At 40.7% G+C, this 288358-nt stretch overlaps 12 protein-coding genes, 1 long non-coding RNA gene, 1 other non-coding gene and 3 pseudogenes across 40 annotated transcripts; 12 read left to right on the top strand and 5 right to left on the bottom strand.

Moving 5' to 3' along the window:
* Positions 1–16072: 16072 nt before the first annotated feature.
* LOC105603936 (putative olfactory receptor 2B8) lies at positions 16073–17017 on the top strand. Its single transcript, XM_012101483.3, has one exon. It carries the CDS (start codon positions 16073–16075, stop codon positions 17015–17017), a length of 945 nt encoding a protein of 314 aa, XP_011956873.3.
* An 11229-nt stretch (positions 17018–28246) lies between these two features.
* On the bottom strand, positions 28247–29185 carry LOC105603803 (putative olfactory receptor 2B8). Its single transcript, XM_012101090.4, has one exon. It carries the CDS (start codon positions 29183–29185, stop codon positions 28247–28249), a length of 939 nt encoding a protein of 312 aa, XP_011956480.3.
* A 16198-nt stretch (positions 29186–45383) lies between these two features.
* LOC105603935 (BOLA class I histocompatibility antigen, alpha chain BL3-7-like) lies at positions 45384–48600 on the top strand (annotated as a pseudogene).
* An 11011-nt stretch (positions 48601–59611) lies between these two features.
* On the top strand, positions 59612–60554 carry LOC105603938 (putative olfactory receptor 2B8; annotated as a pseudogene).
* An 8789-nt stretch (positions 60555–69343) lies between these two features.
* LOC105603804 (putative olfactory receptor 2B8) lies at positions 69344–71671 on the bottom strand. Its single transcript, XM_060403566.1, has one exon. It carries the CDS (start codon positions 71075–71077, stop codon positions 70148–70150), a length of 930 nt encoding a protein of 309 aa, XP_060259549.1. The 5' UTR covers positions 71078–71671; the 3' UTR covers positions 69344–70147.
* Positions 71672–82937: 11266 nt separating this feature from the next.
* Positions 82938–86571, bottom strand: LOC105603806 (putative olfactory receptor 2B8). Its single transcript, XM_060403565.1, has one exon. It carries the CDS (start codon positions 84132–84134, stop codon positions 83196–83198), a length of 939 nt encoding a protein of 312 aa, XP_060259548.1. The 5' UTR covers positions 84135–86571; the 3' UTR covers positions 82938–83195.
* A 15112-nt stretch (positions 86572–101683) lies between these two features.
* LOC105603933 (putative olfactory receptor 2B8) lies at positions 101684–102643 on the bottom strand. The gene has a single exon (XM_042236853.1). The coding sequence runs from the start codon at positions 102641–102643 to the stop codon at positions 101684–101686; it is 960 nt and encodes a 319-aa protein (XP_042092787.1).
* A 3098-nt stretch (positions 102644–105741) lies between these two features.
* Positions 105742–110036, top strand: LOC114109579 (BOLA class I histocompatibility antigen, alpha chain BL3-7-like; annotated as a pseudogene).
* A 6368-nt stretch (positions 110037–116404) lies between these two features.
* LOC114109698 (putative olfactory receptor 1F12P) lies at positions 116405–123551 on the top strand. Its single transcript, XM_027959090.1, has 2 exons — positions 116405–116419; positions 122601–123551. Exon 2 carries the CDS (start codon positions 122610–122612, stop codon positions 123549–123551), a length of 942 nt encoding a protein of 313 aa, XP_027814891.1. The 5' UTR covers positions 116405–116419; positions 122601–122609.
* Positions 123552–129195: 5644 nt separating this feature from the next.
* On the top strand, positions 129196–142628 carry ZNF165 (zinc finger protein 165). Its single transcript, XM_027959046.3, has 4 exons — positions 129196–129230; positions 136366–136848; positions 137375–137513; positions 141640–142628. Exons 2-4 carry the CDS (start codon positions 136438–136440, stop codon positions 142545–142547), a joined length of 1458 nt encoding a protein of 485 aa, XP_027814847.1. The 5' UTR covers positions 129196–129230; positions 136366–136437; the 3' UTR covers positions 142548–142628.
* A 6803-nt stretch (positions 142629–149431) lies between these two features.
* On the top strand, positions 149432–159948 carry LOC114108620 (zinc finger protein 239-like). 5 transcript variants are annotated; one of them, XM_027959053.3, is made up of 4 exons: positions 149432–149690; positions 149908–150035; positions 153864–153999; positions 155694–159948. In XM_027959053.3, the coding sequence occupies exons 1-4, from the start codon at positions 149621–149623 to the stop codon at positions 156716–156718; spliced, it is 1359 nt and encodes a 452-aa protein (XP_027814854.2). In that variant the 5' UTR covers positions 149432–149620; the 3' UTR covers positions 156719–159948. The 5 variants fall into 5 exon arrangements, with proteins under 5 accessions (XP_027814854.2, XP_042093105.1, XP_014958038.1 ...); XM_042237171.2 differs by lacking the exon at positions 149908–150035 and having other exon boundaries at positions 149432–149633; XM_015102552.4 differs by lacking the exon at positions 149908–150035.
* LOC105603808 (uncharacterized) lies at positions 156052–175236 on the bottom strand. 7 transcript variants are annotated; one of them, XR_006057291.2, is made up of 6 exons: positions 175128–175236; positions 174285–174363; positions 164606–164893; positions 163550–163595; positions 160624–160846; positions 156052–156757 (listed from the first exon to the last, which is right to left on the bottom strand). It is a non-coding gene; the product is annotated as an uncharacterized LOC105603808 (long non-coding RNA). The 7 variants fall into 7 exon arrangements; XR_001023096.5 differs by lacking the exon at positions 164606–164893; XR_006057293.2 differs by having other exon boundaries at positions 163550–164893; positions 175132–175236.
* A 6857-nt stretch (positions 175237–182093) lies between these two features.
* ZKSCAN8 (zinc finger with KRAB and SCAN domains 8) lies at positions 182094–214566 on the top strand. Of its 6 annotated transcripts, XM_042237170.2 has the most exons (8): positions 182094–182260; positions 189540–190051; positions 190699–190840; positions 194505–194596; positions 194933–195056; positions 196550–197479; positions 205602–205607; positions 210778–214566. In XM_042237170.2, exons 2-8 carry the CDS (start codon positions 189635–189637, stop codon positions 211464–211466), a joined length of 2400 nt encoding a protein of 799 aa, XP_042093104.1. In that variant the 5' UTR covers positions 182094–182260; positions 189540–189634; the 3' UTR covers positions 211467–214566. The 6 variants fall into 6 exon arrangements, with proteins under 6 accessions (XP_042093104.1, XP_042093103.1, XP_042093100.1 ...); XM_042237169.2 differs by lacking the exons at positions 205602–205607; positions 210778–214566 and adding an exon at positions 189352–189455 and having other exon boundaries at positions 189543–190051; positions 196550–202465; XM_042237166.2 differs by lacking the exons at positions 205602–205607; positions 210778–214566 and adding an exon at positions 189352–189455 and having other exon boundaries at positions 196550–202465.
* Positions 207660–238380, top strand: LOC105603932 (zinc finger protein 397-like). 10 transcript variants are annotated; one of them, XM_060403372.1, is made up of 6 exons: positions 207660–207736; positions 219044–219552; positions 219841–219970; positions 229998–230365; positions 230963–231110; positions 234453–238380. In XM_060403372.1, exons 2-6 carry the CDS (start codon positions 219124–219126, stop codon positions 235802–235804), a joined length of 2427 nt encoding a protein of 808 aa, XP_060259355.1. In that variant the 5' UTR covers positions 207660–207736; positions 219044–219123; the 3' UTR covers positions 235805–238380. The 10 variants fall into 10 exon arrangements, with proteins under 10 accessions (XP_060259355.1, XP_042093092.1, XP_060259354.1 ...); XM_042237158.2 differs by having other exon boundaries at positions 229998–230443; XM_060403371.1 differs by having other exon boundaries at positions 207660–207797.
* Positions 238381–244066: 5686 nt separating this feature from the next.
* On the top strand, positions 244067–244148 carry TRNAS-GCU (transfer RNA serine (anticodon GCU)). The gene has a single exon. It is a non-coding gene; the product is annotated as a tRNA-Ser (tRNA).
* Positions 244149–259195: 15047 nt separating this feature from the next.
* On the top strand, positions 259196–264832 carry ZSCAN9 (zinc finger and SCAN domain containing 9). Its single transcript, XM_060403368.1, is given in 7 exon segments — positions 259196–260287; positions 260488–260635; positions 261392–261404; positions 262711–262864; positions 264234–264490; positions 264492–264545; positions 264547–264832. Coding segments are annotated over 7 exon segments (1332 nt in total). The 5' UTR covers positions 259196–259867.
* A 10291-nt stretch (positions 264833–275123) lies between these two features.
* ZKSCAN4 (zinc finger with KRAB and SCAN domains 4) lies at positions 275124–285662 on the top strand. 3 transcript variants are annotated; one of them, XR_006057290.2, is made up of 6 exons: positions 275124–275833; positions 277399–277540; positions 278744–278826; positions 280611–280734; positions 281958–282924; positions 284303–285662. XR_006057290.2 is itself a non-coding variant. In XM_042237156.2 (5 exons), exons 1-5 carry the CDS (start codon positions 275411–275413, stop codon positions 282818–282820), a joined length of 1548 nt encoding a protein of 515 aa, XP_042093090.1. In that variant the 5' UTR covers positions 275124–275410; the 3' UTR covers positions 282821–285662. The 3 variants fall into 3 exon arrangements, 2 of the variants coding, with proteins under 2 accessions (XP_042093090.1, XP_027814846.1); XM_042237156.2 differs by having other exon boundaries at positions 275124–275746; positions 281958–285662; XM_027959045.3 differs by having other exon boundaries at positions 281958–285662.
* Positions 285663–288358: the final 2696 nt, after the last annotated feature.

Here is a 288358-nt window from a genome sequence, read left to right as displayed (position 1 = left end):
TTGATATTTCTCCCGGCAATTTTGATTCCAGCTTGTGCTTCTTCTAGCCCAGAGTTTCTCATGATGTACTCTGCCTATAAGTTAAATAAGCAGGGTGACAATATACAGCCTTGACATACTCCTTTTCCTATTTGGAACCAGTCTGTTGTTCCCTGTCCAGTTCTAACTGTTGCTTCCTGACCCGCATACAGATTTCTCAAGAGGCAGGTTAGGTGGTCTGGTATTCCCATCTCTTTCAGAATTTTCCACAGTTTATTGTGATCCACACAGTCAAAGGCTTTGGCATCGTCAATAAAGCAGAGATAGATGTTTTTCTGGAACTCTCTTACTTTTTTGATGATCCAGCGGATGTTGGCAATTTGATCTCTGGTTCCTCTGCCTTTTCTAAAACCAGCTTGAACATCAGGGAGTTCATAGTTCATGTATTGCTGAAGCCTAGCTTAGAGAATTTTGAGCATTACTTTACTAGCGTGTGAGATGAGCACAATTGTGCAGTAGTTTGAGCATCCTTGGCATTGCCTTTCTTTGGGATTGGGATGAAAACTGACCTTTTCCAGTCCTGTGGCCACTGCTGAGTTTTCCAAATTTGCTGGCATATTGAGTGCAGCACTTTGACAGCATCATCTTTCAGGATTTGAAGTAGCTCTACTGGAATTCCATCACCTCCACTAGCTTTGTTCGTAGTGATGTTTCTAAGGCCCACTTGACTTCACATTCCAGGATGTCTGGCTCTAGATGAGTGATCACACCATCATGATGATCCTGGTCATGAAGATCCTTTTTGTACAGTTCTGTGTATTCTTGTCATCTCTTCTTAATATCTTCTGTTTCTGTTAGGTCCATACCATTTCTGTCCTTTATTGAGCCCATCTTGCATGAAATGTTCCCTTGGTATTTCTAATTTTCTTGAAGAGATCTCTAGTCTTTCCCATTCTGTTCTTTTCCTCTACTTCTTTGCATTGATTGCTGAAGAAGGCTTTCTTATCTCTTCTTGCTATTCTCTGGAACTCTGAATTCAGATGCTTATATCTTTCCTTTTCTCCTTGGCTTTTCACTTCTCTTCTTTTCACAGCTATTTGTAAGGCTTCCCCCAGACAGCCATTTTGCTTTTTTGCATTTCTTTTCCATGGGGATGGTCTTGATCCCTGTCTTCTGTACAATGTCACGAACCTCATTCCATAGTTCATCAGGCACTCGATCTATCAGATCTAGGCCCTTAAATCTATTTCTCACTTCCACTGTATAATCATAAGGAATTTGATTGAGGTCACACCTGAATGGTCTAGCGCTTTTCCCTGGTTTCTTCAATTTAAGCCTGAATTTGGTAATGAGGAGTTCATGATCTGACCCACAGTCAGCTCCTGGTCTTGTTTTTGTTGACTGTATACAGCTTCTCCATCTTTTGCTGCAGAGAATATAATCAATCTGATTTCAGTTTTCACCATCTGGTGATGTACATGTGTAGAGTCTTCTCTTATGTTGTTGGAAGAGGGTGTTTGCTATGACCAGTGCATTTTCTTGGCAAAACTCTATTAGTCTTTGCCCTGCTTCATTCCATATTCCAAGGCCAAATTTGCCTGTTACTCCAGGTGTTTCCTGTCCCCTATAATGAAAAGGACATCTTTTTTGGGTGTTAGTTCTAAAAGGTCTTGTAGGTCTTCATAGAACTGTTCAACTTCAGCTTCTTCAGTGTTACTGGTTGGGGCATAGACTTGGATTACCATGATATTGAATGGTTTGCCTTGGAGACGAACAGAGATCATTCTGTCATTTTTGAGATTGCATCCAAGTACTGCATTTCAGACTCTTTTGTTGACCATGATGGCTACTCCATTTCTTCTGAGGGATTCCTGACCACAGTAGGGCAGGACTGTAGTCATCTGAGTTAAATTCATCCATTCCAGTCCATTTTAGTTCACTGATTCCTAGAATGTCAACGTTCACTCTTGCCATCTCCTGTTTGACCACTTCCAATTTGCCTTGATTCATGGACCTGACGTTCCAGGTTCCTATGCAATATTGCTCTTTACAGCATCGGACTTGCTTCTATCACCAGTCACATCCACAGCTGGGTATTGTTTTTGCTTTGGCTCCAACTCTTCATTCTTTCTGGAGTTATTTCTCCACTGACCTCCAGTAGTATATTGGGCACCTACTGACCACTAAGCGCAGGTGGCGGCGGTGGCGGCGGGCTGGCACACTAAGCACAGCCGACAGCTACCCCACGTCCGAGGTCAGAGGCAGTGGCCGAGAGGAGCTACCCCTCGTCTGAGGTCGGGGCGGCGGCGGGAGGAGATACCCCACGTCTGAGGCCGGAGGCGGCAGCCAGGAAGAGCCACCCCGCGACGGAGGCTAGGGGCGGCGCCTGAGGCCAAGGGCAGCAAGGCCAGAGGCCCCACATAGCTGCGGGGCCAGGGGGCCCCCCACCCAGGCACAGGGAGGCCAAGGCAGTCAGGAGGGCGGGGCGTAGGATGGCTGGAGGCAGCCGCGCCTATCTGCAGCCCTAGAGAGAAGTAGTAAGAGAGTTGAAGCAGCGGCCGTGCTTTGCTGGAGCAGCCGTGAAGAGATATCCCACGCCCAAGGTAAGAGAAACCCAAGTAAGATGATAGATGTTGCAAGAGGGCATCAGAGGGCAGACACACTGAAACCATACTCACAGAAATCTAGTCAATCTAATCACACTAGGACTACAGCCTTGTCTAACTCAATGAAACTAAGCCATGCCCGAGGGGCAACCCAAGACGGTGGGTCATGGTGGAGAGGCCTGACAGATTGTGGTCCACTGGAGAAGGGAATGGCAAACCACTTCAGTATTCTTGCCTTGAGAACCCCATGAACAGTATGAACAGTATCCAAATGTTATCAACAACAAAAGAGGTAAGTTTTGACCTCTTCATACAACAGAGTACTACACAAACTACAGCTAAACAAATCAAAACGAGGTCTTTCTCCAAAAAAAGCTGAGAAAAAGATGAAATTCACCAAGTAATCAATCCCTTGACATAAAGTTGAAAAACAGGTAAAACAAATTGTTGCTTATGAATGCAAACATGGGTGGTAAACAACTATGGTTATAGTCAAAAGTTACAGCCAAACTAAAAAGAATATTAAAAAGCTGATTATAACAAAGTTAAGATCAGTGTGGTGAAAAGGGAACGCAATAGTTACAGACAGTCAGGGGTAGTGACCAGGTTTTAGTTATGAGTAGAGATATCATTAACCTCCACTTTTAAATTATTCTTTAAATTGAACATGTTTATGCAGATATACATCTGCAAAGAAAGAAAGAAAGGAAAAGAAAGAAATGCCAAAGAATGCTCAAACTACCGCACAATTGCACTCATCTCACATGCTAGTAAAGTAATGCTCAAAATTCTCCAAGCCAGGCTTCAGCAATATGTGAACCATGAACTTCCTAATGTTCAAGCTGGTTTTAGAAAAGGCAGAGGAACCAGAGATCAAATTGCCAACATCCACTGGATCATCGAATAAGCAAGAGAGTTCCAGAAAAACATCTATCTCTGCTTTATTGACGATGCCAAAGCCTTTGACTGTGTGGATCACAATAAACTGTGGAAAATTCTGAAAGAGATGGGAATACCAGACCAGCTGACCTACCTCTTGAAAAACCTGTATGCAGGTCAGGAAGCAACAGTTAGAACTGGACAGGGAACAACAGACTGGTTCCAAATAGGAAAAGGAGTACGTTGAGGCTGTATATTGTCACCCTGCTTATTTAACTTATATGCAAAGTACATCATGAGAAACACTGGGCTGGAAGAAGCACAAACTGGAATCAAGATTGCTGGGAAAAATATCAATAACCTCAGATATGCAGATGATACCACCCTTATGGTAGAAAGTGAAGAGGAACTGAAAAGCCTCTTGATGAAAGTGAAAGAGGAGAGTGAAAAAGTTGGCTTAAAGCTCAACATTCAGAAAACTAAGATCATGGCATCCGGTCCCATCATTTCATGGCAAATAGATGGGAAAACAGTAGAAACAGTAAGAGACTTTATTCTGGGGAGGCTCCAAAATCACAGCAGATGGTGATTGCATCCATGAAATTAAAAGATGCTTACTCCTTGGAAGGAAAGTTATGACCAATCTAGACAGCATATTAAAAAGCAGAAACCTTACTTCGCCAACAAAGGTCCATCTAGTCAAGGCTATGGTTTTCCCAGTAGTCATGTATGGATTTGAAAGTTAGACTATAGTGCTGAGAACTTTGAGTGCTTTTGAAAGGAGAGAGAGTCCAGAGACTTGAGCAAGAAGATCCATTGTGAGCTCCTTCAGAATGGACTGGTTGGATCTCCTTGCAGTCCAAGGGATTCTCAAGAGTCTTCTCCAATACCACAGTTCAAAAGCATCAATTCTTTGGCACTCAGCCTTCTCCAGTCCATCCTAAAGGAGATCAGTCCTGGGTGTTCATTGGAAGGACTGATGTTGAAGCTGAAACTTCAAAACTCTGGCCACCTGATGCAAAGAGCTGACTCATTGGAAAAGACTCTGATGCTGGGAAAGATTGAGGGCAGGAGGAGAAGGGGATGACAGAGGATGAGATGGTTGGATGGCATCACTGACTCAATGGACATGAGTTTGGGTGGGCTTCAGGAGTTGGTGATGGACAGGGAGGCCTGGTGTGCTGCAGTTTATGGTGCGCAACAAGTCAGACATGACTGAGCAACTTAACTGAACTGATGCAGATATACATATATTATTTAGAGAGAGACAGGCACAGAGAGAGTGAGAGGCAGACAGAAAGAAAAATAAAGAGACAGAGCAGAGAGAGAGAGATAGCCAAAGGACATAAGAAACAACACATAGGACAATGTCATACCCATACTATAGGACAGGTATACAGAACAAGAATACTTCTCCACCAGGCTCCAGGACACCATCCTCTCAGTAGAAATAGAATAGTGAGGACAACTTTTCATCTGAAATGTTTAAATGCCACCATTCAGAAATTATTCACATGCTATTCATGGTCTCTGAATTATTAATAACTCTCTGATTCTCTTTCTCACTACTAGTTAGAAGTAAAAGTAAAAGCTTCCTAAGAAATGCTACCACCCCTCTACTACTACCATGCTTTGGATTTCTGTGGTTACCATTGATAAATGGATAAAGAGACCAAAAAAGAAAGTAGAAAAAGGAAAGATCGGGGGAAAGATGGGGAAATAGAAAAGACAAATAAGTCTAGAAGTACAAATAAGAACTAAGAGAGACAATAGATATTCAGAGATTTGAGTTAAATAGAGAATAATGGTATACACTGAAAGTGAAAGAGAAGAAAAGGAAGAGGGGAACCAAAATGATGGGGAAAAGGATTCTCAAAAGTTCAAAAAACTCAAAATGCACTGAAGTAATTACAAGTGAGATAAAATATATAGTGCCAGACTACAAACCAAGTATGCTGCTTAATTATTCTATATTGGCAAATAATGCACTTCTTGAAGGCAATTTCACATACATGGTCATCTTATACAAAAGATGGAACACATTTATAGTTCCATCAAAATTCAAGGAACAAGATTTGGTCACTTTTTGTTCCATACAATATTCAGTCACTCACCCTTCTCCTGTACAAAATATAACTCTGGAGGTTGTCTTGTAGGCAGAGTTTCAATAGACTGGAGACGGATACTCCATTATACCATGAGGTTTTTGAAAGATCCTCCCAAACTATTTTATCTTTGTGGAAATTTTCTGGAACCTAAATAAAAATTAGGTTGATTTAGTCTTGTGTGGAAATGACTGAGAACTTAACGACCTCCCCCCCAAAACATGTGGAAAGAGCCCATAGATCACTCACTACATTTTCATCATCAACTCACTCCCAAAATATGCACTTACATAAACATATGCAGAAAACACTTGCATTAGAAAGCTTCCAAAATTTGGTTTACTATATCTTATTTCATCATTTGACCAACTAAAAAATTTGTGTTCAGGTTGCTGAATATATGAAAAACCATATGACACTTTGAACCAATTTCTATTTTAACTCAAGATTCTGTTAAACTTAGTCATTTATTTTGATATCAAATGTTTCCTTCTTAACTAATTAAAGTATGTAAATTAATGACATCTTAAGTTTGAAAATTATAAACAAAATTTATAATCAAAGCTTCCAGTCACACTGAGGAAAACACTGAATGTACAAGATGATTAAAACATTAAGATGATTGATTGCCACCTTTTGGTAACCATTAGTCTCTACCAAGTGAGAGTGAGCCTTTATTAAAAAGCATTTTTAAAAAGTTACTTCACGGTTCCATGGAAAGAGCATAATTTTGGAGTCAGAATATTTAGGTTCACTCTCAGCACCGTCATTTAGAAACCATACCAGTTCAAGCAAGAATTTAATCTCTCTGTAAAATCTAAAAAGCCAAACTCAAAGAAAAAGAATAGAATGTAGACTTTTAGGGGCTGGGAGGTTAGCAAAATAGAGGATATCGGTCAAACTGTACAGACTTCTAGTTATTAAATGAATAAGTTCTAGGGGGTCCTATATTTTTTTAATGAATGGATTTTTAAGACTATAAATGCAATTTTCTGTTACTCGATTTGAATTGTAAAATTCTTCAGTTCAGTTCAGTTCAGTTCAGTTCAGCTGCTCAGTCATGTCTGACTCTTTGCAACCCCATGAATTGCAGCACACCAGACCTCCCTGTCCATCACCAACTCCCGGAGTCTACCCAAACCCATGTCCATCGAGTCGGTGATGCCATCCAGCCATCTCATCCTCTGTCGTCCCCTTCTCCTCCTGCCCCCAATCCTTCCCAGCATTAGGGTCTTTTCCAATGAGTCAACTCTCCACATGAGGTAGCCAAAGTATTGGAGCTTCAGCTTCAACATCAGTCCTTCCAATGAACACCCAGGACTGATCTCCTTTAGGATGGACTGGTTGGCTCTCCTTGCAGTCCAAGGGACTCTCAAGAGTCTTCTTCAAAAGTATCAATTCTTCAGCGCTCAGCTTTCTTCACTGTCCAAGTCTCACATCCATACATGACTACTGGAAAAACCATAGCTTCTGTTATGTTTTACTTAATTTTTTATGCTGGTGTTTCTTATACCTGGCCCAATTTATTTTATTAATAATCTATCTTGTATGGATGTTTGAATTAGAGATCCCCCCTCAAAAGTCTCAGTCTTTTCAATTTCTTTATCTCTTCTTTCCCACCCCTCAACTTCTTTTCTCCCATCTGCTTTATATATTGGCTCTTTTGCATTTCATTTACCTTGTTCCCCAGTCTACCATAAAGAGAATGATTTTCATAATTCTGCAAAGAACATATTTGTAAGTAGAAAGCCAATATTTACAAAATATTGTATATGCATATATAAACGGATGCGTATGTGTTTATTTCTTGTTGTTGTATTAGTCACTCAGTCATGTCCAATTCTTTGCAACTCATGGACTCTAGCCCACCAGGCTCTGTCCATGGAATTCTCCAGGCAAGAATACTGGAGTGGGTAGCCATTCCCTTCTCCAGGACATCATCCCAAACCAGAAATTGAACCCAGTTTTCCTGCACTGCAGCAGATTATTCACTATCTGAGCCAGTACAAGCCAATCTTTGATTATATTGTAAACATCACATATTTATTCCTTCTCCCCTAGTCATTTTATACATACAACCTACAGAAAGATTAAGTACATTGGGAAGCTACATTTTTTTAAATGTTGAATCATTTTAGACTTATTAAGTTGCTGAGATGTCCGATAACATTTATTTTTCCAAAATCACAGAGCTGGTGCTTCTTTTGAAGCCCTTCTGAGCTCCAATTTTTCCCTACATACCTGGAAGAAAACACACTTCAAAGAGGCGGAAAAAAATGCTTTAAATTAAAAAAAAAAAAAGGCAAAAGATTTACTCAATCTGAAGAGAAACCAGAGCTTGAACTGAAGTATGATGGTTGAAAGAAATACACCATATCAAAACACTCAAAGCAAAAGAAGCATCACAGGGGAAAAGCTGAACTGTGAAACTAAACAATAAGTAAACAACAGGATAAAAAGAACCTTGACTATGATGCTTAAGACTTTATACACTTTACTGAAGAGAATAATGCACAAAGAAATTTGAGCAGAAAAGGTATTCTCACTTTTAAACATTAAGGAGATTCTTCAAATCCACATTCACAATCTCACATCTTAAATGAAAATCCACTTGAAGGATATACATGGACCTTCAATATATACACAGAGAATAAGATAAGTTGAGTATTTTTTCTCATTCCACCACAATTAGAGTCTACATGAAAACTAAATTCACACAAATATTGAATCAATATGGTGTACACCTGAAACTAATGTAACTGTCAACTATATCTCAACTTATAAAGAAATTTAAAGACTAGGACTTCCCTGGTGGTCCAGTGATTAAGAGTCCAACTGCCAATTCAAGAGACACAGTTTCAATCCCTGGTCAGGGAAAACTCCCACATTCCTTAGGGCAACAAAGCCCATGTGCCACAACCACTGAATCCTGTGCAACTACAGCCCAAGAGAAGCCACTGCAGTAAGAAGCCCAAGCACCTGAACTAGAAAGTAGCCCCTGCTCACCACAACTAGAGAAAGCCTGTGCACAGCAACAAAGACCCAGCACAGACAAAATTAAATGATTTTTTAAAAAGACTAGCCAAAAAAGATTTGCAATCAATAATACTAGATATGAAATTTGAAAGTTAAGTGGAAACAATAGGTTCACTCCTAATCGATTTGGAAGGAAAAGATGGACTATGTTGATGTCACCTCTCCAGAGACTCCCTCTTTCCTTGTACCCTAGAGACAGTCAAACTCTGGATACTTGAACTGAAGCTAATGAGTTACATGGGGCAGGACACTCTTGGGACCACTAAAAATAAACACAGCTTCAAGTATCTCAGTCTCTTAAAGCATATACTTTGAATCTGGTGCTTATAAAAATATCCTTCAGATATAATATTAGCCCTTTTATAGGCAATTTCCATAGATTTTACAGATTCCAACATCTGTTTAGTTACAGAATTAACTGTCTACTCTGATTTATACTCCCTCATATGCCCTGAAACATGCACTGCACTCATAGATTCCTCCTGGGAAAACTCTGCAGATAACAAAAGTTATGGTAAATGTAATTTTTAAAAGAACTGGTTCTACCTTCGATGGAGCCTGAGTGAGTTATAATTTTCATTTTCCTTGCCTTTGATAACTAATCACTTTCAAGTTTAGCATATTTTAAAACATATTTAAATGCATGGCTCTGTATTTATCCTAAGGATTCTGTCCTATCTACTTCACCTCAAATCAGTTCAGTTCAGTTCAGTAGCTCAGTCGTGTCCAACTCTTTGCAACCCCATGAACCACAGCACACCAGGCCTCCCTGTCCATCACCAACTCCCTGAGTTTACCCAAACTCATGTCCATTGAGTCGGCAATGTCATCCAACCATCTCATCCTGTGAAGAGCATCAGGTGGCCAAAGTATTAGAGTTTCAGCTTGAAAATCAATTCTTCCAGTGAACACCCAGGACTGATCTCCTTTAGGATGGACTGGTTGGATCTCCTTGCAGTCCAAGGGACTCTCAAGAGTCTTCTCCAACACCACAGTTCAAAAGCATCAGTTCTTTGGTGCTCAGCTTTCTTTATAGTCCAACTCTTACATCCATACATGACCACTGGAAAAACCATAGCCTTGACTAGATGGACCTTTGGTGACAAAGTAATGTCTCTGCTTTTTAATATGCTATCTAGGCTGTTCATAACTTTCCTTCCAAGGAGTAAGCATCTTTTAATTTCATGGCTGCAATCACCATCTGCAGTGATTTTGGAGGCCCCCCCCCAAAAAAATAAATAAAGTCAGCCGCTATTTCCACTGTTTCCCCATCTATTTGCCATGAAGTGATGGGAGTGGATGCCATGATCTTAGCTTTCTGAATGTTGGGCTTTAAGCCAAGTTTTTCGCTCTCCTCTTTCACTTCCATCAAGAGGCTTTTTAGTTCCTCTTCACTTTCTGCCATAAGGGTGGTGTCATCTGCATACCTCAAATACCTTTCCTCAATTCCAAGACCACACTCACTTGATAACCACTGAATTACTGCCTTTCATGGGGGACAAGTAGTTATGTGATTCATCTATCTGATATTAACATTTTCATCAATACACCAAGCCTCTAATTTCATACAACTATGGTGATCCTTCAAGACCATCTTGTTTCTTCTAGAAGTAGTTTTAAATCTTTCATCTTGTTATTTTCTCTTAAAGAAGATGCCATATTCCTAGTCCAACACCAATTCAAGTGTCTCTAAGGCCACAAGACAAAGTTTCTTTTACCCAAAAATGTGGTGGTGATATCTGCAAAGACAGTGTCTATGCATCAGTTTGCTATTTACTTAAAGTAAGTTCTGGACTGAAAGAGGAATCTGAACTCCAAACTTGGAGAATAGTGGTATGGATGAAAGGAGAAATGAAATGAGGTAAGTATTTTCTCTACCAATTCAAACAAAATGTTATATCTTATTATCATATAATCCGTAATGATATTTTGATTTATAAAGTGTAACAAAAGTGTGTATGGGAAAATAACCTTCATTGGACATTCATGCCAAGTAAAGGGATTCAGTTTTTCCCTACTATTGCAGACTTCTGCTATCTACACAGAACTTAGAATGAGAAATAGCAACATTATCCATAACACTTAGCAATTATCATGACCAAATGCACCTCATTTATGAACTTAGACTAAGATAGAACTAATACCTGCATCTTAGGCTTACCACTGCATACTAGGCACTTATAGTAAAGAATTGCTACAAGTTAACAGGCATGATTACATTATACCATCCAATGACAGGTTGAAATCCCAAACCCAAATTCCTGTTTATGTGACCTTAAATGAAAGTAGACTCTCTGCAGATGTAATGAAGTTAAGATGAGGTTCTACTCACTAGTGTGATCCCTAATACAATATGAAGAAACACAGAATAGAGAAGCAAGGACACTGCCATGTGACTGCTGAGGAAGTAATTGAAGGGCTGATGCTGCAAGTCAAGAAACCCCTAAAATTATCACCAAAGCACCAAAAACTAGACAGTTGCAAAGATATATTCTCCCCAACAGGTTTCAGAGGTCCTGGAGGACCTACATTTTGGACCTTCTAACCTCCGGAATTGTAAAACGATAAATTTCTGCTGTCTTAAATCTCTAAATTGTGGTATTCTGTACAGCAGATAGGAAAATGGCAACCCACTCCAGTGTTCCTGCCTGGAGAACCCCAGGGATGGGGGAGCCTGGTGGGCTGCTATCTATGGGGTTGCATAGAGTTGGACACGATTGAAGTGACTTAGCAGCAGCAGCATGGAAATTTGTTTTAAATGCTCATGTCAATTTGTTTCTACTTTTGTAATTACAAAGAATTTTACATATTCTTGTCAGAATGAACTTTTTGTTAGTTCAGATCACATTCTGTGCATCACTGAGAAAAACAAAATCATTTCCCATCATGTTCCAGACTGAATGTTAAGACATTTCAGTGATCTATGAGAAATAGCCTATTCAAAAACTGCCAAATACTTCCAACTGGCACCATGATGGACAGGAAAAGGTCACTCTCTGTGACCCTTAAAGTACAAGGATAGAGGGAAGAAGCAAAGGTAAGAAAAATACATTTGATAAAACAAATTGTAGTAACTATTGCCAGTTTTATGATTCTGGGTATTTTGACAAAAGGGCCTGATAATCTAGAAGATACAGGAATTAAGAACCATGGGACCTTAATCTTAACCATGGGATCTTAATCATGGGATCACTAAAGAATGTGCAAAGACTGAGAAGAGCTTACTCAAAATATGACAATAGATCTCTTGGAATACAAGCCTACCAGCTTTCAGTAAAGAACTAAAGATATTATCTCTTATTAAAAGCTGATAATGTTATTTCTATCATTAGGAAGCAGAAAAGACCAAGATGCATGGGTTGGAGGGCAGTCTTTAAAATCTCAGAGATTATTAGCAGTAGATTGATACTTAGACACCAAGTATTCTGTTCCAATTTAATTGCATTTTAGAACTTTAAATTCCAAATTAATTTAACATTTTGACACCACAGTTACAACAGCCACAAAGCCACAAAATAATCACTAAAAAACTAATAAAAAATAGAATTGAAGTACTAAGAACCAATAGAAAATGTGTAATTGAGAGGCAGCAGAAGATCCTCCTGCCTGGTCATGGATTTTGCTAATAAAAATGTGATGTTTACAAAAGTTGGAGTCCTACAAGTTTCCATAAAACCTAGCAACTAAAAAAATCTAAAGTTAGAACAGTCAAGACTGCTTTTAACTCTTGTTCAAAAATTCATTTGTTTTCCTCTTGTATGATTATAAATTTCTATAGCTCCTAAATTCAGTTTCTAAAGTCCTTTATAGTCTTTAAACTTCTTTTTCATTTATTCAACAAAATTATTTTGTAAACTTGCTATATATACTAGACTCTTTTCAGGATGCAGTACTATTATGAAATATTTCTTTTCCTTAGGTATTCAGTTCAGTTCAGTTCAGTCACTCAGTCGTGTCCGCCTCTTTGCAACCCCATGAACTACAGTATGCCAGGCCTCTCTGTCCATCACCAACTCCTGGAGTCTACCAGACTCATGTTCATTGAGTCGGTGATGTCATCCAACCATCTCATCCTCTGGTGTCCCCTTCTGCTCCTGCCCTCAATCTTTCCCAACATCAGGGTCTTTTCAAATGAGTCAGCTCTTCACATCAGGTGGCCAAAGTATTGCAGCTTCAGCTTCAATATCAATCCTTCCAATGAACACCCAGGACTGATCTCCTTTAGGATGGACTGGTTGGATCTCCTTGAAGTCCAAGGGACTCTCAAGCGTCTTCTGCAACACCACAGTTCAAAAGCATCAATTCTTTGGTGCTCATCTTTCTTTATAGTCCAACTCTCACATCCATACATGACCAGTGGTAAAACCATAGCCTTGACTAGATGGACCTTTGTTGACAAAGTAATGTCTCTGCTTTTGAATATGCTATCTAGGTTGGTCCTAACTTTCCTTCCAAGGAGTAAGCATCTTTTAATTTCATGGATGCAGTCATTTTGGAGTGATTTTGGAGCCCAGAAAAATAAAGTCTGACATTGTTTCCATTGTTTCCCCATCTATTTGTCAATAAGTGATGGGACCAGATGCCATGATTTTAGTTTTCTGAATGTTGAGCTTTAAACCAACTTTTTCACTCTCCTCTTTCACTTTCATCAAGAGGCTCTTTAGTTCTTCTTTGCTTTCTTCCATAAAGGTGATTCATCTGCATATCTGAGGTTATTGATATTTCTCCCGGTAATCTTGATTCCAGCTTGTGCTTCATCCAGCCCAGCATTTCACATAATGTACTCTGCATATAAGTTAAAAAAGCAGGATGACAATACACAGCCTTGACGTACTCCTTTCCCTATTTGGAATCAGTCTGTTGTTCCATGTCCAGTTCTAACTATTCCTTCCTGACCTGCATACAGATTTCTCAAGAGGCAGGTCAAGTGGTCTGGTATTCCCATCTCTTTAAGAATTTTCCGCAGTTTGTTGTGGTCCACACACTCAAAGGTTTTGGCATAGTCAATAAAGCAAACATAGATTTTTTTTTTTTGAATTCTCTTGCTTTTTCAATGATCCAGCAGATGCTGGCAGTTTGATCTCTGGTTCCTCTGCCTTTTCTAAATCCATCTTGAACATTTGGAAGTTTACGGTTCACATGCTGCTGAAGCCTGGCTTGAAGAATGTTACTTTACTAGCATGTGAGATGAGTGCAATTGTGTGGTAGTTTGAGCATTCTCTGGCATTGCCTTTCTTTGGGATTGGAATGAAAACTGAACTTTTCCAGTCCTATGGCCACTACCTGAGTTTTCCATATTTTCTGGCATATTGAGTGTAGCACTTTCACCACATCATCTTTCATGATTTGAAATAGCTCAACTGGAATTCCATCACTTCCAGTAACTTTGTTTGTAGTGTTGCTTCCTAAGGCCCACTTGACATCACAGTCCAGAAGGTCTGGCTCTAGGTTGGTGATCATACCATCGTGATTATCTGGGTCATGAAGATCTTTTTGTATAGTTCCTCTGTGTATTCTTGCCACCTCTTCTTAATATCTTCTGCTTCTGTTAGGTCCATACCATTTCTGTCCTTTATTGTGCCCATCTTTGCATGAAGTGTTCCTTTGGTATCTCTAATTTTCTTGAAGAGATCTCTAGACTTTCCCATTCTGTTGTTTTCCTCTATTTCTTTGCACTGATTGCTGAGGAAGGTTTTCTTATCTCTCCTTGCTATTCTTTGGAACTCTGCATTCAAATGGGTATATCTTTCCTTTTCTCCTTTGCCTTTTGCTTCTCTTCTATACACAGCTATTTCTAAGGCCTCCTCAGACAGCCATTTTGCCTTTTTGCATTGCTTTTTGGGGGGATGGTCTTGATCCCTGCCTCTTGTACAATGTTATGAACCTCCATCCATAGTTCTTCAGGTACTCTATCAGATCTAATCCCTTGAATCTATTTGTCATTTCCACTGTATAATCATAAGGAATTTGATATAGTTCATACCTGAATGGTCTAGTGGTTTTCCTACCTTCTTCAATTTAAGTCTGAATTTGGCAATAAGGAATTCATGATCCAATTCCAGGTCTTATTTTCACTGACTGTATAGAGCTTCTCCATCTTTGGCTGCAAAGAAAATAATCAATCTGATTTTGGTTTTGACCAGCTGGTGATGTCCATGTGTTGAGTTTTCTCTTGTGTTGTTGGAAGAAGATGTTTGCTATGACCAGTGCGTTGTCTTGGCAAAACTCTATTAGCCTTTGCCCTGCTTCATTCTGTACTCCAAGGCCAACTTTGCCTGTTACTCCAGGTGTTTCTTGAATCCCTACTTTTGCATCCCAGTCCCCCATAATGAAAAGAACATCTTTTGGGGGTGTTATTTCTAGAAGGTCTTGTAGGTCTTCATAGAACCATCCAACTTCAGCTTCTTCAGCATTACTGGTTGGGGCATAGACTTGGATTACTGTGATATTGAATGGTTTGCCTTAGAAATGAACAGATCATTCTGTCATTTTTGAGATTTGCATCCAAGTACTGCATTTTGGACTCTTGTTGACTATGATGACTACCCCATTTCTTCTAAGGGATTCTTGCCCACAGTAGTAGGTATAATGGTCATCTGAGTTAAATACACCCGTTCCAGTCCATTTTACAATTTCAAAAGACTTATAAAGTGAAAGAAAATTAAAAGCTAGTGATGATTTCCTGAGTTTTCACCGCAGGTGGTTACAATGATTGTTACTCAGACTGAGTCCATCTGGAACTTGCAGTTTGGATACAATAAAATCTTAAATCACTTCCAATAAAACTTTTCCAATCAAAGAAATGATTACAGACTCAACATCAAAGACTCCACTACTCCACACGTTAAAATGTATTGTTCACAACTGAATAAAATTGTTAATAGTAAATGCTATTATCTGTGCATCTTCAGAAAAATAAAGTTTTTCTCCACACAAAACATAAACAGAAAAGCCAGTCTTTAAATATATTCAATCCTCTGGGGTGGGGGCGGGGGAAACCAGTACTGAGGCAGTACATATTTATATCTTATTTAAAACATCTAGATTTAATTTTTGAGAAACTTTTGAGTTATCTTTCTAGTTCATACAGTCATAAAGACAGGCAGTATCCCCAGCAGTTAAAAACTTATATTGTAGAGTCTGTTGGAATCCTGCCTCAGTGGTTTATTAAGTACATCGCTCTCATAAAATCACTGCAGGTCTTTAAACCTCAGTTCCTTCATATATTCAGTAGAAATCATGATAATGCCAAGCTCATAGAGTTGTTGTGACAAATTGCCTAGAAAGTGCTCCTGTCAGTGCCTGAAACAGAAGATACTCTTACAAAGTAACTCTCTGGCACTCCCTGTTTTGTCAACAGAAAGGTAACTGTGAAAATGCCTCAAGCTTCTAATCAAAGTCTAGGAGAAAAGAAGTGGGTTAAACATAAAAGTATGGAGGCCTCTTAACTCCAACAAGCAGAGTACAATGGAAAGAGCTAATGACAGCGCCTTCCATGGGTTCATTCTCCTGGGCTTCTCCAACCAGCCCCAGCTGGAAACGGCTCTCTTTGTGGTCATCCTGATCATCTACTTCTTGAGCTGCTTGGGCAATGGCGCCATTATACTTTTGTCAACGATGGATCCTCACCTCCACACCCCTATGTACTTTTTCCTCTCCAACCTCTCGTTTATGGATCTTTGTTTGACTACATGCACTGTCCCTCAGACCCTGGCCAACTTTAAGGGGAAGGACAAGACCATCACCTATGGCGGCTGTGTGACCCAGCTCTTCATCGCCTTGGGACTTGGGGGAGTAGAGTGTGTCCTCCTGTCTGTCATGGCCTATGACCGGTATGTAGCTGTGTGCCGTCCCCTCCACTACATGGTGATCGTGCATCCCCAGCTTTGCTTGCAGCTGGTTGTAACTGCTTGGCTTACAGGCTTTGGCAATTCTGTAGTCCAGACAGCACTGACCATGACTCTTCCCCTCTGTGGTAAAAACCAAGTGGACCATTTCTTCTGTGAAGTTCCAGTGATGCTGAAACTGGCCTGCACCAACACCTCTGTCAATGAGACTGAAGTCTTCACTGTCAGTACCTTCTTCTTGGTGGTGCCCCTGTCACTCATCTTGGTATCCTACGGTCACATTACCCGTGCAGTCCTGAAGATAAAGTCGGCCCAAGGGAGACAGAAGGCTTTTGGAACCTGTGGTTCTCACCTAATGGTAGTGATTATTTTCTTTGGGACGCTCATCTCCATGTACCTTCAGCCTCCTTCCAGCTATTCACAGGATGTGAACAAAAGCATTGCACTCTTCTACACTCTGGTGACTCCCCTGCTTAATCCCCTGATTTACACTTTGAGAAACAAGGAAGTCAAAGGGGCACTAAGGAGACAAATGAGGAGAATCCTAGACTTGAGACAGAGTTAACGCAGCACTTGCAGGCCCAGGAAGTTCTGCATAGGAATACTTCTGAGTGACTAAACACTAGTTAATGTAAACCAACACATCCTTATAAAGCACCAACCATGTGCAAGACAGTGTTCTAGGTACTTGAGACGTATCAGTGAGACAGAGGCTAAACCATTGAGCTAAACCTTTGCTAAGGACAATATATGTTAAATAAGATATTCTAAAAATAAACTATGGTATATCATGTACTACACAGTAATGGGAATGAAGAATAATTACACATTCAAAAACATGAATGATTCTTACAAACATGACTTACAGTGAGCAAACTAGATACAAAATAATTCCTATTGTATAATGCCATTTACATAAAATTCATCCCAGGCACAACAAATCTCTAGTATTGAAAGTCAGAACAGTGGTTCTGCTGGGGACTGGGAGTTCTCTCTAGGAAGATATGTGGGGGAGGGGCATTCGGGAGTTCTGGTCAGGTTGCAATGCTTGATCTGGATGTTGGTGATATAAGGTATTCAATCTGTGAAAATTCATCAAACCCGAAACTTGCAAGTACTTGCACTTTTTGTATGGATGCTGGACTTCAAATCATTTACTTATTAAAAGTATTAAATAAACCAGATATTAGCAGAATACTTTGATTCTAAATGATCACACTAAGTATTTTTGTTACTTTCACATAAAATTTGAGTTTATCTTCTCAGTGATCTAAGTTTCTTCTATCCATTGACCATCTTTAATAGATTTAAAGTGTTTAGATATTAGCAATTTGGAGCCAACTCAGATGAACCCTGTCTTGAAGATTTCAATTTAATGAAGATCTCAATTCAAGATCATGTGTCCTGTGAATCTCCCTGGTCTCTTCATTCCATGTAGAAACTTAGTGACCAGGTCTTGAGACAAAAATCATAGTGATAATTTTCAGATGAAAATTCTACTACTGGGTATTATATTGCCTTGAATTAAATTTATCTTGACTAAAAAAGACGTGTATTGTGTATATTTCTATATTTCTATTTGTATAATGTAACATACAAATATGCATAATTTACTAGTAGCCAAAAATATTTTCATTTACCAGAGAGTTTAATACTTTTCAGTATTTAATAGCATATGATAAAAGGGCAGATACTGAAGGGAATTTATAAAACAATATAAAAAACAGAAATAATTGTCTGGTAAGTTCAATGTGCCTTTGTGCGAATATGTTCTTCTTAAATTTTTCTTATTTAATAATGGTAACTTGGATGGTTTTTCAGGTATTATTCTACTAATGAAACAATACAACAAGGATTTTTCTTTATTTAAGTGAAAATAGATTGCTGAATTGTTGAGGTCTGTACTATGCTTATCTCTGCTAGTACTGAATATGAGTGATTTCTGATTATATTTTTTGTAATACAGAAGATATGATTTTTTTACATCAACCTCTTGGAGTTTTCTTTCAAACCATCACAGCTAGCCTCACTGATAACATAATCATTTTCTGGCACAAAAGTTCCATACTCTATAATCATCTAGATGCTTACATTTTTCCTTTTCAGCAAATAAATGCTGAGAATATATCATTTCATTCAAAGTGGCCATTTGTGAATTTCATTTCCCAATAAGGTGCATTAGGTTTCAACTGACCAAAGTTCCCACTGCAAGTACAGTCACTCCTCCTTAGCCACAGACTCAGCCAAACATGGATCCATTTGATCTGTCATTCTTCATAAAGGATTTGAACATCCAGTTTTTCTGGTATAGGAGTGGGTGGGAGGAAGTGCCTGAAACAACCCCTGGCCAATACTGATGAACAATTGTACTTGGAAAGGCCAAATTAATTTTGGCAACCACATTTCTGAAACCATTAGAAAGCTGTGAAAGTGATGAGAATGATGTAGACATGAATAACAGAAAACACCGAACACTTCTGAGGTGAGCTGAGGGAAACTGCCTTTTTTTTTCCCTCATAGAACATTTGATGACCTTGAGTGTGAGATGAGGATTCAGCATGGCCCATAGAGAGGGACTTTGCCATGAAAACATGAAAAGCCAAACACTCATGTAAGGCTAGAGTGACAAGCTGAAAACTTAAAGAGACTTAACTATGTGGCCAGATGTTTCCAGTAGACATTTCTATTTCCAGTGGACTCCCTGGGAAGCCAGAAAGCCAGAGCAAAGTTTCAAAAGTATGGAATAATCTATCCTGCAACTCCATTGTGCTTCAGTTCATTTCGGTTCAGTCACTTAGTCGTGTCTGACTCTTTGCGACACCATGAATTGCAGCACACGACACCTCCCTGTCCATCACCAACTCCCAGAGTTCACTCAAACTCACTGTCCATTGAGTCAGTGATGCCATCCAGCCATCTCATCCTCTGTCGCCCCCTTCTCCTCCTGCCCCCCAATCCTTCCCAGCAGCAGAGTCTTTTCCAATGAGTCAACTCTTTGCATGGGCTGGCCTAAGTACTGGAGTTTCAGCTTTAGCATCATTCCTTCCAAAGAACACCCAGGACTGATATCCTTCAGAATGGACTGGTTGGATCTCCTTGCAGTCCAAGGGACTCTCAAGAGTCTTCTCCAACACCACAGTTCAAAAGAATCAATTCTTCGGTGCTCAGCTTTCTTCACAATCCAACTCTCACATCCATACATGACCACTGGAAAAACCATAGCCTTGACTAGACGGACTTTTGTTGGCAAAGTAATGTCTCTGCTTTTCAATATGCTTTCTAGGTTGGTCATAACTTTTCTTCCAAGGAGTAAGCGTCTTTTAATTTCATGGCTGCAATCACCATCTGCAGTGATTTTGAAACCCAAAAAAATAAAGTCCAACATCGTTTCCACTGTTTCCCCATCTATTTCCCATGAAGTGATGGGACCAGATGCCATCATCTTCGTTTTCGGAATGTTGAGCTTTAAGCCAAATTTTTCACTCTCCTCTTTCACTTTCATCAAGAGGCTTTTTAGTTCCTCTTCACTTTCTGCCGTAAGGGTGGTGTCATCTACATGTCTCAGGTTATTGGTATTTCTCCCAACAATCTTGATTCCAGCTTGTGCTTCTTCCAGCCCAGTGTTTCTCATGATGTACTCTGCATATAAGTTAAATAAGCAGACTGACAATATACAGCCTTCACATACTCCTTTTCCTATTTGGAACCAGTCTGTTGATAAAAACTCACTAGGGTAAGGGGTCATTTCTCTAACACATAGTCCTCTTCGGTAAGGCAGTTGCCAAATTTTGAAACTTCATGAAGCAGGGGCTAAATAGCTAATCTAGATGTCTTTGAGGGGCAGAACTTAATCTACAACAGTCTTTCAAGGCTGAGATAATAAGACTCCTGAGACTTTCTGTTGAAACCCAGGAGAAGATTGTATCTCTTGTACCTCTAGAAGAGAACAAGATAAAGGCTGACTAAAACAAGGACCTACTGTACAGCAGAGGAAACTATAGCCAATATTCTGTAACTATTTTTGTCCCCGATAAAGGTTAAGAATCTGAAAAACAATATATATACACACACACATTGTGATCATCATTTCATGATGTATGTAACTCAAATCACTACTCTATATATCTCAAACTTATGCAATACTGTATATAAGACATGAAGTCATAAAACTTCTGGAAGAAAATATTATTCCTCAATGATGCTGGAAGAAAGCAAAGGAATAGCTATCATTAAAAAGATAAAAGATAACAACAGTTGGTGAAGTTGTAAAAGGAACACCTATGTACTGTTGATGGGAATGTAAGTTGGTAAGCCACTCTGAAAAATAATATGAAGATACCAAAAAAATTTTCTATATATAGGTCTTTAGTTTCTTTAGGTAGATATATTCCTAAGTATTTTATTCTTTTCGTTGCAATGGTGAATGGAATTGTTTCCTTAATTTCTTTTTCTACTTTCTCATTATTCGTGTATACGAATGCAAGGGATTTCTCTGTGTTGATTTTATATCCTGCAACTTTACCATATTCATTGATGAGCTCTAGTAATTTTCTGGTGGAGTCTTTAGGGTTTTCCATGTAGAGGATCATGTCATCTGCAAACAGTGAGAGTTTTACTTCTTCTTTTCCAATTTGGATTCCTTTTATTTCTTTTTCTGCTCAGAATTTTGGATGGAACTTCCAGAACTATGTTGAATAGTAGCGGTGAAATAGATGCTTTCATTATGTTGAGGATAATGTTTGCTGTGGGTTTGTCATAGATAGCTTTTATTATGTTGCGGTATGTTCCTTCTATTCCTGCTTTCTGGAGAGTTTTTATCATAAATGGATGTTGAATTTTGTCAAAGGCCTTCTCTGCATCTATTGAGATAATCATATGGTTTTTATTTTTCAGTTTGTTAATGTGGTGAATTACATTGATTGATTTGTGGATATTGAAGAATCCTTGCATCCCTGGGATAAAGCCCACTTGGCTAGAATGATCTTTTTACTGTGTTGTTGGATTTCTGATTGCTAGAATTTTATTGAGGATTTTGCATCTATGTTCATCAGTGTATTGGCCTGTAGTTTTCTTTTTTTGTGACATCTTTGTCAGGTTTTGGTATTAGGGTGATGGTGGCCTCATAGAATGAGTTTGGAAGTTTACCTTCCTCTGCAATTTTCTGGAAGAGTTTGAGGAGGATAGGTGCTCTTCTGGGGTCTGTTAGATTCATTTCTTCCTGGAGTTTTGGAAATTTCTTTTCTAATTTCATTTCCACTTTTGTCCATTTTCATTTCTTCTGGAGATAGGAAATCTTAAGAATTTGTCCATTTCTTCCACGTTGTCCATTTTATTGGCATACAACTGCTGATAGTAGTCTCTTATGATCCTTTGTATTTCTGTGTTGTCTGTTGTGATCTCTCCATTTTCATTTCTAATTTTATTGATTTGATTTTTCTCTCTTGCTTCTTGATGAGTCTGGCTAATGGTTTGTCAATTTTATTTATCCTTTCAAAGAACCAGCTTTTGGTTTTGTTGATTTTTGCTATGAACTCTTTTGTTGTTTTTTTGCATTTCTTTCTGCCTAATTTTTAAGATTTCTTTCCTTCTACTAACTCTGGGGTTCTCCAATTCTTCCTTTTCTAGTTGCTTTAGTTGTAGAGTTAGGTTATTTATTTGACTTTTCTCTTGTTTCTTGAGGTATGCCTGTATAATTGCAAATAGAACTACCTTATGACCCTGCAATCCCACTGCTGGGCATACACACCAAGGAAACCATTGAAAGAGACACATGTACCCCAATGTTCATCGCAGCACTGTTTATAATAGCCAGGACATGGAAACAACCTAGATGTCCATCAGCAGATGAATGGATAAGAAAGCTGTGGTACATATACACAATGGAGTATTACTCAGCCGTTAAAAAGAATTCATTTGAATCAGTTCTGATTAGATGGATGAAACTGGAGCCGATTATACAGAGTGAAGTAAGCCAGAAAGAAAAACACCAATACAGTATACTAACACATATATATGGAATTTAGGAAGATGGCAATGACGACCCTGTATGCAAGACAGGAAAAAAGACACAGATGTGTATAACGGACTTTCGGACTCAGAGGGAGAGGGAGAGGGTGGGATGATTTGGGAGAATGGGAATTCTAACATGTATACCATCATGTAAGAATTGAATCGCCAGTCTATGTCTGACGCAGGGTGCAGCATGCTTGGGGCTGGTGCATGGGGATGACCCAGAGAGATGTTGTGGGGAGGGAGGTGGGAGGGGGGTTCATGTTTGGGAACGCATGTAAGAATTAAAGATTTTAAAATTTTAAAAATAAAAAACTAAAAAAATAAAAACAAAAAAAAAATAAAAATAAATAAATAAAATAAAAAGAAGATACCAAAAAAACTAAAGATAGAACTTCCATGTCATCCAGCAATCCAAATTCTAGGTACACCAAATAAAATGAAATCACTATCTGCACTCCCATATTCAATGGCCTCATTTTTCACATTAGACAAGATACAGAAAAAACATAGGTGACCAAAGAGGTGAATGACTAAAGAAAAAGTTCTATGCATATCCAAAGGAATATTATCATTAATGAGAAGGAATGAAATACTGCCCTTTGCAATAACATGGATGGACCTTGACAGCATTATGCTCAGTGAAATGTCAGAAGAGAAAGACAAATACTGTATGATCTTACATACATATGGCATCAGAAAAACTGAACTTGTTACAAACAGTGGATAGAATGGTGGTTACCAGGGCTAAAGTGTTAGAAGAATGGGGAGATATTGGCAAAAAGGTACAAACTTCCAGCCAAAAATTAGTTTCTGAGGAGTCAAAAAAATAAACTTTTTCAAATTTTTTAAGGGGAATAAATATTTGACAAGATAAAGATCACAGCTAACACTAAATAGTAATCACTTTACCATATATAGGTATATCAAATCACACTTTGTACTCTCTAAACTTGCTCAATTTGTATCTCATAAGACATGGAACAAAATAAATGAAAATAAGAGTTATTATTCATTTCTTTCATCCTACTTATTTTTTCTCTCCTAGGTCAGATTTTCACTATTGTTTAAGACGAAAATTTCTACATAGTTAATAAAGGAAAATACTCTAACTTTATCTTTGTACAAAGACTGCCTTCTCTTTGTGATCCCAATATCAATCCAGAGCCTGAAGGAATGGCACTTCTAAAAGTTTAACGTTTTGTGTATCCATCATAACAGCAAAAGGAGCATGCTCTCTTCCATGAAGCTACTTAGTGCAGCAAATTCTATCAGTTTTCTTTTTAATGTGACTTGCAAGAATAAAATATTACCACATTGACTTGTGTGTATTTGTCCTTATTTCTGAGAACTGAAATTACACCATATATAAACCTGTATCTTCTAAGTGATATAAGCTAAAGAAAACATTTCCTTCTACTGTTCATCCTCAGGAAAGAGTTAAGAGATCGATCTAAAAGTGGTTGCATAGAGAGTGCGTGTTTGTGGATGTGTACATCTGGCTGTGTGTAATAACATAGTAATCTGTGTTATTTAAAACCAAATAGAAACCAAACTAGAACATGCTGGGGAGGAATATGAGGAGAAATATTCTTCGGGAAGTACTGGAGGCTTTTTCCAAGATGGGGAGTAAACTCAGAGAGAGGTTGATCTCATGATAAAAATGACACATTGATGGCTATGGTGCTCACTTTATTTATATTAAACCAAACAGAATTCTCATTGAGTGGATGCATCATTAGGAAACTTTCCAAAGAGAATCTTGGGAGACTATTTAACAATCATCAAATGCATGAAATAAGGACTGAAGAATATTTAGTAAGCACTACTTATGACCAGCTAACACACAATCAGGACTGGGCTCCTGAGAAAGATTTTGACAACTAACAGTGACATTCCATTGATCATGAGTATCCCCAATAACCTAATCAATGGAAACGCCTAGGATGCTTCAGTGAGACTAAAGCCACAGGTATGGCAACAATTTCCTTGTGGCTCAGAGGGTAAAATATCTGCTTGCAATGGTTCAACCCCAAGAAAGATCCCTGGGTCAGGAAGATCCCCTGAAGAAGGAAATGGCATCCCACTCCAGTATTCTTGCCAGGGGAATGCTATGAAAAGAGGAGCCTCATGGGCTACAGTCCACCTGGTCACAGAGTTAGATACGATGGAGCGACTTTCACTTATCACAACTGAAGAGTTTCACTCTCAAAAGAGCTTAAAATTACCCTCAGATGGTCACCTAATTAGAAGAACTTGCAGCTTCTAAAGTCATTGTGGATTTAATTCACTACAAAATGGTTAAAGAATCCACCAAACAATATAAATCAGAAGAATAGATTGTTTAAAAAGAGCATGAATACCCAATCCCTACAGCTGCCTCAGGGACACCTTCCCCTGAACCCTCTGATTCAAGAGACATACAACTTCTCATTTCTGCATTTACACAGAGCACCCCTTCCCAGGAAACCACATCCACAACACATTTCTATACACTGTGGTTCTGAGTCTGCCATATCAAGTTTGAACTATGCTGTAATACTGAAAAGATGGAAGAAGCTCTCAGTCATAATACAAACAGGCATCAGAAAAGAGTACACCTAGAGGAAAGATTTGACAGACAACTATAATCTGTTCTTCCGTCCTCAGTGACCCTGGTTAGAGCAGAACCCTGGGCAAACAGTTAACACAAATCTACTGACTAGGAGATAAATGAGGATATTACAGGGGTCACTATATGCTGATTACCATTCTACTAATGTTTTTAGCAGGGTGGATAGGGTCTGTTTAGAATGTGATAAACATACAGTATACAGACTACAGTTATTCTAATGAATAAAAGTCCTAAAAGCCAGAATACGACTACAAAGGTGAGGACACATATCAGGTGAGAAACTCTCAAGCCCTCCTTTGCTGACTTGTATGATACAAGTTAAACAAGTGAGAGTCCCTCATTTATTTTATATATTCCATGTTAAAAACCTAAGTTCAGGAAGCAGTGTCTGACTGGTTTGTGTTCTCACAGACATTGCACATGTTGTTGCTCTTGTTTTGTATTATTTTCTAATTGTTAGTCAGTCTGGTGCTGGTTTCATAGGAGTCTGACTGACACTTCAGGCTTCCAAGATGACACATTGCCTGAGCACACTGTGTTCACTTTGTGTTCCTCAGAAGGCAAAAATGATGAAAGATTATGACTTGCTCTTGGGTGTATTGACAGTTCTGAACTCCAGATGGGATCAAATAATTTAGCCAAGGCCTGAATACACCCACTGCAGCCATTTCACAGATATTAAGAATTCAAAAGGAGGGAATTCTTTACCATTCCAGGGTATAGGCTCCATGCGTCTACTGCAGGGGCCATGGGTTCAATCCCTGTTCTGGGAACTAAAGAGGGACAGCTTGAAAAGGCAGGTATCATTTGAAAAATTTACAAAACAGAACTCAACTTTGGTTATGTGGTATCCTTTAAGTGTTTTTTTTTTATTATTTTACCTTGAGATCTAGATACCTTTATTATCTGTAATTTATTCTAAAGTAATATACACATCCAAATGACACTCAGGCATTTGCTTAAAACAAATCTGTTCGTTTTTTGGTTTTTTGTGTGTGTGTGTGTGTGGCAGTCCTTAGGACCAGACAAGTAGCTGCTCATTCAAGAAAATGGGCTTTGTGACGTCATGTGACCTTGAGGGTTTCTGCACCAAAGAAAGTATCGTTGAGGGATTTGTAAGTGACTCTTTGGGCATAACTATCAAGACCTGATTGAGTAATAAGAGAGGGGGAAATTTCTTACCATTCAGAGTACACAGCACTCCAAACTGCTTTTAATCAGGTATTATTCAGCATTATTGTGGGGTCAAAATACTTGGTTTCACAAGTGTTTAATTCAAGGGTGAAGAGTGTGGTGCTGTTAGGAATATAGATAAAATGTTGACCCTGTATATGATTTACCCACACTGCCATGTCCAGCTTGCAAGACCACTTCTCAGGCAAACTGGCTGGAAGGGTTCGAAAACAGGAGGACGCTTAGCTGCTAGGATAGGGAACTGTGTGATAGTTCTCATGCTTTTGTCTCCACTAAGAGACACAAATGCATTTACTTGCCCTGTGGTGCATGCTGGGGAAATCTACCCAAAAATTATAAATATTCCTTTGATGATAGCACAGTCAAAGCTCTAACCTCCAGAGAAAAACACACTGTTCATGACATTTAACTGACACAAACAGAATCTATACCTGAAAATAAATTTATACTGTAAACCGAGCTTGAGTGGGGATCTAAGACCTAGAATGGCAGATTAATTTTTTCTGGAATGTTTGTTTTGTTACTCATAATTCAGAACTCTGTGACAGTTATTTCACAATTAGACAGCTGCTACTAAAGCTTAGGCACATATTTTTAAATTAATAGACACACTATTTGTTTTTTCAATTTCCTTCTGATGAGTCTGAGGACATCTCCACCAAACATGGGATTTCCTGGGAATCAGTCTATTTCTAATATTCACTAAATTCAAATTTCACGGGATTTTTAGCAGAGGAGAGATTCTAAGGTCTTAATCAACTGATGCCTAAATCAAAGAGTTTATAAAATGGCATGATGAGAATAATCTAAATATATTTTACCCTTTGAAACTTTTGCTGCATCACAGGAGGTAAAATGTGTAGAACAGGCAGTAGAACTTGGGTCATGTGCTGCTCAGATATAATGCCCTCGAAATTTCCTCACTTAAAAATCTTATTTTAGAGAGGAACTAGGTGGTTCACAAAATTAAAATAACCAACTTTGTACCTCACATCGGTGTTTTTCTCCTGCTGTGAACAAAAATGCACGTAAGAACTACCTGGTGTGCTTACCAACGAAGGGCTACCAGTGTCACTGCCAGCAGTGCATCATACCCTTCGCTCAGTGAGTCCTAGGGCGGCCTTCTCTGAAATGATCCTACAAAATATGGCTGCTGCGCTGCTGAGGTTACAGTTGCACCTGATGTGTGAATGGCTTTACCGGGATTAATGCAGCAAGATTTTCTTTGAGATTCAACTTTGTTTTCCCCACAAGTGCTCCACCTACATCAGTGAAAAACGTCTGATCAAATCATCAAACCATGGAATTTTAGTATAGCCATGATCCAAATAAAAGAATGAATGGTATCTTCTAGTAACCCCTAGAAAATATTATTAATAATATTCCTTACAGTGTTTCAGTGGTTTTATGTTCTTATTTGGGCTTCATGTAATATAAACGCATGTCTTTTTGCAAATAGATGTGACCAATGTACCCAAAGTGAAGTGAAGTCGCTCAGCCGTGTCCGACTCTTTGCGACCCCATGGACTGTAATCTATCAGGCTCCTCTGTCCATGGGATTTTCCAGGCAATAGTACTGGAGTGGATTGCCATTTCCTTCTCCAGGGGATCTTCCCGGCCCAGGGATTGAACCCAGATCTCTGGCATTGTAGACAGACGCTTTACTGTCTGAGCCACCAGGGAAGTCCTCCAATGTACCCATTTGCACTCCCAATGTACCCAAATGGGAGTGCAAATAAAAAATCCTTGGAGCTGGATTTTACTTTGTAGCAGTAACTACAAAGCAGATGCTGTCAGAACACTGAATCAGCATCTCTGGAAGTTGAAATGAATACAAAAACTTATTCATCGGGAATGAAGGAAACAAATTCCCTGCAGAGTTGCCAAAGGAAATTTTAGATAACTCATAGGGCATACATATATATCTGAATAGTTCTGCCATTCAAAGTCCTTCTATTAAACTGTCCTCCTCATCCATCATCTGGAGTCAGAGTCCTTCCAAAGCACCTTCTTCATCGCTCCCTTCAGATCCCTGTTCCTCAGCGTATATATGAGGGGGTTGATCATGGGGATAATGACAGTGTAGAAGAGAGACATGAACTTGTCCTGATCCTGGGAGTCGCTGCTACTGGGCTGAAAATACACAGAGATGGCTGTGCCAAAGAACAGGGAGACCACCGTGAGGTGGGACCCACACGTGCCAAATGCTTTTCTCTGCCCTGCAGTGGACTTTATTCTTAACACGGCCCTGACAATCCGACCATAGGACAACATGATTAATGAAACAGGTGTGAGAAGAATGATGACACTGCCAAAGAAGGTCATATACACATTCATAGTGGTATCAACACAGGCAAGTTTGAGAAATGGAGGGATCTCACAAAGGAAGTGGTCTAATTTATTTCTCCCACAAAGTGGTAAAAGGAAGATGAGCACTGTCTGCAACAAGGAATTGGCAAAACCAATGATCCATGAAGCAGAAACCATCAGGGCACACAGACGGGGGTGCATGATTACTGTGTAGTGAAGGGGCCTGCAAACAGCTGCATAGCGGTCAAATGCCATAACTCCCAGGAGAATACACTCTGTACATCCCAAACCCAGAGAGATGAACATTTGAACTACACAACCACCAAAAGAGATGGATTTGTCTGCTCCACTGAGATTAACCAGGAACTGGGGGACGATGCTGGTGGTGTAGCACATATCCAAAAAGCTCAGGTTAGAGAGGAAAAAGTACATTGGGGTGTGAAGACGTGGGTCCAAGTAGGACAATGCAATGATGGTTGTGTTTCCCAGCAAAGTGAAGGTGTAAAAGATCAAAAGAATTGCCAAGAGGACGAGCTCAAGTTGAGGCCTGTCAGAGAAGCCTAGTAGGATAAACCCAGTGAAAGAACTTCCATTTTTCTGTTCCATTTTTTCCTAGCACAGGGCTCCTGTCAAAGCAAGCATTTAACAATTTATAAAAGCTATTTTCCAAAGAAGAGCAGGGTTAAAGAGGAAAATCTATCATGTTCAAAGGTATGGCCACACGATTTTATATATAACTATTTGAATAAATCATGTACCCATTGAAATAGATATATCTTAACTCAATTAGTTCTATGCTATTCACAAAAAGTTATATATTGATATTTAATACAAGAAAATAATAGAATACTAAGATCAAACAATGAACCTTGGTTTGCATCAATCATAGATATAACACGTCTTTCAGACTGAGATTAATAGGATTGAAGTACAATAATTATATATGTACATTTTAGAGAAATTGGAAGTAAAGAAAATCAAAGCAGAATGATTAGAAAGAGTAAGAAAGATGCAGATGCAGACAGAGGGAGAAAGTTTATTTTAAATATGTATCTCATAATTCTACATAACTGTATGTGTACATATCTCACATGCAATTGAATAATACAAAAAAATATCTAAAATGCATTCAGATATAGAATTTTATAAGCTAGAACATACTTATACAAAGGATTATATTACATTTGAAGTATCACTAAGAGTGCTGCATGTAAACATTTTGGCAGAATTGTTGTCTCTCTATTCCTAATACATTATATTTGTGAATGCTATACCCCAATCTTTTTGTGTAGTAGTAAAAAATAAACTGTCGAGAGTTTGAAAATATTACCATTCAATTATAGTGCTTAATGCTTGCCCTTGAGATAACTAAAATTACTACACCAATTTAACAAAAACTCCAAAACTTTATTCACTGTACATAGTCAGTTCATGGGCTTTTCTGATGACTCATCAGTAAAGAACCTGCCTGCCAATGCAGGAGATACAGGAAATGTGGGCTCAGTCCCTGCATTGGGAAGATACACTGGAGAAGAAAATGGCAACCCACTCTAGTACAGAGAAACTGGTGGGCTACAGTCCATGGAGTCGTAAAGACTCAGACATGACTTAGTGACTAAACAACAAAAATAGTCAGTTCACAGCAGAAGTTCAAAACTCAATGATCATCACTTACCTCTTCTTTATGTTGATTTCATTTTCATGTATTACTAGCAACTAAAAGCCTGGAATTCCTAAAGAAATAAGATTATGCACTATCAACATTTTAATCAAGATAAATATTTTTTTAAGATATTCAATTGTGTAATCTGTGCACGAAGTGTAATGGTTTCAACACTCCGTATGATAAATAATTAGATAAATATATACAAACACAGATGCACTGCCAATGCAATGACAGGTCAAAGATAGGATGTAAAACTAAAAGTATTAATAATATGAGGGAAGATATAAAGAGAAGTACACTTTGGTATTATAAAAATCTAAGAACATCCATTTACATTAGGTTAATTTTACATATGCACCTTTCTGGGAGCTATCTTGAAACATTACTTACATCAAACCAAATGCAACACCAGCCCTAAGGTTAGCTGATTACCATATTCATCACTATTACCATATTCATAACTATGTATTATTGCATAGACATGATTATTGGTATTCCCTGGTGGCTCAGATGGTAAAGAGTCTGCCTGCAATGCGGGAGACCTCAGTTTGATCCCTGGGTCGGTAAGATCCCCTGGAGAAGGAAATGGCAACCCACTCCAGTATTCTGCCTGGAAAATCCCATGGACAGAGAAGCCTGGTGGGCTACAGTCCAAAGGGTCAAAAAGAGTTGGACACAACTGACCGACTTCACTTTTACTTTTTCATGCTCATACATTAACTTAAGCAACATAAGAAAGTATATAATTCAGTTCTATTGCATTCAAATGATTAGGCACGTAGTGCATTTTTAATTCTTCTAAGGCTTTCAAAATTTGAATCTGAATTGGGAGTAGACCTGCTGCTCTGTGAAAGAAATTGATACAATATTGTCATAAAATAAATGTAAATAAAAACTGAGTAAAGGAAAAAGTGTGAAAGTGTTACTCACTCAGTCATGTCCAACTCTTTGTGACCCCGTGGACTGTAGCCTGCCGGATTCCTCTGTCTTTGGGATTCTCCAAGCAAGAATACTGGAGTAGATTGCTGTGCACCCCTCCAGGGAATCTTCCTGGCCCAGGGATTGAATCCACATTTATACTCACATTTCTTTTGTCTCCTGCATTGGCAGGCAGGTTCTTCACCACTAGTGCCACCTGGGAAGCCCATTAATGAAGGAAAGGTGAAGGTGAAGGTGAAGGTGAAGTCTCTCAGTCGTGTGCAACTCTTTGCGACCCCATGGACTGTAACCTACTAGGCTTCTCCATCCATGGGATTCTCCAGGCAAGAATACTGGAATGGATTGCCATTTGCTTCTCCATGGGATCTTCCCAACCCACGGATCAAACCCGGGTCTCCCACATTGGAGGCCAACGCTTTAACCTCTGAGCCAGTAAGAGCCAAATGTACAAGGTGGATTTACAAAAGGCAGAGAAACCAGAAATCAAATTGCCAATATTAGTTGGATCATAAAAAAATCAAGGAAATTCCCCAAAAATTCTACTTCTGCTTCACTGACTACATTAAAGCCTTTGACTGTTGGACCACAGCAAACTGTGGAAAATTCTTAAAGAGATGGGAATACCAGACCACCTAACCTGTCTTCTGAGAAACCTGTATGCAGGTTTCATACAAGAAGCAACAGTTAGAACCAGACATGGAATATGGACTGGTTCAAAATTGGGAAAGGAGTACATCATGCCTCGGTATTGTTACCCTGCTTATTTAACTTATATACAGAGTACATCATGTGAAATGCCAGGCTGAATGGCTCACAAGCTGAAATCAAGACTGACTGGAGAAACACTGACCACCTCAGATACTCAGATGATACCGTCCTGATGGCAGAAAGTGAAGAGAAACTAAAGCGCCTCTTGATGAATGTGAAAGAGAAGAGTGAAAAAGCTGACTTAAAATTTAACATTCAAAAAACTTAAGATCATGGCATCTGGGCCCATCACTTCATGGCAAATAGATGAGGAAAAAAGTGGAAACAATGACAGATTTTATTTTCTTGGGCTCCAAAATCACTACAGATGGTGACTGCAGCCATGAAATTAAAAGACTCTTGCTCCTTGAAAGAAAAGCTGTGACAAACTTAGATAGTGTATTAAAAGCAGAGACATCACTTTACCAACAAAGGTCCGTACACTCAGAGCTATGGTTTTTTCCAGTAGTTATGTATGGATGTGAGAATTGAACCATAAAGAAGGCTGAGCGCCAAAGAATTGATGCTTTTGAATTGTGGTGCTGGAGAGGACTCTTGAGAGTCCCTTGGATTGCAAGGAGATCCAACCAGTCAATCCTAAAGGAAATCAACACTGAATGTTCACTGGAAGGACTGATGCTCATGCTGAAGCTCCAATACTTTCGCCACCTGATGCGAAGAGCCAACTCATTGGAAAATACCCTGATTTGGGGAAAGATTGAGCACAGGAGGAGAAGGTATCAACAGAGGCAGAGATGGTTGGATGGCATCATTGACTCAATGGGCATGAACTTGAGATGGTGAAAGACAGGGAAGCCTGGCATGCTGCAATTCCTGGGGTTGCAAAGTCCAACATGACTGAGCAACTGAACAACAACCACAGAGAGTCAAATGAAAGAAGAGGAAGTGGTGGAGGGGCCCTGGGGAATATTCCTTCATCGATGGCATAAATATCCTCAATGTCCCATAATTTAGTGGTAAGGACAGAAAAAAAAATCAGATAGTTTGAAATATAAAAAGTACACATAATAGAAATTTAATATATCATGTATGAGAAGGATTAAGCTAATCCAACTTAACACTCAACACAGAACAGTATGGAAGAGCACTAGTTCACACACCTCCAAAAACAATACTTAATTAAAAATTCTCACATTCAAAGTTTGAAAAATCAAAGTATCCAAAATTTGAAGGCTGGAAAGATATGCTACTTATAGCTAAGAATGCTGGAATTCCCTGGTGGTGGAGTGGTGAAGAGTCTGCCATGCAATGCAAAGGACACAGGTTTGATCCTCAGTCAAGGAAGATCCCACATGAGCAGGACAACTATGATTCCACATACGCAGGGCAGCTATACCCATCCACTGCAACTACTGTCTCCTGCACCACAGCTACTGAAGCTCACGCACCTAGAGTCTGTGCTCCACAACAAGAGAAGACAACATAGTGAGAAGCCAGCGCACCACAACTAGAGAGTAGCCTCTGCTTGCTGTAACTGGAGAAAGCCTGTGAGCAGCAACCAAGGTCCAATGCAGTCAAAAATTAAATGAGTAAATAAAGAAACATTTTTGAAAATAATAATAATAATGCCAACACTGTTGGTATTGTTGATTGTTTGATACGCACTACAACTTTTACATGCATAATCTCAACTATCTCCAAAAAAATGTTTGACATTTATTACTGTTACCCTTCTATATTTGAAGAGATAGATTAAAGTGGTTAAGCAGCTTAGCCAAGATTATTAAAATCCTAAATTTGTAAACAAAAACTAGGCCTTTTTGATATCAAAGTTTGTGTTTTTAGCAAACACATTGCTTTATTGCCAGACATGAATATATTCAGAGGACACCACTGCAGACGGCAGGGTTTACAGTTTCATAAGATTTCATTCTTCCTTTGATTTCTTATAAGAATGTGATCTGTGGTATTCACAATAGAAGTCTATATAGAAAAAAATTTATAACAGAATTATAAAATTTTGACAGTCTAAATGTGCAATGACAGGATATATTCCCTGACTCACACCTGCTCAGAAGGGCAAATACAACCTATGGTTCAGTCTCATGAACATATATACAAATACTGACACATTCATCCTGGATGAACTGCTGGAAAATTTTTCTAAATGTGCCATATAAAGGAAGCATTCACCAAAGTGAAGGGCAAATATAAAATGTTATTTCATCAAAGGAAAACACCAATACAAAAATGGACGAGTGTAATAAAATGATGATATATTTTATCATCATATCGATAAGGACCAGAAAGGCAGTTGATAAAAGATAAAATCCTATCAAGGTGAAGTTGTTCAAACCATTTGCAATTATACAGAATAATATTCATTTATTAGAAAAGGGATGCTGAATGACCAGGTATCTGACAGGTCTAAAAATCAATGATTTTAGACTGAAAAATTTAATGTCAGATAACAAACAAAAACAACACCAACTAAAACAGAAAAAAAGAATGTAATTTCTTTGTATGTCACAAATGATTCCAGTCCAAGTGGGGATTACACTGGAAGGTAATTAAGATACCAACGTCATATTTTCTTCTTTAAATATATTTTCTCTAAAGAAATTCAGGAAGTTATTCCTTCCTGAGGACCCCAGATATGGGAAACATCAAGGTGCAAGATGCATCATCGCAATGATCTCAAGAGTACATTCTGCTGGCCTGGGTCACACCAATCCCTTGCTCCTTCCCTACTCAGCACCCACCCTTCCTAAAGCTGTTTGCACCACCACAGAAGCCAATGTTCCAAAGTAAGGAATATTAGTTGGCTGAGGTTAAGTGGGGAATTTCTATCTCCTTCCTACCACATTTAAAGAATTCTGCTTTTTAATTGGGAATTATCATCTAGTTAAAATACATATCAACAGACCTAACACAATAAGGAATACTGATATGTATGAGACAAACTGCATAAATAATAAAAACTAGAAATATTAAGCACATTCATCCTAGCTACAGGGACAACAAATACTTTCCTTGGTAACCATCATGATATGACATGAAATAGGCAAATTCTGCTATACAAGCTACATATCAATAAATACTTGGATACAAAAGTGAAATAAATGAAAAAATCAAAGTATATGTATGTATATATAGAAAATATTAAGTAGGTAAAATTGAACAGATTCTACAAAATAAAGATGACATCTTACATAACAATTATTTTTTTAAAGAATATAATAGAAATTATATGTCACAAGAACATAATTCTACTATACTAATTAAGAGAAGAGACATCAAATGAGAGAGGTTAAATGCTTAATACAGACACATATCAGTGCTAGAGGTATATTTACAATTACAATAACTGTATATTACTGACACATAATATAACTAAAATTTTAGTGGAAGCAGTATTTCAAGAAAACTAGCTACTTGCTGTGCAAACCAAACATTTTAAAGACAAAAGATCTCAAGATAATGTCTCTTTAAGAGATCTCAAATCATGCAACATTCACTGATAAATTTAAAGTTCAAACTCTGCCCTATCCAGTTCCTCAAGGAATCCTGAAAAGGTGCAGACAAAATCCCTGCAACCTCAGAGCCATAACTGAATCACCTTTGCCTTAATAATCCTTCTGTCTCAGGTTAACTCCAATACATTAGGACTGGTCCCTAATGGCAGCAAAGGACTTATAAATGAGGAGCAAGTGAATCTATCATGGTATCAGAAATAACAGTTCTAATCAATATGGACAACATTTGGCCAGGTTGGGAAGGAGAGGCTGAAGCAGGAATTCCTTTGCAAGCTGTTTACTGTTCGAATGTTCTCAGGATAAAGAGAATCAAAGAGCAAAATAGAGCAGACAATGCTGCTATGCAAGGATGTGATCACAAATGGAATAGCATAAGCCTGGTCCCAGAGAAATCTGAAACAGGACTCTCCAACAACTATCTGCTGATAAAAAGTATTTGGTCTTCACTAATACAATCACTGCTACCCACATGTTGCTGACTGAACATTTCAAGGGTGGCAGCTAAGGAACTGAAGTTTAAATTTAATTCAGGTTAATTTAAATACCTAGTCATTTAAATGTGACTAGTTACTAGTATACAGAATAACAAGCTGTTGAGCATGCATTGTGTCAGATGTAGCTCCACTTGACCCAAAGGCGGTCTTTTATATATCCCAAGGATCTGTCATTGACTGCAAGCTGCCCCAACCAAGTTTAGGAGACCTCCTGGTAATGTGGCTCCCATTCAACTGATGGCAATTTTCTGAAGAAGGAATGGGCTCTGAAGCTATTGGTCAATACTCATGACAAATATGGTGTGGACCAGTGCACCCACCAGCCAGTAGAAAAGATCTGAACTGGACACCAAAAGCATTCATACAAAACCTAGAGTCCATTCATACAAAATGTAGAGTCCATTCATAAGTGTGTACAAGGATGAAAGGACAGTCGCCAGTATACAATACACATCACCTCAGTGCAAGGCCACCAAAAAAAAAATTGTCATTTGCCTTATTCACCAATAAATGAAACATTCAGATCACCTTTTCTGGTCCACGTTTCTCCTCTCAAATTGGTATTTCTCCTCAGTTGAAGAATGATCGTTTTTCATTAACAATAAATTCAAAAATGCATTGACACAATAACCATGAAATGGACATTCACTGTTGTAACTGTCAAACTAGCATTTGGAAGATTACTTATGTTCATTTCTTTGAGAAAATGAACATTTTAAAACTACAAATATTGACAATATACTTTAAGAAACATTCTGCAATTTCACAGCAAATAGGAGCTGAGGAAAAAATGAAAGTGTACAGTCTAATATGTTCACATTCACATATATGCTATTATTCAATTACTGAAGGACATGTTTTATGACAGCCAAATATCCTGAATTAAAATTGTTTCATATATCCATATTGAGACACAACAAATATACTAAAATAGGAGGAAATGCCTAGGAACACAAAGTTGGCTTCCATAAGGAACACTTCAGTTTAGTTCTTAAATTTGGTGAATTTCTATAGGTGTTTCTGTTTCTTTTGCCAACTTAACATGTATGTTACTCAATTTAGCCTTTAAGGAACACTTGCAACTGAAAACAAACTAACTTACCAATTCCTAAAGTACCACAGAGATTGAGTTCTTGTCCTCTCAGTCTCATTCCCCTCATGTGAGTGTACTAAGCTCGTTCCCTATGTCATTTCCAGTTCCTGCCTTTAATACAGTACTGGACATTGGAACTTGTGTATATAGACTAAGGACGCAGGTTGTATGAAATGGGTATACCAGTTGACTCTACTAACTTGGAATTGGAATGTCCTTAAATTTCCTTAAGCAAGAAGATGCTTTCTCTTGATAACTTCAAATACCTTCACACGATACTGAAGATCAGCATTGTGTCTAGCTGGTAGGATGACATAGGAAGGCAATTTCAAACTCTCAGGATTCCTTCTGAACATAATGTCTTGGCTCTGTGATGGAGAGCTCATTATGAAAGCATGAGATTGATATGAAACTGCAGTAAAACTGGTCTGGTGAAAACTGTTTACCTGGCTGAAGTCTCTGAGGAATGTATGTCCTGTACTGTTAATTAGCTGATGTTGCCTAGCTGCCCAGAGATGACAATCCCCAGAGAAAATGAATATCAAGGAGAATGCAAGAGGATACCTAATCTGCCTCTTTTATAACTTCTCATAATTGACAGAGGTCAGATAATTCCCTTGACTTCCCAGTTACCTTAACTCTCCTCATTTAATGGTTTAGATATTTTACTAAACACTTGAGATTATTTTTATGCAATTGCAAAAATAATTATCCATATATAAATAATAACTCATTCAGTTACTTAATTTTAAAAGTAAATTAATTTTTATCTAATATTCATAACCAACTTTTAAGGAATCACAGAGTTCCAATTAGGCAGTTCCTATCTAATCTTTAAGGTAAATATATTAAAGGTCAACCACCACATTTTACTTCCAAACTTCTAATATGGCTGAGGAAAAACTACCAGTCCTCTATGACATTGTTCAAATTCTATCTGAAAGTTGTAATGATTTACATAAACAAACAGAAAAATTATTGACTTTTTAAAATTTATTTATTTTAATTGGACGCTAATTACTTTACAATATTGTATTGGTTCTGCCACACATCAACATGAATCCGCCACGGGCACACAAGTGTTCCCCATCCTGAACCCCCCTCCCACCTCCCTCCCCGTACCCTCCCTCCAGGTAATGAAACTTCTATGGTTTAAGTTCAACTCAATTTTGCATTTATTTCCACATGACTGAGTTAAACAAGATAGCTACAATTGTTAAAGTAAACTGAAGGAAACTTGATGGGTATTGTGTGTTTTGAAGTTTGAAGATCAACTAATTTCAAAACAACTTATATACTTGACTATACAGGCAAAAGGCAGGAACAGTTAGCATCTGTCCATGGAAAGCTTTGGCCGTAGCCATCAAAAGCAGCTTCAAAAAACTCAAAATCTCTTTTCCCCACTGGAACACATTTTCTTCCAGAGTAATAGACAACTTCTAATTAGTAGTATAAGCTATCTCAGAGAAAGCTATTTAGGTTTGAAGTATCTTAGTTTTTATATGTCATTAATCAGACAAGTATACAGATCTTCTGTAACTAATTTATTTGCTACAGCCAAGCATTTCCCATAGAACCATAAAATACATTTTTTAAATAACATTCTACACATAGGGAGAATTATCTTTCCTTAAAATATTCTTAGAGTAGAATTTTCTCAGTAATCTCTCTATGAGTTAAATCCCATTGTAATATTTATAAGGAGGGCGAGTAAAGATTAGTATTGCATAGGGTGTCCAGAGATGGAGGGAATTACAGACCTGCAATTAACATTTCTTCCCATTTCCATCTTGGAAAAATAATGTTGGATAATAATTTGACATTATCTAGAATGTGATGTGGATGTGACGGAATATGAAAGTAAAGTCCGATGCTGTAAAGAGCAATATTGCATAGGAACCTGGAATGTTAGGTCCATGAATCAAGGCAAATTGGAAGTGGTCAAACAGGAGATGGCAAGAGTTAACATCAAAATTTTAGGAATCAGTGAACTAAAATGGACTGGAATTGGTGAATTTAACTCAGATGACCATTATATCTACCACTGTGAGCAAGAACCCCTTAGAAGAAATGGAGCAGCCATCAGAGTCAACAAAAGAGTCCAAAATGCAGTACTTGGATACAATCTCAAAAATGACAGAATGATCTCTGTTCACTTCCAAGGCAAACCATTCAATGTCACAGTAATCCAAGTCTATGTCCCAAGCAGTAATGCTGAAGAAGCTGAAGTTGAACGGTTCTATAAAGACCTACAAGACCTTCAAGAACTAACACCCAAAAAAGATGTCCTTTTCATTATAGGGGACTGGAATGCAAAAGGAGGAAGTCAAGAGAAGCAGGCAAATAAGCCTTGGAGTACAACATGAAGCAGGTCAAAGGCTAACAGAGTTTTGCCAAGAGAACGCACTGGTCATAGCAAACACATTCTTCCAACAATACAAGAGAAGACTCTACACATGGACATCACCAGATGGTCAATACTGAAATCAGATTGACTATACTCTTTGCAGCCAAAGATGGAGAATCTCTATACAGTTAGCAAAACCAAGACCAGGAGCTGACTATGGCTCAGATCATGAACTCCTTATTGCCAAATTCAGACTTAAATTGAAGAAAGGGAAAACCACCAGACCATTCAGGTAAGTTTAGTTCAGTCGCTCAGACATGTCTGACTCTTTGCTGTTCCATGGACAGCAGTGTGCTGGGCCTCCCTGTCCATCACCAACTCCAGGAGTTCACTCAAACTCATGTCCATTGAGTCGGTGATGCCATCCAACCATCTTATCCTTCGTAGTCCCCTTCTCCTCTGCCTTCAGTCTTTCCCAGCATCAGGGTTTTTTCAAATGTGGGTTCTTCGTATCAGGTGGCCAAAGTTTTGGAGTTTCAGCTTCAATATCAGTCCTTCAAGTGAACACTTGGGACTGATTTTCTTTAGGATGGACTGTTTGGATGTCCATGCAGTCCAAGGGACTCTCAAGAGTCTTCTCCAACACCACAGTTCAAAAGGATCAATTCTTCAGCACTCAGCTTTCTTTATAGTCCAACTCTCACAGACATACATGACTACTGGAAAAACCATAGCCTTGACTAGATGGACTTCTGTTGGCAAAGTAATGTTTCTGCTTTTTAATATGCTGTCTAGGTTGGTCATACCTTTTCTTCCAAGAAGTAAGTGTCTTTTACATTCATGGCTGCATTCACCATCTGCAGTGATTTTGGAGCCCCCCAAAAATAAAGTCTGCCACTGTTTCCCCATCTATTTGCCATGAAGTGATGGGACCAGATGCCATGATCTTAGTTTTCTGAATGTTGACCTTTAAGCCAACTTTTTCACTCTTCTCTTTCACTTTCATCAAGAAGCTCCTTAGTTCCTCTTCACTTTCTGCCATAAGGGTGGTATCATCTGCATATCTGAGGTTATTGATATTTCTCCCAGCAGTCTTGATTCCAGCTTGTACTTCATCCAGCCCAGCTTTTCTCATGATGTATTCTGCGTATAAGTTAAATAAGCACAGTGACAATATACAGCTTTGACATAGTCCTTTTCCAATTTGGAACCAGTCTATTGTTCCATGTCCAGTTCTAACTGTTGCTTCTTGACATGCATACAGATTTTCAGGAGGCCAGTCAGGTGGTCTGGTATTCCCATCTCTTTCAGAATTTTCCACAACTTGTTGTGATCCACACAGTCAAAGGCTTTGGCATAGCCAAAAAGCAAAAGTAGATATTTTTCTGGAACTTTCTTGCCTTTTCCATGATCCAGCAGATGTTGGCACTGTTGATCTCTGGTTCCTCTGCCTTTTCTAAAACCAGCTTGAACATCTGGAAGTTCACAGTTCACTTATTGTTAAAGTCTGGCTTGAAGAATTTTGAGCATTACTTTGCTAGCATGTGAGATGAGTGAAATTGTGCAGTAGTTTGAACATTCTTTGGCATTGCCTTTCTTAAGGACTGGAATGAAAACTGACCTTTTCCAGACCATTTTGGTATGACCGAAATCAAATCCCTCATGATTATACAGTGGACATGACAAATAGATTCAATGGATTAGATCTGATATAGACAGAGTGCCTGAAGAATTATGGATGGACGTTTGTGACATTGTACAAGATCAAGACCACCCCAAGAAAAAGATATGCAACAAGGTAAATTGGTTGTCTGACAAACCTTACAAATAGCTGTGAAAAGAAGAGAAGCTAAAGGCAAAGGAGAAAAGGAAAGATATACCCATTTGAATCAGAGTTCCAAAGAATAACGAGAGATAAGAAAGCCTTCCTCAGTGATCAGTGCAAAGAAATAGAGGAAGATAATAGAATGGGAAAGACTAGAGACCTCTTTAAGAAAATTAGAGATACTAAGGGAACATTTCATGCAAAACTGAGCACAATAAAAGAGAGAAACGGTATGGACCTAACAGAATCAGAAGATATTAAGAAGAGGTGGCAAGAATACACAGAAGAACTGTACAAAAAAGATCTTTATGACCCAGATCATCACGATGGTGTGATCACTCATCAAGAGCCAGACATCCTGGAATGTGAAGTCAAGTGGGCCTTAGGAAGCATCACTACGAACAAAGCTAGTGGAGGTGATAGAATTCCAGATGAACTATTTCAAACCCTAAAAGATGATGCTGTGAAAGTGCTGCACTCAATATTCCAGCAAATATGGAAAACTCAGGTAGTGGCCACAGGACTGGAAAAGTCAGTTTTCATTCCAGTCCTTAAGAAAGGCAATGCCAAAGAATGTTCAAACTACTGCACAATTTCACTCATCTCACATGCTAGCAAAGTAATGCTCAAAATTCTTCAAGCCAGACTTTAACAATAAGTGAACTGTGAACTTCCAGATGTTCAAGCTGGTTTTAGAAAAGGCAGAGGAACCAGAGATCAACAGTGCCAACATCTGCTGGATCATGGAAAAGGCAAGAAAGTTCCAGAAAAATATCTACTTTTGCTTTTTTGGCTATGCCAAAGCCTTTGACTGTGTGGATCACAACAAGTTGTGGAAAATTCTGAAAGAGATGGGAATACCAGACCACCTGACTGGCCTCCTGAAAATCTGTATGCATGTCAAGAAGCAACAGTTAGAACTGGACATGAAACAATAGACTAGTTCCAAATTGGAAAAGGACTATGTCAAAGCTGTATATTGTCACTGTGATGAAGTACAAGCAGGAATCAAGACTGCTGGGAGAAATATCAATAACCTCAGATATGCAGATGATACCACCCTTATGGCAGAAAGTGAAGAGGAACTAAGGAGCTTCTTGATGAAAGTGAAAGAGAAGAGTGAAAAAGTTGGCTTAAAGGTCAACATTCAGAAAACTAAGATCATGGCATCTGGTCCCATCACTTCATGGCAAATAGGTGGGGAAACAATTTAAAAAGTCAGAGACTTTATTTTGGGGGGCTCCAAAATCACTGTAGATGGTGATTTCAGCCATGAAATAGAAGACACTTGGTCCTTGGAAGATCTCCTGTCTAGGTTTGAGCCAGGATACAGGATGCTTGGGGCTTGTGCACTGGGATGACCCAGAGAGATGGTATGGGGAGGCAGGTGAGAGGGAGGTTCAGGATTGGGGACACGTGTACACCTGTGGCAGATTCATGCTGATGTATGGCAAAACCAATACAGTACTGTAAAGTAAAATAAAGCAAAATTTTTAAAATATTTTTTAAAAAGGAAAAAAACAAAAAAACAAAAAAAAAAGAAAGAAAGAAAAGCTATGACCAACCTGGATAGCATATTGAAAAGCAGAGACATGACATTACCAACAAAGGTCCATCTAGTCAAAGCTATGATTTTTCCAGTAGTCAGGTATAGATGTGAGAGTTGGACTATAAAGAATGTTGAGGGCTGAAGAATTGATGCTTTTGAACTGTGGTGTTGGAGAAGACTCTTGAGAGTCCCTTGGACTGCAAGGAGATCCAACCAGTCAATCCTAAAGGAAATCAGCCCTGAATATTCATTGGAAGGACTGATGTTGAAGCTGAAGCTACAATACTTTGGCCACCTGATGTGAAGAACTCACTCATTTGAAAAGACCCTGATGCTGGGAAAGATTGAAGGTGGGAGGAGAAGGGGACCACAGAGGATGAGATGTTTGGATGGCATCACCAACGAGATGGACACGAGATTGAGTAGGCTCTGGGAATTGGTGATGGACAGGAAAGCCTGGCGTGCTGCAATCCATGGGGTCACAAAGAGTCTGCTGAGTAACTGAACTGAACTGAAAAATGCTTATTTGCAATTACATGCATTTTTCCTATGCTATTTTTTAAAATTCTTATTTTATATTGGAATATAGTACACTGAAAGCATAATCTATTTTTTTAAATCTACAATTGAGTACTTATCCAAATAAAAGGCATTGGTCTGTTAAAGACTCTGTAAAGAGGGAAATAAGCTACAAACTGAAGAAAACATTTTCAAGCTACTTATCATACAAAACACTCATGTAGAATATACAAACAACTCTCAAAATTCTGCAATAAGAAAACAACTCAATTAAAAAACATTTGAGCAGATAACTCAGCAATGCAAATACACAAACGGTAAATAAGCACATGAAAAGATGTTTAGCATCACTAACCATCAGGAAAACACATATTAAGATCATCAAGAATACCTACTTACTAGAACAACCAAGATGAAAAATATGGGAAAAATATCAAATGTTGGCTTCATTGTGGAAAAACTGAATCATTCATACATTTCTAATGAGAATATAAAATGATACATCTACTTTATAAAAGAGCTAGGATGTTTCTTTTAAAAACCAAATATACACTTGCCATAGAGCCTGCTTTTGGGCATTTATGACAGAGAAAAAAAATTTATTCCACACAAAAACCTGTGCACAATTATTCATAGCAGTTTTATCTGTAACAGAAAAAAGCTGAAAATAACTAAAATATTCTAAACAAATACTGGTACATTCAAACTATGAAATACTACTTGGCAATAAAAAAGGAATGCGCTGTTAATACAGACAACATCTTCAATGAATCTCAAAGGTATTATGTTGAATGAAAATAAGTCTATCTTAATAGGTTAAATATTATATGATCCCAGCTTTATCCCATCCACAAAATGACAAAACAATAGAGATGGGGATCAAGTTAGTGGTGCCCAGGAGTGAGGGATAGTTGTGGAGAGTGCAGGAGAGGAGAGAGAGGGAGTGTAACTATAAAGGGGTGTCACAAAGATGTGAGTAGTCATGGGGTCATTCCATATTTTGATCATGATTGCACCTACAGGAATCTACATGTAAAAAAAAAATTACATGGAACTCTATATATACGTTGTACCAATGTCGGTTTCCCAGCTTTTAAATTGTATTATAGTTATATAATGTATAACCATTGGGGAAAAGGTCAAAGGTAACCAAGACCTCTCTACACTATCTTTAAACCTTTCTGTTAATCTGCAACTATTTCAAAATAAAAAGTTTTTTTAAAGGACTTGAATAGAAAAAGAACTAGAGAACGAGAAAAAGAGGGACAGAGAAACACAAAGCAAAACAAAAATGGTAACAAGAGAGAGGAGAGAAGAAGCTGCTCAAAAGGCTAGAAGGTTCCTGTTCGCTCATGACATACAGACTCCAGATCTCCCTTCTATGGGCACACTGAATCTGCAATTATACACAGAAAACTGCTTCTAAAAAGAAATGTAGAAAAGCTGGGTGAATCCTACACACAGAAAAACCCCACACTAAAATCATTAGGAGATAAAAAGTAAATCATTAAAAGATGCAGACACAAAATCTCTACCTAAACCCCACCCTTGGATCCACATATACAATCAGGAAGGAATCACCACTGCCAGTTTCTCCCTGAGAAACAAAGTCTCCCACATCTGGGACCCTCACTTTGAAGACTTACACCTAAGACATGGGCCTCCAAAACATACCTCTGAAAGTCAATGTAGTTTGTGTCCATGAAATCCATGAGACTATAATGAACTAAGAAACAGGCTCACCCAGACTCACTGAGGCTATCTCTCCAGGGCACAGCACACAGACACAGACTGAAACCTCCAGCTTCTCCCTGAAAGAAGCCTATTTCCTTATCTTAAAAGCTAAGACTTCTAACACATATCTAGGGGTCAACTGCAATCCTCGCCAAAACCTGAGAAGCCAACAGGTGCCATCATCATGCCCTCCCTCTGTCCCACCCCAGGTCACCGGTGTCTCTGTGAAAAGAGTTTGTGCACACATATGGCAGCCCAGAGGTTGTGATTGCTGCCAGAGGGCACACTCCTTGATCACCTGGTTCAGTGGCCTGCATTCCTGGGTCCAACAGGACAGTAGCAAAAAAAGAAACAGGCTGTAACTAGCTACCTGCACCTGCCCACCCAGGGCTCAATGTGGAGGGAACAGAGAGAAACACCCATCTCCCAGTCTTCTCCTGAAAGAGGTATAATTGCATGTTTGAAAAGTTATTGCCTCGGGTTCAGTCAGATCGCCTACGATGGCAACAATTACCTTGTCCTGAATGAGGACTTGTGCTTCTGGACCACAGTGGACACGGCGGCTCAGATCTCCAAGCTCAAGCCTGAGCAGGGCAGTGCTGTGGGGAACAGTAGGAACTACCTGGATGGGGACTGCGGAGGGTGGCTCCACAGACACCTGGAGAACGGGAAGGACACGCTGCTGTGCCCAGGTATGAGGGGCACGGGGCCTCCCTGATCCCCGCTAGGGCTGATCCTAGCTTTACACAAGAAGAAGAAAATGGGGTCAATGTGGAAACAGTGCCCCAATTCCTGTCAGCAGAGGGAAGAATCCACCCAGGTTTTCATATTCTGTACAAGAGAGTGACTCACCAGTGGCCCCACTTCTCTGAAGGACAATTAAGGAATCCAGTCTCTTTGGGGAAGAAGCAGGAACCCATCCCTGAGATAACTGGTCAGCGGTGCCCCTTCCCCCTGGGTGCCATTTTGTGAACCATGACTGTCTCTCAGGGCCAGTTCTCACCCTAAGAACATGTTTGGAGGCCTGACCCAGCTTTTCTGAGTCATTCGGCCTCCACCCAAGTCAGGACCATTACTTTGTATTCACTCCCTTACATAGTGCCTCCTACCTTGGCTCTCACCCTGACTCCAGAACTTTCCAATGACTCAGGAACATGCCCAGACCTCCAAGTCCAGGCTGGTGTCTAGTGTTTGTGCTGCTTTTTTCAAACTCATTGTCCTGTTTATTCTCAGGATGGTCACAGGATGCTGCTTCAGGGACCCATGAAGTAACACTAAATGGGAATTTTCTGATTCATCCTCCATAGACCCTCCAAAGAAACATGTGATCCAGCACCCCATCTCTGACCGTGAGGTCCCCCTGAGGTGCTGGGCCCTGGGCGTCTACCCTGAAGAGATCTCACTGACCTGGCAGCGTGACACGGAGGACCAGACCCACTACACGGAGCTTGTGGAGACAAGACCTTCAGGGAATGGAAGCTTCAAGTTGTGGGCAGCCCTAGTGGTCCCTTCTGGAGAGGAGCAGCACAAGGGGCTTCAAGAGACCCTCATGCTGAGATGGGGTAAGGAGGAGGCTGGGGTGGAGCTTCTTCTCAAATAAAGCTGAAGCCTTTCTGGACCCCTTCATCAAGGTCTGGACTCAAACCTGAGGTCTGGGCCCCTTCTCTTTCCTCCACAGAACCTCCTCAGCTCACCGTCCCCAACACAGAATCATTGTTAGCCTGGTTCTACTCGTGGTCACTGGAGCTGAGATCTGGAGGAAGAAGCGCTCAGGTAGGGAAGGGATGGGGGCATCTGAGTTTTGTCTCACTGGGAGTTTCAAACCCAGGTAAATGCTTACCTGCCTAATTATTGGGAAGTACCCTCCACATACACATGTGGAGTCTGAGCTGATGCTAACACTGACCCTTTTGTAAAGTACATGTGAAATGAAAGACAGATTATTCACTTTTTAATTTCAGTTGGGGGCCTGTCTCTCAACATGTGACAATCAGAGGGGAGGGTCCCTGCTGAGGATAGACTTCCAGAAGGGCAGTTGGCCCAGTCCCCTCAACAGCACCTTTCTTCATTCTCCTGATTTTGTCCTGGATTTTGGTCACAGTTCCCAAAAGTTCTGTGGGGTCCAGGACTAGGGAGTTCCTCTAGGATCTCATGATTCAGTCTTCTCTATGGCCTCTCACTTGATGTTTGCTTCTTGCAGGTGAAAAAGGAGGGAGCTACACTCTGGCTGCAAGTAGGTACAGAGGGGATGTGATTCCTGAGACCCTTGCCAGGGTGCAGGCAAGAGGCCATGGGGGGCTCACCTTCCTCAAAACTCCTTCTCTAGTTTCTCTCCTGTGGGTTCTGACCACATCATGTTCCACACGGATGTCTGGAGGAAGTTCTCTCTGGGCAGGGAAGTCTCCTGTGCAAATGCACAAGGGCAGGAAAGTGTCTGCATTCAAGGAAGAGCCAGAAGGCAGGTGTGGCTGGCCTAATTAGTAACTGAGATTAGATCCCATGTTTTGCCAGATCACACAGACCTAGATATTAGAAGGGTGTTAATGTTGTCTGAGTAAGATGTGGATTCGTAAGATGGTGTAAACAGAAGACAATCCATTGTGACTCCCCTTTAGAAGCATCAGTCTGGTTGCTGTACATAATTAGGAGGTGAAGGGTGAGTGATGCACTAAAGGAAACTGTAGGAAATAGTGCAGTGACCGGGCTGGAGTTGCTGGTCTAGACAGCATCTAGACAGTCGGGAGTAGAGCCTGAGAATCTACATTCATAACAAGTTTAATGCTGATGCTGCTGGCTTTCAGATCACAGATTTAGTAGTGAGAATATAGACCAGGATTCCCACATGGCTGTGCATCAGCCTCCCCTGTAGGACTTGTTCATAAGGGATTCCTGGACTCTGTGCCCAACACTCTTAGATGTTTGGTCTAGGAGGAGACCTGAGTATTTTGTAAGAAACCTGACAAGCAGTCCTGATGCTCAGTCAGGTTTGGATCCACTGGGGCTTGTGATCAGAGAGTGATCGGGATGGGGAAGGGCTTAAATCTACATTAATGGGAAGAAAAAGTTAAGACATTTTCTGGGAGATACATGTTTTCTCTTCCAAGCAGGATAAGCAGCTGGACATTTTAGAAAGTAGTCTGATATCATAAAGTCTCTGAGTTGCTAAGAGAGCGGATCTAAATGTTCTCAGCACAAAAAGGAAATGGTAATTATGTGACATCATACAGGTGTAAGCTAAAGTTGTGGTGCTGATCATTGTGGTGCTGATCATTTTGCAATAGAGAAAAGTATCAAATCACAGGTTGTACACTTACTCAATGTTTTATGTCAATCATATCTCAATAAAGCACAGGAAAAAATCTCTGAAAGTTTCCCTACATGATAGCCTTATGAAGTTCTTCATGGGAAGAAAAAGGATTTCAATTTGGTGCAAAGGAAAGAAAGAGAGTGAGATCTGTGGTTTTATTTTATTTCAGGAAAAGTCACAGAACAGCCTGAGGATTCACAGCCAGCTCAGCATCCACAGTCTCTCCCAGGTGGGGAACCACCTGGGAACTACTGCCCCTGCACGGGGAGCAGAAGCCTCTGTTCACAAAACAGACACTCCCTGAGCTGGAGGATGGACTCTGGTGCTAACCCTGCTGTCTCTGCTGCCCCTGGCAACTCAATGACACTACTGCCATTTACGCTGTGCAGGTCAAAACCTTCAGCGTGGTGTCAGCCTCTCTGTCTCAGTTCACTTTAGTTCATCGCTCAGTCGTGTCTGACTCTTTGTGACCCAATGGACTGCAGCATGCCAGGCTTCCCTGTTCATCATCAACTCCCGGAGATTACTCAAATTAATGGCCATCAAGTCAGAGATGCTTTCCAACCATCTCATCCTCTGTCATCCCCTTCCCCTCCTGCCTTCAGTCTTTCCCAGCATCAGGGTCTTTTCAAATGAGTCAGTTATTTGCATCACGTGGCCAAAGTATTGGAGTTTCAGCATCAGTCTTTCCAATGAATACTCAGGGCTGATTTCCTTTAGGATGGACTGGTTCAATCTCCTTGCAGTCCAAGGGACTCTCAAGAGTCTTCTCCAACACCACAGTTTAAAAACATCAATTCTTCTGCACTCAGCTTTCTTTATAGTCCAACTCTCACTTCACACATGACTTCTCACATGACTACTGGAAAAACCATAGCTTTGACTAGATGGACCTTTGCTGGCAAAGTAATGTCTCTGTTTTTTAACAGCTGTCGAGGGTGGTCATAACTTTTCTTCCAAGGAGTAAGTGTCTTTTAATTTCATGGCTGCAGTCACCATCTGCAGTGATTTTGGAGCCCCCAAAAACAAAGTCAGCCACTGTTTCCACTGTTTCCCCATCTATTTGCAATGAAGTGATGGGACCAGATGCCATGATCTTAGTTCTCTCTGTCTCACTGTGTCCTTATTTGCAGTCCATGTGACTGGAGGAACCTAGTGCCATGTCCACCTGCAGAAATGTTTAGGAAACAAGCTTTTCTCCTTCATGGTAGGAGGTGATCTCAGACTCTGACCAAAATGTTTAAGTGTGAAATTCCCTTCAGTTGGGAAGCGGGTATAGATTTGGAGGTAGAGGTGAGGATTGTCATTGTTTAGTCTAAGTCATGTCTGACGCTTTGGGACCCCATGGACTATAGCCTGCACAGCACCTATGTCCATGGGATTTTCCAAGTAAGAATACTGGAGTGGGGACACCATTTCCTCCTCCAGGGGATCTTCCTGACTCAGGGATTGGACCCGGGTCCTGCTTGACAGACAGATTATTTACCTCTGAGCCAACAAGGAAGTCCCAGAGGTGAGGGTAAGCGATGGGGAAAATGTATTTGGACCAATGATCTAGACCAGAACATAATCTAGTACATTCTAGGCACTTGGGTTTGGCTGGATGAATGAGTAACTAACATATGACATCTTTCACTTCTCTAATGTTCTGTGATGCGATCTAGCTTCTATCTACTTTAGTTTATATTCTAGATAAGTGAATGGAGTCCATTTTTGAATGATGAAATGATTACTCAAAATGTCCTTTCCTTGCCTTTGTCTCTTTCTAGGATTAAAAAGCCAATATCTATAAGTCTACATGGGTTCGATATATATATACAGGCATGTGTGCTAAGTCACTTCAGTTATGAATGTCTCCTGCAACCCTATGGACTGTTCCCTACCAGGCTCCTCTGTCCATGGGATTCTGCAGGCAAGAATACTGGAGTGGGTTGCCATGTCCTCCTCCAGGGGATCTTCCCAACCCAGGGACCATACTCTCATCTCTTGCAGCTCGTGCACTACAGACAGTTTCTTTACTCCTGAGCAAAGAGGAAAGCCCATGTATGTGTGCCTTTGTGTGTATATACTGATATTTTATATTGCTTTATAATTCCCTTGTACATGAACATCTTACTGGAGACATTATACACAATATTTATCAGTTTATCTGTTTGTGACCCCCATCAAAGTCTTAAAAAATTACTAGTTCACACACCAAACTACTAATTTCACCAAACTACCACATTTATATTTTGGCCGAAACAATTATTTCCTTCATCTTGTAGTTATGGAAACATTTTGTTTTATTTGTTTTCCTGGAAGAGGAAGCCTTAAAACCAAGCCCACCATATTACTGGAAATGGACTCTCCATGACATATTTTTTCACTCCTGCTATTTTTCTGGTGCCAGGGCAGGTGCCTGAATATATATCTACCTAAACAATGGGGACTTGGTCCATGGAGAGCTAACAACTCAACTATCTTAGCAGATCCAATGACATTTTTTCTTTTTTTTCATCCAACAAGAAGCCAAAACTTTTTTGATAGAAACAGCACAAATTTCAAGCCCAGCTACAGTTACTCTTTTGAAATACCAAAGAAGGTCCTCTTTCCAGATGGCTACATTGTTAATTCCATATTAGCATACACAATATCATGACTATTGTTCTTCAGTGCTGGGACAACGTTTGCTCTCGACACATTTGCTTGTGACATGACCAGTTCTATGCCCTTCACCTCCACATCTGCCACATCTGTTTCAACAACCTCTTTCTCTTCACACTCCTCTTGTTCAGTTGGAGTCTGGGTGTTTTCTGGAATGGTTGAGATAACTTCATCTTGAACTTTTCATTCTCAGTAGCTACTAACTGTGCTTGCTGAGATAAGGCTCAATCGTGATTTTAAAAAAAAAAACCTATGTCGGATTCTGGTGCTGGCAATTACCAGTGTGGATTGAAATAAAGTAGTTTACTTGCTTATGCTCACTTTCAATGTCGGTATGTTTCTTATTGTGACCTGATAGCAAACATCTCAGAAACCAGAAATGACTCACAGAAGAGGTAAAAGTATCATTAGCTCAGGTGGAGTTGTATTTAGGAACCTACCCTGGCACCAGAAAAATATCAGGGATGAAAAAATAAGTCATGGAGATTCCATTTCCAGTAACATGGTGGGCTTGATTTTAAGGCTACCTCTTCCAGGGAAACAAAATAAAAGTAATTAAGTATGAAAAGTTTCCATGACTACAATATGAAGGAGATAATTATTTAGGACAAAATATAAATAAACTTGGGCAGTACTCCAGAGGGAAAATTTGTTTTTATCGTTAGGGTGTTAGCCAAATCTGGAAAAACCTTACCTCTGATTTTCTCAAGTTTATGAGCTATAACAGGAAACATAAGCCAGAACTTATTTGTGTGGGGAGGTAAGAGGCATCCCCTCCTTAAAAATCCAGAAACCAAGGTTCATATCGTCAGGGAGGATGTAGAGATATTGCCTGCACACATGTTCAGTCAATTAACATGTCCAAATCTTTGCCGCCACCATAAACTATAGCCCACCTGATTCCTCTGTCCATGGGATTATCCCAGCAAGAATACAGGAATAGGTAGCCATTTCATCCTTCCGGTGTTGTCCCAACCCAGATATTGAACCTGCATCTCCTGCTTTGGCAGGCGGATTGTTTACCACTGAGCCACCTGGGAACTGTAGAGATATTGGAAGCATGTAACATGCTGGAGGGAATATAAAATGATGCTGCCACTTTGGAAAATGCTCTGAAAGTTTCTCAATGTTTGAACACAGATTTACTGTATCAGTTCTGCAGATTATCCTACTCAAAGTGGACCCACAGTGACACAGATTGTTCAGTGACTGTGCAGCCCACGTGTGACCATGTCCAGGGCGTAGGGCTCACTACCTCGTGCTCCTGCTTCTCTTACCTGGAACGTCCCTGTGCAGACGCACTCTGAGATGCACACAAATGTCCCTGCCTCCTTGGTCCACATCTTGTGGACTCTCCTCCCCTGAGTGTGAGTGGGAGCTGTGACCTGCTTCTGACCAGTAGAATATGGCAACAGGGACATCATTCCTGAGATTAGACCACAGAAGAGTGAAACCCCATCTTGCTGGCTGACTTTCTCCTTGTCTTCCCTTCTTGCGATCTCTGATGAAGGAAGCAGCTGGGCTGGAAACATCTTTATTTCACGAAACTGAGGTCAGCCCCCTACCAACATCCAGCAGAATACTAAGGCCTCCAGTCTAACAGCTCAGAGGAAGCCACTTAGTGTTCTCCCTTCAGGCAGCCCTTGCCTTTCTTGAAGACAGACACGCTGTTTTCTCTTTACAGCATAATGTCAAGTTCTCTGGCTATCCTAGTTGCTTTCCTCTCGCTCCATCCAGGAGGCCCCGGAAGGGAGCAGCAGGCAGGGTGGGAGAAAGTGCTGGTGAGCAGGGGTGTGGCCAGACCGCTCCTTGGAGAGATGTTCCCAGGGAGTCAGTTGGAAGAAGAGCAGTCAGGGCAGTGAGATGGGAAGAAGAGTGAACAGCCCTGGGACCTCAGGTCCACATGAGACTGTGTTTCAGGCTGTGAAATATCACAGTGATGAGGAAACCCTGCACGGCCCCTGCTGGTCTTCCCCCTTCAGCATCTGGAGAGCCCAGCTCACACCCGATGCAAACACCGCTGACGGCCCACAGCCCAGATGTGAGCCCCCCTTCCCCCACCTCCAGTGAACACATTCCATCAGCCAACATAGGCCCAACTCTCCTGTCACTTCAGACCCTGCGACCACCTGTAGTGAGTGTGGGAAACACAACAGACTCCCCTCCAGTCTCAGAGCCCAGAGGGCAAGGGAAGCTGTCAGAGCCCAGAGGAGGTGACCCTTAGTAAGGCAGGTGGACAGTGTACAGGAGTCAACACAAACCTTAGGACACACTTGGGCTCAGCAGTCAGTTTCCTTAGAGTCGTGGCTCAGCCAATTGAGAGTCAGTCAAACCCCCACAGACCTCAGTTTCCGTGTCTGCAAAATGGGCTTGAGAGCTGTCCCTATCTCATGGATTCGTATGAGATTTAAATTAATTCATGTAAATACCTGAAAACAGTACCTGACAGGTTTATTAAGGGAGAAACCTGGGAAGGAAGAGAGCCCAGGTATGTGGCTCCTGTTTCTCTCAAGAGGAAGAGGACAAGTTCTCCAGACACTCATCACTCAGCCTCTTCTTAATTCCTATGCAGAGGGGAAGTGTCTTTTCTCTTATCCCCCTTATCCCCCTTGAGGGAGGAGGGGCATCAGGAGAGGCCAGGGTGGGGTCAGGATGAGGAAGCATCAGAGCAATACACAGGAATATTACAGCAGTGGGAACACACAGCTATATATTGGTTATTTTTCATTGAATATCCAGCATCCTGGAATACAGCATCCCAAAATTTCTGGCTGTTACCTCTAAGCTCACACATCATCTGAGGCTTTAAGAGGCCCCTCCTGGGGCTTCCCTGGCTGTCCAGTAGTTGGGAATCTGCCTGTCAATGCAGGGAACACCAGTTTGGTCCCTGGTCTGGGAGGATCTCACAAACCGTGGGTCAGCTAAGCCTTTGGCCACAACTGCTGAGATGCACACTCCAGAGGCCTGACCTACAACAAGAGAAGAGATTGCAGTGAGCAGCCCGCATACCACAGCTAGAGAGTAGCCCCTGCTCTCTGAAATTAGAGAAAGCCCGCGTGTAGCAACAAAGCCCCAGCACAGCCAAAAATAAACAAAATTTTAAAAAGAGAGAGACCATTCCACTGTTACATTAGCTGAGTGCTTTGCAGGGATGGATATCTGATAAGACAAGTGAGTCCTGACCATGTGCATTGTCTTACCCCCTTTACCAACAAATGGGTCCTGTTTTATCTCAGGCAACATTGATATATCACAAACTTTAAGTCCAAGGACAGTATTGCTGACAGAGTGCTGCAGGCAGGGAAGATAAAGCCTATATTTAGCAGATAAGTCAACTCACGCCAAAAAAGATTATTTGCTATTAATGTAATGTTTTGTATTTGTTGTCTCAGGGCCTGTTGGGAGAAGGATGTGCTAATATCCTTCCTGAAAGCCTATTAACGACTTCCACATCTTATAGTTCTTTGAATCTCCTGGAGAATTGCCTGTCAGGTACATTATCCCCAGGGTTGATACCGGGAAACCCACATGGGGATAAGTAACTATTACTGATGTTGAGGAAGACTGGGTTCCCAGAGGCTACAAAGAAACTGTAAATTTCAATGTAAGGAAGTCCTGCGGTCACTCCAGTTCTCACTAAGCCGAACATACACTCCTCAAGAATCATTCCATCTCTCATCCTTCTACATCTGGAGGTAAAGGAAACATTCTCTCTCTTTTATTTTTCCCATTATGCTAGAGGCTGACTTGGAAGCCAAAGGCTTTTCCCAGAAGAACCTTGCATCCTATATGAGCATCTGGTAAGTACAATGACCTTTACCTGGTCAAGGCTATTAAGAAATGAGTCAGCCTTGAAGATGAGCACTGTGTGACCCTCTTCCTTTTTCTCAAATCTACTTTTTCCTTCTCTCTCTGCAGGCAGGTTTCCTTTGTTTTTCAGTCCACACAGCATGAAGTGGCAGTAGCTTGAATTCTAAATTTTCATATGTCCTCTACCCAACAGCTAACCATACTTCACCTGGCCATCCCCCACCACCCTTCAAAGACCCCTGAGTGAAAGGGCACAGCCCTTGATGAAGGGATGGAGATAATCACAGAGGCCACTTTCCCTTGCACATTTCTCTTTAAGTAGAAGAGAAAGATCTACACACTAGAAGTAGCTACTTTAAGGTAGAGAGCCCATCTACACTTTAAGTGCAAAGTGGTGAAAGTCGTTGGCATTTTGGGACCCAGAATTGTCAGGGCTGCATCAACATTCGTCACATTGGCAGCTCAGAGACCACTGGTGCCCGACATAGCATCACTTTGTCAAAGCAGGTACTGGCAGATCAGTAGTGATGAGCAACTTAGATGAGAAGGGGAAGAAAATAGAGGGTTCTGCTCACCAGGAACAGAGCTCATGTGAGACCTTTCTGGGAACTCTAGATAGAAACAGTGGCAAATGATAGAAGCAGAGATTTCTGTTTTGCCAGCCAGATGTAGAGCTGAGGGAAAGTCCAGAGAGAAGAAACCTCCCAAGAAGGACTTTTCATAATTTTCTTCCTTCTGCTTCTTGCAAAGCTCAGAGCCTGCCTCCCCTCCATCTTTGCCCACTTGATATCCCATGGTGAAATGCTGAAGTCTCCACAGGTGTCAGAGAACACTTTTTCACCAAACATTTCTGAATGTCCCCCTGTGTGGCAAGAGCAATGCCAAGTGATATGATACAACTCCAGCCTGTGTTTCCTGAGACTGTATCAGCCCATAGGCCCAAGAGTGATAATTAACAACAGGCTGTTGTTTTATCTACTTTTTTATTTACTATTTCAACCCCACCTAGGACTTCCCAGGTGGCTTAATGTTAAAGAATCCACCTGCCAATGCAGGAGACAACGGTCAGTTCCTGGGTCAGGAAGATCGTCTGGAGAAGGAAATGGTGAACCCACTCCAGTATTCTTGCCTGGGAAATCCCATGGACAGAGGAGCCTGGCGGGTACAGTCCACAAGGTCATAAAAGAGTCAGACATGACTTAATGACTAAACAACAACAACAATCCCTGCAGTCTAGCCAAAATGAACTGTTTCTGGCAGTTCCCAGGAAGTTCTTGCATGAGCTCTGTGTTCTCTGGAGTTTAAAGCACCTGTCCCTCTCTCCACTTTGCCTATCTCGGTTTAGAATATCTCTCTCTTTCCTTGAGTTTCATTACTCAGTCACTGAAAAAATAGCCCAAGAGAGGCCCTCCACTATCTTTAGCTTCTGCCACCAGACTCTCTATCCCTTTGGCTAAGACACAAGACAGTGGGGCTGGGTGAAGAATCAGTAATAAAATCAGAGTTGTTGTTGTCTTGCATCCTCTGGCATGCATCTCATTCTACCCCAAAATCAGTCTCTCTTCAGAGGCAAATAGAAATCTACGTTTATAAAACTGGATTTCCATACACAAAGGCAAAAGATACAGTCTATGGGATCGCCAAAATATCTTACAACCACAAAAGGGTCTTGAAACCAAAACAATAAATACATAAATGTTTATATTCAGAAATATTTATATATACTATATTTACATAGCATATATTTTATATCTTTATTATACATTTTATACATAATCTCAACTGCCAGATAGCCTGGGATAAATACCACTATGAAATAAACACTGAGGAGACGTATTTCTACCTGATATAAGAAAACACTTCCTAAGTCTTTAAGTATATCAACGTATTCATACATTACATGTTGATTCAACTGCATTTAACTACATGCATTACAACACATGTCGATTGTTTGCTGTATGTCAGGCACAATTCTGCACATATAATGATTTGTTGTCAAAAGACAAATTTCCTGATCTTATACATCTGTCATTTTACTGAGCATGTTAGAAAATAAATAAGAAATTTTTTGTAAGAAACAAGAAAATTCTGGATCATAATGAGTGATCTGAAGACGAAAAGCAGGGCAATGCAACAGACAATGTCTTGAGTGGAGTTTTAGTTGGGGTGGTCAGAGAAGTTGAAAATGAGAAAAACCGGATAGACAGGAACATTTGGGTATTAATGTTGGGAAATTGTAAAGATGAGAGGGTTTTGCTGGTGGCTCAGTGAATAAGAATCTGCCTGCCAGTGAAGAGGACATGGGTTCAGTTGTGAACCAGGAAGTTCCCACATGCCTCAGAGCAACGAAGCTCGTGCACCATAACTACTGAGCCTGTACTCTAAGCCCAGGAGCCACAACTACTGAGGCCATGCACTGCAACTAATGAAAACTGCATGCCCCAGACGCCGTGCTCCACAAAAAGAGAAACCTGTGCACCACACCTGTGCACCACAAATAGAGAAAGCCCCAACACATCAATGAAGACCTAGCACAGCCAAAAATAAATAATGAATAAATTAAAAATAAAAATTCTAAAGATGGGGAATGAGGATAGAAAGAGAAAATACTTGAGAGGTAAGAAAAGGATTATGAAATCTCTTGTATGCCACAGTGAGGAATTTGGAATTTGAGTTGAAGGCAATTGAAAACCACTGGAAGTTTTCAAGAAGGGAAGTGAGGCAATTCTTTTAGGAAGGATAATTCTTTTGGCAATAGGCAAGAAGGCTATAACTCCTAAATTCACTTTCTAAAACCCTTATAGTTTTGAAACTTCTTCCATATTATAACTTCTTTGACAAAATTATTTTGTGAACCTACTATACATACTAAACTCTTTTCCAGGCTATGGTACTATTGTGAGATATTTCTCCTCATACGTATTATTTACTATTAATATTGCCTCACGGTTTGTGTGTGGTGTGTGTGTCTATGAAAGAGAAAGACATACAGACAGACAAGGTTGACTTCTAAAATGAGACCAGATGATTTTATGAAAAAGAGAATGATTAATGTGAGGTCTGAATTTATAGAAATGCACACAAAAAGTTGAAAAAGAATATTTGCTCTATCATATTAAGCAATTTTAAAAGACATAAAAAAAGAAAACTAAAATGCATCAATGCTTTGCTGCATTTTCACTGAAAGTGGTAACAATGAGAGTTTCTCAGGCTTAGTCCCTCTGGAATATACAGTATGGACAGTGAATTCAAAATCACTTCCAATAAAAGTTTTCCAATCAATAGACGTGATTACAGACTCCATATCAAAGGTTCCATGACTTTACTTATTAAAATATATTATTCCTATTTGAATAAAATTGTTCATAATGAATTTTATTATCTGTGCATTTTCAGAAAGAAATATTTTTCTCTACACAAAGCAGAAGCAAGAAAGCTAGTCTAAATATTTCAATTGTCCAGGGAAGGACTAAGGCAATACATATTTGCAACTTATTTTGAACATCTACATTTAATTTTTGAGTTATCTTTGTAGTTCATACATCAAAATGACCCTATCCCCAACAGTTAAGAACTCATATTTTAGAGTCTGTTGGAATCCTGCCTCTGTGATTTACTAAGTACCTCACTCTGATAAAATCACTGCACCTCTTTAACCCTCAGTTCCTTCATATATTTAGCAGAAAACATGATAATGCCAACCTCACAGAGTTGTTGTGACAAATTACATAGAAAGTGCTTCGTTCAAAACACATGAAAAGATGCTCAACATCACTCATTATTAGAGAAACGCAAATCAAAACCACAATGAGGTACCACTTCACACCAGTCAGAATGGCTGCGATCCAAAAATCTGCAAGCAATAAATGCTGGAGAGGGTGTGGAGAAAAGGGAACCCTCCTACACTGTTGGTGGGAATGCAAACTAGTACAACCACTATGGAAAACAGTGTGGAGATTCCTTAAAAATTGCAAATAGAACTGCCATATGACCCAGCAATCCCACTGCTGGGCATACACACCGAGGAAACCAGAATTGAAAGAGACACATGTACCCCAATGTTCATCGCAGCACTGTTTATAATAGCCAGGACATGGAAACAACCTAGATGTCCATCAGCAGATGAATGGATAAGAAAGCTGTGGTACATATACACAATGGAGTATTACTCAGCCATTAAAAAGAATACATTTGAATCAGTTCTGATGAGATTGATGAAACTGGAGCCGATTATACAGAGTGAAGTAAGCCAGAAAGAAAAACACCAATACAGTATACTAACACATATATATGGAATTTAGAAAGATGGCAATTTTGACCCTGTATGCAAGACAGCAAAAAAGACACAGATGTGTATAGCAGACTTTTGGACTCAAAGGGAGAGGGAGAGGGTGGGATGATTTGGGAGAATGGCATTGAAACATGTATACTATCATGTAAGAATCGAATCACCAGTCTATGTCTGATGCAGGATACAGCATGCTTGGGGCTGGTGCACAGGGATGACCCAGAGGGATGTTGTGGGGAGGGAGGTGGGAGGGGGGTTCATGTTTGGGATCGCATGTACACCCGTGGTGGATTCATGTCAATGTATGGCAAAACCAATACAGTATTGTAAAGTAAAATAAAGTAAAAATAAAAATTAAAAAAAAAGAAAGAAAGTGCTTTGTTCAGTGCCTGAAACACAGAAGATACTCTTACCTAGTAACTCTCTAGCACCCGCTTGTTTGTCAACAAAAGAGTAACTGTGAAAATGCCTCAAGCTTCCTCACAAATTCTACTTCCTCAGGGGGAAAGACTTGGATTAAACAAACAGCTTAACAGTATGGAGTTCTCTTAACTCCAACAAGCAGAGTACAATGGAAAGAGCTAACGACAGCGCCTTCCATGGGTTCATTCTCCTGGGCTTCTCCAACCAGCCCCAGCTGGAAACGGCTCTCTTTGTGGTCATCCTGATCATCTACTTCTTGAGCTGCTTGGGCAATGGCACCATTATACTTTTGTCAACGATGGATCCTCACCTCCACACCCCTATGTACTTCTTCCTCTCCAACCTCTCTTTTATGGATCTGTTTGACTACTTGCACTGTCCCTCAGACCCTGGCCAACTTTAAGGGGAAGGACAAGACCATCACCTATGGCAGCTGTGTGACCCAGCTCTTCATTGCCTTGGGACTTGGGGGAGTAAAGTGTGTCCTCCTGTCTGTCATGGCCTATGACCGGTATGTAGCTGTGTGCCGTCCCCTCCACTACATGGTGATCGTGCATCCCCAGCTTTGCTTGCAGCTGGTTGTAACTGCTTGGCTTACAGGCTTTGGCAATTCTGTAGTCCAGACAGCACTGACCATGACTCTTCCCCTCTGTGGTAAAAACCAAGTGGATCATTTCTTCTGTGAAGTTCCAGTGATGCTGAAACTGGCCTGCAGCAACACCTCTGTCAGTGAGGCTGAAGTCTTCACTGTCAGTACCTTCTTCTTGGTGGTGCCCCTGTCACTCATCTTAGTATCCTACGGTCACATTACCTGTGCAGTCCTGAAGATAAAGTCGGCCCAAGGGAGACAGAAGGCTTTTGGAACCTGTGGTTCTCACCTAATGGTAGTGATTATTTTCTTTGGGACGCTCATCTCCATGTACCTTCAGCCTCCTTCCACCTATTCACAGGATGTGAACAAAAGCATTGCACTCTTCTATACTCTGGTGACTCCCCTGCTTAATCCCCTGATTTATACTTTGAGAAACAAAGAAGTCAAAGGGGCACTAAGGAGACAAATGAGGAGAATCCTAGACTTGAGACAGAGTTAACGCAGCACTTGCAGGCCCAGGAGGTTTTGCAATGGAAGACTTTCGAGTGACTAAACACTAGTTAATGTAATCCAACACATCCTTATAAAGCACCAACCATGTGCAAGACAGTGTTTTAGATACTTGAGACATATTAGTGAGACAGAGGCTAGGCCATTGAGCTAAACCTTTTGCTAGGGAGAATATATGTTAAATAAGATATTCTAAAAATAAACTATGGTATATCATGTACTACACATTAATGGAATGAACAATAATTACACATACAAAAACATGAATGATTCTTACAAACATGACTTACAGTGAGCAAACTAGATACAAAATAATTCCTCTTGTATGATTCCATTTACATGAAATTCATCCCAGGCACAACAAATCTCTGGTATTGAAAGTCAGAACAGTGGTTCCCCAAGTCAGAACAGTGGTTCCCCTGGGGACTGGGAGTTCTCTCTAGGAAGATATGTGGGGGAGGGGCATTCTGGAGTTCTGGTCAGGTTGTGATTCTTCATCTGGATGTTGGTGATATAAAGTATTCAATCTGAAAATTCATCAAACCTGAAACTTCAAATACTTGTACTTTCTGTATGGATGCTGGACTTCAAATCATTTACTTATTAAAAGTTTTAAATAAACCAGATATTAGCAGAATACTTTGATTCTAAATGATCACACTAAGTATTTTTGTTACTTTCACATAAAATTTGGGTTTATCTTCTAAGTGATCTAAGTTTCTTCTATCCATTGACCATCTTTAATAGGTTTAAAGACTTTAGATATTAGCGATTTGGGGCCAATTCAGATGAACCTTGTCTTGAAGATCTCAATTTAATGAAGATCTCAATTCAAGATCATGTGTCCTGTGAGTCTCTCTGGTCTCTTCATTCCATGTAGATACTTAGTGACCAGGTCTTGTGACAAAAATCATAGTGATAATTTTCAGATGAAAATTCTACTACTGGGTATTATATTGCTTTGAATTAAGTTTATCTAGACTTTAAAGACATTTATTGTGAATGTTTGTATGTCTCTATTTTTATAATGTAGCATACAAAAATGCATAATTTACTAGTAGCCAAAGATATTTTCACTTACTAGAGATTTTAATATTTTTCAGCATTTTAATAGCATATGATAAAAGGGCAGATACTAAAGGGAATCTATAAAACAATGCAAAAACAGAAATAATTGTCTGGTAAGCTTAATGTGCCTTTGTGCAAATATTTTCTTTTTAAATATTTCTTATTTAATAATTGTAAGTTGGATGGTTTTTCATGCATTATTCTGCTAATGAAATAATACAACAAGGATTTTTCTTTATTTAAGTGAAAATAGATCACTGAATTGCTGAGTTCTGTACTATTCTTACCTCTGCTTGTACTGAATATGCATGATTTCTGATTATATTTTTTGTAATAGAGAAGATATAATTTTTTTGTATCAACCCCTTGGATTTCTCACTTAAACCATGACAGCTAGCTTCACTGATAACCATATCATCTTTTGGCAAAAAGTTCCATACTCTATAGTCATCTAGATGCTTACATTTTTCCTTTTCAGCAAACAAATGCTGAAAATTTATCATTTCATTCAAGGTAACCTTTTGTGAACTGCATTCCCCAATAAGATGCATTAGGATACAGCTGAACACAGTTCCTACTGCAAGTACAGTCACTCCTCCTTAGCCACAGACTCAACCAAACATGGATCCATATGATCTGTCATTCTCCATAAAGTATTTGAGCATCCAACTTTTCTGGTATAGGAGTGAGTGGGAGGAAGTGCCTGAAACAACCCCTGGCCAATACTGAGAAACAATTGTACTTGGAATGGTCAAATTAACTTTAGCAACCATATTTTTGAAGCCATTAGAAAGCTGTGAAAGTGATGAGGGTGATATAGACATGAGTAGCAGAAAGCACTGAACACTTCTGAGGTGAGCTGAGGGAAACTGCCTTTTTTTTTTCTCATAGAGCATTTGAAGAGTGTGAGTGTGAGATGAGGATTGAGCATGGCCCATAAGGAGGGACTTTGGCACGAAAACATGAAAAGCCAAACAATCATATAAGGCTAGCATGACAAGCTGAAAACTTAAAGAGACCTAACTATGTGGCCAGATGTTTCTAGCAGACATTTCTATTTCCAGTGGACTTCCCAGGAAGCCAGAAAGGCAGACAAAAGTTTCAAAAATATGGAATAATCTATCCTGCTACTCCATTGTGCTTAGGAAACAAAAACTCACTAGGGTAAGGGGTCCTTTCTCTAACACATAGTTCTCTTCGGTAAGGCAGTTGCCTAATTTTGAAGCTTCATGAATGTGAAGGTGCTCAGTCATGTCCACTCTTTGCGATCCCATGGACTATAGCCTACCAGGCTCCTACATGCATGGGATTTTCCAGACCAGAATACTAGAGTGGGTTGCTCTTTGGCTAAATAGCTAAGCTAGATGTCTTTGAGGGGCAGAACGTAAGCTCCACGAGTCTTTCAGGGCCGAAAACAAACAACTTCTGAGACTTTCTGTCAAAACCCAGGAGAAGATTGTATCTCTTGTATCTCTAGAAGACAACAAGATAAAAGCTGAATAGAACAAGGACCAAGTGTACAGCAGAGGAAACTATAGTCAATATTTTGTAACTATTTTTGTACCCAGTAAAGGTTAAGAATCTGAAAAAAGATATATATACACACACATATTGTGATCATCATTTCATGATGTATGTAACTCAAATCACTATTCTATACATCTTCAGTTCAATTCAGTTCAGTTAAGTCGCTAAGTCGTTATGAACTGCAGCACACAAGGTCTCCCTGTCCATCAGCAACTCCCGGAGTCCACTCAAACCCATGTCCATTGAGTCTGTGATGCCATCCAACCATCTCATCCTCTGTTGTCCACGCCTCCTCTTGCCCTCAGTCTTTGGAAGGGAAGTTATGACCAACCTGGAAAGTATATTAAAAAACAGAGACATTACTTTGTCAACAAAGGTCCATCTATTCAAAGTTATCTTTTTTCCAGTAGTCAGGTATAGATGTGAGAGTTGGACTATAAAGACAGCTGAGCAGAGAAGAATTGACGCTTTTGAACTGTGGTGTTGGAGAAGATTCTTGAGAGTCCCTTGGACTGCAGGAGGATCCAACCAGTCCATCCTAAAGGAGATCAGTCCTGGGTGTTCATTGGAAGGACTGATGTTGAAGCTGAAACTCCAATACTTTGGCCGCCTGATGCGCAGAGCTGACTCATTTGAAAAGACCCTGATGCTGGGAAAGACTGAGGGCAGGAGGAGAAGGGGACAACAAAGGATGAGATGGTTTGATAGCAAAACAAACTTATGCAATACTGTATATAAGACATGAAGTAATAAAACTTTTAGAAGAAAATATTATTCCTCAACAAAGCTCGAAGAAAATAAAAGAATAGCCATTATTAAAAACATAAAGGATAACAATAGTTGGTGAAGTTGGAAAGGAACACTTATGTACTGTTGATAGGAAAGTAAGTTGGTAAGCCACTATGAAAAATAATATGAAGATATAAGAAAAAACTAAAGATAGAACTTCCATATTATCCAGCAATCCAAATCCTAGGAACACCAAATAAAATGAAATCACTATCTGCACTCCCATGTTAAAGGCCCCACTTTTCACAATAGACAAGATACAGAAAAAACATATGTGACCAAAGAGGTGAATGGCTAAAGAAAAGTTCTATGCATATCCAAAGGAATATTATCATTAATGAGAAAGAATGAAATACTGCCCTTTGCATGGATGGACCTTGACAGCATTATGCTCAGTGAAATAAATCAGAAGAGAAAGACAAATGCTTTATGATCTCACATACATGTGGCATCAGAAAAACTGAACTTGTTACAAACAGAGGGAAGAATGGTTGTTACCAGGGCTAGAGAGGTAGAAGAATGGGGAGATACTGGCAAAAATGTACAAACTTCCAGCTAAAAATTGGTAATTTCTGAGGAGTCAAAAAAAATGAACTTTTAAAAATTTTTAAGGGGAATAAATATTTGACAAGATAAAGATCTTAGCTAACACTACGTAGATATCACTTTACCATACATAGGTTTATCAAATCATACTTTGTATTCTTTAAACTAGCTCAATTTATATCTCATTAGATATAGAGGAAAATAAATGAAAATAAGTTATTATTCATTTCTTTCATCCTACTTATTTTCCTGTCCTAACTCAGATTTTCACTATTGTTTAAGACAAAAATTTCTACATAGTTAATAAAGGAAAATACTCTAGCCTATGTACAAAGACTGCATTCTCTTTGTGATCCCAATTTCAATACAGAGCCTGAAAGAATGGCACTTCTAAAAGTTTAACATTTTGTGTATCCAGCATAACAGCAAAAGAAGCATGATCTCTTCCATGAAGCTACTTAGTGCAGCAAATTCTATCAGTTTTCTTTTTAATATGGCTTGCAGGAATAAAAATTACCACATTGACTTGTGTGTATTTGTCTTTATTTCAGAAAACATTGAAATTACACCATATATAAACCTGTATCTTCTAAGTGATATAAGCTAAAGAAAACATTTCCTTCTACTGTTCATCCCCAGGTAAGAGTTAAGAGATCTATCTAAAAGTGGTTGCATACAAAGTTTGTGTTATTGGATATGTACATCCGGCTGTGTGTAATAACATAGTAATATGTGTTATTAAAGCCAAATAGGAACCAAAATAGAACATGCTGGGGAGGAATATGGGGAGAAATATTCTTTGGGAAGTACTGGAGGCTTTTCCCAAAATGGGGAGTAAACTCAGAGAGAGGTTGATCTCAGGATAAAAATGACACATTGATGGCTATGGTGCTCTTTATTTATACTAAACCAAACAGAATTCTCATTGAGTGGATGCATCATTAAGAAACTTTCCAAAGAGAATCTTGGGAGACTAACAATTCTCAAATGCATGAAATAAGGACTTTAAAATATTTAGTAAGCAGTACTTGTGACCAGCTAATACAAAATCAGGACTGGGCTCCTGAGAAAGATTTTGACAACTAACAGTGACATTCCATTGATCCTGAATATCCCCAATAACCTAGTCACTGGAGATGCCTAGTTTGCTTCAATGAGACTAAAGCTACAGGTACAGCAACAGCTTCCCTGGTGGCTCAGAGGGTAAAATATCTGCTTGCAATGCAAGATACCCAGGTTCAACCCCCAAGGAAGATCCCTGGGTCAGAAAGATCCCCTGGAGAAATGGCAACCCACTCCAGTATTCTTGCCTGAGGAATGCCATGGACAGAGGAGCCTCATGGGAGTCCATTAGGTCAAAAGAGCTGGACACGGCGGAGCGACTTTCACTTTTCACAACTGAAGAGTTTTGCTCTCAAAAGAGGTTAAAATTATCCTCAGAAATGGTCACCTAATTAGAAGAACTTGCAGCTTCTAAAGACATTGTGGATTTAATTCACTACAAAATGGTTAAAAGAATCCACCAAACAATATAAATCAGTAGAACAGATTGTTTAAAAGGAGCATGAATACCCAATCCCTACAGCCGCCTCAAGGACACCTTCCCCTGAAACCTCTGATTCAGGAGGCACACAACTTCTCATTTCTGCATTTACACAGAGCACCCCTTCCCAGGAAACCACGTCCACAAGACATTTCCACGCACTGTGGTTCCAAGTCTGCCATATCAAGTTGAATTAGGCTACAGTACTGAAAGATGGAAGAAGCTCTCAATCATAATATAATCATGCATCAGAAAAGACCACACCTACAGAGGAAAGAGGTGACAGAGAACTATAATCTGTTCTTCCGCCCTCAGTGACCCTGGTTAGAGCAGAACCCTGGGCAAAGAGTTAACACTAAAGTCTACTGACTAGGAGATAAAAGAGGATATTACAGGGGTCACTATATGCTGATTCAGTTCAGTTCAGTTCAGTTCAGTTCAGTTCAGTCGCTCAGTCGTGTCCGACTCTTTGCGACCCCATGAATCTCAGCACACCAGGCCTGCCTGTCCATCACCAACTACTGGAGTTCACTCAGACTCGCGTCCATCGAGTCAGTGATGCCATCCAGCCATCTCATCCTCGGTCGTCCCCTTCTCCTCCTGCCCCCAATCCCTCCCAGCATCAGAGTCTTTTCCAATGAGTCAACTCTTCGCATGAGGTGGCCAAAGTACTGGAGTTTCAGCTTCAGCATCATTCCCTCCAAAGAAATCCCAGGGTTGATCTCCTTCAGAATGGACTGGTTGGATCTCCTTGCAGTCCAAGGGACCCTCAAGAGACCTCCAACACCACAGTTCAAAAGAATCAACTCTTCGGTGCTCAGCTTTCTTCACAGTCCAACTCTCACATTCATACATGACTACTGGAAAACCATAGCCTTGACTAGACGGACTTTTGTTGGCAAAGTAATGTCTCTGCTTTTCAATATGCTTTCTAGGTTGGTCATAACTTTTCTTCCAAGGAGTAAGCGTCTTTTACTTTCATGGCTGCAGTCACCATCTGCAGTGATTTTGGAGCCCAAAAAAATAAAGTCTGACACTGTTTCCACTGTTTCCCCATCTATTTCCCATGAAGTGATGGGACCAGATGCCATGATCTTCGTTTTCTGAATGTGGAGCTTTAAGCCAACTTTTTCACTCTCCTCTTTCACTTTCATCAAGAGGCTTTTTAGTTCCTCTTCACTTTCTGTCATAAAGGTGGTGTCATCTGCATATCTGAGGTGATTGATATTTCTCCTGGCAATCTTGATTCCAGCTTGTGCTTCTTCCAGCCCAGCATTTCTCATGATGTACTCTGCAGATTACCATTCTACTAATGTTTTTAGTAGGGTGGATAGGGTCTGTTTAGAGTGCTATAAACCTACAGTATACAGACTACAGTTGTTCTAATGAGTAAAAGTCTTAAAGCCAGAACACGACTGGTTCTGATGAGGACACATGTCAAGTGAAAAACTCTCAAGCCTACCTTTGCTGACTTGTACGATACAAGTTAAACAAGTGAGAGTCCCTCATTTATTTTATATATTAAAAACCTAAGTTCAGGAAGCAGTGTCTGACTGGTTTGGGGCCTCGCAGACATTGCACATGTTGTTGCTCTTGTTTTGTATTATTTTCTAATTGTCAGTATGGTGCTGGTTAAGAACTGTGTTTCATAGGAGTCTGACTGACACTTCAGGCTTCCAAGGTGACACATTACCTGAGCACATTGTGTTCACCTTGTGTTCCTCAGAAGGCAAAAATGATGAAAGATTATGACTTGCTCTTGGGTGTATTCACAGTTCTGAACTCCAGATGGGATCAAATAATTTAGCCAAGGCCTGGATACACCCACTGCAGCCATTTCACAGATATTAAGAATTCAAAAGAAGGGAATTCCCTAGCGTTCCAGGGTATAGGCTCCATGCCTCTACTGCAGGGGCCATGGGTTCAATCCCTGTTCTAGGAACTAAAGAGGGACAGCTTGAAAAGGTAGATATCATTTGAAAAAATTATAAAACAGAACTTAACTTTGGGTATGTGGTATATTTTAAGTGATTTTTTTTTTATTAGTGTAGCCTGGGATACCCCTATTATCTGTAATTTATTCTAAAGTAGTATACACATCCAAATGACACTCAGGCATTTGCTTAAAACAAATAAATCTGTTTGATGGCAGTCCTTAGGACCAGACAAGTAGCTGCTCACTCATGAAAATGGACTTTGTGACGTCATGTGACCTTGAGGGTTTCTGCACCAAAGAAAGTATCATTGAGGGATTTGTAAGTGACTCTTTGGGCATAACTATCAAGACCTGATTCAGTAATAAGAAGAGGGGGAAATTTCTCACCATTCAGAGTACAGAACACTCCAAACTGCTTTTAATCAGGTATATGTTCAGCATTACTGTGGGGTCAAAATACTTGGTTTCACAAGTATTTAACTCAAGGGTGAAGAGTGTGGTGCTGTTAGGAATATAGATAAAATCTTGACCCTGTATGTAATTTACCCACACTGCCATGTCCAGCTTGCAAGACCACTTCTCAGGCAAATTGGCTGAGAGGGTTCAAGACCCAGGAAGATGATTAGTTGCTAGGATAGGGAACTGTGTGATAGTGTCACATGCTTTTGTCTCCACTAAGAGACACAAATGCATTTACTTGCCTAGTGGTACATGCTGGGGAAATCTACCAAAAAACATAAATATTTCTGTGATGATGGCACAGTCAAAGCTATAGCCTCCAGAGAGAAAATACACTGTTCATGATGCTTAACTTACAACACAGAAAAAAACAGAATCTATACCTGAAAATAAATTTATGCTGTAAACTGATCTTGAGTGGGGATCTAAGACCTAGATGGCAGATTAATTTTTTCTGGAATGCTTATTTTGTTACTCAAAATTCAGAACTCTGTGACAGTTATTTCATAATTACACAGCTATTACTAAAGCTTAGGCATGTATTTTTAAATTAATAGACACAATATTTATTTTTTCATTTTCCTTCTGATGAGTCTGAGGACATCTCCACGAAACATGGGATTTCCTGGAAATCAGGGGCCATTTCCAATATTTTTATACTTCACTAAATCCAAATTTCACAGGAAGCTTGGTAGAGGAGAGATTCTAAGGTCTAAACCAATTGATGCCTAAATCAAAGAGTTTATAAAATGACACGACAAGAATAATCTAAACATATTTTACCCTTTGAAACTTATGCTGCATCACAGGAGGAAAAACATGTAGAATACGCAGTAGAACCTGGGTCATGTGCTGCTCAAATATAATGCCCTTGAAAATTCCTCATTTAAAAATCTCATTTCGGAGAGGAACTAGGTGGTTCACAAAATTAAAATAACCAACTTTATACTTCACATCGGTGTTTTTCTCCTGCTGTGAACAAAAATGCATGTAGGAACTACCTGCTGTTCTTACCAACGAAGGGCTACCAGTGTCACAGCCAGCAGGGCATCGTGCCCTTCGCTCAGTGAGTCCTAGGGTGGCCTTCTCTGAAATGATCCTACACAACATGGCTGCTGCACTGCTGAGGTTACAGTTGCACCTGATGTCTGAATGGCTTTACCGGGATTAATGCAGCAAGATTTTCTTTAAGATCCAACTTTATTTTCCCCACAAGTGCTCCACCTACATCAGTGAAAAACATCTGATCAAACCATCAAACTATGAAATATTAGTAGAGACATGATCAAAATAAGAGAATGAATGGTATCTTCTAGTAACTCCTAGAAAATATTATTAATAATATTCCTTACAGTGTTTCAGTGGTTTTATGTTCTTATTTAGGCTTCATGTAATATAGACACATGTCTTTTTGCGAATAGATGTGAACAATGTACCCAAAAGAGAGTGCAAATAAAAATCCTTGGAGCTGTTAAAACAATAACTACAAAACGGATGCTGTCAGAACACTGAATCAGCATCTCTGGAAGTTGAAATGAATACATGAACTTAGAATCTGAACACTCACTTTTCAAAGAGAATGAAGGAAACAAATTCCCTTCAGAAATTTCAGAGGGAATTTTAGATGACTTGTGCGGGACACACAGATACATCTAAAGAGCACTGGCGTTCAAGGTCCTTCCATTAAACTGTCCTCCTCAGCCATCATCTGGAGTCAGAGTCCTTCCAAAGCACCTTCTTCATTGCTCCCTTCACATCCCTGTTCCTCAGCGTATATATGAGGGGGGTTGGTCATGGGGATAATGACAGTGTAGAAGAGAGACATGAACTTGTCCTGATCCTGGGAGTTGTTGCTGCTGGGCTGATAATATACATAGAAGGCTGTGCCAAAGAACAGGGAGACCACCGTGAGGTGCGATCCACACGTGCCAAATGCTTTTCTCTGCCCTGCAGTGGACTTTATTCTTAAGACTGCCCTGACAATCTGACCATAGGAGAACACAATCAACGCAACAGGTGTGAGAAGAATGATGACACTGGCAAAGAAGGTTGCATACACATTCATAGTGGTGTCCACACAAGCAAGTTTGAGAAATGGAGGGATCTCACAAAAGAAGTGGGCTAATTTATTTCTCCCACAACGAGGTAAAAGGAAGACAAGCACTGTCTGCAATAAGGAGTTGGCAAAACCAGTGATCCATGAAGCAGAAGCCATCAGGGCACACAGACGAGGATGCATGATTGCTGTGTAGTGAAGGGGCCTGCAAACAGCTGCATAGCGGTCCAATGCCATAACTCCTAGGAGAATACATTCTGTACATCCCAATGCCAGAGAGATATACATTTGAACTACACAGCCACCAAAGGAGATGGATTTGTCTGCTCCACTGAGATTAACTAGGAGCTGTGGAACAATGCTAGTTGTGTAGCACATGTCCAGAAAGCTCAGGTTAGACAGGAAAAAGTACATCGGGGTGTGAAGACGTGGGTCCAAGTAGGACAATGCAATGATGGTTGTGTTTCCCAGCAAAGTGAAGATGTAGAAGATCAAAAGAACCACAAAGAGAACTGGCTCAAGTTGGAGCCTGTCAGAGAAGCCCAGTAAGATAAATCCAGTGAAAGAACTTTCATTTTTCTGTTCCATCTTTTGCTAGCACATGGCTCCTGTCAAATCAAGCATTTAGCAATTTGTTAAAGGTATCTTCCAAAAAAGTGCAGGGATAAAGAGGAAAATTTGTCATGTTCAAAGACATGGTCATGTGATTTATATGCAACTCTTTGAATAAATGATGTACCTATTGAAATTGAGCTCTATACTATCACAAGAAGTTATATACAGAGTTTTATATTGATAATTAATATAAGAAAATAATTAATAATAATAAAATCAAATAATGAACCTTGGTTTGCATCAATCATACATATAAAGTGCCTTTTTCAGATTGAGTTTAATAGGATTATAGTATGATCAATATATATGTACATTTTAGAGAAAGTGGGAATGAGGGAAAATCAAAGGAGAGTGATCAGAAAGAGTAAGAAAGATGTAAACAAAGGGAGAAAGTTTATTTTAAATATGTATTGCATAATTCTACATAACTGGATATGAACATACATCACATGTAATAGGGGCTTCCCTTGTGGCTCAGCTGGTAAAGAATCCACCTGCAGTGCAGGAGACCTGGGTTCTATCCCTGGGCTAGGCAGATCCCCAGGAGAATGGAAAGGCTACCCAATCCACTATTCTGGCCTAGACAATTCCATGGAATATATAGTCCATGGGGTCACAAAGAGTCAGACAGGACTGAATTATTTTCACTTCACATGGAATAGAATAATAGAAAATAATCTCTGAAATGCATTCAGATATAGAAATTTATGAGCTAGAATGTAGTTGTACAAAGGATTATATTACATTCAAAGTATCACTATGATACTGCCTCATATAAACATTTTGGCAGAATAGTTACTCTACTCCTACTACATGATATTAGTGAATGCTATATCCTGGTCTTTTTGGATAGTACTAAAAAGTAAATTGCTCAGAGCCTGAAAAAGCACCTTCAATTATACTGTTTAACTTTTGCTGTTAAGATACCTAAAATTACTAAACCTATTTAGCAAGAACTCCAAAAATGTATTCACTGTGCATAGTCAGTTCATGGGCTTTCCTCCTGGCTCAGTGGTAAAGAACCGCCTGCCAATGCAAGAGACACAGGAAACATGGATTCAGTCCCTGGATCAGGATGATACCTTGAAGAAGAAAATGGCAATCCACTTCAGTGCAGAAAATCCTAGTAGGATAGAGTCCATGGGGTCACAAAGAGTTGGACATGACTTAACAACTAAACAACAGAAGTAGTCAGTTCACAGTAGAAATTCAAAATCCAGTGACCTGCACTTACATTTTCTTTCTGTTGATTTCATTTTCATATATGACCAACAACTAAAATGCCTGGAATTCCTATAGGAGACAGGATTATTCACTATCAACAATTCATTTGAATGGCAATGAAGAACATATAAATGAGGAAGAAATGGATCAATCACAATCTCAGAAATAAGACTTCTAATCAGTATGGACAGGGTTTGGCCAGGTTGGGGAGAAGAGACTGAATGGGGATTTCTTTGCTGTTTACTGAGTGAATGTCCTCAAGACAAAGCGAATCAGGGAAGAAGAACAGAGCAGACAAATGTGCTAAGCAAGGATTGATCTCAAATGGAATAGCATGAACCTTATCCCATAGAAAGCTGGAAAATGACTCTCCAAACAGAACTATCTGCTGGTAAAAATATCTGTCTTCACTTACACAATCAATGCTACCTGAGCATTTCAAGTGGGGCAGATAAAGAACTGAATTTTATTTTTTTAATTTAAATTTACTTATTTTAATTGGAGGTTAATTACTTTACAATACTGTATTGGTTTTGCCATACATCAACATGAACCTGCCATGGGTGTACACGTGTTCCCCATCCTGAACCCCCTCCCACCTCCCTCCCCGTACCATCCCCTCTGGGTCATCCCAGTGCACCAGCCCCAAGCATCCTGTATACTGCATTGAACCTGGACTGGCAATTAGTTTCTTATATGATATTATACATGTTTCAATAAAAGAAATGAATTTTAAATTTAACTTTAACTCAGGTAAATTTAAATACCTAGTCATTTAAATGAGTCTAGTCACTACTATGCAGATAACAAGCTGTGGAGCATGCATTGGAGATGCAGTCCCACCTTAACAAAAAGGCAGCCTTTTATATATCCCACAAATCTGTCATTGACTGCAAGCTGCCCCAAACACATTCAGGAAACCTCCTGGCAATGTGGCTCCGATTCAACTGATGGCAAAGTTCTGAAGAAGGAAAAAGCTCTGAAGCTATCAGTCAACACTCATGACAAATATGATGTGGACTGGTGCACCAGCCAGTAGAAAAGATCTGAGCTGACACCGGAAGCATTCATACAAAACGTAGAGTTCATTCATAAGTGTGTGCAAGGATGGACGGACAGTCACCAGTGTACATTACACAGCACCTTGTCATTTGCCTAATTTACTGATAAATTAAACATTCAGATCACCTTTTCTGACCCATGTTTCTCCTCTCAAATTGGTATTTCTCCTCAATTGAAGAATGATCATATTTCATTAACAATAAATTTAAAAATGCATTGACACAATAACCACAAAATGGACATTCATTGTTGTAACTAAAACTAGCATGTGGAAAAGTACACATGTTCATTTCTTTAAGAAAATGAACGTTTTAAAACTACAGGCATTGACAATACACTTTAAGAAACATTCTGTAATTTCACAGAAAATAAGGAGCTGAGGAAAAAATAAGTATACAGTCTAATATTTTCACATACACATATATACTATTATTCAATTACTGAAGGACATGTTTTATTGCAGCCAAAAATCTTGCATTTAAATTTTTCCATGTATACATACTGAGACAAAATGAATATACTACAATAGGATGAAACGTCTAGGAACAAAATGTTGGCTTCTATAAGGAACAGTTAAGTTCTTAAAGTTGGTGAATTTTTATAAGAACTTCTGTTTCTTTTGCCAACTGACATGTACGTTACTCAATGTAACCTTTAAAGAACACTTGCACTGAAAACAAGCTAACTTACCAATTCCTAAAGTGCTACAGAGATCAAGTTCCAGTCCTCTCAGTGTTATTCACCTCATGTGAGTGTCCTAAGCTCATTCTCTACCTCATTTCCAAGTTCCTGCCTTTAATACAGCACTGGGCATAGGAACCTGGGTATGTAGACTAAGGATGCAGGTTGCATGCAATGAGTACATAAGTTGGCTCTACCAGCTTTGGAATATCCTTAAGTTTTCCTTAAGCAAGAAGATGCTTTCTCTTGATAACTTCAAATACCTTCACAAGGTACTGAAGATCAGCATTGTGCCTTGCCGGTAGGATGACATAGGAAGGCAATTTCAAACTCTCAGGATTCCTTCTGAATAGAATGCCTTGGCTCTATGACAGAGAGCTCATTATGAAAGCATGAGATTGGTATGAAATGTCAGTAAAACTGGTCTGGTGAAAACTGTTTACCTGGCTGAAGTCTCTGAGGAATGTATGTCCTATACTGTTAATTAGCTGATGTCACCTAGCTGCCCAGAGATGACAATCCTCGGGGAAAATGAATATCACAGAGAATCCAAGAGAATACCTAATCTGCCTCTTTTGTAACTTCTCATATGTGATAGAGGTCAGATAACTCCCTAGACTTTGCAGTTATCTTAGCTCTCTTCTTTTAATGGCTTAGTTATTTTACTAAACACTTGAGATTTTTTCACACAATTGCAAAAAATAAAAACTGTATATATAAATAAGAACTCTTTCAGTTACTTAACATTAAATATAAGTTAATTTTCACCTAATTTCCATAAACTAATATTCATAATTTCACCTAAAATCCACATAATATTCATTTTAAAATTCTTTTTTTCTTTGTTTTATACTTAAATTTATTTATTTTTAATTGAAGGAGAATTGCTTTACAGTATTTTGTTGGCTTCTGCCAAACATCATACAAATCAGCCATAGGTATAACTATGTCCCTTCCCTCTTGTGCCTCCCTCCACATCCTACTCCTCTAGGATGTACAGAGCCCCTGTTTGAGTCCCTGAGTCATTCAGCAAATTATAACCAACTTCTAAGAGATCACAGAGTTAAAGTTTAGGCAGATTCTAACCTTTAAGGTAATACATTAAATAGCAACACCCACATTTTACTCCCAAACTTCTAATGTGGCTAAGGAAAAATATCAAGTCTTCTATGACATTGTTCAATTGCTATCAGAGAGTTGCAAGAATTTACTTAAACAAACAGAAAAACTATTGACTTTTTAAATGGAACTTCCATGGTTTTCTACAGTTCAACTCATCTTTCCATTTACGATGCACATGATTGAGTTATTTAAGATAGCTATAATTGCTAAAGTAAATTGAAAGAAACTTGAAGGGTATTGTGTGTTTTGAAGTCTGAAAATCAATCAATTTCAAAACAACTTATAAGCTTGACTACACAAGGAAAAGGCAGGAATACTTAACATCTGTCTATGGAAGGCTTTGGCCTAACCATCAAATGCAGCTTCAAAAATATAAAATCTCTTTTCCCCACTAGAACACATTTTGTTTCAAAGTAATAGACCACTGCTAGTTAGTAGTATAAGCTATCCAAGAGAAAGCTATTTAGGTTTGAAGCATCTTGGTTTTCACATGTTATTAGAAAAGCACAGAGAACTTCGATAATTAACTTACATTTTATAGCCAGCCATTTCCCATATAAGCATAAATTCATTTTTTAAATAACATACTACCCATAGAGAGAAACTATCTCTTCCTTAAAATAGTCTTAATTAGAATTTTCTCAGTAATCTCGCCACTATTTAAATCCCAACATAATATTAATAAGGAGCCTTAAGAAAGACTAATATGGCATAGGGTGTCCATAGATGGAGAAAATCTGCTGCTGCTGCTGAGTCGCTTCAGTCATGTCCGACTCTATGCGACCCCATAGACAGCAGCCCACCAGGCTCCCCTGTCCCTGGGATTTTCCAGGCAAGAAGACTGGAGTGGGTTGCCATTTCCTTCAATGCATGAAAGTGAAAAGTGAAAGTGAAGTCGCTCAGCCATGTCCACTTGTTTGCAACCCCATGGACTGCAGCCTATGAGGCTCCTCCATCCATGGGATTTTCCAAGTAAGAGTACTAGAGCAGGGTGCCATTGCCTTCTCCAGAAGAGAATCATAGACATGCTATTAACACTTCTTCCTGGTTCAATCTTGCTGCTGCAAATATTAATTAGCAAAATAATGTTGGATAATAATTTGACATTATCTAGGAATGCTAACTTGAAATTACGTTTTTTCCTATGCTATTTTTCAAAATTCTTCTTTCATTGAAATATAATACAACAAAAGCAAGATCTTTTTTTTTAATCTACAAATGAGGATTCAGCAAAATATAATCATTATTAAAAACCCTGTTAAGAGGTTAAGATAAGCTACAAACTGGAAGAAAATATTTTCAAACTGCTCATCATAGAAAATAGTCGTATCTAGAATGTACAAAGCATCTCAAAACTCTACAATAAGAAAATAACTCAATTAAAACACATTCAAGCAGATAACTCACCAATGTAAATATACAGATGGTAAAGATATCATTATGAAACATGAAAACATGTTTAGCATCACTCAGTTCAGTTCAGGTCAGTTCAGTCACTCAGTCGTGTCCAACTCTTTGCAACCCCATGAATCGCAGCACGCCAGGCCTCCCTGTCCATCACCAACTCCCAGAGTTCACTCAGACTCGCGTCCATCGAGTCAGTGATGCCATCCAGCCATCTCATCCTTTGTCATTCCCTTCTCCTCCTGCCCCCAATCCCTCCCAGCATCAGAGACTTTTCCAATGAGTCAACTCTTCGCATGAGGTGGCCAAAGTACTGGAGTTTCAGCTTCAGCATCATTCCCTCCAAAGAAATCATCAGCAAAATGCAGACTAAGACCATGAAGACATATCACCACTCACCTACTAGAACAAAAATGAAAAATATAGGAACAATACCAAGTGTTGGTGAGATTGTGGAAAACTTGACTCACTCATACATTACTAATGAGAATATAAAATGATGCAGTTACTTGATAAAAGATTTGGCTGTCTCTTTAAAAACTGAACATGCACTTGCCATACAGCCCAATAATCATGCTCTTGGGCATTTATGGCAAAGAAACAAAAATTTATTCCACACAAAAACCTGTGCACAATTATTCATAGCAGCTTTATCTGCAACAGCAAAAAGCTGAAAACTAAAATATTCTCAACAAATACTGGTACATCCATACCATGGAATACTACTTGGCAATAAAAAAGAATACACTATTGATACACACAACATTTTGGATGAATCTCAAGGGTATTATGTTGAATGAAAATAAGTCTATGTTAATAGGTGAAGTATGATCCCATCTATATAACACCTATGAAATAACAAAACAAAAGAGACAGAGACCAAATTAGTACTGCTCAGGAGTTAGGGATGGTTTTACAGAGAGTTCAGGGGAGGGGGTGCTTCCCAGATAGCTCAGTTGGTAAAGAATCCACCTGCAATGCAGAGGACCCTGGTTTGATTCCTGGGTTGGGAAGAATCCCTTGGAGAAAGAAAAGGCTACCCACTCCAGTATTCCACCCTAGAGAATTGCATGGACTGTATAGAGCAGGGGGTCTAAAGAGTTGGATGTGACTGAACAACTTTAATTTGCAGGGGAAGGGAGGGACTAGAAGTGACTATAAAGGAGTATCACAAGGGAGATGTGTGTGGTGATGGGATAAATCTATATCTTGATTGTGATGGTAGCTACAGGAATTTACATGGGGAAATATTTACATAGACCTAAACACACACAATGTACATATGTCAGTTTCCTAGTTTTTAAATTGTGTTATAGCTGTATAATGGGCTTCACTGGTAGCTCAGCTGGTAAAGAATCCACTTGCAAAGCAGGAGACTCTGGATCAATTCCTGAGTCGGGAAGATCCCATGGAGAAGGGACAGGCTACCCACTCCAGAAATCTTGGGCTTCCATGGTGGCGCAGAGGGTAAACAATCTGCCTGCAATGCAGGAGACTTCAGTTTGATCACTGGGTTTGGAGATTCCCTGGAAGAGGACATGGCAACCACTCCTGGAGAATCCCCATGGACAGAGGTGCCAGGCGGGCTACAGTCCATGGGGTGGCAAAGAGTCAGACACAACTGAGCCTCTAAGCACAGCACAGCATAGTTATATAATATAAAATCGCTGGGAGGAAATAGATCAGATTTTCAAGACTTCTCTCTACTAACTTTGGATTCCCATCAATCTGTAATTATTTCAAACTAAATAGTCTAAAAAGAAAAAAGACTTGGATAGAACAAGAACTGGCGAATGAGAAAGAGAGGGACAGACAGACACAAAAGAATAAGAATGGCAAAGAGAGAGATGAGAGAGGAAGCTGCTCAAAAGGGGAGAAGATTCCTGTTCACTCATGACATACTGGTTCCAGATCTCCTTTCCTCCCACTGGGCACAGTGAATCTACAGTTTTACACAGAACAACTCCTTCAAAAAGAAATGCAGAAAGTAGCTGGGTGAATCCTATACGTGAATAACAAAAACCCCACACTAAAATCATTAGAAGATAAAAAAAAATAAATAAAGCATTAGAAGAGGCAGAGACAAAATCTCTGCATAAACCCCATCCTTGGAGCCACAATATACAATCAGGAGGGAAGTCCTCACTGCCAGTTTCTCCCTGGGAAACAAAGTGTCCCACACCTGGCACCTTATCTTTGAAGACTTCCACCTGAGACATGACCCTCCAAAACATGGAGCTCTGAAAGCCAGTGAAGATTGTCTCCATGAAATCCATGAGGCTATAAGGAACTGAGAAACAATTCTTAACAGGCTCACCCAGACTCACTGTGGCTATCTCTCCAGGAAACAGCACAGAGACACAGACTGAAACCTCCAGCTTCTCCCTGAAAGAAGCCTATTTCCTTATGTTAAAAGCTGAGACTCCTAACACATATCTAGGGTTCAACTGCAATCCTCACCAAACACCTGAGAAGTCAACAGGTGCCATCATCATGCTCTCCCTCTGTCCCATCCCAGGCCACCAGTGTCTCTAAAGGAGCTTGTGCACATATGTGGCCGCCCAGGTTTTGGGGCTGCTGCCCAAGGACACGCTCTTATCGTGTAGCCCAGGCCCCCTACAGGGCTTGTGTTCCTGGGTCTAACAGGACAGTAGCAAAGTAAGGAAATATTCCTAACTGGCTGCCTGTGCGCCCCAACTTAGGGCTCAATGTGGAAGGAGCAGACAAAAACTCGCGTTTCCCACTCTTCTCCTGAAACAGGAGAGAGGTAACAAGCAGGAAGGCCAGGGGTCTCCAAAAGGAGGAAATAGGCTACAAATGTCAGACATTTTTTCTCTCTCCCTTAAGAGGCAGGACTTCCCTGGTGGCTCAGACTGTAAAGCCTCTGCCTATAATGCAGGAGACCCGGGTTCAATCTCTGGGTCAGGAAGATCTCCTGGAGAAGGAAATGGCAACCCACTCCAGTAATCTTGCCTGGAAAATCCCATGGAAGGAGGAGCCTGGTAGGGCTACAGTCCATGGTGTTGCAAAGAATCGGACACAACTGAGTAACTTCACTTTAAGAGGCAGGTGGAAACAAACTACAATTGTCAGACTTTTTTCTCTTAAAATTCTCTGTGGCCATGATGACACCTCTTCCACCAGAACTTAACTTTTCTCAAACCTTGAACTAACCAATGCGTTTTTCTTATGGAAATGTTTTTCTTAAGCTATGTTCATGAAACCATGTATTTGCTTTGCAATTTGCCTTTCTTCAAAATGGTTCCACCTAAGACTAACTTTTGGCTGATAATCACTCAATAAACCAGTATTCATATCAATTGTTTTATGGCTGAGGGATGACATACCTCCTGCCACCCTATCTCAAAAATGCATATTGTGGTAGAGGGGCCTGGTGAAACTCCATCAGCATTCAGGTGTCTCTCTTATCCAATTAATAGCTTTCTAACAGACATAAAACATAGAGCTAAAGACTACCAAGGGGGCACGCTTTGTCCCCATTCTGATGTCTCTCTCAGAAGCTTTCTCTCTCCCTTGTTACACTTTAATAAAACTCTGCTATACAGAAGCTCTTGAGTGATTAAGCCTGGTCCCTGGTCCCAAAGTTAAATCTACAGAGATCACAAATCTGACATCATTCACCATAAGCTATCAGCAGTATACTTACATATTTGAAAAGTTATTCCCTGATGGTTCAACTTCCAATCAGCCTCCATCTAGATGCTGATTGAGTTCATCCCCTTTAGAAAATTAAGAGGTCTTGACAACCTTTCAAATGCTGGAAGCCACTAAGAATAAGGCGGAGTGGGAATATTCCATAATTGTTGACAAACTACACCCCTGCCTGAGAGAGAAAGCAGGGGACAGAAACAGCAGTAGACAGAGAAAGACTCTTCTTTAAGCCACTGGATTTTCATGGTCATCTTCTTATAGCAGCTTAGCCTTTAATTCAACTAATAGAGTTTTCCTCTCACATCTCTGGATTTTCCCCCCGATCTCATGAAGAGTCTTAAAATTCTCTATTACTCAATCATTAAATGTTGAGCTGCCTCAACTTTGGTCATCAGTCTTCTTTCTCCAGAATCTCTCCTCATGTAATGTCCTTCATTCTTTTGGTTCCCAGGAGTAATGACCATTAGCAGTTGCCAGAAAATGAAAATAGAATCTAGGTAATAAACTCTAACCTTCTTTCTTGTCTTTTCCTTGGTGCTTAGTCTTGTTTCACTTTCTCATAGGGTACCTGGTACAGAGGAATTGTGCCCCAAACTTCAGCTCAGGGGACTGTGTGCAGAAGGGCTGTAAATGACAAATTGGCGGCAGCAGGCCGTGTGCAGAGACGCTGCACCTGGCACTGGGGTGTGGAGCCACAGGCAGCACAGGTGTGCCTGCTCAGGCAGAACCCGGCCACCCACTTCACAATGATAAGATACCCCAGTCACGCAACTTGCGGATGGGCTGTACAGCAGAGGGCATACTCTAGATGATGAGCTCCCATTTCTCCATTTTATGACTAAAGGATGAAACTTCCCTTTGCTTCTACTTTTTAAAAATATTTATTTATTTTTATGTATTTATTTGGCTGTGCCGTGTGTTAGTTGAGGCATGCAGGACCCAGTTGCCCAAGCAAGGATCAAACCCAGCTTCCCTGCACTGGGAGTGCAGAGTCTTAGCCATTGGGCCCCCAGGGAAGTTCCTTTGCTCCTGATCTGAACTCCATCTTGTTCTATTGGCAAGATCAACACCCAGCAGAAGGACCATTTTTAGGGCCCAACTTCAAAGCATTGGTAACAGTTGCAAATATCTTTGACAAAGTTTGTATTTATGATCCAGATGATTTCCATAGGCCCCCAGACTCTATGTCATAGCTTAGGCCTTCCCAGAAAAGGGAACTTGAAACAAAGGTTTGTGAACAAGCACTTAATGAAGAATGAGATACAGCATCAGGAGTGAAAGAAAGGAAACAGAAGAGGAAGAAAAGCGGACTTGTCGAGGATACATTATCAAATTTGCCGTTAGTATGGAGTAACTGGGTGCTCAATCACATCTGTCCCCCTAAAGCATGTCCTAGGAGATATCCAACAGATCCCTAGCCCAGGAGAAGAAAGGAAAAATAATCTACTTATCAGCCCCCATTTCCCATTAGTCAAATCTTCACTCTGAATCTGACCAGTCCCATGTAGGGCCCTTCCTGGTGACAGACCCCTTTGTGTCCCCACTTACTGATTTGTTCTCTTTGTTTTATAATGTTTGGCCATGCTGCATGGCATGTGGGTTCTAGTCTCCTGACCAGGGATGGAACCCTCAACCTCTGCAGTGAAAGCGAGGGCTCTTAACCACAGGCCAACAGGAAAGATCTCCCACTGATTGGATTTTTTCTTTTGTTTTTGCTGTGCTTGGTCTTTGTTGTGGCTCTTCATTGCTCCATGCAGGCTTTCTCTAGCTGCGGTGCAAGGGTTTCTCATTGCTGTGGCTTCTCTTTCTGGGGACCACGGGCTCTAGGGGGTGCTGGCTTCAGTAGTTGTGGCTCATGGGATCTAGAGAGCTGGCTGGGTAGCTGTGGCACATGGCCTTAGTTGCTCTGCATCATGTAGGAACTTCCTGGACCAGGAATGTAACTTGTGTTCACTGCATTGGCAGCAGGATTCTCCCACTAGACCACTAGGGAAGCACCTACTTATTGCTGACTGGGGAAAGAGGCCATGAAAACACACTATGACCTCCTAAACCTTCCATGTGAAATAAAGAACAGAACATAACAGTTACTATTTATGGAGGTAAAGAATGCACAAAGAGAAACAGGACAGTCAAGCAGGAGAGTAGCCATAATTTCAACAAGTAATGGGTCACAAGAACTTGGAAATCGGCCTTCCCCATATGAACATTCCAGGCCATCCTACTGGAAGACAAGACACCACATCAAGGAGATGGAAATCATGCCAACTGTGGCAGTCTTGGATCAGGAAGCCCTAAGTCAACCCGGAAGCTAACTGCTGGCATTTGAGTGAGTCCAGCCAAGACCTGAAGAATTGTCTAGCTAAGCTTAGCCCAAATTGCTAATGCACATAATTGTGAGATAAATTAATGGCTGGTGTTTTAAGGAACTTAATTTTTGAAGTGATTTGTTATATAGAAAAAGCTAATCAATTGTAGATGCCAATTTACCTATTGGCATCGGAATACATGTGTTGTGGAAGCAGCAATTTTTAGGAAATGATAAAATGTTAATATTCCTTACAGCTTTTTGGTGGTTTCCTGTTCTTATTTTGGCTATGCTTTCATGTAATAATTTCATGTATCTTTTTGCAAATAGATGATGAATGATGTACCTAAAAGGGAATGCAAACAAGAAAAATCCCTGGAGCTTTAAAAAACAATAACCTCAAAACAGATGCTATCAGAACACTGAATCAACATCCCTGGAAGTTGAAATGAATACATGAACTTAAAAGTTAAACACTCACTTTTCAAAGGGAATGAAGGAAACAAATTCCCTTCAGAAATGTCAGAGGAAATTTTAGGTGACTCATGCGGGACACACAGATACATCTAAAGAGCACTGGCGTTCAAGGTCCTTCCATTAAACTGTCCTCCTCAGCCATCATCTGGAGTCAGAGGCCTTCCAAAACACCTTCTTCATCGCTCCCTTCACATCCCTGTTCCTCAGCGTATATATGAGGGGGTTGGTCATGGGGATAATGACAGTGTAGAAGAGAGACATGAACTTTTCCTGATCCTGGGAGTCGCTGCTACTGGGCTGAAAATACACAGAGATGGCTGTGCTAAAGAACAGGGAGACCACTGTGAGGTGCGATCCACACGTGCCAAAAGCTTTTCTCCGCCCTGCAGTGGACTTTATTCTTAAGACTGCCCTGACAATCCAACCATAGGAGAACATGATTAATGAAACAGGTGTGAGAAGAATGATGACACTGGCAAAAAAGGTCATATACACATTCATAGTGGTGTCAACACAGGCAAGTTTGAGAAAAGGAGGGATCTCACAAAAGAAGTGGTCTAATTTATTTCTCCCACAAAGTGGTAAAAGGAAGGTGAGCACTGTCTGCAATAAGGAGATGGCAAAACCAGTGACCCACGAAGCAGAAGCCATCAGGGCACACAGACGAGGATGCATGATTACTGTGTAGTGAAGGGGCCTGCAAACAGCCGCATAGCGGTCAAATGCCATAACTCCTAGGAGAATACATTCTGTACATCCCAATGCCAGAGAGATGAAGAACTGAGCTTCACAGCCACCAAAGGAGATGGATTTGTCTGCTCCACTGAGATTAACCAGGAACTGGGGAACGATGCTGGTGGTGTAGCACATGTCCAGAAAGCTCAAGTTAGACAGGAAAAAGTACATTGGGGTGTGAAGACATGGGTCCAAGTAAGACAATGCAATGATGGTTGTGTTTCCCAGCAAAGTGAAGATGTAGAAGATCAAAAGGACCACAAAGAGGACTAGCTCAAGTTGAGGCCTGTCAGAGAAACCTAGTAGGATAAACCTAGTGAAAGAACTTCCATTTTTCTGTTCCATCCTTTGCTAGCACAGGGCTCCTGTCAAACCAAGCATTTAGCAATTTATAAAAGCTATTTTCCAAAAAAGAGCAGGATTAAAGAGGAAAATCTATCATGTTCAAAGGCATGGCCATAGTATTTTATATACAATTATTTGAATAAATGATGTACTCATTGAAATTGATATATCTTAAATCAATTAGTTCTATACTCTTCACAAAAAGTTATATATTGATATTCAATACAAAAAATAAAATAATAAGATCAAATAATGCATCTTAGTTTGCATCAATCATAGATATAAAATGTCTTTTGTGATTGAGATGAATAGGATTGAATTATGATCATTATATACGTAAATTTTAGAGAAAGTGGAAATGAGGGAAAATCAAGGCAGAGTGATTAGAAAGAGTAAGAAAGATGTAGACAGAGGAAGAAAGTTTATTTTAAATATGTATCTCATTATTCTAGACAACTGTATGTGTACATACCTCACATGTAACTGAATAATAGAAAATAATCTCGAAAATGCATTCAGATATAGAAATTTATGAGTTAGAACATATTTATACAAAGAATTATATTATATTCAAAGTATCACTAATAGTGCTTCATGCAAACATTTTGACAAAATTTTTATCTTTCTACTCCTAATACATTATATTTGTGAATGCTATACACCAATCATTTTGTATAGTAGTAAAAAATAAAAAAAAAACATAAAAATAAAATTTTGAGAGTTTGAAAAATCACCATTCAATTATAGTGCTTAACGCTTGCCCTTGAGATAACTAAAATTATGACACTAATTTAACAAGAACTCCAAAACTTTATTCACTGCGCATAGTCAGTTCATGGGGTTCCCTGATGACTCACCAGTAAAGAACCTGAAAGAGATGCAGGAAATGCTGGTTCAGTCCCTGTTTCGGAAAGATACACTGGAGAAGACAATGGCAATCCACTCTAGTACAGAGAAGCTGGTGGGCTATAGTCCGTAGGGTCGTAAAGAGTCAGACATGACATAGTGAGTAAACCACAAAAATAGTCAGTTCACAGCAGAAGTTCAAAACCCAATGACCTGAACTTACCTCGTCTTTCTGTTGATGTCATTTTCTTATATTATCAGCAACTAAAATGCCTGGAATTCCTAAAGAAGATACGATTAGTCACTATCAACATTTTAATCAAGATAAATATTTTCTAAAGATATCCAACTGTGTAGTCTGCACAAAGTGTAATGCTTTACAACACTCCCTATGATAAATAATTAAATAGATGAACACATACAAACACAGGTGCACTGTCAGTGTGGTGACAGGTCAAAGATAGAATGTGAAACTAAAAGTATTAGTAATACAAGAGAAGAAATAAAGAAAAGCACATTTTGGTGTTATAAAAATCTAAGAACATTCATTTACATTAGGTTAATTTTACATATGCACCTTTCTGGGAGCTATTTTGAAACATTACTTACACCAACCTGAACACAATACTAGCTCTAAGGTTAACTGACTATCATATTCATCCAACTACTTATTACTGCATAAACATGATCATTAGGATTCACTGGTGGCTCAGACAGTAAACAGTCTGCCTGCAATGCAGGAGATCCGAGTTTGATCCCTGGGTCGGCAAAATCCCCTGGAGAAAGAAATGGCAACCCACTCCAGTATTCTTGCCTAGAAAATCCCATGGGTGGAGGAGCTTGGCAGGCTACAGTCCAAAGAGTTGAAGAGAGTTGGACACAACTGACCGACTTCAATTTTACTTTTTCATCCATTAACTTAAGCAGCATAAGAAGGTATATAATTCAGTTCTATTGTATTCAAATGGTTAGGCACATAGTACATTTTTAATGCTTCTAAGGCTTTCAAAATCTGAATCTGAATTGGGTGTAGACTCACTCCTGTGTGAAAGAAACTGATACAAAATTGTCATAAAATAAATGCTAATAAAAACTGAGTAAAGGAAAAAGTGTGAAAGTGTTACTCACTCAGTCATGTCTGACTCTTTGTGACCCCATGTACTGTAGCCCTCCAGGTTCCTCTATCCATGGGATTCTCCAGGCAAGAATACTGGAGTGGGTTGCCGTGCTCACCTCCACGGGATCATCGCAACCCTGGGATCAAACCCACATTTCTTATATCTCCTGCATTGGCGGGCTGGTTCTTTACCACTAGTGCCACCTGGGAATCACATCAGAGATCAAATTGCCATTATTAGTTGGATCATAAAAAAAGCAAGTAAGTAAAGTTGCTCAGTCATGTCCGACTCTTTGCGACCCCATGGACTGTAGCCTACCATGCTCCTCCGTCCATGGGATTTTCCAGGCAAGAGTACTGGAGTGGGTTGCCATTTCCTTCTCCAGAGGATCTTCCCAATCCAGGGATCAAACCTGGGTCTCCCACATTGTAGGCAGACGCTTTACTGTCTGAGGCACCAGGGAAGTCAAAAAAAAAAAAGGCAAAGGAATTTCCCAAAAAATCTACTTCTGCTTCAATGACGACACTAATGCCTTTGACTGTTGGACCACAACAAACTGTGGAAAATCCTTAAAGAGATGGGAATACCAGACCACCTAACCTGTCTCCTGAGAAACCCATATGCAGGTCAAGATGCAACAGTTAGAACCATACATGGAACAACAGACTGCTTCAAAATTGGGAAAGGAGTACATTCATGACTGTGTATTGTCATCCTGCTTATTTAACTTATATACAGAGTACATCATGTGAAATGCCAGGCTGAATGACTCACAAACTGGAATCAAGATTGCTGGGAGAAATATCGACAACCTCAGATATGCAGATGATACCACCCTGATGGCAAAAAGCTAAGAGGAACTAAAGAGCCTCTTGATGAAGGTGAAAGAGAAGAGTGAAATGGCTGGCTTAAAACTTAACATTCAAAAAACTTAAGATCATGGCATCTGGGCCCATCACTTCATGGCAAATAGATGGAAGAAAAGTGGAAGCAATGACAGATTTTATTTTCTTGGGCTCCAAAATCACTACAAATGGTGACTGCAGCCATGAAATTAGAAGACACATGCTCCTTGAAAGAAAAGCTGTGACAAACTTAGATAGTGTATTAAAAGCAGAGACATCACTTTACCAACAAAGGTCCGTACACTCAGAGCTATGGTTTTTCCAGTAATTATGTATGGATATGAGAATTGAACCATGAAGAAGGCTGAGTACCAAAGAATTGATGCTTTTGAATTGTGGTGCTGGAGAGGACTCTTGAGAGTTCCTTGGATTGCAAGGAGATCCAACCAGTCAATCCTAAAGGAAATCAACACTGAATGCTCACTGGAAGGACTGATGCTAACGCTGAAGCTCCAAAACTTTAGCCACTTGATCCAAAAGGCCAACTTATTGGAAAAGACCCTGATTTTGGAAAAGATTGACCGCAGGAGGAGAAGGGATGGACAGAGGATGAAATGGTTGGATGGCATCATTGACTCAATGGACATGAACTTGAGATGGTGAAAGACAGGGAAGCCTGGCATGCTGCAATTCCTGGGGTTGCAAAGTCCGACATGACTGAGCAACTGAACAACAACTGCAAAGAGTCAAATGAAAGAAGAGGTAATGGTGGAGGGGCCCTGGGGAATATTCCTTCATCAATGGCATAAATGTCCTCCATGTCCCATATTTTAGTGGTAAGGAAAGAAAAAAAATCAGATGGTTTGAAATGTAAAAAGGACACATAATAGAAATTTAATACATCATATATGAGAAGGATTAAGCTCATCTAACTTAACACTCGATCACAAAACAGTACAGAAGAGCACTATAGTGTTCACACACCTCCAAAAACAATATTTAATAAAACTTATCACATGTAAAGTTTGATAAGTATCCAAGTTTTGAAGGCTGTAATGATATGCTACTTATAGCTAATACTGCTGGGATGCCCTGGTGGTCCAGTGGTGAAGAGTCTGTCATGCAATGTAAGGGACACAGGTTTGATCCCTGGTCAAGAAAGATCCTGCATGAGCAGGACAACTATGATTCCATATGCATGGGGCAGCCATACACATCCGCCACAACTACTGTCTCCTGCACCACAATCACTGAAGCTCATGCTCCACAAGAGAAGACAACACAGTGAGAAGCCGGCGCACCACAACTAAAGAGTAGCCTCTGCTTGCTGCAGCTGGAGAAAGCCTGTGAGCAGCAACCAAGATCCAAGGCAGTCAAAAATTAAATGAGTAAATAAAGAAACATCTTTGAAAATAATAATAATAATGCCAATACTGTTGGTATTGTTGATTGTTTGATATGCTCTAAAGCATTTACATGCATAGTGTCAACTATCTTCAAAAAAAGTTTGACATTTATTACTGTTACCCTTCTATATTTGAAGAGATAGATTAAAGTGGTTAAGTAGCTTAGCCAAGATTATTAAAATCCTAAATCTGTAAACACAAATTAGGTCTCTTTGATATCAAAGTTTGTGTTTTTAGCAAACACATTGCTTTATTGCCAGACATGAATATAATAAAATTCAGGGGACACCACTGCTGATGGCAGAGTTTACAATTTCATATGATTTCATTCTTCCTTTGATTTCTTATAAGAATGTGATCTGTGGTATCCACAACAGAAGCCTGTATAGAGCAAAATTTATAACAGAATTATAAAATTTTGACAGATAGTCTAAATGTGCAATGACAGGATATGTTCCCTGACTCACACCTGCTCAGAAGAGCAAATACAAGCTATGTCTCAGTGTCATGAACATATATACAAATACTGACACATTCATCCTAGAGGCGCTGCTGGAAAACTTTCCTAAATGTACTTAATAAAGAAAGCATTCAACAAAGTGAAGGGCAAATATAAAGTGTTAATTCATCAAAGGAAAACACCAATACAATAATGGACCAGTGTTATAAAATGATGGCATATTTTATCATCATATCAATAAGGACCAGAACAGCAATTGATTTAAGATAAAATCTTGCCAAGATGAAGTGGTTCGAACCATGTGCAACTATACAGAATAATATTCATTTATTAGAAAAAGGATGCTGAATGGCCAAGTATCTGACAGGTATAAAAATGAATGATTTTAGGTTGAAAAATTTAATATCAGACAACAACAAACAAAAGTAACACCAACTAAAACAGAAAAAAAAAGAATATAATTGTCTTTGTATGTTACAAATGGTTCCAGTCCAAGTGTATATTACACTGGAAGGTAATTAGGATAGCAATGTCATATTTGTCTTCTTTAAATTCTTTTCTCTAAAGAAATTCAGGAAGTTATCCCTTCCTGAGTAAATCAGATATGGGAAACTTCAAGGTGCAAGATGCATCATCACAATGATCTCAAGAGTACATTCTGCTGGCCTGGGTCACACCAATCCCTTGCTCCTTCCCTACTCAGCACCCACCCTTCCTAAAGCTGTTTGCACCACCACAGAAGGCAATGATTCAAGGTAAGGAATATTTCTTGGCTAAGGTTAAATGGGAAATTTTTATTTCCTTGCTTCCCTGGTGGCTCAGAGGACAAAGCGTCTACCTGCAAAGCAGGAGACCTGGGTTGGATCCCTGGGTTGGGAAGATCCCCTGGAGAAGGAAATGGCAACCCACTCCAGTATTCTTGCCTGGAGAATCCCATGGACAGAGGATACTGGCGGGCTACAGTCCACAGGGTCGCAAAGAGTTGGACATGACTAAGCGACTTCACACACACACACCACATTTAAAGAATTCTGGTTTTTAATCGGGAATCATCATCTATGTTAAAATACATATCAACTGACTTAACACAACAAGGAATACCGAGTAGTATGAGACAAACTACATAAATAATAAAATAACATAAATAATAAAAACTAGAAATATTAAACACATTCATCCTAGCTACAGGAACAACAAATACTTTCCTTGATAACCATCATGATATGACATAAAACAGGCAAATTCCACTATACAAGCTACATATCAATAAATATTTGGGTACAAATGACAAATAATTGAAAAATCAAAGTATATGTATGTATATATAGAAAATATTAAGTAGGTAAAATTAACAGATTCTACAATAAAAGATGACATCTTACATAATTATTTTTTAAAAGAATATGATAGAAAATTATATCTCACAAGAACACAATTCCACTATACTAATTAAGAGAAGAGGCATCAAATGAGAGAGGTTAAATGCTTAATACAGACACATATCAGTGCTAGAGGTATATTTACAATTATAATAACTGTATATTACTAACACATAATATAACTGAAATTTTAGTGGAAGAATATAAGTATTTCAAGAAAACTAACTACTTGGTGTGCAAACCATTTTAAAGACAAAAGATCTCAAGATAATGTCTCTTTAAGAGATCTCAAATCATGCAACATTCAGTGATAAATTTAAAGTTCAAACTCTGCCCTATCCAGTTCCTCAAGGAATCCTGAAAAGGTGCAGACCAAACCCCTGCAGCCTCAGAGCCATAACTGAATCACTCTTGCTTTAATAATCCTTCTGTCTCAGCTTAACTCCAATACATTAGGCCTGGTCCCTAATGGCAATGAAGGACTTACAAATGAGGAAGAAGTGGATCTATCATGGTATCAGAAATAATAGTTCTAATCAATATGGACAACGTTTGGCCAGCTTGGGAAGGAGAAGCTGAAGTAGGAATTTCTTTGCAAGCTGTTTATTGATCGAATGTTCTCAGGATAAAGAGAATCAAAGAGCAAAATAGAGCGGACAATGCTGCTAAGCAAGGATGTAATCGCAAATGGAATAGCATAAGCCTGGTCCCAGAGAAAGATGGCATATGACTCTCCAACAGAACTATCTGCTGATAAAAAGTATTCTGTCTTCACTAATATAATCACTGCTACCCGCATGTTGCTGACTGAGCATTTCAAGGGTGGCAGCTAAGGAACTGAATTTTAAATTTAAATTTAATTCAGGTTAATTTAAATATCTAGTCATTTAAATGTGACTAGGTACTGACATACAGAATAACAAGCTGTGGAGCATGCATTGTGTCAGATGTAATTCCACCTTGACAAAAAGTCAGCCCTTTATATATCCTAAGAGTCTGTCATTGACTGCAAGCTGACCCAACTAACATCAGGAGACCTCCTGGTAATGTGGCTCCCATTCAATTGATGGCAATTTTCTGAAGAAGGAATGGGCTCTGAAGCTATCAGTCAATACTCATGACAAATATCGTGTGGACTGGTGCACCCACCAGCCAGTAGGAAACATCTGAACTGGACACCAAAAGCATTCATACAAAACCTACAGTCTATTCATACAAAACGTAGAGTCCATTCATAAGTGTGTACAAGGATGAAAGGACAGTCACCAGTGTACACTACACATCACCTCAGTGCAAGGCCATCAAAAAATTGTCATTTGCTTAATTCACCAATAAATTAAACATTCAGATCACCTTGTCTGACCCACGTTTCTCTTCTCAAATTGGTATTTCTCCTCAATTGAAGAATGATCATTTTTCATTAACAATAAACTAAAAAATGCATTGACACAGTAACCATGAAATGGACCTTCATTGTTGTAATTATCAAACTACCATTTGGAAGACTACATATGTTCATTTCTTTGAGAAAATGAATGTTTAGAAACTATAGATATTGACAATACACTTTAAGAAACATTCTGTAATTTCACAGTAAATAGGAGTTGAGGAAAAAATGAAAGTGTATAGTCTAATATTTTCACATTCACATATATGCTATTATTCAATTACTGAAGGACATATTTTATGACGGCCAAATATCCTGAATTTAAATTGTTCAACATATCCATACTGAGACATAATGAATATACTACAATGGGATGAAATGTCTGGGAACACAAAATTGGCTTCCATAAGGAACACTTCAGTTTAGTTCTTCAATTGGATAAATTTCCTTAGGAACTTCTGTTTCTTTTGCCAACTGACATGTATGTTACTCAGTTTAGCTTTTTTTTTTTTTTTTTTATATTTTTATTTTTTTTAATTTTAAAATCTTTAATTCTTACATGCATTCCCTTTTAAAGAACACTTGCAACTGAAAACAAACTAACTTACCAATTCCTAAAGTACCACAAAGATCAAGTTCTAGTCCTGTCAGTCTGAGTCACCTTATGTGAGTGTTCGAAACTCGTTCCCTATCTCATTTCCAGTTTCTGCCTTTAACACAGTACTGGGCATTGGGACCTGGGTGTGTAGACTAAGGACACAGGCTGTATGAAATGAGTACATAAGTTGACTCCATCAGCATTGGAATATCCTTAAGTTCTCCTTAAGCCAGAAGATATTTCTTGTGATAATTTCAAATACCTTCACAGGACTGAAGATCAGCATTGTGTCTAGCTGGTAGGATGATTTAGGAAGGCAATCTCAAACTCTCAGGATTCCTTCTGAATATACTGTCTTGGCTCTATGATGGAGAGCTCATTATGAAAGCATGAGATTGGTATGAAACTGCAGTAAAACTGGTCCGGTGAAAACTATTTACCTGGCTGAAGTCTCTGGAGAATGAATGTCCTGTACTGTTAATTAGCTGATGTTGCCTAGCTGCCCAGAGATGACAACCCTTAGAGAAAATGAATATCAAGGAGAACGCAAGAAGATACCTAATCTGTCTCTTTTATAATTTCTCATAAATGACAGAGGTCAGATAACTCCCTAGACTTCCCAGTTATCTTAGCTTTCATCTTTTAATGGCTTAGATATTTTACTAAATAATTGAGATTTTTTTCACACAATTGCAAAAAAGAAATTCTGCATATAGAAATAAGAACTCATTCAGTTACCAAACTTTAACGGTAAATTAATTTCACCTAATATTCATAATCAAATTGTTTTTTTCTTTGTTTTATAATACAATTTATTCATTTTAATTGAAGGAGAATTGCTTTACACTATTGTACTTGTTTCTGCCAAATATCAACATGAATCAGCCATAGGTATACCTATGTCCCTTCCCTCTTGAGCCTTCTTCCCCATCTCACTCCTCTAGGTTTTACAAAGCCCCGGGCTGAGTCCCTGAGTCATATAGCAAATTATAACCAACTTCTAAGAGATCACAGAGTTAAAGTTTAGGCAGATTCTAACCTTTAAGGTAATATATTAAACAACAACACCCACATTTTACTCCCAAACTTCTAACGTGGCTAAGGAAAAATATCATCTCCTCTATGACATTCTTCAATTTCTATCGAGAGTTGCAATAATTTACTTAAACAAGCAGAAAAACTATCGACTGTTTTTTTCTTTTGTCGTATAGTTTTGTTTTTTTTTTTAATTTAAACTATTGACTTTTTAAATGGAATCTCCGTGGTTTGCTTCAGTTCAACTCGACTTTGAATTTACGATCCAAATGATTGAGTTAAACAGGATAGCTATAATTGCTAAAGTAAAGTGAAAGAAACTGAAGGGTATTGTGTGTATTGAAGTTTGAAGATCAATCAATTTCAAAACAGCTTATACACTTGACTATACAAGGAAAAAGGCAGGAATGCTTAACATCTGTCTATGGAAGGCTTTGGCCTAACCATCAAATGCAGTTTCAAAAAATGTAAAATCTCTTTTTCCCACTAGAACACATTTTGTTTCAGAGCAATAGACTACTGCTAGTTAGTAGTATAAGCTATCTAAGAGAAAGCTATCTTCCTTAAAATAGTCTTAAATTAGAATTTTCTCACATTTATAAGGAGACCAAGTAAAGATCAATATTGTATAGGGTGTCCAGAGATGGAGAGAGTTAAGACCATGAAGACATATCACCACCCACCTACTAGAACAACAAAAATGAAAAATATAGGAACAATACCAAGTGTTGGTGAGATTGTGGAAAAACTGAATCACTCATACATTGTTAATGAAAAATAAAATGATGCAGCTATTTGATAAAAGAGCTTGGCTGTTTCTTTAAAAATCAAATATGCACTTGCCATACAGCCCAGTAATCATGCTCTTGGGCATTTATGACAGAGAAACAAAAATTTATTCCACACAAAAACCTGTGCACAATTATTCATAGCAGCTTTATCTATAACAGTAAAAAGCTGAAAACAACTAAAATATTCTAAACAAATGATGGTACACACATACCATGGAATACTACATGATAATAAAAAAATAATCTATTGATACAACATCTTGGATGAATCTCAATGATATTATGTTATACGAAAATAAGTCTATGTTAATAGGTTAAATATGATCCCATCTATATAACACCCATGAAATAACAAAATAATAAAGATGGAGACCAAATTAGTACTGCCCAGGAGTTAGGAACGGTTTTACAGGGGGTTTGGGGTGGAGGGCGTGGGAGGAGCCTCCCTGATAGCTCAGGTGGTAAAGAATCCACCTGCAATACAGAGGACTCTGATTCGATTCCTGGTTTGGGAAAGGCTATCCACTCCAGTATTCCAGCCTAGAGAATTAAATAGACTATATAGTTCGGTTCAGTTCAGCCGTTCAGTCGTGTCCGACTCTTTGTGACCCCAGGAATTGAAGCACGCCAGGCCTCCCTGTCCATCACCAACTCCTAGAGTTCACTCAAACTCATGTCCATCGAGTCAGTGATGCCATCCAGCCATCTCATCCTCTGTCATCCCCTTCTCCTCCTGCCTCCAATCCCTCCCAGCATCAGAGTCTTTTCTAATGAGTCAGCTCTTCCCATGAGGTGGCCAAAGTATTGAAGTTTCAGCTTTAGCATCTTTCCTTCCAAAGAACACCCAGGATTGATCACCTTTAGAATGGACTGGTTGGATCTCCTTGCAGTCCAAGGGACTCTCAAGAGTCTTCTCCAACACCACAGTTCAAAAGCATCAATTCTTCAGCACTCAGCTTTCTTCACAGTCCAACTCTCACATCCATACATGACTACTGGAAAAACAATATCCTTGACTATTTAGTTGAGTTCAGTTCAGTTCAGTCGCTCAGTCGTGTCTGACTCTTTGAGACACCATGAATCACAGCATGCCAGGCCTCCCTGTCCATCACCAACTCCCGGAGTTCACTCAGACTCACGTCCATCAAGTCAGTGATGCTATCCAGCCATCTCATCCTCGGTTGTCCCCTTCTCCTCCTGACCCCAATCCCTCCCAGCATCAGAGTCTTTTCCAATGAGTCAACTCTTTGCATGAGGTGGCCAAAGTACTGGAGCTTCAGCTTTAGCATCATTCCTTCCAAAGAAATCACAGGGTTCATCTCCTTCAAAATGGACTGGTTGGATCTCCTTGCAGTCCAAGGGACTCTCAAGAGTCTTCTCCAACACCACAGTTCAAAAGCATCAATTCTTTGGTACTCAGCCTTCTTCACAGTCCAACTCTCACATCCATACATGACTACTGGAAAAACCATAGCCTTGACTAGATGGACCTTAGTCGGCAAAGTAATGTCTCTGCTTTTGAATATACTATCTAGGTTGGTCATAATTTTTCTTCCAAGGAGTAAGCGTCTTTTAATTTCATGGCTGCAGTCACCATCTGCAGTGACTTTGGAGCCCAAAAAAATAAAGTCTGACACTGTTTCCACTGTTTCCCCATCTACTTCCCATGAAGTGATGGGACCAGATGCCATAATCTTCGTTTTCTGAATGTTGAGCTTTAAGCCAACTTTTCGCTCTCCTCTTTCACTTTCATCAACAGGCTTTTTAGTTCCTCTTCACTTTCTGCCATAAGGGTGGTGTCATCTGCATATCTGAGGTGATTGATATTTCTCCCAGCAATCTTGATTCCAGCTTGTGTTTCTTCCAGTCCAGCGTTTCTCATGATGTACTCTGCATAGAAGTTAAATAAGCAGGGTGACAATATACAGCCTTGACGTGCTCCTTTTCCTGTTTGGAACCAGTCTGTTGTTCCATGTCCAGTTCTAACTGTTGCTTCCTGACCTGCATACAGATTTCTCAAGAGGCAGGTCAGGTGGTCTGTATTCCCATCTCTTTCAGAGTTTTCCACAGTTTATTGTGATCCACACAGTCAAAGGCTTTGGCATAGTAGAGGAGGTCAAAAGGAGTCGGATGCTGACTGAGTGACTTTGACTTTCACTTTCAGGGGAAGGGAGAGACTAGAAGTGATTCTAAAGGGGTAGCACAAAGGATATGTGTGTGGTAATAGGATAAATCCATATCTTGATTGTGATGGTACATATAGGAAACTAAACAGGGAAAATATTACATAGACTTAAACACACACATTGTACCTATGTCAGTTTCCTAGTTTTTAAATGGTATTATAGTTGTATAATATATATACATAGGAGCTTCCCCAGTGGCTCAGAGGTTAAAGCGTCTGCCCACAATGCAGGAGGCCCAGGTTCAATCCCTGGGTCGGTAAGATTCCCTGGAGAAGGAAATGGCAACCCACTCCAGTATTCTTGCCTAGAGAATCCCATGGAGGGAGGAGCCTGGTAGGCTACAGTCCACGGGGTAGCAAAGAGTCGGACATGACTGAGCAACTTCACTTCACTTCACTTCATAGTTGTATAATGGGCTTCTCTGGTAGCTCAGCTGGTAAAGAATCCACCTTCAATAGAGGAGACTCTAGTTCAACTCCTGAGTCAGGAAAATCCCCTGGAGAAGGGATAGGCTACCCACTCCAGTATTCTTGGGCTTTCCTGGTGGCTCAGATGGTACAGAATATGCCTGAAGTGCATGAGACCTCAGTTTGATCACTGGGTTGGGAAGATTCCCTGGAAGAGGGCATGGCAACCACTCTATTATTCTTGCCTGGAGAATCCCCGTGGACAGAGGTACCTGGCGGGCTACAGTCCATGGGGTTGCAAAGAGTCAGACATGACTGAGCAACTAAGCACAGCACAGCATAGTTATATAATATAAAATCACTGGGAGAAAATAGATCAAATTTATCCAAGACTTCTCTCTACTAACTTTGGACTTTCCCGTCAATCTGTATTTATTTCAAAATAAAAAGTATAAAAAGAAAAAAGACTTCAATAGAAAAAGAACTAGAGAATGAGAAAAAGAGGGACAGACAGAGACACAAAACAGCAAGAATGGCAAAGAGAGAGAAAAGGAGAGAGGAAGCTGTTCAAAAGGGTAGAAGGTTCATGTTCACTAATGACATACTGGCTCCAGATCTTCTCCCCTCCCATAAACACAATGAATCTACACTTTCACACAGAAAAACTTCTTCTAAAAGAAATGTGGAAACTAGCTGGGTGAATCCTATACACAAGGTGAATAAGAAAAGCCCAAACTAAAATCATTGGAAGATGAAAAAATAAATAAATCATTAGAAGAGGGAGAGACAAAATCTCTATATAAAACCCACCCTTGGAGCCACAATAAAGAAGCAGGTGGGAAGTCACCACTGTCAGTTTCTCCTGGAGGAACAAAGTGCCCCACATCTGGGACCCTAACTTTGAAGACTTAACACCTGAGACTTGACCCTCCAAAACATAGAGCTCTGAAAGCCATGAAGCTTGTGTCCATGAAATCCGTGAGGCTATAAGGAACTGAGAAACAGTTCTTAACAGGCTCACCCAGACTCACTGTGGCCGTCTCTCCAGGGAACAGCACACAGACACAGACTGAAACCTCCAGCTTCTCCCTGAAAGAAGCCTATTTCCTTATCCTAAAAGCTAAGACTTCTAACACATATCTCGGGGTCAACTGCAATCCTCACCAAAACCTGAGACGCCAACAGGTGCCATCATCGTGCTCTCCCTCTGTCCCACCCCAGGTCACCAGTGTCTCTGTGAAAGGAGCTTGTGCACCTCTGTGGCCACCCAGGTTTTGTGGCTGCTGCCAGAGGACACACTCCTTATCATGTAGCCCAGGCCCCTGCCAGGGCTTGCGTTCCTGAGTCCAACAGGACAGTAGCAAACTAAAGAAAAGTTCCTAACTCTCTGCCTGTGCCCCGCAACTCCCCCCTCTCCTCCCACTTAGGGCTAAATGTGGAAGGAACTGACAGAAACTTGCATCTCCCAGTCTTCTGAAACAGGTAAGAGGGTAACAAGTAGGAAGACCAGGAGTCTCCAGTCGGAGGAAATAGGCTGCAAGTGTCAGACATTTTTTCTCACTCCCTTAAGAGGGAGAGGAAACAAACTACAAGTGTCAGACTTTTTTCTCTTAAAATTCTCTGTTGCCATGACGACACCTTTTTCCACCTGAATTTAACTTTTCTCAAACCTTGAGCTAACGCACGCATTTTTCTTATGGAAATGTTTTTCTTAAGCTATGTTCATGAAACCATGTTATCTTGCTTTGGAATTTGCCTTTCTTCAAAATGGTTCCACCTAACACTAACTTTTGGCTGATAATCACTCAACAAACCGGTATTCATATCAATTGTTTTATGGCTGGGGCATGACACACCTCCTGCCATCCTATCTCCAAAATGCATATTGCGGGAGAGGGGCCTGGTGAAACTCCATCAGCCTTCAGGTGTCTCTCTTATCTGATCAATACCTTTCTAACAGACAAAAAGCATCCTGCTAAACACTAGCAGGGGGGCACTCTCCATCCCCCTTCTGATGTCTATGTCAGAAGCTTTCTCTGTCCCTTGTTATACTTTAATAAAACTCTGCTATACAAAAGCTCTTGAGTGATCAAGCCTGGTCCCTGGTCCTGAAGTTAAATCTTCCTCGGAGATCACAAATCTCACATCATTCACCATTTCCCATCATTCATTCATAAGCGGTATACTTACATATTTGAAGTTATTACCTGATGGTCCAACTCCCAATCAGACTCTATCTAGATTCTGACTGAGATCCTCCGCTTTAGAAAATTAAGAGGTCTTGACAAACCTTCAAATGTTGGGAGCCACTAAGAATAAGGTGGAGCAGAAATATTCCACAACTGTTGACAAGCTACGCCCCTGCCTGAGAGAGAAAGCGGGGGACAGAGACAGTGGTAGACAGAGAAGGACTCTTCTTTAAGCTACTGGATTTTCATGGTCATCTTCTTATAGCAGCTTAGCCTTTAATTCAACTAATAGAGTTTTCCTCTCACATCTCTGGATTTTCCTCCCAATCTCAAGAAAAGTCTTAAAATTCTCTATGACCCAATCATTAAATGTTGAGCTGCCTCAACTTTGGTCATCAGTCTTCTTTCTCCAAAATCTCTCCTCATGTAATGTCCTTCATTCTTTTGGTTCCCAGGAGTAATGACCATTAGCAGTTGCCAGAAAATGAAAGTAGAATCTGGGTAATAAACTCTAACCTTCTTTTTGTCTTTTCCTTGGTGCTTAGTCTTGTTTCGCTTTCTCGTAGGGTACCTGGTACAGAGGCATTGTGCCCTAAACTTCAGCTCATTGTGCCCTAAACTGTGTGCAAAAGGGCTGTGAATGACAAATTCTAGATGGCGGCAGGAGGCCGTGTGCAGAGACACTGCACGTGGCACTGGGGTGTGGAGCCACAGGCAGGGCAGCTGCGCCTGCCCAGGGAGAACCCTGTGACCTGCTTCCCAGTGATGAGAGACCCCAATCATGCAACCTGAGGACGGGCTGTCCAGCAGAGGGCATATTCTAGATGGTGAGCTCCCATTTCTCATTTTATGACTAAAGGATAAAACTTCCCTTTGCTTCTACTTTTTTTTAATAGTATTTTTTTTATGTATTTAATTGACTATGGCAGATCTTAGTTGTGGCAAGCAGGACCTAGTTGCCCAAGCAAGGATCAAACCCAGGTCCCCTGCACTGAGAGTGTCTTAGCCACTGGGCCACCAGGGAAGTTCCTTTGCTTCTTCTGAGCTGACCTGTCTTGTTCTATTGGCACAATCAACACCCAGCAGAAGGACCATTTTTAGGGCCCAATTTCAAAGGGTTGGTAACAGTTGCAAATGTCTTTGACAGTCAAAACCTACAAAATTCTTATTTATGATCCAGAACATTTTTATAGGACCCCAGACTCTTGGTCATAGCCTAGGCTTTCCCAGAAAAGAGAATTTGAAACAAAGGTTTATGCACAAGCACTTAATGCAGAATGAGATACAGCATCAGGAGTGAAAGAAAGGGAACACAAGCAGAAGAAAAGCGGACTTGTCAAGGATACATTATCAAATTTGCTGTTAGTATGAAGTAACTAAGTGTTCAATCACGTTTGTCCCCCTGAAGCACGTCTTAGGAGACATCCAACAGATCCCCATCCCAGGAGAAAAAAAGGAGAAATAATCTGCTCGTCAGCCCCCATTTCCCATTAGTCAAATCTTCACTCTGAATCTGAGCAGTTCCATGTAGGGCACTTGCTGGTGACAGACCCCTCTGTGTCCCCACTTACTGCTTTGTTCTCTTTGTTTTTAATGTTTGGCCATGCTGCATGGCATGTAGATCTTAGTTTCCGGACCAGGGATGCAACCCTAGACTACTGCAGTGAAAGTGAGGACTCTTAACCACCGGGCCAACAGGAAAGACCTCCCACTGATTGGACTTTTTCTTTTGTTTTTGCTATGCTCAGTCTTTGTTGCGGCTCTTTCTTGCTCCATGCAGGCTTTGTCTAGCTGCGGTGCAAGGGCTTTTCATTGCTGTGGCTTCTCTTGTTGGGGACCACAGGCTCTAGGGCATGCCAGCTTCAGTAGTTGTGGCTCATGGGATCTAGAGTGCTGGCTGGGTAGCTGTGGTGCGCGGCCTTAGTTGCTCCACCCCATGTAGGAACTTCCTGGACCAGGAATGTAACTTGTGTTCACTGCATTGGCAGCAGGATTCTACCACTAGACCACCAGGGAAGGCCTTACTTATTGTTGACTGGGAAAAGAGGAAATACACTGTAACCTCCTAGACCCTCCAAGCAGAACAAAGAACAGACTCTAACAATTACTATTTATGGAGGTAAACAATGCACAAAGAAAGACAGGACAGGCAAGCAGGAGTAGCCATATCTTAAACAATAAATCATTCACAAGGACTTGGAAATTGGCCTTCCCCATATGAACATTCCAGGCCATCGTACTGGAACATAAGAGACCACATCAAAGAGATGGAAGCCATGACAACTGTAGCAATCTAGATCAGGAAGCCCTAAGTAGACCCAGAAGCCTAATGCAGGCATTTGAGTGAGTGGAGCCGAGACCAGAAGAACTGTCCAGCTAAACTTAGCCCAAATGCTGACACACATAATGGTGAGATAAATTAATGGTTGGTGTTTTAAGCAACTAAGTTTCGAAGTGATTTGTTATACAGAAGAAGCTAACTGATATCTACCCTTTGACATCTGAACACATGTGTTGGAGCAGTAACAGTTCTTAGGAAATGATAAAATGTTAATATTCCTTACATCATTTCAGTGGTTTCCTGTTCTTATTTTGGCTGTGATTTCATGTAATATATTCATATGTCATTTTGCAAATAGATGTGGAAATATGTACCTAAAAGGGAGTGCAAACAAGAAAAACCCTAGAACTTTAAAAACAATAACTACAAAACAGATGCTGTCAGAACACTGAATCAGTGTCTCTGGAAACTGAAATGAATACGTGAACCTAGAATTTGAACACTCACTTTTCAGAAGGAATGAAATAAACAAATTCCATTCAGAGTTGCCAAAGGAAATTTTAGATGACTCATGGGACACACATATATATCTAAATAGTTCTGGCGTTCAAAGTCTTTCCGTTAAACTGTCCTCCTAAGCCATCTTCTGGAGTCAGAATCCTTCCAAAGCACCTTCTTCATTGCCCCCTTCACATCCCTGTTCCTCAGCGTATATATGAGGGGGTTGGTCATGGGGATAATGACAGTGTAGAAGAGAGACATAAACTTGTCCTGATCCTGGGAGTTGTTGCTGCTGGGCTGAAAATACACAGAGATGGCTGTGCCAAAGAACAGGGAGACCACTGTGAGGTGCGATCCACATGTGCCAAACGCTTTTCTCTGCCCTGCAGTGGACTTTATTCTTAAGACCGCCCTGACAATCTGACCATAGGAGAACATGATTAATGAAACAGGTGTGAGAAGAATGATGACACTGCCAAAAAATGTCACATACACATTCATAGTGGTGTCAACACAGGCAAGTTTGAGAAAAGGAGGGATCTCACAAAAGAAGTGGGCTAATTTATTTCTCCCACAACGAGGTAAAAGGAAGACAAGCACTGTCTGCAATAAGGAGTTGGCAAAACCAGTGATCCATGAAGCAGAAGCCATCAGGGCACACAGACGAGGATGCATGATTGCTGTGTAGTGAAGGGGCCTGCAAACAGCTGCATAGCGGTCCAATGCCATAACTCCTAGGAGAATACATTCTGTACATCCCAATGCCAGAGAGATATACATTTGAACTACACAGCCACCAAAGGAGATGGATTTGTCTGCTCTGCTGAGATTAACTAGGAGCTGTGGAACAATGCTAGTTGTGTAGCACATGTCCAGAAAGCTCAAGTTAGACAGGAAAAAGTACATAGGAGTGTGGAGACGTGGATCCAAGTAGGACAATGCAATGATGGTTGTGTTTCCCAGCAAAGTGAAGATGTAGAAGATCAAAAGGACCACAAAGAGGACTGACTCAAGCTGAAGCCTGTCAGAGAAGCCCAGTAAGATAAATCCAGTGAAAGAACTTTCATTTTTCTGTTCCATCTTTGCTAGCACATGGCTCCTGTCAAATCAAGCGTTTAGCAATTTATTAAAAATATCTTCCAAAAAAGCAAAGAGATGAAGAGGAAAATCTATCATTTTCAAAGACATGGTCATGCGATTTTATATGCAACTATTTGAATAAATGATGTATTCATTGAAATTAATATATCATAAATCAATTAGTTCTTTACTATTCACAAAAATTACATATTGAATTTAATATAAGAAAATAATAATAATAAAATCAAGTCATGAACCTTGGTTTGAATCAATCATAAATATAAAATGCCTGTTTTGGATTGAGTTTAAAGGATGAAAGTATGATGATTATTTATGTACATCTTAGAGAAAGTGGGAATGAGGGAAAATCAAGGAAGAGTGATTAGAAAGAGTAAGAAAATGTAGACAAAGGGAGAAACTTTATTTTAAATATGTATCTCATAATTCTACATAACTTGATTTGCACATACCTCACATGTAATAGAACAATACAAAATGATCTCTAAAATGCATTCAGATATAGAAATTTATGAGCTAGAATGTACTTATACAAAGGATTATATTACATTCAATGTATCACTAAGATACTTTCTCATAGATACATTCTGGCAAAAGTTATCTCTACTCCTAATGCATTATATATATTATATATATATTATATATATTATATATTTGTGAATGCTATATCCTTGTCTTTTTGTATAGTAGTAAAAAATAAATTGCTCAGAGCCTGAAAATATCATCTTCGATTATAGTGCTCAACTTTTGTCCTTGAGATACCTAAGATTTCTATACCAATTTAACAAGAACTCCAATAATTTATTCATTGTGCATAATCAGTTCACGGGCTTCCCTGTTGGTTCAGTGGTAAAGAAACCGCCTGCCAATGCAGGAGATGCAGGAAAGGCAGGTTCAGTCCCTGGATCGGGAAGATAACTTAAAGAAGAAAATGGAAACCCACTTCAGTACAGAGAATCCTTTCAGGCTACAATCCACAAGGTCAAAACGAGTTGGGCTTTACTCAGTGACTAAACAAAAGTAGTCACTTCACAACAGAATTTCAAACTCCAGTGACCAGAACTTACCTCTTCTTTCTGCTGATTTCAGTTTCATATATTACTGACAACTAAAATGTCTGGAATTCCTATAGGAGATAGGATTATTCACTATCAACATTCTAATGACAATGAAGAACACATAAATGAGGAGGCAATGGATCTATCACAGCCTCAGAAATAACACTTCTAATCACTATGGACAGAGGTTGGCCAGGTTGGGGAAAAGAGGCTGAAATGGGAATTCCTTTGCATGCTGTTTATTGAGTGAATGTCCTCAAGACAAAGAGAATCAGGGAAGCAAAACAGAGCAGACAAACGTGTTAAGCAAGGATGTGATCTCAAATGGAATACATGAACATGATCTCATAGAAAGCTGGAAAATGAGCTTTTTCAGAGCTGTCTGCTGATAAAAATACTGTATCTTCACTTACACAATCACTGCTACCCACGTGCTGCTACCTGAGTGTTTCAAGCGGGGCAGAAAAGAACTGAATTTTAAATTTAATTTTAATTCAGATTAATTTAAATACCTATTTATTTAAATGTGACTAGTTACTACTGTACAGAATAACAAGCTGTAGAGCATGCTTTGTGTCAGATTTAGTTCCACCTTGACAAAAAGGCAGCCTTTTATAAATCTCACCAGTCTGTCATTGACTACAAGCTGCCCCAACCATATTCAGAACTTCTGGCAATGTGGCTCCATTCAACTGATGGCAATTTTCTAAAGAAGGAAATGGCTGTGAAGCTGTCAGTCAATACTCATGACAAATATGGTGTGGATCAGTGCAGCAGCCAGTACAAAATATCTGAGCTGGACACTGAAACATTCACAAAAAATGAAAGTCCATTCATACAAAATGTACAGTCCATTCATAAGTGTGTTGCAAGGATGAAGGACAGTCACCAGTGTACATTACACATCACCTTGTCATTTGCCTAATTTACCAATAAATTAAACCTTCAGATCACCTTTTGTGACCCATGTTTCTCCTCTCAAATTGGTGTTTCTCCTCAACTGAAGAATGATCATTTTTCATTAACAATAAATTTTAAAATGCATTGACACAATAACCATGAAATGGACATTCATTGTTGTAACTGCAAAACTAGTGTGTGGAAAAGTACACATGTTCATTTCTTTAAGAAAATAAACATTTTAAAATGATAGATATTGACAATACACTTTAAGAAACCTTCTGTAATTTCAGAGAAAATAGGAGCTGAGGAAAAAATGAAAGTGTATAGTCTAATATGTTCACATTCACATATGTGCTATTACTCAATTACTGAAGGACATGTTTTATGACAGCCAAATATCCTGAATTTAAATTGCTCCATATATCCATACTGAGACATAATGAATACACTACAATACGATGAAATGTCTAAGAAAAAATGTTGGCTTCCATAAGGAACAGTTAAGTTCTTAAAGTTGGTGAATTTTTATAGGAATTTCTGTTTCTTTTACCAACTGACATGTACATTACTCAGTGTAACCTTTAAAGAACACTTGTAACTGAAAACAAGTTAACTTACCAATTCCTAAAGTGCTACAGAGATCAAGTTCCAGTCCTCTCAGTGTTATTCACCTTATGTGAGTGTCCTAAGCTGTTCCCTACCTCATTTCCAAGTTCCTGCCTTTAATACAGCACTGGGCATAGGAACCTGGGTATGTAGACTAAGGATGCAGGTTGCATGCAATGAGTACATAAGTTGACTATACCAGCTTTGGAATATCCTTAAGTTTTCCTTAAGTAAGAAGATGCTTTCTCTTGATAACTTCAAATACCTTCACAAGGTACTGAAGATCAGCATTGCGTCTAGCTGGTAGGATGACATAGGAAGGCAATTTCAAACTCTCAGGATTCCTTCTGAATATAATGTTTGGCTCTATGATGGAGAGCTCATTATGAAAGCATGAGATTGGCATGAAACTGCAGCAAAACTAGCCTGGTGAAAATGGCTTACCTGGCTGAAGTCTCTGGGGAATGTTTGTCCTATACCATTAATTAGCTGATGTTGCCTAGCTGCCCAGAGATGACAATCCTCAGGGAAAATGAGTATCAAGGAGAAAGTAAGAGGAAACTTAATCTGCCTCTTTTATAACTTCTCATAAATGACAGACCTTAGATAATTCCTTAAACTTCCCAGTTATCTTAGCTCTCCTCCTTTAATGGCCTAGATATTTTACTAAACACTGAAGACTTTTTTATACAATTGCAAAAAAAAATTCTCCATATATAAATAAGAACTCATCAGTCACTTAATTTTAGATGCAAATTAATTTTTATCTAATATTCATAACCAATTTTTAGGGATCACAGAGTTACCAATTCAGTTCAGTACAGTTTAGTTGCTCACTTGTGTCTGACTCCTTGCTACCCCATCAACTGCAGCACACCAGGCCTCCCTGTCCATCACCAACTCGCAGATCTTACCCAAACTCATGTGCACTGAGTCAGCGATGCCATCCAGCCATCTCATCCTCTGTTGTCCCCCTCTTCTGCTTCAATCTTTCCCAACATCAGGGTCTTTTAAAATGAGTCAGCTGTTCACATCAGGTAGCCAAAATAGTGGAGCTTCAATATCACTCTTTCCAATGAACACCCAGGGTAGATCTCCTTTAGGATGGATTGGTTGGATCTCCTTGCAGTCCAAGGGGCTCTCAAGAGTCTTCTCCAACACCACAGTTCAAAAGCATCAGTTCTTCTGTGCTCAACTGTCTTTACAGTGCAACTCTGCCATCTGTACATGACTACTGGAAAAACCATAGCCTTGACTAGACGGACCTTTGTTGGCAAAGTAATGTCTCTGCTTTTAATATGCTATCTAGGCTGGTCATAACTTTCCTTCCAAGGAGTAAGTGTCTTTTAACCAATTAGGCAGTGTCTACCTAATCTTTAAGGTAAATATATTAAAGGTCAACCTCTTGAGAAACCTGTATGCAGGTCAGGAAGCAACAGTTAGAACTGGACATGGAACAACAGACTGGTTCCAAATAGGAAAAGGAGTACATCAAGGCTGTATATTTTCACCCTGCTTATTTAACTTATATGCAGAATACATCAGGAGAAACGCTGGGCTGGAAGAAACACAAGCTGGAATCAAGATTGCTGGGAGAAATATCAATAATCTCAGATATGCAGATGACACCACCCTTATGGCAGAAAGTGAAGAAGAACTAAAGAGTCTCTTAATGAAAGTGAAAGAGGATAGTGAAAAAGTTGGCTTAAAGCTCAACATTCAGAAAACGAAGATCATGGCATCCGGTCCCATCACCCCATGGGAAATAGATGGAGAAACAGTGGAAACAGGGGCTGACTTTATTTTTCTGGACTCCAAAATCACTGCAGATGGTGATTGCAGCCATGAAATTAAAAGACACTTACTCCTTGGAAGGAAAGTTATGACCATCATAGACAGCATATTAAAAAGCAGAGACATTACTTTGTCAACAAAAGTCCGTCTAGTCAAGGCTATGGTTTCTCCAGTGGTCATGTATGTATGTGAGAGTTGGAGATGTGGGCCTCCAAAACATACTTCTGAAAGTCAATGCAGTTTGTGTCCATGAAATCCATGAGGCTATAAGGAACTGAGAAACAGGCTCACCCAGACTCACTGTGGCTATCTCTCCAGGGCACAGCACACAGACACAGACTGAAACCTCCAGCTTCTCCCTGAAAGAAGCCTATTTCCTTATCTTCAAAGCTCAGACTTCTTACACATATCTAGGGGTCAACTGCAATCCTCACCAAATACCTGAGAAGCCAACAGGTGCCATCATCATGCCCTCCCTCTGTCCCACCCCAGGTCACCGGTGTCTCTGTGGAAAGAGTTTGTGCACACATATGGCAGCCCAGGGGTTGTGGTTGCTGCCAGAGGGCACACTCCCTGATTACCTGGTTCAGTGGCTTGCATTCCTGGGTCCAACAGGACAGTAGCAAAAAAAGAAACAGCCTGTAACTGGCTACCTGTACCTGCCCACCCAGGGCTCAGTATGGAGGGAGCAGAGAGAAACACCCATCTCCCAGTCTTCTCCTGAAACAGGTATCATTGCGTATTTGAAAAGCTATTGTCTCAGGTTTTTGTAGATTGCCTATGATGGCAATGATTACCTTGCCCTGAATGAGGACCTGTGCTCCTGGACCGCAGTGGACAGGGCGGCTCAAATCTCCAAGCTCAAGCTTGAGCAGGGCGGTGCTGTGGGTCACAGTAGGAACTACCTGGATGGGGACTGCAGAGGGTGGCTCCACAGACACCTGGAGAATGGGAAGGACACACTGCGGCGTGCAAGTACGACGGGCGCGAGGCCTCCCTGATCCCCCCTAGGGCTGGACCTGGGTTCCAAGGAGAAGAAAGTGGGTCCTTGTAGAAACAGGGTCCTGGCTTCTTGTCAGGAGAGGGAGAAATCTACCCAGGTTTTCATATTCTGTACAAGAGAGTGACTGACCAGTGGCCCCACTTCTCTGAAGGACAATTAAGGAATCCAGTCTCTTTGGGGAAGAAGCAGGAACCCATCCCTGAGATAACTGGTCAGCGGTGCCCCTTCCCCCTGGGTGCCATCTTGTGAACCATGACTGTCTCTCAGGGCCAGGTCTCACCCTAAGAACATGTTTGGAGGCCTGACTCCAGCTTTTCTGAGTCATTCAGCCTCCACCCAAGTCAGGACCATGACTCTGTATTCACTCCCTTACATGGTACCTCCTACCTTGGCTCTCACCGTGACTTCAGAACTTTCCAAGGATTCCAGAACATGCCCAGACCTCCGAGTTCAGGCTGGTATCTGGTGTTTGTGCTGCTTCTTTTCAAACCCACTGTCCTGTTTATTCTCAGGATGGTCACAGGATGCTGCTTCAGGGACCCATGGAGGTAACACTAAGTGGGAATTTTCTGATTCATCCTCCATAGACCCTCCAAAGACACATGTGACCCAGCACCCCATCTCTGACCATGAGGTCTCCCTGAGATGCTGGGCCCTGGGCTTCTACCCTGAGATCTCACTGACCTGGCAGCGTGACACGGAGGACCAGACCGAGGACATGGAGCTTGTAGAGCCCAGCCTTCAGGGAATGGAAGCTTCCAGGAATGGGCAGCTCTAGTAGGCCCTTCTGGAGAGGAGCAGAGAATCACATGCAATGCGCAGCACAAGGGGCTTCAGGAGACCCTCGCGCTGAGATGGGGTAAGGAGGAGGCTGCGGTGGAGCTTCTTCTCAGATAAAGCTGGAGCCTTTCTGGACCCCTTCAGCAAGGTCAGGACTCAAACCTGAGGTCTGGGGCCCTTCTCTTTCCTCCACAGAACCTCCTCAGCTCGCCGTCCCCAACATAGGCATCTTTGTGAGTCTGGTTCTTCTCGTGGTCACTGGAGCTGGGATCTGGAGGAAGAAGCGCTCAGGTAGGGAAGGGATGGAGGGATCTGAGATTTCTTGTCTCACTGGGAGTTTCAAACTCAGGTAAAAGTTTACCTGCCTGGTTTTTGGAAAGTACCCTCCACACACACATGTGGATTCTGAGTTAATGCTAACACTGACCCTTTTGTAAAGTACATGTGAAAATGTAAGACAGATTTTTCACCTTGTAATTCCAGTTGGGGGCCTGTCTCTCAGCACATGAAGATCAGAGGCGAGGGTCCCTGCTGAGGACAGACCTCCAGGAGGGCAGTTGGTCCAGTCATCCCAACAGAACCTTTCTTCAGTCTCCTGATTTTGTCCTGGATTTTGGCCACATTTCCATAAAGTTCTGTGGGTTCCAGGATTAGGGGGTTCCTCTAGGATCTCATGACTCAGTCTTCTCCATGGCCTCGCATGTGATATTTTCTTCTTGCAGGTGAAAAAGCAGGGAGCTACACTCAGGCTGCAGGTAAGTACAGAGGGGATGTGATTCCTGAGACCCGTGTGAGAGTGCAGACAGGAGGCCATGGGGGACAGACCCTCCTCAAAATTCCTTCTCTAAGTTTCTCTCCTGTGGATTCTGACCACATCCTGGTTTTGTTCTCCTCCAGGCACTGATGGTGCCTAGGGCTCTGATGTGTTTCTCACGGTTCCTAAAGGTGAGACCCTGGGGCATCTAGATTGGGAGAGGAGTTGGAGCAGAGGGGACACACTGGGTGGCAGGGGTCTCTGAGTGGGACTTGTGAGCGTGTAGGGGGCTGTGGAGAATGTCAGCCCTTACATGACCAACCTGAACTGGTTCATGATTATTTTCTCTCATAGTGTGAGACAGCTGTCTTGTGGGGACTGAGTGATGCTCTGTCCCATTTTGTGACATCAGATTCCGGGACCCCTCTTTCTGCAGCAGCATCTGAATGTGTCTGTGCTCCTATTAGCATAACATGAGGAGTTGGGGAGACTGGTCACCCCTGCCCACCACACCCCCTCCCCACACTTGACCTGCGTTCTCCTCCCTGATCCACTGTCCTGTTCCAGCAGAGACAGAGCTGGACCCTCTCCATCGCTGTCTTCACTTCGTGTGCACTGAGTAATTGTGTCATATTTCCTTTGAAACTAAAATCTATTTATATGAAAGTTTTTTCTAACTGGTGCTGTGAAGGTTTGTAGGGATAACAAATGAGAGGCTTCTAAAGTTTGAGAGAGAAAGTACATGGAAGCACTGAGAACCTTCCAGAATTGTTATGCTTCCTGTGCTCAGTCTGTTGCAGGAGGTACAGGAGGAGGCTGTGAGGAGCTGAGCATGGTCAGGGCCTGTGCCCAGCCAGTGGTCAGTGTATTGTGGCTTTATGTGGTCAGTCTTGGCTGGGTCATCTTCTCAGCTGCTTTTTCTTTGTCCTTTCAGTGGCTCCCTGTCCCACCAGGACCTGTGTTCTTATGAACTCGAACTCACCTGGGCCTTGTTCTGTCTCTAGGACTATAGGCAGTCAAGATTTCCCATAACCAGGTCAGCCTAGCTCATGCTAGGTCCTGCCTGCATGCCTTTCTTTGTGTTTATGTGTTTATATTTTGCTTATTTCATTTATTTTTGAATAATGACTGTTCTTTTTCATGTGTAGAGTTCTGGTCTCATTCTGCCTTGGGTGTCCTCATCTCTGACTGCAGCAGGAGTCATTTTCACTAATGATTATCCTCACAAGACAAAGAGGTCCCTGTACACAGGATCTCAGTGGTATCAAGAGAGAAATTGTCATCTCTCCCAGCTCTAAGACTGTTTCCTGGATTCCTCTTTCCATTCTTTCTGCATCCTTTATAAGGAACCAGATTTGGGGATTAGCATAGAGGACAGACCTAGTTGTTTCACATTTTGTCTTAATTCTTGCTGGATTTCTACCTTCTCTGCATCTTGGTCCTCCCTCTCTGCCCTTAGATCTAGTAATCCTAGTGCTGGCTCCAATCCAAGCTCATGGGGATTTATAAAGCAGCATCTAATAGATTCACAGTAGGTTGGAATATAGGACATACAAACCTGATATCATCTTTTCTGAAGAGAAAATATCATTATATGTAGAGTGCAGACTGATCTGTGTGGGAAGGATGGGAGATCAGCCCTTGTGGGGAAAATACAGGCAGCACTGACATCAATGCGAATAGATGTTGTGTTATAGCGGCCAAGAGGGAGCAAGTGGCCTGAGGTCACAGTAATAAAGACACAGTCTCTAGAATAGGGAGGCACTCCACACTGATCATTCATTCAACTGATATTTGTTGTGTGCCAGAGAAATGACACACCATTTTTGCATCTAGAAAACCTCAGTGGACTAACAACAGACACACCTTGTTGGCCTTGTGAAGTGTGTTCTGGTGAGAAGGGGCAGAGTGAGCCTAGTAAGTGAGGGAATGTTTACCTTAGAGGTTAGTAAGTGTTTTGAGGAAGCATATGTGTGTAGGAACAAGGAAGGTGGCTCTTTTAATCATGTGGTTAGTGCGGGCCTTATTGAGAAGGTGATTATTGAATAAAGATGTGAAGGACATGAAGGAATGTCCACACAGATGTCAGAGGAAGTTCTCTCTGGGCAGAGGAATCTCCTGTGCAAATGCACGAGGGAGGAGAGTGTCTGTGTTCATGAAAGAGCCAGGAGGCAGGTGCAGCTGGAGGAATGAGGAATTGAGATTCGATCCCATGTTTCACCAGATCATATAGACCTAGATGATATTACAAGGGTGTTGATGTTGTCTGAGTAAGATGTGGATTTCATAAGATGCTTTTCACAGAGCACAATCCATTGTGACTACTCTTTAGAAGCTTCAGTCTGGCTGCTGTACATAATCAGGAGGTGACAGGTGAGTGATGCACTAAAGGAAACTGTAGGAAATGGTGAGGTGACCAAGCTGGAGATGCTGGTGCTCAACTAGACCTCTCATTAAATCTAGACATTTGGGAGTAGAGCCTGAGAATCTATATTCATAACAAGTTTGTGGCTGATGCTGCTGACTATCAGATCACAGATTTAGTAGTAAGGATATAGACAAGGATTCCCACATGGCTGTGCATCAGCCTCCCCTGTAGGACTTGTTCATAAAGGAATCCTGGACTCCATGCCCAACACTCTGAAAAGCTGGGTCTAGGAGGAGACCTGAGTATTTTGTAAGAAGCCTGACAAGCAGTCCTCATGCTTACTCAGGTTTGGATCTACTGAGGCTTGTGATCAGAGAGTGATCAGGATGGGGAGGGGCTTAAATCCACATTTAAATGGGAAGAAAAATTCAAGACATTTTCTGGGTGATACACGTTTTCTCTTCTAAGCAGTATAGGGATCTGGACATTTTAGAAAGTAGTCTGATATCTTAAAGTCTCTGAGTTGCTAAGAGAGCAGATCTAAATGACGGACTCTGAGATGCACACAAGTGTCCCTGCCTCCTGGGTTCACACCTTGTGGACTCTCCTCCCCTGAGTGTGGGTGGGAGCTGTGACCTTCTTCTGACCAGTAGAATATGGCAACAGGGACATCACTCCTGAGATTAGATCACAGAAGAGCAAAATCCCATCTTGCTGGCTGATTTTCTCCTTGTCTTCCCTACTTGCAATCTCTGATGAAGGAAGCAGCTGGGCTGGAATCATAATTGTTTCACAAAACTGAGGTCAGCCCCCTACCAACATCCAGCAGAATACTAAGGCCTCCAGTCTAACAGCTCAGAGGAAGACACTTAGTGTTCTCCCCTCAGGCAGCCCTTGCCTTTCTTGAAGGCAGACACGCTGCTTTCTCTTTACAACATAATGTCAACTTCTCTGGCGATCCTAGTTACTTTCCTCTAGCTCCATCCAGGAGGCCCCGGAAGGGAGCAGCAGGCAGGGTGGGAGGAAGTGCTGGTGAGCAGGGGTGTGGCCAGACCCCTCCTTGGAGAGATGTTCCCAGGGAGTCAGTTGGAAGAAGAGCAGTCAGGGCAGTGAGACGAGAAGGAGAAGAGTGAACACCCCTGGGACCTCAGGTCCACATGAGGCTGTGTTTCAGGCTGTGAAATATCACAGTGATGAGGAAACCCTGCACAGCCCCTGCTGGTCATCCCCCTTCAGCATCTGGAAAGCCCAACTCACACCCCGGATGCAAACACCCCTGATGCCCCACAGCCCTGATGTGAGCCCCTCTTCCCCCCACCTCCAGTGAACACACTCCATCAGCCAACATAGGCCCAACTCTCCTGTCACTTCAGACCCTGGGACCACCTGTAGTGAGTGTGGGAAACACAACAGACTCCCTGCAGGTCTCAGAGCCCAGAGGGGAAGGAAAGTTGTCAAAGCCCAGAGGAGGTGACCCTTAGTGAGGCAGGTGGACAGTCTACGGGAGTCAACACAGCAGAATAAGTACACACTTGGGCTCATTGGTCAGACTGTTTCATTCGAATCGTGGCTCAACCAACTGACAGTAAGCCAAGCTCCCAGAGATCCATTTCCTTGTCTGCAAAATGGGCTTGAGAGCTGTCCCTATCTCATGGACTCTTATGAGATTTAAATTAATTTATGTAAATACTTGAAAACAGTACCTGACATGTTTATTAAGGGAGAATCCTGGGAAGGAAGAGAGCCCAGGCATGTGGCTCCTGTTTCTTTCTCCAAAGAGGATGAGGATAACTTCTCCCAACACTCATTATCTCAGCCTCTTCTTACTTGTGTGCAGAGAGAGAGCAGTCCTGTCTCTTATATCCCCTGAGGAGAGGGGCACCAGGAGAGGCCAGGATGGGCCAGAATGAGAAAGCATCAGAGCAATGGACAGCCACATACATTACAGCAGTGGGAAAACACAGCTGTATATTGGTCATTTTTCAGTGCATATACAGCTCTTGGAGTACAGCATCCACACATTTCTGGGTGTTACCTCTAAGCTCACACATTACCTGAGGCTTTAAGAGGTCCTTCCAGGAGCTTCCCTAGTGGTCCAGTACTTGGGAATCCATCTGCCAATGCAGGAGATACCAGTTCAGTCCCTGGTTTGGGAAGATCTCATATGCCACGGGGCAGCTAAGCCTGTGGTCACAACTGCTGAGCCTGCTTATTCTGGAGCCCTGTTCTGTGACAAGAGAAACAACTGCAGAGCAGCCCGCATCAGTTCAGTTCAGTTCAGTTCAGTCGCTCAGTCGTGGTCGACTCTTTGCAACCCCATGAATTGCAGCACGCCAGGCCTCCCTGTCCATCACCATCTCCCGGAGTTCACTCAGACTCACATCCATTGAGTCCATGATGTCATCCAGCCATCTCATCCTCTGTTGTCCCCTTCTCCTCCTGACCCCAATCCCTCCCAGCATCAGAGTCTTTTCCAATGAGGCAACTCTTAGCATGAAGTGGCCAAAGTATTGGAGTTTCAGCTTTAGCATCATTCCTTCCAAAGAAATCCCAGGGCTGATCTCCTTCAGAATGGGCTGGTTGGATCTCCTTGCAGTCCAAGGGACTCTCAAGAGTCTTCTCCAACATCACAGTTCAAAAGCATCAATTCTTCGGCGCTCAGCCTTCTTCACAGTCCAACTCTCACATCCATACATGACTACTGGAAAAACCATAGCCTTGACTAGACGGACCTTAGTCGGCAAAGTAATGTCTCTGCTTTTGAATATACTATCTAGGTTGGTCACAACTTTTCTTCCAAGGAGTAAGCGTCTTTTAATTTCATGGCTGCAATCACCATCTGCAGTGATTTTGGAGCCCAAAAAAATAAAGTCTGACACTGTTTCCACTGTTTCCCATCTATTTCCCATGAAGTGATGAGACCGGATGCCATGATCTTCGTTTTCTGAATGTTGAGCTTTAAGCCAACTTTTTCACTCTCCTCTTTCACTTTCATCAAGAGGCTTTTTAGCTCCTCTTCAATTTCTGCCATAAGAGTGGTGTCATCTGCATATCTGAAGTTATTGATATTTCTCCCAGCAATCTTGATTCCAGCTTGTGTTTTTTCCAGTCCAGCATTTCTCATGATGTGCTCTGCATATAAGTTAAATAAGCAGGGTGACAATATACAGCCTTGACGTACTCCTTTTCCTATTTGGAACCAGTCTGTTGTTCCATGTCCAGTTCTAACTGTTGCTTCCTGACCTGCATACAGATTTCTCAAGAGACAGGTTAGGTGGTCTGGTATTCCCATCTCTTTCAGAATTTTCCACAGTTTATTGTGATCCACACAGTCAAAGGCTTTGGCGTAGTCAATAAAGCAGAAATAGATGTTTTTCTGGAACTCTCTTGCTTTTTCCATGATCCATCGGATGTTGGCAATTTGATCTCTGGTTCCTCTGCCTTTTCTAAAACCAGCTTGAACATCAGGGAGTTCACGGTTCACGTATTGCTGAAGCCTGGCTTGGAGAATTTTGAGCATTACTTTACTAGCATGTGAGATGAGTGCAATTGTGCGGTAGTTTGAGCATTCTTAGCCCGCATACGTACATACATACATACATACAGCTAGAGAGTAGCCCCTGCTCTCTGAAACTAGAGAAAGCCCACGTGCAGCAACAAAGACCCAGCACAGCCAAAAATAAACAAAATTCAAAAGAGAGAGAGACCATTCCACTGTTACATTAGCTGAGTGCTTCGCAGGGATGGATATCTGATAAGACAAGTGAGTCCTGACCATGTGATGTCTCACCTCCTTTGCCCCAAATGGGTCCTTTTTTATCTCAGGCAACATTGATAGATCACAAATTTTAAGTCCAAGGACAGCCAGTATTGCTGATAGAGTGTTGCAGGCAGGGAAGATAAAGCTTATATTTAGTGAATGTCAACTCATGCCGGAAAAGGTTATTTGTTATTCATGTCATAGCTGATATTTGTTGTCTCAGGGCCTCTTGGGGGAATGATGTGTTCAATCCTTCTTGAAAGGCTATTAACAACTTCCACATCTTATAATTCCCTGAATCTCCTGGAGAATTGTCTGTCAGGTACATTATCCCCAGGGTTGCCACTGGGAAACCCACAAGGGGATGAAGTAACTATTACTAGAGTGGAGGGAGCTTGTCAAGATTGGGTTCCCAGAGGCTACAAAGAGCTATAAATTTCAATGTAGGGAAGCCGACATTGTGGTCACTCCAGTTCTTACTAAGCCAGCCATACGTTCTGCAAGAACCATTCCATCTCTCATCCTTGTATATCTAGGGGGTGGGAAATGCAACATTCTCCTGTTTTTGTTTTTCCCATTAGCCTGGAGGCTGACTTGGAAGAGAAAGTCTCATCCCAGAAGGTTACTAATATGAGCATCTGGTAAGTGCGATAGCTTTAATTGGTCAAAGCCACTAAGAAATGAGTCAGACTTGGAAATGAGCACTATGTGACTCTATATCTCTTTCTGCAAATCTACTTTTTCCTTCTCAAGCTGCAGACAGGTTTCCTTTGCTATTCAGTCCACATAGCTTGAAGTGGCAATAGATTAAATTCTAAATTTTCATATCTTCTCTGCCCAAGAACTAACCCTACTTCACCTGGCCACCCCCCACCACCCCTCAAAGACCCCTGAGTGAAAGGGCAGGGACTTTGATGGAAAGATGGAGATAATCACACGGCCATTTTCTCTTGGAGATTTTTCTTTAAGCTGAAGAAAAGGATCTACACACTAGAAGTAGCTACTGACAAGGTAGAGAGGCCTTCTACATTTTAAATGCAGAGTGGTGAAAGTCATTGGTATTTTGGGACCCAGAAAACTCAGGGCTGCATCAACACTAGTCACACTGGCAGCTCTGAGAGCATTGGTGCCTGACATAGCATCATTTTTGTCAAAGCAAGCACTGGCAGAACAGTAGTGATGAGTGATTTAGATCAGAAGGGGAAGAAAATAGAGGGTTCTATCCACCAGGCTGAGGGAAAAGAGTTCATGTGAGAACTCTCTGGGTACTCTAAATATAAAAGGTGGCAAATGATAGAAGCAGAAATTTCTTTTGTGCCAGCCTGATGTAGAGGTGAGGGAAAGTACAGAGAGAAGAAACTTCCCAGGAAAGACTTTTAATAATTTTCCCCCTTCTGCTTCTTGCAAAGCTCAGAGCCTGCCTCCATCTTTTTGATATTCCATGGTGAAATGTTGTAGTCTCCACAGATATTAGAGAACACTTTTCCAGTGAACATTTTTGAATGCCCCCTATGTGGGAAGAGCAATGCCAAGTGATATGATACAACTCTATCCTGTGTTTCCTGAAACTGTATCAGCCTGAAGCCCAAGAGTGATAATAAACAACAGGCTGTTTTTTCATCTACTATTACAATCCCTGCAGTCTAAGGAAAGTTGCTTTAATTATTTCTGGCAGTTCCCCAGAAGTTCTTGCATGAGCTCTGTGTTCTCTGGAGTCCAAAGAACCAATGCCTTTCTCCATTTTGCCTATCTGTATGTAGAACACCTCTCTCTTTCCATTCAGTTTTATTAATCAATCATTAAAAAATTAGTTTAACAGAATCCCTCAATTTTCTTTAGTTTCTGCCACAGACTCTCCATCCTTTTGGCTAAGACATAAGATAATGGGGAGGGTTAAAAACCAATAGTAGAATCAAAGATGTGTTGTCTTGCATTCTCTGGCATGCAGCTCATTCTACCCCAAAATCAGTCTGTCTTCATAGGCAAGCATAAGTATTGGCTTATAAAACTGAGTTTCCCTATACAAATATAAAATCTGAATAAAATCCAGTCCACATGCTCTCCAAAGTATCTTACAAGTGAAAAAGAATCATGAAAACAAAAGAACAAATACATAATTATTTATATTTATAGATCTTCCCTGGTGGCTCAGACAGTAAAGAATCCACCTGCAGTGTGGAAGATCTGGGTTCCATCCTTGAGTTGGGAAGATCCCCTGGAGGATGACATGGCAACCCACTCCAGTATTCTTACCTGGAGAATCCCCATGGACAGAGGAGCTTGGTGGGCTACAGTCCATGAGATCACAAAGAGTCAGACATGACTGAACAACTAAGTACTACACATATATATTTACATGTGCGTGTTGGTCACTCATGTTCAACTCTTTGGGACCCCATGGACTGCAGCCCATCAGTCTTCTCTGTCCATGAGATTGTGCAGGCAGGAATACTGGAGCAGGTTGCCATTTCCTCCTCCAGAGGATCTGTCCGACCCAGGGATCCGACCCACATCTCCTGCATTGGCAGGCAGATTCTTTACTACTGAATCACCTTGGAAGCCCGTATATATTTGAATAGTGTATATTTTATATATTTATTATGTATATTTTATATATAGTCTCAATGGCTACTTAGCTTAGAATAAAAGTCACTATAAAATATGCATTGAAAACACATACTTCTATATGATATAAGAAAGAACTTCTTAAGTTTTTAAGAAGTATATTCATTCACTCAACAAATATATGTTGATTGCCTCCAGTATGTCAGGAGGCATAGTGATTAAAAAAAAAAAAAAGACAGACAAATGTCCTGATCTTATAAATCATCTATTTTATTGATGCAGATTAGAAAATAAATAAGAAATTATTTTTTAAGAAATAAGAAAATTCTTGATAGTAATGAATGACATGAAGAAAAATGCAGGGCAGTGCAATAGAGAATACCTTGAGGAAAAATTCAATTGAGGCAGTCAGAGAATTTCAAGACAAGAAAAGCCAGATAGACATAAACTTTTAGTGTATGTTAGGAAATTCTAAGGACGAGAAATTGCGCATGGCAAGAGAGAATGCTAGAGAGGTAAGAAAAGGATTATGAAGAATCTTTTATGCCATAATAAGGAATTTGGAATTGGAGTTGAAGGCAATTGAAAACAACTAGAAGTTCTTAAGAAGGGAAAGTGAGGAAATTTTTGTTTTAGAAAGATAATTCTTTTGTTGTTGTTCAGTCAGTAAGTTGTTTCCAGCTCTTTGTGACTGCATGGACTCCTCTATCCTCTGCTATCTCTGGAGTTTGCTCGGACTCATGTCCATTGAGTCAGTGATGCCATCCAACCATCTCATCCTCTGTCAATCCCTTCTCCTCCTGTCCTCAATCTTTCCCCAAATCAGGGTCTTTTCCAGTGAGTCGGCTCTTCACATCCAGTGGCCAAAAGTTTGGAGCTTCAGCACCAGTCCTTCCAATGAATATTGAGAGTTAATTTCCTTTAGGATTGACTGGTTGATCTTGCAGTCCAAAGGACTCTCAAGAATATTCGCCAGCACCACAATTCAAAAGCATCAATTCTTTGGTGCTCAGCCTTCTTTATGATCCATCTCTCACATCTGTACATGACTATTGGAAAAAACATAGCTTTAACTCTTTGGCCTTTGTCAGCAAAGTGAGGTCTCTGCTTTTTAATCTGCCATCTAGGTTTGTCGTAGCTTTCCTTCGAAGGAGCAAGCATCTTTTAAATTCATGGCTGCAGTCACCATCCACGGTGATTTGGGGGCCCAAGAAAAGAAAATCTGTCACTATTTCAACTTTTCCCCTCCTGTTTGCCAAGAAATGATGTAACCGGATGCCATGATCTTAATTTTTTCACTCTCCTCTTTTACCCTGATCAAGAGGCTCTTTAGTTCCTCTTCACTTTCTGCCATTAGAGTGGTATTCTTTACAAAATATGAAAGAAAACTTGAAAGAAGGAAGACTATAGGAAGTAAAATGAATTTTAAGTTTATTACAAGTATTCAGATGAGAGATGATGAAAGTCTGACATAGGCAGTATAATTAGGAATGAAGAAAAGGAATATGAGTGTGAGAAAAGTGAGAATCAATGGAGCTTGGTGATGCACTGGATGAGTCAAGGATAATCCTAAATTTTCTGGCTTTTATTGAAAGCTCCTTAAGGGTAGAGACCATGCCTTTCTTGTCACCGCTGTTTATATTTATTTAATAATAAGATTCTTCTTCCCCAAAAGCAATATCAACAAGACTTAAGAATTGATTAGATGTACAGGTTAACGAAAGGTAGAAGTCCCGGGATGACTGCCAAGTTTTCTTTTCTTGCATAACTGGATACACTGTGGTGCTATTTATTGATAAAGGATACATGAAGAGAGGAACAGTTTTCAAGCAGGGAGGAGGATTTAATGGATTCAGTTGGGAAATCTTAGATACAAGTGTCTATGATATCCAAGTTGACATTCAAAGAGCACTGGGAATATGAGCCTGAATATGAAAGAAAGTTGCACTAGAGAAACAAATTTGGGAGAGATTGGCATACAGATAGTATGAAACCCAGGGGATGAATAGACTCATCCACGAATATCCGTAGGATGAAAAGAAAACAAGGCATAAGATGAAAACCAAAGAAATGCCAACATTTCAGGGATTGTCAAAAGAAGTAAATTCTGCAAAACAACTGGAAAGAAATAGCCAGAAAGATTAGAGGAAATCTGAAAATAAATCCAAAGAGGAATAGAATTTCTCTAGGAAAGAATCCTAAGAGGTCTAAAAACGCAAGGACTGAGAAGTGTCCACTGAATTCTTTCAAGAAGACTTGGCAGAGCAATTTATTGGAATTCCTGGGGCAGTAGACAGAATGATATGTGATGGGAAATAAGTAGGATGTGGGGAAGTCAGTTCTGTGAGGGGTTGTGTCATGGAAGAGAGAGTCAGGAAGAAGCCAGAAGTAGTCATGGATCTGGAAAGGGATGTTGAAGATGGAAGATACTGAAGCTGAAAGTATGGGTCCAACAGAGCAGGAGAACATTCACGTTATAGAAGAGAGAAGGGAGTTTTAAGAGAAGTGGGAAAGTGAGGGGGACATATGTGGAGGTGTCAATCTTTTCAGGAAAGAAAGATAATGCTTTTTTGTAACAGGAGGGAAGGGGGAAAGGAAGGATAAATGGAGATGCAGACAAGTTTTCTGCATCATGTCAAGAAGTCAGGCACATCCATCTTGCAGTGGTTTCTATTTTCTGTGAAACTACCATAAGTGAAGTAATTGATTTGAAGGGACGTGCTGGAGTAAAAAATTTGAGAAGATTTAAAACAGTCATTGTAAAGACAAGAAAGAAACCTGCTTTACCCCTAGTCTGGTTTTGTCAACCATAGTTTGCATTTTTTGAGTAATCACTATTTGCTAAAACCTTTGCATACACCAACTCATTTCATTTTCACAACAACCTTTAAAGCAGGTGCCATTTTTATATATGAGAAAATTAAGATTTAGAGATGTTAAGTGACCTGGGGTCTCATTTCACTGTGGCCGACCTCAGAGCCCACACTCTCCAGGATTTTTTCTGTCTCTTGGAGAGTACTCCATTCTTCTGAAATTATTCACATGTATATGTGAACATTTGTCCTCTGAATTATTTTCTATGACAATTATTTAATTTTCTTAATTATTTAATTACAGTATTTTCCATCCACAACCTGATTTCAAGTTTCTTGCTTTAGGAGCTTTGTCTTCTATTATTTCGTGTTTTCTACAACTCCAAGAAATGCAGGAGCACAAGTATTAACAACACTTTATAAACATGAAGCCTTTTTTTGTAGTTATGGTTAAAATATTACTAAATTATTAAAAGAGAATCTTTTAAATCAGCCATATTTGGACATAACTTTCTGTATGTGTTCTTCTTTGCCCTTATCTACTAAAGAACACATAGTGTATTATATAACTACATGTGCTATATAACTTTTAAAATTATTTATAAATATTTTCCTGTTTCTCACAGTGTTCAGGTAAAATAATTTTTGGAGGTTTAACTTTTTAAACTTGTCAGGCACATTACTATGTTTTTTCTTTTTATCTTAAAAATATAAAATAGTTTGTTTACATCTTATGAATCCTAAATGGTAGATGTCTGACTTATTTCCAAGAACAGTGGTTCATATGGGGTTGGACAAAAACCTGTAAAATATTCATCATTTAAATCTCCATGTTTGGCATGGAGTCCTTTAGTGTGTCAGACTCACAGATATGTTCCAACACACAGCTGACAGGCAGCCACACAAAATGGAGAATGTGCAACAGTTGGTATCAACATGGAAAGTAGGAAGAGAGTCTTTGCCTACTGTGAGGAGATATACAGAGATCCTCCAAAACCTCAGAGGAGGAAACGTTCCAATAAATAAATCAACTGAAGAAGTGGATGGTCATGCCTAAGGTCCACTGACCTTGGGCTTCCCTCGTGGCTCAGACAGTAAAGAATCTGCCTGCAATTGAAGAGACACGAGTTCAATCCCTGGGTTGGGAAGATCCCCTGGAGAAGGGAATGGCAACCCACTCCAGTATTCTTGCCTGTAGAAATCCATGGACAAAGAAGCCTGGCAGGACACAGTCCATGAGGTCACAAAGAGTCAGACATGACTGTGACTAACACACAAGGTCCACTGAGGCTTGGTAGAGAGCATCAGAGAGGAAATAGGATGGGCTAAAGAGAAAATATTTAGTAAATGAGACAAGACTAGGTGAGCATGTAAAAAATGAGAAGGAAACATTTTTTTTCTGTCAAAAATATTTCATCCTCCAGGACTTCCCTGGTGGTCCAGTTGCAGGGGGCACAGGTTTGCTGTCGGGGAAATCCACTTGCCGCAAGTTGCAGCCAAAAAAAAAAGTCATCCTCTGGTCTTCATGCAGATACATTCAAATAATGGAAAGGCAAAACCAAACCAGCATCTCTGAATTTCTCCTCCTGGGTTTCTCAAGTTGGCCAGAGCAACAAGAGCTGCTTTTTGCACTTTTCCTGTGTCTTTACTTAGCAGGGCTGTTTGGAAACATACTCATCTTGCTGGCCATTTCCTCAGACCATCGCCTCCATACTCCCATGTATTTCTTCCTTGCCAATTTGTCGGTGGTGGACCTCTGCCTTCCTTCATCTACAGTACCCAAGATGCTCCTGGACATCCAAACACACACTCAGTCCATCTCCTATCCTGGCTGCCTGGTTCAGATGTATTTCTGTATGATGTTCGCCAATATGGACAATTTCCTTCTCACGGTGATGGCCTATGACCGTTATGTGGCCATCTGTCACCCTTTGCGTTACTCCACCATTATGACCCAGCACCTCTGCATCTCCCTCGTGGGTGGACCTTGGGTGATTGCCTTTTTGAACCCCCTCTTGCACACCCTTATGATGACTCGTCTGCATTTCTGCTCTAACAATGTCATCCACCATTTCTTCTGTGATATCAATGCTCTCCTCCCTCTATCCTGTTCTGACACCAGTCTTAATCAGTTCTTGGTTCTTGCTGTGGTGGGGCTAATCTTTGTGGTACCCTCAGTGTGTATCCTGGCATCCTACAGCCTCATTATCTCTGCTGTGATGAAAATTCCCTCTGTCAAAGGAAAATTCAAAGTGTTCTCCACCTGTGGATCTCACCTTGCCTTGGTCATTCTTTTCTATGGAGCAATCACAGGGGTCTATATGAGTTCCTCATCTAACAGTTCAACCAAAAAAGACACAGCAGCATCAATAATTTTCATGGTCATAGTCCCTGTGGTCAATCCCTTCATTTACAGCCTAAGGAACAATGAGCTAAAGAGGGCTTTAAAGGAGATTTTAGGCCAGAGCAAAATCTTCTCCCAGTGATTCATTCTGGCTGAGTTCAATAGGCGGTGAATCCTAATGAGATCATTATTTTCATTCTCATCATAATTGAAAAACTGTGACAAAATACCTACTTTTGCTTTATTGACTACTCCAAAGCCTTTGACTGTGTGGATCACAACAAACTGTGGAAAATTCTTCAAGAGATGAGAATAACAGACCACCTGACCTGCATCCTGAGAAATCTGCGTGCAGGTCAAGAAGCAACAGTTAGAACTGGACATGGAACAATAAACTGGTTCCAAATCGGGAAAGAATACATCAAGGCTGTATATTGTCACCTTGCTTATTTAACTTATATGAAGAGTATATCATGCAAAATGCTGGGCTGGATGAAGCACAAGCTGGAATCAAGACTGCTGGGAGAAATATCAATAATCTCAGATATGCAGATGACACCACCCTTATGGCAGAAAGCAAAGAAGAACTAAAGAGCCTCTTGCTGAAAGTGGAAGAGAAGAGTGAAAAAGTTGGCTTAAAACCCAACATTCAGAAAACTAAGATCATGGCATCTGGTCCCATCACTGCACGGCAAATAGATGGGGAAAGAGTGGAAACAGTGACAGACTATTTTGTGGGGGGCTCCAAAATCACTGCAGATGGTGACTGCATCCATGAAATTAAAAGATGCTTGCTCCTTGGAAGAAAAGTTATGACCAACCTAGATGGCATATTAAAAAGCAGAGACATTACTTTACCAACAAAGGTCCATCTAGTCAAAGCTATGGCTTTTCCAGTAGTCTTGTATGGATGTGAGACTTGGACTATAAAAAAAGCTGAGCACTGAAGAATTGATGCTTTTGAACTGTGGTGTTGGAGAAGACTCTTGAGGGTCCCTTGGACTGCAAGGAGATACAACCTGTCAATCCTAGAGGAAATCAGTCCTGAATATTCATTGGAAGGACTGATGCTGAAGCTGAAACTCCCAATACTTTGGCCACCTGATGCAAAGAGGAGAAGGCAATGGCATTCCACTCCAGTACTCTTGCCTGGAAAATCCCATGGATGGAGGAATCTGGTAGGCTGCAGTCCATGGGGTCGCTAAGAGTCGGACACGACTGAGCGACTTCACTTTCACTTTTCACTTTCATGCATTGGAGAAGGAAATGGCAACCCACTCCAGGGGACGGGGGAGCCTGATGGGCTGCTGTCTATGGGGTCACACAGAGTGGGACACGACTGAAGTGACTTAGCAAGATGCAAAGAACTGACTCATTTAAAAAGACACTGATGCTGGGAAAGATTGATGGCAGGAGGAAAAGGGGTCAACAGAGGATGAGATGTTTGGATGGCATCACCAATGCAATGGACATGAGTTTGAGGAGGATCCGGGAGTTGGTGATGGACAGGGAAGCCTGGTGTACTGAAGTCCATGGGGCTGCAGAGTCAGACACAACTGAGCTACTGAACTGAACTACAAAATACCTAATTAAGCTTGACACCTACCTCACTTTGCTACAAACTCTAGGAATGACATGATCATAGGACTTATCCACTTGAGTTCCCTAAGATATTAATAATGTGGCAAATATTTAAGTCTCTGAAAATCACAATACAAATATGCAATCAGCATTAAAGTGCATCATTAAGACATCCCATATGGCTAGGATTAATGCAGGAATATGGGGAAAACATAAAAGATAATTTCCCTAGGACTGCCTAGAGTAGACAGGAATAGGTAATTACATTGTCATTCATGAAAAACAGTAGAGAATAAATGGGCTATGTAATGAAAGTTTCAAACCATGACTACAAGTTGAGGTAAGAAAAACAAAGATATTAGTAAAGGCTTAAGAGGTCAAGTAAGGCTTCAGTGAAAGGACAGTACTTTAATCTGGGGCTTAACCACAGATGAGTTTTACAAAGGAATAATGAAAATATTCAAAATACATGAGGAAGAAGTTTAGGTAAGGAGGACCACGGTGTGTATGAGCAAATGTATTGACTAAATTAACCTTAATGCAGTGAAGGGTCCATATTGGGATTGGTGAGAATGAGGGATGGATTATTTCTCACCCCAATGTTATATTCATGTTTTATAGCTATATTGCATGCATTTACTATAATCAGTCTTTATTCCTTAATGTTAAAAATAAGATTTATATCTGTTGTCTATGTGTATACCTATATATCTTCATGATGCTCTACAAAAAATTACCTGGGAGGCTATTAATTATAAATTTAAATTTTAAAATTTTGTGTGGTTATTTACTCTGCGATATGCATAGAGTTGCCTATATGAGTAGACCCTGCCAGCAATAGAAAGCATATGCCCTTGTTAATTTTGATTTAAAAATCATATCTGATTTAACATTTTCTGTGTCCATAATGTTCCCCAAAGTTCTGCAAAGAGCATTGTTCCATAGGCAATAAGTCCCATATTTTAAGTCAAACCATCCAAAATATTTCCTCAAAGCTGGTTTTTAAAAATGTTCATTCTTTATGATGTGATCGCTGAGAGACAGAAATAAAGATAAAAAGATAAAGATGAGATAAAGATACAGGTTTTTTTCTTAAAAGACATCCTGCTATAAACGTGTATTTACTTATGATAAGAAGACCTTCTACAAATTACCTTTGTGGTTTTTACTCTTTTATGATGAGAGAGAGATCAGAATTTGTTGGAGTATGTAAAGATCAATGCAAATAACACTGGTGCAAAGACAGAAGCAACAGCAAAAATCAACTAGTTCACAATTCCCTGACTCTTGAGATATCTTTGTGGGTACCAGATATATTAGTTGCAAATAAGAAATCAATTATTCTTAATTAAACAGAAAGCTTAATGAAAAAGTACTGTTCATTATGAACTCATCAGGAATTCATAAAATTGCTGGAAGGGTTGGAGAAGCAGACTATCGATATAGGAAACTGAAAGAAATGGAAACATGCTCTTGGATTGGAAGAATTAATATTATTAAAATGGTCACACTGCCCAAAGCAATCTACAGATTTAATGTGACCCCTATCAAATTACCCATGACATTTTTCATATAAATAGAACAAATAATCCTAAAATGTATATGGAGCCATAAAAGACCCGGAAGTGCCAAAGCAATGCTGAGAAAAAGAACAAAGCTGGAGGCATAACCCTCTCAGACTTCAGAAAAAACTACAAAGCTGCAGAAATCAAAAGAGTATGGTATTGGCACAAAAAACATGAGGATGTGGAGAAAACAAAACCCTTGTACACAGTTGGTGGTGTAAATATAAACTGGTGCAGGCACTGTGGGAAAGAGTATGGTGGCATCTCAAAAATCTAAAAATTGCCATATGACCCAGTAATTCCACTCCTGGATTTATATATAAACAAATCATAAAACACTAATTAGAAAAGATACACGCACCTCAATATTCATAGCAGCATTATTTATAATTGCCAAGATGTGGAAGCAACCTAAGTGCACATCAATAGATAAATATATAAAGACTATATAAATACAATGGAATACTACTCAACCATAGAAAAGAATGAAAGTTTTTTATCATTTGCAGCAAGGTAGATAGACTTGGAGATAACTATGCTAGCAAAATATGTCAGACAGAGAAAGATAATATATATCTTTTATCAGAGAAAGATAATATATAATATATATGCAAAATATACATCTGTATATATCACACATGTAAAATCTAAAAAATAAAACAAACTTGTTAGTAATAGCCACGCATTCTGGGAAACAAACTCACTCAGAGGACAACGCAGATAGTGAAGTGCAGTTTATTACACCGGAGGGCCCAAGGCAGAGTCTCCTCTTAGCCAAGGACCCCGACCAGCATTTGTGAAAATCTTTTATACCCCATGTGCACGTGTTCGAACCCACCACCCCAATTTCCTTGAGACTTACATAAAACAAAGGAAGGGTAAATACAATCACAATAACCCCATCATTCATGTGTTATGTGTTCAAACAGTTAATAATCAATAAGACTTTATGACCTGTCTGAAAGCAGGGGTGATTGTTTTCTCTTAATCGATGAGTAACCTGGATGTGATCTTCGAGATTCCCCTGTCCAGAGGGGGTCTTATCCTTCTATTGTAGTTTCCATAGACACTAAGCACAGAGTTCAGAGTCCATTGGAGAGGTAGTCGAGCATGAACAGCATGAACAGGCCTAAGATGGAGTCCAGCTCTGTCTGTTTCCTCCTTCAGTATAACAAAAAGAAATAGACTCACAGATATTGAGAACAAACTAGTGATTACCAGTAGGGAGAAGGGAGGGAGAGGAGCAAGTTAGGGGTAGGGAACTAACAGGTAGATACTACTATATATAAAATAAATAAGCTACAATGATATATTGTATAGGACAGGGAATATACTCATAACAACAGAATATTTTATAATTATTATAAATGGAGTATAACCTTTAAAAATTGTGAAATATGTTGTTGTACACAAGACATATTATATTGTAAATCAACTATATCTCAACTTTAAAATGTTTAATAACTAAACAAGAGATGATAGTAGAAGGTCCACGTGATGGAGAATGATATTCTGATTTAAATATATATATGTAAAGAAGGCTGAGCGCCGAAGAATTGATGCTTTTGAACTGTGGTGTTGGAGAAGACTCTTGAGAGTCCCTTGGACTGCAAGGAGATCCAACCAGTCCATTCGGAAGATCAGTCCTGGGATTTCTTTGGAAGGAATGATGCTAAAGCTGAAACTCCAGTACTTTGGCCACCTCATGCGAAGAGTGGACTCATTGGAAAAGACTCTGTTGCTGGGAGGGATTGGGGGCAGGAGAAGGGGACGACAGAGGATGAGATGGCTGGATGGCATCACCGACTTGATGGATGTGAGTCTGAGTGAACTCCGGGAGATGGTGATGGACAGGGAGGCCTGGCGTGCTGCGATTCATGGGGTCGCAAAGAGTCGGACACGACTGAGCGACTGAACTGACTGACTGATATATATATACTTGATGTATCTGCGTTCCACCCGGGAGGATAAAACAAGGATTCGGAAAAAAGGTTTCCTGTAAATCCAAAGGTGAAGTTTGAACCGTTTCTCTGCTGCGTGAGCTTTCATTTCAGGGCTCTAGACTGAAATGTCCTAAGGGATCAGTTCTTTAGGGTGTTCATTGGAAGGACTGATGCTCAAGCTGAAACTCCAATACTTTGGCCACCTCATGCGAAGAGCTGACTCATTTGAAAAGACCCTGATGCTGGGAAAGATTGAGGGCAGAAGGAGAAGGGGACGACAGAGGATGAGATGGTTGGATGCCATCACCGACTCAAAGGTGGGTAGACTCCGGCAGTTGGTGATGGACAGGGAGGCCTGGCGTGCTGCGGTTCATGGGGTCGCAAAGAGTCGGACCCGACTAAGCGACTGAACTGAACTGAAATGAGACTGAAATGGGCCCATTAAAAAGTTAAGGATGAGGCTCACATGAGATGTAAAGGCAAGCTTACTGCTACAGAGAGGAGAAAAAAACGTCTCTTCCACGCTCCGAGAGCGCCAAGACTGGCGAAGACGCCTGGGAAATGGAGTCCCAGACCCTGAGGATACCCGAAGGCTTCTGGGAAGTGCAGTCCAAAGTCAGCCCATCTCCTTCTGCGCAGCCTCAAAAGTCTCTGTGAAAGGAAGCCTTGAGAAGTCGGGCAGCGCCGTCCTATCACCGGAAGTGTCCGATCGGAACCAGCCCTGTGGGAGAGGTGAGTCCGGGTCTGGGGACCCAGGTGTCCGGTCCTTTTTCTCCTTTAAACACCCAGTCCCTATCATGTTCCCTTCGGGATTGCAACAGCCCTGTGACACTCTGGACCTGGGACCTTAGAGGAATCCCAAGGAAATGTGGAACAAGGTTTGGCCTTGGGAAATCCTTTGCGCCGGCCTGTATCTGGAATGGATAGGGGTTTCCACAGTTACCCCGCCGCGTGTGACGTCATCGTTGAGCGCTGAGAGGGCGTGGTTTGGGGGACTGCGGGCCTTCCGGCTGGCTGAGATTGTAGGGTCACTGGGAAAAGAACGAGGCGGGGAAAGGCGGCATCTGTCTCGGGTCGACAGCGTTCTGCCAGAAGAAACTGTCCCAGGGTCCGCCCCAGACTCCTGCTCTCCTCCTGGGAGGAGTAACCCGCCTTTTTGTACGAAGAGTGAGACAGCTCCGGCATCCTCATGAAATTTATTCACACAATAAATATTTAGTATTTCCTGTGTACTGGGGATGCCTAGAAACTAATATTGAAACGAGTATCACGTTCTAGAATGAGAGACCAGACAGCAAAGCAGGCAAGTTAGTTGGAAGACCGGAAAGTGCCTCAGTGTGAGAAGCATAAGGTGCTGTGAGAGCCTTCGTCATCACGCACTGTGAATCCCCTGTTCCACTCTGTGACCTCTACTGGAGGGATAGCCCCCAACACCTCATACTTCTATCTCACCGTACACACCCGGAAGCTACCCATCCACCAAGAACCTACTCATCCAAAAAGAAACCTCCACTTGACCAGTTCTCCAACATAACTAATTATTCCTTACTCTCTTTACCAAACCTCCAGTGTCACTAATTACTCCTTACTCTGTTGTGCTATTTGTTTACATATTTGCTTAGCTCCTCTCGGCCGCCACCACTGACCTCGAACATGGGGTAGCTCCCATCTATTTCTTTATTGACTATTCCAAAGCCTTTGACTGTATGCATCACAATAAACTGGAAAATTCTGAAAGAGATGGGAATACCAGACCACCTGACCTGCCTCTTGAGAAACCTATATGCAGATCAGAAAGCAACAGTTTACTTCAGTTCATTTCAGTCTTTCAGTCGTATCCGACTCTTTGCGACCCCATGAATCCCAGCACAACAGGCCTCCCTGTCCATCAACAACTTGCAAAGTTCACTCAAACTCACGTCCATCGAGTCGGTGATGCCATCCAGCCATGTCATCGTCTGTCGTCCCCTTTCCTCCTGTCTTCAATCCCTCCCAGCATCAAAGTCTTTTCCAATGAGTCAACTCTTTGCATGAGGTGGCCACAGTATTGGAGTTTCAGCTTTAGCATCATTCCTTCCAAAGAACACCCAGGACTGATCTCCTTTAGAATGGACTGGTTGGATATGGAACAACAGACTGGTTCCAAATAGGAAAAGGAGTACATCAAGGCTGTATATTGTCACCTTGCTTATTTAACTTGTATGCAGAGTACATCATGAGAAACGCTGGGCTGGAAGAAGCACAACTGGAATCAAGATTGCTGGGAGAAATATCAATTACCTCAGATATGCAGATGACACCACCCTTATGGCAGAAAGTGAAGAGGAACTAAAAGCCTCTTAATGAAAGTGAAAGAGGATAGTGAAAAAGTTAGCTTAAAGCTCAACATTCAGAAAACTAAGATCATGGCATCTGGTCCCATCACGTCATGGGAAATAGATGGGGAAACAGTGGAAACAAGGTCAGACTTTATTTTTCTGGACTCCAAAATCACTGCAGATGCTGATTGCAGCCATGAAATTAAAAGATGCTTACTCCTTGGAGGGAAAGTTATGACCAACCTAGATAGCGTACTGAAAAGAAAGCAGAGACATTACTTTGCCAACAAAGGGCCGTCTAGTCAAGTCTATGGTTTTTGCAGTAGTCATGTATGGATGTGAGAGTTGGACTGTGAAGAAAGCTGAGTGCCGAAGAATTGATGTTTTGAACTGTGGTGTGGAGAAGACTCTTGAGAGTCCCTTGGACTGCAAGGAGATCCAACCAGTCCATTCTAAAGGAGATCAGCCCTGGGTGTTCTTTGGAAGGACTGATGCTAAAGCTGAAACTCCAATACTTTGGCCACCTCATGCAAAGAGTTGACTCATTGGAAAAGACTCTGATGCTGGGAGGAATTGAAGGCAGGAGGAAAGGGGACAACAGAGGATGAGATGTCTGGATGGCATCACCAACTCGATGGCCATGAGTTTTGATGAACTCTGGGAGTTGGTGATGGACAGGGAGGCCTGGCATGCTGCAATTCATGGGGTTGAAAAAGTCGGACACGACTGAGTGACTGGACTGAACTGAACTGAACTTGCTTAGGTAGTTTTATAATGCTCATCCTACACAGTGATGGTAAAGCACTAGATGCTCAAAAAATGTTTACTAGTTTGAGGTTATTAAGACATTTGAAACCCAGCTTTAGGGAGAATATATCAAATCCTTGCAAATTAGATTATTTTTATCTAGAGTTGTGGGCTGTTTTAAGTGGATAAGAAGTGATTAAACATCTGAAGACAGAACTTTCAGCTATCGGAGGGGGTAACATATGTTGTAGAATGAGATAATGCCCATAAAGTATTAGGCCAGTTCAGTTCAGTTCAGTTGCTCAGTCGTGTCTGAATCTGCGACCCCATGAATTGCAGCACACCAGGGCTCCCTGTCCATCACCAACCGGAGTTCACTCAAACTCATGTCCATCAAGTCAGTGATGCCATCCAGCCATCTCATCCTCTGTCATCCCCTACTCCTCCTGCCCCCAATCCCTCCCAGCATCAGAGTCTTTTCCAATGAGTCAACTCTTTGCATGAGGTGGCCAAAATATTGGAGTTTCAGCTTTAGCATCAGTCCTTCCAAAGAACACCCAGGACTGATCTCCCTTAGGGTGGACTGATTCGACCTCCTTGCAGTCCAAGGGACTCTCAAGAGTCTTCTCCAACACCACAGTTCAAAAGCATCAATTCTTCATCACTCAGCTTTCTTCACAGTCCAACTCTCACATCCATTCATGACTACTGGAAAAACCATAGCCTTGACTAGATGGCCCTTTGTTGGCAAAGTAATATCTCTGCTTTTGAATATACTATCTAGGTTGGTCACAACTTTCCCTCCAAGGAGTAAGTGTCTTTTAATTTCATGGCTGCAGTCAGCATCTGCAGTGATTTTGGAGCCCAGAAAAATAAAGTCTGACACTCTTTCCACTGTTTCCCCATCTACTTCCCATGAAGTGATGGGACCAGACACCATGATCTTCGTTTTCTGAATGTTGAGCTTTAAGCCAACTTTTTGACTCTACACTTTCACTTTCATCAAGAGGCCTTTTAGTTCCTCTTCACTTTCTGCCATAAGGGTGGTGTTATCTGCATATCTGAGGTGATTGATATTTCTCTCAGCAATTGATTCCAGCTTGTGCTTCTTCCAGCCCAGCATTTCTCATGATGTACTCTGCATATAAGTTAAATAAGCAGGGTGACAATATACAGCCTTGACGTACTCCTTTTCCTATTTGGAAACAGTCTGTTGTTCCATGTCCAGTTCTAACTGTTGCTTCCTGACCTGCATATAGGTTTCTCAAGCGGCAGGACAGGCAGTCTGGTATTCCCATCTCTTTCAGAATCTTCCACAGTTTATTGTGATCCACACAGTCAAAGGCTTTGGCATAGTCAATAAAGCAGAAATAGATGCTTTTCTGGAACTCTTGCTTTTTTTGATGATCCAGCACTACCTGGTAAACACTTAACACATCTAGAAAACATAACAAGAAGTTAAATTAGCTCTCTCTATCAAAGGAATGTCCCAATAAATTAGTAAGAATTGAGACATACATCATAGCTCCAACCCCACCCCCCCACTTTCCTCCTCTGTCACTGCTAAATTTTTACCTCATTTACACCCACTCAGACTCTTGTTTTCCAAGATTCAGTCTGAGCCTGTGAGCTTCATTTCATACTCTCAGAGAATTATCCTCAATATTTATGTTTAACTTCCCTTTCCATGGATCTTATCTAAACTTGTATTTCCATTCCTAACTTCTTTCCATTAAAATCTCTTAATATCTTTTGGAAATGTTTTTCTAAGTGGATGTCTCATTGGCATCTAAAATACGGAATATACAAAGTAATAGGAAACTCAAATTTCTTTATTTCCCCTTTTATCCAATAAATCAACAAAATGAGAACTTAAGAATAAATATAAATAATGCATGGTCCTTAACCTCATGGGGCTCCAATCAATAAACATAGAAAATAATAGAAGATTATATTTGTTTTATCCACAGATGTTATGTGTTAGGAACCTAGAACTCAAAGTCAAGTTAATGTATTCTTTCTCAGAAGTATTAGAATTCTTATTCACTCCAGTTACACCCTGTAACCTGGTCTTACCATCAATCTGCTGTTCATTCACACTTCCTCAACTTTTTACTCTCCTTTCCTTTTTGCCTTTCTGGATCTTTCTTATCCTTTATTGTTCAGGTTAAGCCCCACCACCTGTAGGAAATATTTGTCCACATACACACACATTCTCCCCCCACCTCAGAACTATTACGCTATTCAGTGTCTCTACCATACAATCTGTTCAGTACTTCAGCTTTCAATATTTATCAAACATTTTCAGTGTGTGTCATGTGAAGCAGATTTTGTTATCTAAATGTTCCATATCCATGTGTGTTTTGTGTCATTTCTTTCCAACTCTTTTACAAACTCCTTGGAAACTCAAACACTATTTTTTAAATTCCTTATATCTGTACATCAGAATACAGAAAATCCAAGCATATCCCATATTAACTAGATCAGCATCACCATAGGCAGAAGGCCAAGGAATCTATTTCTAACAAAGTTCTCACATGACAGGCAGTGAGCCCAGTTCTGAATTCAGACTTTCTTAGAAATCACTGCCATATAACTTCTAGCCCAATGCTTTGCCATGTTAAGGTCTTAGTAAAGTATATGTTTGTGCAACAATCAGTAGTCAGCTTGGTGAAATATTTAGTAGAAGGACCTGAAAGATGGATATTTGCCTTTCACTAGGACTTCACTTCTAATTACTTTATTCAGTTTTCCAGTTCAGATGCCAAACAGACCATTCCCAAGTGCTGCTAAGACTTGAGGAACTGATGTCTAACGATAAGATTCACAAAAGATTGATAAGCAGGTCTTGGTGCAGTTTATTATGCTTTACTGGTAATCTAATAGGCCTCAATATCTAGGACATGGACTGAGCCATTAAACTCAGAAGGCAGAGAGAATTGTTGAGACAAAAGGAAACAGATTATCTAAGATTTTGAGAGAAGAAGCTCATTACACTGAAATTGTTAACCACAGCCTTTAAGGAAAGCTACCTGATTTTTATTATTTAAGAGATGTCTTAGTAATCCTAGTTCAATGTTCTGAATAATTATAACATTCTAAGCCTGTGTTTTCCCCACACTTTGAGGACAGTTGCCTCTTTATGTTTATGTCCTATTATGGTCCATCCTAGAGATGAACAATATATTTATCTCTACAAACAGTATTTTTCAGGCCATTCTGCTCAGAAGTTTTCCCTGGCTCCCCAGTGCCTAAAAGATAAACTCTGAATTCATGAGCTTGACATTTGAAGCTTCCTTCAACAGAACCTTTGTCTCTATAATTTATTTATGCAAACCTCCTGACATTTTGCCTTCCCACTTGTGTACCTACCATTAACCAGTTGTTCAAGGTGTTCCTTGCTTGTAATTTCCTGTTTCTCTCTCTCCCAACATCCTAGTCAAATTCTATCCATTCATCAGAAGTTAGTTTTTTAATTAAGCTTTTCCTGACCATTGAAACCTACTGTGCTCTTTTCCATCCCCAACTTATTGAGCACTTCTGTCATTTTTCTCTTTTTTGATGGTTATTTTTCTTTATGAGTAATATATAATTTAATTGCATGTGACAAAGTAACATTTATTATATGGAACAACAGAGTGTTTCCAAATAGGAAAAGGAGTACATCAAGGCTGTATATTGTCACCCTGCTTATTTAACTTATATGCAGAGTACATGATGAGAAACGCTGGACTGGAAGAAACAACAGCTGGAATCAAGATTGCCGGGAGAAACATCAATCACCTCAGATATGCAGATGACACCACCCTTATGGCAGAAAGTGAAGAGGAACTAAAAGGCCTCTTGATGAAAGTAAAAGAGGAGAGTGAAAAATTTGGCTTAAAGCTCAACATTCAGAAAACGAAGATCATGGCATCTGGTCCCATCACTTCATGGGAAGTAGATGGGGAAACAGTGGAAAGAGTCTCAGACTTATTTTTCTGGGCTCCAAAATCACTGCAGATAGTGACTGCAGCTATGAAATTAAAAGAAATTAAACTTTTCTTCCTTGGAAGAAAAGTTATGACCAACCTAGATAGTATATTCAAAAGCAGAGACATTACTTTGCCGACTAAGGTCTGTCTAGTCAAGGCTATGGTTTTTCCAGTAGTCATGTATGGAATTTGAGAGTTGGACTGTGAAGAAAGCTGAGCGCCGAAGAATTGATGCTTTTGAACTGTGGTGTTGGAGAAGACTCTTGAGAGTCCCTTGGACTGCAAGGAGATCCAACCAGCCCATTCTGAAGGAGATCAGCCCTGGGATTTCTTTGGAAGGAATGATGCTAAAGCTGAAACTCCAATACTTTGGCCACCTCATGCGAAGAATTGACTCATTGGAAAAGACTGATGCTGGGAGGGATTGGGGGCAGGAGGAGAAGGGGACGACAGAGGATGAGATGGCTGGATGGCATCACTGACTCGATGAATGTGCATCTGAGTGAACTCTAGGAGTTGGTGATGGACAGGGAGGCCTGATGTGCTGCGATTCATGGTGTCGCAAAGAGTCGGACATGACTGAGCGACTGAACTGAACTATATTTATACTGTCATATATTTAATGTCTGTAATTTAAGTTATCTTATTTTTAAAATTAAATTTTAAGCTGCTTTTAGGTGGAAATTATGTAACAGTTGTAAGTCCACTAAACAGGTATTTCAGTGCTTTTAAATGCCCAGCCAATTTTTGTATAACGGAGAATGACTGTTTCTATGATGTGATCTTTTGTCTTCCTGAACAGTAATAGTAATCTTTTTAATCCCTCAGGAGAGTTCTTAAAACTAAAAAAGGCTCTTCACAGAGCAGAAGTGGGATTCTGATAATACAGTTTATTTCAAGATGGCAACTGAATCAAAGAAAGCTGCAGCTCAGAACCTTCAGGAGGATGAAGGACTTCTGATAGTGAAGATGGAAGAGGAAGATTTTGTCTGGAGGCAGGGTGCTTGCTTACAGAGGAGTGATCCCCTCAGGCAGGAGCTCTGCCGGCGGCTGTTCCGACAGTTCTGCTACCAGGATTCTCCTGGGCCCCGAGATGCACTGAGCCAGCTCCGGGAGCTCTGCTGTCAGTGGCTGAAGCCAGAAACCCAGACCAAGGAGCAGATCTTGGAGCTGCTAATTCTGGAACAGTTCCTGGCTATCTTGCCAGGGAATCTGCAGGCTTGGGTGCGTGAACATTACCCAGAGAGTGGAGAGGAAGCAGTGACCCTACTGGAAGATTTAGAGAGAGGCACTGATGAAGCTCTACTCCAGGTACAAAGGGGTTGGGGGATCTAAGACCTCCAGGATGGATGGAGTCCCACATAGGGAGAAAAGGACCTGAGATTGAATATCTAGTGAGCTTTGTGAAAAAGAAGGGAAAGTGAAGTCGCTCAGCTGTGTCCAACTCTTTGCGACCCCATGAACTGTAGCTTATCAGTCTCCTCTGTCCGTGGGGTTTTCCAGGCAAGGGTACTGGAGTGGGTTGCCATTTCCTTTCTCCAGGGGATCTTTCCAACCCAGGGATTGAACCCGGGTCTTCTGCATTGCAGGCAGACCCTTTCCCATCTGAGGCAGCAGGCTCCCAAAGTGAGCTTTGTAGGAACTCTTATTTAGCTCAGTGTGTGTTTATGTCTCCTTCCCTCTCTGCTAGGTACTATGCTACCTTTTACAATTGAGGCAGACTTCATTCTTCCTTCCCCAGTTTTGTATAACTCTGGAAGATTCTCTTTGGTTTGGGAAGATGTTTAATTCCAACTGGGATTCTCTCATATGCCCAAATGAACTTTGTTTTTCTCAGATTCCAGTCTGTGGACGTGGACAAGAACCATTCAGAAGAAAAGTGGCACCTCCTGGGCCAGCAGTTAGTGTCCAGTTCCAGCCAGTGGACACCACGGCCCTTCCTGGTTCTTCAGAACCCCAGCTCCTACTGGACTGTGGTAAGAAGCAATGCTGTATGTGGTGCATGTCCCTGAAGTGCTGAGACAGTGAACCTCCCTTCTCAGACTATTCTTAGTAACTGTAGATGGTCCTTTCCTTTATTACTTAATAAGAAATAGAGAACTCTTTTCCTTTTGTGTCATTGGCCATCCAAAATAAGAGAGAGAGAACTTTGTTTTTTTAATCCAGAATGTCTCCTTTTTCATTTGTTCTTTTAGAATATTTCTAAAACATGAGATGTTTTCATCTTATGAGCTAATTAAAGGAAAGAAAATGAATGGGTTGAGAAAATGTCAGAGAATGAAAAAAGAAGCAAAGTGAAAGAAACACATGCATAGAAATAAAACATGTTAATAGGGAAGCAGATATAATGATAGGAAAAAAGAGACAAATATGTGATAATACACTCAGAAATAAAATATAATTCACAGATACATAGAACAAGATCCATTTTATTGCCTTTTTATTTTACTTTTGGTTTCACAAAGCCCTCATGCTTTTATAGGCCATACTTGTGCTGACTACCTCCATAGAATCCTCTTTGCTGTTCTAAAACTCATTGTTTAAAAGGTTCAAGGACTCAGTATCACTTTAGGTGTATATGGTCCCAAAAATAAACCCAAGAATAAATTACAGTACTTTTTAAGATTACCCAATTTCTGCTTTCTAGTTTGTTCTGGAAACATTTCCATCCATCTCATCTAAAGCTGTAAATTTTCCCATCCGAAGACCAGTACTGCCTAACCCCTTCTCCTATCCTAGCTTATTCTAGACAAAGAAAACCCTATAAAAAGAGGGGTAGCTTGAATTCCAGTTTAATATAGAGTCATGAGCACAGTATAGATTGATGAGCTAGAAGGTAGGATTTGTGAGGAGTAGATCATAAATGAGTCTGAAGAGTTCAGATGTGTTGCAGAGATTAGGATTTCTAAGTAGGATGTAAGAATGACAAGCTTTAATGATGATTAGTCTGCTGAGGGTATTTAGGATGACTAGGAAGAATAGCTCTGAGTGAAACAACAGGAGGCTGTTACAGTTATCTGAACAGGAAGTGGTGAGGTTCTGGAGTAACAGAAATGTAAAGAAAGGTATATACGGGACATTTAGTAGAAATGAAAGAATTTGATTATCCATGAAAGATGAAGAAATGGAAAGACGGATTGGATAATAGATGGATGGAGGTTTTCCCCACCACATACACATACCTCCGAGTCTTTATAATTTTACTTTTCTCTCTGCGTCTATGTCCTCATATACTTTCTTTAAAACAGTGCCTCCCTTTCACCCTCTAACAGTAGAAATATAGACCTAAAGTTCCCCAAGATCCTTCTCAGTCACACTTCATAGTTCTCTCTTCTTTGTTCCCCCCACCTCCATTCTTGCTGGTGATGATCCTCTTCCTAGTCTTTTCTATTGTCTGCTCATCTCACATGTCTGTTTCCTCTCTCTGCCAACTACTGCAAACATATGCTTTTACCAATTATTCTTTCTCATCTATCCTCTTCCATCACTCCTCTCATTTGAAAGGTCATGTTTTTAGAGTAACCAAATAATGGCTACTATGTAACTATGATTATTTGGCTACTATGATTATTGTACTATTATTATTGAGGGTTCTTGAGGCCGTTTGACCACCATCTTCTGCAGTTGGTTGGCTTTGCAGATAAAGTCGCTATTCCTTTCCCCAACACCTCATTGCTCTATGGATTGACCTGTGTGGGACGGGAAGTAGGAGCTTGGACTTGATCACAAACTTTAGCAATGCCAGTCAGGGCTTTGCTGCTAGAGGCCAGCAGGCAGATTGCACAATTTTAGGGTAAGGCCCTCGCAGCTACAGGCACCACTTGTTCTGAGAATCTTCCCCTTCAAAATCCCCTGAAGCAGCACCAAACGCTTGCAGCAAGAAATCCACAGACTTCTAGGAACTGAAGAACTTGACCATCCAGTAGCGTGAGTCGCCCTCAGTGGACAACAGGGAACACCCTCCCCCACACAGTTGGGGTTTTCCTCCACCAGGCCAGCCAGTTTGTTTTGCCTTTGAGATACCCTGTTGGAGAGGCCACTTATTGGACTCTACCCAACTTGAAACCGGTTTGTTTCCTTCTACTCTGTTCATTCTTGTTGGAATGTGTGTTTTTAGTGTTGGGATTTGTTTGTGCTTTTGATGCTTTGTTGTTCTTGAACTTTTAAATATGGGGAATACTCCATCTGTCCCCAAGGAAAGCCTTTTGGGGGTTATCTTAAATAAGTGGGCAAAATATAGCTGTGAGCCTCTGACTAAGAAAGAGATGATATTCTATTATGACAATGTGTGGCTCCAACATATATTAGGATCAGAAAAGCGATGATACCTGAAGGGCTCACTCAGTTACTATACAGTTTTGCAGTTGGAATTGTTTTGTGCAAGGGCAAGGGGAAAGGGTGAGATTCCCTATGCACAGCATTTATACTATTACATCAAGAGGAAAAGAAGTCAGATGACTGCCAGCCTACAGTGCAGCAGTCTGAAAGGAAACCCAAGAGAAAATCTGTTGTATGAAAGGTAGCGGGAGAAAATGAGAATGAGGGCATGTTATGTCACACCTTAAATCCCACTCTGGCCAATATGGCTCCCCTACCTGACCAGGTAACTGTTCAGATTGCTCCCATGCCGTGGACCTACTCACTCCTTTCACATCTTTATCTTTTCCCTACTTATGGGAAATGATTAGAAGTTTCTGTGTTAATCCCTGGGGCACAGGCACTTAGTTTCATATCACCATCTAAGGCCACACAGGGCACTCAGTTTGAACCGGGAGCCACTTTCAAAACAGGGCAATGTCTCTTGAGCGGATATTCCATAGGAGGCTTTAAGACAAAAGGCCTTAAAGTCTGCATTGATGGAGACCCTAAGGCCCCTGAGAATATGATGGTAAACATGACCTTCATTGGGCAAAGTGCATCAGATATAAGAAGAATGTTGCAAAAGTTAGATGCTGCATTTGGAATGAACCCTTCTTAGTTAGCAGATGTGGCTTTTAAAGTTTTCAATAACAGGGAACAACGACAGAGGAAAAAAGATGTCTATGGATGCACAATCCATTCTTAACTTCAGATTTAACGGGAAAAACCGTAACCCCCTTTCCTGAGAGGACCCACACCGCCTGACAACTTTTCACTTCTGTCTTTGCCATTCACCATCACTCTCAGGTGGACATTCACACCCTTATGAATTTGATGGTGACTGAGATTAAAAGGAGGATGGTCATTGACATAGCTAGAGAGGAAGCGTGCCAGCTTCATCTAGTGGACCTAGATGGAACTCCAGAAGCAAATCAGGCAGTTCCTACCAGTGAGCCTCACTGGGATCCTAAAAACGGAGACATGCCACATCTAGAGCATTACAGAAAGTGCATCTTAGCAGGTAGCTAAGTGAAAGAGCTTAAACAAAATTCTGGAGATACCAAAAAGCTCAGTGAGGATCCCATTAGAGTTTCTAGAAAGAATTTATCAAGCTTATGGCACTGCATTGATGGAGACCCTAAGGCCCCTGAGAATATGATGGTAAACATGACCTTCATTGGGCAAAGTGCATCAGATATAAGAAGAATGTTGCAAAAGTTAGATGCTGCATTTGGAATGAACCCTTCTTAGTTAGCAGATGTGGCTTTTAAAGTTTTCAATAACAGGGAACAACGACAGAGGAAAAAAGATGCAAAACAGCTGGCAGGGGCCCTGGATTCCTGGAAGGAAAGTAACTAGAAGAGAGGTAAGCCACAAGGAGAAGGCAATGGCAACCCACTCCAGTACTCTTGCCTGGAAAATCCCATGGACGGAGGAGCCTGGTAGGCTGTAGTCCATGGGGTCGCTAAGAGTCGGGCATGAGTGAGCGGCTTCACTTTCACTTTTCACTTTCATGCATTGGAGAAGGAAATGGCAATCCACTCCAGTGTTCTTGCCTGGAGAATCCCAGGGACGGGGAAGCCTGGTGGGCTGCCATCTATGGGGTCACACAGAGTCGGACACGACTGAAGCAACTCAGCAGTTAGCATGATTATTGTAACTATTTTGGTTGTATCTCAAAGTTTTACCTTCTTTTAGTTCAGCAAACAGGTATTTTTCTCTATTTTTTCATCATTTTTTTAGATAACAAGAGTGAAAACCATGAATCCATGCCAAAGCTGGACATTTATGAGAAAATGGAATCACAGAGAATTGTATCAGGAAGAATTTCAGAATTTGTGTCAGAAGGATCTGCTGAGCCTCAAGACATCTGTAAGTCTGCAGGCAAGATAAAGAGGCAGCAGGAAAAAGACTCAGGGGAGTCTCGGAAATCATCATCTACTCAGGATGCAGCTTTCAGTAAAATCCTCACCCACAAAAATACACCTACAGGCGAAATAATAAGCCATGATGGCTGTGAGAGAAACTTAGATCTGAACTCAAATGAATTTACACACCAGAAATCTTATAAACACAGTACCTGTGACCAAAGTTTCAAATGGAATTCAGATTTTATTAAGCATCAGAGAATTTATGCTGGAGAAAAAATTCACCCATATGGGAAATCTCTCAAGAACCCAAACCTTATTAAACATGCAGCAGTTTTCACTGGTGAGAAGACCCATCAGTGTAATGAATGTGGAAAAGCTTTCAGACACAGCTCAAAGCTTATTAGGCATCAGAGAATCCACACTGGAGAGAGACCCTATGAATGTAATGAGTGTGGAAAAGGCTTTGGGGGGAGCTCAGATCTTATTAGACACCAGAGGATTCACACTGGAGAGAGACCCTTTGAATGCAAAGAATGTGGGAGAGCATTCAGCCTGAACTCACATCTTATCCTGCATCAGAGAATTCACACCAGGGAGAAACCCTATGAATGTAGTGAATGTGGGAAAACCTTCAGAGTGAGCTCACACCTTATTCGACACTTGAGAATCCACACTGGAGAGAAACCCTATGAATGCAGTGAGTGTGGAAGAGCCTTCAGTCAGAGCTCACACCTTAGTCAACATCAGAGAATTCACAAGAGGGAAAACCTATTCATGTAAAGAACTTAAATTCATAAGGAAATAGAACAGGAAAAATATTGAATAAATAATAAATATCGGTTGAGATGAATGACTGAAAAACCAGTATCTCTTTATTTTCTCTCTCATTTTTGGTTTGCTGTTCTGCATATAATCTTTACTGCCATGTGTCTACTTGCTAAAGTCAAACCAGAAGAGCCAAATTTGGAGGAGGCTAATAAATAAGTCAGGCTTCCCTGGTGGCTCAGTGATAAAGAATCTTTCTGCCAGTGCAGGAGACACAGGTTTAATCTCTGGGTGAGGAAGATCCCCTGGAGAAGGAAATGGCAACCCATTCCAGTATTTTTACCTGGGAAATCCCATGGACAGAGGAGTGTGGTGGGCTAGTGTACATGGGGTGGCAAAAGGGTCAAACACAACTTAGAGACAAAACAAAAATAAGTTAGTCTATGGCAATGAAAATAGAAAAAGAGAACTCTTGGGAAATAACCAGAATTACAGTGTGGGGGAAAGAAGGTAAAGAGAGCCTGATCATTATCATTAACTCTAGTTATTGATTCTCATAAGAAGAGGTAGGCCAAGCCTCAAAATGGAATAGTTTGAGCAAGGTACTGCAGAACAGTGCTTTTAAAGTATTCCTTTGAAAAAAGAAGATTCAACAAAACTAAATTAGTCATGTCAAAAACGAGGAGGTATGCAATGGTGGCATTCTAGTATGTAAGCCAAACTCTATGTCCAGCGGTCATGCCAGGAAGTACACAACCAGAAGAGCACTTAAAGCAAGAGGCCATAATCCTGAGATTGAAGGAAGACAGAGAGGGAGTAGAAGCAAATTAGGCAAGAGCTGGGGTTAGAGGTAAGGAAAGGTGTTCAAATTGAACTAAACCTTCGAATTTGGAGGACATACACAGTAGTATAACCAGGACTTTACTGTCATGCTGTGCGGGTTTGAGGCACCTTCCTGGGGTGGGAGTATAGTGTTCTGGGGAGCTCTCTTGGCAGAAACAGGGTTCTCTGGCTACTAATAACTGTGGAAGAGGACTGAGGAAGTTAGTACTGCAAAACTAGGTCCTGAAACTATTTCATTGCTGCTGGCTACTCTCTCCAGAAAAGCCCAGGAGGAGAGTATAGAAAGGGTTGGTATCTGAGAAAAGAGTGGAGAGGAATCTGCAACAAGTTGGAGCTCTACCAATGATTTCAGGATATAAAGGTAAATCCTGCTTTACTTATTTTACCTGTTTGATGAGGTACCTTTTCGCTAATGTGAGAAATAAAAACATTTAAGGTCTAAATATTAAATTTCATGTTTTTATATGAAAACTAACTAGAAACAGAACCTTTACGTTAGAAATATGATAATCTAATGAACAAAATTTTCCATGAAGAGGCTTTATAAGAATAGCAATTGTGTTTCAATGACCTTGAACTATAGGATCTAGATAACCCAGTATTTTGTTTTAAGGTAATGTTGAACTCATAATTTCTTTTTACAGGCACTAGGAGGATGTATCCTATCACATGACTGTACAAGTGGCTATATTTTCCATTTTATTTCCCATTTTATAGTTGAGAAAACTGAGCTGTAAAATAGCGGACACAGGAATACATAGTAAACAGTGGAAGCAGGATATAAACATATATATTATTCCAGAGCCCTAGTTCTTAACCTTGACTATGTCAGTGACAATATGACTATGGATATAAAATCAGAAAATACAGTACTGAGGGATTACCTGGCTGTCTAGTGGTTAGGACTGGGTGCTTTCACTTGGGGCAACTGCATTCAGTCACTGGTCAGGGAACTATGATCCCACAAGTCTTGCCACACAGCAATACAACTTCAAAGCTGGGGGGAAGGGCTTTCTATATTATCCTTTTAGAAGACTAATTGGTGATACATTCCAAAATCATGGTGGCAGTGGGGACCTGGTAGGCTGGGTTGACTTTGCCCTGGAGGCCCCAGGAAACAACCACCAAGAGCATCTTCCTACAGAGGCCAGGCAGCTGTAGCCACTGTGCCCAGGGTTAGCAGGCTTCTGGCAGGCTTGCCAGGCCTAGGCCTGGAAAGGGGTAAGAGCCTGTTTCCCAAGGTTTAACTTCCCTCAGGGCTGCTATAAGATGCTATGAGATGAGGCCAGCAGCTGTAAGTAGGGGCTGAAACTTCAAATACACAGCCACTTTCCCACCCACCACCCTAAAATCACACACACATACACACACACACATGCACGCACACACGCGTGCAGAGACCCCCAGGAGAGAGAGGAAAGAAGACCCTCCTCCTTTGCTTCTGTCCTCCTTTCCCTCCAGCAGCGGCTATAGGAAGCTCTGTCTGTCTTCCAGAGATGTTGGCAGAGGCACCTTGTCAGTGGGGAGTGTGTATTCACACACAAGCATACAGACCTGTCTGTTTATGTTGCTAGCAAACATCTGGACATAATTTGATCACTTACTGATCATGAGCAGAAATCTTATCTGCAGATTTATTTGTAGTGGAAAACATCAACATGCTTGGTTTGGTATTTTTAATCTCACATTGTTTCCATATTACAAGTTGTAGTGTCTGTCTTACCTAGTTTATGCTTTTTGTCACATGTGACAATTCACCAGAATTGTCAGTTTTCCTTTTGAATTTACATTTTAATGGTTCACTGAATTAACATTTTAGTGATTCATTTGGTGGTTTTCAAGATGACTAGTCTTTCACCTCAGCTAAAGATTTCAATAGGCATTTCTCTAAATAAATAATGATGTATTTCACCTTAGAAATGGCACCAGGGCTTCCCTGGTGGTCCTGTGGTTAAGAATACACCTTACAATGCAAGAGTCACCAGTTCAATCCCTAGTCTGGGAAGTTCCCTCATGGCACAGAACAACTAAGCCTGTGCCCCACAACTACCAATCCTACATGCTACAGCTACTGAAGCCTGTGTGCCCTAGAGCCTGTGCAACAAGAGAAGCCACATTGGCTGCAGTCTTCTCTATTAAAAATGAAAGGGAATAGAAAAGTCTCCAACAGTGAGCCATGAATATAGGCAACATAGGAGGAAATGTAACAACCAGGAGGTAGCTGCTAGTCAGAACTTTAGGCATTTTTGTCACCTGGAGGCACCGTGATGCTGTGAGGCTCTGAACCAGCTCTGGGAACTTTGCCATCAGTGAATGATGCCACACCTGGGAACAGACCCTGGAGCTGCTAGTGCTGGAGCAGTTCTTAATCAGCCTGCCCCAGGAGCGCCAGGCCTGGATGTCAGAGCATCAGCCAAAGGATGACAAGGAGCCAGTGATCATGTTGGAGGATTTGGAGAAAGAACTTGATGAAACAGGACCGCAAATGTGATTAAACAGGGGAACATTGGGGAATGAATGTCCTAGCCAGAGAGAGAAGCATCCATACTACCATGGAAGCAGGTTGCAGAACTCAAGTTTCTACTCACCCTGACTAGATATGATAGTCACTGTGTTTTTACTTCCTCTTGAGGATGGAATAAGACTGTGCTCACTCTTTCTTTATTCTGTGCCCTGGGAATTGTTCTCTAAGATGTCTTTCAAAGGTATTAACTCTAGTTCATTCATTAAGTCTATCACAATCCTACCATATCTTGTTTCCAGGCTGTAACCAGAACCTGTGAATTCCAGGTGAAATTTTTTCCGCATTTATCACCCATTTCTTTGAAGCCTGCTCCACAGTTGCCTCCCTTGTAAGGTTCCTCACTGTCTGCTAGATGTGTGGTACTAGCTTCAAAGCTGACTTATACAGTCACACAGTGCCTTACAGCTCAGAAATGTCCTGCTTTCAGAAAGTCATGAGCTTGGTTTAATGCCCTGTTGTCACAGTCTTAAAATTCTGAACTTTATCTTTTAACTTGTGTTTTGTAAGTGAAGTAAAATAGGACAACAGAGCATGTGCCCTAGCAGAGGATTTGCCCCCATTCACGTGTAGCATTTGTCATCCCCCATGAGCACAGAATTCCAGTGGACCCATAATTTGTGGGAGTTCAGCAAGACTCAAAGTGAGTATGAAGGAGAGAAAAACAGACTACTCTGAAATGTGCCACTTTGGAATGTGAATTATTTTGAGTTGAAATCTATCACCCCAGAAGACTCAGGAAATACTTTCACCTCTCCCTTAACTACGTGAAAGAATTTAGATAGGGAGCATGTGCTAAAAAAAAAAAGAGAGAGAGAGAGAGTTATTATCAGAGATAACTTTTTTTAATCTGAAAGACATCTATATATGGCACGGCAAACACCTAGTTACCAAACATCTGCTCTTCTTATCCTGTGAATTACCCTCCTGCCCTTTGAAGCCCAGACCCCTATTCCATTCATTAAGTCAGGATGGCATATAAGCCCTTCGTATTTTCAGGGCTCCTATACATACAAATTTTGATTTGTTTTTCTCCTGAGAATGGTATATGTCAATTACAAGACCAACCAAAGAACCTAGAAATGTAGAAAGAAAACATTTCCCCCAACACCTGTTTCCTATTCCATATACCAACTGAAAAAGCCTGCAGAGTGGAAGCATTCTGTACAAGTTACAGCCCATCAGCTGTTGGATTTTTCCAGAAGATTCTGTTCTCTCCCTGGGTTCCTAATTTTCTTAAAGAAACCTTTTGGGGTGTCTGCCAAAGAAGTTTTGAAGCGCTCATTCTCTGTGGCACTCGCAACAATTAAACTTTATTGTGCAACAAATGAATTGCCACTCTGTTTAAGACAAAGGTGCAGGAATAACAAAAATGAGTCTCACTTTTTTCTGGTAGTTTCAAGTTCACTCACTCACTGCCTAGAATCAAATAATAAGGATTCTTGCCTAAAGGTAAGAAATTGAATTACCAAATGGTTTTTATTGTAATTCTTATGAAAACAGTAAGTTACTATGTGTTGCATTGTAACATTGCAGTCAGTGTAATATTTCCTAATTCATCACAGAGTTAGGTAGTAAGGTAGGCATGAGCAAGGAGGGTTGCCCTTGCTGAAAAGGATGCAAGCTAGTATCAATGTAGAGACCTCTAAACCTCTTCCCAGACACACCCAGGAGAGCTCCAAATATGCTACAAAATAACCACAGAGATTTTTTCAACTCTAGCACATGTGCCCTAGGTATACAGTGGATACAAACTAACCACAGGGACTTCCCCTGAGTAACTTACTCAGATAGGCCCCCATTCAGTTCAGTTCAATTCAGTTGCTCAGTCGTGTCCGACTGCAACCCCATGAATCCCAGCACACCAGGCCTCCCTGTCCATCACCAGCTCCCCGAGTTTACCCAAACTCACACCCATCCAGTCGGTAATGCCATCCAGCCATCTCATCCTCTGTCATCCCCTTCTCCTCTCACCCTCAATCCTTCCCAGCATCAAGGTCTTTTCCAATGAGTTAACTCTTCGCATCAGGTGGCCAAAATATTGGAGTTTCAGCTCAAACATCAGACCTTCCAATGAACTCCCAGGACTGATCTCCTTTAGAATGGACTGGTTGGATCTTCTTGCAGTCCAAGGGACTCTCAAAAGTCTTCTCCAACACCACAGTTCAAAAGCATCAATTCTTTGGCATTCAGCTTTCTTCACAGTCCAACTCTCACATCCATACATGACTACTGGAAAAACCATAGCCTTGACTAGACGGACCTTTGTTGGCAAAGTAATGTCTCTGCTTTTGAATGTGCTATCTAGGCTGGTCATAACTTTCCTTTTTCATTCTCTTCTTTCACCTTCATCAAGAGGCTTTTTAGTTCCTCTTCACTTTCTGCCATAAGGGTGGTGTCGTCTGCATATCTGAGGTTATTGATATTTCTCCCGGCAATCTTGATTCCAGCTTGTGCTTCTAGCCCAGAGTTTCTCATGATGTACTCTCTATAGAAGTTAAATAAGCAGGGTGACAATATACAGCCCATTGATGGTTCATAAATATTCTACACATATATACATCTGATTATAACAGACTGAATTATGGGAACAGATAAAACAGATGTGCTGTTATATAACTTGCAAATGTCAATTGACCTTGAGCATATGCCTATTTGCATTCCTTTTCATTGATTGGTGGCAGGTATAAGCCCTATTTTGCACAGGGCAAAAAAAAAAAAAAAAAAGAGAGAGAGAGAGACAGGAAGCCAAGGAATATGCACTTCCCTGATGGCACAGATGGTAAAGAATCTACCTGCAGTGCAGATTCCTGAATTAGATCCTTGAGTCTGGGAGATCTCCTGGAGAAGGGAGGGGCAACTCACTCCATTATTCTTGCCTGGAGAATTCCATAGACAGAGGAGCCTGGCAGGTACAGTCCATGGGGTCGTAAAGAGTCGGACATGACTGAACAGCTAATACATAAGGAGTATGTGGAGGCGACCTGCTCCTATGTTTTGAGAGTCTGTGTCTAATAAAACATCTATCTGCTTGAGCTGAACTGAGCTGTAACTTGCCTGTTGCTTTGAACTATTTAGTCCGTCCACGAAAAAAAATAAACCAACCTGACAACAGTACTCCTGCGAACTACTAGTATCTCTCATTTGTAGAGGAAATGGGTTTGTTAAAGTTTAGCCAATAATCCGGACAACTCAGGATTCCAGTACAACTTGCCCAACTCCATATCAGAAGTTTCTAAGCACTCGCTAGTCCGTGTCCCCAGCTGGACTCTAAGCTTCTTAGACCAAGAACAATCTCCTTCCTGTACTTTCGCTGTACTCCTGGCGCCTATTATAGTACTGAACAGCTCCTAACCAACATTACATTGCATACAGCTGAAAGAACCCTGTAACAGTTTCATTTTTAAGTGTCACACATTAAGCCTGAAAACTGTCATTTTAACTTGAGCAGCGGTGGTCTCTGGCTTTGCAGCCCTCACTGTGGCCACGTCGTAGGGAGCCCAGGACAGGTCTGGGTCACGCATGCGTGGTGCGCATCCTGTCCCTGGCTGTGCAAACTTGGGCAAATCACTTTGCTCTTTGCTTGTTTCCGGATTGTAAATTGAACGAACAACACCGTACTCATCAACGATCCTTAATCCTTTTTCTTTCCTTTCCTCTCCCTGCGGGTCAAGACTGAGTGATTGTGCTGATGGCAATGCTGCGGACACATTCTGGTTGAGCGATGTGTCTGCCTGGTAAATATATTCAAGTTGATGGAGGTCGGGACGGAGTGGCGGATGCTGTCCAGAGAGGTAGGCTGGCAGGGAGGACGCGAGTACTCGGGTCAGTGAATAGGAACAGAGAAGTGGTGGTCGGAGGGGAAGCACTCCTGGGAATGTCCCTGCCTGCCGCCCCGAACAGGAGAGGGCCTAGGAACTCAAAGCCTCGGAGCTGGCATTCAGATCCTCTTTTTAAGAGGAGGAGAGTTATGAATCAAAACGCCACAGACATACGTGTCCCCATGTGCAGACTTCGCGGGGGTGTCGGCCACACTACACGGCTCGGACCTTTCCTCCGAAGCCGCCGGAAGCGGGGGCGCACGGCCGGGCAGGGTTCACGGACGCACTTCCGCTGGCGGCAGGTCTGAGGCTGGATCGGTAAGTGCGGCCGCCTCCCTTGGGCCGGGATAAGACTGGCGGGAAGACAGCCAGTCGTCGCGGTGGGACCCCCAGGTCGGTCGGGCGCGGGTCGGGGGAGTCACTGCCTTGCTCTGCCGGCGCTGGAAGTGCCGGCGGAGACTCCACAGGAGCCCGCCCCCCTGCCGGCCAGCGCTCCAGAAAGTTTCTGAGACTCGGACTCCTGGGTCACTGATATTAATCCGAGGAGTTCTATAAGGGCCATCCGTTTGTCCAACTCGGCCGCCTACTCCCGGAAGCCTTTTATGGTCAGCCTTGTGGCTTAAAGGATACACAGACAGTCAATACTTTCCGAGGCTGGGGCACCGTGATGTGCCAGTGCGGTAAACGGGAAAGGGGGTTGTAATCTGGATGGTTAACTTACTATATTGTCTTATTCGCTCGAAGATTTAAACTAGTAGAAGACAACATGTGTAAGTGGACTCCATATCCTTTATCTTGAGTTATTCCTGAAACAGTCTTTCTCCTGCGGCTGGTAAAGTGGAGGTGTTTACCAAAGCTGCCCAGTGAGTAAAAGATGCTAGGTACGGAGAAGGCACTAGAGGGCCTCCTTGCGTGGTCCTCTGTTCTGTGTCCGGAACCCTAGAAGTGTCATGCCTGGAGCCAACGGCTGGGTGACCAAGTCACAGTGGTTAACTGCAGCACTCTAAACTGAGGTCTTACTAAGTGCCACGCACTGAATTTAATTTATTCTTAAAAAGACGCTGTATAATAAGATCTGCTGTTTAGTTAATCGCATTGTAACATTTTTCTGGTTTTGGAATTGTGCTGTGGTTATATAAGATGTATGTTAATATTACGGGAAGCTGAGTGAAGGTTATAGGGACTGTTGTGTACCTTTTTAAAAAAAAATTTTAGTAAGTTTAACGTTATTTCAAAATAAAACATTGTTTAAAAGCCTCTAGGTAGCAAGTTTAAAAAAAAAAAAAAAAGCCTCTAGGTATTTTTACAGAGGGGAAGAGTTTGGAGATGTTGCTGCTGCTGCTAAGTCACTTCGGTCGTGTCTGACTCTGTGTGACCCCATAGACGGCAGCCCGCCAGGCTCCAAGCTACCACGTATTAGAAAACATGACAGTATTCAAGCCGAGGTCTTTTGGAATCCAAAGCCTAGGCTCTTAATCACTGCCCATCATGCTAATCAATTGTTAGTCCACCTAAATCCATCAGTTCAGTTCAGTCGCTCAGTGGTATCCGACTCCTTGCGACCCCATGAATCGCAGCTCGCCAGGCCTCCCTGTCCATCACCAACTCCCAGAGTTCACCCAGACTCAGGTCCATCGAGTCAGTGATGCCATCCAGACATCTCATCCTCTGTCGTCCCCTTCTCCTGCCCCCAATCCCTCCCACCATCAGAGTCTTTTCCAATGAGGCAACTCTTTGCATGAGGTGGCCAAAGTACTGGAGTTTCAGCTTTAGCATCATTCCTTCCAAAAGAAATCCTAGGGCTGATCTTCAGAATGGACTGGTTGCAGTCCAAGGAACGGACTCTCAAGAGTCTTCTCCAACACCACAGTTCAAAAGCATCAATTCTTCGGCACTCAGCTTTCTTCACAGTCCAACTCTCACATCCATACATGACGACTGGAAAAACCATAGCCTTGACTAGATGAACCTCTGTTGGCAAAGTAATGTCTCTGCTTTTCAATATGCTATCTAGGTTGGTTATAACTTTTCTTCCAAGGAGTAAGCATCTTTTAATTTCATGGCTGCAGTTACCATCTGCAGTGATTTTGGAGCCCCAAAAAATAAAGTCTGACACTGTTTCCACTGTTTCCCCATCTATTTCCCATGAAGTGATGGGACCAGATGCCATGATCTTCGTTTTCTGAATGTTGAACTTTAAACCAACTTTTTCACTCTCCACTTTCACTTTCATCAAGAGGCTTTTAGTTCCTCTTCACTTTCTGCCATAAGGGTGGTGTCATCTGCATATCTGAGGTGATTGATATTTCTCCCAGCAATCTTGATTCCAGCTTGTGCTTCTTCCAGCCCAGCGTTTCTCATGATGTGCTCTGCAGATAAGTTAAATAAGCAGGGTGACAATATACAGACTTGACATACTCCTTTTCCTATTTGGAGCCAGTCTGTTGTTCCATGTCCAGTTTTAACTGTTGTTTCCTGACCTGCATATAGGTTTCTCAAGAGGCAGGTCAGGTGGTCTGGTATTCCCATCTCGTTCAGAATTTTCCACAGTTTATTGTGATCCACACAGTCAAAGGCTTTGGCGTAGTCAATAAAGCAGAAATAGATGTTTTTTTGGAACTCTCTTGCTTTTTCCATGATCCAGCGGATGTTGGCAGTTTGATCTCTGGTTCCTCTGTCTTTTCTAAAACCTGCTTGAACATCTGGAAGTTCACGGTTCACGTATTGCTGAAGCCTGGCTTGGAGAATTTTGAGCATTACTTTACTAGCGTGTGAGATGAGTGCAGTTGTTCAGTGGTTTGAGCATTCTTTGGCATTGCTAAACCCATAGGCCCTGCTTAAGTCTCCTATTACATGGAAAATTGAAAGCATCTATACCCACACAGCCTGCTACCTACACTAACATAATTTTAGTATTCAACTGTCTTCCCTAAGCGTGACTTCACCTTTCTATTTCTTTATCAACATAACTTTACTTGCCCTAAAAGATAAAAGTTACTGATAATTATGTGTTTTAACACCTTGGCCCTCAATCCATTTTTGTGAATATCAAACACTTCAACTTTCAATAGATAGGATTTAGACTTTTCAAAACCTTCAAGTGAAAATCTTCACCTGTACTACTGTATCACTAAACTTGCCCAATTCTTATCCTGCCTTGAAAGATCTGCCCCCCAAACCTCATAAATATTCTGACTTTGCCTTCTCCCCTAGGAGGCACTAGCAAGACTATCAAAGTGCTGTCCATCTCTCATAAGAATAAACTTAGCTTGGCCATATCAACTAATTGTTTGGCTGTTATTTGGAGGAATAAGGCATCCAACAGTATTCCCAGTATTGTCAAAAATGTTGTCTCTTGACAAACATTCCTTCTCCTATTTAGAAAAAGGTATGAATTGCCTTAAACTTCTATTTTTTACATTTTCTTTATTGAATTCTCTTTAATTTAGGGTTGAACTTCCTTTTTCTTCTAGAACAGAAAGATTGAACTTAGTGTGTGAACTCAAATGTTGAATCAGCCTTCCTATCTTTTTAACTGTGGTTTCTGTAACCCTAGGAGTGTGCCCTAAAGGATAACACTTGTAGCAGCAATCCTCCTCTTGGCCCATTGGAGCAAGAATGGCCACTGTTTTCCTTCTAGAGGTTCCTAAAGAGTCAATAGGGGCTCTTTGAAGTAACTAATAAAAAAGGGCATGCTGGGAATAAGAAATCTGGCCCAAAAGAGAGCAGCCAAAACAACCAGGAGTTATTCCACAACCACTTCCCATAGTTCTGCTACCAAGAGACTCCGTGGTCCTTTGCAGTCTTGTGCCAGCTCTGGGTATTCTACTATGAGCCGTGTAAGGCCTGAGATACCCACCAAGGAGCAGACGTTGGACTTGGAGGTGCTGGCGCAGCTCAACCATACTGCCTGAGGAACTGCAGGACTGGATACAGAAGCAATCCAGAGAGTGGGGAAGAGGCAGTGGCTATGCTGGAAGATCTGGAGAGGAAGTTAAATTAATCAGGCCAGCAGATAGGAAAGGGCCCTATGCTCCATGGAGACAGAGTTGGGAAGTGGGCATCCAAGCTGGTCCTTTGTGGGATCTCTGGGGATCATTTACTTGTGGGCCCTTCAGTTGCCTAAATGAGCTTGCTTATCCTCAGGTATCAACCCACGCTTGGACACAGGAAGTACTTTCTGAGACATCAGTACCTCTGGATCCAGCTAAGAAAGCAGCATATCTCCAGCCTCACACCATGGAAATCCAGCTTCAGGACCCTCAACACCAACAGGATTGTGGTTAGTGTTGACACGTAGGTCATATAGCTCCCCTGAAGACCTTAGAATCGTTCATTATTCAGCAGATGTATATTAAGTACCTGTTATATTCCAGGCACTGTGGAAGGCATTGGGTATAATAAACAGAGTGGACATGATCTGTTTTCATGGAGCTTACAACAGTCTGATGACAGAGGCATTAAACAAATAACCACACAAATAAATATGCTGTGATAGATTGTATATGGGGAGAGAGATATGTCAGAGGCCTCTTTAAGAAAATAATGCACTGCTGCTGCTGCTGCTGCTGCTAAGTCACTTCAGTCATGTCCAACTCTGTGCGACCCCATAGACGGCAACCCAAAAGGCTCTGCCATCCCTGGGATTCTCCAGGCAAGAATACTGGAGTGGGTTGCCCTTTCCTTCTCCAATGCATGAAAGTGAAAAGTGAAAGTGAAGGTGCTCAGTCGTGTCCCACTCTTTGCGAACCTGTGGACTGCAGCCTACCAGGCTCCTCTGCCCATGGGATTTTCCAGGCAAGAGTACTGGAGTGGGTTGCCATTGCCTTCTCCAAATAACATGCTAACTAATCCTAAAAGTAGAATAGGAATCAACCAAATGAATAGTAGAGGTGGAAAGCATTGTAGGCCAGAAGGGCATGTGCAAAACCAAATGGGAAGGAAATTGGTGGGTTTGAAAGATGGCCAGTGTGACTGTCTCCAAGCTGTCTTTTCCTCCATTTAGCGTCTTTTGTCACACAAAGCAAACCACTTTTCCCTGCATTATTTCTACATGGTTATAAATTCTGCCCTTTACTCTGGGCCCTAAAAATGTGATTACTGCAGGGAGAACATGGCTTGAATGGGATAATCTCTCACTTTTTTTTTCAGAAACTATTGATCATTGAGGAAGTGGCTGCATCTCTCACCCTGAAAGAGTGGGGGTTGTTGGGACTCTACTCAGAGGAACTTCTGTAGGAAAGACAGGCAAAGGAATTATGTGATCATGCTTTCCTTGGATGAGGTTAGATGGGAGGCTAGGGTCTGCTAAAGAACCTTCTCTGTGTTAGTGCTGTTTTCTTGAGAATTTCAGTCTCAGATAACCCACAGAGTGTACTTTCAGATTTGACAGATTCTCAGTGTTCTTTGTAAGAAGAGTAATAATGTCTCTGGGAGCTAAAGCAATTTCTGTCTCTTTTATCCTGTGTGTCTAAAGTCTAATCTCCTTGTTCTGCATGTTTGGACATGTGATACTTCTCTTTGGCTGATCTCTCATGTTTTAATATTCCTAGAGGTCTTCCCATTATTCCTTAGAACACTCTGCACAAAGTTGTTTCATGCTTCCATCTTGATACCTGCCATTGCTGGCTTCCTGTCTTGTTTTGTTACTCCCACAGTTTCTGCTCTTTCATCCCTCTCTACCCAACTTGTGGTCTCCCTGATGAACCCACTCTTATCTGAGATCTTCTATTGTTTACAGTGATTATTCATTGGATCCCTCTTCATCCTCCCTGATTTTTCTCCACTCTTTTCTTGAATCACTCCCTCCCCGTCCAGTGGCTGCTAATCTTCTCTTCCTTTGCCATCTCCCGATTTCCTCTTCAAATGTTGTAAAGTCATTTTGTTAGTATATTGAAGCTGTGTATGTCTAATAAATGTTTCATTTTATTTCCTATATATTTCAGTGACATTTGAATACTGTGTTTTTTACTTCAGGTGATGTGATAAGAATAAAGAAAGAAGAACCTGATGAAAAGCAGGAACTTACTGTAGATATGGAATCCCAAGAAAAGTTATCAGACCAAATCAATGGAGAGGCTTTTGAATGTGGAGAAACCCAAGATCATAAAGGATGGATGGAAACATATCAGAGAAACACTTCAAATGAGAAGAGATACAAGTGTGATGAATGTGGGAAAAGATTCACTCTAAAGTCAAGTCTCATTAGACATAAAAGAATCCACCCTGGAGAGAGATCCTATTCATGTAATGTATGTGGCAAAACTTTCATTCAGAGCTCAGAGCTTACTGACCATCAGAGAATACATAGCCAGTTAAAACCACATCAGTGTGATGAGTGTGAGAAAGGCTTTTATTACAGGGCACATCTTGTTCAGCATCAAAGGATCCACTCTGGAGAAAAACCTTTCCAATGTAGTGAGTGTGGGAAAGCTTTTCATTATAGCGCAGGCCTTATTCGACACCAGAGGACCCACACAGAAGAGAAACCATACCAGTGTAATTACTGTGGGAAAGCTTTTCATTACAACTCAGGCCTTATTCGACACCAGAGGACCCACACAGGAGAGAAACCTTACCAGTGCAAGGACTGTGGGAAAGCTTTCTGTCTGAGCTCACACCTGATACAACATCAGAGAGTTCATACTGGAGAGAAGCCATACCAGTGTAGTGAGTGTGGGAAAAGCTTCAGCCAGAGCTCAGGCCTCTTCCATCACCAGAGAAGCCACAGTGGGGAGAAACCATATGAATGTGATGAGTGTGGAAAGGCTTTCAGTCATAGTTCAGCTCTTGTTGGACACCAGAGAATGCACAGTGGAGAGAGGCCCTATGAGTGTGATGTGTGTGGGAAAGCTTTCGGCTATAGCTCACATCTTCTGGGACACCGAAGAATCCACACCGGAGAGAAGCCATATGAATGCCATGTGTGTGGAAAAGCTTTCCGGCAGAGCTCACACCTCATTGTACATCAGCAAATCCACACTGAAGAGAAGCCCTGGTAATGTCCAGAGTTATGTAGAATTTTCCATCTATGCTCATTCCTGTGGGACATCAAAAAAGCACAGCTAGATGTAGGGAACTCTGTGATCACTATTGCAATTTCAGCAGTCACTCAGAAATACTTATAGAAGCTGAGATAGACAAGCACCTGACAGTTTACCAAACAAAACACTGATGTTCTGCCACTGAGCACATCATGTGATGAACTAGGACATTGGAAGGGTTCATTTCATTATTCTGAAACTTTTCTTCTCTGAAGCAAGTGGCTCCAGCAATCTAAATGTTCTGTTAGACATATAACGAGATTTTAGAGATTACTACTGTTTTCTTTTCTCCTTCCCTTTCCATTCTTCCCTCTTTTTTTTTTTTTTTTTTTTGGCTAAAGTATGAATTTAGAATTAACATCTGATCTACACTTAAAAAAAAAAACTATGAGTTTTTGGTTAGCTTGATAAAATATATTAGCCTATGAACTATATACACTAAAAATATTGTGTACTACAAAAGCCATTGGAATAATATTCCAATAATAATATTGGAATGAACTATGACTTGCATGGGTAGGATAGGTTAGGGGTGGTGGAGCAAGATTTATCTTGCAATTTCCCAGTGACCTTTTGCATCTTAAATCAGAGAAAGCAAACAGGCCAATGGGTTCTATTTAGCCTGTGCATGCATTTTTCTCACAAATTATGATTATCTCTTGGTAATATAAAATTATTGCCATTACTTAAAGAGATTTTACATAAAATCTGACTTTCCAGATTCTCTTACAAAAATGCATGATGTGGCAACACCAGGCACCACATTCCCATGTGGGAACAATTGGCTAAACCTGACTATTGTCTAGCAAGACATGGTCCCCACTGCCTCACAGCTTCCTACTGTCTTATATACCTCCCTTCGTTCATTTTGCCTGTGTGACCCCTACCGCTGCCTTAAGGATTTCTCAAGGAGGCTTCAAGGCTCTAGGTCCCTTACCACCAAAACAGCTTCACTTTAATTAGTTTTATATATTGGCCTCCCAAATAAGATGTCTCTGAAGATTTTCTGCTAACAACAGTTTGAAGATTTAAATAATAAATTTTAAAATGTAACTTGAGCACCTTAAGGTAGAGGAAAGCCACTTTAAAATTTTCTTTAGATAGAATTTATAGGTAATCTATTGAAAGTCAATAATAATAGCTTCTAAAGAAAAGCTCTGACAAACCTAGACAGCATATTAAAAAGCATAGTCATTACTTTGCTGACAAAGTTCCATCTAGTCTATGGTTTTTCCAGTAGTCATGTATGGATGTGAGAGTTGGACCATAAGGAAGCCTGAGTGCTGAAGAATTGATGATGTTTTTGAACTGTGGTGTTGGAAAAGACTCTTGTCAGAGTCCCTTGGATTGTAAGGAGATTGAACCAGTCAATCCTAAAGGGAATCACCCCTGAATATTCACTGGAAGGACTGATACTGAAGCTCCAATACTTTGGCCACCTGATGCAAAGAGCTGACTCATTAGAAAAGACCCTGATGCTGGGAAAGATTGAAGGCAGGAGGAGAAGGGGATGACAGAGGATGAGATGATTGGATGTCTTCACCAACTCAATGGACATGAGTTTGAGCAAGCTCCAGGAGATGGTGAAAGACAGGAAGGCCTTGTGTGCTGCAGCCCATGGGGTCACAGAGTCAGGCACAACTGAGCGACTGAACAACAAAAACAACAAACCAAATTCTTAGAGAGCAGTTAATCAGGTGAGATGAAAAACAAAAACACATATGAAGAGAATCAACATTTAAGTGAAAAATTGAAAAAATGCAGGTCCAAAAGTAGAGATCATTTGGAGAAGAGAACCGTTGAAATGTGAAGCATTCAGTAATAGAAGCAGCTGTGGGAAAGCAGTGGGTTAAGGTCTGAATAGGCAAGCGGGGAGGGGTGAAAAGAAAAAGCAGTTAAGAAAGGAAAAGATGAGGATAAACTGAGAGAAGGAAAGCAGCAAAGAGAAGTTAGGGGAAAGGGGGAAAGGTCAGAGACATTAGAAAAACAAATTTCAAACAGGAAATGGAAGCAATGAAAACAGAAGTGAAAAGGCAATCTATAAAGAAACATGAAGGGGAGATTGAGGATTTGCAGAGGCTGGTGTACTTGCTTTGATCATGGATCTCCCAGTGACTTCAGAGTAATAATCAATCCTTTATTTCCATGCCATGGAGGCCAAATCCCTCATATGAAAGAACCAAACCTGTATTCACTAATGTCTTTATGAATCACTCAGGATCCTGGCCCTGTGTGGGTCTCTGAGATTTGAGACACAGGACACTTCTCTTTTCTCTACCATACTCTTAAGCCCCAGCTTGAACTCTGCTCAGCCTGGACTCTACCTTCTTAGCAAAACCAACAAAGCAAAAGGATTCTCTTGAAGAGCAATAATATATTCTTGGCCTCTCTGGGATGCATTGTTGTTCAGTCACTTAAGTCATATCCAACTCTTTGGCACCCCATGGACTGTAGCCTGCCAGGCTCCTCTTGTCTGCGGGGTTTTTCCAGGCAGTAATTCTGGAGTGGATTGCCATTTCTTTCTCCAGGGGATCTTCCCAATTCGGGGATCAAACCTGTATCTCCTGCATTGGCAGACTGATTCTTTAGCTCTGAGCCACCAGGGGAGCCCCTCTCGCTCACCTAACCAACCACAAATCATGTTCTTGGCTCTATTTTCAGACAATACCCAGGATCTTGCTACTTACCACTCCTACTGCCTCCAGGCTTGCATATTCCATTAAAGAGGAAAAAGCACGTTGAGAGATAGTAATACCCATTATGAATTAAATAATATCTGCAAAAGGAAAAGCCCTTCGCAAACTATGATAGTAGCTACCATTTGTTGAACGCCAGTGTCCCAGACACTATACCAGGCACCTTATTATATATCTCATGTAAACTTTCCATCTCTTCTATAAACACTATTATATCTCAAACAGTGTCTACATATAATTTTTAAAATGAAAAGTTTTATTATATTACAGTTAAGCAGCCTACTAAAATATTTATAGAATAAGATCACACAACTATTTTAAACATTTAAAGTAGCAAAAATTGGAAGTAAATGACCACAAAATGTCAACAGTAGCTGCATATAGGTGATGAAAATAGATTCCTTTTGTTTCTATTTCTTTTATATTCCAAATGGAAAAGTTAGAATTTATCTATACATGTAAACTTTTTAAAAATTAAAGTACTACAGAATATCTGAGCCTTCCTGGAGATGATTTTTTAATAGTTTTGTGTTTGGGTTTTTTTTTTTTTTCAGTTTAAATATTTAAATATTCAGTTTAAATATTTCAGTATTGACTTATGAATGAATTTTGGAACTAATGGTTTTTCATTAAGATTTTTAAAAATTTTGGTAGCATACTTATTTCCTCACCTGCTATTATTTGATGAGAAGATACTGATACTATCTGATGAGGAAACATTGATAATTTTTCTGTCAGTTGGATTTACCATGGGTTTGTTGTTTTTATGGGCTTGTTTACAAAGATTTCATTCTTAGATTTATTAACATGACTTTTTTCTAATATCTAATTCTTTTACTTCTTTTATCTTGATTTCTTCTCTAACCTTTTCCTTGGGGGTTTCTTCCTCATTCTTTTTCTGATTTCTTGACTTGAATTCTTGGTTCATTTTGTTTCTGTCTGTCTAAATAGTGAAAGCAAGTGAGTGCATATATCTACCAAGACTGATTTTTTTTAAGTTGTCAACTATGTTTTCTGGGTTTTTATTTTGCTTTGTTTTGTTTTGTTAGTCTTTCTAGGAGATAAACTAGAGAGGGAAGAGGGAAGGCTTTCCTTGTCATACACTGTCTGCTTATGTCTTGGTAAAGAGGTCAGAGAGGCTTTTATCCCAGCAGAGGAAGGACATACCTAAGCCAACAGCAGAGACGACAGGATTTTAACAGGATATCGGTGACAATGGTTGGAAGCCTCATTTTGCCTGGTGTTCAACCACTCGACCACAGCCAGTGCTCCAAGGTACTGGTGAGTTGATTCTCTGAAGCTGACAAGTGACTGAAGCCAGGGGTATCTGAAGAATACTCAGAGCTACTCAGGAAGTTCATGGCCTGTAGTGAGGTTTGTATTTGAAAACCTGGTAAAAGAATTTGATAGAACAAACATTAAATAAGGAAGGAGAGACATGCTAATAGTCCATCATGCACTGAAGGGGAAACAAAAATACTTAAGCATTTTCTAGGTTTTCTACTTGCTCAATTGGCTATGTGAGACATATTATGCAGAGCAGGGGTCTAAATTTTAGACCCCTTTGTCTAAATTTTATAAAGCTTACTTGATAATTCATTTCTACACCCTTTCTAAATGTTCCACCTAGGTTTACTTGATTACTTATATTTACCCTTCAGAAGCACAGGGAAGTTGGATCTGATTTTCATCTTAAAGGAGTTACATTCTTTTACAGGATAACTTGTCAGGCAAAGAATTTCAGAGAGAGAAAAGAGATATTGCAAGCAGGAAAATTATTTGCAAGTTGTGAAAAATAAGGTTTTAAAAAATTATATTTTTCTGTTTACACCAGTATTAGGCTTTTATTTAAAAAAATTTAAAATATAGTGTATTAAAAAAGTGTGGGTTCTCTGTAAGTTTATCCCAAGTGATAATCATTGAGAACACAAGATGATTATTTTACAAAAATGATGATATCATATACTGTTTGTTTACTCATATGCCTTTAGCATCTTGTAGTTTTTACTTTTAAAAATGACTGGGCATGTAGAAACTTAAATTCCCAAATGTTAGATGTTTGGGTTTTCCAATATGAAAAATGTTTGTGTACATGTTCAAACATTTGTAAAACTATTTTATATGGATAATTCAAAGCTAAGTTGCTGGATCAAGAGGTATGAACATACTAATTTTAACAGCTCTTGCCTTCCAAAAATATACAACTAACAGTGCCTCTATTTCCACATACTTTTCAATATTGAATATTATCAATCTTTGTCTTTCATAATCTTTAGGATTTTAGAAATCTCATTGTTTTAATATAAATTCTTTATCAATTTTGAATACGTTTTAACAGTTGTTTATCAAAAATTGTTCCAAAAATGCTGACTTACATCCTTTGCCAATTTTTCTGTTGGCTTGTTCATGTTCTTTTCTTTTTCAGAGATATTTGCTTATTAGGAAAATTTGCCCTGTGTCTTTGAGATGTGTGGCATATTGTGTGTGTGTGTGTGTGTGTGTGTGTGTGTGTGTGTGTGAGCTTATATTTTAGGGGTTTTTTTTCCCATTGAAAAATTCTAAATTTTTACATCACCAGTTCCATTTATCTTTCTCTTCTTGACTTTTCAGTTATGTCTTTAGGGGTTTTATGCCATACTTAGAAAGGCCTTCCCCACTCCAAGGTAGCAATAGTTTCACACTTAAAAGTTCATCTTTAACACAGCAGGCAGAGAAATCTTCAATGCCTAAGTCTGATCATGCTACTCTTCTGCTCAGAAATTCGGAATGGCTTCTCCTTTTGGAGTACAAAGTAATATCCTTACGCTCACTGACAATCACATTTCTCTCTCTGTACTCCCAACACCCTTTTGTTCCTTCAGCTCCAGACACAGAAATCTCCTTCCTGTTCTTAGATTATTTCAAACACAGTTCACTCTCGGCCTTTGCGTTTTCTAACTCTCTCCCAGAAACACCTTTGCCCCTGATGGCTCATTTACTCATCTTCCTGAGTCTTTGCTCAGAAGTCCTTGGTGATCACCCTATTAGAATTGCATTACTACTTCATTCTCATCCCAAACTCCATATTTTCTTTATTTTCTCCAAAGTACTAACATCTACCCCCTAACAATATATTTTTCTTGTTTATTGCCTGCCTCACGCCCCATCCTTTCTGCCACCCACCCTCCACCCCGAATTATAAATTCCATGAAGGCAAAGGCATTGTTCTGCTTTAAACTACAGTTCCAGCTTGCAGAACATTGCCTGGCATAGTAGGTGAATAAGCAATATTGTGAAAGAAAGAGAAGGAGGAAAAAAAACACCTAAGCTTCCTTACGTATCATATTGGTAAAGATCAAAATATTTTGTAACATTATGTTGACAAGTATAGGTTAACATCACAAGTGGGTTCCAAGATTAGTAATTTGGCAGTAACAAAAATACAAATGCTCCAACTCTGCACTCTAGTAAATCCTTAGCTCTAGAAATATATACTATGGATATACCCTTATACACAAGAAGTTATGTGCAGGGTAATTTATTGAAAAAGAAAACAACCTACATAACCACCAACAGGGTCATTATTAATAAATTATGGCATAGTTGAACCCTATGCGATTATTTTTCTTTAAAACAAAGAAGAGCAAAATGAAATGTCTTTTATGTACAAATTCCGGAATCAATTAGTAGAAGGAAAAAAAAAGTTGCAGAACTGCTACTGTGTGTGTGCGTGTGTAATTTACAATGTATTAGTTTTCGGTGTATAGCAGTGATTCAGTTATTACATATATATATATTCTTTTTCAGATTCGTTTCCACTATAGGTTATAATTCTTTATAAATATTGAACCCTGTGAATGCATTACGTATTCACATTGTTTAATAATTGAATCAAAAACTTTGAGAGGGAACTTTTAAAAAAAAAAGCAAAGAAAACTTCAGCGAGCGCTTAAGTCCCATAAGTCAAATGTTCACAAGTGGGGTCCTCCACGAGCTAGAATTGACTCCTCCACAGAGGCGAGGCTTCCTAGAGCGGCCCGGAAGTGCCTGGCTGACAGTAGCGGAGCGTCGATTGGTCAGTCAGTCTTTGTTCGGCCGCCTCGAAGGACGCTACCTGTCGCACTTGTTCCTCCAGGCGTGAGGTGAGTCTCTCCCGGCTCCTAAGTGGAGGAGGGGACAGGGCACAGTTGTAAGCAGCAATCCACTCCCCACACCTCCCCCTTCCAGGCTGCCCCTCCAAACAGCTACGAGGGAGGACTAGGGCCGACATGCCCGGAGGACGGAGCTAAAGGGGAACACTGATTGTCAGTTGCTCTGCGAGGGTACTCTTACAACCCTCTTCCTGAATTGGAGCATGTACCCCACAACCACTGAATCCTACGGACCGGTCCACCTCAGGTTGTGGAATGAAAAAGCCTCTTAACAAAGTTATTAATACTCAGCGTTTACTCAGTGCTTGCTGCCAGGCCAAGGGCTTTGCCTACTAATTTACACATCAACCCTATGAGAAACCTGAGAATTTTTACAGATGAGGATCTAGTAACTTGCTTTAAATTACACAACAGCCCAGATTCAAATTCATGTTCCTGCTTCAGTGTTCTTATTTATAGCCTCATATCAGACTGTTTGGGCTTCTCTGGTGGCTCAACGGTAAAGAATTTGCCTGCAATGCAGGAGACCCAGGTTCAATCCCTTGGTCGGGAAGATCCCCTGGAGAAGGGAATGGCAACCCACTCCAGTATTCTTGCCTGGAGAATCTCATGGACAGAAGAGCCTGGTGGGCTACAGTCCATGGGGTCGAAAAAAGTTGGACGTCACTGAGCAACAGATTGTTTACTCAGTTCTGGTAGCTCCCTTTTATTAGTGTTTGTGTTCACAGCAGTTTTTGTCATTTCTCTATGGCAAAAGGTTTTTCTCTGAGACAAGATTCTGAGAGATTCCCCTTGACTCAGTCCCAGATAGAGGATTAATCTCCGGAAAAACAGCCCAGAATGACCACATTTCTGGAACATGAAGAACAAAAAGGACTTCTAATAGTTAAAGCAGACGACCATTACAGGGGACAGGACTCTATCTCACAAAAGTCCAGTCCTCACAGAAGGGAACTCTTCAGGCAGCACTTCAGGAAGCTCTGCTATCAGGACACACCTGGACCCCGTGAAGCTCTTACCCAACTCTGGGACCTTTGCCGTCAGTGGCTGAGGCCAGAATGCCACACAAAAGAGCAGATTTTAGACCTGCTGGTGCTTGAACAATTTCTGAGCATTCTTCCCAGGGACCTGCAAGCATGGGTGCAGGCACACCATCCAGAGACTGGAGAGGAGGCGGTGACTGTGCTGGAGGATCTGGAGAGAAAGCTTGATGAACCTCGAAAGCAGGTGGGAAGGCGGTGATCATTTGGCTATGAGTTTTCAGGGTATATGCACCCAGCCAAAGCAACAGGTATATGCAAGAATACCTAAAAATATTTTAATATGTTACTCTAGAGAAGAACAAGGCTTAGGGACTGACACTGCCTGTGTCAAATAACTGAAGTGTGACTGAGTAAAAAGAGACATTAGGCCGATTCTATGTCAGTTTGGAAAGCTAGGATCAGTGAGAAGCTATAGGAAGGCAAATAGGTGTCAGAGGAAAACAAAGAATTTTCTAACATTCATGGTTACCTATACACAAAATGCTTCCCTGGTGGCTCAGCTGGTAAGGAATCCGCCTGCAGTGCAGGAGACCTGGGTTCAATCCCTGAGTTGGGAAGATTCCCTGGAGGATGGCATGGCAACCCACTCCAGTATTCTTGCCTGGAGAATCCCCATGGACAGAGACGGCTGGTGGGCTACAGTCCACAGGGTAGCAGAGTGGGACACGACTGAGTGACTAAGCACAGCACATACATAAAATAGGCTACCTTGTAATAAAAAACTCCCCTTCAAGGAGGGGTTCAAGTAGATAACAAGGATATTGCAGAACAGCACTGTCTAATTGTGACCCATTCACATTTAATACCTATAATTAAATATACATTTAATATATGGTAATTAAATATAGTGAGCCATATATGTAAATTTTTAGTAGCCACACTTGTGAAATTAAATATATTTACCCAAAATATGTAATCATGCAATCAATATTAACCATGAGGTATTTTAATTCTTTTTTTTTTCAGTTTTCAAATTTTGGTATGTATTTTACATACCTCAATTTGTATTAGCTATATTTCAGGTGCTCAGTAACCACATGTGACTAGTGGCTATCATATTGGACCACACAGTTACAGAAGCTGCTGCTGCTTCTAAGTTGCTTCAGTCATGTCTGATCCTGTGTGACCCCATAGACAGCAGCCCACCAGGCTCCTCTCTCCCTGGGATTCTCCAGGCAAGAACACTGGAGTGGTTGCCATTTCCTTCTCCAATGCATGAGAGTGAAAAGTGAAAGTGAAGTCGTGTCCGACTCTTAGCGACCCCATGGACTGTAGCCTACCAGGCTCCTCCATCCATGGGATTTTCCAGGCAAGAGTACTGGAGTGGGTTGCCATTTCCTTCTCCTAGTTATAGAAGAAATGCCCCCATTTGGTGGAAGTTGAGTTCAATGATATTTAAGGTATCTCAAGTCTCAAGAATATGATTCTGGGCCTCTGCAGATCACTCTTAGAGACACTGAATTTTACTCTTCAGTGTCCTGAAGTGTAGATTAGCCTCTGTCTCTTTGTTTTTAGTCATTATTGCCATTTGCAGTTAAATGATAATGTGTCCTCTTTTCTGTGGCCCTGGTACATGCTTCTTCTGATCTTGCTCCGAAGTTCTTTCCGTTCTTTCACAAAATCTACCTTACACACCAAACATACTTCATTTTTCCCAGGTTCCAGGCAATTCAGAAAGACAGGATGCACTTTTGGACAAGTTGGCCCCCTTGAGAAGGCCACATGAGTCATTGACTATCCAGCTTCATCCCAAGAAGACCTGGCAGGAGCAGAAATCTGGGGCAGCCCAAAGGAATGGTAAGTTGTAGGCGTTTGTGTATATGAAGGAAGAGCTGGTTCTTTAGATGAGCTTCCTCATTTTCTTCAAGTTTTTCTGCTTGTCCGTCACTTCATTGTGGAAGATTTTATCTCCCTTCCTCCCTTGACCTTATCATTAGACTTAGGTGCTATTTTTTAATGAGTCTTATGGGCAGGAGGTAGAAGCTGAAAGATACAGACCATTTTAATAAGCTTTAGTAAGCTTAACTGTGTGGAATCTTCACTTATGTTCTGTAAGAAGCCATATAATAAGTTTCTCTCCTCACCTTTGGGAGACAACATGACATGCACTTATAAAATAGTGCACAATAATAATTAACATGTCAACATGCTAAATTCTATTATGTATAACACAGAGGTTATTATTATGATGATTAATGGTTTGTCTGTACAAAACTTTAAATTCTAGATGGTCTTTCCTTATGTTTTTATACAAATACTTCTGGACAGTTTCACTCTGCTTCTCATTAGTGTAAGTCCAGAAAAATACACACTTCCTATACCTAAAATTGTAAAGGTTTACATATGTGCTGCTACCAAAATAACATTTCAAGGGAATACTATGCAGTTAAAATATGAATTGTATTTTCTAATTCTAATCTACTGAAAGATGCCTCATGAAATCTAGCTATCCTGTGAGGCCTGTGGATTCTTAGGGAAGTCCATTTTGTCTGCATTGAACAGTGTGAATATGACTTTTTTCTAAAGTGCCACCCTGGCAACTTTTTTAATCTATATACCCCCCCAATCAGGCTCCCTACCAAAAAACAGACAAGGAAAAAACAAAACAACTACCCCATGCACACACACACACACACACACACAACCCTGTAGAAATCACAAGAAACACGTTTGAAGAAATGCCTCTCAACTTTATTAAAATAATATAATATCTGGTCCGAATCCTCATTTTACAGTTGAACAGATATACCCACAGTGGCTGTGACTTTTCCAAGTTTCCATAGGAGTTAGAGGGAGAGCTGGGGCTCCTGCCTACTAATCCAGAACAATATTTTAAAACCATCATGGTAATAACCCAATATAGCCAGTGTCTTTTAAAATAAATTTATTATTAAATAGACTTCTTTATAAAGGATCTTGTTTTAAAATTTTCATTCTATCCATATCAGCAAGATTATGAATATTATCTGTTGGCTAGGGTAATGAAACTCATCTCTGTAAACATAACTTGGAATTATAATTGAGGTCATTTAATACAGAATTATCTTCATATATGAGAGAACTTGGAGAACTAAGTGTCTTGCAGTTCTTTCTAACACATTGTCAGGTATTTCAAAGGAAACTTTTTGGATATGCTATTAACCCACAACACTGACTCTCTGGTAGTAGTAAGTGATAGTCTCCCTAACTTTGTTCCTATTTCATTTCACTCAGCATTTAACCTTGTCCTTTCCCTCTAGACTGTCAAGCAAGTTGTACATATGGTAATCAGATGGTTTTTATGGTCATATCCTCATCCCAGTGACCAGCAGGACTGGGCTTATCTGAAATGATAAGGCAAATCATGGATGTGCCAAAATAAAATTGGAAGAATAGCCCTGGTAGAAGATGCAAAAACGAAATAATCCTAATCTTGTCTCTGAAACAGGATCTCCTAATATCATATTAGCCTGGGATTAGCTGGCAATTGGAAAAGATACATCAAGAGAGCCGTGAAACTCCAGTTGGCCAAGTAAACTGCAGGTCCCTAAGATGAGAAAAGTTCACATTTGACAGTTTCCATACAATTTTCTTTACATTGTTCAATTGCAAATATAATGAGAGGGTTATAATTTGAATTGCTAACCCTATATATATTTTTTGTAATTCTTTTTAAGTCCTGGTGAGGGATTTTCTCCAGATTTTTCTTGAAGTCATGGGAGAAAGATTCATCCTAAAGACTGGTAGATTCCTCTGAAGGTAGTAACTGACCACAAGTGCCAACTTTTTGTGCTCTTTAAAAAAAAAATCATCTTCATCAGTAAGCCACCAAAAACCAACTGTCAGTGCCTCCAGTATGTCAAAGAAGCAGCTGAGCCAAGGTGTTGATGTTTGAAAACACTTTCTTAATGGAATGGTGGCATCTGTAACTTCCATGATTTGCTTAACGATCATTAACCTATTAATACTAACTTAGCAATACTTCTGCCACACATTATAATTTTCCACATGCTTTATCATACATTTCCTTATCTGATCAAACAATAGGTAAGGAGGAGGGTACAGAGGTGATATGGAACCAAATGGTTATGATCTGCCAACATTTAAATAGTTATCAGTAGAGCCAGGACTGAAATCTTGACCTTCTGGCTCTAATCCAGTCCTTTTATTCTAGCCAGAGATAAAATGGTATTTAGATTCCTTAGACTTTTTTTTTTTTAACTATTGCCTGATTTAAAATATGTATTGTAAAGAGGAAGGTAAAATTTGAGGAAGATTTGGTAGCAAGAGGACATTGTGATGACAGTGAAAAGTGAGGTTCACTCAGTCCAGAGCCAGTGTTTTCCACACCCAGCCCAGGCACTGAAATGTTCTGGTAGGTCTTGCTGTTTCTCCTGTTATGCTGAGTGGACCACTGAAAACCATGTGATTAAATGATTGTTGCACAGTTGGGATTCCTAGACCTGTTGAGATGGAGGTTTCAGCATAACCAAACAGGTGACATCCAACATTAGACCACATAGGATTACCCCCTCCAAATCATTAAAACACCTACTTCCTTATAAAATTTATTGAGTACTTGCTGTGTGTCAAGTTCCATGCTAAGCTTGGGGTTGAGGATATGGGATCAGGAAGAGGGAAAAAAGCACATCCAATTTAGGAGGTCAGGGAAGACTTCCTGGAGGAGACAGCATTTGAGATGGACCTTGAATAATAGGTAGGTCAGTGGCTCTCAAAGTGTGGTCTCTAGACCAGCAGTATCTATCATACCAAGAACTGCAAATTCCTGGGCTGCACTCCAGCCTTATCAGATCACAAGCCCTGGTGGTAGGGAGTCCAGCGATCTGTTTTGTTAAGCCATCCAGATGATTCTGATGCACAATAAAGTTTGAGAACCACCAAGCTAGGATTTAGACAAGAGGAGATGATAGCGAGGACATCAGTTTCAGAAGAAAGGATTCAACCCAGAACATATGCCAGACCATCTACTGTCACTTTCTGCTTATCTTCCTCCCTCTGTTTATCCTGACCTGCATGGTTTCTCTCCGCTTTTAGCTATTATTTATACATACTTCTCTCTCTCCTACTCAGTACATTCCTCTCAAATCCCTCATCCCATTACCCTCTCCAATCACTTTTACTTGGTTTTACTCCCACTTACTACCTATGTTTCAGACCCCTTAAATTTCTCCCAAAATACCTCCCTTGCCTTCTTTGTTTTCTAATCTCTCTGTTTATCCTTCTTAATTATCTTTGGTATATCTGGAGTTCCCATTTACCACTCTGGATTTGCACATGATTGCCTTGTCCACATTTTTGCTTTTTCTTCTCCTCCTAGTTTATTCCCAGTTAATAATTCTGATGTCATTCTTAGTGGTCTCTTTGTAAATTTCTTCCCTATATTGCCAATATATGTTTTGATGGTACCAGTTATCTAATTTGTGCATTGTATGTGATTTTTCATTTTTATAACATATTTTTAACATTTGCATGTTCTTTATTCCATGGGTTTCTGCTTCTCAAACCTAGAATAGGACCTATTTGTATACTGTACATTTGTTACAGGTGATGAAACCAAGACTAAAACTGAAGAGTTGTCCCAGAAGGAAGATAAATCCAAAGACATGGAATTCTTTGGGAAGATAAATGACAGACTTTACAAAGATATTCTTCAGTATCCTGAATCCAAAGATGCTTTTGAAAGTGAGGGCATTTTCGAGTGGCAACAGAGGAAAAGAAGATGCTATAAATGTGACGACTGTGGAAAAAGTTTCAGTCATAGCTCAGACCTTAGTAAACACAGGAGAACGCACACTGGAGAAAAGCCCTATAAATGTGATGAATGTGGAAAATCTTTCATTCAACGCTCACATCTCATTGGACATCATAGAGTACACACTGGGGTGAAACCCTATAAATGTAAAGAATGTGGGAAAGATTTCAGTGGGCGCACAGGTCTCATTCAGCATCAGAGAATCCACACAGGTGAAAAACCCTATGAATGTGATGAGTGTGGGAGGCCCTTCCGTGTAAGTTCAGCCCTTATTAGACATCAAAGAATTCATACAGTAAATAAGCTCTATTAATATGGTGTAAGTAACAAAAGTTCTTTAGTCACTCAGGCCAAATTAGTTATCAGAGAAATCTACCTTGGAGACCTTGAGTATCCTAAATGTAGGCAAAACTTCAATCATCATTAAAAATTTCTCTGGCACCAAAGAATCTACCTGAGTAAAATCTCCTTTTATTTCTAAATTAGTCTTAGAGTTGTACACCCTCGAAGTCTTAACATGAAAAGTAGTTTGGAGCATTAAGACCATGCTACCCTTTTTTAGTCTGATGCTGATTCCAGATTGTTACTACAGTGTCTACCATCTGATCCTGACCAGAGGGCAAGGATAAGAGTTAGGGAGGTACAGAAAGATTTCAGGGCAGAGACAGCCTGGAGTGATAGTGGCAATAAAAGAAAGTCCAGTGGGACCTGGGATAACTGTTGCCATAAGGCAAAGGAGGCATGATGTTAAAGGAGATCTAAGTAGTTGTTAGTACCATGAAGGATTAGTCAGTGCCCTAGTAAGTCTGTAGAAACCCACAAAAAATTGATGAGGATGCAACCAGTTGGAAAGAAGAGCTCTGAGTCCAATGACAGCCACAGTTTCTGGAAATGAAGATGTTATATGTTAGACACTGTAATCCAGAATCACTGGGTTCTAGCAGAGAGCCATCCTGGAATGATGGCACCTGTTCTAAAACAACCCTAAACATGGAAGGCAGTTTCTCAAATTGTTGTGAAACCTGTGTCACTTCTCCCATCATTTTTGGAGGGAGGCAAGAACTTGTAGTTTTCATGAACTAGTAGAACAGACAGTGACAATTAAGAGGTACCTAAAGGAAGTATGGGGACAGTTCTTTCAGACACAGGTGAAGGGGTGGTTAAACTGGTGATTCTGAATGAGGAACCAATAGCTATGAAGGGAAGAAATGGCTGACGGTTGGGGAGGAGGGCATGTCAGAGGTATGCACAGGCATTGGTGAAGAGAGAGGAAACAAGACAACAGAAAGGGATAGAATGAAAAGAGAATGATAAAAAAGGAATAAGGGTATAGGGAAAGGAACAAGATAAGAGATGGTGATGGGGAAGAGAAAAGGGTGACAATTCTAATATTGACATCAATTATATTCGAAACAGTGGGGTACATGTCACAAGCCATGCAAAGGTGAACAGATCAGCTTATCCCAAGGTCATTGAGTCATACATGCACATGTTATTTATGTTATCTTTATTGAGTCTGCAGTCTCATCCTGAGCATGAAATTATTTATTTATAGTCTAACCAAAAAGTCCATCAACAGTGAAAACCTACTAGAAGCTTTGAAATGCTTCAAAACAACCTGTTCTCCCCTTAGTAATATCACGAGAGAGATTAATGTTCTAAAAGAATAGATCTCTCAGTCTTTCTTACTCAAATCCTCTAGAGCACAGTTTCTCAACCTTGGTTTTACTGACATTTTCACCCAGACAATTCCTTGTGAATTTGTCTCTGCACTGTGGGATGTTTAGCAGTTTCCCTGGCCACCAGCAGCCCCAACCTGTGACAAGCAAAAATTTCTTAAGAGATGCAAATATTCCCTGAAAGGCAAAATCTTCCCCCTACCCCACCAGCCTAATGAAGAATCACTGCTGTGTAGGAAAATACTGTTCCACATCATATAAGATTCAACTTAGAAATATATTTGACCAGCACGGCTAGACCATTTTACTACCCCACAAAATGATTCCCAAAATACCTAAAATCTATGCAGCACACATGCTAAAGTAGTCTACTTTAGGAAGCCATACCTCACTTAGTTTTGAGCACCAGAGGAATCTGTCCTCAAGTATGACCTGTATAAAGAGCTTACAATTGCATTTTTCTAGACCTTCTTCCCTCTACCGTACTTCTGATACTACCCTCTCCTTTGCCCCTTTTGACCCAACGATGAACAGACATTTTATCCTTTAACTATCTGTGCTGTCCAGTACAGCCACTAGGTACATGTGACTATTTAGCACTTGAAAGATGGCTATGTAACTGAGGAACTAAATTTTTTTTCACTTTAATTTAAACTTAAAAACTGATACTCAATTCAGTTATTGGAAAACCTTTAAGTATGTTTAGAGTAATTTGTGTATAGGAATCTATTTTTTCCACTGAATTTTATGCAGTCTCAATCTAGATCAAGTACTTCCAATGAAAATTTAATAACAATTGAGATGTGTAACAAGTGTAAATACTGACTTTCAAAGACTTAGTATGAAAAAAGGTATTAACTTTCACTTATAAGTTTAGATTTCAAAATAATATTTTGGATATACTGGTTTAAATAAAATATATTAAAATTAATTTCATCTGTCTTTTAACATTTTTAATGTGGCTACTAGAAAACTTAAAATTACATAGGTGGATCACATTACATTCCTGTTTATTGGACAACACTGATCAAGATCTCATTCTCAGGGCAGGTCCCATTCACTTTGTTCCAAACCACCTCAATTCTGTACATCTAAGTTCTGCTGTGCCAAAGACTTTATACCTATTTCTTTTTATTCATTAATCCAGTAAGTATTTGCTTAGTGCATGCTGTGTTCCAACCCTCTCTTCTAGGTATTGGGGCTATAGCAAGATAAGATCCCTACTTACATAAGCCTATATTACAGTAAAGGGAGACAAGACATATCAAAGAGGATTAACGGTATGTGGAATATAAACAATGAATTGAAACAGAGTGACTGACTACTACAAGTAATCAGAAAAGGCTTTTCTGGAGAGCTGACATATTAACTGAAATATAAATGTCCAGCCTTGGGAAGTTCTGCAGAAGACCATGCCAGGCAAAGGGAATAACTAATACAGCCCGTATGGTAAGAATGAATCTGATGTGTTTACAGGAAATGAAAGAAAGTCATTGGGTCTAAAGCATTGGCTTAAAAGAAATGTGGTATAAAGTTGGGCTAAAGAGGTGAGCAGGGGATATGTATTCTAAGCATGGGGCACCACTGGAAGGGACATGATCTGATTTATCTTTTTAAAAAACCCTTCCGGCCCCTTAGGGAACCAAGAGTGAAAAAAGAGCAGAAGTAAGAAAACCAGTCAAGAGCCTATTGCAGTAACCCAGATGAGAGAAGGCAGTGGCACCAACCAAAGTGGACATGAAGAGAAATAAACAGAAGGTATATTTTGGAGATAAAGCCAGAACAATTTGCTAAAAGAAAAGAATGGCATAGACCCCCTAAATTCTCACGCAAAAAGATGTTTAAATACTGGGTTAAACATTTGAAATTCCATTTTTGTACAGTCAAATATCAGCAATTTCAAATTATTTAACTTAGTAGAAACAAAATAAGAACAGAGAAGAATCTAGAGAGAAATGGAACAGGAAAAAGGACTCTGAAATTGTGTGGGGGCCTAATCAAATTGTGAAATGAAAATCTGTATACTTTTCTCCTTAAAACTCTCTGTGGAAGGCACCCTTTGTTAAGCTCTTTGTCTAGACAGAAATTGCCAACAAACCTGATTCAGAACACTGCTATAATAACATGTTTCAGTACAAACTTTCTTCTGGATTGCACATTTCCTAAACTGATAAAATCAGGTTATCAATGAAAGGCAGTAGAGCAGAGGTTGAGAGAAGACTACCTGGGTATGAATCCTTGCTTTTCCTGTTTCTAAGTATATGACCTTGGCATATCCATTTTCTGTGCCTCATATCCCCCATCTGTAAAACAGTGGTAACATGGTGTCTGTAAGATCGGACCCCGGGGGCCATGATGAGCCGCCCCTCCTTCTCCCTCCCGCCAGCGAGAAGGTCCCTAACGGAGCGAGGCTCCCGGATCCCGGGGACCAATGACAGCACATATCGCCGCTAAAGCCGCCCCGCCCCAGCCGCATAGAAAGACCTATCAGCCCGCGCCGCCGCGAACAGGCAACCTATCAAACCCCCATCCACTAAACCCTGCCATCCCTGGCAGCGTGCATATATAAACAAACTTCTAACGCGGCCCAGGCGCAGGGACATCCTCGACCTGCCCCCTTCGGTTTGGGAACCCCGCCCGGGAGCGCTTCGCCATTAAAGCCTGTTAAGACATTCTTTTGGTGTACCTGGTCGTCTTTTACCTAACAGTGTCTACCTCAAAAAGTAGGAATTACACAAGGGACCAAATGTCTTGGGTTTAGAACAGTGCCTGCACATAATAAATACTGTTAGTATTAGGCTAGACCAATAGTGCTGTTAAGTCTTTTTGTTCATCAAAATGCATCATGTTCAGCATTTCTTCCCCTCAAAGCTGCTTAAATTAGTTGAGTGGTATTTTATCTTCATGAATTCACTGCAGCAACTGTTGCTGTTGTGTATGTGTTTTCCCGTAATGTTAACCATTACCCTAATTCTGAACTGCTCCGTAAATACCTAACCCAATCCCAGCCTGGACGATCCCACCCGACGGAGAGCACCATCTGCGTCGCCCTCACTTGGGCACTCACCCACCAGCCCTCGACTCCGGGCGGTTTCCAGCCCCTGGCGCTGGGCCCAGCTCACAGCGCCGTTTACCCGGTCGCAGAGGCCGACCCGCGAGCTCCGGAACCGTTAGCTACCGGAAGTGGCCGGGACGCGCGAGAGCGCGAGGAAAGGGGCTGGTCTTTCCCGGATCCAGAAGCACTGAGGTTGGCGCCTGGGAAGGGGCTCAGGACCCCTGGTTGGGGAAGCGGAGAACCGTTTGAGGGATCCAAGAACTCCGTCATTTAAGTGGGTTCTTGGGAGGGAAAGGAAGTAGGTCATATTTCCAACATGAACTTGAAATAAGTCATGTTCTTCTATACCATCCTCTCTCTCATTTTCGCTGTTTTACACACCTCATTTTTGGAATCCTAGAGAAGGCTTTCTGATTAAAGTGAAATCTGAGCCAGACTTTGAAGGATGGGCAGAGTTTAGATAAGTGCAGAGTAGTAGGAAGTGTACTTCTAACAAAAGGGTCAGTATGAGCAAAAGTGTGATACTGAGTGAAATAGCAGATAGGAGAATCAAGCCACCTTCTATTAAGTCAGACATTAAAGAGATTTGCAGAAATGTGAAATGATTCCACCCCTTTTACTTTTTTTGTAAACACAGATAAACTTTATAAAATATTAAAGTAACATAAAATATGCTACCTAACATGTAATGGGTACCTTACTGTTATTTTAAAGAAAAACTTTAATTCCTCAGCTTTAATTTCCAACACAGCAAATCTTGTTTTATGTGACCCATGTAAACAAACTCTTTGGAGTCCTCACTAGTTTTTAAGAATATAAAAGGAGTCATGAGACCAAAATATTTGAGAATATGCTATTCCATACACTATATGAAGTGATGCTTCTGAAACTAAAATGTAGAGCAACTATGGAAAATGCAGGAACACCTTGAGACCCTAGGTGTGGAAAATGTTTGGAGTCTTACTAGAAATATGTCATCTGCTTATACAAATAGGGAAAGTATGAGTGACCAGAGTCTTAACATTTTTTTTTTGTATTCTGCTGGGTCTTTCATTGCTGTTGGACCTAGTGACTCAGGAAGTTAAAAATATGTTCTAAACCCCGGTGTGGCTAATTCTAGTAGTGATTTTAAAGGGTTAAAAGTTTATTTTTTATAGTAAGAAGTCAATAGGTGTTGAGGTCCTTTAATGGACCGGAACCTGGTGGTCGGGAGTCGACCAATAAGAAAGTAAAGGAGAGAGAAAGAGGCTGATATTCCTTGATTTACACAGAAAGCCAATAAAGCCCCCGCACGGGGCTTGCTCTGTTCATGAAGGCCTCAGGAGCCGTCTGCATGGGGTGAAGGTGCAGAGCGCCTTCTCGAGAGGGTCTTAGAAGCCCGGGCAGGAAAGTGAACTCAGAGAGACTCTGCTCTCCAGGGGATCAGCCTGAAAAAGAGAGAGAGGGAGAGAGAGGGAGAGAAAGAAAGACACGGGGACCAGAGCTCTGATGGAGCAAAGGTGTTTTAATCAACATAGTGTGGGCATATATACTATCTTACAAGGTAGTTATTCTCAGCAAAGATAAAGGTTAAAATTCCAGACTTACAAAACATAGGCAATCCATATTAGAGAGAGTTGTAAACAATCACTTTTACCGTATGGTTCACAAGAAGGAAGAGGGTGCTTATCACAGTATAGAAAAACTAACGAAGGAAATGCCTGGATCCCTCAGCTCCCGGGAGAGGCTTGCCTCTCCTCTTAATTCCTGGGTATTCAGGAATTAATAAGGAACAGAGAATTCCTGACAGATACAAAACAACACACAGGAAGCCTCCTGTTAAATGCTTCCTGACAAATAGGTAATATATCTGTACTTTAATAATTCAAGAAATGGTAGTATTAACATGTTATTTTTAAATGTGGAGGTTAATTAAAAAAGTAAACAGAAAGAGTTAAAGTGGTTGCCTCTGGGGAATAGATATTGATAACAAAAGGGAAGAGTGAGGCCTGATCATAACTTTCCTTCCAAGGAATAAGCGTCTTTTAATTTCATGGCTGCAGTCACCATCTGTGGTGATTTTGGAGCCCCCCCCCAAAATAAAGTCTGACAATGTTTCCACTGTTTCCTCATCTATTTCCCATGAAGTGATAGAACCAGATGCCATGATCTTAGTTTTCTGAAAGTTGAGCTTTATGCCAACTTTTTCACTCTCCTCTTTCACTTTCATCAAGAGGCTTTTTAGCTCCTCTTTACTTTCTGCCATAAGGGTGGTGTCATCTGCATATCTGAGGTTATTGATATTTCTCCCACCATCTTGATTCCAGCTTGTGCTTCTTCCAGCCCAGTGTTTCTCATGATGTATTCTGCATATAAATAAGCAGGGTGACAATATACAGCCTTGACGTACTCCTTTTCCTATTTGGAACCAGTCTGTTGTTCCATGTCCAGTTCTGTCACGACCAAGATAATCACGATGGTGTGATCACTCACCTAGAGCCAACATCCTGGAATGAGAAGTCAAGTGGGCCTTAGAAACTATCTCTACAAACAAAGCTGGTGGAGGTGATGGAATTCCAGTAGAGCTATTTCAAATCCTGAAAGATGATGCTGTGAAAGTGCTGCACTCAATATGCCAGCAAATTTGGAAAACTCAGCAGTGGCCACAGGACTGGAAAAGGTCAATTTTCATTCCAATCCCAAAGAAAGGCAATGCCAAAAAATGCTCATACCACTACAAAACTGCACTCATCTCACAGGCTAGTAAGGTAATGCTCAAAATTCTCCAACCCAGGCTTCAGCAATACGTGAACCGTGAACTCCCAGATGTTCAAGCTGGTTTTAGAAAAGGCAGAGGAACCAGAGATCAAATTGCCAACATCTGCTGGATCATGGAAAAAGCAAGAGAGTTCCAGAAAAACATCTATTGCTGCTTTATTGACTATCCCAAAGCCTTTGACTGTATGGATCATGATAAACTGTGGAAAATTCTGAAAGAGATGGGAATACCAGACCACCTGACCTGCCTCTTGAGAAACCTTAGGCCATTAGGGGCCCATTAAGGATTCATGAATTTTCTGCATCTAATTATAACATAGAATTATGGGAAGACATAAACAACACAACTTGCTGTCATATAACATAATTGTCACCCAGCCTTGAGTATATGCCTATTTGCATTCCCTTTCATTTATTGGTGGTGGGTGCAAGCCCTACTTTGCACTGGGTATAACCAAAAGGAGGAGACTGGAAGTAAAAAATAGGGAAACCAAGAGGGCTCAAAAGGAAGGATAAGGAGTGTTCCTTTAGGAGTGTTGGACTAATGGAAGATCTATCTGCCTTTGTCTGCTTTGCTACCTTTTTTGGTCCATTGCTCCAGAAAAAGAAATAAACCAACATAACAAAATTTTTTGGATTTATCCATGTTGTTCATCTATCAGTGCTGTACTTAGTTGCTGACTTGTGTCTCAGTCTTTGTGACCCCATGGGCTATAGCTCACCAGGCCCCTCTGTCCATGGGGATTGTCCAGATAAGAACACTGGAGTGGGTTGCTATGCCCTCCTCCAAGGGATCTTCCCAACCCAGGGATTGAACCCAGGTCTCCCACATTGCAGGCAGATTCTTTACCATCTGAGCCACCAGGAAAGCCTTATCTATTGGTAGCTGCTTTTAGTTTCTGACTGTATGATCAGTTTAGTTTCTGTTGTATGATCTTAACAGTATTTGATTTTCTATTCTCCTTTTGATGAACTAATTTGGGCCTATTATGAATAATTATGAATTATGAATAAAGCTTCTATGGATTTTATGGTTTTATGTCTTAGGTAAAAATACCTAGGGGTGAAATTACTGGGCTATAATGTAGGCATTATTTAACTTTATTAAAAATTGCTATTTTTCAAACTAGGTGTACAATTTTACACTCTCACTAGCAGTGTATAAGAGTTCAGTTGCTTCATATCCCCACTTCACTTCAGTTCAGTTGCTCAGTCGTGTCTGACTCTTTGCAACCCCATGGACTGCAGCATGCCAGGCCTCCCTGTCCATCACCAACTCCCTGAGTTTACTCAAACTCATGTCCATTGAGTCAGTGATGCTGTCCAACCATCTCATCCTCTGTTGTCCTCTTCTCCTACCTTCAATCTTTCTTCAGTGTCTTTTCCAATGAGTCAGTTCTTCACATAAGGTGGCCAAAGTATTAGAGTTTCAGCTTCAGCATCAGTCCTTCCAATGAATATTCAGGACCGATTTCCTTTAGGATGGACTGGCTGGATTTCCTTGCTATCTTATATCCTTTCAAGAACTCAGTATTGTCAGTCATTTTCATTTTAGCCATTCTAATGGATGTGTGGTGGTCTTAATTTTATATTCCCTTGATGAATAATGATTTTGAGTACCTTTTTATGAACTTATTGTTAATTCATATATCTTCTTTGGTAAAATGTGTGTCCATAACTTTTGCCTATTTACATTTGTTTTCTTATGATTGAGCTGTAAGAGTTCTTTATATATTCTGAATACCAGTTGTCAGAAATATGTATTGAAAAAATATTTTCCATTCTAAATGGAATATTTCCATCCTAAATATTTTCCATTCTATTTTTCATTTCTAAATGGTGCTTTTTGCTGAGCAGAAAATTTAAATTTTAATGAAGTCAAATTTAGCAATTTTATCTGTTATTATTAGTGCCTTATGAGAAATCTTTTCTTAGGTTACAACACTTTCATTTCTACTATCTATGTGTACAACTTTTATTTTAAAAAATTGTTTTTTAATGTAAAAACGAAACAGAGCATAGTTCTAGTCTGTTGACAGTTAAAGTTATTTTCAGTTTTCATCTCTGGTGGGAAGCAAAAACTATGAAATAACAAAAGTGTTTTGAAAGAGTTGAAACACTGTAACTTCTGTGTTTATTGTTATTTGTTTTATTGTGATGATTAGCTGACAAAACTCTCAACCAAATCAAAACTACTAAGGCTTAGTCTTGAGAACAGACAAGATATTTTTAAGTTAAGGTTGGGGACTGGATAGAAACATTGGTGGTGGTGGCTATCAGCAGGATTAGATAAGGAGGGAAAATAAAGATGGAGATTGGAGGGGCACCTGAAAATCCAGCATAAATGGATAGTTAGAAAAAATGTTAAAAGAATAAAAATAGGGGACCAAAACACCAACAAAAGTAAGACATTTTTCATGTGAAAATAAATCAAGGAAAACCTCCTTTAAAATGGAGTCAGGAAGCCCTGAAGGAGAGCTCTCACGCATGTACTACTATTACAGCCTGAATAACCAGTAAGAATAAGGAAAATAAAAATTATCTTGCTGCTGCTGCTAAGTCGCTTCAGTCGTGTCCGACTCTGTGCGAACCCATAGACGGCAGCCCACCAGGCTCCCCCGTCCTTGGGATTCGCCAGGCAAGAACACTGGAGTGGGTTGCCATTTCTTTCTCCAAGGCATGAAAGTGAAAAGTGAAAGTGAAGTCGCTCAGTCGAGTCCGACTCCTAGGGGCCCCATGGACTGCAGCCTACCAGGCTCCTCCGTCCACGGGATTTGCCAGGCAAGAGTACTGGAGTGGGGTGCCATTGCCTTCTCCTAAAATTATCTTAACAAGGTCCATTTCCGCTTATATGGAATTCTTTGTATAAAAGTCTGTCTGTCACAACTTCTTACTCATGATAAGAATATGTTTTCTTCTGATACGAGAGGACATTTTTCACAAGGGAATTTCCTCACCTGCTTTTAAGAAGAGCCCTCCCTGCCCCAGCGGCAATGCATTGACCACTGCTTGCAGCTATTAAGAAACGGCCATAACCTCCTTCTTCTCCAGCGAACTTTTATTCAAGACAGCCCTCCCCCAAACTAATAAAGTTGATCTTCCCTTTGTTTCTTGATCTTGCCTCTGAAATACCACACCTTGCGTGACCCAAATAGCAATTCTCTGCTTTTCCTGCACAAACCTATTTTGCTGTTAAAATAATTGGCTGTTTGATTTTTAAGGCCAGCATCCACAACCACCGCCCCCAAATCCTATGTAGTCTAAAAAGTTAAAATTTTAAGGGTGTATAAGGAAAGAACATGGATTTGAATTTGGGTTTTTCTAAATTTGTGGTATTGGAAATAGGGTCTACAACTTAAGTTTATGTCACAGATTACGTCATAATCCTAAACTTAAGTGAAGTCGCTCAGTCGTGTCTGACTCTTTGCGACCCCATGGGCTGTAGCCTGCCAGGCTCCTCTGTCCATGGAATTTTCCAGGCAAGAATACTGGAATCGGTTGCCATTTCCTTCTCCAGGGAATCTTCCCAACCCAGGGATTGAACCCAGGTCTACCGCATTGTAGGCAGACGCTTTTACCGTCTGAGCCACCAGGGAAGTCCCCTAAAGTTAATCCTAAACTTAACTCAGTACTAAAAAAGCTAAACTGCAAAGCAGGTTTTGTAAGAGACTGCAGTTCATTAAAATAGGAAAGGGTGGAACATAGGTAAAGCCTCGAAAAGAATTCATATTTCCTATGAACCATGATAAACTAGGATTCCTCAAGAAATTTGCAGTCTACGTGGGAAGATTGGATATGTTTATAGAGAACAATAAAGTGCAAGGATATCTAACCCGGCCAAACGCAAGTCTAGTTAGTTAGCATCATAAGGATCCTTCACGTGCATCCTCCACCGCTACCCCAACTACCACCTGCTCCCAGCCTTGGCCTCCGCAAGCCCTCAGATCATCTTCCTGGGGACCTTTAAGTGCCCAGAGAGCGTGCGCAGCGGGGTCGTTGGGCCAAGTGCGCGAGGCGGAAGTGACACCACAGTCCGTTATGCCTCACAACTTTCCTGGCGCCTTATAGCAGCGTGCAACCCTGCGACGCGTAGACAAACTAGGACAGCGAGGCCTAGCGTTCGGTTTTCAGGGGCGTGGTGGCCCAGTTGGCTCATTGGTCTGACCATAGAGCTTTCAGACCTCCAGGATTCCTAGAGAGCTCCCGGAAGTGGCTTGGGGCAAGATGCATGTTGGCCGGTGGTGTGCCTCCTCACGTCTAGAAGTTAGGGGCTGGAGGGTTCTGCGCCGGCTGCTGCTTTCGCACCTCTCTTCTTGCAGCCGTTCCTGTGGGTCTGTCCACCGTTTGTAGCATCCCTTCCCCAGCGCGGGCCGCCCCTGGAATTCACGGTGAGTACAGTCCGGCCTTGGGCCGTAGGAAACAGGAACGCTTTGTGGCCAGACCAGGCCGCTGCTGAGGACAAGCCTGAGGGGTCGGAGAGGGGCCCTGAGCCGAGATCTGCGCCCCGGGGTGATTCGGTCGGTTAAGGGTCGCTTTGGTTGCCAGCGCAGGCCGAGTCCGCGTGCCCAAACTTTTTGCTAAGGAACCTTCAGTGAAGATACGCTTTCTTCATCGCTAATCGTTTGTGGTGTTATTTGCAGTCAGTCTTATTTGTCTTAAAATAGAAAACTGTCCCTTTGTTATCTTTTATTGACCACTGTCCACTATTTGAATTGTTTTTATTTAACAATTTTGCATTTCCGTCACAATTGTCATTAAAATATATATACATATAAACTCCCAGTTGTCCTTGGAAACCTGTTTTTCCTGCTTAGTTTGTTTTGCTCTCTGTACTGTATTCAGAAAATGACAAGTGTGTTGACTGGATAATATACAACGAAGCAGTTTTGACGACTTCGCGGTAATATAAAATTCACCTTATTCAGAACACTTTGTTTATTAAAGCTAGTTGAAGCAGATGCCTGAAAACTTTAGGAGGGGCCCCATTTCCAATATTCAGGTGACTCATGAATAATTTTTGTCACTACCACCTCTAAAAAATACATATTTCTGTTGTTTGATTAGTTCAGTTAAGTATATTTATGCAGTAATCATAGTTTTAGCAAATGCATACATATTTTGAATTCTGCTGTAGTTAAGTGTAAAATGTGGATGTTAAAATATTCAACTGACACAACTTGAGATACCTATAAAACACAGTGTTTGCTTCACCTTGATTTTTAAAGCCTGGAAAATACCTTTGCTTGGTTTTATTTTCAGCTCCCAAACATCCCAAATTAGACTTAAATTAGTCTAAAGGAAGAAAACATTCTTTCTTCATCTATTAAAAAGGTAATGGTGTTAAAACGTGTCTTCAGAAGTTCACAAGATTATTGCATTAAAGATGAGAAGAAGCTTTAAAGATTGTTTTAATTTCCTAAATCAATAAAATTGATGAAGTATTCTTAAAAGAGGATGTAAGAAGCAGTCTTTATCCACAGGGTGCTTACCAACTTACATACAGGGGTATATACACAAAACTGTTTGAGAGGAAGGTGTTACATTTATAATGGACTAATTTCGTAGTACATATCTTTGTACTTGGTTATAGGCTGTAACATTCAAAAACTGTCTGATTGAAGAGGGACGAGACCAAAACAGGAAAATTAGCTACTAAAAAGAATAATCAAATGGATAATGGACAAGATTTGTTGATTGATGTGGTTTGAAATATGAACAAACCTAATAGATGACTCCCATCAGTTTCACTGTTGAGATTTTTTAAAATATCGTTTAGTATTATACTACTATTTTAAAATCAACAATGTAAAGTTCTTGAATGATGCACACTTAACATTGAAACTTTTTATAGCTAAATATTGATGAGTATTGATTATAAGGTGGAAGGTGGCCAGAAGTTCCGTAATTAAAGATGAACCTTGACTTTAGGAAATTTGTAAGAAAACATGGTAAAACTATAACTATGCATTCAAAACAATTAGAGCTTAGAATTCATGTCCCATAGTAATGAATTTATTAACTTTTTATTTACTTTTTAAATGACTTATTTTAAAAACCATGGATGTTGGTCCTGTGTGTTCAAAACAAAAGTGTCTGTCTTTACCCTTTATCTCATACCCTCCACAAAATCTCAGCCTTTTGCTGAGACTGGGAGATTTCACTCTTTCCTCAAATCTATGTACCAGGAAATTCCCCCACTTCTCTGTAAAGTTATTATCTATGAATTAAACCCTTTGTTGTTAATCACCATATTTAATCTTATCTCTTAGTTTCTCCATCTGTAGTTTCCTCACCAAACTGTTGTTACCAGTCTGTCTTGACTTTAAAGATAATTTTTCAAATTCTCTTCCTTTTCTGTCCACACTCTGTAAGTAGGGATTCTTAACCTTCCTGGAGTTCTTTGGAGGATGTTTGATGTATGAACACTGAAAATGTAAACTTTTGTGTGTATGGGCTTTTTTATGGAAAAAAAGTGCTGTGTTTCATTAGTTTGAGCGGCTTTGAGCCAACCCTACCCTACTCTCTTGGCCTCAGATTCCTGAAAGATAGAGACGCTGACTTGAAGACTCATGTCAGTAACAATATTTAATCTGATTTCTAAGTGCCAGTCTCTTCTTTCCCTTGGTGGACTACAGATCTGTGATTTTATCTTGATATTACCATTTCTTGCCAGTTGCTTTTGGATATGCCTCCTTTAGTTATGCTATTCTCTATTCTCTACAATGCTGCCTTCAGTTACATTTTCTCCAGGCCCTTGTCCACGATGTTGCCATTGTGATCTTTCTGGCCTAAAAATATGTAATAAGTTACAAAGAGATACAAAGAAAAAGATCACTGTCACAAAAACCATGACCATGGGCAGATATTTGCAGTCCATATTCTATGCTCTGCCAAGTCACTTCAGTCGTGTCCGACTCTGTGCCACCCCATAGACGTCAGCCCACCAGGCTCCCCTGTCCCTGAAATTCTCCAGTCAAGAACACTGGAGTGGGTTGCCATTTCCTTCTCCAGTGCATGAAAGTAAAAAGTGAATGAAAGTGAAGTCGCTCAGTCGTGTCCAACTGTTAGCGACCCCATGGACTGCAGCCTACCAGGCTCCTCTGTCCATGGGATTTTCCAGACAAGAGTACTGGAGTGGGGTGCCATTACCTTCTCCAGCATACTTTATACAATGTGATAAATCCTGTGCCTAGACCTTGCAAAAAATAACTTGGCAAAAATGAGCACCTTAATCTTCCAGGGTGGGGGATGTTGGCAGCTGAGGAGTGGGGGCAACAGGGAAGACCTGATTTAAAAGGTCTGAGACCTTTAAGTTAGAGTTCAGTGATTTCTGCAACACTAGGGTTTAACAGCCATAACACTGACACTTTTAACTAGATCATTCTCTCTATGCATCGTAGGATGTTTAATCACATCTCTGGAATCTACCTACTAGCTACTAGTAGCATCCCTTCCCAAATGTTTCCAGACATTGCTAAATATCTGGGATATGGGAGGAATTGAGACCCACTGAGCTCTACAGCAGAATGGAGATAGGAGAAAGCCACATTTGGAAAAGGCTGTATGAAGGAGAAAGAAAAGAAAGTGCAAGTGAAGTAGCTCAGTCATATCCAACTCTTTGCGACTCCATGGACTGTAGCCTACCAGGCTCCTCTGTCCATGGATTTTCCAGGCAAGAGTACTGGAATGGGTTGCCAATTCCTTCTCCAGGGGATCTTCCCAACCCAGGGATCAAACCTGGGTCTCCCGCATTGTAGGCAGATTCTTTTACCCTCTGAGCCACCTGGGAAGCCCTGTAAAGGAAAGTTTATAGCAGATAAAGCAAGACAGTTTTACGTATCATAAAGGGCCTTGCATTCCGTGCTGAAGAGTTAAGTTCCTTATTGAAAGATGGCGTGCTGCGATTCATGGGGTTGCAAAGAGTCGGACACGACTGAGCGACTGATCTGAAGTAAGGAGGTGAGTTGTATTACGTATGTGTTAAAACAGTCTCTTTAGCAGTGTATTTAGTTTGATAGGGCTGCCATAACATAGTACCACAAACTGGATGGCTTCCGCAGAAATTTATTCTCCCATAGTTATGATGGCCAAAAGTCCAAGGTCAATGTGATAGCAAGCTCATACTCCCCTAACTTCTGATTGTTACTGACAGTCCTTGGCATTCCTTGACTTGAAACTGCATAACTTCATTTCTGCCTCCCTAGTTACATGACTGTCTTCTGTCTTCACATGGCCTTCTCTTTGTATGTGTCAATCTCCATTTCTCTTCTCTTATTATAAATATACTAGTCATATTGGCTTAAAGGCCTACCCTATTCCAATATATAAAAGTGTCTGCCTACAATGCTGGAGACCCGGGTTTGATCCCTGGGTCGGGAAAATCCCCTGGAGAAGGAAATGGCAACCCACTCCAGTATTCTTGCCTGGAAAATCCCATGGATGGAAGAGCCTGGTAGGCTACAGTCCATGGGGTCACAAAGAGTCACTTTCACTCCAATATAACCTCATCTTAATTTGATTAAAACTGCAAAGACTCTATTTCCAAATAAGGTCACATTCACAAGTACCAAGGGTTAGTACCTCAACATAATTTTTTTTTTGGAGGGACACAATTCAACCCACAATAAGCAGCTTTATGGAACATGAAGAAAAGCATAACCAAGGGCAGAGAGATCACTTACCACTACTACCGCAGGCAAGAGTGATGCCAGATACCAAAGGTGAAAGCCGTAGGCGTATATCCCACAAAGAAACAGGCCCCTGTAATTGAATAAGTCTAAAGACTCGGGCCTTATATGTAAAACTTAACTGCTCAACAAATACAATACAGTCTGTGTTGAGTATTATAAATAATAGCCCTCTAATCTTCTTCTATTCTATCAATCAGATAAAAGATAAGGATCTCTACTCATAATATAGAATTAAATTAGAAAGTCAAAACTCCTTTGTGACTAATAATACACAATTATGGCAAAAATAACATTGAAGTGATACTTGTGTAACAGATATGTAGACTAAGAGGGAAATCACTTCCAATTGGAATCATTAAGAAAGGATTTTAAAGAAGAAAGCATTTTATCCAGTCCTTTGAGAACAGGTAGTTTGAGTATTAATGAATGAAATTAGAAAACTTAAATAAATAGACATACCATGTTTATGAGATGGGAAACAATACTGTTTAGATGTTACTTGTCTCTCAACTGAACTATAGAATCAACACAAATCCTATTCCAGGAGTTTTGTGTGTGTGTGTGTGTTTTTTTTTTAGAAGACAGTTATAAAATTTATATCAAAAGGCAACAGAACTAGAAAAACTAAAATAATTCTGAAAATGAACAACAAAGTTACAGGACTCTTAGTAGTTTATTTCAAGATTTAAAAAGCCACAACTGTCAAGACAGTTCGTATTGGTGAAAGGAATAACATATACATCAGTGGAACAAAATAGAGATCCCAGAAGGAGATCCACACACAGTCCATTGATTTTTGACAACGATACAAAGATAATTCAATATGTAAAGTTTAATCTTTTCTGCAAATAGGGCTGCAACAATTTGATATCTGTATGAACCTCCATCCATACTTCAAACTCTGAACAAAAACTTACTTAAAAGCGATCATAAACCTAAAAGTAAAAATTTAAACTATAATCTTTGAGTCTTTGGATTAAGCAAAAACTTCTTAAATATGGCAACTATAGTACAATCCCTAAAAGTTGACAAATTAAATTTCAAAAAATTTTAAATTTCTGTTCTTAAAAAGTCACTGTTAAAAGAATGGAAAGGAGGAGATATTTGCAAGTCATATTTTGTAAAGGACTTTTATCCAAAATATGTAAAGAATTCTCAAACGTCAATTATTTTAAAAAATCGAATTCTAAATATAGGAAAACGTCAAAGAAGATGCAGTTGTCTCTTGGTATCCATGGGGGATTGGGTCCAGGACCCTCTTGGATACTAAAATTTGTTGATGCTCAAGTCTTATGTAAAATATAATAGTCTTTGCATATAACCTACGCACATCCTCCTGTATACTTTAAATCATCTCTAGATTACTTATAATCCCTAATAAAATACAAATGCTTTGTAAATAGTTGGTGATATGTGGCAAATTAATGTTTTGCCTTTGGAACTTTCTGGAACTTTTTTCCCCCAAATATCTTTGATCCATGATTGACTGAATCCAGGGATATGGAACCCATGGATTTGAAGAACCAATTATATGAATGGCAAATAAGCACAGGAAAGGATGCTCAGCATTATTAGTCAGTAGAGAAATGCAAATTAAAACCTTATGAAATACCACTATGTCTTTTAGAATACCAAAATCTATGTGTATGTGTATATCTATATGTGTGTGTGTGTGTTTCAAATGCTGGTCAGAGTGTAGAATAATTGCAGTTCTCACATATTGCTAGTGGAATGCAAAGTATTATAGCCACTTTGGGCAACAGTCTGGCAGTCTCATAAAGTTATCCATATACTTACCTTATGACCCAGCAGTTTTTTTTTTTCTGGATATTTACCCAGGAGAAATGTTCACACAAAAATTCGTATGCAGATACTTAATAGTGGCCTCATTGGTAATCATCAAAAACTGGAAGCAACTGAGATAGTCTAAACTAGAGAATGGATAAACATTTATCCATATAAGGAATAAGAGGGCTTGCTAGGTGGCATTGGTGGTAAAGAACCCACCTGCCGATGCAGGAGACATAAGAGACACAGGTTCTGTCCCTGGGTTGGGAAGATCCCCCAGAGGTGGGCACGGCAATCCACTCCAGTATTCTTGCCTGGAGAATCCCATGGACAGAGGAGCTTGACGGGGTATGGTCCTTGGGGTTGCAAAGAGTCAGACACGACTGAAGCAAATCATTATAGGAAGTCCACTGGTGAATGCTTGCCGTGCCGTGCTATAAAAGGAGTAAACTGATACATATACTAACGTTGATGACTCAAGTACAATATGCTAGAAGATATGCCAGACTCAAAAGGCTACGTACTGTATGATTTTATTTCTAAAACATTCTGTGTCACTAGTTTGTGGGACTAGATTTGGGGATTGCAAGTGTTGATAGGGCATCCAGTTTCCTTAAAGGTGCAGGACCTGTGCCCTAGAGGAGACTTTACAGAAGTTGAAATAAAGTCCATAGTAGAAGTTAGTGTGGAGACGAGGGGGTTGGGAGTGGGGTCGGGGCGTGGAGCACATGTGGGATAAGGAATGTTAAGTGGAGAAGAGAAAAGTGTTAGGACCTTTCTTGACAATACCTTTAGCTGTATTATGTGGAAATTAGTCTCTTGTTGAGAGTGAGGGGCAGATTAAGAGCTGCAGTGTGTCAAAACAGTATAGCTGGTATAGCAAATGCTGAAAGGAATCAAATCAGCAGCACTGAGTGTCAGATGAGATTAAATATGGAATTTCAATTAGACCCAGTCTACATGGTTTCCTGACTTTGTTTAGCCATGTTCCACATCCCCAGGAGAGAAAGCAGAAGGAATTCCCAGATGGAATTGGCATGGCAGAAGGCTAAGAAGGCAAGGAGTTATTTCTGGAGAGGATCACTTAAATGACATCCATGTCATGGTAGGGAACTTGTTAAGATATCTCAGTAAATTATTGTGACCTTTGGCTTGCCTTTACACTATTTGTCGTTTTCTGTCCCCAAAGAAGTACCCTTAAAGAAGAGGCCCTCAGAAGGTTCTTCTCTTAAGAAGATAAAGAAACGTAGTAGAAACGAGTCTCCTGAGCTTTTCTGGCCCTAAATGGCAGCAGAATCAAGAAAATCTTTAGCCCCATCCCCACCAGACCAGGTTCCTGAAGAGGACCTTGTAATTGTCAAGGTAGAGGAAGATCATGGTTGGGACCAGGAATCAAGTCTACATGAAAATAACCCTCCTGGCCAAGAGCTGTTCCGCCTACGCTTCAGGAAGTTATGCTACCAAGAGACACTAGGACCCCGAGAAGCTCTGATCCAACTCCGCGCACTTTGCCATCAGTGGCTGAGGCCAGATTTGAACACCAAGGAGCAGATCCTGGAGCTGCTGGTGCTGGAGCAGTTCTTGACCATCCTGCCTGAGGAGCTCCAGACTCTGGTGAAGGAACATCAGCTAGAGAATGGAGAGGAAGTGGTGACCCTACTGGAGGATTTGGAAAGGCAAATTGATATATTGGGACGGCCGGTACGTAGAAGGAGGTGGGCATGCTGTGACTGTGAGAGTCCAAGGAGCTGGGTGGAGGGACATTGATATAAAGTGGGAGAATAAATGCTGAGCATGAGTTTTGTTATAGGAGAATGAAAATTGTTATAGTGTGGCATGGCTTCTATCTATAGAGTTCTTTTTATTCTTGTAAAGGATATAAATCCATTTTTTTTAATCCTCATAACATTCCTGCAGTTGTATTATTGTTCTGTTTGCCAGATGGGAAACTGATGCATAGAGAACTTATTTTCCAGGGGCAACCAAATAACTAAAGATAGATCTGAGGCCAGAACTCAGATTTCCTAGTTTCTTATTAAAAATTTTTTCCGCTGAAGAGTACTGCTTTAGGTTGCTGTTTATCATTCTTCCCCTTTCTTGAGAGTACAAAGTATCAGCATTTTGTGCATCAAGGAGGGCATCAGCAGAAATCTTTTTCTTCAGTGCTAAGCATAAATGATGCCTTTCTGTGCCAGTCAGCATGTTTGTGTTCCTTACTGCCCCTTGGAAGTAATTAAGATTCTGCTTTTTCCTTCCCCCATATGTATTCCTTTAGATGTGCTTTTTCTTACATTGTTCACTTCATTTCTCAGAGGGATTCCTTGTAAATGCAACTGTCTTGTCTCCAGGTCCCAGCTCGTGCACATGGACATAGGGTACTCTGGGAGGAGGTGATGCATTCAGAATCTGCACCAGAGCCTCCAGATACTCAGCTCCAACCTGTGGCAACTCAGCACAAATCTGCAGTGCTCCAAGGGCCACATGATAGAGGTGAGGAACCAGATTTCACTGCTGAGGAATGAGGAAGTGAAAAGGAAGAAAGTACATTCAGGATACCTGTCTAGTTCCTTGAACCAAGAACTAGAATCTGCTGTTTACAGACTGGTCATAAGATCTGATTTAAATTTCATCTAGGCTTCAAATACAGACTGTCAGTCCCAGTGGTAAATTCAAGAACAAATGAAAGAATTTGGGGATTTTATGGCTTCATATGTTTCTGTTACCACAGTGTATTTACTGCATAGGCATAGGCATTTTTAGATTTTGTTGGTATCACGTGCCATATTATTTGTATTTCAATATGTATTTTCTTAAACAAGAGCATTTTCATAGATACCTCAATGAATTGATCACAGTTAGAAAATATTCATATTTTGCCAGCTGTCCCAAAGTTTTTCCAGTCTAGTCCAGGATCATACTTTGCAATTAGTTGTCCTGTCTCTTTACTCTCCTTTTACTTGGAATAGTTCCTCAGCCTTTCTTTGCCTTGCGTAATCTTGAATTTGTGAAGATTACAAGTCAATTATTTTGTAGAATGACAACAATTTGAGTTTGTGTGATGTTTTCTCATATTTAGATTCAAATTGTGTCCATTTGGCAGGAACACCTCACAAGTGATTTTGTATCCTTCTCAGGAATATGACAGGAATTTGTCTATTGTTGGTAGTGTTTTCTTCAATGACTTACTTAAGGTTGTTCTTGCTAGGCTTTTGTTACTGTTTGTCCCTTTGTAATTAATAAGTAATTTCTGGGGATATACTCTTGAGTACAGACTATCAGTAAATACCCTGGTCTTCATCAAACTTTTGTTGCTGAAACACTAGTTTTAGTATTTGTTGATGCTCCTTCATTGAATCAATTATTGCTAAAGTGATTATTTTCTATTATTTTCTATCATTGTTGTTCAGTCGCTAAGTCATGTCCAGCTCTTTGTGACCCCATAGATTTCAGCATGCCAGGCTTCGCTGTCCTTCAGTGTCTCCTGGAGTTTGCTCAAATTCATCTCCATTGAGTCAGTGATGCCATCTAACCCTCTCATCCTCTATTGCTCCTTCTCCTCCTTTTGCCTTCAATCTTTCCCAGCATCAGGGTCTTTTCAAGTGCGTTGGCTCTTCACATCAGGTGACCAAAGTGTTGGAGTTTCAGCTTCAGCATTAGTCCTTCCAATGAATGTTCAGGGTTGATTTCCTTTAGAATTCACTGGTTTGATCTTCATGCAGTCCAGGGGACTTTTCAAGAGTCTTCTCCAGCACCATAATTTGAAATCATCAATTCTTTGGCGCTCAGCCTTCTTTATGGTCCAACTCTCACATCCATACATGACTACTGGAAAAACCACAGCTTTGACTAGACAGACCATTGTCAGTAAAGTGGTCTTTGCTTTTTAATATGTTGTTCAGGTTTGTCACAGCTTTTCTTCCAAGGAGCAAACGTCTTTTAATTTCATGGCTGCAATCACCATCTACAGTGATTTTTGGAGCCCAAGAAAAGAAAATCTGTCACTGCTTCTACTTTTTTCTCTTCCATTTGCCATGAAGGATGCCATGATCTTAGTTTTTTGAGTGTTGAGTTTCAGGCCAGCTTTTTCACTCTTCTCTCACTCTCATCAAGAGGCTTTTTAGTTCCTCTTCACTTTCTGCCATAAGGGTGGTGTTGTCTGCATATCTGAGGTTGTTGATATTTCTCCCAGCAATCCTGATTCCCACTTGTGATTCATCCAGCCTGGCATTTCACATGGTGTGCTCTGCATATAAGTTAAATAAACTGTGACAATATACAGCCTTGTTATACTCCTTTCCCAATTTTGAACCAGTCAGTTGTTCCATGTGAGATTGTAACTGTTGCTTCTTGACCCATATACAGGTTTCTGAGAAGACAGGTAAGATAGTCTGATATTCCCATGTCTTTAAGAATTTTCCACAGTTTGCTGGATACACAAAGTCCAAGGCTTTCGCATAGTCAAGGAAGCAGAAATAGGTGTTTTTCTGGAATTCCTGTGCTTTCTGTATGATCCAGTGAATGTTGGCAATTTGATCTCTGGTTCCTCTGCCTTTTCTAAATCCGACTTGTATATCTATAAGTTCTCGGTTCACATACTGCTGAAGCCTAGTTCGAAGGATTTTGAGCATTACCTTACTAGCATGCGAAATAAGCACAATTGTCCAGTAATTTGAACATTCTCTGGCATTGCTCTTCTTTGGGATTGGAATGAAAACTGACCTTTTCCAATCCTGTGGCCACTGCTGAGTTTTCCAAATTTTCTGACATACTGAGTGTAACACTTTAACAGGATCATCTTTTAGGATTTTAAATAGCTCAGCTAGAATTTCATCACCTCCACTAGCTTTGTTTGTAGTAATGCTACCTAAGGCCCACTTGACTTCACACTCCAGGTTGTCAGGTCTAGGTAAATGACCACACAACCATGGTTATCTGGGTCATTAAGATCTTTTTTGTATAGTTCTTCTGTGCATTCTTCCTTTCTCTTAATCTCTTCTATCTCTATTAGTTTCTGTCCTTTATTATGTCCATCCTTGCATGAAATGTTCCCTTAATATCTCCAGTTTTCTTAAAGAAATCTCTAGTCTCCCATTCTGTTGTTTCCTCTACTTCTTTGCATTGTTCATCGAAGAAGGCCTTCTTACCTCTCCTTGGTATTCTCTGGAACTCTGCATTCTGTTGGGTATATCTTTCCGTTTCTCCCTTGCTTTTCACTTCTTTTTTTTTCTCAGCTATTTGTAAAGCCTCCTCAGACAACCATTTTGCCTTCTTGGATTTCTTTTTCTTTGGGATGGTTTTGGTCACTACCTCCTGTACAGTGTTTTTACATTTATTTGTTTATTGCAATGGAGAGTGTTCCCTTCTTCCCCCATTTTATTTTATTCATTTTTTTATTTATTGATATGTACTCATAAATTCATTTTTTTTTTCTTTCTGTTATTTTCTTTATTTTGATGCTTAAATTGTCTCAGAGTTGGCCATGGGAGGCCTCTTCCATCTGACTCCTGCATCCTATTGCGTTTTCTCCATCATTTTTGTGAATTTTCTTACTTTTTTACAGAACAAGATGTTCTAGTCTCATGTCGTACTTGCACTGTGTTTCTTATTTTTTTATCTGTGTGGTTTCATAGTTTAAATTACTAGATTTTTAATGTTTCTAAAACAATTCTAATACCTGTTGTGCAAGACACAGTAGTCCATTTTGACTTTTTTATTACCCTGTCTAATATCTATAGGAAGCAGATACTGGCAGTCATAGTAGACATTTCAAAAAAGTGATAGAGTTAGTAGAGATAAATTGGTTCCCATATTCAGTTTGACAAAAGATTAGGACCTAAAGAAATACTGTGTACAAGCACAAGAATGGAGTACAGCTTTAATGGTAAAGAAGAAATTGTAAAGCAATTCCAGTTAGGAAACCAGTAAACATTCTATTTTTGACACGTTAGCTTCAAGCTAAGTGGACCATCAAAGTACAGGTGTTTTGTGGGCAACCATAAGTATGGACACATAGTCCAAGACTAACAGAATTTCATATGCAAAATCTCTGGCATGTATATCTGCTGAAATATACAAAATTTTGGAATGTGTTAGTGCCCATTCCTATAACCATAGGACAAGGCTGGTCTCATTCATAGCTCCTTTCTCCTCTCAGCCATACCAGTTTCACAGAGTCCTACCCCTTCCCAGAAAGGAAGTCCTCGAGACCAGGAGATGACAGCTACGCTGCTTACAGCAGGGTTCCAGGTGAGTTGTGCTTCTTCTCACTGAAACCTCATAGCTCTACTCAGAGTGTTTCTGGCATCTACCCCATGTCTAGACTGTCTGTAGCAGTACTCACTTAAGAACTTGCTCCACATTCTAATGCATAGAGACAGATTGAGCCTTGATTCTCCCCCCCAACCCCCAACCCCCAGTAAATCTGATGCATTTTCCTGCTCTTCCCAGCTAGCTTCGCAGATCCCTTTACATGGTACTTTCTCATGTCATGATCCTCTCCACCCCTGATGGGTCTCTCTGATACTCTGGGTTTAAGCTGTTGAAGAGTCCCAGTCCCCAAATGAACATCTTGTTTTGTTTCAGACTTTAGAGAAGATTGAAGACATGGCTGTGTCCCTAATTCGAGAGGAATGGCTTCTTGATTCATCCCAAAAGGATCTGAGTACAGATAACAGGCCAGAGAATTATAGAAACATGTTCTCCCTGGGTAAGGAGAGCTCTGGTTGTTATTGTTAAAGATCTTTTGTTTATGTGTACAGTAGCTTTGAGCTTTCTGAAAGACATAGTTGAGTTTAAACTCAGGATCCAACAGAGAGAGAAAATATTGAGACTTCTGGAGTTTTGAAAGGAAACTTTCATGGCCACTATGGAAAATAGTATGGGGTTCATTAAAAAACTAAAAATAGAGTTACCATATGATCTAGCAGTCCCACTCCTGGATGTATATCCAGAGAATACAGATGCTTTAATTTAAAAAGAAATGCACCGCCATGTTCAGTGCAGCATTATTTACAATAGCCAAGACATAGAAGCAACCTAATTGCCCATCAGCAGATGAATGAATAAAGGTGTGGAGGTTGGGTAGGTGGGTGTGTGTGTGTGTGTGTGTGTGTGTGTGTGTGTAATGGAATATTACTCAGCTGTAAAAAGAATGAAATAATACCATTTACAGCAACATGGATGGACTTAAGAGATCATCACACTAAGTGAAGTAAGTCAGAGAATCTAAAAATAGTGAAATCTAAAAAATAGTACAAATGAGCTTATTTACAAAACAGAAACAAACTTATGGTTACCAAGGAGGAAGGTGGGAGGAGGGATAAATTAGGAATATGGGATATATGGGTTTAAGATACACACTACCATATATAAAATAGATAAACAACAATATTCAGAAACTATATTCAGTATCTTTTTTTTATATTCAGTATCTTATAATAGGCTATAATGAAAAAGTTTTAAAAAGAGTATATATATATATATATATACACGCACACATATATGTGTAACTTAATCACTTTACCATATACCCAAAGCAAACAATATTATGAATTTCCTGTACTTCAATAAAAAAAATAACCAGAAAAAATTAATTTTAAAAAATAAAGGGAAACTTTTTTACTCTCTAATCTAGGACTTATCTTACAGTTTGTAACTGAGTATTTGTCTCCTGTCCAAGTACTAACCAGGCCCAACCCTGCTTAGCTTCCAAGATCAGATGAGAGCGGGCGCATTCAGGGTTGTATGGCCATAGACTGGGTATTGGTCTCTTTGCCAGCTGGATACTGAAATCTTTTGGTGCTCTCTGCGTTCATGTAGATCTCTCATACTTAGACCCATTGTGCTCCTCCTTTTTAATGACTGGGGCTTTTTTCATTCCTACTCCACTCATTAGATCTTTTTATAGTTCCATATTCCTTCTCACTTCCCAATTTCTGCTTCTCCTCAGGGGATCCCTTCTCTACTTTAGTCCTCCTTCCAACAGCCCTATTTCTTGATGGCACTTATTCCCTAGTTGGTGTATGTGGTACTTCAGTTTGTCCCTGCTCCTTTCTCCCCAGATTAACGAAGGCATTTTGGAGACAAGATGGAAGCTTTCCATTTACTCTTAACCTCCATGTGTATTTTTCTTTCCTCTTTTTCCTAACGTAAAGACTAGGAAGTGACATTCACTTGATGTTAATTACATTTTTATTCCAGGTGGTGAGACCAGGAATGAGAACAGAGAATTAACTTCAAAACAGGTAATATCTACTGGAATCCAGCCACATGGAGAGACAGCTGCCAAATGCAACGGGGATGTTATCGGGGGTCTTGAGCCTGGAGAAGCCCGAGACCTTCTGGGCTCATTAGAGAGGCAGCGGGGAAATCCCACCCAAGAGAGACGACATAAATGTGATGAATGTGGGAAGAGCTTTGCTCAGAGTTCAGGCCTTGTTCGTCACTGGAGAATCCACACTGGGGAGAAACCCTATCAGTGTAATGTGTGTGGTAAAGCCTTCAGTTACAGGTCAGCCCTTCTTTCCCACCAGGATATCCACAACAAAGTAAAACGCTACCACTGTAAGGAGTGTGGTAAAGCCTTCAGTCAAAACACAGGCCTGATCTTGCACCAGAGAATCCATACTGGGGAGAAGCCATATCAGTGCAATCAGTGTGGGAAAGCTTTCAGTCAGAGTGCAGGCCTTATTCTGCACCAGAGAATCCACAGTGGGGAGAGACCCTATGAATGTAATGAGTGTGGGAAAGCTTTCAGTCATAGCTCACACCTCATTGGACATCAGAGAATCCACACTGGGGAGAAGCCCTATGAGTGTGATGAGTGTGGGAAAACTTTCAGGAGGAGCTCACATCTTATTGGCCATCAGAGAAGCCACACTGGGGAGAAACCCTACAAATGCAATGAGTGTGGGAGGGCCTTCAGTCAAAAGTCAGGCCTTATTGAACATCAGAGAATCCACACTGGAGAAAGACCCTATAAATGTAAAGAATGTGGGAAAGCTTTCAATGGGAACACTGGCCTCATTCAGCATCTGAGAATTCACACAGGGGAGAAACCCTATCAATGTAATGAGTGTGGGAAAGCCTTTATTCAGAGGTCAAGTCTCATTCGACATCAAAGAATCCACAGTGGAGAAAAATCTGAATCCACAGGAGTTTAGGGAAAAACTTCAGTCGTAGATTCGGCCTTAATTCAACATTAGAGGAACCATGTGCTGGTGAGAGGTCTTTCACTGTAAAAAAAAAAAAAAATGGCAGAAAGTTCAACATCATTACAACCTTATCTAGGGTCAGATTGATAGGGGTGGCAAAATTAGAATAGCTCTTCAGTAGTTTGGGTCCAGTGCCTTGATACAAATTAATTAGCTTGACTATCTTAGGAGGTGTCTGATAGAATGGAGCTCCTGATGGTCTGATCCTTTAGAAGCTTAAAATAGCATTAGAGAAAATTGCTTGTGTGGCTTGAGGCACTTAACTTTGTCTTTTTGGTGAGTAGCTGTAGGTTTGAGAGTAGCTACTCCTTCTAGTTCCTCTGCTTCTTCCGATCTCCTGTGATCCCTATCTCCCATTTATTCCCCTAAAGGTGCATTTTGTGTTCCTAATCTGATCTAAGAAGCTGTTTTAGAGTTTGAAGCAGCCTCTGTATGAGACTTGCACTTATGTTTAACTTTCTGAGCTCCTTGTTCTAGGGAAATTTTTATAAACACTTAATGTATTTATGCTTAAGTGTACATTTTTTTTTATTCTAATGCTCTTGCTAGTGGAAATCCATATTCCCATGCAAACTCAGAATGCTATATTTTTAACAGCACTCCAGCATTTTTCTTCATATATCACCTTCATTGACTCCCCTGAGTCACTGAGCATCCATACGTATCCTTCACCACCCCCAGCCCCAGTACCTGTGTCAGCAAAGGAAGTGGACGCATTAGTGATGGTTGTGGGAATGATGCAGAGAAAGAGGTGAGTGGAGACTCAGCAGCAGCAGCTCGGCTGCTCTTGAGCTTGGATGGCTATACCTTTTGGTAATTTGACTCTCCTTTCCACCTTCCCACTGTACACTGTGGTACAGATAGGTATTTATACTATCCTCAATAAGGCATCACATGGGGAAAAAAGACAGAGGTGCTTGAAGAAGACATAAAAGTCCTGCAAAGAATGTACACTCATCTCTTTTGGTCCATCACAGTACTGCGCTCTCAGGTTCCTGTCAGTCTGCACAAACCCCCTGACTGGATGGTCTGCCACTCTTGCTTTACCTTGAACCCACCTCCTTAGATGGCCTCAGCACCTCACTCACTCTTTATCTGTTTCTTGCCATTAGCTTTACGTGTCTACAGTTCATCGGTTGAGTGCTTCACCTAACAATTCCTCTTCTGAATTCTGGTGCATTCCCTCTATAATCCGGCAAAGACACAATATTAAACTCATCATCACCAGGCACTATAATTCGTCTTTGAAGCTTTCAATATACCAAGGCACTATAATTCATCTTTGAAGCTTTCAGTATGTATAAAGTAATAAGGCTGGTTTAAAGTTACCACCAAGAACTTACAGAAGAATCCAAACTTGGGTTGTCTTTTTAAATTGGGCAGTTCTAGCTATTCTAGTAGTACTGTTATTCCAAGTACTACCACTCCTCTAGATATTTGGAACACTCTCAAGATTCCCATTTAATACACCATTCAAGAAAAACACTATTACTCTTTGAATTTCATCTTATCTTTGACCATCTGGTTATGCACTTATTCACCATATTTGGAATTGAGTAACTTTTAGCTATTTCCAAAATCATATTTCAGAATGGGAATTGATTCCATTAATCTTATTTAGAAGAATATGACATACATTATAATCAAAGTTCCAAGAGAAATTATACATTTTCACACTGACTATCCTGAACAAGGACTGCACTTACTAATAATGTTTCATGATTAATGTTTTTAAAAGTCAGTCATAAAATAATACATCATAGAGGTCTGCCTTTTGGATCATAAATTTTTCCCTATAACATCCCTCTGTACCCCACTATGGCCCATATTGATTACTAATCACATCAGAGTTATCTACACCTATTTCATTGAGCCATTGATATCCACTTGTCATTTGCCATCCTGGTTTCCTTGGTTAACTTTTTCAAAGCAATGCTTTTCATTATCTTTTATTTTCTTCTCTTCTCTCTCTGCTTCTCCCTCTTGTTAGCCTATAGATTACTATTCCTAACTTCTTTGTACTTGAAATTACAAGAAACCAGAAACAAATCTAGTTGTCTCTAGATCTTTGCTCTCTGCTTCAGTTGTGCCTTACTTTCTGTAGAGTACTAATTCTGCCTGAGGCCAATGTTACCTGTGTACAAATATTATATAGGATGGGTACATTGTCAGAGGGAAAGTGTGTCTATGCATGTGCATGTATGCACACATTCCTCCCAAATAGTTCAGAGGAACAGTAGTCTTCCAGTGAAAGCTGTTAGCACAGCACCGTGGTATTGAGATGACTGTAGATGTACCAGCTAACATCTCTTTACATTACTCAAAGTAATGTATAGCCAGATTACTTAACTCTTAGAATTACTGAGCATCTGGCAGAAATTTAGAGAAAAGAAAATATGACCAGAAAGATGAGTATTATACTGGAATGCATCTGAGAAAAGACTATAACTTGACAGAACAATATATGTCAAGGCTGATTCAGCACACTTATAGATGTAGCCAAATAGTTTAAGACAGCAGAAAAGGGCTGTTGTTTCTTTGTGGGCATAAGTAGAAGTCCTTTCTTGGTCTACAGTTTTCACTCTTAGCATTGGTCAGTCTGTATGACCTTACTTTGAGCTCCTAACTATGAGTGACAGCACTAAACTCCTTTATCCTGCAGATTCTATTTTTATACTTGTAAGCTGAAATTAACTGTTCACCAGTACTTACTTCTCCCATCCTCAACTTTTTAAGACCTGGCATAATAAAGTGGTTCTTCCATAACAGTTGCCATCCAACATGGTCCTAGGAGAGACATCTTAGGTTTCAAAGATTTTCTGCATTGAGTAAGGTGGTCGTGGTTGATTCCCATATGGAACAGTTAGTTTTTATTTATTGAGCACTTACTATGTGCCAAACCTTAAGTTATGTATTTCTCGTGCTTATGATAGATATTTTGATATGATATCCTCCATTTTATAGATGAGGAAACTGAGGCTTAGCTGAAAACTTACTGGGGAAGGAAATATGCAGTATAGTGCAAATCCATTACAATTACTGGAAAATTGATTGAAAATGTCATTTTGGTTTATTATTATATCATCTTTAAATGTTGATAATTTTGGTGCTTTATTAGAAAGCTAAATTCTACCAGTAAAACATGTTTAAAACTTGGAAGGAAAAGCAGAAACTTATAACTCAAATACACTTCTCTCTAAACTGCCCCAGGGAAAGTGGCATTATGGGGGAAAATGAAATATCCATGTCTTAGGCCAGGCAAATAGACATTTTGGTTGACAACAGTAAGTTCATCTACAGCATAAGATGTGTAAAAGCTTCAATTTTAGTGCTCATTTCCAACTACCATTTTCTTATTCTATCATTCATGGTTTTTCAAACATGTCTTCTGTTGTTAAACCCCATTTCCTCATTAATGCATTCTTAAAACTCGTTTTTGGCTTTTGTACTCACTTCACTGAAATGTCCTCAGAATCACCAGTGGATAAATATTAATGCCTTTTCTTAGCTCTTACCCTTTTTTTTTTTTTTTTTTTGCCAACCCAGATAATATGTGGGACCTTAGTTCCCTGACCAGTGGTTGAACCTGTGCCCCCTGTGATGCAGAGTGGATACAGAGTCTTAACCATTGGATTGCCAGGAAAGCCTCAGTTCTTGTCCTTCTTATATTTCATAATTTTTGAATTGACCCTGCATCTCAGGAATTCTCCTTTGAGAATTGGTCGATTTTCTTTACTTTTAGCTTTTCTCTATGCATGTTTTTTCCCCTCCTCTCCACTGGAAAAAAATATCCTTGTCTTAATTTTATTCACTACTTTTTCTATACTCCTCTTTATCCATTTGGATTATTTATACTTCGATATTTCAATAACAATATTTTCTACCCTATGGGTTGTCTCTTAACTTGTGAACTTTTCCACAGATACTTATATAACTTGGTGTTTGGAGACAGGACTCATTACTGTGTCCCCAAACAACATTTTCCTTTTAAATAGGCATCTTTGGTTAACATCTTTATCCTTAACAGACTCACTACCCTTCCTATTTCTTATCCCAGTGTTTGAGTGGTCTTTTAGTCTTTTTCTGGTTTTCACTGTTGATGTCCAATATCTTGTTAAGTTGTTCCAATTCTTAGTTTTCTCCTTGAGGCTGGATTTTTTTTTTTCCTTCCCATGTTTCTGCCATTTCTTCGTATCCTTCTCTGCAGATCCATATCATATGAGGCCCAGGTTATTGAAATTCTTGCTTTTCAGTTTCCTTGCTCCCAACATCCCCACCTTGTTTGCTTCCAAGATTGTCCTCCTCAAACTCCATTTTTCTGATGTCTCATTTCACAAGATAATCAAGATAGTTTTCACATCAGGTCATTCCTATCAGAGCAGTGATAGGACCTTGTCCTCTATTACCTTGTCCTCATGTTTAATCTGCCTCAGCCTCATTTCTCTCTAGCATATTCACCTTGATTCATCATTCACTTCTGTGACCTTCCACTGATGTCTCTTATAAAGCCCTTGCCTCTGTGCCTTTTTCATACTGTTCTTTTGCTTAGATTTCTCTTCGGCCCCAGCTCACGTTCATTACTCCCTTCAAAGCCTGGCTTCCATTATATCTTCTGAGTGAGCTCTCCCTGATGATTTCACCTCACTGAGACCTCCCTAACTGTGCTGCCTCACCACTGATCCTTTAAGTTTGTAGTGTGGTCCATGTACTTACTAATATGTTGTTTTGTAATTATTTTCTAGCACTCTGTATTGTAGTTTCATGTTTGTATTTATTTCCAAAATTAAATTGTAAGCTCCTTGAGGGCAGGAATAATAACTTTTACATTTGTATCTCTGCACCCCTTAGTGCCTAGTACAGTGCTGAGCACATAGTAGGCGTTTAATAAATGCTTGTCAAATTATTGTGTGCATTGTTTATGGTGCAATATTTCTATCTACAGAAATATTTATACTGCTTTCAAGGATATATGTCTCTTCATTTTATGCACAGACCCATTTGCATTATACATCAATAACTGCATTCAAGATGGAAGACAAAAAAATTTAACATTAGGGTATGTGTGAAAAGTTGAAATGTGAAACTTCGTTTGTTCAGATTTGTTTGTTGGTTAAGAAGGAAAATAGGAAACTGTAAAGATTACTGCTTATCATTGCAAAAGTGCTTGAAAATAGGCTTTTTGTGTCTCAAGTAGACCATTGGTTCCTAACTGGAGAAATTTAGCAATATCTGGAGACAGTTTAGGTTGTTCTATCAAGGGATGACTGGGATACCACTGGCATCTAATGGATAGAGGCTAGAGATGTTGCTAAACATTCTGCGTGCACAGGACAGCCCCCACAAAAGAAAACATTCCCAAACTTCCGTATGTTTGATAGTGCCTGAGAAACCCTGGTCTAGGTATATTTAAGGTATATAGCAAAAAGAAGAGAAAATACTAAATTTTTTTTTACTATTAGAAAAATCAGCTATGCCAAGCTTTATGAGAATCTGTTTATATATTTTATAGTCTGTAATATTATGAAAGCCTTAATGTTTGGAGTTCACAACAACATACATGTATGTTTTAAGGTTGCTCTCAGCATCAGATCTGCCTTCCAAAGTGGAAGGTGTTGTAGGAGTACAAGTCTAGTTTTAGCCTTCTGTATCTTGTTTTTTCCCGTAAAATGAAAGATAAAACTCTGGGGCCTCTTTAACAGGGAGCCTACAAATCAAAGATTTAGTTTTGGGGACAACACATGACCCTTAACCACCCCTTGGGCAGCCACTAGACAGGAATGAATGCTAACTTCCTAAGAAAACCCCAAGCAGACCCACATGAAGTTTTTAACATACTCTCTTAATCCTGCTTAAGAAGATACTTGTAGGGGGAAATATGGCTAGTCAGAAATACAATTAAGAAAGTAAGTAGTGTAAAAGACAACTTTTTAAAAACTAGCCTCTTTTTGCAACTCAATGGTACTTTTGACACATTTTAAAAGGATCAATCTCAGAGTTAGAAAAATAAGTGTGTAATACATCAAAGAAATAACTGCTCTGATGTGTTTAATTAGTCTGTAGAATGCTAGGTTTGGAAGTGACTTGAAATCATTTTCCAGTCCATTATTCTGTAAGGGAAGGTCCTAAGAGGTCATGTGGCTTCCACCAGGTGATCCATTAAGTTAATGGTACAGGTGGAAACAGAATCCAGGCTTCCGGAGGCTTTGCTTCTTTGACTAGTTATGACCCTTGTTTTATGTTCTTGATTCATATAGTGCCATAGAATGTATTCATACTTAGTGCCGCCTCTTGTAGTGTTTCATTTTAGGAATTATTACTTTTATCAGCTTGTATGTCCAAACCAGTACACTGGTGTCTTGAGTTCTTTAATAAACGCCTGAGTAGTCCAAGGGATTTTGCATTATTGCAACCCCTTTTTGAAGGTCTTGCTCTCAGGTCGGTCCGTAATCTTGGAGAAAGCACATAGGATGTGCAGTATTTGGCATTCAGAACACTAACAATGAAAACCGGAGCTCCTGCCGTCCAGTGTGTCGGTTTAGGAATGCGCGACTTCACTTTCACTTTTCACTTTCATGCACTGGAGAAGGAAATGGCAACCCGCTCCAGTGTTCTTGCCTGGAGAATCCCAGGGACGGGGGAGCCTGGTGGGCTGCCGTCTATGGGGTCGCACAGAGTCGGACACGACTGAAGCGACTTACCAGCAGCAACACTGGAGATGTCCTTTCCCAGCTTCAGTCTTTAAATTCCAATATTCAAGGCTGGTCCTACCCTGGGTAAAATCAGGAAGTAAAAAATCACCTTTGTGACGGGTGAGGCAGGGATTGCGAATCTTGGGAAAACGGGTCAGAGGCTCTCGCAAAAATAAGCAAGGACGAAACCTGCAGCCAGCCCCCGAACCCAAGACTACCAGTCAGGATGCAAGCGAGGCCCCGCCCCGGAAGTAATGAGAGACTTCCGCCCACGAGGAAGTCTCGGAGCTGGTTGCTTCTCTGACTACAGTAGGGCCCTTTGCTCTTGGACGGTAGTGTGGTGGGCACTGCTCAGGTGCAATCTCTTGGATTTCCTCTCCCTGGACGGGCCGGGGTGGATCGTGGGCGTGAACCTCGAGAGGCGGGACGGTGAGCAATAACCCCAGATGCAACCTCCCGGGGAAGGGTTTTTCTTAACGATTTACTGCTGCTGGAGTACACATTAGGAACTACTCTTGGGATTATAACCCCAATCTTTCCTGAAGTCTTCAGAGTTTTATTGAACCACAGTAACAACGTGTACACCTGGTACATTTGGAATCAATGTCCACCAAATCACTCAGCTTGCCATCCCGAACAAAAGGGAGAAACAGCAAATGATTGGAAATAAGTACGAGGAGTTCTGAATTTAGGAGAAGTTTCCTCTTCCACAACTGCATTCTGTGTCCACATTTCCCTTAGAATGCAGAATACGTCTTTATTTCAGCTTGGCAATAAATGATGGCCGTTCCCCTTTAGCAATAATTTTTCCGTCCACACCTGGGCAGACCCGCTTTCCATCAAGGGCGGTTCTGTTCTCTCCTAACACATACCTCCATCTGCTCTCCCAGTAGTGCCCCCAAGGCGATGGCAAAGAGATTCCTGTGGCACAGGACCGCGCCTGCTAATCCCAGTCTGTGATCACATAGCCCTTTGCAAGTTAGCCCCTTATTTGACATGGCTTTTTACACACACACCCCTCCTTCCATAACTCTCAGTAATTAGAGTAACAGCATAACAGCTGTGGCAGTCTGCTTTCTCTTTGAGTAAATTAATGTTTCTTTTACAGAAGTATTGCAGAAAAGGGAGGCCCTCTCGAGGAATCTTACTGAATTGCAGACTCTCCAGTTACAAGAAAGCTGCCTGTCTGAATTTTTAGAAGAGCTGCTTTTGTTGGTTCCAAAGATTCTGTTATTAGAAAACTCTGCTCTGAGCTGGCTCCTGCAGCTCATTTGACAATGACTGAGGCCAGTTCCTGACTCTTCTGCTGAGTAATACCAGGTCTGGGAATGGGAGCCACATTGTGGGAAGCGGGTGGTGAGAGAGGGTTTGGGAAGGTGGCTAAGTTGGAGGACCTCAAGAGGGAGTTGGATAAACCTAGAAGATAGGGCAGCAAAGGAGAGGTATTTATTGTTATCTTAAAACTTTTAGCCTGTTAGTGATTCTTATTTTTCCCTACGTTTTAGGCATGCAAGTCTAAAGTTGGACTGTCTATGCTTCCACTTCCTCATCTGTAAATGATGATAAAAGCACCTGCCTTTTACATTGCATGAACATTACGTAGTACATAAGAAGTGCTATCTAGATATTTGTTGTACTGATTTCTTCCTCTCCTTACTTTCCTGGAACTTGCCCTACTCTGCTGATTTATTTGGTTATACAGTGATTCTCTCGTAATTTCACATGTTTTTTTTCTAGGTCCCAGTTCTTGCACACAGTAAAGTGATCTATTAGTAAACGTCAACTCTGGCAGCAGCAGGAGAACCACAGTCTCTCCAGATCCTAGCCAGGAATATACCATTGAAATATTAATTATAGGGACCCTTCTTCCTATAGTAATCTCCCTACTGGAGAATTATTAAGTGTTAAAACTTTGACATTCTGTAGTTTTCTGAAGATCTGGATGTAAGATCTCCCTTACATCTATCTTGCTCACCAGTGCCACACTTTAATTATTGAGGCTTTGTAATACATGTTTAAAATTCTTTAGAGCATCTGCTGATAGGGCCCACATGCTACTAAGTCACTTCAGTCGTGTCCGACTCTGTGCAACCCCATAGACGGCAGCCCACCAGGCTCCCCTGTCCCTGGGATTCTCCAGGCAAGAACACTGGAGTGGGTTGCCATTTCCTTCTCCAATACATGAAAGTGAAAAGTGAAAGTGAAGTCACTCAGTGGTATCCGACTCTTAGCGACCCCATGGATTGTAGCCTACCAGGCTCCTCTGTCCATAGGATTTTCCAGGCAAGAGTACTGGAGTGGGGTGCCATTGCCTTCTCCAAGGGCCCACATAGGGTCTCATTATTAAGGTGGCTCATTATGTTGACTTCGCAAACAAAGAATAAAATCACAGTGATCCTTGAGACTGACCAGATTGACCAAACAACATTCTGATTTCTCACTAGCACCTACCTTCTCAAAGCTATGAAACCACCAGTTTCCAGACCTCCAGCTATGTGACCACAGGATTCAACTACAGGCTAAAAAATTAACCATCCCTTCAGAGAATTTTTCATTGGCAGGGTATAAGAGAGACCCCATCAGAAAGGGAGGACACTGGTTCTCTTTAAGGGCCAGTCACTCTGTCATGTCCCTCTAATAAATTTCCCTCTTCTTTCCTGACTTCCCAGCTCGCTTTCTTTTTCTCTGCACTTGCCTTACAACTGCCCCTTCATTGCCCTTCTTCTTCAGCTTTTCCATGCAGAGTCTTGCTTGTTTAGTTTTCTATATTAACTTTAAAATCTACTTATTAAAAAGTCATTTTATTGGAATAGTGTTAAGTTTACAAACCAATGTAAGAATTACTTTCTGAGACCTAAGCCTTGAAGATCCATTCGCTGGTTCCCCTGGGTGGCAAGTGAAAGGAGTAGGGACTAAACAGATCTAGGTTCAAATTTCATCTCTGCTCTCTTATTAGTTGCCCAACCTCAGAAAATTTATCTGTTTCTCAGATTTCTTATATATGAGAGGATGACTATAACGTCTGCCCTGCAAGTTTATGTCTGTGTGTGCTCAGTAGCTCAGGTTTGTCCCACTCTTTGCGAGCCCATGGACTGTAGCCCGCCAGGCTCCTCTGTCCATCGGATTCTCCAGGCAAGAATACAGGAGCAGGTTGTCCTTTCCTCCTCCAGAGGATCTTACCCACCCCGGGACTGAACCCAGTCTCTTGCGTCTCTTACATTGGCAGGCAGTTCTTTACCACTGTGCCACCCAGGATTAAAAGAGCTAAAAAGCCTTAAATGCTTTTTTTCTATATAAATAGAATCTTTTCCTCTCTTGCTCCTTTCAGAGATTCCTCTCACGAAGCACTGAGAGGGAAGCCTCCAGGATCCTAGAGCGGACGACTTGGTGTCTGGGGCGGGGTTCTGCGGAAGTCGACCTCAGGAGGCCACTGCAGGCATCAAAGGCCTCTTGGTTCGTCAAAGGCCTCTTGGTTCGTTTTCCGGGTGAGACTTCTTCGACTTTCTCCTGGGTGTGGAGTAAGCTCTTGGGCGAAGGACCCCCGAGGTGGGTGGTTACTAAGCTCTCCACCTGGTTGTCTCAGAACTGCCCCTCACTCTGCCGCCCCTCCTCTCTCTGCCTCTTCTTCCTACACATCTCCCTTCTTTTACTCCCTTTTCCTTTCCCTCGTCCCTTTTTTCTGTCCTTTTCCTCCGACGCCTTCTTTTCCTGTCCTTTCCCTCCTCCCTGTCCTTTGGGGAGGACATACTGGCCATACTGGCACTGGAAATTCCCCTACAACGTCTCGGAGGCCCGGAGGCCTAACAGTCGCAGGAGCCCCTCCTCGCTTTTCTGGCGAAGCCCTATTTTTGGGTGCGAGGAAGGGGAGTCGGAGAATGGAGGAGATCTTTTCTCTTGACCCTGTGTCCCCAGCTCTGCTTTGTTGTGATAACTTTATTAGCTTACCGACACTCGACAGTTTTATTTGGATGTTCTTGAAATATTTTCATTTGCCTCAAAGAAAAAAACTCAGCTTAGCTGAACATTCATGAAAGTTCCTTTCTTTTGATATCTACATTGCATTTCCCCTCCGCCTCCAGCCGTTTTCTTCTGTTTAAAAGATGAGAGCAAATATCCCTCTTTTTTCTTGATACCTTTTCTTTGACATTAAAAATGTTAAAGTAACTGATAACAACATCAGAGAGGTACTTTATACATAGTTATAGCCTTAAGATAATTCAGAAAAATATTGTATTTATTTTCCTTTATAGTTGCCTTAAGTCAATGTCAGCAATTTGGGGCTCAGGAAAAAAGACAGCGCACTGAAGCAGCCACAGGAAAGGCTAATTCAGGTGTGAGCAAGCTACAGATCAAAGGGGCTTTGGGTAGGACTAGGAGTTCTACATGTTTTGCTAAGGGCAAAGCAACTTGTACCATATGCTCCATGGTAACCTCATTTCTGGACTTTGGGCAAAGGTTCATTTGTATGTGAACTGTGCACCAAGTGAGCCTTTTTCAGTATTGCCAAAGAGCTACTTACTGTTCAGAGAAACTTGATAAAACAGCATCACTTAGAAATAAACGGCGCAGTTCCTAAGCCATGTGGAATGTAGTGTCCATGTGACAATAAACTTGTGACTGATTTGTAGGTCTTGAAACTGAATTAAGGAAGTTAGAGGCTTAAAATATACATGTTTGTGTAAAGAAACATTAGAAAGATGCAGGAAACTAATAAAATTGGCTACCTGTGGAGGTGGCAAACAGGGGGAATCAAGGTGGAAACAAGTTATTTCTGTATCTTTTTAGATCATTTTGACTTTTGAATTATATATTACCTGTTCAAAAACATAGACAAATTTTTTAATAAAACTTTTGGAGTAGTTTCTGAGATCTGGTCATTTTAGATTTACAGAAAAATTGTGAAAGAAGTACAGAGAGTTCTTATATCCACCCCCCCACACACACACACTTAGTTTCCCTATAGTTAACATCTTACCTTATGTAATATATTTATCACAACTCTTGAGTTACTATTGCATGTTATTATTATTAAAGTCCATACTTTATTCACACTTCCTTAGTTTTTACCTAATGTCCTTTCTCTATTCTAGGATCCCAGCCAGCATACCATGTTACATTTAATTGTCATATCTCACGTGTTCCTGTTGGTTGTGACACTTTCTCACACTTCCCTTGGTTCTGATGACCTTGACATTTTTGAGACATATTTGTCAGGTCTTTTGTAGGATGCCACTCAATTGAAATTTGACTGATGTTTTTCTCATTACTATACTGAGGTTAGAGGTTTGGGGGAGGAAGACCACAGAGGTGAAATGTCATTCTTATCAAGAGTCCACACTGTCAACTTATGACTGTTGACACATAAAACAACTTGTAAAATGGAAAAAGGCAGAGGGTGATAATTTGTGGAATTTGAGTTTGAAGCAAAAGTTTTCTTAAGCTTGGAGATAGAACTGATGAAGTATTGTTGTCAGGATATAAGAGAGTGGGAACCATCCAACACGTTATCTACACATTGGTCTAAATTACAAAGATGGAATGGACCTTTCTTTGGAGAGATGGAGGATCTATTCTGTCGCAATTCCAGAGGAGACAAAACATCCCTGTTGCTAAAATGCTGTCTGCCGTAGCCTCATCAGCTGTAGCAGTAACAGTGGTAGCAATAGACAGAGCTTATTTAATCACTGTATCTGTCTTCCAACACAAATAGTGTGGACTTGTGAGTGGTAAAACAATGATGATGTTATTGTTGTTTCCCCAAATTAATTCAATATCAGTTGAATTTCTAATTTTTTGCCTTCTCTATTCCTGTGTTCCTTCATCTGTTCTACTATTTGCAAATCTCTTCAACTCCTATCTTGTTTCCCAATTTAATTAAATGTGACAAAAAGTCTTTTCAAGTAGAAACTATGTTATTTTATATACTCACTTATAGCCCAGATTTTGTGTTTGAGTTGCCTTTTTAAAGTATATATTTAAATAGTATATTAGTCAGGTGTTCATTCCAGGAGTTTTGTGGTAGTACCAAATGAATAAAAACATTTGATTTGACCACATTTGATCGGTGTGTCCTAGGTTTGTGGAACATGTTTGAGAGTCCTAGTTAAGTCTTTATCACATCATATTGCTTTTTTAAGTTGCTCAGACATATCTGACTCTTCCAAACCCGTGAACTGTAGCCAATCAGCCTCCTCTGTCCATGGAATTCTCCAGGCAAGAATACTGGAGTGGGTAGCCATTCCCTTCTCCAGGGCATCTTCCCACCCAGGGATCAAACCCAGGTCATATTGCTTTAGCTGCAGGGAATAAACCGCATTTGAAAGGTGGGTTTATTGTTTCAGGAATCAAGGCCAAAGGTATGAACAAGGTGTTAATTCTGAAGGGAAGATTTTTGTAAGGATGGATCCACACCAGACGGTCCCCAGCACATATAATGGGGATACTTTACAGATTCCTGAGAATGAAAAAGCTTCTTATAACTGGTATGAGGACCAATTAGAAAGTCATGGGGCGAGGTCTGCAGAAGAAAGACGGTATACATGCAGTGAATGTGGAAAGAAGTTTGCTCAGAGCTCAGGCCTTGTTCGACATCAGAGAATCCACACTGGAGAGAAACCCTATGAGTGTGATCACTGTGGAAAAGCCTTCAGTGTACGCTCAACTCTCACTGTGCATGAAAGAATCCACACTGGTGAGAAACCCTATACTTGTAATGAGTGTAGGAAAGCTTTCAGTGTGAGGGCACACCTGATTATACATCAGAGAATCCACAGTGGAGAGAAACCCTATGAATGTAATGAATGTGGCAAAGCATTTAGTGTGAGCTCAGACCTCATCAAACATCAGAGAATCCACTCTGGTGAGAAATCTTATGAGTGTGATGAGTGTGGGAAGGCCTTCAGTGTGAGTTCAGCCCTTATCAAACATCAGAGAATCCACACAGGAGAGAAGCCATATGAGTGTAAGGAGTGTGGGAAGGCCTTCTATGTGAACTCAGCCCTTATTAATCATCAGAGGATTCATTCTGGAGAAAAGCCCTATAAGTGTGGAGAATGCAGAAAAGCATTCAGCCAAATCTCAACACTTATTCATCACCAGAGAATCCATACTGGAGAGAAACCATATGAGTGTGGTGAGTGTGGGAAAGCATTCCGTGGGAGCTTTAATCTTACTAAACACCAGAAAATACACACTAAAGGAAAGTGTGATCAATGACTTACATGGTGAAGACATTACAAAGGCCGCTTTTTTTTTTTTTTTCCCAAGTCAGAAGTTGTCACCAGAAGAAGGGTATGACAAGAGTTAATGCTTTAGTTGACACTTCAGTTTCTTGGAATATCAGAGAAATGAGAAGTCAGTGAAAAATGACTTCACCATTATAATGATCGACTCAGTCTCTAAAATCATACCCACTTCTGAGAATGCAGCTTTACAAATCATAAGGTAAATAATGTAGTTTGTTGTGGTTTAGTAAGTGCAACCTCAGTACTTCCAACATAATTTTTACTTTCTTTATGTGCAAACATTTTGTCGTTATTGTTGCTACCAGTTTATAGATGAAACATTAAATTTTGAAATTGGAAGTGATGTTGGTTGGTGGAAACTAACATATCCTCTTTGAATCTGAAAATACTGGAGTCTTTTTTTGGTGCCGTCTTGGTAGTGAGACAATCCCCACACCTGTCCTGATTCACCTGACCCTTGCCTGCCGCTGTTCCATGGATGAGAATAAAAAGCACTGCAGGAGCCAGCACTTTTTTCTTGTTGGGCCTCTTGCTAATGCTATTGCAGTAAGTAATTAAAGGCTTGACTGTGTTTCATTTTTGCTTGTGTTATAATGCAACACATTGTCACTGCTCTAGGATCCAGGCCAGGAGAGTATTTCTGCCTTGAATATGCTACACTTATGGCAAAAGAAAAACAGAGGTAGGACCACATGATGACTTTTAAAGCATCTACTCAGGAGGAGCATATGTCATTCCCCTTGGGTTTTGTTAGGCAAAGCAAGTCAGCTAACCAAGCTTTTTTTCCCTATCCATATGGTCGAAAAAAAGTAAAGCTTATATAGACGACAGTGAATAACTACGGAAAGTAACATAATCTGTCTCGTTGAAATAGTGTATCTACCATTTTGGCCAATGTTTATACAATGCTTTCTGTGCCTGGGCTTTCTCTGAGTGCCTTATATGTGTATTTTTCTCAATAAAAAAATAATGATATGACATACATACTACTATACGGTAAGTCCCCTACATATGAACCTTCACATTGCAAACTTTCAAAGATTTGAACATGCATGCACATGTCCAGTTGATAGCTTACAATGAATAGTGTTGGATTCGTGATCTCCAAAGAAGAAAATTTAGTTTCAGGATCAGGGACCAGGCTTGACCACTCGGCTCTTGTGTGGCAGAAGTTTTATTACAGTAAAAAAGGACAGAGACAACTCTGACATAGACATCAGAAGCAGGCAGAGAGTACCCCCTCACTTGTCTTAGCAAGAAAGCTATATGCTTTTTCAATTATTACAGTAAATCAAAAGAATGTCTCCAAGATTGTAAAGTTCATTCCCACAACTTACATTTTAAGATGACAGGATTAGAACTAACAATAGAAATGTCTTACTAGACCCACTCCCACAATTTACATTTTAAGATTACAGGATTAGTCAGAAGGTTCTCAAGAAGGAGAAACATGACTCTTCAAGAGCTCCAGACCCCTTTCCCCTCCTCCTCTTCCTCCTCTGGGAGGGGGAGGAGGAGGAGGAAGACCCTCCTCCCCACCCACCACCCCCCTGGACTTCTTACCTACCTAACAATTGACTTTCTCCCAGTCATGTAAGGTAGTTCACCTGTCTGATGTACATTGTCATGTGTGTGCATCCTCTACAAGTGGTTATGCTCTTGTGTACTTTACTGTATAGAGTACAGTAGTATAGTATCTATTTCAAGCCCAAAATGTCCAGAAGCAAGCATAAAAGCAGCAGTGATATAACTGTTGCTGTACTGTACTTTTCAAGATACTGTACTATAATATTAAAATGTTTTACTTTTTGTTTGTTTTTTTATGTATTATTTGTGTGGAAGGTATTATAAACCTATTACAGTACAGTATTATATAGCCGACTGTTAGTCGAATACCTAGGCTAACTTTGTTGGACTTAAGAACAAACTGGACTTAAAAACATGCTTTTAGAATGGAACTCATTTGTATGTAGGGGACTTAACTATACTCCCATTTTACAGCTAAAGAAATTGAGAAACTGAGACATTAAGTAATTTGTCCAAGGTCATGCAGCTAGAAATCGTTTAGCAAGGAATTGAAACCAGAAGTTTAACTTGACAATCTTTTCTCTTAACCACTGTGCTACACTATGAAAGTTTAATCTGAAGGTTGTTTACGTACTACAGTGGGCCTTAAAAGGTTGGGAAGGTCCCTTGGAGAAGGAAATGACAACCCACTCCAGTATTCTTTCCTGGAGAATTCCATGGACAGCGAAGCCTGGTAGGCTACAGTCCACAAGGTCACAAAGAGTTGAACACAACTGAGTGACTAACACACTGTGCTGGTAAAAACGTTAAAGTCTTTAAGTCTTCTTCAGTCTCAATCTGGGAGAAGGCAATGGCAACCCACTCCAGTACTCTTGCCTGGAAAATCCCATGGCTGGAGGAGCCTGGTAAGCTGCAGTCCATGGAGTAGCTAGGAGTCAGATACAACTGAGCGACTTCACTTTGACTTTTCACTTTCATGCATTGGACAAGGAAATGGCAACCCACTCCAGTGTTCTTGCCTGGAGAATCCCAGGGATGGGGGAGCCTGGTGGGCTGCCATCTATGGGGTCTCACAGAGTTGGACACGACTGAAGCGACTTAGCAGCAGCAGCAGTCTCAATCTGTCTTCACCTCTAAGTAACTTTTAGAGTTAATCCATTTAGGATTACTTAGGCTAATCCACCTGGCTGGGTCTCAGTTTTACATCCTTAAAAATAAGGAGAGAGGCCAGGTATTCTCTGATAGCCCCTACAGCTTTGAGATTTTTATAATCTCTCCAAATAGACTGTAAAATGCTTTGTTATGTGATGACTTCTTTTTTAATCTACTACTTCATGTATTGTTATGTTCACAAGAGCTCTTGAATAAATGAGTCTCTGCACGAGTTCCTCCTTTCTGCCTTACATTAATGATAATACTAATAATGAGTAGTTTACATTTATCCAATCTGTTCCAGGTACTTTTTCAGGTCCTTAGGTTAAATTATTTCATTTAAAAGTTTAGATGCTATATTTAGAATAAAAGCAAAGCTGAAAAAAAGAAAATTGCTCTAAACATCCCTTTTGAGATCTTAGAGCACAGTAAAATAAACCCAAGAAACAAAGAAGAAAATACTGAAAAGCTGCAATTAAAGGAAAAGCAAGTGTATTTTCTTACTTAGAACTTAAGCACAGAAAGATTTTTGTTTTTTGCAACTTCTCTTTTTAGGCTACTCTCATATATGTCACATTTGACACTTTTTCTGCCTCTGGGGAAAAGGTGCTAATATCATGATCAACCTGTTCTTTCAGATGGTAACTCCTGGCCTTAAACAAGGAGTTTATTTCAAAGCAGAATTTTCCAGAAGTCTAATACACAAGGAGATGTTCAGAAGATCAAATGGGAACATCATCAGGGGCTCCACATTGGACAGGTTCATAAGCTTCTGAATAATTTACCCAAGTGAGGGAGGAGCCCCTTTGTGGACACACAATTTACTTTGCCTCAAACCAGGGAGAATAGCACTTGGATAAAAAGGCCTAAGAACACCTGGGAGAATTTACCCTGAATTTCAGTCCCTTGTGGCTCAGCTGGTAAAGAATCTGCCCACAATGCAGGAAACTGGGGTTCAGTCCCTGGGTTGGGACAGTCCCCTGAAGAAGGGAAAGGCTACTGACTCCAGTATTCTGGCCTGGAGAATTCCATGGACTGTATAGTCAATGGGGTCACAAAGAGTCAGACACGACTGAGCGACTTTAGCTTCACTCAGTCTTGTCAATACTCCGGGTGTGGGAAATTGTCCCTTCAGCTTGTGTAGAGTTTCCAACTTCAACTGTAATAAAAGTAGCAGCCACTCATTGTAAAGGGAGTGAAAGTCAGTCATTCAAAAATACCCCTTCCCTAATAAAATGAACCCCGGCACCCCAGCAGCCCTGACCAAGCACCAGCATGTCCAAAGTTAAGGAAAGCCTTATAGATCCTCAACTTGGAATGACCTTTGTGTAATCCAAGTCTCATTAAACAACAGAGAAGTCATCCTGAGAAGAGTCATGAGAATAAAGAATGTGGCAAAACCTTCAGACACTGGAATGATATTGACAGACAACAGAGAACCTTTAGGGATATCTTCAGTGTCAGAAGCCTTCTGTATGAGCTTAAACCTCATTAAACGTAAGCAATTTCATTTTGGACAGGAGCCTTATTTGTGTCTTGAGTGTGGCAAAGCCTTTAAGTTCTGTGATAGCCTTGCTAAACATCAGAAAATCCACACTGAAGAGAAAACTTAGCGGTGTAAAGAGTATATAGATTCATTGTGTTTCAAGTCTGGTCACTCACCAAAGAACCCACAGTGGAGAACACCATTATGAATATAGTGAGTGGGGGAATGCCTTCATTTGGAAGCCAGAATTTATTACCAGAAAACCCATAAATATTAAAATGTGAGAAGACCTTCACTTAAAAACTCAATCTTATACACTGGAAAATCCATACTGGAACAAAACCCTATGTATATCATATATACATTATTTTGGATGGATATGTATATAACTGAATCACTGTGCTGTACACCTGAAACTAAACATGGCATTGTAAATCAACTATAATAAAATAGATTTTTTTTTAAAAAAACAAACTGGAGGACTTATCTTGTGGTCAATGGTTAGGATTCCACCCTTCCAACGCAATGGGCATGGGTTTGATCTCTGGTCCAGTAACTAAGATCCCACCCACATGCCATGCAGTGCAGCCAAAAAAGAAAAAAGATACTGGCATCTGAAATATATAAAGAACTCCTAAAACTGAACAATAAAATAATTCAGTGTTTTAAATGGGCAAAAGATCTGAACAGACACTTCACCAGAAAAGATACACAAATGGCAAATAATCATGAATAGATGCTCCAAATCATATGTCATTAGGAAATTGCAAGTTAAGATACCACCACACACCTATTAGAATAGCTAAAGTGCTGCTGCTGCTGCTGCTGCTAAGTCGCTTCAGTCGTGTCCGACTCTGTGCCACCCCATAGACGGCAGCCCGCCAGGCTCCTCTGTCCCTGGGATTCTCCAGGCAAGAACATTGGAGTGGGTTGCCATTTCCTTGTCCAATGCATGAAAGTGAAAAGTGAAAGTGAAGCCTCTCAGTCATATCTGACTCTTTGCGACCCCATGGACTGCAGCCCATCAGTCTCCTCCATCCATGGGATTTTCCAGGCAAGAGTACTGGAGTGGGGTGCCATGGCCTTCTCTGAGCTAAAGTGCTAAACAGTGACAACTCCAAATGCTGATGAGGATGTGGAGCAACAAATTCTCGTACATCCCTGGTAGGAATCCCAAATTGTGCAGTCACTTCAGCAAACAGTTCAGCAATGTCTTACAAAAGTAAATATACTCTTTTACTCAGCAGTTTTCACTCCTTGGTATTTACCCCAATGAATCGAAAACATGTCCACAAAAGAACTTGCACAAGGGTGTTCTTAGAAACTTTATTCATAATTGTTAAAACGTAGAAGCAAGCAAGGTTTCCTTTAGTAGTTTTATGAAGTAACAAACTGGTACATCCAGATAATAGAATATTCAGCAGTAAAAAGAAATAAACTATCATGCCATGAAAATCCATGGAGAGAGACTTCCTTCCCTGGTAGTTCAGTGGTAAAGACTCCATGTTCCCAGTGCAAGGATCCTGAGTTTGATCCCTGGTCAGGGAACTAAGATCCCACATATTGCATGGTGTGGCCAGAAAAAAGAAAACTCATGGGAAAATATTATCTACTTTTTGCTAAGTGAAGAGACCAGTCTGAAAAGGCTACAAACTGATTCCAACTATTAATACATGACATTGTAGAATAGGCAAAAGTATGGAGACAGTAGGAAGATCAGGGCTGTGGGGGTTGGAATGTGGGAAAGATGAATGTGTGGAGCATAGGGAAATTTTAGGACAATGAAACTGTTTAGTATGATACTTGTAACAGTTGATGCATGTTGTATATTTTCCAAAACCTGTAGAATGGACTACACAGCTTATAAATATTAACTATGGACTTCAGTTAATACTTGATCAATATTGGTTCACTAACTGTAACAAAGATGCCTCACTAATGCATGTATGTAGCCAGGAAAGGGGTTTGGAGGGGACATATGGGAAGCTTTTTCTATAAACCTATAAGTAAGTACTCTTTAAAGACTATAACGTTTTTTAAAGCTATTTTTCAGCAAAAAGACATAACTGGGAATAAAAAGGGAAGTGGGAGCCAGTATCTGGTGTTCATATAACAGCTCATACCCAAAATGTAAATAGAACTTTTCACTCATCAATAGTAAATACACTACAAAAAGGGCTCGTAGCTAACTCGCAGCAACGTTGTGGGCGATTTAACCTTTATGGATCGGCTCGGATTTCTTCAGGAGGCAGTGGGAGAGAGAAGGGAGTAAAAATTCAATTGCCAGAGTCAAGTGCTGCGCCCACCCTGGCCGAACCAGGAGAAGGTAGCAAAACCCGCAATCAAGATCATAGAGAGGACCATGCCTCCGGATTCCTAGGCGGGCACCGGAAGCGGCCTCGCGGTCCCGGTCGCCTTTTGCTCTGTGGTTCTGGGTTCCTGGTTGGTCCGGCAGGATGGTGATTATAGTTTTCTCTTAACTACTTGCCAGGGCTAGTCCTGGGGAGCGCCAGCCATCCCCAGAGCTGCGGGTGAGCGGTCGTACTTCTCCTCAGCCAAGCTGCAGAATTTCCAATCTCTTGTCCCTAGAGGCAGAAGTGGGACGGGGAAGACTCTTTGCAGCGTGGGTGTCCTGTTCTCCCCCCAACAAGTGCACACGGTGCTTGGTAATGAGCTTCAGTGACGATTTGTTTCTATCGTTAGATTTGGATTTGTCGCTGTTTTTTTGTTTGTTTTTTAACTTTATAGTATAGCACAAACAACTCAGATTTTGCTTGCTGATTCTCTTTATTTCATACACTATGGATGCTGGGGTGTCTCATCCGACGGAGAGGTGCTTATTGCTTTACTCCCTGAACTTGGAACTTGTGTTTTACTCCCCTGTATAAGTAACTTGATTCCTCTAAAGATGATAAAGGTTTTACCGGAAAAATAACTTTGACTCTGCTCATGTGCTTTGACTCTACAGGAGTGTCCCAAAACCCATCCTTCCTGCTGAGCAGTTCTAAGAAGGGATGGTAGGTTATGAATATGCATGGAAGAAAGCTTTGGCAAATATGGTGATCCCACAGCCTCTGGCTCATGTGCTTTTCTTCCTTTAATGTAGTTTTTATAAACTAAAAAGTCTTTATATTCTAAGAATGTGGCCTTATTTCCCACAATAGAAGTTCTGATACTAATATTTATGTCGCATTTTGTATATCAGCAGCAAAGTGCACTTTCTCAATAATTGTTATCGGTTTTTGTGGGTCTCAGGAATATTGTCTTACAATATTCCACTACTCAGGAATATCACCTTGGCAGTGAGTCTGCATTACTAATAACATAGGTTCTTGACTGCTCTGGTTATTTTGCTGTTTTAATAGTGGGTTCTTCTCCCACAGGAGTGCTCTGATTCTAAGGTTCTTCCTGATTCCTGGGATGTAAGCCAAGTGAATCCTATCCTGAGCCATTGCAGTCTAAGATGTCCACCAAGTTGAGAGAGGATCCAGTCTTGACTCCTGTGGTCGACACTCCAGAGGAACATGAGGGTCTGAGAATAGTGAAGGTAGAGGAAGAGGAGAACCATACTTGGGAGCAGAAGCCTGGACAACTAGGGAATGTACACACTCATGAGGAGCTTCTCCGTCAGCGCTTCAGACAGTTCCACTATCAAGAGGCCCCTGGACCTCGAGAGGCGCTGAGACAGCTCCGGGAGCTCTGCCAAAAGTGGCTGCAGCCTGAGCGGCACAGCAAGGAGCAGATCCTGGAGCTGCTGGTGTTGGAGCAGCTCCTGAGCATCCTGCCAGAGGTGGTTCAGGCCAGGGTATGGGAGTATCATCCAAGAAGTGGAGAGGAAGTGGTGACTGTGCTAGAAAATCTGGAGACAGAACTTGAAAGCAAAGGACAACAGGTGGGAAAAGGGTAATCCATTGTTCATTTATGAGCTCACCAGGGGTCTACCAGCAAAGACAGGGGCCATGAGTAAGCAAGAGGTGAGGGACTTATGACCATTATTTTCTGGGCTGAAGCATTATCTTTCTGTTTTCCCTTTAAAACTCTGTTGATTAAGACACTGGTTTCTTTATTCTGCTTTCTATACCTGTAAGAAATTGTATTTTTAATCAAACTCTGAGGTTTAGTTAGCTATTGCCATCTTTCTGGTCCTTTCATAAAACCAGCGGTACTGGTATGTCCTTAGGTCCAAGCCAGTGCACATTACAAACAAGAAGTGTTCTGGAAGGAAGTGAGACCTGCAAGCCTTACAAATCAGTCACTGATCATCCAGCTAAAGTGTGATCCTTGGGAGCACTTTCCCCTGCAAGAGAATGGTAAGCTTTACACCATGAATCTTTGTGATCTTTTAGAAGCACTGAGCATAGCATCTGCTAAAAATAGTATTTCTGATGGGGGAAAAAAAAACTGGTATCTAGAAATATCAGAATAAATTTAACACCAAAAGGTTATTTACAAAGTGAGCATATCTAGAGTTGATTTCATTTTGAATTGGGCTATGTGGTATTTTTTTAACTGGGCTGTTATAGTGGTTTACAGTTCTGTGACTTCAAGTTATCATAGAACAATAGTGGTAGTTTATATTTTAAAAAGTCAAGTACTGTAGAAAGATATAAAATGAAAATTAAAGTTCCATTCCCAAGAATTAACAACTGTGGGCCTTTCATATACAGTCTAGCCAATCCAGAGCCCAGTCCCCCAACCATCTCCTTTATCAAGCTTTCACACACCAATCTTATCAGTAGAGGTATTTTATTCTTTTTAATGTTTAGTTTTCTGTTGCATACATGTATTGTAATTAATTTAATGGTCTTCTACTGATGTACATTTAGATTTTTTCCAGTATTATTGTTATTTTAAACAATGATCAGTGGATGTCTTTATGTAAAAATCTTTTGGCCATTGTGTGAAAATATTGAAGGAAAATATTTCTATAAATGCAGTAAGAAATTAACAGTCACTAGATTAAAATAGGCTATTTATTACATAGGCAACAAAGTTATAGTGACTACCTCAGGAAAGTAAAAAGGTGATGGAGAAGGAATTGGGATTTGGGCTTTTTACTTTTATGCCTTTCATACCATTGAAAATTTTACCTTAAGTATCTATTCTTTTTGTAATAAAAATAAAGAGCACAGTCTTTAGATTCAGATTAACTCCAGGCCAGGCTAATCATGTGATCACAGACCAGTTATTTAATTTCTGTGTTTCAGTTTCTGTTTCTATTACCTAGCTTATTGTGTTACTGTGAGCATCACCACAAACTGACTGATCATTTGGTGTTTTAGCTATCTATTTCCATGGAACAAACCACTCCAGAACTTAGTGGCTAAAAGGAACAACCATTATGTTATCTCTTACAATTCTGTGGATTGATTGGGATTAAGAGAGTGGTTCTGCTGCTGTACGTGATATCAAATGAAGCTGTAGGTATTGAGAACTTGCCTGGACTATGATGCTCGAGATACTTCACTCACATCTCATAGCTTATCAGGAGATGGCTAGAAACTGGGCTTAGCAAGATTATGAGATGGATGGGCCTCAGGTTATCTCATTCTCTCAGTCTCCATGTATTTCTTTAGGGGAGTAACTAGACATCTTAACATGGTAACTCAGGGATCTCAAAAGCATCTTTTAAAATCTTAGTCCTTGAACTGATATATCATCACTTTCACCATATTCTGTTGGATAAAGCAAGTCACAGGCCAGCCTAGATCCTGTGTGGGAAGGGGTTGGACTACACAAGGGATAAATACAAAAGGGTATGTTCATTAGGGACTCTGACGACTCTTGGGAAATTTACATTTCATTCCTGCCATTCTGAGTTTTTAAATCTGGACTGAGGCCCAAAAACCTTTTATTTATTTATTTTTATTCTCTAAGACTCATAAGTACAGTAACTGTCAAACCCTTAGGATGATAGTTCTTGGTTATTTATCACAATCCTTGATGTTAATAAGCATTTAGTAATGTTATCAATAATTATTACTAACCTTACTTCCATACCCTTATGTGGGATATGCAACTCTTAAATAATTGACTTGCTCTTTCAGCCTATAAGGCCAGGAATACAACTGGTGAATTTGCCCCAAAGCAGATTTCTTCAGAAAGGAATTCACTGGATGCTTTCCAGGATCCAAAGTGTGGAGAAACTTTTCAATATAGGGGTAAATCAGAACACCAAAAGGTCAACCCCGCAAGAGTAAAACGACACAAATGTAAGGAATGTGGAAAGGCCTTTGCTCAGAGCTCAGGGCTTGTTCGACATTGGAGAATTCACACTGGAGAGAAACCTTATAAGTGCAATCAATGTGGAAAAGCCGTCAGTTATAAATCAGCCCTTCTTTCACATCAGGAAATTCATAATAAAATAAAACGCTATCAGTGTAATGAATGTGGGAAAGCCTTCAGTCAAAACACAGGCCTGGTTCTTCATCAGAGGATCCATACTGGAAAGAGACCTTATGGGTGTAAAGAGTGCGGAAAATGCTTTAGTCAAAGTTCACACCTTATTGGACATCTGAGGATCCACACTGGAGAAAAACCCTTCAAATGTAATGAGTGTGAGAGGGCCTTCACTCAGAGGTCAGGACTCATGGAACATCAAAGAAGTCACACTGGAGAAAAACCCTACATGTGTAAGGAATGTGGGAAAGCTTTCCGAGGGAGCACCAGTCTTACTCAGCACCTGAGGATCCACACTGGGGAGAAGCCCTACCAGTGTGAGGAGTGTGGCCGAGCCTTCATTCAGAGGTCAAGCCTTGTTCGTCATCAGAGGATCCACAGAGGGCAGAAGTCTGTGTCTATATCCTAAGTGTAAGAAAGCCTTCAGTCAGGCCTTACTGAACACTTTAGAAAGCTATGCTGAATACAGACTTTATCATTTTGTAATAAACTGAAGAAATTGGGAATGTGGTGTCTCCATTATCATTGTTATTCTAGATAGTCAAACTAGAAGACATTTTGGTATCATCCATCAGATTGAAAGAAGCTGGTAGCTTGTCACTGGAGCAGACCACATTTTGGGCTGAGTCTTTTATGGATCTGCTATTTCTTTCTCCCATTCTTTTGATCCTTCTCCTTTGTGGTCCTTCAGCACTTTTGTTCCTTGAAGTCACTATCATCACATACCCTGAATATCCTGATGACACAGTGACTCTCACATTTTGAACGGAGGACCACTGAGGCTGTTAAGTGTGCATACTGTGCAAAGGAGAACTTTAGCAGGATGAGTGAGGATGACATTGTTTTTAAAGTTGCCTAAATGAGGGGTAAGCTAGGTAATTATTTAAATAGATAAGTTTAAAAGCAACTGCTCAATGACATAGCTTGCTGTTTTGTTTGCCTCCTCTTCACCCCATTGGTGAGAGAGGAAGTCCCACCCTAAGATTCTGGGGATGGCCAAACACATGACACCTGGCTCTGGACAGATGGGATTGACAAGAGTTTATTAGTCATGTGTACTCACAGCATAAGGCAGGAGGGCCACTTGGGAGCAGAATAAACAAACAGGAGCTTTGCGATACAGGCTTCATAGTAATAAGATGAGGTGATGCCTGGTTTCCTTGGGAGGATGTGATTGGCTTGTTTGAATAATTTCATTGTGGGGGGCAAAGTGGTGAAACCCAGTAGGTTGAGGACCAAGTAGAGTGTAGCTAGTCCAGCTGATGGGGAACTAGCCCAGTGGGGTCACTTCCTGCTGGGGGGAGGCATATACCGCAAGAGTGGTGGAATTGTGGTTAGGCTTTTGGTCCTTCTGAGGCTCAAAGAGGGCTAGGTGGCTCAGTGGGAAAGAATCCACCTGACAATGCAGGAAATGCAGGTTTGATCTTTGTGTTGAAAGATCTCCTGGAGGAGGAAATGGCAACCCACTCCAGTATACTTGCCTGAAAAATCCCATGGACAGAGGAGGCTGGTGGGCTACAGTCCATGGGTCACAAAGAGTTGGACACGACTGAGTACACATGCAAGAGGCTCAAAGATGTCAAGGCAGCATATGAAGTTTTAGGCCTTGCTGCTCACTTTGTCAATTTAGAAAAAAAGCAGTGTTTAGGAAAGAGTTAAAATGTATATCTGTGCCCTCAAATTCTACTCTTTATTGATATGTCCTCTTTTTCCTCCCTCTTTCATTCTGAATCCCAGTGATACCCACTCCTCCAGTTACCCCTAGGAAAAAAATTTCAGAAATACCTTTGACCATCCAGCATGACAGTTGGACTTGATTCTATATTGGTACTAGGATTGAAAAGACATCAGGTAGCAGAGTATCTTTAATGCTTTTCTTTCTGACTTTATGCTAAAAACCAGCAGTTATCTCAAGCTTAGCTCCATCCCTGTCCCTCATACATAATCATCTGGATGTTTATGTCCTCACCATGCTTTAGTTTATCTTTGCAACCTTTGGAACAGGCAGTCTAAAAAACATTGGTATTGTCTTCTACTTTGAATGAAATATACTTTCCACTATTGTGAGGACTTGAGAAACTGGAAAGTTTATAAGGTAGAAAGTGTATAAAAGTGAGGTATTTCACTATATTCATATTTTTATGAGGATGATATAAATAAATAGCCACCCAAGAAAAACTCTGGAGGTGCTAGTTGTTCATTCTTACTACCATCATACCACTTCTATTTTATTCTGCCTTGTTTCACGGCTCAAGTAGAAAATACCTAAGAGCTATGAAATCTTTCATAAGCTGAAATGGTATAAAGCAGAGGGAATTACCTTAGGACGCATCTTGCTAACAGATGGACAGAATCGAGGTAAAGCACAGACACAGTTCAAAACTATAGTGGCTTAATGCTGAGATGCCGAGTATAGTTCCCAGAGAAGGAGCCAGTGGCATCACTCTTGCTGCTTGAGGTGCATGATGCCTTTCTACAAGGTTGGGCAGCAACGCAAATGCTCAACGTTGTTTTCACTTTTCACCTTTTTTTGGTAAAATCCTCTTCAACTTTATTTGGCAAAAGTAGATACTAATGTAGGTCTTTATTACAAGGCAAAGTGGCATAATGCAGATTTTCAAAAGGCAGGGGATACTTGTATCTCTTGATTTAGTTTAAATACAAATACTAAAAACATACTTTAAATGTCAATAATTTGAACTTTGTGGCCTTCCTAACCTTAGAGTTGGGGATGTGTTTACAAAAGATGTGTTATATTTATAACACACCTTTCCGCAGTGACTTGCCTAGTACACATTTCTGAAGATACTTTGTTTAAAGAATGGTTATTGCCTACAAATGTGTCATGCATTTTAAGGGTATATACAAGAAAAAAAATTATAATACAAAACAAAAAGGACAGATAAAAACAATTCTGCCTGGGGGAATTGGGAAAGTATATAAAGGTGAACATTTGTCAGACATTAAGGATTAGTAGGATTTTGGTATTTTAGTCAGGATTCTCAGAAAAATATATACATTACTTTTTTTTTTAAGAATTGACTCAGGCAATTGTTCAGTTCAGTTCAGTCGCTCAGTCGTGTCCGACTTTTTGCGACCCCATGAACCGCAGCATGCCAGGCCTCCCTGTCCATCACCAGCTCCCAGAGTCTACCCAAACCCATGTCCATCGAGTCGGTGATGCCACCAGCCATCTCATCCTCTGTCGTCCCCTTCTCTTCCTGCCCTCAATCCCTCCCAGCATCAGGGTCTTTCCAGATGAGTCATCTCTTCCCATTAGGTGGCCAAAGTATTGGAGTTTCAGCTTCAACATCAGTCCTTCCAATGAACACCCTGGATTGATCTCCTTTAGAATGGACTGGTTGGATCTCCTTGCAGTCCAAGGGACTCTCAAGAAATTCTCCAATACCACAGTTCAAAAACATCAGTTCTTTGGCGCTCAGCTTGCTTTATAGTCCAACTCTCACATTCATACAAGACTACTGGAAAAACCATAGCCTTGACTAGACAGACTTTTGTTGGCAAAGTAATGTCTCTGCTTAGGTGTCTGTCTATAATGCGGGAGACCTGGGTTTGATCCCTGGGTTGGGAAGATCCCCTAGAGAAGGAAATGGCAATCCACTCCAGTACTATTGCCTGGAAAATCCCATGGAGAGAGGAGACTGTAGTCCATGGGGTCACAAAGAATCGGACACAACTGGATGACCACTTTTCTAGGTTGGTCATAACTTTCCTTCCAAGGAGTGTCTTTTAATTTCATGGCTGCAATCACCATCTGCAGTGATTTTGGAGCCCCCAAAAATTAAGTCAGCCATTGTTTCCCCATCTATTTCCTGTGAAGTGATGGGACTGGATGCCATGATCTTTGTTTTCTGAATGTTGAGCTTTAAGCCAACTATTTCACTCTCCTCTTTCACTTTCATCAAGAGGCTCTTTAGTTCTTCACTTTCTGCCATAAGGGTGGTATCATCTGCATATCTGAGGTTAATGATATTTCTCCTGGCAATCTTGATTCCAGCTTGTACTTCATCCAGCCCCGCTTTTCTCATGATGTACTCTGCATATAAGTTAAATAAGCAGGGTGATAATATACAGCCTTGACGTACTCCTTTTCCTATTTGGAACCAGTCTGTTCTATGTCCAGATCTAACTGTTGCTTCCTGACCTGCATGCAGGTTTCTCAAGAGGCAGGTCAGGTGGTCTGGTATTTCCATCTCTTGAAGAATTTTCCACAGTTTATTGTGATCCACACAGTCAAAGGCTTTGGCATAGTCATTAAAGCAGAAATAGACGTTTTCCTGGAACTCTCTTGCTTTTTTGATGATCCAGCGGATGTTGGCAATTTGATTTCTGGTTCCTCTGCCTTTTCTAAAACCAGCTTGAATGTCTGGAAGTTCACAGTTCACATATTGCTAAAGCCTGGCTTGGAGATTTTGAGCATTACTTTACTAGCATGTGAGATGAATGCAATTGTGTGGTAGTTTGCGCATTCTTTGGCATTGCCTTTCTTTGGGATTGGAATGAAACCTGACCTTTTCCAGTCCTGTGGCCACTGCTGAGTTTTCCAAATTTGCTGACATATTGAGTGCAGCACTTTCACAGCATCATCTTTTAGAATTTCAAAGAGCTCAGCTAGAATTCCATCACCTCCACTATCTTTGTTTGTAGTGATGCTTCCTAAGGCCCCTTGACTTCACATTCTAGGATGTCTGGCTCTAGGTGAGTGTGAGTGATCACACCATCGTGATTATCTGGGTTGTGAAGATCTTTTTTGTACAGTTCTGTGTATTCTTGCCACCTCTTCTTAATATCTTCTGCTTCTGTTAGGTCCATATTATTTCTGTCCTTCATTGAGCCCATCTTTGCATGAAGTGTTCCCTTGGTATCTCTAATTTTCTTGAAGAGATCTCTAGTCTTTCCCGTTCTGTTGTTTTCCTCTATTTCTTTGCATTGATCACTGAAGAAGGCTTTCTTATCTCTCCTTGCTATTCTTTGGAACTCTGTATTCAAATGGGTATATCCTTCCTTTTCTCCTTTGCTTTTTGCTTCCCTTCTTTTCACAGCTTTTTGTAAGGCCTCCTCAGGCAGCCATTTTGCTCTTTTGCATTTCTTTTTCAGACAATTGGGGAGCTACTAATTCCAAAATATGCAATGCAGGCTGGCAGGGAATGCAAGCAGGATTCCTATGTTACAGTTTTAAGGCAAAATTCCCTCTTGAGGATATCTCAGTTTTGTCTCAAGGCCTTCAGCTGATTGGATGAGGCCCACCCATTATGGACGGTAATATCCTCTGCTTAAAGTCAACAGCTTGATGATGGGAGGTCCCAGAGCAGACCTTTGGTAGCCTTTATGCAGACTGTGCCCTGCTGGTCATCTCCCCCATCCGGATGGCCTCTGGCCAACTGCTGTTTGCCAGCCTCCTCAAAATAAACTGTGGAAAATTCTGAAAGAAATGGGAATACAGACCACCTGACCTGCCTTCTTGAGAAACCTATATGCAGGTCAGGAAGCAACAGTTAGAACTGGATATGTAACAACAGACTGGTTCCAAATTGGGAAAGTAATACATCAAGGCTGTATATTGTCACCCTGCTTATTTAACTTATATGCAGAATACATCATGAGAAATGCTGGGCTGGAGATAGTACAAGCTGGAATCAAGATTGCCGGGAGACATATCAATCACCTCAGATATGCAGATGATACCACCCTTATGGCAGAAAGTGAAGAGGAACTAAAAGCCTCTTGATGAAACTGAAAGAAGAATGAAAAGCTGGCTTAAAGCTCAACATTCAGAAAATGAAGATCATGGCATCTGGTCCCATCACGTCATGGGAAATAGATGGGGAAACAGTGTCAGACTTAATTTTAGGGGGCTCCAAAATCACTGCACATGGTGATTGCAGCCATGAGATTAAAAGAGGCTTACTCCTTGGAAGAAAAGTTATGACCAACCTAGATAGCATATTCAAAAGCAGAGATATTACTTTGCCAACAAAAGTCTGTCTAGTCAAAGCTATGGTTTTTCCAGTGGTCATGTGTGAATGTGAAAGTTGGACTGTGAAGAAAGCTGAGTGCCAAAGAATTCATGCTTTTGAACTGTGGTGTTGGAGAAGACTCTTGAGAATCCCTTGGACTGCAAGGAGATCCAACCAGTCCATCCTAAAGGAGACCAGTCCTGGGTGTTCACTGGAAGGACTGATGCTGAAGCTGAAACTCCAGTACTTTGGCCACCTCATGTGAAGAGTTGACTCACTGGAAAAGACCCTGATGCTGGGAGGGATTGGGGGCAGGAGGAGAAGGGGACGACAGAGGATGAGATGGTTGGATGGCATCACCGACTCGATGGACATGAGTTTAAGTAGACTCCGGGAGCTGGTGATGGACAGGGAGGCCTGGCGTGCTGTGATTCATGGAGTTGCAAAGTGTCGGACACGACTGAGCGACTGAACTGAACTGAACTGAACTACTTCAATTCACAAACCTCTTCTCCATTTCTTGCCCTAGGATGGTTTCCCCAACTCCTGAACTTCCCACAGCCTTCTGAAATTTCCATTGCTTTCTGGCCCAAGCTCTTTACCACATCTGTACTTATTTCTTCTCTACCATCTCTATTTTCTTAGTGTTTCTTCCTGGTATCAGCATATTCACGAGGTCCTAAAGGATAGCTATCATGTTCCTTCCTTAGAGGGAAGGTGCAGTTCCCTTAGAGGGAAGCCCTGTTCTGGGCGCAGGACAGAGGAGATGAAAACACCCAAGGAAAAGGCAGTGGGGGAGACAAACTGGTAACAATGCCGACTCCCAGCGGCCTACCTCCGTTAAGGAAAAGGACAATCATTTTTTTCTATGTCGTCACCAAGCACTCCTCCCATACACTTTCAGTATCCTGCCGGGTTCACAAGAGCAAGTGTCCAAAACATTTTTTTTTTTTTTTAAATAACTCTCAGAGATCCAGTAATTGGGTTTGGTGTTATCTGTCAACACCTTTAGTCTTGAACCGCTAGAAATGAACATGTACCATCCTAGCACTGCAAGGTAACCAAGAAACGCCGGGCACGTGCGTGGAGGCGGGTCACTGGGACATGCTCAGGGACGTGGCCTCTTGGAGACGCCGGAAGCCGGGTGCGTCTGAGCGTCCAGTTCCGGAGCCGAGGCCGCTTTTTCTCGGGTTCAGCCCTGCGGGACCCCAGACTTACTGGGCCACATGGAACAGCCAGCACCAGCCCTGGTTCCAGCCCAGGGACACCCGGTGCCCGGAGAGGCTGGCAGCGGGCATCTGTCTGAGAGGCTTTGGAAAGGCTGGCCCCAAGCCCCTCAGACAGGACCCTGTCCTGGGTTTGGGAGGGGGGTCCCTGGGTTTGGGGGGTCCCCTTTTTGGCAACCATGCTTCCCACGCTCTGACGGAACCAGGGCCACCACTACTGTGTGAACGAGGTAGAATTTTGCTCTCCATTTTGCAAGATTCACACGAAAACATCAGTAATTTTCTGGCTGTGATTCGTAACTTTTCCTTTCCCACAGGTTGGATCTTATGTACTCAAATGTGGAGAAACTGTGCCAAGTGATTAGAAATTTTTGTTTTAGGCTGGGGCTACATCCACGTACTTAACGCCGAATTTTGGAGAAATGTTCCATTAAGTGCAAGTCTTCACTCCATTCTACCCCTGGCAATTATATATTTTTACTTATCTCCTTAACATATTATACACTTTTCATATTGGTTGTGTGTGTTTTACTGTTTCAACTAGAATGGACACTCTGCTAATGCATTTCAAACACCTTGAACAGTTTCTGTGCAAGGTAGGCTTCTAAAAAATATTTGTGGATTTAGTGAATTAATAAAATTAGTTATCTTGGTTACAGATCGTCTTCTTTCTTGTGTGGGTTCTTCGAAGTATTTGCCATCTATCTCTTTATCATTTAATTCTTATTCCCCAGGGTGTCCTCAGAAGCCTTCAGTTGAAACTCCAGGCATGATGGCTGTGGACACAAGAAAGTCTGCTGGTCAGCTGTTCCAAGCCCCATGGGGTCAGCAGGGCCCTATGATGGTGACAGTGAAGCTGGAGGAAGACCACCCCAAGAATCAGGGTCTCAGCCTTCCAGAGAACCAGCTTCCTGCCCGGGAGATCTTCAGGCAGCAGTTTAGGCACTTCTGCTACCAGGATTCCCCTGGACCCCGGCTGGCCCTGAGCCAGCTCCAGGAGCTCTGCCATCAGTGGCTTAGACCAGAGACACATGCCAAGGAGGAGATCCTGGACCTGCTGGTGCTGGAGCAGTTCCTGTCCATCCTGCCCCAGGAGCTCCAGGTCTCAGTTCGGGAGCATCATCCAGAGAGTGGGGAAGAGGCAGTGACCGAGCTGGAGAATCTGGAAAGAAAGAGAAATGTACATATTAGGAAGAGACAAGTCTGATGTGGTTGTGGGGAACTGGAAGCAAAATTTTCTCAAGTGTGGAGGCTCTGAGAACAGTGGGAAAACCTAGCATTTAGCAGGGAACTGAGCTGCTTCCTAAGCCAGTCCTGTAAGAGGGGGAAGGGTGGGAAACAGGAGATTCAGGGATGGAGTAAAGATGCTGAAGGCATTCTGTAAGTATCATGCTGTGTACTCTACTGGTCATTTCAACATTCACAGCAACAAAGAACTAGGTGGTATCACATATGGAAACTAAGTTCAGAGAGGTTGTTTAACTTAGCGGAGGAGACATAGCCAATAAATGAAGTGACAGAGACAGGATTTGATTAGACTTTCTGATCAAAAGGTAAGCATCACTTACCTTTCTGGCTACCCTTTAGCACCCTAAGGCCTTGGTTTCTCTTCTAGTCTCTCCAGGGATGTTTCTTGGAAATTCCTCTCTGAGGTTTAGTTCCTGTAAATTCAGGCCTAATGAGTGCCACTTGTCTCTAGGTTTCAGCTTGTTCTCTAGAACAGAAGATACTTTTGCAGACAATGACCCTTCAAACACTAGATGAAGAATCGTCATATACCCGAGCTCAGCCCCCAGCAGTCCAGTTCAAGGGTGAAAGACCTGAGCCCCTACCATCAGAGGAAACAGGTGAGGCAAGAATTTCTCTAGGAAATTTGGAGTGAAATGAAGTCCCCCGTTGGCTTTTTTTGTGAAGTATGACATGTTAATTCCTTGTGATGAGAGTTGTTAAAGGATATGACAAAGCTGACATTTTAGGTAATAATGATTAAAAGGTGATGTCATCTCAGAACAGCCTCTGTAGTATGTTAATTTTAAATATCCATAGTTGAATTTTCTGCAGATCGTCTGTAGCAGATGTTACTGTCAAGTATTTTGATGCTTACATCCTTAAGTAGACTTTGATAGGACATTAACATTGTGAAACTATATTGACTTTTCTGAAAGTTACCTCTTGTTATTACCAGAGAAATATATATGCATTGTAGAAAGTTAGAAAATACAGAGTTGCAAAATAAGAAAACAAGCATAATATTCTATCATTCAGAGATTACAGTGACTTTTTATTATATATTTTAATATCTTTTATGTGAATGTATGTGTATACACACATTCCTTTCACTGAAAAGAGATCATTTCTGTGTGATATTTTGTAATCTATTTCGTTCAGTTAATAATCTTCCCTTTTCCCTGGCAATACGTTTTAATGTTATCTAAACTCAATGCAAATTCAGATTGGTCCATTTTTTTCCAAAATGTCTTTAAAGCTAATTTGTGCAAACCAGGATAGAATCCATGGCTGTGTGAGACATCTGGTTGTTGTGCCTTTTAATTCTCTTTTACTTTAGAACAGTTTTCCTTTCTCATTTTCCCTTTCATGGCCTAGACATTTTCATGACCCTGGGCAAGTTTCTTACTCTGTGAAGCTTTCTGGTTGCTTCCTCACTGAATCATTTATTTTGCTGCCCATGTATGCTATATTTCCATAAAATGGAAAAAAGATTGAAAGACATGGCAATATGATCCCTCCACTGAACAGCTAATTTTTCCCCTTTATAACTGCATGGCGTCGCTTTGGCAGTATGTGATTGGCTAGTTTCCCAGCAACAAAATACAAAATGTTTGAGAATTCTTCTATGGGTCAATCATTTTATTAAGTGTTGCAGAATGATTTTATGACTGTTTCATTCCTTCTGTGTTATTAACTGTTAGTCTTCTTTATAGTGAACAAATCGTCAAATCATCTGTTTGATCACTTCATATTAGACAGTCAAGATTGATGCTTTGTTTCCCCCCGTATTTACAAATTTTCAAATTCAAGGAATGGTTTAATAGGCACCTCAAATGACAACATGGGATTTTAGGACTTTCTTTGTGTTAGTATCATTATGGGTTTAGTAATTTTCATTGAGTCAGTCTGCTTCAATCTACCACAGTTGCTACTTGTTTTAAAGCTCAGATTGATACATCTTTGCCTAGTTTGGATGTCTTCCACCCTGTTCCTAACTCTTTTTGCCATGACCCTATGAATTTTGAATCCTTGCTTTCTGAACAAAATTAATTATTCCATTCTCACCGTGTACTTTCCCTAGACCCAGATTTGGTATCAACCCTTTCTGAAGGAGCTTTAATTCTTCTTAATGGAGAAGGCTATTGAAGTAGAAAATCTGGCTGCTGGGAGTGTTCTTTTTCCCTCGGGTAACAATACTTCTAGCACATTTTATGGGTGGAGCTAGATGTACATTTTTTTTTTCTAAGAATTATGAGTTCATATTGGTGTATTCAGTTTTGTTTTACCACTACAGTGTTCCATTATTTTTCTATATCATGTTTTGTCTATGCATTTGCTTTTGTTAATTCCTTCCTTATGTTCTCCCTTGTTTTTAAAATTTATTTATTTTAGATTGTAGTAGTTTGTATCAGAAGTGTTCCCAGGAAGCGTAAGCAAGGGGAATGAGACAGAAGAGAGAAAAGTGTTCCTAAATGAGCAGATTCTCTTGGTTAATTAGTTGTCCTTTTTATTTTTTAATTTTTGAGCTGGCTGGATCGATCTGTATATCTATTACTAATATAAATATTTGATGCTACAAATATTTCATTGAACACTGGTTTTGATGAATCCCAAATGTTTTGAAATGTAGCATTTTTGTTATTTTCTAGAAAATCTGAAACGTATTTCTCCTTTGAACCAGTAATTGAAAGTTTTAAATTTTCTGATGGAAGGGCTTATTTTCTGATTTTGTTACTAATTCTAGATTTATTGTTATCAGAGAATGTTTGTGTTGTTTACACCTTTTGGAGTTTATTATGGTTTACCTATGACCCCAAAATTAGTTTTCATTAAAGGTCACTGCACATCTGAGAAGATGTTCTATTTTCCAGATACAGAACTTGATATACATGTTTATCCATAGATTTAATAATCTTGTAAGTCTTCTGAATGTTTATTTTTTTGTCTGTTTGGTGGTTGTTTCTAGACAGAGAAAGAATGATTAAAGTCTGTTGTTTGTTTTGTCTCTTTATCTCATCTATAATTTCTGCTCTAGAAAATGTGTTCCTTTGTTATTTTCTATGTAATTATTCATGTCTGTTCCATGGTCACTATAAATTGTAATGTTTATTTATCATTATACTTTTCTTTGTCTCATTTCATGCTCTTGGCTTGAATCTCACCTTTTATCTGAAATTAAGATCATGATGCCTTTCTTTTTATTTTCATTTGCTCAATTTTCTCTTGCTCATCCTTTATTCATAACTTTACTCAATCGTTTTATCATAGATGTGTCTCTTGTATATTTAGTGTAGTTGAATTTTTCTCTGCTCAATTAATGACCACAAAGTTAGCAATTAAACCACACACATTTATTATCTCAGTTTCTGTGGGTCAGGAGTCTGGGTATGTGGCTTAGCTGGATCCTCCACTTCTGGGTCTCTTACAAGGTTGCAGCCAAAGATAGGTTCTCACCTGACTTGTGACTGAGGAAGGATCCACTTCCAACCTCACATGGATGTTGGCAGGATGCAGTTCTTTGTCAGTCACGCAGACAGAGGGCCTTCCTTCCTTCCTGGTTGCTGACCAAACCCAGCTTCAGTTCCTTGCCACATGGGCTTCTCTATATGGTGACATTCTTAATCAAAGCCAGCAAACCAGGAAGGAAGGGTATCAATAGAGAAAGTCTTATGGTAGGTAGAAATTATAGTCTTGGGTAATCATAGAAGTGACATCCTATCAATTTTACCATACTCTGTTGGTAAATCAGCCATGCTTTATTCTTTCTCACTCCCACACCTGTATTACTCCCATTCCTTTTACTTGGCTCATCTGTTTCTCTGAATCCCTGACACTAAATAAAGAAAAGATAGAAAGTGCTCTGTTACATCTGAAATAAACATTAAGCCTCCTAGCTCTCTATCTGTTAGATCATTTTTGAGTTGCCTTTTCTCCTCAAATTGTGTGGTGTATTGTTTCAGATGGTGAGATGAAGATTGAGAATTTGACATTAGAAGTGAAACAGGAACCTTGTGAAGAAACAGAATGGTATAGGGAGGGGTCTGATGGACATCATGAAACTATATGTCAGCATGCCATACAGAGAGGAGACAATGAGCCTAGTGAAAGTTTGGAAATGCAGAATGGGGATGCCACAGGTGAGAAAATACATGGATGTGATGAATGTGAGAAAACCTTCACCTGGATGAGAGGCCTTCATATGCACAAGAGGATCCACAATGTGAAGAAACCATACTCCAGTACAGAATTTGGGCTTCACGACAAGGAAAAGCCTTATCAGTGTAAAGAGTGTGGCAAAGACTTCAGTCAGAGGGCAGGCCTCTCTCAACATCTCAAAATCCACATTGTAGAAAAGCCTCATCAGTGTAATAAATGCGGCAGATGTTTTAGTCAAAGGTCAGTTCTTTCAAAACATCAAAGTCTCCACACTGAAAAGAAGCCTTTTGAATGTATATACTGTGGGAAAACCTTCTGCCATAGTGCAGACCTCACTGAACATAAACAATTGCACAACAGAGAGAAGCCTTATGAATGTAATGAATGTGGGAAAACCTTCAGGCAGCGTTCAAATCTTACTGAGCATCAGCGAATTCACAGTAAAGAAAAACTTTTTGAATGTAAAGTATGCGGAAAAGCCTTCACTCAGTATGCAGGACTTAACCAACATCGGAGAATCCACACTGGAGAGAAACCTTTTGAATGTCCTGTATGTGGACGAGCTTTTAGCCGAAGCTCGGAACTTATAATACATCACAGAATTCACTCAGGGGAGAAACCTTATGAATGTGCTGAGTGTGGAAAAACCTTTAGAGTGAACTCAACCCTGATCATACATCAGAGAAGTCACACTGGGGAGAAGCCCTATAAATGTGATGAGTGTGGTGAAGCCTTCAGTCAACACTCGGGCCTTAACAAACACAAATTAGGAGGAAAGCACAGAAACCCTCCTAAACTAAGAAAATATACATGTGATGAGTGTGGAAAGACCTTCTCACAGTTAACTGGCCTGAGAAACCACAAAAGAATCCATACTGGGGATAAAACCTACCAATGTCCTGAGTGTGGCAAGGCCTTTACAAGGGGAGAGCATCTTATTGAACATCAGGGGATTCACAACAAGGAGAAGCCTTATCAATGTAAAGAATGTGGCAAAGCCTTCACTCAGAAGACAGGTCTTAGTCATCATATCAAAATCCACACAGGAGAGAAACCTTTTGAATGTTCTGAATGTGGGCGAGACTTCAGCTGTAAATCAAATCTCAATAAACATAAGAGAGTCCATTCTGAGGAAAAATCCTATACATATAAATAGTATGGGAAGGTCTATTAGGCAGAGAGCATTAAGCCTCAGCAGTGGCGTGAATGAGGTAAAGCCTAGAAGCTCAGCTCTGATTAGTCACCAGAGAATCCACTAAAATGACTCCTTGCCAAGATGTCTGGTGACAACTTCAAGTAGAATTCAGAATTTTTTTTCAATTGAGATGAAATGTTTCTTAAACTTCATTACTTAAAGAATGTCAGAGATACTGTGTTGAAAAGTTGTTTAAAGGTCATAAATGCTGGAAAAGTTGAGAATTTGGGAAAATAAACATCAACAAGAAATTTACCTGTAATTACCTTTGTTAAATGCAATGAAGTGTCAGTTAATACAATGAAAAGGTAAACAAGGGGTTCTGTTAAAAAATTATTTTTTATACTGAATTCACGAGTTTTTATGTTTTGCTTTTTGAAATCATTTTGATTTCTGAGTAGCCTTAGCCTAGTCTAATGTTGAAATTGCTTTTCACCATACCAGTTGCAGTCACTGGCGTATCCAAGAGCTTGGAATGTGTGAGATCAGTTGTCTGTTTCTCTACCACCTTGTCTTCCTAACCAAGCCTCTGACCAGAATTGGGTGACCTGCAGACCCTTCCCAATCCTGACCTCTCCCCCGTGACACCCCCTCCCACCCCCCGAACTAGCATTTCCTGGTGAAAAAAGATGTGTTATACTCTAAGTGATGTGGAGGGCATAAAGGTTTGGGACCACAGTACCTCAAAATCTAGTGTGGCCATCATGGCTAAAGCCCAGAGCACACATTTTTTATTGTGAACACAGCTCCTTGAGCTCAAACAGAGGACAAAAGAGAAGAGGAGAGAGTAATCCTTTCATTTCAGTATTTTCCGTCTCCTACAAATTACATTAACACAACTGAAATCTCCTTCAGCTTCAGCACTGCCTATCTCCCTCAGTCAATGTAGTGAGGGACTTTGCTGAAGTTGGTAGTAGCTTTCAAGCACTGGAAGAATGTTTCCTCAGTTTTATGACTGCACTTGACTTCTGTTGGATTTTATATTATTTATAGGGCAATAGAATTCCCTGTCAATAGCAAGAAAATCTGGCCCAACCATGGTAAAAATATTGGTGTATTTAAGTCTGTCTTAGGCTACCTAGTCTGCTGATTTGTCATTCTGTCACTTTTCTGCTCTGCTGCCTTTAATCCTCTGAAAATAAGACTCAAAACTTTCCTGTTCACGGAGAATGTTTCCCCTTGTCTTTTTTTGTAGTTACTACCTCTCACTTCCGAGGTGAATAAAACTATCATTTCTCTTTTAGGCCAGTGATATTTAACTGTCTTCAGGCTCCAGCCTATTCATATAGTGTTTTCTTAAATGGCAAATATGGAGTATTAAATGTTATTAAATGTTGTGTCAGTCCTTGAAGCCCAAGTCAAGTGTGACTCACTAGTCCAACACTTTTTTAAGATGTAATTTGTATATTCAGATCTACAACAAAATGATTCAATATTCATATATATTATGAAATAATCACCACAAAAATGTTTAATCAATATCCATCAACACAGATAACAAAATTTTCTACTTTTGATAAGAATAGTTAAGATCAACCCTCTTAGGGACTTTCAAGTATGCAATACAGTATTAACTATAGTCATCATGTTGTATATTACATCCCAATGACTTTATTTTATAAATGGAAGATTGTACCTTTGACCCCCTTCACCCATTTCACCTCTACCCTCTCCCCCAACTCTGGCAACCACCTACCTGTTCTCTGTGAATTTTATTTTTTTCCTGTTGTTTTAGATTGCATGTATAAGTGAGATCATATGGTATCTGTCTTTCTCTGACTTATTTCACTCAGCATAATGTCCTCAAGTTGTTGCAAATGGCAAGATTTCCTTTTTCTTGGCTGAACTGTATACACACTCACATTTTCTTTATCCATTTATCTGTTGATGGGCACTTAGGTTGCTTTCATGTGTTGGTTATTGTAAGTAATGCTGTAGTGAACAGGGGGGTACAGATATCTTTTTGAGTTGGCGTTTTTGTTCATTTGGGTAAATGCCAAGGAGTCGAATTGCTGGATCATGTTGATGAATCTCCATACTGTTTCCCACATGTGGTTTTGCAAATATTTTCTCCCATTTTGTAGGTTGGATGCCTTTTCATTTCGTTGATGGTTTTCTTTGCTGAGCAGAAGCTTTTTTAATGTAATGTGGTCTGACTTTTTTTTTTTTTTTTTTTTTTTGCATTTTTCATCACCAAGACCAATATCAAGTAGATTATCCTTCATGTTTTCTTCTAGAAGTTTTATGTTTCAGGTCTTATGTTCAGCTCTTTAATCCATGTTGACAGTTTTTGTGTATGGTGTAAGGGAGTGGGCCACTTTCATTCTTTTGCTTGTGTTCCAGTTTCCTTAACACTGTTCATTGAAGGGACTGTCCTTTCCCCATTGTATATTCTTGGTTCCTTTGTTGTAAATAAATTGACCATATATGCATGGGTTTATTTTTGGACTCTGTTCCATTGATCTGTATGTCTGTTATATGCAAATAACATACTGTTTTGATTATTATGGTTCTGCAATATAGTTTAAAATCAGAAAGTGTGATGCTTCCAGCTTCATTCTTCTTTCTCAACATCACTTTGGCTATTTGGGGTCTATTTTGGTTCCATTTGAATTTTAGGATTGTTTGTTCTATTTTGGTGAAAAATATCATTGGAATTTTGGTAGAGATTGCACTGAATCTCCAGATTGCTTTGAATTGCATGGTACAGCATCAAAATCTAAAGTAGCTTTTCAAAAGGGCTTCTTACCTCAGTGAAAATAGTGGTTCCCAGCCTTCAGCACTGGGTTATCAACCAACACAAACCCTTGATAGGCACAGCCTGACCCACGGACAGTAAAATCTTGTAAGGGATTCTGAAGACCCTCAATAAGGGTAACTAGTCACTTCCAGAAAATGGAAAAAAGGATTTGAGGGGGATTCTGTTTTTTAACCCTTGGAACGTGAGCTTATATTCTCTTTAAAGTCATGATAAAGATAGAATTTCAGGGATGTTTGCAATTTGTTTTAAAAATAAATGTAGGGAAGAAAACAAGTACTGTATTGATTCTTCAGAGACTCTGAGAAAGCAAGGCTACCATATGACCCAGCAATTCCACTCCTGCATATATACCTGAAAAAAGTTAAAACACTAAGTCAAAAAATAACATGCACCCCAATGTTCATATTTACAGTTGCTCAGATATGAAAGCAACCTAAGTATCCATCAACAGATACATTCTTGCAGCAACATGGCCCTGAAGGATATTAAGCTAAGTGAAATCAGAGAAAGACTGTATGATATTACTTACATGTGAAATCTAAAAACATAATGAATACAATAAAAGGAACACCAAGATAGAGAACAAACTAGCTGTTACCAGTGGAGAGAGGGAAGCGGGGAGGGGTAACGTAGGGATAGAGGATTAAGAGGTACAAACTATTGTGTATAAAATAAGTTACAAGGATATATTGTACAACAGAATATAATCAATATCTTATAGAGCATTGATTGATTAGAGGCTCTAGGAAAGCAATTCCTTCAACCACAAAGAAGGTCTCCCTTGGCAGAGGGATAGGGGTCTTAATCTCAAGGTCCAAGCAATACTCAGGCAGTGTTCCAGCACTAGACCAGTTTCCGTGAAACTCTTTCTGCATCCAGCTCCTTAGCATTCCCCGGTAAGAGGAAAAGTCAGCCACACTCTCCACCAGATTTTCCCAGAATCTGGTCTGGAAATAGGAGGGGGGCAATCTGAAAGAAAGGTCTGTGGCCTTGGGAACGGCAGAAAGCTACTTGGGTGGGTGAATATTATGGCCCTGCTAGGATCCAGATCTTAACATGGGGAAATGTTGAAACCTCTTCCTGTCATTATCCACCCTAATACCCCAACTTTGAGTTTGTCATCCCAGTATTGTCTAACACCTTGTTTATGTTGCTTGTTTACCTACTGACAGAACGGGAGGGTATACAGCCAAAGAGAGGCTGCTTTCCTGGAATTTCTATAGACTGTTTCAGAAACTCAAGCACACATCCCAGCGGGAGCAGAAAAGGTTGCAACCATGTTCAGTTCAGTCGCTCAGTCGTGTCCAACTCTTTGTGACCCCATGAATCACAGCACGCCAGGCCTCCCTGTCCATCACCAACTCCCGGAGTTCACTCAGACTCACGTCCATCGAGTCAGTGATGCCATCCAGCCATCTCATCTTCTGTCGTCCCCTTCTCCTCCTGCCCCCAATCCCTCCCAGCATCAGAGTCTTTTCCAATGAGTCAACTCTTCGCATGAGGTGGCCAAAGTACTGGAGTTTCAGCTTTAGCATCATTCCTTCCAAAGAAATCCCAGGGCTGCAACCATGTTGCTGCTGCTGCTGCTGCTGCTGCTAAGTTGCTTCAGTCTTGTCCGACTCTGTGCGACCCCATAGATGGCAGCCCACCAGGCTCTCCCCATCCCTGGGATTCTCCAGGCAAGAACACTGGAGTGGGCTGCCATTTCCTTCTCCAATGCATGAAAGTGAAAAGTGAAAGTGAAGTCACTCAGTCGTGTTAGACTCTTCGAGACCCCATGGTCTGTAGCCTACCAGGCTCCTCCGTCCATGGGATTTTCCAGGCAAGAGTACTGGAGTGGGGTGCCATCGCCTTCTCCCGCAACCGTGTTACCACAGCCTAAATTTTCTACAGTTCACACTGCCTTGCCTTTTCTTCTCCGTGTGCCTGGGGACACACAGTTCTTGGGGAAGGTGAACAGTTCCTGGTCCCCTGATTCCTCCAGGATGCAGAGAGGGCAGTTTTGAAAGATTAGCTAAGATTCTCTTTCAGATGGGAAAAGTTCAACTCTGGGCAGCTGATTTGAATGGACATGGGAATTGTAAGCAGGGATAGAAGAGCCAAGAGACGTGTGTCATAGAGCTAGTTGTAATCACAGCTTTCCCCATCTAGAGAACCAAAGTCCAGAGCAACATCCTTCAAAAGCCTCCAAAAAAATGAAGGGAAGCCTTCACCTGCACACTGAGCAGATTTTGTTTCCTGGCTTTTGGTTTGGTATTTGGCAATTTAGGTCCTAAGAATGGCTTCTGGTATTCCTAGCATTCTGTTTCTTTTTAAGACTTTTGACACCACTGGTTTCCCCTTCTGCCTTGCTTGTCAAGCCTAAAACAAATGAGTCAATGAAACTTGATCGCATCTCCACTGGATTTTAGGGGGAAATAATTTGCAACCTTCTCGTTTGAAATACTGCCTCAGAGGTAACAGCACTGGGCTGTGGAGACAAGAGTGCTCTGTTTAAACCACAGTGGGGCAACTCTGCGTGGGACCCTGGGCAGGCACCCATCTTGAAAGGGTGGTACTGGAATTGCCTTAATTTTTTTTTAATTTATTTTACTGAAGTAAGGTTGATAGTGGCTCAGCTGGCAAAGACTCCACCTGCAATGCGGGAGACCTGGGTTCGATCCCTGGGTTGGGAAGATCCCCTGGAGAAGGGAAAGGCTACTCACTCCAGTATTCTGGCCTGGAGAATTCCATGAACTGTAGAGCGCAGGTTGGAGGGTGGGGCGGGGAAGGGGTAGGGGTTGTTGCTGGCGAGGAGTCTATACTGTTGTTGGATGGAAAGGTTTGGGGAATGCAGGCAGGTGAGTACTTCTCACGGAGCTGTCAGCCTGTGAACCGCAGATGTTTTTCAGTTTCACACTTTTACCTACATGCCTTTAAGTTGTGGATAAGGAATTTCCTACAAATAGGGTATTAACCCCTACCTCAGCTTTTCTTGTCAATACAGTTATATATGTCTTTGTTTATTTACTTATACGCCCCCTGACCATTGGATGGCATGGTCATCCCTGATGGCATGGTTGAATGGCATCACCGACTTGATGGACACGAGTTTGAGCAAGCCCCGGGAGTTGATGATGGACAGGGAAGCCTAGCATGCTGCAGTCCATTGGGTCGCAAAGAGTCGGACACGACTGAGCGACTGAACTGACTGACTCTGACTCCCTGACTGTTGCATTAATTCTTCCTTGCTTATTCAATAAAGTGAAGTTAAATATATTATAACTTTTATTATGGACATTTAAAAACACACAAAAAATAATATAATGTAGTCTAATGTGTTCATCACCCAACTGTAAAAATTAGTATTTTTTCCAATCTCTCTCTCTAAATATATATGTATATACATATATGTATTTCCCAACCTTTTTCCTCCTGTGTTTTAAAGAAAATCTAGGCATAATATAGTTTTACCCATCAAGACTTCAATACATAAAGGAGATAGAATTTTAAAATATATGCCCTGCTCATTTATTTATGGACATGTCTAGTAGGAGGAAGATGGTTTCTTCAGTTTTTTGGTTTTTTTTTTTTGCTTCATCCCATCTTATTTTTATCAATGTGTTAATTTTCTTACAATAATCATTTTGTTTTCTCCACTGGACTGCCAAAGAATTCCATCATGAATGTTTTTTTGGGTTTTCCCCCCACTGGGTTTTATTTTCTACTTGAATACAATTTAATGTAATTAATAGTTTATTTTGCTAGTATTACAACTACCATAATATCAAATGATTTACACAGCGATAACTATTTTAAGACAATTTTCTAAGCATTTCACTGATGTTAACTAATTTAATGTTAACTAATTTGATGTTTCACTAATTTAATACTCACCATAACTTTATGGTTAAAAAAAACTAAAATTATCAACCCAAAAGTTTCAATTAATTGAAAATGTGCTTTCTAGGTACCTTAATTCTAATGCTTAGATTTGGTATTAAATTTATTAACAATAGTTATTGTTTACTTACACTGACATTGGTGTAATAAGACCAAAACAAATACGTTTCTAGACCTCTTGCTGTAGGGAGAGTGGTATAAGTTAAATTTCAGGGAAACTCTTAGTTAACAGCAGAAATCCACCCCCCCCCCCCCACCCCCACCCCCGAGCTTCCACTAGGAATAGTTCTGAAGTCACTGGTGTGAAATGAGGTTGCCTTTGAGTCTCTGAAAGGTAGATGTGAGTGGTAGCCTATGATGCAAAGGGTAACAATTTACTCGCCCCACTCAAAGGAACAAATAAGATGGTTTTATTCGGTATTTTAGATGAAGTACTTCTAAAGGTTTCGTGCCGATCAAAGGTATTTGGAAATTCGGTGAATCAGTTGAGAGAGGAGTTCCTCCCAACAAAGTTAAGGGCTGAGCTAAGAGATTTCATAGAGAGGGAAAAGGGACCAATTTTTGGTAGAAAAGAACATTTCAACCTTCAAACTTCTGCACTACACTTTTGTTTTTCGTTGTTTAGTGTTCGACTTTTGAGACCCCAAGGCTTGTAGCCTGCCACGCTCCTCTATCGGTGTGATTTCTCAGGCAGGAGTGGATTTGCCGTTTCGTTCTTCAGGGCATCTTGACCCAGGAATCGAACCTGCATCTCCTGCATTGCGGGCGGATTCTTTACCGTTAAGCCACCTTTCAAAGTACAGAAACTCTTATGAGTGGAAAAGGTTTCATGATGGTCATTTTATCCCAGAGGTTGCCAGAGCCAGAAGGGACGTTATAGGTTACTCAATCCGGCCTGCACAGTGAAGTTTAGGAAAGAGCCACAGCCAGGACCTGCACTTTGACTCCCGCATCTGGGATTATTTACCCACCCCACCGTTGGTTGATAGGAGTCAAGCTAAACCAATCTTGTGCTACGATGCAAACAAGTTCCCATTATGACTCTTGCTCTTTTCTCCTTTTTTTTTTTTTTTTTCCCTAAAACACGTTCTCCTGCGTTGCTGATTTTTCAGACTGCTCAGTGCCAAGAGAGGAAAACAAAAGACAAATGAGGGCATCTTCTGGCTGGCGAGCATATCACAAAAGTAAATAGAAAGGAATCGGGGTTCTGGTACCACGTAGAAAACGGGAATCCAGGGAGTTCTGATCAAGAGGTGGGGAAATCGGTCCCTTCAATGCGAAATGCAGCGGTCGAGGGACCTTGTGGAAGTCGGGTGAGTGTTTCCCGGGGACTCAGAGCTGAGCTGGCAAGACAGTGTTGGCCTGTGTCCAATAACGTGTATTATGCGTGGTTCCACCTGTTATCAGCTATTTGCCAAGTAACTTCACTCCAAGCGCTGTCAATTACTGTCCGTTGTGAAATTTACTTTAAGACATCTGACTCACACTGTGGTTGTGACTATTAAGCCGGGAAAAGAACGATTAGATGCGTTACTATAAAACGCCTGCCAGAAGGTGTTGAAGAAATAAAACTTGCATGCGACGAGGTGGCCGAGTGGTTAAGGCGATGGACTGCTAATCCATTGTGCTCTGCACGCGTGGGTTCGAATCCCATCCTCGTCGACTAGCTGAGTTTGTGAGGGGTGGTTACTCGTTTTGGCGAGGTAAATGAGTGAAGTGAATTAATTCCTTCTATTCCACACCCCTCCCCCCCCCCCCTCCACCCCCCACCCCCGTTCCCGACTTCCTTAGTAGCATTTTGTCATGGCTGTTAATTTTGTTAAATAATACATTTGATTAGTGCTTCATTCTCCCATTGTCCCTTGAAATTTTCACAGCAAGTTTTGCTTAGCAGAGATTTTCCACTGAGAACATCACTGAAGAATTAATTGAAGACTATAGAAAAACATTGCCAAATAAATTTAGAGGAGCATATAAAATTGTTTATAGAGAATTGTACACAAAATTTGGGGTTATTTAAGGCATTATCAGGTTAATTTTATCTTTAGGGAATTTTTGTCTATTATCTTTTAACTTTAAAAGCAACCATTTCTAAGGATCCCTATCATTGACAAGGAAGAATATGTATCTCTTAGAGATATGACAAAACTAAAAAATACACACTACAATATTTTCAGTTAAAGCTGAGTATTTCTCCCCGAGAAAAGGTAATAAAAATCTGAGACTTCCCTGTTGGCCCAGCAGTTAAGACTATTCACTTCTGCAGAGGGCACAGGTTTGATCCCTGGTCAAAGCACCAAGATCCCCGCATGCCCTGTGATGCACTCCCCCACAAAGTAACATGCAGTTTCTACCTGTGACTTCCATCTTGACAGACTTTGGGAGGAAAAAATATAATGTATTTTTTTTATTATTGCCATTTTGGAGTAAGTACTATGTTCATATGATTCAAAAACTATAAAAATCTGTATACCAAATTTTGTCACCAATTAACCCTTCCCACCAGTAGGACATTATTGGCCCCAATGTGTCATTCCAGAAACACAGTATGCAAATATGGCATTAAGCTCTCTAAGATACACTTTTATTGAAGTATAGTTAATTTACAATGTTGTATTAACTTCTACTGTACAGCAAAGTGATATATTTACATATATATATTCTTTTTATTCATATATTCTTTTCATTACAGTGTATCACAATATAGTTCCCTGTGCTGTACAGTAGGACCTTGTTGTTAACCATTCTATATATAATAGTTTGCCTCTGCTAACCCCAAACTCCCAATCCTTCCCTCTCCAATCCCCTTCCCTTGGCAACCACAAGTCTGTTCTCTATGTCTTTGAGTCCATTTCTATTTTGTAAATGAATTCATTTGTATCATATTTTGGAGTCCACATGTAAATGATGTCATATAGCATTTGTCTTTCTCTTTCTGACTTACTTCACTTATGATAATCTCTAGTTCCATCTATGTTGGTCCAATGGCATTATTTTATTCTTTTTATGGCTGAGTAGTATTCCATAGTATATATGTACCACATCTTTAGCAATTCATCTATTGATGGACATTTAGCTTGTTTCCATGTCTTGGCTATTGTGAATAGTGCTGCTTCGAACATATGGGTGCATGTGTCCGAAATATAATGTTCAATGAAAAAGAGCATAGTGCAAGACAATGTATATAATGCTACTTATTTTAAAAGGTAAAGTGAAAGTGAAGTTGCTCAGTCGTGTCCAACTCTTTCCGACTCTGTGGACTATAGCCTACAAGGCTCCTCCATCCATGGGATTCTCCAGGCAAGAATACTGGAGTGGGTTGCCATTTCCTTCTCCAGGGGATCTTCCCAACCCAGGGATCGAACCCAGGCATTGGAGGCAGATGCTTTAACCTCTGAGCCACCAAGTGGCCAGTTAAATATATCTGCATCTAAATATATACACCATTTTGCATGTGTATCTATAGCTATAATATAAATGTCTAGGAGATAAGCTGTGTTCTAGGGTGTAGTCATTTGCAAGATATTTTCCAATTTCCTCCATAGGGATTATATTAATTTATGCATGTGTGCCTGCTAAGTCACTTCAGTTATGTCTGACTCTGTGTGACCCTATGCACTGTAGCCTGTCAGGCTCCTTTATCCATGGAATTCTCAAGGCAAGAATACTGGAGTGGGTTGCCATGCCCTCCTTCAGGGGATCTTGCCGACATGGGGGTGGGGTAAACGTCTCTTACATTTCCTGCATTGGGAAGCAGGTTCTTTACCACTAGCCACACCTGGGAAGCCCCCCAACCAGATAAGTAGAAAGGAAACCAGACCACATCTGCTCCTGCAGCCCTATAAGAGGAATTTTTATTTCAACTAGCATTGTCACAGATCATCTAAATGGAAGCACAAGCACTGCAGTGAGACAGAAATAGGAGTCCTGATTGCTCATAAGCTTGGTGGCTTTTGTTTATTACAGATTTTCTGGATATCCAGTGGCAGTTTATAAATTGGACTGATTAAAGAGTTAATGGATTTTAGGGACTGGTGAACTTGAGCCTTCTGTGGTTTTAGGGTGGAACTCATTTGATTGTTTTATTAGAATGAAAATTTTAAATGTCTAAATCACAGGTCTCATGTTGGATCACTGGATTAGCTCCTATGCAATCCAAGAGATTACTCTAGTTCAATGGTTCTCAAAAGTGTGTTTCTCCCAAGCAACACCAGCAACATCGTCACCTGGAAACTTGTTAGAAATACAAACTCCAGGACTGGGGCCCAACAATTTGTGCTTGAACAAACTCTGGGGTAATCCTGATAAATGCTAAAGTTTGAAACTCTAGTTTTTTTCTGTTTTGTTTTGTTTTAAAACATGGTTATCCTAGTTGCTGTCCATCTCGGTAAAATCTTTTTTCCCCAAGACTCACATTTCTCCTGTCATTCCAGCATCAACATGAGTGTCTATCCTGATTTTTCCCCTACTCTGCCAGAATTAATTGTTCTAACCCCTCCTCTGCCCACACAGCTAGGACTCACAGAGCAAGCTAAAGTGGTGTTAAAGACACCGGCGAAAGACCACCAGCAACAAACCTGACAAAATCAGTGTAATGAATTAATACAGCGACAGGATACGCCGGGAAACACTGCTCAACAAGAGAAGTGAGAGAAAACCTCCTTTATTAAGAACTTAGTTACTTTAGATGACTCTAAAGAGGCTCTAAGGGGAGCGAGAAGCGGGTCTGGGTTGATAGCTATTTCTGAGGAGGTATCAACCTTCTTGAAGAAGAAGCGCGGATTAACTGGGGATTAGGTATAGTCTTGAAAAGAGGGTGGTTTTAGGTATTCCAGTAATAGATGGGACGTAGCCGAATGGGTCTGGGACATCGTAAGAAGGCAGTAATCATTCAAAGAGCGGACTGTGGTGGCTTTTTACAGTTGCTACTTGATCTTGAGGAAAACATTGATTCCTGTTTACTTTGCAGCTGGCATTACCTGTATCTTTCCTCCCAGCCTGATAACAGCAGCCATCCCCGCCTTTTTTGTTGTTCTTTTTCAATTGGAGTAGGTTTTCTTCCTTTCCATCTAGACAGGCTTTTACTCTTTCAGGGGAGGTTGCTATGACTGTGGGCTTTCAGGAGACTTCGGAGAGGAAGCAGGCCGAGATTGCCTCCTTTTAACTCCAGCCCAAAGCGCCTAAGAGAGGAGGCGCGCGAGAAAGGCCCGCAGAGGGGGACGAACTTGCGCTCCCGCCTTCTCTGCCTGCTGCTGCTTTGAGGCCTTTCCAGGCTAGGGTTAGGGTGGGAGTCGGTAAGAAAAGCAGAACAGAAGGCCACCTCTCGAGAATTATCCCAGCGAACAGAGAGGTCGCTTCCCGCAGATGCCCCTCGGCGAAGAACGCCCCCCCCCCCGCTGGAGGTCGGCGGTAGGGTGCCAGGTGAAACAATGCCCAGCTATATGTGAATTTCAGATAGAAAATGAGCAATTTTTGTATACACGTGTGGAAAACCTAGACAGTGGTTGCACATCCGTGAGCAGCGTTCGGGGCACGGCGGGCAGCGAGGAGGGTTCTTGATTCTGAGGCCAGAGAGCGTCTTCATCTCAGGAAATCTCACTCTCCCTCCCTTTCCACCGGCTCCCCAGGAGTCTGTAAACTTTCAAGAGAAAATGCCCGTTTCTGACTTCTCCAGGGCTCAGGCCACTTGGGAATCACATAAAGAGCCATTAAATGATGACTTGAGAACTCCTTCGCTTTGAAATATAACTCTTTCCTTGAAGCTAAACGTATAGTTACGTCGGAAAGGGTTGTTACTCAAAACGGGGGAGAAAAAATAAAGCGGGGTTGGGGAGGCAGAAACGAGCTCCTCCTAGTCACTTACCCGAGAGGCAAAGCTAAACGATCCAAAGGTCGCTTCGAGATATATGAAGGATATGAACTCCGATCGCCAGATTCAAAGCCCAGAAAGTTAACCGTTACATAGTAGGACAGTTATCAGGTGGTGTTTGCGATGATGTTTAAGTGAAATGGACTGGCAGCCTTGGCTGCGGTTTCTGCGATCCCACTGCCTTGGAGGAATCCCCCCACCTGCGCCTTCTGCTCGCTCAGCCCCCCTTATTTGCTCCAGTTCTTTGAGTTCTTCTTTCTCTTGCATCTCCAGCTCCCACGGACCTTCAAATAACCTGTCTAGAATGGCGCGTGCGTTGAAAAGGTGTGAGTCTAGAGGAGATGCGTTGCCCCTTCCGCTCCAGTTTCATTCAGTCCAGAGGTTCGCGTTCTCTTTGGGGAGAGTTCCTGCAACTCTCTTGGTCGCAGGGCACAGTCCAGTATGGAAGGAATGTTCATAATTTCAAATTCAGGTAAAACTAAAAGATACTACCCTAATCAACGCTATGCAGAGTAATTTTAAGAACCTGGATATGTGTATTTCTAGAAAATATACGGAAATGACTCTAAAAGAAATTTAAAAATCCGAACAGACCAGTTACAATTGAAGACATAAAGCTGTCAACAAACTACCCTGAAAAAGTATCAGACGTAAGTTTCACAGATGAATTTTAATAAACAAATTACAGAACAGATAATTCTAATGCATTTAAAACTGTTAGAATAAAGAAATAGAAGAGAATGTTCGATCTTGGATGGGAATGGGGAGCAAATAATGATCTTTAAAGTAAAATTGATTACCAATAAGAAAACCCACCTAGTTCTTCCCTGGTGGTGCAGTGGATAAGAATCCACCTGCCAATGTGGGAACACAGTCTTGGAAAGATTCCACATGCCAAAGAGCAAAGACTCCATGGACCTCAACTACTGAGCAGAGACAAGACCCATGCAACCAAAAATCAATTAATTAAAAAAGAAAACCACATATTTTTATTTATGCTGAATCCTAAATAAAATCAGAGTAAACAGAATCCAGCAGCACATTAGAGGAGTAAAAATTTTTCTATGGCAAGATGGAGATGAGCATTAAAATTGTTTTAAATTTTAAAACTTTTAAACACAATTCACCATATTAGCATATCTCACAAGAAACATCTACATTTAGTAGATATGGAAAAAGCATTTTATTATGTTAACATCCATTTTGATAGATTAAACATTTAAATAAAAGAATAGATATTTCCTTACTTAACCATGATAAACATATCTAACTTACATCAACACCATCCTGCTTTCAGAGGAAACATCTTATGCCCTCTCTTTGAAGTTAGCAACATGTTAGAAAAATGTCCATTCTGATGACTATTGTTTTATATTGCTCTGCAGGAACTAGACAATGCATTTAATGAAAAATAAGTTAGAAAAGAGTTAAAATTATCTGAAGGTATCTAAGGATTTGTTTATAAAACTAAATATACTTATAAAAATAAACAAGAGAAATCAATTGCCTTCACACACACTGAATGAAAGAAAAGATCTCCGTTTTCAATAGCAACAAAAGAGATAAAACAGAAATAATTTTTTTCTATTTTGTTATATTTATTCATTTGGTTTCTTTTTAAGGTTCCATATATAACTGATAATATGAAGTATTTATCTTTCTCTGTCTAACTTATTTCACTAAGCATAGTAGCATCTAGGTCCATCCACATTTTTTAAATAGCAGAGTTTCATTCTTTTTATGGCTAAATAATATTCCATTGTGTATATGCACATCTTCTTTATTCATTCACCTGTTAATTGACACTTAGGCTGCTTCCACATCTTGACTATTATAAATAATGCTGCTATGAACATTTGTGTGCATGTATGTTTTTGAATTAGTGTTTTTATTTTATTTGGGTCTATATCTAGGAATGGAATTGCTGAATCATGTGGTAGTTCTTGTAGAAGGAAATGGCAACCCACTCCAATATTCTTGCCTGGAGAATCCCATGGACAGAGAAGCCTGGCAGGCTGCAATCCATGGGGTCACAACAGTCAGACACAACTTGGTGACTAAACCACCACCGCCATGGTAGTTCTATTTTTAGTTTTTGAAGCACTTCCATATTGTTTTTCATAGCGGCTTCATCAATTTACATTCCCACCAACTGTGAAAAGGGTTCCTTTCCTCTATATTTTCTCCAACATTTGTTATTTATACACTTTTTGAGGATAACCATTCTGACAGGTGTGAGAGGTCTCATTGTGGTTTTCATTAACAATTCCTTGATGATTAGCAAGGTTGAGCATCTTTTCAGGTGCCTGTTGACCAGCTGCATGTCTTTTTTGGGAAAACGTCTCTTCTGGTCTCCTGCTCATCTTTTAATCAGGTTGGGTTTTTTGGTTTCTTTAGTTTTGCTTTGAGTTAAATGAGCTACTTATGTATTTGGGCACTGACCAGTTATCAATCACATCATATGCAAATCTTTTCTCTCATTCATTAGGTTGTCTTTTTGTTTTGTTGAGAAATAAATTTAAGAGGAAAATACCAGGTCAATAATAAGAAAACTTTAATCTTTACTGAAGCCAGATACGGAGAGAAAGTCATATCAATTTTCTCTACATGTTAGTGAAAGGGTTAACGCTAGGGAGGGCTGTGGTCCCCAAGCCCCAGGAGGAGACAAACTGGCAAGCGGCCACACTTTTTTTCCCTGCATTCCTTTGCTCCCACTTTAACCACTTAGCATGAGCCTTTAGTTCTGTGTTGCTATAAGGACAATGGGTTCCGCCTGAAAGTAACTTTTTTCCACCTTGAGCTGCTAATTGCCCTACAAAATAGTACATCTTACTCATGGAAAAGTTTTTATTAAGTTATATTAATGAAACTATGTATCTTGTTTAGAAGTCTGTTTTCCTTCAAGACATACAATGTTTCTCACCTACAGAGGACTCCCCTTGTGCAGATAGGTATGTTCTGGGAGGGAGCTGCACCTGGTGCAACTCTGTCAGCCTTGAGGTTGATCTATGATCAACAGCTTGCTAATGAGTATAAGATACCTTGCAAAAACTGGCAAGGGGGGTACTCTCCTGCGCCCTTCCAGTGCCTATTGTTGGAAGCTTCCTCTATCCCTGTTGGTTTAATAAAATCTACTCAAAGCTCTGAGTAACAGAGACTGTCTTTGGCGCCAGAGTTAAATCTTCTTCCAAGGTCACAAATCCAGCAGCACCATTAACCATAAGCTATCATCTTGAGGGCTCATCCGGGATCCCAAGACAAAATGTCAGCTTCCATCTATCATTAGTCTAGGTGTTAATATAAAGCCAATAAATATTAACATAGAATTTTGTTTTCAAACTGGATAAATACCTTCTAAAGTTTGTGTGAAGAGTAAACAAGCATTAGTAGCCAGGAAAATTCAGAAAAGAATAACAAGGACGAACAAGTCTTTTGGGATTTAAAACAAACTTCAATGAAAAAACATTATAGTATGAACAGGATAGAAAAACCAGAAGTAAGCACAAATATTTACGAATTTGATAAAAATGGTATTTCAAGTCAGTGGAGAAAAGATCACTCAATAAATGGTTCTGGGACATCTGGGTAGTTCAGTTCAGATCAGTCACTTAGTTGTGTCTGACTATGCGACCCCATGGACTGCAGCATGCCAGGCTTCCCTGTCCATCACCAACTCTGGAGCTTGCTCAAACTCATGTCTGTCAACTCCGTGATACCATCCAACCGTCTCATCCTCTGCCATCCCCTTCTCCTCCTGCCTTCACTCTTTCCCAGCACCAGGGTCTTTTCCAGTGAGTCAGTTCTTCCTATCAGGTGGCCAAAATATTGGAGTTTCAGCTTCAGCATCAATCCTTCCAATGAATATTCAGGACTGATTTCCTTTAGGATGGACTGGTTGGATCTCCTTGCAGTCCAAGGGACTCTCAAGAATCATCTCCAACACCACTGTTCAAAAGCATCAGTTCTTCAGTGCTCAGCTTTCTTTATAGTCCAACTCTCATATCCATACATGACTACTGGAAAAACTGTAGCTTTGATTAGATGGACCTTTGTCAGCAAAGTAATGTCTCTGTTTTTTAATATGTTGTCTAGGTTGGTCATAGCTTTTCTTCTAAGGAGGAAGCATCTTTTAATTTCATGGCTGCAGTCACCATCTGCAGTGATTTTGGAGCCCCCCAAAATAAAGTCTCTCACTGTTTCCCCATCTATTGGCCATGAAGCGATGGGACCGGATGCCATGATTTTCATTTTCTGAATGTTGAGTTTTATGTCAGCTTTTTCACTCTTCTCTTTCACTTTCAAGAGACTCTTTAGTTCCTCTTGACTTTCTACCATAACAGTGGTATCATCTGCATATCTGAGGTTATCAATATTTCTCCCAGCAATCTTGATTCCAGCTTGTAGTTCATTCATCCAGCCCAGCATTTCACATGATATACTCTGCATCAATGTTAAATGAGCAAGGTGACAGTATACAGTCTTGATGTACTCCTTTCCCAATTTGTAACCAGTCTGTTGTTCCATGTCCAGTTCCAACTGTTGCTTCTTGACCTCCATACAGATTTCTCAGGAAGCAGGTAAAGTGGTCTGGTATTCCCACCTCTTTAAGAATTTGCTAGTTTGGTTTGATCTACACAGTCAAAGGCTTTGGCGTAATCAATAAAGCAGAAGTAGATGTTTTCCTGGAATTCTCTTGCTTTTTTGATGATCCAGTGGATGTTGGCAATTTGATCTCTGGTTCCTCTGCCTTTTCTAAATTCTGCTTGAATATCTGGAAGTTCACAGTTCATGTTGAAGCCTGGCTTGGAGAATTTTGAGAATTACTTTGCTAGCATGTGAAATGAGTGCAATTGTGCAGTAGTTTGAACATTCTTTTCCATTGCCCTTCTTTGGGATTGGGATGAAAACTGATGTCTGAGTAGATAGACATCTGAAAAACAAAAAAAAAAGAGCACAATCCACATCTCATATTTTACAACTGAGTAATTTCTAGGTGGTTCAAGAATTTAAATAGGAAAAAAATAAAGCTGCAAAAGTCCTAGAAAAAACCACATGAGAATTTTCTTTTATAGTCTTGGCACAATGGAGGCCTTCCTTGGCATTACAGAAAACATAAGGGATTAGTATATTGGCAAACATCAAAAAGTTTGATGAAGATTGGGGGTGATATCACTTTCAGATAGAGAGCTGAAATTTTCACAACTACTTTTGAAGGCAATTTAATAGTTTATAATAAATGAATATTCTTTGACTCAGAAATTCTACTTTTAGGAATTTATCCTGCAGATATACTCATATATGTGTAAGATGATATATACATAAAAACATTTAGTACAGTATTATTTATAAATAGAAAATATTTGGAAATAATCTAATTGCTCATCAATAGAGGACTGGCTAAATAAATCTATATGATAGAATATTATACAACAGTCAAAAACAAAGAGATCTATGCCTATGGCTATGGGAAAAACTCCAAAATTAAGCAAGCAGAGGAGCTGTGTGCATAATATCCTACTATGTGTATAAAATAATGGAGTTAAATTATAAATAAATAATTGCTTCTACGTGTATAAAATACCCCCGAAAACCTACAAAAGAAATCAAGAGCTTTGGCTGTTTCTAGGGAGTGCAATTAAGTGACCAAAGGTAAGAATACAATGAAAATTTTTATTAAAAATTTCTTAAATTTAAAAATATTTAAATAGATGAGAGAGAGACTCTAGTACATATCCAGGATCTCTTATCCACAGTTCTACTGCTGTTGCTGCTGCTAAGTCGCTTCAGTCATGTCCGACTCTGTGCCACCCCAGAGACTCCCCACCAGGCTCCGCCGTCGTCCCTGGGATTTTCCAGACAAGATCACTGGCATGGGTTGCCATTGCCTTCTCCGTCCACAGTTCTAAAATCCATACAATTCTGAACTCTTTTTTCCCCCATAAATTTGGCAGTAAAACTCATCTGAGGCAAATCTCAAGGTGAACTGAACTGGGATTTTTTTTAATAGTCTTAAAAAATCTGTATTTTGAAATAGTTACTCCCAAAGGTCTATGTGTGATTATATAATGAACACCATATACTCATCTACATTTATAAGTGTTCATTTTGCCATATTTGTGCTCTCTCACACACACTCTCTCTCTGCTGAAGTATTTTATAGTAAATTATAGACATCATGACATACCACCCTTGTTCTTCAGTTCTCATCTTTAATAAACGAGAACATTTTCCTGTGGAACAATGATACCATTGTCAAGCTCAACAGAAGAGAAAAATCAAAGGGGAATGTTTCGATGTAGTCTCTTTTGTACTTTTTGTACTTTGAAACCATGGCTCTATAATTTATTCAATAGATAATGCAATTTTAAATTAGGAACAAATTTGGATGAGATCTTTAATAGAGAAAATTAGCCAGAAAGCTACGGGATCTGTCAAACTATCATTAAAGGACAAGAAAGGATTCACAAATACCCAATTAAAAATAGAGATTGGGGGAAAATCATTTCATGCTAATACCCAACTAATTTGGGGCAGCATGAATAGGGCTTTCATCAAGTCAGTACTGACAGAAACATGGCATAGAAAACCAATAGACACCTAACACAAGTGTCCAGTGCTTTGAAGTAAAATTTTGTTTTCTCTGTCATAGAGTATGCGCTCAGTTACTCAGTCATGTCAGACTCTTTGAGACCCCATGGACTGTAGCCCACCAGGCTCCTCCTCTTTCTGGGATTTTCCCAGCAAGAATACTGGAGTGGGTTGCTATTTCTTTCTCCCGGAGATCTTTCCCACCCAGAGATTGAACCTGCCCCTCCAGTGCCTCTTGCATTGGCTGGCAGATTCATAGAGAGTCCAATGTAATCAGTTTGACCCTAGGTGACTGGCTATTCCTACTGGGATATTACACCATCTTGTGGTTGCAGCTCAACAGTGGTGATGTCTGGATTAGCTTTAGTGAAAGAAAGCCTCTTTTTTTTTTAGTCTATGAACATCTTTCATCATGGTAGTCAAGGTCACCATGTTCAAAAGTTCCTTGACCAAATCCTGAAGTAGCTGAATAAGCAGTTGGTGATATCCATGGGGAGATCAGCTTCCCCACTTCTTACTGAAACCTCTCACATGATGGGTTAAGATTCATATGGGACACAAATATTTTTACACTTGAATCTATTCAGCTGCCAGCTAGTTCCTTACTTTCTTTGCTGGCAATCCTCCAAATATTTCCTCTTCCTTCTCCTTCTTCCTCTTTTTGAACTTATGATAAAACACACAGTCGAGTCAGTATCATAAATATGCCTGTTTCCAGATTCAGATGACCCTCAATGTTTTTGCTAGCTGAGTAATCAGCATTTCTTCTTGTCCCTAAGCTGAGTGGCATTTTAAATATTTTCAGTAGAGATTTCCAATTCTAAGTTAAAAATAATTCCTTCTGTCCTAGGACACTCATCAAGGTACTGCTGCAGGGGAATCTTCCTCCAGACAGAAAAGCAGGAGACAGACTTTCTCCTAGCTGTTTAACTATAAGGAAGTCCAGCGTGCTGTTTACTTGACCCTAAGTTGAATTGGCCTGAGTCCTGTAGTTTATCTACTTAAAAATCACACAAACAAGTTACAGAGCCTAATCAACTGTCAATGAGATATTTAAGCATATGGTAACTGTGTTTACTTGTTGCAGATGGGCATAAAAAATGGAAGAGAATAATATATTTAAAGCCCAAGAGAAGGTGAGCATTTATTCTCATTATATAGTTTTTAGGAAAGTTGTACTGAGGGCTTTTCACGTGAGGTATATTGGAGAAAGTGATCAGAATTTGGGGCAAATTCTCTTCATGCTGGTGCTCTTAATGATTACACAGTTATTGGATATTTGGAAGAAGTTAAAGTAAAGGATGAAACCTGAGTTTATTTAATGCCTTCAGGTGGCAACATTGAGGAAAGCAACTAAAGAAATTTATACAGCTGCAGTTTTGGAGTTAAAACCCATCATGGAACCTCCATTAGCATGGAAGATGTTTTCTTGCTGCTGTGATAAAATAAATAATGAGGTCCTGTTAAAACAAAACATAGTTTAATCTATGAAATGCCGCCGTTCTAGTTGGCATAATAAAATTGATGAATGACTAACTACTTATAATTACACTCCTTTGTACCAGTAAACGTAATGTAACTGATTTGGGATTGATTTTGTATTTATTGCATTGGCCAAAAAATTTGTTCAGAACCCAATACTTTTTGGCAACCCAACACTACTAGAAATCCAGACGACTGTTGGGGGTGGGGGTGGGGATGGCGGGAAGAAGGAAAGAAGACCTCTATCAATATGTAGGGGTCTGGGTAAGTAAATTGGGAGGCAGGTGCTTGATGTACTGTTACACAGCCATTAAATGAGGTAGACCAACATGACCCATAAAGATGTCTGAGATATATGACATAAAAATGTTAAAGGAAGTGATGGGGGTGGGGGAAGCTAATTGTAAAATAGCTTAATGCCTATCTATCCATCTATCTCCTAATGTATGTGAGAAATCAAAACTATATATGAAAATTCCAAGCTAATGGCAGTTGACTGTTTACCTCAAGGAAGTCATGCTAAAGAGGGACAGGGGGGATTCCCACCCTTTAATTTTGGCATTGTCTTAGGTTTTTTAAAAACTGTAGTTCGTGTATTACTTTTTTAAATTTTTTTTAATCATGTTCAATAATTATGGTCTGTGCTTCCTCTCTGTTTTCAGTTTAAAACCTAACTGGGGTCCACATACATATGGAATTCTGATTATGTGATTCACCATTGATATCCACATGGATGCTCAGGAAATTGGGGGCTGCTTGGAGAAGGAAGTGAAAGAGGAGAGTGAAAGAGTTGGCTTAAAGCTCAACATTCAGAAAACGAAGATCATGGCATCTGGTCCCATTACTTCATGGGAAATAGATGGGGAAACAGTGGAAACAGTGTCAGATTTTATTTTGAGGGGCTCCAAAATCACTGCAGATGGCGACTGCAGCCATGAAATTAAAAGACGCTTACTCCTTGGAAGAAAGGTTATGACCAACCTAGATAGTATATTCAAAAGCAGAGACATTACTTTGCCAACTAAGGTCCGTCTAGTCAAGGCTATGGTTTTTCCTGTGGTCATGTATGGATGTGAGAGTTGGACTGTGAAGAAGGCTGACCGCCAAAGAATTGATGCTTTTGAACTGTGGTGTTGGAGAAGACTCTTGAGAGTCCCTTGGACTGCAAGGAGATCCAACCAGTCCATTCTGAAGGAGATCAGCCCTGGGATTTCTTTGGAAGGAATGATGCTAAAGCTGAAACTCCAGTACTTTGGCCACCTCATGCGAAGAGTTGACTCATTGGAGAAGACTCTGATGCTGGGAGGGATTGGGGGCAGGAGGAGAAGGGGACGACCTAGGATGAGATGGCTGGATGGTATCACTGACTCGATGGCCGTGAGTCTGAGTGAACTCTAGGAGCTGGTGATGGACAGGGAGGCCTGGCATGCTGCGATTCATGGGGTCGCAGAGTTGGACACGACTGAGCGACTGAACTGAACTGAACTGCAGAAGGAAATAGCAACCCACTCCAGTATTCTTGCCTGGAAAATCCCATGGACGGAGGAGCCTGGTGGGCTACAGTCCATGGGGTCGCTAAGAGTCGGACACGACTGAGCGACTTCACTTTCACTTTTCCAGGTGAGGCCGGCGCAGGAGGTAGGAAACGAGACTCGGAATCCTAGACCGACCGGAAGTGCCTGTGCGCAGTGGGCCCGCGGTGGGCTTTCTTCTTACCCTCCGGGCTGCTGTTCCCGGAGCGCTCTTCCCAGTGCTGGGGCGGGACACCCAACTCGGGACACCCCACCCCCTCGCCTTTTCCAGGTCTGCAGAGGCGGCCCGAGAACCTGGGTGGAGTGGGTGTGGCTGAGAAAGGGGTGTGAAAAGTGAACCTGGGCTCGGGGAGGATGGAGGGGAGCGAGCGGTGGTCGTGCCCGGGGACCTAGAGCCGACCAGTCTCCCGGGCTGGGAATACCTTGCGCGGGAGAGGGTTGCCGGGACGAAGGGTCTTCCCTGTGAATTACACAGCCATTAAATGAGGTAGACCAACATGACCCATAAAGATGTCTGAGATACATGACATGAAAACGGTAAAGGAAGTGATGGGGGTGGGGGAAGCTAATTGTAAAATAGCTTAATGCCTATCTATCCATCTATCTCCTAATGTATGTGAGAAATCAAAACTATATATGAAAATATATAGGACTCAGGACAGGAAATGCCTGAAGTCTGGGGAAATATCTGGGTACAAGGAAGTTGAGGACAAATTTGTAGACTTTCTGTAGCCTTCCTCATGGACAGCCGGTGAAGGGGCGTTGAATTGACTGATTTTCCAGTGAAGAATGTGACGTTTTCCAATTCGCTTTCCCATGGTTCACTGATTCCCAAACCTTGGAGTGCATCTAAATCCCTGGGGAGCCTAGGGATTAAAGAGACATTATCAGGGCTCCCTATCCTCCCCCTCCCACCCCTTAACCCTGGATTCCGATTCCCTAGATGTCTGCCCCACGGCCAGTAACGCTGAAATTCAGCTGCTGGGCTGCTCTTCCTGACATTTTGGAGACAGCCTTCCTGGGAATCAGGCCCTGCCTGGGTGTGAGCAGACTTCTCCCTTGGGCTTCTGTAGATTCCTAGGACTGTCCTGGTAAATAATTTAACCGTAAGCAACCTCCTTAACTTCCCTTGGCCCCCATTTCTTATCTAGTGAAATAGTGGTTGTAATCAAACCTCAGAGGGTAATTGTGAGGATTAAATGTGGTCTTGTATCTGAAAGCATGTTGTAGGGTGTTGTGCAGTGTTGGCTGTTACTGTGAGAATCAGCGGAGCAGTGTGGAAAACTCAGAATTTGCAGTCTACCTAAGCGTTCCTTTCTGTAAATTTAGTGAAAATGAAACTCTCCTTAGTGGTTGTTTTGAAGATTCATTTTAAAAACTCATGTAAAGATTTCAGTAAAAGTAAGTTCATTCATTTAGTCCAAGACAAGAAACAAAGTTTTCTTTTTTCTCTCTCTCTCTCTAATTTAACTTTTTTACAATTAATCTGAACTTTTAAACCATTCTGAGTGATCTGTTTGGTCCCTAATTCCTCCCTGAACTCTGTAAGGTATTATTGCTATTTCTTTTTCATATTAAAAAACTGAGACTGGAAGAAGATAAGAAATTGGCACAAGATTGCACAATTGGTAAAAGAATCAGAATAAAACTGAGGTCTGGATAACTCGAAAGTCTGCTTTTCATACATTATGACCTTATCTATTCCATTGTTTCGTTCTTTGGTCAGCAAGTCACTACTTTCAGTGAAGAGGTTTAGGTCTATAACAATTGATTAGAAGTTTCTATCATTAACTGTTGCCATTTTTCTATCTAAACAATGACTTTTACTGATTAAAAGGAGGGAACTTCCAAAGGTGTTTCTAACTTGTAGCTCCAGCTAGAGGGTGCCTTTTAAGCCATTCAAGGTCAAGATGAATATAGACTCCAAGGAGATTTTATACCTGGATACGCAAACTCCCAAGGTTTGGGAAGAACTTCTGACAGAAAAAGTGGAGGCAGAAAGTCATCTCCAAATGCAGGAATCCAGACTGAAACACAGTAATCCACTGGCAAGAGAGATCTCCCGAAGGCACTTTTGACAGTTCTGCTACCAGGAGACTCCTGGACCAAGAGAGGCTCTCACTCGACTCTGGGAACTTTGCTACCAGTGGTTAAGGCCACATGTGAGCACAAAGGAGCAGATCCTGGACCTGCTAGTGCTGGAGTAGTTCCTGTCCATCCTGCCCCAAGAGCTGCAGGGCTGGATGCAGAAACACTGTCCAGAGAGTGGGGAAGAAGCAGTGATTTTGCTGGAGGATCTGGAGAGAGAGCTCGATGAACCGCAACACAAGGTAGGAAGGGAGATTCACCAGGGAAAGTATGTGTTGGTCACCAAGGATCTCTATGTCCCCTGCTTTGTATCCCCTTGACTTTGGTGATTAAATAAGATCTTGCTTTCTGTGTCTTTCTGAAAAGTGTTTCTTTAGACAGTTAATTTCTTCAGAGTTCAAATCTTATATCTTGAAAAAAAATCGTGTTTCTTTGTTTCTAGATGGCAGCCTACAGACAGGAACAAGAAGTCCTTTCTAAAAGGACAGTGTCTCTGGAAGCACAGATGTCACTGGCCCTTCAGTTCCAGCCTAAGGAGCCCCAACTCACACATGACCCTGCTCAGGAGCCCCACTCTATCGGAGAGACGGGTGAGGGACAGGATTTATCTGGTGTTGGAACATATCCCACCTGGTCTAGTACAACATATCCCACCTGGTCAAGCACAGATGGACAGGAAAACCAGAGCTGGGAAACCAGGGGGTGAAAAAAATGCTCTACCAGCAATGCTCAGAGCTTCTGGAAGCTGCTTGTACTTGGGCAGGTTACTTAATCAGTTCATCAAGGTTTCTTCATCTGCAAAATGTCTGCTCAGGCTGCCATAACAGAATATCACAGACTGACTGGCTTAAGCAACAGAAGTTTATTTTCTCATAGTTTTGGAGGCTAGAAATTCAAGATCAAGATGCCATCAGAGTTGGTTTGAGACCTCTATTCCTGGACTGTAGTGAGCTGCCTTCTTGCTATGTCCTCACATGGGCATTTCTCTCTACCCGTGCCTGTGGAGAGAGGAGGAGAAAGAGAGCAAGAGAGCACTCGGGTATCTCTTCTTCTTATTATAAGGACATCAGTCCTATTGGATTAGGACCCCAACTTTAATTACCTTAATTACCTCTCTGAAGACCCTATCTTCAAATACAGTTAAGGCTTCAACAGATGAATTTGGGGTAGGCAGGACACACTTCAGTCAATAACAAATATGTACCTCAAAATGTCGCTGTGAGCATTGAACACAATTTGTGAAAAATACGTGGCACACATTATGCTTAATATATTATAACTGTTATCAGAAATTACCAGGGCCACCCTTGTCGATTTGGGTTTACATTTACAGTCAAAAATATGAGATCTACTTAGTAGGTGGCAGACTGGATGAGTGAATCCAATGGAATAGACCTTGCCTTTTTTTTTTTTTTTTTTTTTTTGTATGTAATCTTCTTAGTGGCGTCAGCACTGGGCACCAGTGGGTATAAAACTAGGTACTCGGGGCTGAGTCAGTTGCCTTTCCATTCTAACTCTCTCTGCACAGTTGGCTCCAAATCCAATCTAATTCCCCACATATAACATCATAGCCTCTTACTGACTTTTTGTTATCCTTCTGGTAATCCATCCACAGCAGAGGTCTCCTGTTTTCATTTCCACATTACCCCACGTGTATCAAAGCTACAGCTTCTCTTGTCGCTCTGTTTCTAGCTTCTATTTATTTCATTTACCCTAGCAATCACACAGTTATGATTTTGAACACATCTCTTAATTTAAGTTAAAACTACATTTGATGAGTAATTCTGTGCCCGCTGCAGACCTTCCTCTGACTCCCATGACCTCATCTTACTAAAATTCCTTCTGGTTTTATCTTCCTCCTTAATGGGCATCTTTCCAGTCAGTTCCTTTGTTACTTTCTTCTTCCTCTCCCCATGAACTTGGACTTCTCATTTTTCAGCCATTTTTTCCTTTCTTCTACCTTCCAAGCCTGCATCTAGAACCCTGCTGAGAACCCTTCTTCCACGGCACATCTGAGTAAGTCCTTCCTCCATCTATCCATCCATCCATCTGGTCACTCATTCATTCAACTAATATGTGTTAAGCACCTACAGTGGCTACAGGAGAGTATCCAGAGGGCTTCTACAGATCAGAGAGTGCTCCCTACAGCGCTGTCAGTGCACATGTTCAGGAAAAGCCCATTTTGTAAAAGCAATGTAGGAAGTACTTGAGACTACAAGAACCAAATCCAAGTTCCAGCTCTTCATTTTTTTAGCCAAGCAACATTTAAAATTACTTTATATCGTTGAATTTAAGTTTCTTTTAAAATGCATACAGATAGTAAATAATCCCCCAAATATACAAGTTTACATAGTAAAAAAGTGAAAGTTCTCCTCCAAGTCCTACTCACCAGGAGTAACTGCTCTTGTCAAATTGCTGTGTGTTTTCCAGATTTCTTTCTAAATATAGTCTGTCTAGCTATAGACAGACTCCTTTGTATATCTTTAGTTCTTTTAAGAAGTGGGATACTAACATGAACAGGTTTTGTGGTTAGTTTGATAATATACGTGAAAGTGCTTTGTAACTCATGGAACACTGTATAAATGATAATTATTAAAAAGTGGAAAATGTCTTGGCTTTTATATTCTACCCAGTCCCCTTGTACATTTCAGATGTAAATGTAAAGTTTGAGCAAAAGGGCAGTACTGGTCTCACTTGTGGCCCATGTCTTCTCTGCAGACACATTTATGTTTTACAGACCTGTTGTCATCTCCCAGCTAAAAGGAAGTGGAGAAGCCTGGTCTCATCCCAGAGGAGTCCTAAGAGGTACCTATCCAGGAGTGTGAGGGACAATGCAGTTAGATGTCGGAGAAAGAGTCTGATGTTTTGGGTTTTTCTGAGTTGCAAAGTGGTGATCATACCTGGGGAATCCAAGACATCCTAAGGATTCACAGCAGCCCTTCTCCAGCCGCACCTTCAACTCATCTAAATAGAGGCAGGCTAGTTAGGTTGGTTGACTATTGTCCAGTGTGAACCAGTCCTATGGAACAGCCTTTGCCTCAGCACCAGCCCCTGGGTCAGTCAGTTCAGGCCGTAGTAGTAACATTGATTTTAATCCTTTCTCTAAATATTCAACAAATATTTATTGAGCCACCACTGTACACCAGCCAAGATTCTCAGGGAATAAACCAGAAAGATCTTGTTCCCATGGAGTTAAGATTGTATGTAGCAGGGGGAGACAAATAATAAGCATGTAAATAAGATGATACAATTTGTTAGAAGGTGGTGTTACAGAATAAAGCACAAATAGAGCATACAGGGTATTTGACTGCTATGGATGGGGGACACAGAGTATAGTTTTAAGTGGAAGAATTGAGAAGGTGAGAATTGAGCAGAAACTTCAAGGAAGTGAGAGAATGAGCTCTGAGGTCAGAGTTCCCAGGAAGAGAGAAGCACTAGAGCTGAGGCTTTGTCCTGGGGATGCACCCAGGATGATTACAGAGTAGAAAGACATAAAGTACTTCCTACAGCACCTAGCATAGGAGAAGCTCAGCACTTTTTCTGTAAATGACCAGATGAATGGAGGTCTACACAAAATAACTTTCTTTAGAAAGGGTCACTTTGAGGCTCCCTGCATCACAGTATGGAGGGAATTCACAGCAAAGACTCCAGAGAAGCCATTCTGATCCTAACCATTCTCTTCTTGTGAAGAATATAAAAAAATTTTCTTCAGGCCTCATCCATGTGGGGGACACCTAGCTGCATTTTGCCAAAGAGGGCAAACTTCCCTCGTTACCTAGAAGAAGGTGTTGCTACACTGGCCCCTCGGTAACCTCCTTGCGACTCTGTGACATCAGGATAGAAGTACCTCACTTGGGACTTCCTTGGTCGTGCAGTGGCTAAGATTCTGTGCTCCCAATGCAGGGACCTGGGTTTGATCTCTGGTCAGGGAACTAGATTCCACATGCAGCAGCTAAGAGTTCATATGCCACAGCTAAAAAAAAAAAAGATTCTGCATGCCACAATGAAGATCAAAGATCTCATGTGCCACAACTAAGACCCCTGAAGCCAAATAAATACATAGATTAAAAAGAAACAGAAGCAGCAGCACCTTGCATTGCTGTTCACATAGCAACCCATTCATCACTAGGCTTAGGGAACAAGTGACATTTACCTGGTCTTTTTTTTGTTTCAAGTGGAATGACCCAGACTAAGGACAGAGAGTTGGTGCTAAGGAAACATTGTCATAAGAAAGTGGAACCATGTGGGAAAGTGTCTTATGGACAGACCTGGAAGGAATCACAGCAGGGGCCCTGACATGGAAAAGTCAGTGAACATAAGGGTGGGGTAGACAGGCACTGGGGAAGGCCTGTAGGAACCGGACCACACAGATGTGAGGAATGTAGAAAGAGCTTTGCTCAAAGCTCGGGTCTGGTTCGACATCAAAGAGTTCACACTGGAGAAAGACTATGAGTGTAATGAGTGTGGGAAAACCTTCAGTTGGAGTTCGGGTCTTTTTAATCAGAGGAATCCACAATATTCAGAAACGGTACCATTGTAAGGAGTGTGGAAAGGCCTTCAGCCAGAGTGCTGGTCTCATCCAGCACCAGAGAATCCACAAGGGAGAAAAGCCATATCAGTGCAGCCAGTGCAACAAGAGCTACAGTCAGCGCTCGTTTCTCATCGAGCATCAGAGAAGCCACACTGGGGAGCGCCCTCACCACTGCAACCAGTGTGGGAAGAGCTTTAACCGCCACTGCAACCTCATCCGCCATCAGAAGATCCACCTGGTGGCTGAGCTGATCTAATCCAAGCTGTGTGCAAGTTTTCCGGATCACTCACCATGTCACGTGGGGTAGGTAAAGACTAGAAAACACCTTTTTACCTGTCTCCACAAAATGTGTTTTGGTCTCAGTTCAGTTCAGTTGCTCAGTCGTGTCTGACTCTTTGCGACCCCATGGACTGCAGCACGCCAGGCCTCCCTGTCCATCACCAACTCCCAGAGTTTACTCAAACTCATGTCCATTGAGTTGGTGATGCCATCCAACCATCTCATCCTCTGTCATCCCCTTCTCCTCCCACCTTCAGTCTTTCTCAGAGTCTTGGTCTTTTCAAATGAATCAGCTCTTTGCATCAGGTGGCCAAAGTATTAGAGTTTCAGCTTCAGCATCAGTCCTTCCAATGAACATTCAGGACTGATTTCCTTTAGGATGGACTGTTGGACCTCCTTGCTGTCCAAGGGACTCTCAAGAGTCTTCTCCAACACCACAGTTCAAAAGCATCAATTCTTCAGCACCCAGCTTTCTTTAGAGTCTGACTCTCACATCCATATATGACTACTGGAAAAACCATAGCTTTGACTAGACAGACCTTAGTTGGCAAAGTAATGTCTCTGCTTTTTAATATGCTGTCTAGGTTGGTCATAACTTTTCTTCCAAGGAGCAAGTGTCTTTTAATTTCAGGGCTACTGTCACCATCTGTGGTGATTTTGGAGCCCAAAAATATAAAGTCTGTCACTGTTTCCATTATTTCCCCAACTATCTTCCATGAAGTGATGGGACCAGATGCCATGGTCTTAGTTTTCTGAATGTCGTTTTAAGCCAACTTTTTCACTCTCCTCTTTCACTTTCATCAAGAGGCTCTTTAGTTCTTCTTCACTTTGTGCCATCAGTGGTGTCATCTGCATATCTGAGGTTATTGATATTTCTCCCGGCAATCTTAATTCCAGCTTGTGCTTCATCCAGCCCAGCATTTTGCATGATGTACTCTGCATATAAGTTAAATAAGCAGGGTGGCAATGTACAGGCTTGACCTACTCCTTTTCCAATTTGGAACCAGTCTGTCATTCCATGTCCAGTTCTAACTGTTGCTTCTTGATCTGCATACAGATTTCTCAGGAGGCAGATCAAGTGGTCTGGTATTCCCATCTCTTGAAAAATTTTCCACGGTTTGTTATGATCCACACACTCAAAGGCTTTGGCATAGTCAATAAAGCAGAAGTAGATGTTTGTTTGGAACTCTCTTGCTTTTTCAATGATCCAGCGGATATTGGTGTTTTGATCTGGGGACATCCATAAAAGGAATGTTCAGGGTTTTGAAGGTGCTGATTTCCCTTTGGTTCCTTTGCCCTTTCCTGTTTCTTACTAGCCCCATCCCTCTTATTTATTCTCTTTGAGATGACTGCTAATCTTTTCTAAAAATGTATTAATAAATGGCAGTGCCACAGCCAACATACTAGGATGACCTATATCTGTTTAATTCCTAAAGATCACATAGAGTGCTGCTGATGTTTTACAATAAAGGGGTCTTTGGTGTTCCCCGTGACCAGTACCCACATAGTAAACACTGTTTCTGCCTACTGCTTCCCTCTGATACCTGCGTGATCCTCCCTTGGATCACTGACTAGCATTGGCTGAGTGCTTCGCTGCTTCCAGAGGGCTTCCATGTACTTCACCACAGTTGCTTCTCACAACAACCACACAGGAAAATGAGTATTATTATCCTGTTTCACAGATGAGGAATTGAAGATTCAGAAGATCCAAACCTTAGAGCCAAGGCTTAACCTTTGGACTTTTATTTTTAGTAAATTTCAACTTATGGAATAATTTTAGACTTATAAGAAAAGTTGCAAAGAGGGAGTTCCCTGGCAGTCCAGTGGTTAGGACCCAGGGCTTTCACTACCATGGCCCCAGTTCAGTCCATGGTCAGGGAACTAATATCCCACAAGCTGTGCAGCATGTCACTGCCCTTCCCCCACAAAAGTGGTAAAGACAGAGTTCTCATGTACCCTTCACTCAGCTTCCCCTAATGTTAACATCTTACGTCAGGTCTTTTCAGTTAAACCCTTGACTTTTGAATCTAAATCCCACTGTTTACAATGTCATGCTTCATATTGGTATTCTTAGATTTCCTCATTTAAGCTTAGTCACCCAAAATTCCCTTAGTGCTCTCCCATCCATCTTCAGCATTACAAAAAGTCGTCGGTATCCTGAGTATTAATATGAGACATCAGAGCATTGAATCATCACCCATAAGATGCTTTAAAAACTACCATCTTAAATCTTCTGAACCTTTCCCTTCTGTTGTGTTGCTTAGATCTGGAGTTGTCTGCTGATGTTCTGATTTGATCTTGTGTCCATTTTTTTTCACACTTAGGATCCTGGTGAATGCTCCCAGTGTTCTGCATATGGTCCTGTATAACCCTATATTTTCTTTGGAACTGGTGAGTTTTCCATCTGAAATAATAATCCAGTATAAAGAAGGGACCTGTTAGGAGGGAGAAAATCTTCCAAATGAAATGTAAGAATATGAAGTTGGTATGTATCTGAAAAGTATATGAAGAGGTAATAATTTGAGGAGGGCATGAGAAAGATGAAATCTGTCATGCCAGTGGCCAAAAGAAGAAATAATGGCCAGACACAGAACAGGTATGTGGGATAAGGAAGGAAAGAAAAGTTCAGACAGTGCACATCTGTCAGTAGAAGGAATGAAGATGAGCCTAGGAACATACCCCAAATGGTCCAGAATGCTTCTGGATGTGTCAATATTTGATCATGTAGGGGAAATATGCAACAGACTATCAACATGGTAACTGAGGTAGATGGAGGACTACATGACCCTTTCTCTTTGTGTTACCTCTTTTTGAGCTGTGAATGTGCTTGTTGTACAGAGGTGGTATGAATTCCCCTTCTAATTACTAGGGATGATGCTATGAAGAATGAATGAAAAATGTTTTATTCTCATCAAGGAACTTTTGGGGGTTAGTAGGGCAGCACCCAGGCTGGTCCAGAATTGACTTGAATGGTGCAAAGGATGTCACAGGTTAAGAGAGCTGAGACTGGAACTTCCAAGACAGAATTTGAAATTTTGCTTTCTATCGGGTATATTAAAGTGTTAGTTACTCAGTTGTGTCTGACTCTTTGTGACCCCAAGGACATAGCCACCAGGCTTCCCTGTCCATGAACTTCTCTAGGCAAGAATACTGGAGTGGGTTGCCATTTCCTTCTCCAGGGGATCTTCCCAACACAGGGATTAAGCCTGGGTCTCCTGCATTGCAGACAGCCAGGGAAGCTCAGAGAAGGAGCTTCCTGGAGAAGGAAATAACAGTTCATGGTATCACAAGAGGCAGACAAGACTTAGCGACTAAACCACCACCACCAGTGCAAACGAGGGTAAGAGCTAGTGGCCCTGGTTTTTATTGTGGTTAGAGGATGGGTCCAGGAAATACTTCTTATGCACAGATAAGGTAAGGACTTGCATAGCTTGAGGTGCCAACTGAGGAAGCACATTTCTTATAAACTTACTCACATGTGGGGGAGAAAGGAAGGGGAAAATAGGAGGTGAAAGCTGTCGGTGATCTGTCAAACATTAACAACAGAGTCAAGATTTTTTTAAAATTACAACTGTTTAAAGAGAATCAATTCAGGAGATACTTTATCATGTGATTCTAGTTGCTCTATCCTTGTAAACTAAGGAGTGAGTATGAATTTAGCATTCAATCCATTTTTAAACAAATGTATATAACCAGAAAAAGCATCTGTTAAAAAAAAAAAAATCCATCCCTGTCCATTTGACTACCTGAAACTGTCTCACGACTGCAGAGTGGCTCACCTCCCACTGAAGTCAGCTGAGACTTTCTAGAAGAGGTGAGCTCCCAGAGGCAGCCTGTCCCCTCACTAGACTCTTGAAGGGGGTGTGGTTTGTGGGACCTGAGGTGAAATTTCAGGGATTTCTAATCTGTTTGGAGACATACAACTCTTTCTTGCCTACTTCCTGCCAGAGAGGATCAGCTGGGACCTATGAGTAATTAAAAATGTTTAGATTTAAAAGGGTATTACTATGGTAGTGGTTAATTTTATTACCCTGAGGATCTATAGTGTCCATCATATTTTCAAAAGGGTCCAAAAACTAAACAAAGTTAAGAACTATTGCTTGATGTGTGGTGGAATGACAAGAAACAGGTGTGGTGGAGCCTTTTCAGAGGGAGCCCTGACTCCCACTTTGATTTTTTTCACACGTGCACACCCACCCCCCCACACACACACATACATACAGTCCCACATCAACCTTTTCATCAGCTCTCCTGGTCTACCAGTTTCTCTCTCCAGATCCTCCAGCACAATCACCATCTCCTCTTCACGTTCTGGATGACGTCCTCACCCTCAGACCAGTTGCTGGTCACCCTGCCTATCCTGACAAGATGATACCCAGTGCAGCAGAAGCCAGTGCTTTGGGAGTACTTTTAAGGTATAGAACTAACTGTTGAATACAAAGGTATTAATATCAGATGAGCTAGCTGAAGGCTATAAGCAGAAGATTCTCTGAGGCTCACACAGCAAGAAGTTAACTCAAAATTCAACCCTCAATTCAGAAAAATCTAGATGTCTTCTACATTCTGTTCACCCCTAGAAACCTTTCTTTGACTCATAGAATTCAGGTATCTAAGGGGGTGTTTCCAGGTTTGCCCCTATTCCTTTGGGAGAAAAGTAGAGAAATGGAGAGAGAAGGAATATACTGGCCTTCTCTTTGAGATTACATCAAAGACTGGCTTTTATCACAGCTCATATTGTAGCCTTTCACAGTGGCAGTACCTATGCAAGTGATTGGTGTCATTTGCCACTTTCCAACTTCCTCAGATTCTATCATTTACTTTCCTGAATCTGCTTCCTTACTGCTGCTGCTGCTACTGCTAAGTGGCTTCAGTCGTGTCCGACTCTGTGTGACCCCATAGACGGCAGCCCACCAGGCTCCCCCATCCCTGGGATTCTTCAAGCAAGAACACTGGAGTGGGTTGCCATTTCCTTCTCCAATGTATGAAAGTGAAAAGTGAAAGTGAAGTCACTCAGTCGTATCCGACTCTTGGCAACCCCATGGACTGCAGGCTACCAGGCTCCTTTGTCCATGGGATTTTCCAGGCAAGAGTACTGGAGTGGGATGCCATTGCCTTCTCCACTGCTTCCTTAAGTATGACTGAAATTCCAGTCTTATTTATGAGACTCTGGGCTACCCAAGCCAGGAGAGTCACCATTGTCACCTGCACAACAGCTGATTGATACAGGTGAGGGGTACTGTTTATGAGAAACAGTGTGCGTGTGTGTGTGTGTGTGTGTGTGTGTGTGTGTGTGTGTGTGTGTGTGCTAGTCACTCAATCGTGTCCAACTCTTTGCAACCCCATGGACAGGCTCCTCTGACCATATAGGTGGGTAAAAATCTTACTGGATAACTGAAACTCTGGGTACAAAGCTTCTATCCTAATTTTTCTACTAATTAGATGGGGGAACTTGAGCTCCCTGAATTTCTCTGTTTCAGCAGAGAAATGAGTCTTTTAGCTTTTAGGGGGTCTTTAAAATTGACCATGGAGAGGAGTTCATAAACTATTTTTAAAGAGTCTACAAATTAGCCATACTATCTTTTCTTTAATTTTGTTTGGCAGCGAGGTGACTGTTCCTCAAGAGGTGAAAGCAGTGTGAGAGTTAAAATGTGTCTAGAGTGAGTACTGGGCTTCTATGCCAGTATATGTATGTATATATCTTGAGGAAATTAGAATTATTAAAAAAACAGTTATGCATGCAAAGCTTTATCACCATAATATTGAAAGGGAATATATGTCTAAGGAAAATTCATAAGTAATGCTCCAAATCTTGAGATTTATGTATATGCATAATAGGGTCTTTGACCCAAGATTAAACAAGCCCAAAAGGACATCAATAAGGACTGGTGGACATATTTTCTCAGATTTTCAGGGTCTGGAATTTCATTTTACTCTACTAACAAGCTAATTAGGGCTTCCCTGGTAGCTCAGCTGGTAAAGAATCTGCCTGCAGTGCAGGAGACCCTGGTTTGACTCCTGGGTTGGGAAAATCTGCTGGAGAAGGGATAGGCTACCGATTCCAGTATTCTTGGGCTTCCCTGGTGGCTCAGCTGGTAAAGAATCTGCCGTCGATGTGGGAGACGTGGATTCAGTCCCTGGGTTGAGAAGATCCCCTGGAGAAGGGAAAGGCTACCCACTCCAGTATTCTGGCCTGGAGAAGGCTATGGACTGTATAGTCCATGGGGTCATGGTCGCAAAGAGTCAGACATGACTGAGCGACTTTCACTTTCAACAAGCTAATTAACTTAGCCTGTGATTCTTTCATGGAATCTGGCATAAAATATGAGTTTCCTGGGACAGAAAGAAAGAATTTTATATGATTCCATGGAGGCCCAATGCCTTTCACATTTTGCCCTCAGAATTTCATTATGTTTCTCCAGTGCACGGATGTCCGCATCCTCCCCCACCTATAGCCATACTGTTTCAAAGTCGTAATTGTTGTTCTTCTCCAATTCTCAAAAACCTTCTTATGCATGACAGTCCTCCTTGAGTCTTCAGTGCTCCTACGTGTCTTGTTGCATGGATCCAGGTTATAAGGCCCTGATCATTACTTCTTTAACTAGCCCATTTCTTATAGATTGCAAGCCTAACACTTGTTATTCATAGATGGCGAGCAGCATGAGATCATCATATTTGCATCAGCTTCCCTTGCCCCCAAGTCCCAAGGAAGTGACATGATGGGCTCAGGTGGGTGCTATACACACAGCGTATCTATGTTGCATCCAGAAAACCTGAATTTACAAAATCCTCAGCTTTTATAATATGCAGTAAGTAAGCTTGCTAATTGATCATTGGGATATGTTATCTCATCTTTCAAGATTACCAATGACATAAACAATCTTGTAGAATAGAGTGGTAAAAAAAAAAAAGATTAAGGTCTTCTCCTTATTCTTTTATTCCTTTATTAAAAAACTATCATTTTCATAATGTCCTATTAAAATTTATGTATTTATCCTTCTCATTGTTTATCTTTTGTCAGTCCCCACTGGAATATAAACTTCATGAGGTCAGAAATCTTTGTCCTTTTTTTGTCAGTGTTGTATCCTGAATACTTAAAATAGTGTCCGGCTCTGAAAAGTGACTCAATTAACATAATTGTTCACGTTCAAGACTCCTACAAGATAAATAATTTAAAGCTGTTAAGTCCATGTGTATATCATTCTCAACTTTACAGTATATATTGACATTGCCTTTTAAGATGATCACACCAGCTTACATATCCATCAGCTATATATGAGTTCAAAAATTTTCACATTCTTATTAGCAAATATTACTGAAACTGCAAAATTTTGCTGAGGTATTAGTATGAAATATATTAAAATTTGATGGTTTTATAAAAGGCAGAGGAACCAGAGATCAAATTGCCAACATCCGCTGGATCATCGAAAAAGCAAGAGAGTTCCAGGAAAACATCTATTTCTGCTTTATTGACTATGCCAAAGCCTTTGACCATGTGGATCACAATAAACTGTGGAAATTTCTGAAAGAGATGGGAATACCAGACCACCTGACCTGCCTCTTGAGAAACCAATATGCAGGTCAGGAAGCAACAGTTAGAACTGGTCATGGAACAACAGACTGGTTACAAATAGGAAAAGGAGGACGTCAAGGCTGTATATTGTCACCCTGCTTATTTAACTTCTATACAGAATACATCATGAGAAACGCTGGGCTGGATGAAGCACAAGCTGGAATCAGATTGCCGGGAGAAATATCAAAAACCTCAGATATGCAGATGACACCACCCTTATGGCAGAAAGTGAAGAGGAGCTAAAAAGCCTCTTGATGAAAGTGAAAGAGGAGAGTGGAAAAGTTGGCTTAAAGCTCAACATTCAGAAAACGAAGATCATGGCATCCGGTCCCATCACTTCATAGGAAATAGATGGGGAAACAGTGGAAACAGTGTCAGACTTTTTATTTTTGGGGGCTTCAAAATCACTGCAGATGGTGATTGCAGCCATGAAATTAAAAGATGCTTACTCCTTGGAAGGAAAGTTATGGCCAACCTAGATAGCATATTCAAAAGCAGAGACATTACTTTGCCAACAAAGGTCTATCTAGTCAAGGCTACGGTTTTTCCAGTAGTCATGTAGGGATGTGAGAGTTGGACTGTGAAGGAAGCTGAGCACTGAAGAATTGATGCTTTTGAACTGTAGTGCTGGAGAAGACTCTTGAGAGTCCCTTGAACCGCAAGGAGATCCAACCAGTCCATTCTGAAGGAGATCAGTCCTGGGTGTTCTTTGGAAGGAATGATGCTAAAGCTGAAGCTCCAGTACTTTGGCCACTTCATGTGAAGAGTTGACTCATTGGAAAAGACTCTGATGCTGGGAGGGATTGGGGACAGGAGGAGAAGGGGGCGACAGAGGATGAGATGGCTGGATGGCATCACTGACTTGATCGACGTGAGTTTGAGTGAACTCCAGGAGTTGGTGATGGACAAGGAGGCCTGGCGTGCTGCGACTCATGGGGTCCCAAAGAGTCGGACACGACTGAGCGACTGAATTCACTGAAGTGAACTGAGTAACTAATGAAGTTAAAGATCTTTGCTTGTTTGTTGGTCACTCCAGACTCCTTATCTGTAAATTGCCTGTGCATAGTTCTTGTCAATTATTCTGTTTGACTGTTGGCTTTTTTCTTGTTTATTTGTTGATGCTCTTTGTATGATCTGGGTATTGATCCTTGTTGGTCATATGGCTCACAAATATCTTCCATCAGTCTTCTGTTTGTAGTTTCCACTTGTTTCTGGTATCTTTTGATGTGGTTTTAAGTTTTAATGATGTCAAATGTACTACATTTTTCCTTCACATTTTGTGCAGTCTGTGTATTTTATACTCAAGAGCATAAAGAAATGCTTCTAATTTTTTTCTAAAAGTGTGAAAGTTTTGCTATTTGACTTTTCTTTCTTTAAACAATTAGAATTTGTTTTATTTTTTCCATTTATCTCAAAACATTGCAGTGCCATTTATCAAATACTATATATATACACTTATACACTGACTTGTGTACATTTATATTTATTTCTATAAGTAACTGTAGATTTTGGGACTTGAGTTCATGTTGATACCTTAGATTCCAATCCAACACCACAGGATCATTTTGGCCTTTCTCTTTTTCATGTTTGTAACTGCTTTTCTGACATGAGGAATCTGGCTCATGGTTGCATAGTTGCAAGGAGAGACCTTGACACCATAAGGTTGCAGCTGGCAGCTATTAGCAGATATTGTTTTGAGAATGGTTGGTAGTATCCTTGAGTTTGATACAGTTCAGAAAATTCAAGTTCTCAGTGATGCAGAAACATGTCTGAAACCATATCCACAATGCATTCCACCCACCCCTGCCCAGTTCCAACTCTGCCTGAACCACAGTTTCATATCTTGTCAGAACAAATAACATTGGCCTCATAGGAGGTGGGGGGCATTTATCCCTATCTTCAAAGCGGACATTGTGAACAATAAGGTGAATGCATTTTTTTTTAATGGTTAAAGCAGATGTACATCTTGTAAGTCAGACTAACTTCCCCATGCTTCAATAGGTGAAAATTTCTTCCATCACTATCTACTGTTACTATCCCCATTTATAGATTGGGAAAGTCAGGCACAGAAAGCTGAAATAATTTACCAAAGTCACCCAGTTAGTATGTGGTAAAGCCAGGATTACTCAGATAACTTGGCTTGAGAATCTACAGATCTAACTATTATGCCAGATGGTAAATGAGGGCTATGAAGAAACAAGAGCAAAGAAAGGAGATAACAGGACTAGAGAGCTTCTGGAAGTGGGAAGCCTGAAAGCCTGCTTGCCTGAGAAGCCATGGAAAATACAAAGGGATAACTGTTATGTGCAGAGGGGGAGGAGGAATGGAAACTTTAGTTACTTTTGCAGGAGCAATCTCAATGGCTTTGCTGGCAGGTTTCCAGGCAGTGTCCTCCTGCCTGGAGCTCTGAGAAAACCCTGCTTTTTACTGAACTTTAGTGACAGTTTTATGCCAGCTCTTTAGTCAAGCTTACATCAGAGCATGGTATAGGCCACAACAGCATCCTTACAACATCGAAAGATCTAGTCTTATTTCTTATGATTCAGGGCCTGTCATCCTTTCTTTCTCCTCCCCTAACTGCTTCACTTGGAGGTAAGGGCATGGTTGCTAATGGGTTAACTCGGGGACAACCACCGAGAGGCTCTTCCTAGAGGGCCCGGGAAGTGGTATTGAGTCCCACTTGGGCTTCCTGTGCCCCACAGTCTCAATTTTTCCCCAGCATCTGGAGACTGCTCATTGCACCAAGACATCTTTGGAGATACTTATTGTGAGATTCAGGGTGGGGTGCAGAGGAGGACGCTGCAGAGGCGCGGACTGCAGGGGGCAACCTGTGAAGCTGCTCCCCAGGTGTGTCCTCGCCCCTGGACACGCGGAAGTGGACCGCTGCAGTTTTACTGTCCTATAGTGATTTCCCACCTTTCAAGAATTTTCCGAAGACATATAGCTCTCAGGTAGAGTGAGGCTTAAGTACTGCCTTGGTCCACAATGGCTAGGGAATCGAAGGAAAGCGCAGTTTTGGACGCCCAGTCTGCAGAGGACCGGACGGGGATCCTGACCGTGAAGGTGGAAAAAGAGGATGCCTCTGTCTTGGCTGCAGACGGGCGCGCCCCAGGCAGCCCGGCTCCAAGCCCCGAACACTCCCGCCAACACTTCCGAGGCTTCCGCTACCCAGAGGCTGAGGGGCCCCGCGAGGCGCTGAGCCGACTTCGGGAGCTCTGCCGACTGTGGCTGCGGCCTGAGACGCACAGCAAGGAGCAGATGCTGGAGCTGTTGGTGCTGGAGCAGTTCCTGACCATCCTGCCGACGGACCTGCAGAGCTGGGTGCGGGAGCAGCATCCGGAGAGCGGGGAGGAGGTGGTGGCGCTCTTGGAGTATCTGGAGAGGCAGCCGGATGGGCCAGTGCAGCAGGTAGAACAGGTTTAGTGTCTGCAAGCTGTGGTCTGCTTCTTCCTGAAATCTCAAGATAAGAGTGAGAGGCTTTTCTTTATGATCCAGAAACTCTCCGTCTCTTTTGGTACTATAAATCTCTTTGACAGTAAAGTGAAGTCTCTGGACTCCTTCACATAATAGTATTTATTAAATACCTGAAGTAGAATGTAAAGAATTAAAAGCAACTCAATTATATTGAAATACAGTTAGCAAAGAAGTAAATGTATGGTAAAGTTATATATGCGCTTTTAAAAATTAATGCACTAAATAGTGAGATCGAAGGACAGGCCTAATAACTCTAGTATAATTTCAAAGTGGTGGTGAATATCTTTGATATCATTTACCTGGTTGTAATGTGATGTGAAAACACCTCCAGTTGCAATTGGTGACAGTCTTTTGTACTGTCCGTAACACCTTGGTTTGTTGCTTCCACTCATGATTGAAGGAAATAATGAATTTTGCTTAGAGTCTAGTAAAAATAATTTTTCCTATTCATATTCATGGAATACTTAGGAGGGAATCTGTGGACCACAAGTTAGAGACCCCTGGGTTCATATTTATTTACATCTTCCTGAATATTGTATAAGACTAAATTCCCTCTTTATTATCTTGTATTCTTGTGTGTTCCTTTCAGCATGTACATAACCAGACCAAAGGCTTCTAATTGGTGACCCAGAGACCACGATTCTTGAGTAGGCATTAGTGCCTCTTAGCCCTGTAATAAGAGAAGAATCACTTCAAGTTTCAGCTTCAGGCTTTTCATTTCTTATAGTTGTTGTGGAAAATTCTAAGCTGCACATGAGCTAATGATTGTGACAGTGGCTTGAAAACCCATTAATTACAAATGTCTGGAAGGAAACCTGCATTTAATGAGGACATACCATCACTAGGCCCTGTGTTAGGTGATTTCACACACTGGGATCTTATTTGCTGGTTTGCAAAGCCCCGCAAGCTAGAAATTATTATCCTTTTTTTTAGGATAAGAAAACATATTAGTGTTCTCTGAGAACTTAGCACCAGTTCCCAAAGAGTTTTCACAAAATCACAAATATAAATAATGAGGGAGCACAGGTGGCTCAGAGGTTAAAGCGTCTGCCTGGAATGCGGGGGACCTGGGCTCAATCCCTGGTTGGGAAGATCCCTTGGAGAAGGAAATGGCAACCCACTGCAGTACTCTTGCCTGGAGAATCCCAGGGAGGGTGGAGCCTGGTAGGCTACAGTCCATGGGGTCACAAAGAGTCAGACACGACTGAGCGACTTCACTTTACAGAGTAATGCTAAAGAACGTGGACTCTGGAGTCATTCTGCCTAAGCTGGGTGACCTTGGGCAAGTTGCTTTAACACTGTGCCTCAGTTTCACCATTACAAGAATGCAGGTAATAAAAGTACCTAGCTAAGGTTGTTGCTATCTGCATTAAGTTAATATTCATAAAGCTCTTAGAAATAATGCATAGAAAGGAAATAGAAAATACTGGGAAATAGAAAGTACTGACACACAGAGAATGTGATAGAAGTGTCTGTATAAATAAATGAATGACTTTTAGGTCCCAGGTGGTGGCCAGGGTCAAGAACTGCTCTGCTGCAAGATGGCAGTGTTGACACCCATTCAGAGGCCACAAAATATCCAGTTCCAGCCAGTGAAGGCTCTGCTCAAGCATGAATCTCTGGGATCCAGTCCAGACAGAGGTGAGTGTTATCTTCTGGGCAGTATGAATTCTACAGACTTCACCCAGTTTCACTTAAGGATCCCCTAAAGGACAGATCTGTGGATAAGTGCTTTATATGCCCATCACAGATCTACTTCTCTTTGAGACTGAGACTAGCAGGGAAATTTCAAACAATAGTGGAAAGCTTTCCTAACCAAACCTGGACATGATAAATAAGACTTTATTAAAATTGGTGTTTGGAAAGAGTTGATTTTTTGTTAGCAACACAGTTAACTCCATTCATTCAACATATATTTCTGGAGGTTCCCTATGTGGTAGCCAGTGTTAGTGTTGTGCATATCAGGAATAGCCTGGTCCATAGCATAGATTTCTTCCTCCAGTGGAGCTTACATTCTAGTAAGGAGAATAGCAAATAAATTAATAATACACGTTCAGATATTCATGAGTGCTAGGAGGAACGTAAGACAGAATGTGTACAGCCTGTCAGAATATTCCAGAATTGTAGGACTTGTGCAAATCAAAGAGTGTAAATCTTCAAAACCTGTCACTAGAACGGGGTGAAAAATCACTCAGTAAGAAACTGCTATATTTTCCTGAGTGTTTCCCATGTGCTGTGACTATTTGGGCAGATTTCCAAGACAAATAACACTGGGATATGCCAGCCAACATGAAATCTTTATTTCTCAAAAGAGATCCTAGCCTAACCTATTTTCTGCCTCCTGCCAAGTTCACCTTTTATAGGAAAACCTGAAGTTCCCCTTTATTTCTCTTGAATCTGAGCAAGTTCTATATAAGCAGATTCCTATTTCCTTCTTTCTGGGCTCAGCCTAATCTGACTCTTCTTAGTCTTTTATAATAGAACTAAAGAAAAAAAGCACTCTAAGCTTCTAAATAAATTTTAGCAAGAACAAATATCCTCTTATCCACTCTTTCCAGAATGTTCAAGATGAAAGACTCTTTAGATGGAATGCTTTGTTTTGCCTTTATGCTGCTTCCATTTCTTACCAAGGATCTGCCCATCAATTCCGTGCCTCTGTGGAGCATACCACATCTCTTTAGGTCTAAGGATTTGAGCTGGCCAGGATCAGGAATTTTGGAAAGGCACACATGCTGTATAAACTTCTTTGTGGCAATTTATCTATGCAGTGTTTGAACTTGGATTCCACCGGGCAGAAAGTCTGAATGCCAGGGTAGATCTCATCCAGAGTGCTTTCCTTCTCAGTTCTCCAGGTTCCAAGGCTTGTCCCTGGGGGGCACTGCAGAGAAGATGCCGTGATAGCCACCAGGTTCGCCCCAGGGTCCCAGGTGAGCTGGAGCCCCTCTCCCTCCCTGCACCCAGCACCCTTCACTACTGATGGGCTCCCCAGTAGATCTCTTCTCCCCATTCCTCCTCCACCCTCATCTTATATACATCTGGAGTTTGAGTTTTCTCATCTATTCCAAGATTGCTATATGTCATTATTTTGGTGTTCACTTAAGAGGATTTTTCTGTTTCACTCCTAGCTGAGGGAATGTCTGTGCTTCTCGGTTCTTCCTACCCCATCTGTTTGGTCAACTCTTTCATCAACAAGATTTTCTTCTTCAAGGGAAATTTAGCAAATACAAACTGAAGATTTTGTTGTGATGGTAATTTGTTTTTTGTTTTTAAGTATCAAAAACTGTGCTGCTAGTGAGGAATATAAAGTCATGCTCTGTCCCCTAGGGACCTAAAGGAACACAGAAGGTGTGTGCTTTTAGTCCAAGATACTGAACAGCATTTGCTTAACCTGAATTTTAATTTCTTACCCGGTCTTCCATGTCCTGCTTGAAGACCTAAGTATTTGAGGCTCTGTAGAATCTAGTTTCCCTCACCTTAGACCTTGATTTCATTGTATTTTAAAATCATTGCTATAAATAAGCCCCCATCCCTGGTTTGCCGAAGCACATCACATATATTTTGAAAAGTTTAGATATGGTTCCACTCCTTTCACTGCATTGGTCCTTATTTTCCAAACCTTTCACTTTCTGAACTTTTTAGATATTTATGTGAAAGTACTTATTGTAATGTGTGTATTTCTTTCCTTTAATGGTTTTTTTTTTTTTTATGAAGATAGTATTAGAGACAGGGTTAAGTAGGCATAAGTGTACCATACTTGTTTTGTTTTTAATAAATAGCCCATGTAAAGGGAACGTTCCTTCATTACATGTACCTAGTTGTTTGTTGTTGTTTTTTTTTAATTTTTACTGGAGCATAGTTGATTTATAATATGTTAGTTTCAGGTATACAGCAAAGTGAATCAGTTATGCATATACATATATCCATTCTTTTTAAAAAATTAATTTATGTTTTGGCTGCACCACACAGCATATGGGACCTTAGTTCCTTGATCAGGGGTCAAACCTGTATCCCTCTGCAGTGGAAGTGTAGAGTCTCAACCACTGGACCATCAAGGAAATCCCACTCTACTCTTTTTAGATTCTTTTCCCATATAAGCCATTACAGAGTATTGAGTAGAGTCCCCTATGCTATGAAGTAGGTCCTTACTAGTTATCTATTTTATATGTAGTAGTATGTATATGTCGAAGAAGCAATGGCAACCCACTCCAGTACTCTTGCCTGGAAAATCCCATGGTCGGAGGAGCCTGGTGGGCTGCAGTCCATGGGGTTGCTAGGAGTCAGACACAACTGAGCGACTTCACTTTCACTTTTTACTTTCATGCATTGGAGAAGGAAATGGCAACCCACTCCAGTGTTCTTGCCTGGAGAATCCCAGGGACGGGGGAGCCTGGTGGGCTACCATCTATGGGGTCACACAGAGTCGGACACGACTGAAGCGACTTAGCAGCAGCAGTGGCAGCAGTATGTATATGTCAATCCCAATCTTCCAATTTATCCTTTCCTACCTCTTATCCCTGAGTAATTGTAAGTTTGTTTTCTACATCTGTAATTCTATTTCTGATAAGTTCATTTGTACCCTTTTTTTAGATTCCACATATAAGCAACATTATATGATGTTTGTCTTTTCTGTTTGACTAACTTGTACTCAGTATGACTGCTTGGGGAGTGATTTTGGGCAAGTAGAACTAAGTGGGATTACCTATTGTTTTAGGGGCCATTTAAAATGGAAGATGTGGCACTGACTGTTTCCCCTGGATGGACACAGCTGGATTCATCTCAGGTGAACTTGTATGGAGATAAAAGGCAGGAGAACCGTGGCAGCCTGACCTCCTTGGGTAAGACTGATGGGCATTGATTTCTTCTAAGATCTCCTGGCTTCCTTTGTATATTAGCATTTACTAGGCTATTAGAAGCTGTTTGAATTATGTTTAGCATTAGAACCGCCATATCTGAATCCCAACTACTAACTGGCTATGTGACTAGTTTATTAATCCTTCTGAGTCTTGCTTTTCCTGTGCCTAGTCTTTGTTGTAGCATGTGGGATCCTTAGTTGCCGCATGTGAAGTCTTTAGTTGCAGCATGGGAACTCTTAGGGCATGTGGGATCTAGTTCCCTGACCAGAGACTCAACCCAGGCCCCCAGCATTGGGAGCACGGGGCGTTAGCCACTGAACCACTAGGGAAGTCCATGGGCCTTGCTTTTTTATCTGTACTGCCAGTGTTCTTGCCAGTTTAGGTGGGATGAAATAGGTACAGCCTCTAGTTTAGATGTAGCTCATAGTAGATGCTCAGTAAATGCTGATTTCTTCCCCTTCCCTTCCTGTTGCTAGCCCTGACAGGAGAGGAAAGCTGAGGGGTCTCTTCAGGAACTGGACCATGGAACCATAGGGCGAGAGCTAGAAGTGATCTAGAGACTGACTGCAGAGCCTGGCCTTAGAGATGAGGATGCGGTGCAGAGACACACAAGATCGCCTGGCTTGTTTTCACACAGCTCATTGGCAGCACAGTAGGGACTCCAACTCAGATCTCCCAGCACTGATGCCAGTTTTACTTGGTGGACACTGCCTCTGCCTGGGTTCCAGCCAGAAATGACCACACCCTTCAGTGGTCACTGAATTCTGAGTTCCTGCTTTCCCTGTTTCTCACAGAACATTTCAGAAATTCTTTTACTTGCCTTGTTTACTCACCCCCTGCTCAGCCCTTTTAGTGTCTAATCCCAAGCACATGGCCCTGCCTTACTTTCATGGCCCTTCTTACTTTACAGAATTTAGAGCCTCTGTGTGTATCCCCAGCACAGTCTTCAGTATTTCTCACCACCTTCCCTCCAGTCTCTCCTTTCCCAGGTTGTACCCTTCTTCCAACAGCCCCATTCTCATTCTCAGGTCTCCCTCCCCCCAAGCATCCCTGTTCTCCTCCTTTATTCCCATCTGTATTCTAATACTTACATCCTCATCCTTGCCATATCCAGGCCTCTGTAATTCTTGCCTCCCTGGGACTCATCACAAAGCTTTCCTCTGTGGCAGGACATAACTGACAGTTGCTGGCCGTTTGTTGTTCAGGTGGTGTGGTGCAACCGAAGATCAGAGAGCTGCCTCCAGATGAGGATCATCCAACACAGGAGCCTGGGCAGATACCACGCCACCTGGGTGAAGCCACTGGCCAGATTCCCGCTTGTGCAGAAGCTGGTGAACAGGAGGGCAGGTTACAAAGAAAGCAGAAAACTGCCGCAGGAAACAGGCGGCACTATTGCCATGAATGTGGAAAGACTTTTGCTCAGAGTTCAGGCCTGACTAAGCACAGGAGAATCCACACTGGGGAGAAACCCTATGAATGTGAGGACTGTGGCAAGACCTTCATTGGAAGCTCTGCTCTCGTCATTCATCAGAGAGTTCACACTGGTGAGAAGCCATATGAATGTGAAGAATGTGGCAAGGTCTTCAGTCACAGTTCAAACCTTATCAAACACCAGAGAACTCACACTGGGGAGAAGCCCTACGAGTGTGATGACTGTGGGAAAACATTTAGCCAGAGCTGCAGCCTCCTTGAACATCACAAAATCCATACCGGGGAGAAGCCCTACCAGTGCAACATGTGTGGTAAAGCCTTTAGGCGGAATTCCCATCTTCTGAGACATCAGAGGATCCACGGCAATAAAAACCTTCAGAATCCTGACCCTGGACAGAGCTGGGAGAGTCAGGGGCGGAAGGAAAGCCAGTGGGAAAACGTTGAGGCTGCTATGTCTTATAAATGTAATGAATGTGAGAGAAGTTTCACTAGGAATAGAAGCCTTATTGAGCATCAAAAAATCCACACGGGTGAGAAACCCTTTCAGTGTGATACATGTGGAAAAGGCTTCACCCGAACTTCATACCTTATTCAACATCAGAGAAGCCACGTTGGGAAAAAAATTCTATCTCCGTGACCCATGTCTTACATGCCAGAGTTGATGTTCCTTCCTCACTGAACTGAAGCCACCCTGGAACCCTTGCTGACTAGAAAACTGAGCTGAGCTTTATTTCCCACCAGGTATCATCAGGTGTTTGTTAGAAAATAGAGTCTGAGATGAATTATCTTCTACAACCTAGAAGGTGATTGAAAAAAAAAAAAACTTGTTTGATAGGAAGCTATGGGAACATTGTCTGGAAGAGGTTGGGCCTGAAATAGTTCTCACCTTTTAGACTTAAATGGGCTTCCAGGCTGTCTAATTAATCACTCTCAGCCAGCATTTTATGATGTCTCTGGGTGGATGGCTCTCTGATTTGGGTGGCTGGTGTTCTGACTGTTCATTTTGCGTATAATTAATCCCTCACCTGTTGGTTGGATCAGTGATGTCTTATCCCCACCCCACTGTGCCTTGTATACAGGTGCTATAAACATTTATTAAATATACCAGTGAAACGACCTTCATAGCTCTGAAAATCTAATGTCTGCATTGCTGATGACTTTTTAAGGCCACTTGTGCTTGTCTAATTCTCTGAGGGTCTAGATTCTGGGTCAATCTAGTATATTTATTGCCAAGTACAGAAGATTGTCAGAGTTGGGGTAGTGTGTGTGTGTGTGTTAGTTGCTCAGTCATGTCCAACTCTTTGCGACACCATGGACTGTAGCCTGCCAGGCACTTCTGCCCAAGGGATTCTCCAGGCAAGAATACTGGAGTGGGTTGCCATTCCCTTCTCCAGGGGATCTTGCCAACCAAGGGATCAAACCTGGGTCTTCTGTATTGCCGGCAGATTCTTTACCGTCTGAGAGTTGAGGTAGAGGAATCCATATTTCTTCACCAGCATAGGAGTTATAGTAAGAATGCCTTAAACAGCTTCTTTATCATTAAGACATTGTGAGACTGTTGCATCCAAACAACTTCAGTCTGTAGTCAGCGTTAACGATATTAGTTCATATTAATTGTGCTATTCTTTAGGGAAAACCTTTCACATTCAGGTAAATACAAAACAGTTGATCAAGTCAGACCAAAATGGTTATGTATCTCGATATAAATAAATCCTATGATGCTCAACAGCTTGTTTCTCACTTTTTGGTTATCTTGAACCTAACCAAGTGCCAAGACACCATTGATATCCCTCTCTCCCAACTTAGAGCCCACGATGCATCAAGGCTTATGCCAGCTAGGCTTAAACTTCTTCCAGGCTAGAGGATTCACACCAGATATTTATAACAAGTATCATTCATGTTTTCAAAACTGCCCTGTGGTTGGGGAGAGGAAGACTGCGTCAAAGGCAGCCAACGATGATAGAGACCTGAATATGGGTGGTAGGAGAAAATGTATCTTTTTGGAAACACATTGGGAGTCCTGGGATCTGACAGAAATGATTCCATAATGTCCAAAGTATCAACCTATTAAGTCAAGACTGTCAATAAGAATTTCTTGGTATCTCCTATTTTCACTCAGATCACCTTCTGTGAAGCTCTTCAAAGACCAATACCATCTTCATAGGTGTGAGTGCCCTCTCCCCAGCTTCCAGCTTTACCAGATTAAGCCAAGAAAGGATTCTGCTTTGATGAAATCCTGGACCAGTTTTGTTCAGTCACCAGCAGAACGTTTTCTGTTCTCCAGTCCCTTGCTGGATTCCTGCTCTGAAGAACCCCAGGCTGACTAGGGACTTTGTAAACTGTAGGCCTCTCCCAGTATCACTTCCCTTGGGTCTTTCATTGCCTTCATGATTCCCTCATTGGAGTATAATTTAAAACTAGTTTTCTAAGAACCTGCAGACTTTCTCCAGTTAACCTTTTAAGCCTGTAAAAATTTCCTTTTATATTAACTGTATTATGGGTACCTCCATAAAGCTTACCATTTCCTCTTCTCTCCTTACCTTTATTTTTCCTAAATGTTTGTTAATAGCCCTGATCTTAAACACTGTTCTTTTTTTTTTTTTTTTTTTTTGGTATTTGTTTCTTATGTCATGTGAAGAGATATACATGAGAACCTTTTACAAATCAGAAAGCATTATACACTTACTCAATAAGTATTATCTATTGAGATTAACAAAGGACCACTGTGCCTCCTTTCACTCTTTCTGCTCCTTCTGAAGCTAAAAATTTTCTCCATGGAGGAGGGGAAGATTGTAGAAAAATAATTTTCAGTGCCTCCTGTTCCTGACAATGAAGGGGATAAAGCATAGACACACACATGCATACATACTTGGGCTTAGACTTTCAGTATAATAACATTGATAAGACTTGCACATAAAAATAAGACAGTGCCAGAGTTGGGACTCCATGCTTCCACTGCTAGGTGCATGGGTTCAATCCCTGGTCGGGGACTTAAGATCCTGCATGCCATGCAATACAGCCAAAAAAAAAAAGTTTTTTAAATAAGGCAATATCCTGATCAGTGACTTGTGAATGATGAACTGAATACTGTGAAAGTTCCGAGGAGAGAAATGTTACTTCTGCTGTGTGCTATTTTTATTATATTGACAGGCTGATATATTAGCTGCAGAGACTAAAGGAGTTATCAGATTTAGTAACTTTTTGTTTACTGCATCAACTGAGACCTTGGAATTTCAGCACAGCAAGCATTCCTGGTCTCTTTTCCCAATTAATGACTGAACATTATGATATATTCTTGCCTGTTCCATGTATTTTGTTTATTAGGAATTGAGCTGTCATCCAAAAGCCTATGCACAACTTTCTAAATTCCTGTTTTTATTCTAATTTCTAAGCTACTTCAAATTTTTGAGGGTCTAAAAAACCCCTGAGCAATCCTAATGTAACTTATTTGTATAAAATAATAAATCATGTGATTATTCCTTTTGTCTCAGTGAATTCTTAAACAGCTAAAACACTGCATAATTTCCAGGCTGTTAGAAAATAATTATACTTTCAGATATTAACTAAAGTGTTAAAACTTTGAACCATTTCCTTCCCTCTGTTCTCCAATTCTGCCCATCAGCATTTGGAGTCTGGGAAATGGAATCTGTAGCCTTTCTGATGCACTACAGTTCAGGGTATAGGACTCGTGTGGCAAAAGTGAAAGTTGCTCATTCCTGTCCGACTCTTTGCGACTCCATGGACTATACGGTCCATGGAATTCTCCAGGCCAGAATACTGGAGTGGGTGGACTTTCCCTTCTCCAGGGGATCTTCCCAACCCAGGGATCCAACCCAGGTCTCCCACATTGTGGATGGATTCTTTACCAGCTGAACCACAAGGGAAGCCTGGACTGGTGTGAGGCTGAGACATATTTGCTTACAGATAATCTATAAAAGTTACCTTATCCATTGTGATATGTATGGTGAAATACACGTGACCATTCATTTATAATACTCCCTCCTATTTGCCAGTTTCTAAGGAAGCATAGAGTCCCTTGGACTGCAAGGAAATCAAACCAGTTAATCCTAAAGGAAATCAGTCCTGAATATTCATTGGAAGGGACGGATGCTGAAGCTGAAACTCCAATACTTTGGCCACCTGATGCAAAGAACTGAATCCTTGGAAAAGACCCTGATGCTGAGAATGATTGAAGGTGGGAGGAGAAGGGGATGACAGAGCATGAGATGGCTGGATAGCATCATGGAATTGATGGACATGAGTTTGAGCAAGCTCCAGGAGTTGGTGAAGGACAGGGAAGCCTTGCATGCTGCAGCCCATGGGGTCACAAAGAGTTGGACACAACTGAGCCACTGAACTGAAGGAAGCATATTTTATGGCAGAGCACCATGCCAGTCCTTATTCCCTAAAATCATATTACTAAAATTCTACTTGGATCAAATGACCTAACTTGGTTATGTTTACTTTCTCCATTTTATTCGTTGACCCTAGCATCAGGAAAACACCATTGCTAAGTTCTATCAGCAATAACCACAGGACTGGAAAAGGTAGTTTTCATTCCAAACCCAAAGAAAGGCAATGCCAAAGAATGCTCAAACTACCGCACAATTGCACTCATCTCACACGCTAGTAAAGTAATGCTCAAAATTCTCCAAGCCAGGCTTCAGCAATACGTGAACCGTGAACTTTCAGACATTCAAGCTGGTTTTAGAAAAGGCAGAGGAACCAGAGATCAAATTGCCAACATCCACTGGTTCATGGAAAAAGCAAGAGAGTTCCAGAAAAATATCTATTTCTGCTTTATTGACTATGCCAAAGCCTTTGACTGTGTGGATCACAATAAAGTGTGGACAATTCTGAAAGAGATGGGAATACAGACCACCTGACCTGCCTCTTGAGAAACCTATATGCAGGTCAGGAAGCAACAGTTAGAACTGGACATGGAACAACAGACTGGTTCCAAATAGGAAAAGGAGAAGGGTGTATATTGTCACCCTGCTTATTTAACTTCTATGCAGAGTACATCATGAGAAACACTGAGCTGGAAGAAGCACAAGCTGGAATCAAGATTGCCAGGAGAAATATCAATAACCTCAGATATGCAGGTGACACCACCCTTATGGCAGAAAGTGAAGAGGAACTAAAAAGCCTATTGATGAAAGTGAAAAAGGAGAGTGAAAAAGTTGGCTTAAAGCTCAACATTCAGAAAACGAAGATCATGGCATCTGGTCCCATCACTTCATGGGAAATAGATGGGGAAACAGTGGAAACAGTGTCAGACTTTATTTTTTTGGGCTTCAAAATCACTGCAGATGGTGACTGCAGCCATGAGATTAAAAGATGCTTACTCCTTGGAAGGAAAGTGATGACCGACCTAGATAGTATATTGAAAAGCTGAGATATTACTTTGCCAATAAAGGTCCGTCTAGCCAAGGCTATGGTTTTTCCAGTGGTCATGTATGGATGTGAGAGTTGGACTGTGAAGATAGCTGAGCGCCAAAGAATTGATGCTTTTGAATTGTGGTATTGGAGAAGACTCTTGAGAGTCCCTTGGACTGCAAGGAGATCCAACCAGTCCATCCTAAAGGAGATCAGTCCTGGGTGTTCATTGGAAGGACTGATGCTGAAGTTGAAACTCCAGTACTTTGGCCACCTCATGCGAAGAGTTGATTCATTGGAAAAGACCCTGATGCTGGGAGGGGTTGGGGACAGGATGAGAAGGGGATGAGAGAGGATGAGATGGCTGGATGGCATCACCGACTCAATGGACATGAGTTTGAGTGAATTCTGGGAGTTGGTGATGGACAGGGAGGCCTGGTGTGCTATGATTCATGGAGTCGCAAGGAGTCGGAAACGACTGAGCTACTGAACTGAACTGAACTGAACTGAAGTTCTGTCTTAGCTTTCCTGTCACATTCCAAGTCTGCTAATTGAGCAGGTCAACTTAACTATAGAGAACCAAAATGAAGGTAGTGTCTATACACATTTTAAGATCGGGGGAAACAATGTTTTGCATGAAATATTTGCCATTTTAGAGAGCAAACAAAGTGTATGCAGAGCGTGATTCCCAACCACAGTTTCTGAAGAAATCATCTCGGTAAAGAGACAATCTGGATTAAGTTGGATGCCTCCCTGTGTTTCTGTGAATTTAAGAATACAAATCATAACTCCAGTC

This window comes from Ovis aries, chromosome 20 (genome assembly GCF_016772045.2).
Source record: "Ovis aries strain OAR_USU_Benz2616 breed Rambouillet chromosome 20, ARS-UI_Ramb_v3.0, whole genome shotgun sequence".
NCBI classification, from domain to species: Eukaryota; Metazoa; Chordata; class Mammalia; order Artiodactyla; family Bovidae; genus Ovis; species Ovis aries.
The sequence above is the reverse complement of the archived record's forward strand: the minus strand, read 5'-3'. Positions and strand labels throughout refer to the sequence as shown.

Excerpts from the sequence above, each read along its gene's own strand:
- LOC105603936 (XM_012101483.3), top strand. The coding sequence starts at position 16,073 with ATGGAAAGAGCTAATGACAGCGCCTTCCATGGGTTCATTCTCCTGGGC.
- LOC105603803 (XM_012101090.4), bottom strand. The coding sequence starts at position 29,185 with ATGGAACAGAAAAATGGAAGTTCTTTCACTGGGTTTATCCTACTAGGC.
- LOC105603804 (XM_060403566.1), bottom strand. The coding sequence starts at position 71,077 with ATGGAACAGAAAAATGAAAGTTCTTTCACTGGATTTATCTTACTGGGC.
- LOC105603806 (XM_060403565.1), bottom strand. The coding sequence starts at position 84,134 with ATGGAACAGAAAAATGGAAGTTCTTTCACTAGGTTTATCCTACTAGGT.
- LOC105603933 (XM_042236853.1), bottom strand. The coding sequence starts at position 102,643 with ATGGAACAGAAAAATGAAAGTTCTTTCACTGGATTTATCTTACTGGGC.
- LOC114109698 (XM_027959090.1), top strand. The coding sequence starts at position 122,610 with ATGGAAAGGCAAAACCAAACCAGCATCTCTGAATTTCTCCTCCTGGGT.
- ZNF165 (XM_027959046.3), top strand. The coding sequence starts at position 136,438 with ATGGCAACTGAATCAAAGAAAGCTGCAGCTCAGAACCTTCAGGAGGAT. Across the intron at positions 136,849-137,374 it reads CTGATGAAGCTCTACTCCAG|ATTCCAGTCTGTGGACGTGG; the intron begins GTACAAAGGGGT and ends TGTTTTTCTCAG. Across the intron at positions 137,514-141,639 it reads CCAGCTCCTACTGGACTGTG|ATAACAAGAGTGAAAACCAT; the intron begins GTAAGAAGCAAT and ends TCATTTTTTTAG.
- LOC114108620 (XM_027959053.3), top strand. The coding sequence starts at position 149,621 with ATGTGTCTGCCTGGTAAATATATTCAAGTTGATGGAGGTCGGGACGGA. Across the intron at positions 149,691-149,907 it reads GGCGGATGCTGTCCAGAGAG|ACTTCGCGGGGGTGTCGGCC; the intron begins GTAGGCTGGCAG and ends CCCCATGTGCAG. Across the intron at positions 150,036-153,863 it reads GCAGGTCTGAGGCTGGATCG|GTATCAACCCACGCTTGGAC; the intron begins GTAAGTGCGGCC and ends GCTTATCCTCAG.
- ZKSCAN8 (XM_042237170.2), top strand. The coding sequence starts at position 189,635 with ATGGCAGCAGAATCAAGAAAATCTTTAGCCCCATCCCCACCAGACCAG. Across the intron at positions 194,597-194,932 it reads TGCTTACAGCAGGGTTCCAG|ACTTTAGAGAAGATTGAAGA; the intron begins GTGAGTTGTGCT and ends GTTTTGTTTCAG. Across the intron at positions 195,057-196,549 it reads TAGAAACATGTTCTCCCTGG|GTGGTGAGACCAGGAATGAG; the intron begins GTAAGGAGAGCT and ends TTTTTATTCCAG.
- LOC105603932 (XM_042237158.2), top strand. The coding sequence starts at position 219,124 with ATGTCCACCAAGTTGAGAGAGGATCCAGTCTTGACTCCTGTGGTCGAC. Across the intron at positions 219,553-219,840 it reads TTGAAAGCAAAGGACAACAG|GTCCAAGCCAGTGCACATTA; the intron begins GTGGGAAAAGGG and ends GTATGTCCTTAG. Across the intron at positions 230,444-230,962 it reads ATCTGGAAAGAAAGAGAAAT|GTTTCAGCTTGTTCTCTAGA; the intron begins GTACATATTAGG and ends ACTTGTCTCTAG.
- ZKSCAN4 (XM_027959045.3), top strand. The coding sequence starts at position 275,411 with ATGGCTAGGGAATCGAAGGAAAGCGCAGTTTTGGACGCCCAGTCTGCA. Across the intron at positions 277,541-278,743 it reads GGGATCCAGTCCAGACAGAG|TTCTCCAGGTTCCAAGGCTT; the intron begins GTGAGTGTTATC and ends TTTCCTTCTCAG. Across the intron at positions 278,827-280,610 it reads GGTTCGCCCCAGGGTCCCAG|GGGCCATTTAAAATGGAAGA; the intron begins GTGAGCTGGAGC and ends CTATTGTTTTAG.